Here is a 288,358-nt window from a genome sequence, read left to right on the forward strand (position 1 = left end):
AGTACATTATGTATAGCTGTATAACCTACACATTTTAATTGGATTTTGCAACCAAAATTCTGAGATGAAATTAGCACTCCAGTAATTTCAGGACTTTATATACCGAGTGACTATTAATGATTGAAGCAAATTTTTGTGTTGGCAATTCTGCGTTATTGGCAGCAATGTTAGCATGGCAGTTCACAGTTGTCAATTTTGACAAGAGCGGCCCTAACACGCGTTACAAACGTGAGTAGGAGATGACTGGTGCCCTAAATTTCATTTTAAAAATAATAAAATTTTATATTAGTTGCCAATCTGACAAAAAATCACAATTATTAAGAGTCATCCGATATATATTTGTAGAATTTTTTCGGTCGGAAATGAATAAACGTAGTATCTGAGTTTTTTTTTTTTTTTTTGAAAAACAGAACCAAGGACGTAGAAAGAATGTCCAGCGTATTGGTGGAAATGTTAAATTAAAATAAAATTAACATATATTTAATATGTACTAATATCGTTGATACAATAAGAAAGTGTACGTATAGTATTTTTAACAATAGTACCTACAAATTTCAAATAGTGATTATTTAATGAATCAAAAATTTTTGGTAATTTTATTATAAAGATTAACCTTGCTAAATTTATTAACTAAACGCGACTGAAGAAAACCACGTGTTTAATTTGAATAAAAAAAAAAGTTTCAGTCTAGCAAGAATGTGTCCTCTGCTCGTGTATTTTGTTCCTTACCACGAAAACACGTATTATGTTGGTAAATAAACAAATAACTATTTATTTATGACAGTTCTGTATGTTTATTAAGTAATAAAAATTTTTTCGGCGTGCAAAACAAGGGAGTATCAGTGCGTCTGTGCTGGCATACCGCAGACTCGCATCGTGTCCGTGCGCCTACCGTCTCACATCGCCTTGCGCCATAGTGCAATTTCGGTCCGTCAGGTTGGCAGTTTGGTGATTTTCGCCGTTTGCGGTTTCGTCCGCAAGGGGGCGCCCGTGCGTCGCGACATTTTACATTGTATTGACTGGCCGTGTCGTGTCCGTTGTAAATATTGTTTATTCTGTAAAATTCGGTCTTCGCGTTCGATCCGGTGTATGGTGTTGTTTGTGTGTGTTGTTGGTGAGGGCGTGCGATGTGCCGTGGGCCGCCCCGGTGATGGGATAAGCCGTGGAGGACGGGGTGCCGAGTCCGCCATAGCTCCAGGTGGTGCTGCTGCTGGTAGTGAACGGTCGCTATGTCGGCGGATCGCCGCCGCCACCGTCGGAACGGCTGCAATGTCTGAGTCATGGATGTGGAGGTGAAGCAGCGAAACAGACGCAGAAGACGCGCCCAGCGCATGCAGGCCCAAAGGGAGGGCAAGGCCGACCGTCGCGATGGACCAGACAGCGGAGACGACGATGACACCGTCGTCCGGGAGAAGCCCCAGCGGCCCCCCAACAGGCGCAAGAAGAACAAGGAGCCCCTGGTCGAGGAGGACATCGTCGAGGGGTTCTCCATACTGCAGTTCCGCTCCTACGAGGACCTCGAAGTGAGTAGCTAAGACAGCCCCACGAAAGCAATTTTTACACCTATTCATTGAAAACATTCCGATTGCCGAATCGGTCGGACAACCGATAGCTTTCACTTCGGCTATTCATTCTTGCACGCACAAAAAACACACAACTATTGCCTATACAGCTGATCTATAACGTAATCCGAGGGGGTATAAGACTGGCAAACCTCGAGGCATGAGGGGTTACAAATGGTGAATTGATCTTTTTTAACCCTGGAGTATATTGAACTGTTGGGAATTTTTTCAGTTCAGGGTAACATTCAGGTTGAATTAAATGTGCATGCACTCATAACTCCAATTCATTGATACATTTAATTCGAAATTAAATGGATTTGTGTAAGCTCTATCAATTTCACTGGAAAAACAAACTTCTGTGTTTGTTTATTTATTCATTTGCAATACTGCAAATTTTAAATGTACATGTTGTGTCCAAATTCATTTGTAAATAATTGTAGATCTGAATAAGTGACAAAAGTCAGTTTTGGGAAATACAGGTTGTCCCGTTAATAATCTAGGTTTGAATGAGGGATGGAGTAGAGTTAAGATAAAGACATACTTTTAACTGTAGTAATAGATTTATGTTTGATTAAATTAGAATAGAGTGGGAAGACAATAAGTAAACAGTTTCCGAAAGGAGATCCTCATTTGTATTTAACTCAGACAAATAGAAATAAAATTATTACGGCCTAATACTGCATAAAACAGTATCACAAAGGTATAAAAAGACATAATTAGTTGTTTATAAGAATATTCCTGAAGGATCAGCTAATCCAAAAAAGTTTGTTTAAGAACCATTTCCAAAATAACCCTGAGACTATAAAGTACATAAAAAAGATAATCAACTTTTAGAAAAATGTACAAAAGTGATCTTCGTTAAGTTTTTGTTATAAATGCGGATATCCCAAATGTTGCCCGAACACTCGGAATTCAATATGAGAAAGCAAAAGGTCCATTAAAAAAAATAATTCAATTAAAAGGATTTAAATACATAGGGTGAACATAAAATTATCAATAAGTTGTCGAAAATTCAGGAGAACCTGTTGAGATAGTGTCTGGGAAAAAGTTCTGCGTGCAGCTTATCACTAAGTTGACGTCATTAAAACTGGTTAGTTTTTATACTTACTTTATAATAACATAACACCTTTCTAACATCATTGTTGAACATTTAATTAAAAATAACATTTTCAAATGTATGGCTGTTAACCGGACTCTACTTTTGGGTGTAAATTTCAGATGAAAAATTAACTTCGTTTGGTATTGTCCATTTTGTTGATACGCGACGAGATTTTAGAGAGAACTCCGTCCAGAATTTAGTAAAGGAGAATATTTGCCGCTTTTCATGCGAGAGCTTGCGTAAATATGACCTACTATAAGCGGTAGATATTATATGTGGACCATGAATACAAATCTTTGTACAAAATGGTAGGCTATCAGCTAATGCCCGCTTTGTCTGTTGAAAAATGGTTCGGGCAGTTATGAAATGGGATGTGCCATTTAAAAGTACCTAGCTTTTATTCAGCCGTATAATACTCTGCTTGCTATTCATTCAACATTTCACTAAAACTGTATTCGGTAAACCCTAATTTGATTTCGTTTGAGGAAATCCGACAGTTTTAATCACTGCGAGGCAGATCCCGTTAACAGTCTTTAATAATGTAAATTTACACCGTGAAGTAAATGTTGGACTTGTTTAACATAAAAGTTAAGTTAAACACGTAGTTCTAAAAAAAAGTCATCTTTTATAATCGGTGATTGAGGTTCCACTTCTTTTCTTTTTTGGTTAAGCTTCGGACATCTGTTTTCCGAGATTCCAAATTACTACAATAGAACATAGTCTAGAGCATGAGATTTGAGAAAACATGTCTGTGAGGGGCCAACAGATGGGAAATTAGATTGTAGCAACTTGATCAGCGTCCGTGTTGATGTGACAGTTGTAAGTCAATGAACTAGAACGAAGGAGCATTGCAAATTTTATATTAAAATTGCAAACTACAATTAGATGATCTTAGGTTAATGAACAAAAGCATTTGTATACACGAAATTGCAAAATTGTAAGAAACATTTAATAAAGTCTAGGGTATCGTTGTGGGATTCTTAATATTTAAGTTCCGTTCGCACGAGCAACTCGATCGAGGTGATTACCTTCCGAGGTGGCGCCGACAAACGCGATTTTTACACTTAAGTGCCATTTATCTGTAGAAAACATTCTGATTGCCGAATCGATTGTACAACCGATGCTTTCACTTCGGCTATTCATTCCATCAAGCACAAAAAACGTTCTGAACTAAGCCTATACAGTTGATCCAGAACGGTATGAGATTTGGGAAAACATGAGACTAACAAACGGTGAAATTGTTGGTCAGTTAATCAATGTAATCCTGAAAAAAATTGAATTGTTGCGTTTTTTTATAATTCAGCGTCAAATTCTTGACTTCACGGCGCATTAAATTGAATTAATTGAATTGCCGTGGATTATTTTAGATTTTTAAAACCGAATTAGAATTATTGTGGCGAATTGAATTCGTACTGTCGTCGGCAATTGCAGAACAGCTTGTTTTGAGGTATATACTCGTATTATAATGTACTATTAAAAAAAGTAAATACCATATAGTTGGTGAGACCTTATTAGATTATACTGATTGTCTTGCTAATACGTACGACTGCAAGTTGACCCTCTTGGGATCATGGTAATAATAATTTACAACCTTTATTCACAGAGTTAATTCCTACAAACTACTCAACGATGTCATAAATCTGTAATTTTTCTTCTCACTTTGATGACTCTCGTAAAGAATTTATTGCTATAATTTTCAGTGGTCGGGTGTACACTTGTCAGAAGTCTTTCGCCAGTATTGACTATTTTAAACTGCAACTATAACTAGAGAGATTTGCTAATAAACATCTGTTTGATGTTTCTGCTGATGCCTATAACGTTGACGACTTTGACATTGTAATTTTCCAGAAACGTGGGTTTATCTCGTAACATTTTCTTTGCCTCACGTATATCGTCAATGATTTTTTGCACCCCAACTCATATTTGATTCTTGAATTTATTGGAATCAGCGTCAAAGAAACTCCATTAGATGCCGTTTCAATATCTAGACTACATTTATTATGTTTCTTTCACATTTTCTGAGCGATTGTAATTTTTTAATACAAATTGACAATGTATAAAATATGTATAATAAAATTCCAACTGGGTTGCTTTATTGTATAATAATGTACAAAATCTTTATCCTGGCTGTGTATGGCGTGGTTATAATTTTATCATCTAGTATTGTAAAATGTCACATTACGTTGCTTATATCGTAAATAACTATCAGCTTACCGTTAAGTAACATATTGAATCAATTGTAAACCGTTTCTACTAGACGTTTTTTAATCCGATTGAATTCTTTGTATTGGAATGATTTGAAATAACGTTAGAATTAAGTTCTACACGTTTTTGTGTTTGTCTCAGTAAAACGAGGCTGGTTGTCTTGTAAAACATTGTTCGTTAGTCTGAGAAATTCAGCCTTTTAGAACAGTGTCACGTTTTTCTTACATAACTTACCTGTCAGCAGAAATGTTAATCACCTCGATACGCTATTGTGTGGATATGAAGTTCGATTTTAAAAGCAAATTGAATTGCGTCGATAACATTAAAATGACAAACCGAACAACTTGACTTCACAATAGAGGAAAATGCTGTTGATAGCGACACTTGAAAACGCAATTACTTTTGTTTTCGTAAACAATGTCTCTACTTGCGGATTATTAGTCGATAAAGATTTTACTGCGAAATTTAATTTGTTTAATAAGCGGCGTTTATTACTTCCAACAAATTATTTTTGTGTTTTCGAATAAATATATATTTTATTGGATTGTAAATATTTTCGCGTTTTAATTCCGATATTAAAAATATGTAAAATTCCTACAATTTTTACTAATAAAGCATAATTTTGCTCTTTGATATTACGATATTAAAATGAAATTGTTGTGAACACATTCTCACACAATGCAATGTTAACGAAGTTGAAGAGTTTTAATAATAGATTATGAATACATTGTTTGAATTCATAAATAGGTAATGTTTGTTGTGATGTTGAAGCAGCAGCGGCATCGCACAAATCAGATCAAGCCGTTTAAATTTATAGAGGGCCCAAATGCTATTGTTCAAAGAAAGCTCCTGCCTCTCAGCTATTGAATTACACTGAAAAGGAAGTTTAATAGACATACAATCTCATTATGGGGGAAAATCAAGAGTTTATGAGAAGTAGCTACTCTTTTTTCATTATTTCGCATGATTAGCTATAGGGGAGCTTTAAAAATAATTTGATATTGTCATTTGATTGCCTTTTGGGGTTCTTTTAAATTTCTCGGTTGTCGGAACTGGCTGTAATGTATTGCAGTGACCGTGAACATCGTAAATGAAAGACTTCACTGGCTTTCTGAAGGCATCATAAATATTGTTTACTGATGTTGAACTACCCATACCTACAATTTGAAAATACAGTGGTCAGTGGTTATTTTCTAGGGTTACCTTGTAATAAAAGGATACTGTTGTGGGTCGAGTCAATAGCGCTCGTGAATGATTATATGGACTGTCCCTACAGAAAATAATCCTTTTATTAGGGGATAGGTAGAATTTATCTATTGAGCTGAAGTGAATGCAGAACGGTTCTAAACTACCCATTATATTGATGTATTGATTTCCAGATTCAAAAAATAACAAACAAAACTATGGAATTACAATACATCTATAAATTAAATTAAAGACCATTTTACACTAGGGGTGCAATATATATTGTGACATTGATTTTGATTTATGTTTGAGATATTGATCTAATGACCATCGATAAGTGTTACGCAACATAAGAGTTATAAAAAAAATTAAAAATTATGGAAATAAAAATTTGCTGAATCCGGGCTAGGAATCAATCAAAGATCAGTACTGTCGTATGACATAAAACACCTAGTTAAAAATAAGTGTAGGTGGAGAACTTGAATTGGTGTAATTTCCACGCTTCGTTCCAACTCTAATCCACGCTTTGTTACGACTATAATCAAAAAGTGTTAAAAATTAATTAAAACGTTTTATTGTCATGTGTGTATCATAAAATTGAAATTACAACAGTTTCAATTATAATTAATGCACGTTTGAGTTTAACGGTTCAGACAACTTCTACACACTTCCAGACATGCCGACAGAATTCCCGAGTTATTTGTCTGAACTGGGATTATGAATTTTCGGGGACTTGCGGCGGGCGTCGGTGGAATCCCTGTAGAATTTCTGAGTAACGCACATTTGAGGGTTCATTACTATTCCAGCTAATACCACACGGCAATTTGTTACGGGACTATATTTTTGACATTCGGCAGCGACCCTAATCGATCCCTCTGCTACTCGATAAGCCGTATGTAGGACGACGTCCCGGATGGGGTGTTGAAGTGGTGTTTATGTTATGACGTTGGGTGGAGGGTTCCAGACGTCGGCGTTCTCTCTTGTTTACAATTTCTCATAACGAAACGGCAATTTGTTATCGCGTCACCATCATATTTTCGACTACATCTCGTTATTTGTTATTATTGCTACTATTTGTTATGATTTTATCAATCTTTCGAGTGCTTGGTGCGAGTGTTTTGTAGACTACTTGACAGTATTACAATTGAGCTAATGTATAAAATTAGAACGCACGGAAAATATAAAGATGAATTGGAGTTGTTTAGAAGCGACCTGTGAATAAATTTACTAATTTAAAAGTTAATAATACGTATTTCACAAGAATAGCTTTTAATGGCCAATATTATAATAATCCAGATAATTACACTTTCACAACATAGTAATCATTTAATGGATAACGATGGGAAATTAGCAAACATTTCTGGCGTTAATAGCATATCAAGCTCTTTTTTTTCATTCAAAATATTATCAACAATTTTACAAATTATTTGGAGTTCCTTACAGTGGACTTCAGTAAATCCGCTTGCCTGGAAAGATCTTCTTCTATGTAAGGGTAATAAATAAAAATTATTTCAGTACGGCACGTGGTTGGTTACCTGTTGTCTGCGTAACCTGCCGTTGCTTGTATTTATTAAAGTTTAAAGTGTTCAAATTGCTGTTAAAACACTAAAAAATATATTCAATTGTATTGAAATGATGGCTATGACGCCATTCAAAAGTGAATTGCATTATAAAGAAATGACGTCGAAAGAGCATAATGGAAAGCGAATTTCATAGGATACTTTTACAAAATGTGTACAAGTTTTGACAATTAATCTCAAGAGCGTCACGTTTCTGTTCTGAGGTGTAGTATTGCTTATTGTACAACTTTGTCGTTGGAAATTAATACGTGAACTGATTTGTCGTATCGATTATCCCATAAACGGCTTGTTATCATTTTCTAATTCTAGAAACACCCTGGTTATATATAGAAAGTGTTATTTTATTCATAAATTTAATATATTTATCCTTCTCAGAACTTGACTACTTGATTTAGTAAATCGTATTTCAAATACGTACTCTTGACTACCTATATTTTGTAATAATTTAATAGTTTAATATTTTATATGCGCACTGAATATACAAATAAAATTTACTAGAAACTGTTATAAAAACTTCACGGAAACAAGTTATTTTATTTCATGAAATTTAAACAAAGTGAATTTTTTTCCTTTCCAAAACAATGGTAACGTTATTTTATTCAAAAACTTTTACATAGGTATATTTCAGAATTTGTTGAACTTGTTTATTGAAGAAGACGTTATTAAAACTAAACCCTCTCTTTTGAAGCCCAGTTAAAATTTTGGTTTCAAGTCGTTACATATTTTACTGGGGTTGAATGGAAGCCTAGATTGTAGTTTCATGTGTAAAAGCCAACTTGATCTAAAATAATCTGTTCTAGTGTTATAGGATCATATTGTTAAGTGTTAAGGAAATCTAAAACATTACCATTTAATGCTGCTTAACGTATATTTTGGGTGAAATATGAAATATAAATTTAGAATGTGTTGTTTTCTAAACTTAACACACACGTTTAAGGATTTGTTTCATGTAAGTCGATACGGATGTGGTCTTGCTTACATACTTATAAATATATGACTCGCAATAAATACATCAATTACGTCGTAAAAGGCAGCAAACCAGAAAATGAAGTATGTACTAATGTACTACAAAAGCCTCAGAATAAAAAAAAAGGAAAAGGAAGAAGAAAAAACAGTAATTTTAAGTAACAATAATTGTTACCAGTTTGCAAGAAAATTTTTATTTATCATTCATATTTATGTTGATGTGATAATTATTGCAACCGGATGCGGTAATTCAGATGAAACGCTGATAATTCTAGTCGGAAAATGTTTTCTACTTTATTGTTGACTACTGGGAATACTCTTTGAATCGTTGTTTTATATGTTTTGATCTTAACTGGGGAAGCAGAGCCAAGATATTCGATGCCACCAACGACGATTTCCAAAATCAATGCCACATTTCGTAAACCATGTAGAAATTGCATGTGCAATGCGGAATTTCAATACTTCAAAAACGAATCATCCAGAGTTTCCGAATAAACTTCGTAATTTGTTCTTTGTTAGAAACTTGGGATATCTTTGGCATGTAGCCTTGGCTTTGCTGTTTGAGTGAAGCAATGGGACGATTATATTTACAAATATCCGTGTTTTCCTTGACTTTAAGCTTGCTTTTATCGGCGAATAATGGGACAACAAACTACAGAGGCCATATAACGTATTAACTCCTGGAAACGTAGTTGTATAGTTTTTTGTTGTTTGAGTAACATTTGGTATGCAAAATAGTTTTTAACTCTTGATTATTTTCTTCTTTTAGACGACTGTAGATAACGTTTTATAGGTAGTCTTTGGTGTCCACATGAGCATTCCAAGTTTGTATACTACATCTACATACATAGATAAGGAAGTCAATAAAAAATATACTTGTCACAGAATACTGTTTCCAAACTGTCCGTTGTATGCATGGTTATATTGCTTGGTTAAATTTAAGTTTCAGAATTGAAAACATGCTACTCTTGATCTGCGGGTTTTATCTAGAACCGATCGGCAGATGTCCAATCAACCTGCTGCGATCGGTGCTTGCAACGAACGGATCAGAAACCACATTGAATGACAGCCGAGTGACGAGCCATGAGCCATGATGGTTTTAAAATTGTAATGGCATGGTTTTACGCCGTTATTTTACGACTCGTTCGGTGTCGTGTAGGGTTTTTTTTATGTTAAAGCGTGCGTAATGCTATTGTGTGTTTGTTGGTTTTTGATTTGTTGCGGCACAATCAATTTGTTCGTTCGGAGATTATTATGTAAGACGTTTTTGTTTGGGCGGATTGCAAATTGAGTAGATTTCGATGTTTATTATGGTTCGTTAAACATTATTTGTTTTATTGGCGATGATCTGTAAAATTAAGAGTTCGTGACGTTCCAGCGCACCCGATTCGATTAACACGATGGAAATACGAAGACCGCCGTGTGGAGTACGTGTTCGTTTATGAGTTAAATTAAGAGGTATTTAAATATGAAGTACTTATTGTTTCATTTCAAAATTTATGTACAATAAAAGGCAGCAATAATTTGAGCGGGCAAGTTTAAAAATATAAAACAAAGATAACAGTGTAGTTTTTTTTCAACAACGATCTATTTTGTCAACATTTGCGAAACCCCTGTATTTATATTTTTTGTATCCTTTTTGTTACATGCAGCGTTTCAAGTAAATAATAATAACAATAATAAGTTTATTTGTCGGAGATTTTCTACAAAATTTCGACATGTCACAATATATTAATAACACACAAATAATAAATACAGAACAATATAGTTAAATCATGCGTACAAATTAAAATCGATGTTATAAAATGCATCGAGATCGTATAAATTGTTTTTTTTTAGAATACCTTTGAGTGTATTTTTGAACACACGAATATCAGCATCTCTTATATATACTAAGGGGGAGCGCGTTGTAGAAACGTAAATCGATGTTTTCGGTTTTTTTCAGTCTTACTTTGGCTTGACTTGTTCTAAAACATTTTCGATTCCACCTTGAGTTATACAAAGTAAAGTACTTTTCTGTAGTTGTGCGTGGGAAATAACTTCAGCTTCAAAGTTCTATTTCATTTTAATTAAATCTAGAGTGGCAAATTTACACTTCGCTTAAAAGAAGAAAATGACTAACTACTGCGAACAGTCCCTATAGGGGAACATTATGTTTCTCTTTTGTTACATGGACGGTTTTATTATTTTTTATTCTAATTCTGCAACAAACAGTAGATCCTCAGCTGTTTATTTGCCGTCAGTAAAATCCACGTTTGAATTTGTCCAACAAACTGAAAGTTTGATCCAATTTGTGATAACATTTTTTTAATGCATAATCACTTTTTTATATTAAATTATTCAGAAAAACGTGTTAGACCACTGCGTTTTTAACTTCACATATTTAGCAATTTTTTTCTGTGCAACGTTACCAGTTTTTTGTTCTTCCATATTCATAATTAAAATTCATGAGTCGCTCATGATTACGAAACTATATGCTATAGTTCAAATGAAACTTCAGGTTACTATAGATACAAAATCAAACAAAAAAAGTCGGGACGGCAGACAGACAGACGGAAACGGAACACCTATTTCTTCGTACTCTTGGAGTCATGAAAGGTCGAGAAAACGTAAAAGTAGAGAGTCGGCCAACCCGAAACAGACCAAGTACGATATTTTCTTCATTAAAACAATAAAGGAGGCTGTTGTTGTAAACAGTGTTTTTCATCATTTGTTTATGAGTTTGGCAGTTAATAAACGTTTTCACGCGAAAACACTGCCGTTAACTCTCTCAAATTGTCACTCTGTTTCTGTTATTTTGTTGAATTAAATTTATTTCTGCGTTTCTTTGTCTTCTTTTTTGCTAATTTATACATCATGTGTCAATAGTGAACGGTTCTTTAATAAAATAACGATCACTAGTTAAATTAATACTTTTTAAAGTTTGGTTTTGCGAAATTTTTCAGGGTGGCAGTTTTTTTTTGCCGGTCAGTGTATAAACACAAAATTAAATTTATCATGTATTTCATATATTTTTACTTCCAGACCGAGTGTAAGCCAAAGTAGTATTGTAGGTAATTGAGTCCATTGGGCGACTGATTGATTTCATGTTTTTTCGACGTTTCATGACCCCTAGAGAACGAAAAAAAATTCCTATTTCTGTCTGTTTGTTGATTGTTGTCAAGTTTTATACGTATGTTAGGAATATCGTGTAGTTGTAGATGGTAAAACGCTAATCAAAATTTGTCTAATTACTTCTACCAACAATACGATGACATCCCCTTAAATTGTTTCATAGTAAGTACGATTTAAAATTGTATAAAATAAGATACGTTGGTATTTGTTGTTTATGAATCCATCTTAAGATGGAATTGTACAGCAACCATTTATAATAGTATAAGCGGAGTTCTTAAAGGATTATTCGTTAGGTTATCGCATAAAACTTACGCTTTTGGATTTGTAGCACAAAAATGGCCCACGTTCGAATGTGGCATAGCTTGTTTTTGTTTCTTATGTTGTTACTGCTTTTGTATATTTATTTTTTATTGATAAAATATCAAGAACAGTACGCCTTAGTGTTTTATTAGTAGTATTATACTGCACTTGTCGTTGCTGAAATGGGAAAACTAACTAAAAATACAGGCTTAGAAGTAGAAACGTTTTACACGTCACAGAATTACTCCGAAAATTACAACGAAAATTGCTACCAAATTTTATGTTAACAATGTTGCAAGTAAAATACAATATTTTTATTGCAAACTTTCTAACATAAATTTTGGTAGTAATTTTCGTTGTAATTTTTGGGAGAAATTCTGTGACGTGTAAAACGGCCCTTAGTCCTGCCCTTTATCAATGTTTTCATATTTTTTGACTCATTGTTAATGCGTTTCCTATCATGAGTGGAGGAGCAATGGACTTCACACCAAATATAAACAAGTTAACAGAGTCTGTTTTCGTAACATAATGGGTGATTAAAGTAAAGTACATTAATAAAATCAGTAAAACATCGCTAAAAAATATGTAATGCAATTTAAAAAAGTTGGATGTCGTAGACGTAGACGTTTACTGAAAAAAATTGAGTGGACGTCATCAAATTGTTAGTGGGGATTATTAGATAAGTTTTGATTAGCGTTTTACCACCTACATGATATTCCTAATATACAAAATTTTGACAATTTGTCTAGTAATTTCGGCGTTTAACGCTCTAATAAAAATTGACACATACAGATGGCACTTCGTTCGTACTTTAGGGATCATGAAAGGTCGAGAAAACGTGCAAGTAGTCATTCGAGAAAATATACCTATGTTAAAACACATTTATTTAGTTTCTTACACTGTTACTGGAATTATATATATTTTGTTTTAATATATAGATTTTATTACAAAAAAGTTCACAATGTATATATATATATTTTTTTTAATTTTTCAAAGAAGCAGGTGTGGGTCAGGGGTGAGGGAAGCTTTGTTGAAATAATTTTCGTTCAATTTTTTCGCGTTGGTTATCTGCTTTAAACATATTTAATGTTGTCTGCACCTGTGCCTTCATGGACTGCGGGGGCATTATTTATGCCACTGCACCGGCATATAACATATTTTGCTATTCTCATTTGTGTAAATATATTTGTTACTTATATAATTTATCAAATAGGGCTGTAATAAGTGTTCTGTCGTAGTTACCCAAAACCACGGCCCAAAAGACACTTAATTGAAATATATAGAATAAATCAAACGGTTTCTAGAATATATGGACGCCGTCCCTGAACTATTGCGCTAAAATGGCTTTACTTAGTAATTACTTAGTAATAATGGTAGCATAGTTCTATGTGCTCAATTTATAACTATATACTTTATCAGTGTTATGTTTAAGTGTATAGAATGTCGTCATATGCTTATAATTCATAAGACATATACATAATATTTAATCATGTGAATGATTTTTTGGTTGTAAACATTTACAAGGTATTTCGTACATATGTCTTTGATCTGTATAAAGTTTAGCTGTACTTGTATTTGCATATTTTTACTTCAAAGTTAGCTTTAGCTTAGCTTTCTGTACTTTTTAATTTTTTTTTATGGTTTCTGCTTTTGTCGCAACCTCTTTCAGTTTGAGAAGCCCCATTTGTATTTGGCTTATGGCTGCAGACGAATACGTTTGTATGTATGGTTTCTTGGGAACTTCGGAATTTTTGTTAAACTTTTCTACCTCGACTTCTTCCACAATTTCTGTGTTGTTTTCCTATTCTTTATAATATTTCATGGGATCTATAGCAAAAAATTAAATTAAGCTGTAGAAACTTCGCAATATTAATTATAAATAAATTACCTCTTAATAATGTCGATAAAATTTATAGCCTTCAAAATGACCGCTTTTTGTAATAACTAAAGGATTAAAATACCCGAAGATAATCAAATAAAGTAAATCACATTGACACCTTCTGGTGATGAAATAACTGATTAACCAACCAATGATTAATAGCTTGTTTACAAACGATAAATACAAGTTCGAGTTTTGAGCGTCTAAAAATGTTCATTCTGGCTCATCTCGACAGTGGTATTAATTTCTTTATTGTTTTCATCCGTCTAGATCAGTGCGTTTTGAAATAGGGATGGTATAAACTACTTACGGTATCAAAGCCATTTTCGCACAATATTGTTAGCTGAATTTAATATGCACACAGTTTGGGGCTCTGTGTATAAGTTGGGTAGGGGATGCAAATTAATCCTGAAAATTTAAAATTTGCATGCTATCTTGTCATAATTAATGGAACATCCTGTACTTACAAGTTCCTTGGAAAAATGGATTGTTTGCATAAAGTTTAAGAATTAATTAGACCGCTTGTTTACATAAAGTTTTCTCCATTTACTCTTCTCAGATATAATATATATTTCCTTTCTGAATTCATAAAAGCTTTGCAGAAGCTTGTTAGTTTTATTTTGTCAATTTAGCTTACATGCATATTTTATATATGTATAGTGCGCACAATTTATAGACCTTGCGTCTGATATTTAATGACTAGATTTCATTTTAAGCTAGTTACGTTTCTTATCGCACTACGTCATAACAAGAACGTGCAGTTTTATCTATTTATCTTACATATCAATCACAAGTAACATTGAAATCGAAAAACTTTTTTGGATACCATTTTGTGGTAATACTATACATCAATCATCATTATTTTACAAAATCTGAAACTGATTTAGCTTTCGTGGATTACTTCAAGATTTGATTAATATCACATTTATATTGTTACAAAGAATAAAATTTTAACTTATCTAGAGTAGATGTTGGAGGTCTAAAAATATTAATAAGCTATTTTTCGCTACATTACTTCAATGTTTACAGCCGTTTTCAACATGACGTAATAAATTGTATTTGTATAGTTTACAGCGTTTTATCAAACTACATCATTAACGATTGCAATTTCCCAACGTAACCTCGATAAAACTCTCGAAGAAAAACTTGAAATGTACATGTGTATATAAATGTTTAAACCATTAAACAGTGTTAAGAAATGTCACAAAGTAACTTAACTGTACGCAGATTAAGACGGATTATGACTACTGGGATTTTCGTTGAAACAACTTTGCGTAATTTATAGCGGATTTAATTGAAGTTCATAATATCCAATTGACATGAAATCGGATTACCGCAAGATTTATGTGTAAGCATTTATGACAACCGTATTATTATATCATTATCTAAATATAAAACGAGTCAAATAGGATTAATGTTGAAGTAAGATTAATGTGTTCTAGTAAAAACTTTAATCCTAGCAAATAAAAGGCTATCAAAAGTAATTTAATTATGAAATCTCGTTCCACTATGCACTAATCCCTTAAGTTGAAATCCCCACAATCAAAACACAAATTTCGTCGAGTTTGTCACAGAGACTGCTCCGCGGTGTAACCCTAAAAATAACCTATCGTTTTAATCCGTGAGATCAGTTTCGGCAATCAAGTCACCCTACCACAAACATCAAAAGAACAATTCTACAGATGGAACGAAATTAAAACCATCCAACAACAAAAACATTAACGGAAAACGGAACCCTTTGACCGACGCTCTCCCCTTGGGACCTGTCGGCCAGGACAAGTGTCGTCCTTTGCAACCCCTTTCCGGTTGTTTCGGTTCGGGGGTTGCTGCTTAGAAAAAAGAAGAATTACGATTGATCGCTTGGAAAATGTTTAACAAGTTTGTGAATTGGACTACATTGATTCTATTCTATTTTTAAATATCCATTTATATGCATTTCTGTCACTTTGATAAAGGAATTACATAATTTTTCATGATTATGTAGGCCACTGCTTTCGTAAGTGTTTTGCGACCTTATTGACCTATGTGGAGCATAAACTTGTTCGACAAATTTATTATTTTATTCATTGCATAAAATTGTTGGCTAAAGTATTTATCACGACTGAATTTCTCAGCTACTTACAGAACTTTACTTGTGGAGAAAATAAATTATGCAATAGAGAACCTACAAAAAATCGATCGTAGCATTTCCGCTTATACCGGGAATGAAGACGCTTTTTGTTTTATAATGAGACTTCTCCATGGTGGCAGTGAAGGATAGTTAAATATCATTGATCTAATAAAGAAGTGGATGGAGCCTTGTATACGTTTCCATACGCGAGCGAGTGTAATCAACACAAGAAAGAAATAACAAGAGTTGTTATGCATCAGTGGGAAAAGGACGGCTGACCACGTAGCAGGTGCTGGGTGGCAGAAAATGCTTCATTTGAACGGGAATTAATATGTTTTCTTACGAATTTGTTCAAACAATCAATTATAACAAACGTTTGTTAATGAAAACTATATTTTTACAGTTTACATTAAAATTATGTGTAATATGAAACAACAAAAATCATGTTAAGTGGTGGAGATAGTCTTTTAATAAAATGAAATGTATACAGAATCTACAATATATTACGAATTCAGTTAATACAATAATCTTCTACAAGTTAACTAATCTTGTAGTGTATGTTCATTGGTAAATCTGAAATTTTTAGGATAAAATTAATTAAACTTTCGATAAAAGTGACAGGGTGCCTAATTAAATTAAACATATTAAAGTGGGTGGAATTTTCTAGTAAAATCTATTTTCTAAATCCACGTACAAATAACTAAAACAATAATCAATAGATATAAAATTCCCTCTTTTTGTAGTAACAATCCATTTTTTTCGTAACTCGGAATGTTTAGGGAATCTAACAAAAATTTTAAATTATAATTACGAAATCCTTCGTCTCTATATGTGATTATTACCTATGAAATGAAACAGGATTGCTTTCTTTGCACGTTCTTTGCAATTATACGCACAACACGATTTCACGATGTTTAACAAATAGTCCGATAAAATACAACTTAAGAAGACTGTAGTCATTTAAATAAGGTAACTTGAGCCTAAAAAACGTAAATTTGCAAAAATACACCTTTAAACACTATGCGACAGCACGAAAGAAACCGCCAGAAACACAGTGCTCTGCAGTTTCGCGTCAATGTTTTGCCACCCAGAGAGCCCTATCTCTGTCCCACTGTGTTGGCAACGCGCGTCTCTCTCTAAGTTACTTCCATATAATATTATTTCTATGTTAAATATAAAGCTTCTGTTGAGAATTATTGACGTTCAGGGCATCAAGTCCAAATTTTGCTATAATCTTTAAAAGTAGTGTCACTAAGAGGTATTATGTAATGTTAGAGATAAAACGTAACTTTGCGGGATAATCTGTATACGTAACGTTAGAACTACAAATTTATTTAACAATTATTTGAGATGACGTCATTTATGCCATGGAGGGTAGTACAGATTTTGATTATCGTTCATCATGTTTGCCATAAATTAATCAGTATCAATTATCTATGGTTTCGAGTTTGGATTATGATAATACATTTCTAAGGGATCAGAAGCCGACATTTTCCTATTCAATGCGCTATGAACCCCTGCGAAAACGTTTAAATATTCCCCAAAATCATCCTATGACGGCACAGACTAGTTAAGTAAGCAGGTATGGTCCCTTTGTTTTTTTAAAGGGTCGGAACCCCGTCTGTTCGTGACAGTGGTGGTAAAAAAATCCTCGCGTGCTGAGCTCCTGAAGTAGTCGCAAGTCGTCATCATCACTAAACCGGCCACCAAGCGCAAGAAGAGTGAAAGGCTGTCGAGAGTTCAATGCCCAGGGGCTCGTACCGATGCGGTGCGACTACTGTGTCCATTGTCTGACTGTGTACCTCCTTATCAGCTTGTATCTTCGACTGTTTTCTTTTTTGTGCGAGCTTTTACCTTCTGCTCGATGTGCATGTCTTGAACGATTATCGTCCGAAATTTTCGTGGTCGGAAAATCGAGAAAAACGATCGCGTGCTGGCTCGGTTATAAATAACCGTATTCTATTTGTGTCATTAAATTGCGTTATTTGCAATATTTATCCTTTCCGACATTTAAAAGGCCACGGAATTCGTGTAATCGAACGAAAACCAGTTGCCTAATGATAGATACGATAAATAAATTGCTTGTGCAGTGACAAATTGCGGATCGGCGACAACTGGAAATTACAGGGAAAGGATGTTTGGGTTCAGTTCCTATTGAGTGTTTTTACATTGGTGGAATGTGTTCAATACATGTCATTTGCAGAATGTTAGTACACTGCTTCGTAAAATTATCTCACTGGGTTTTTTTGGCCGCATCTGGAAAAATACCAACATTAATACAAAGTTTTATTTTCAGAAAATTGTGGCTCTTTTTGCCACTGTTATCATCCAAATCGGTTGAATTTTGGCAGACGTAAGCAGTATTGGAGGAACATTAAAGTAATCCGTGTGTTGTAGACATTTAGAGTTGATGTACCTTGTGACGTTCAAAACCCCATTTTTAAGTTACAATGTCACATTTTATCTGTTGTTTATTTCTTCGAAATTTCATTTGTCTAGAGATAGACGATAACGTTCAGTTTGTCGCTTATCGTTTTATCGTTTTCCGAGCACAAATTCAATGGCTAATTTGTTTGTTTTGGTTCTGATGCACATAATGCCGAGCAATGAAAAAATGTTGTACTTTTATGTACTAGGCGAATATTCAGTAAATGAAGATCTAACATAAAATAGCACCATTGTAGGTTGTCACTTTTGTCACCAGTAGAACGAGTTGCAGGGGCTTCTATTAAAACCTAAGTACTTCTACCTAATTATAATAATGATAAGAAATAAGTCGACTAAGCAGTTGAGCATCGTCGGAGCGTTCTGGGTTGTAGGGCATTTGAGACACCGTAATAATAATAAAAAGTAAAGAAAAGGGACAGTGAGTCACAGTGCACTTGAGAATAGAGAAAGAAAGCCGATGGGAATCGAGTTAATAGGAGTAGTCTGTTCCTAGAGTGTTTCTTAATTGTTTGGAGTCCTATAATTGAGTTGTTACATAACAGCTTTTAGTTTTGGGTTTCGGGTATTGCAAAGAATTGACACCAAATAATAGTGTTACATATACGTAATGTAAGTGTATTTTAAATACACTTTTTATTATACACATTGTAAAATTGTACAGTAACTAACTTAAAAATTTGTGAAGGTATTGAGTTTTAAAACAGAGTTTATAATTACAGAGTTGTTGGATTTAAAAATGCTAATCCATCCTCTTTTGTTAATCAAAAAAAGCATTTAATTTGCGTTATTACCTTGTGCCTTCAATGGAAAAATTAAGTTTTTTTTAAATATTGTTTGCAGTAGCATAAGTATTTGAATTTCAAATTCTGAACTCAGATATTTTCTGATAACGTAAAGAATAGCATACTTTGAATAATTACTGCTGTGATGCGGATTTTTAAACAAGCTGTTATTGCATATACTCATTTATTCATACTTTTAGTTTCTACGCAAGCTTTAGTTTTTCATGACCCACGGTAAGGTCAAATTTCGTTGATGAGTAGAACGTTCCACTGACATTCTAAATTGTCAAGTTAATTAGCCATAGCTAACTTTAGCAAATTAGTTTTATTACTAAGGACATAAATTTCTGAGAATGTTGTGCAAAAATATGCTCATTGTGTTCACATCTACAAAAAACCTAGTGTAAAAACACGATTTTAACTTCCTCAATCGAGATTTTTTGTTGAATGATAAAAATGATAATTAATTTTCAAAGCTGTTAAATTATTGCTGGGAGAAGACCAGTTTTTATTCTGCGAAGGTTTGTCTCATCGTTTAAGCTAATTGCCCTTAGCTCGTTTATTTAATTTAGAAATTAATTTACAAATTAGATGTGTAATTAATTCAGAAATCAATCAATAGATTAAGTTTCGGGCTCTATGAACGCAAGAGTTAATGAATAAAAAAGCTGTCATCCCTGTCTTTATAGTTAAAAGGCCATAAATGTCACAAATTTATTAGTAATATCGAAATTAATTTATGGTGGTAATTATTTTCATTTAAAAATCTTTAGTTTTATCGCATTTATTATGAGTTATTTATAGAATCCACTGATCGTACATAACATTTCTGTTACTAGAATGATTTTAGTTTCATAAATCCGATAATAATAAACATTTTAAGTGGAGCTGCAGTATTAATTTGCTTAAGTGTTTAAAGACCTTTAAAATAGAATGTCAATTTTATAATTGTTGCGATGAGACCCATTAAGGCTAATGTAAATTATTACAATTGCGCGACTAAATAAATGTATGCACTTCCTAAAGGGAATAGTAGAAACAACTTTGTGTATAGTACGCTTTTTGATTACAGAAATAACAGAAGGTCTTTAATGATTTTAATTGTTCCAAAAAGTAATTCAAAGTGGCTACGGAATTAATTTGAACACATAAATTATATACATTATGACCGTGGAATTACCTAATTATTTTGAAACATGGTATTTATCACATTCTCTTTGAAGTTCCAAGTTAGATGATAAATGGAGAGGTCGGTTGTAAAAGCGAACCAAGTTCATAAATTATACGTTCTGGCTCGACTTTGCTTAATTATTGAGATGCACTTTCTAAGGCAATAATTACGAATATTAATGACAACGGTGATAGTAGTAATTTTTTATCGTGTGTGTTTGTCTAGGTTTTATTTTGGCGTTAACCGCAAAACAAAATAAATTTCTCTATGTGATCAGTTCACTGAACGGTTAGAATTTGTTGAATTCGCAATATTATCGACATTTCGATTGGCGATTACCTCGTAATTGGATGATTGATCGTAACGATAAACAATCAGCGTTCGGTAAACAGTACGCACAAACCAAATATTTTGATTGAACATGATGCTTTGGGTCTCCATTCATTCATTGAGCGAGTGATGTTATCTAGTGATAAGAGGGTTATATTTTTAATTCGTTTTTTTCGTCGGTTCGTCGATTACGATGACATGCACTCGCACCGTCTATTCCTATCAATAAATCATTCCGTGTTTCCCGGTCTCGATACTGTATCGATTCGGATCGTGTTTAATTGAATGTTCACAGTAATATTTAACATGTCCCTGGGTGATTTAGATAGGCGCAATATTAGCATATGTATGCTGCAGATAAAATTGTAAATAATTATATGTTTTATTTGCTTAATAAATGGCGTTTTGCCACGTTGTCGGATAATGAATATTTTTAGACTATATAATTATGTGTTCTTTTATTTCTTGTTCGTGTATTTGTTTTTTGCTCTTTGTTGTGTGCATCACTGAGCACAGTTATTTAGTGGGTTGTACTGTAAGTAAGTATAGAACCGATAAGGAACGTCATCAGGCACTCAAGTTGCTTTCTCACGTTTGAATAATTTTATGCTCCCATTCAATGATTGTGTACAAGTACACGTCATTGTTCGAGTAACCTTATATTGACTTTTCCCTGTCAAGTGGTTAACAATCGTTTGATTGTAGAATAAGTCATAGTGTTTCAGTTCTAAATATCATGTAATCATTTCTTTATTAATGGATATAAAAACGTTGTTGCATTTTTTACGCGGAGAAAGAATAAGCCATTTGACGGAGACATCTGGAGCACAAAGAATATTTGGAGTAATCTATTGATCTTTCGTATACGAGTCTGATTCGCGGATTACACAAAGCTTTAAAGTCGGTTTTCGTCTCCATGGAATGTGTATTTTAGGATTTTTTTCCTAATCTACATAATTGTAAATATTAATGCAATGCAAAGCCGTTTACAGCGTCTACAGCGATTCTCAGATTTATCGTACACTTTCTTAAATACAAAGTGACAGTGAAGTCTTGCGAATGATTAAAATCCGCTTGGATGAATTAACGGTTTACCTCTTGATTCGCTTTAGATCTTATTTGCCTCACTGAAGTGAGTTAAAAGCGTAATAAGCTGCTGAAATGTGAAAACATAATTGTTTCGTTATTAAAATTTGAATTTAGTGGAATGAAGTCGGTTTCGTTGGTTTTTGAAGTAACTCAAAGTTTGGTGAATAGAAAAATAAAGGTTCAAATTGTATCGAAATTTTAGAGAAGTTTTCAACAATTAGTGACCTTGTTGTTAAAATAACTAATTTTACTAGAAACACACAAGGCTACGAAAGTTAAAAAATTAATATGGTAGGATTGTGATCACTGATCAGGTACCAGTTTGATTTCAATCAATATAGGGAGATCTGTTTTTCTCTTTGTTATTGTACAACTCCTAAAATTCAGAACTGTGTTATTACAGTGGTAAATTATAAAATGTGCCACATGTCAAAAAATATATTTTTATACAATACAAAGTATCAAGAGATGACAAAGATTTTAGTGACATGTGCAGAACATCAACACATTTTTCAAAACTGACCTCAATTAACAAATAAGTCAAACATACATTAGTTAAACTATAAACAGTAAATTACCCTACGTTAGAAGCTACGTGTCATTTTAATACTGTTTTCAAAAACATTAGAAACTATATTACATGAACTGCAGCAACCTTTATGAATGTTGTTTACAGAATGCATATACCAATTATAATTAATTAATTAATTAGCCATTCACGTCTGAGAGCTCGTTTTACCTAGACAGCCAGTGATAATTTATTTTCTCAAAACTGTAGTCAGTTTGCCTCTTTATCAGTGCAATAATTGTATACATATTTAACCCGTCTGCAGCGATACTTCAACCTCTTAAAAATAAGAGGTTTCAAGAACTATTGGTGACATTTATCTTTACAATTCAATATCAGGCCTCCAGATTTGTTATCGTTCGAACAGGTTTTACCAGTAAGTAAACCTCTGCATTTTACCTGGTACTTGCGATCAAGTTCTCCACGATTGACACTGCAGATTAAAGTTGTGACAATCCAACAACAGCATTCGTATGCCATAAAGAAAACACTTAGTATCTGGTCTTGTGTACTTTTTTAACACTGAAGTAGGTCTACTTTCTGACAGTTATTACCATAAGGTTTTAAGTGCTCTTTTAACAACAAACTACTGAAATAACGGCCACTCGTTCGGTAAGTGAGAAGCCGACACTCCATCTTAATTAAATGCCATTTTAATAGTACCAAAATTTATAAATTAGGTTTCGTGTTTATTAATTTGTGATGCTCGTAACCGTCGACAGTGTCAAAATGTTTTCTACTCTAACAACTTACGGTGTTTATACAGAATGTTTCATCCAAGATGTTCCCATCATTTTTTTTTTATTTATTTACAAAGGTACGGTTTAATTACATGAAAAATGTTTTCAAAACCCCGCAGAGTTTGGGAATAAACAAAATCAGTTTTGTGTTCGAACGTTTCATCAGAACGGCTTTGCGGCTGTCAAGCATAAGGCTGCTTTTCTTTTTCAGCACTCATATATTATATCGTCGTTCTTTAGTAAACAATGTATGCTAACTAAATTTATGAGGACCTACGGCCTTTATGAATTAAAGCTAAAAATTTGAATATGAAAGCATTTTTTAAATCTTCGTGGTAAACCCTGCAAGAAACAATTTTATTATCAGCTATTTCAACATTTACAAAGTATTTTAAAAATTGTGAGCTGGATGAAACTGCTTGTGACATTAATCTTCAAATGATATGTTCCCTCGAGTAACGAATTTTTTCAAATCTGAGAGGGTTTTACCAGGGATTCTGAGCTCTCCATTTATATCATTCTCGCTTTTTTCTGGGCTATGTATATTTTGAGATAGTTTGCTAGAAAAAATGCGTCTACAAATCTTAAATTCAGATCTCAGAATTTAATTTAATTGTCTTGATGTTTTTAAATTTCTTTATATTTTTTTTTTGTCTTTGGTACCTTCATTTCAGGAAGCGACAATTTTGAAATCCATCTTTGGGAAGATTGTTGCTAATACCCTGATATTATTTTTGGATAATAGAAAATAGAGTTAGCAAAAGTCAGTAAGTAATTGTCAGATTCATGTACCAATTTGTTCAGAAAATCAGTACTTTTTAATGACTGACAACACCGCTCTCATATCAAATACATATAATGTATATTACTTATGTGTACGCTGTCAAGTCAAGGTAGCATGCGTAATAGTACAAACATGGCGTTTTGACCTTCACCGATACACAAAATTTATAATAAAAGAACGACTTGTCGTTCTATAAGTTCAATAAAAGCTAATAGTACAATAAGTTTTTTAACAGAATTGTTGAAACCGAACTTTTTCCTTCCTGAAACTTGTTTGTAATTGGTTTTCACCGTTGAAAATACAATACAGCCATTGTTACATCTGCCAGCAGTGTAGCTTCTTATCATCTATAATACATCGCAGTGTTCGACTATCGAAACAAGAATTGTGAGCGCTACTGTAAACATCAGGTATTGCTGGTGAGTAAGTTAATAAACAACACTTGATATAAAATAGCTAACATCTGGTCTAGACAACGAATTTGATATTTGACGTGGCGTATGTTGTCAGTAATTTATTACGGCAGTCAGGGGACAAAATTTTTTTTTTCAAATTTCAAGATATTGCTTGCTTTTACCACAGGTTAGCATAATTTGTAAAAACGATCTAGAATCGATTAGGTCCTTTTAATTATTTCTGGTAATTACAAGCTCTGTATTGGGTCGGCACGCTTAAAGTGACCTTAACACATATCACTATGCTTTGTGATTTAATTTTTTGAATAATTTCAAAAACAAGGTCAGCTTGGCTAATCTAAATGCGTTTGTTTTTAGCAGTGCCGTAAAATTGAAACACTAAGTTAGTATTGACCTATTTACAAAATATTAAACTTAAATGTAGCAAGTCATAATCAATTAAATTCATATCTTGTTTACAAAAAAATTGTACGTGATTGAAAAAAAAATAAATTCGAGTTGACCACAAAAACATTTCAGCACTCGAACGAAAAAGAAAAGCCAATTTGTTGTTACTGTAGGCAGACAGTTGTATACCCAATAGCCACTCGAATAATCAGAACTAAAATAAATTAATCATTTCATCACTCAATCAACTACACAAACAAATAAATTACGCCCGCTCACGACATGATATCGACGCGTTTCGCCAACTATATCGTCGTTTGGTAGAAAAGAACTTTTATTCTCGAAGAAACCGCGAACGTGCTTAGACATCTGTATTAAATTTTTTGGCGTTGCAGATGTTCATGATTGTTTGTGTATGAAAATTGAAGTATTAGAAACGAAAAAAATGGTAAGGAAAGCATTTGCCATTTTTTTAAGTTTCTATGGTTAAAACAGAGTCTTAAATCATATTGCGCCCGTCTGAATTCAGCTTAAGTCAAAATATTTTAAACAGATTAGAATAGAATATTTCGAACAAAATAAAACGCTAGTTTTCTTACGAAAGTTTGTGTTTAGATGATGATGTCCATAAAAAATTAATAAATACTGATTACAATAAACTTTACATTTACCTTAAAGTAGGGGTAGAAACAACTTGGCTGCACGTCATATGATAATTTTTCAAACGTTTCACCAAGTCTTATGATTCTGTCTAATTTGTTCTCTCCAAAATTTCGATGACGTCACTTCAACTTTTTCATAATAATCATAAAGTAACATATTCCTGTATTTGTGGCTTATGAATCCACCTCGAGTTTTTCCTCTAGGAATCCAGATTTTCGCAAAAAAATTCAAATTGAGTAATCGTGGTTTAAGATATCTTTGGTTCTTTGGATGTTCCTGAATTGTTAAGACAAAAGCAAGTGTCAAAGAAAAATATATAATTACTCGTTAGAATTCCGCCAAATTAGTGATATTTTCAAGTGAAATGAAATTTTAAATCTGGGGAAGATAAGTACATCCAGAAATCTGTGTTAAAAAATAGACTCAAAAGAAAAGTAAAATTAATACATTTTTTTACCAACTCTCATTGTGAGAATTTAACATTTAAATTTAAAAACTTAAAATAAACAAGTACAAATAAAGTGGCACGAAACGTTGGTCCCCACGTGGTCTTTCTGTTTTTTATTGAGTGGGCCCTACACTTCAATAATATTCCCTAAAATAATTTTCGACAGTATAAAATTAATACATTTTTAAACTTGAGGTTCCAATTTATAAGCCTGTCGTATATAGTTGCTAACCACCAACTGGTAAAACTGAAACTTGGCATACGAAACCAGAATTTGAAGAATATTAAAAGAATTCAAAGAATGCCGGAGCCATTTACAAACATACCTTTTTTTCAGATTGCAGTCTAGTTTATCTATAATTTATTTATATTAACAGGTGTCATGTATCTACTAGTATTAAACAAATACAAATACAGCAAAAATAAATGTTAAAATAGTCCGTATCAAACAAACACAAAGTACTTATTAAAATGTTAGGAATTAGCATCAAAACATTAAAACATAATTATTACTTGTGTGTAGGTGTACTATGTTGAGCTTGATAAATAAAAAACAAATATATTTCGTTTACTAAATGTTATCATTTTATCAACTATCTGAATTGTAAAAGTTATATCTTGGCCCACTTTCGACCCAGTTTTTTATCCCGCATCGTGATGGTGATGTCTGACGAAATTACAAAATGTCGTAAACCCAGCTTAGCTGATTTATTATTTCCCACGCTTGTCAGCCTGATAAACTACACTTAGGACCTACAGCGTAGATTTAAGTTTCCGAAAAAGTCTCTTTTTTTCCATAGAAAAAAGTGGGTAAGGTCCAGAACCCGTTATCCTAAAAATCACGATAAATTCTCTTGTTGAAATTTTATCTCCCGAGCGTTATAACCACACCCATCGTGTGAATTATTCGGCGTAAAAAACAAGAGCCCTTTAGCTCCGAACCATTTTGTAGTTATCCTATTACACACTCCGACTAAGGCGATAACATAATTAAATTGCCCGTTCCGCATTGAATGACTTTTTTTAGGATCCGCTTTTAGGAAACTTCGACGTGTTTTTTGCCATTTCCGGATACATGTCGTTGGTATGTTCTGTGGTAACCGACCCGGAGTGCCGTGCGTGTGTTACGTTACATATTTCGCGACGGTGGGCCGGTTTGATAGGCCGTGTACCTCGGTGGAAACTCGGCAGGAATCCGGCTCCGTCGTATAGAGAGTAGTCTGACTGACCTTGGTGGACGTGGTACCAGCACAAGCGGTACCTTTGCCGGGCTATTGACCGCGCTGAAAGCCAGCTGACTGTTCAGTTAGCAGACCGGCGCATCCACCATTTGTGTCGAAGTGCCGATGGAACGACAAAATGATAGTTCTGCCAAATTATTATTATATTCATTAATTAATTTCTTTTACCAGTGTGAAAAATGATGGTCTACTGGACGACTAGGCAAGTTCGAGGACGAGTAATAGTCGATTCCTGGAAGGCCACGGTTGGTGCTACTTCATACTTTTGGGCAACAAGATCCAAAATTGCTTCCAGTTTCATTTTCTTGGTGAATAAATGTTTAATTTCCATGTTTACTTCCTCACTTATTTCCTTATGTTGGGATATAATCACAAGAATGACTTTCTTCCGATCGAAAGAGAAGTACGTCCTACACGTGATGAATCCAAAATTTATTTGATAGGTTTCTGATTTGACAAAATCTTTTGCATCTTTACGGCTGCTGAAGGTTCTTTCGGAACTTCAAGATTTAGATCTTTCCTTTGCACGTTTTCTTGCTGTATGTGTGAACTTATCACTAAAGACCGGATTTAAATGCACACATATTTCTCAAAATATGCGCATATATGTGCGCAAAATTTTCCTGAAATATATACAATTTTTGCTAAATGTGCACAATCTTATGCACATATGTAATTTACCTCCGGCGACCCGGAAAGAAAAACACTATATACATATAATATGTCTATAATTACATTTATTACCTAAATATAACATATTTTTACATAAAGCATAAAAAACAATGCATAACTACCCTTTTATGCAGGTGGTGTTCATTTTTCTTTGGAGTTTCGGCAAGTGGTTTTGTTTCAAATAAATTTGCGACAGTTTTATTTCGTGGAGATTTTGACATTTCCTTTTACGAAGCGTTGTTTTCGACAATTGAAATAATCTTTTATCCATGACTTTACTAAAATTGTTTTCACGTTGGGCATTTTTCACAAATTGTACTATCATCGGTCTTTTTCAGGGTCTAGTTAGGAATGATTTAGAAATATTTTGTCAAATTATTCTTCCCATCTTTACTTGGTAGTACAATATGAAATACTATCTGCTCAATCGACATGTACCTAGTTAAACTTTTATGAGTTCAAGACAAACCATCCTTATAACCAAATTGGATTCAGAGGGATTTATTTAGAAAAATACCAGAGAAACCCAAAAAGATGTTCAAGTGTTGCTGACTATGACAATAGTAGACCTAACTTCGGGTTCTAGAGTTAGTTTCGATTTTTTTTCAACTCACAAAGTAAAACATACACAAACATGAATATGTACATATGCTCACACCGACAAAATATGCAATGGATCTTCAAAATGTACAAAACATGCAATACATTATTCAACGTCAATCAATTTAAAAAATGATAATTCAGATATATACTGAAGCATTTATTTGTTGTTGTGCATGATATCAAAAATACTGGATATGCAAATTGCATATAATCCACTCTCTAGTCATAACTTTCTGAATACTTAATTCGGCCATTTTCTATAATTTCCCATTCACATTTCAGAAGTTATGCAGGCGCGCAAATTTTTTGAAAGGCGAACTCTAACCTCACGCAACAATGAAAACTGCGCATGAGTGATACGAAAAACTCTCCTAAATAAGTTGTATCTGTTTGATTTAATGTGTTTTTACTTGAATTAATGCTCTTTTAAATAGCATTTATTTATTTTGTGGCCAAATTATTTGTTATTATTTTGCTGTAGAAAATTGCAGAAATTGCATTCTGTAAGCACCATATTATATTATAGTATAGTAGTTAATATTGAGCTGAACATTGTAATAAACAGCTGTTTTAAACACTACAGCACCGAACTTATTTCCCATGTTTTATGGCTTTATGGCTATTTAAGTTTTATTTAATCAACAATAACTAAGAAATGTATAGTTTAACAAAAACATAAAGATTATTTCCAGGAAAGCAAAAATATTCTCTATAAGGAATTCACGTTCGGTAGATGTAACTAGATTTGGTAACTTTTTTTTTTAAGCTGTGTAACTGCGGACATAATTGTTCTAGTGTATAATGTATTACTGGAATGTCAGAAAGTAGATATCAAAAATGTGATGGTTTTGTGGTAATCTGGTGAATCTATTTTTGAACCAAGGAGAAAATCGCATCCCTCTAAAAGCCCAAAGAGCAACCCGCATGTAAAATTTTGAATCTTTTCCCTTCACTAGTTTTTTTAGGAGGACAAGCTTTGATGTCCTCATCATGGATCCACAATTTCACCATGGATCCGTTCTGGTATATCCATGTCTCATCCAAGAAAATGAAAAGTAACTCTTCACCACAATCACGCAATTGGAGATAGGTACCGCCTTAGAAATTTGATTCTGGCAGCTATAACGTGTTTAAAATGTGAAAAACTTCGCCTTCGGAAACCTAAATTTATACGTGTATTACGTACAATTATTTTCAAAGCCGAGTGTTTTACCTCTTACAAAATAATAACGATTATATAAAACTTAAAAACCAATTGTAGAACGGAACCAACAAAGCATGTGGGTATATAAATCTGCGCAGTCGTCTTTCTGATTCTGATTATAATATTAACGGCACAAGCGCCGCTGTATCTGTATTATTTTAAAATTCGAAAAACACTCGACAACACTAGCGAACTTTACGGAGAATATTTCTGCCACCAGTTTAACTGTTTCCGTTTTACCCAATTTTTTGAAAACCACGAAATATTTCTTGTTTCTTTTCCTTTAAAATGAGCTTTCTCGTGATTACTTTTATGGAAATTGTTTCCATGCTGTATTTAAGGATTTTCTTGAAACGAAGCGTGTTGAAATTAGAAAAACTTCGTTTTTTTTCCACACAATTCAGATTTGACATTTGAATTAGAAAATTAGACAGTTGATGCCAATCTTAAATTTCTAGTAATCTTAAGATTGCAACTGAACCACAGAAAAGTTTCTGTCAGTTACTTCTACCGAACGTGAATGCTTATTACATTGTTGGCTTTTTTACGTTATCGTGTTGTCTTGTAAATATATTTTTTAAGAAATCTTTTAATCCGATAGAAACATTATTCCTGTGAAGATTTTTGTATTGCCAACAAGTACGGAAAGTCTTCAAGTGCTATCGTAAGGACGAAATTGGACACGGCGCTTTCCCTTACTTTGTCATATTTTATTGGCTGTAAGGAGCCTTAATGGTCCAAGTTTTGAGCAGATTCCGATGTTCAGAACATATTTCAATAAAATCATAGCACACTTTACACCACTAACACATAAACAATTCAAATGAGAAATTATTAAAGCAAACACGCTTTTACATACCAGCAAATTTGGTAGAGGTATTAGGTAATTCGAGACTTAATACCGGCCTGTACAAACTTACTTGCTCATAAATGTCTTTATCATAATAACTTTATGCTATTATCCTAATCACTCATTGTTAGGGTAGTTATTGGTCTCGACATGAGATCCTGTCGTAAAATCGGTAAACTTGCACTACTACATTAACATTTAATGTTGAAAAGTGAACACTCGTTTAAATTGAAAACTTGTGCAATAAATTATTTTGTGTACTCACCGTTGAAAAACGTGTTTGCGGTAGCTTTTGTAATTCTCTTATTAGTTTTTGTAGGATAGTAATTATCCAATCTGTTTTTTTATTATCGTTATATTTTTACGTATTGCTTTTTTATCAGTTTGAACGTAATTAAATCTAAATTTCATTAAAAGATAGAGCGATAGAGATATAGCCCAGTATACATCGGCCAAGAGCACACGAATCGCTGGACTGTCTTGTACTTTTGAGTTGATGGGACAGATATTTGTTTAAACTGTTTTCGATGTTCGACCAATGTAGATCGCAATGTTATACAAATAAACATAGGTTATAACGATTATCTGCCAATAGTGAAATGCAGCGACGTGTTAAAAACGAAGGCAACACGTTACTGTATTAGACGTGTAAATGTAGGAAAATATGTGCATATCGAGTTTAGCTGAGCGAGTGAAGCTCACGTCTATAGGGTAAATTATGCATTAAGTTCAAATAGTATAATATTTATTACGTTTTGTAAATTTAAGTGGGCATTGATCCGCTAACTCTGACTATACACCTAAATTGTTAGTGATTCTTATCATATCGTAATGAAATCATGCGTTTCTGTACTAAGACTGTAACAAATTTGGTAAATTATTCTAATTATTGTAAACTTCTGACAATAGATAATATTCTGCATCATTAACATTGCCCATTATGACTCAGTTGTTATCAAGACATGGAAATTTAACTTCAGTGTAATGGGAGTATCAACTGTTTTGGTCATTTTAACTTGCGTTCGTCGTTATCTTTGATTTCTTACTTTTCGAGCGTGAGTCGCTATTGTAATACGGTCTGTTTCATGTATATCTAATTTTATTTTCTTGGCTTCTTTAAAATGCAAGAATGAAGATTTTCCGTGTCTACATGTTTGTCGTTTATCTGTGCGTTGGAAATTTATGAGTCTGTAAATCAATACTTCTACACATACTTTAAAAATATCCTTTAGATGGTAGAACATTAACCAACATTTATCACTCTAAAAAATTGGTGGCGTCATTTGAATTATTGTTAAATAAATCTCTTTTGACGTGCTACACTAAAATCGCTCTTATTTATAAAAAAAATAAGATCCGTCAGATCGGCTCTGCTATAACGTGAATATGAAGTTAGTAAGTAGTATTTAAATTAATGAATAATAATCAATGTCTATAATTTGAACAACGTGCCAGTGCTCGATATAATCATGTTTTTATATTTTTAGTAGAAAAAAGTTTTATTTATAATCATGTTTTTGTCGGCATAAATTAAAGAGGCGGTTTACATTAAAAGAAAATACAAACTTGATTTTTGTTAGTAGTAGAGAAACAACAATTTTGAATGCCACTATCACATAAAACGTCGATTTTTTCTGTTAAACAATAAAACATTTATCTCAGATATGCAGTGTTTTATTTATGCTTTCAACAGTTGACCTTAACTTTTGACACGCAGTTTATTATTATTATGGATGGCTAACATACAAATGCATTTAAGCTTAATGTAATAACTATTCATCATAAAATTATTTTTAAGTTCCATTTGTCTAAGAAATAACATTTTCGTTTTTTTACAGTTTGTACTGAAGATAAGCAGCAAGGAAAACATAAAACGTTTGGCGGACATCGAAAGGCCAAGACTCGAGACCAAAACGCACATAACACATCACATCTCGGCACACAACAACCACGTAAGTATTTCCTGTTCCGCTTCTCGTCGATAATCCCTTCAACTTTCCGCACGCTCCTCAAAAGCAAACGACTAAAGAAAATCCACGGACAAGTAGAATCCACTCTTGTTCACTTACTCAGCGTCGCTCTAAGTTTCCGACAGATGTCAGTGTAGCGCAATCCGTAACAAATCTCCTCTCGACGACGATGTTCTTTCTGCAAAACGGCAGAAGAGAGAGTAGGAAGAGAATACTGTACATCATGAATAAAATCGTGGAGCCAATAAAAATGTTGCTAGGAGGTTCCTGTCGCTGAAATAGTAAAAAGGAGTGTGAATAAAATATCGCGAAGGCCCGAGGCTGTCGCTGTCAGAGCCAATTAATGACGAGAGTCACGTATTACGAATAATACAGTTTTAATCATCGAAAGGAAAAGCGAGAAAGAGAAAGGAACAACTCCTTAATTCACTTTTCTCGTTGTAGGAAATGAATTAATAATAAAACGGAGGCATTAACTTAATTAACAGGAACAAAACAGACAAGAGGGACCGGTTTTATTCGGTCCTTTTTTTGCCGCAAGCTTTCTATTATCAATATTAGGAGTTTTTGTAGTGTTTTTCAAACGACGCCAATCATTTTAATTGGTTAATTAGTTCAAGCTACTGATTTTTTTCCTTTTCATTCTTCTGCGACTTTTTGCCCTTTAAATAGAAAAGTCTTCATTAGCGCGCCATTTGATAGCCGTAATAATCCTCCAACTGTTATTACAGCCAAGATTGCGTAAGTAATTTGAGTCTTTTCGTTGTTAACGACGAAATAATAGTCTCAAATTGCCGGGACAAGTTTGGATTCGGTTGTTTTTTAACCAAACAAATGACGGCGACAGCGTCTACAGTATGCTCTCGTATTTCCGACTTAGAATGCAGTTCTGTTTATTTGTGGGTCGATCTTGTCCCGAGGACTTTTTTCGACTGGTGGAGAAATTGCAGGTTGGGAACGTGCGCCACGGAGCTGTCAGCATTGAGTTTTTATGGAAGCGCCCGCCAAGGTGCCAATTTGCCTTGCCATTTGCTACGATGTCATCTTTTTGCCTCGCTGCTGAATAGTAACACCGTTACTGTGTGGAAATTGTCATTTTATTGTAGGCAGCTTATAAAAACATTTTTTTTCTGTCAGGGTAAAGTTGTAACTTCGTGTACGCGGACGTCACTAGCGCTCTTTGGGTTAGTACGTCTATAATTTTTGTTAATAGTGTGTCGTGCAAAGAGCGATTAATTTTTAACAAAAATGGTGTTATTATACTACTCGGTTTCTAAATTAGTATTGTTTGAAGAGTTAATTATAGCCTTCTATGACAGGTATACTATTATTATAGTATATTTAGTTTTTGTAGATACAAAAAATGTACATGCACCGTAGACCTATTCGACGAAATGATGTTTGTTTTAGCGATGAACATTGATAAATTACCTCCACTTAATGTCAGCATATGATTTGCTCCCACATTTGTATAATCTAATAAATAAGAATAGATTCAAATAGTGAATGGTGTTTCACTACAGTCTTGAAATGATAATTACAGTGTGATTCACGAGTAATAATGAGTCCGACAGAATTGGAAACGCAACCCAGAATACATTTGCAAAGAATTCGTAAGTAGATGTATTTATTTATTTCATAAATATTTCATTAAGAGATTTAGTGATAGAGTTCCACGCTGTTAATTGGAATTTGGTAACTATTTCATTGACTATTCCCCATAGCAAACAAATCGAAAGGAGCAATATTTGGACCTCTATCCACCTGATGGGGAGACCACATCGGAGTAACCCCGCACCCTTCCATGATAATGCTGTTAGTGTTATACACTTTGACATATTTCTAAATTAACGTTTTCGCACACTTACGGTAAATTAGGTTGAATACAATTTGAACATGAATTTCCGTTTAAATGTTTTTTGAAAAACTAGGCACTAATAATTTGTGGAGTAGGCTATTTGAAAATGTCCTAAAATAAATGATTGCAATAATGACAGTTCTGCGTGTTAACTGCACAATTATTTGAAAATTTTGCTATTTAGGAGTAAAGACCAAATTGTAAAAAATGTGATTAAAATTCTGGCGTTCTTTACAAAAGTTGTAAAAGGTTAATCTTTCAGAATTTAGACGATCTGTGGGTTTCAATTCGTAGGTTAATGTTAGATGGTAGGGATAAAATTTGTTTCTTTTCAGTATTCGATGCACAGAAGATTGACTAATCCTACTTGTCCACTAATTTCAAAATTGTTATTTTATTTACCGCCCTTGTACTTGTTCTTTCTCAGTTTTTTTTTAAGAAATGGCCACTTCTCATCAAACAAGTTACCAGTCTTTTGAATGTTGGTCTTCTCTCCAGAAAACGGTCTACAATCTACATGAAGCCCAGGAGCCAAGAAAGCATTTTTTCTCGATTCGCCATGAATTAAAATTATAATATAAATAAGTTTTTTTGCCATATTTGTGTAATTTCGCATTGTCCGTGGTATTGTTTTAAATCGTCTCTACGTATTTGTTTTCGCTCTGTTAACCATTCAGTTTTCAATACATGTAAAAGTTTTTTTTGGAGAAGAATTTGGCGGTTTGTCTAATTTAACCGAATGGTAAGGCGCATTATCCATTTTTATGACACGTCTTTTTTTTATATATTTTTTAATGCGGCAATTATTTGTTCTTCTATCCAATTTTTAAATGTGTATATTCCCCATTCATGGTGGTAGTCACGATGTTCGTTTTTGAATCCAGAAGGAAAATACAACCCGAAAGAAATCCATATTTAACTTTCACTCGTTTTGGATCCGCTTTTAGATCATTTTCATGGATCCACATTCTAACTTGTGTTCCATTTTTGATAAATCCATGTTTCGTCTAGGTAAATGCATATCTTTATTGTTATTCATTGGATACTAATTTTTGGGCCTGTACATGAGATTGATCTCACAAAATGTTTCTGTTATTACACTTTTGACAATTGTAGTCATGGATTTAATGACTGGATAAACTCGAGCTCTTTGATCGCGGAAGAACCTGATCAATGAAACTAAAATCTTCATTTTTCGCTGGTAGTCATAAATTTTACGTGCATGTTATTAACAAGTATTTAAAACAGTAATAATTTGTTTATATTATTTATTCATTATAATAATCCCATTTATTTATCAGAAACTTCGGCAATATCGGCAAAGTTGTGTTAGGCTCATCTGACAACGTTATAATTTATAAATTAACCTAATGAGATTGTTACAAATTTTTTCCGGAGCCCGCTACGAGTGGTAGATGTAAGAATAGTTTTGTTGCTGTTATGGGGGTAGTGTATGCACGGGACTGGGGTCCAAGCTATAGGATGGGTTTATCTCTATGTATTTAATCAATATTTAGGGTTAGAGAAATATGTTTTTCGCACGGAATATACCAGTAAATCGGCCAGAGCATAGCCTGTCAATATAAAATTACATGTTATGTCAACTGTTTTTGTTCAGTGAGTATTTCTACATTATGAAGATAATAATGAACAAACATTTATTCAATAACGAGTATAAAAGTGGTTGTCTACGCTCATGTGCTTGATTAATGTTTTTCACCCACCTTCATTAAAGAATATGAAGGATTGTTTACGTGGAATGGGAAAAATGCTATGAATATCCTAGCTGCTAATCTGTATATTGCATATTTGGAAAGATCATTCCCAATTGGCTTACAAAAAAAAAATTGTAATTCTAATAATATTCCATTAAAAACAATAATTTGTTATTATAGGTACCAACCTTCTTTTATTCATATGTCATTTTGACATTTCATAATTTTGGCACATTTGACTTTGAAACGAGTGCTAAGCTAAGAATTACGCAATTCGAAGAAGACAGGGAGACCAATCTGACGGCCTTATGACAGTGCGGTTAATGTTTTTGATAAATTGAAAAATAAATCTACGAAACCTTTAAAATGCATTTTTGGTTGAATTGTCGGAATGAATGGTTAGATTAATTTTTATTGGTGAATCACCCTGTAGAGCATTTCAAAACATGTATTAATTAGTTTAACACACACTGGTGTTGATATCTGGAAATTAACACCAAAAATATGCAAATGTGATTGCTCTAAATGTATAAAATGTCATTTTCATAAAAAGCTGTCTTTACTATAAACCTGTTCTTGAATTTATAATTTGAGAGAATATTTGCACATGTTGCCCAAACTTGCTCGTATATAAGGTATAAAGTGTTGTCCTGTCAAGAAAGTACCTACTTACAGTATTGTTCGTACAGAATGACGGTTTCACGCCTAGAAATTTTTATTTTTGTCTTTTTATCTTTACATTAAAACTTGCTACCCTAAGCCGGGATTATTTCTATGTTCGTAATATCATAAACTTATATTATTTTGACAAGTTAACTCGAAAAACCGTATTAAAGTAAAATACTGAAAATATACAGGATATTAATAAATGATTTACGTCTAGTGAGCAATGAAATTAATTTATTAATGTGTCGCTTCATTTGATTTTTGCTAAATTAATTAATTAGTTGTGAACCTTTGAATCACATTTTAACCTTTATTTCTTTAAATCACAGGTAATACTGAAAAATGTGGGTTCTAGAAGAATTTAAATTTTTTATCGAACCGTATTTTCGGTCTGGCCAAGAGAATGGCAACACCCAACTTCTGTCGCCAAAAAACTGTACATTATAAAACGACAAATTTTTGAATGCAACACCCTATACATATGTATATGTATACAAGTTTTGAAGTACAGCTGTATTAAAATACTACATATTCATTACAGATTATCATTCCGATGAAATGATTCAATTGAAAATCATCAACGAAGTCTTTTTGTATACAGTAACTACAGTTTGATTATAAAAAAGTAAAAAAGCCGATTTCATTGAAATTATGAAAAAGATCTTTGCCTAAACTCAATAAGAGATCAAAATTCCCCACTCTACAAATACACTAGATACTTATTACTTATAATTATTCATATTGGACCCGTGTGTTCTAACAATAGGAATTGTAGATTCGTTATTCACTCGTTAATTAGAAACCTTTATTGCAATCCTTGAACCTTTTATTTGAATAAATCCATACTTATAATTAGATAATAAATGTAAATTTAGTGAATAAATGTTTAATGAGTTATTCCTAGCGAAGTGAGGCACTCAATTGTTTTGCTTTACAACGAATTTTAGAACTTAATAAGATGTCATCAACACAAGGTGTCCTAAAGTTGGCGCTGGACGATCAAGCTTTTCTTATGACTTATGGCGAACGAGAAAAATCCAGTGCCAACTAAAGGACAATTTTTGTTGGTTGCACGGTAGAACATCACGTCCTATAAAATAGCACCAATTTATTTCCAAGAGCTTGTAGTTTTTACGCACCGCGTGTCAAGAATCTTTCCTTTCTCATAATGTGGATATTAAACAAATTGGTTTAAAGTTATTTGGGCAGAAGTTTTCTCTCCTGTGAAACGTAAACAATTCCGCATACATGTGAGATCATATTTTTCAGTAACAATTTATGTGATTTTGTTAGGGATAAACACATTAATTTTAATGTGTATACTTTAACCTTGTCATAATAATGTAACATTGTTTTAAGAATTTTAGGGAAATTAAATGGGCCACTTCTCAAATAATAGGAAAAAAGTGCCATATCTAAGAAAATTAAGTAATCGGCCGTACATTTACATTGACGTCATTCTCTATAACAATCAGATGAAGTTATCAACTTGCTGGTGGGAGTGGTAAAACAAATTTTAGTCAGTCTTCCATAATCTAAGTGTCTTGCCAAAATTTCAGGTAAATACTTTGGTTTCATCCCACATATTTATTTTTTATGATAACCTATACATATATGTAAGGTTAATTGTGGGTGGGTCATCATTAAACTAGAGAAAGGAAGCATATAGCATATCATGGTATGGCATCCAAAAAAAATTGGGGTGAGACAAAAGTTTGAGTAACGTCATCAGTTATTTGAAAGGGAAAGATACATACATTTTGGTTAGTGTTTTACCGTGTACACAGTAAATTAAAATTAAATTATATACAAGGTTTTAAAGTAATCAGTTCCACAAATGTGGCAAGAATGCTTTACGTCACGTATAACATACAAAATTTTATCTACAACTGTAGAACTTCGTTGCTAATTTATCTCACCTATTTGAAATGGGCAAGTTAAAAAGAAAAATCGTAATTTTTGCAACATTGTTTAATATCAGTTTCATAAATGTCTTCTTTATGTGCATGTGAAAGGATACGTTGTAATATCATTAATACATAGCCCCCAAAAACCAAGAATGAAATGATTTTTATCAGACGTTAACTGAGCTGTATTATAATCAACGTCTGTGTAACACCTCTGAAAAAGTAGAATTTTTATTTCTTGACAAAAATGTTTAAAAAAGTGTATTACTGTATGTTTCCAAGAGCGTTCAAGCAATGAATCAAAATATATTAAACGTGTGCTTTTCGTACTTTTCTATTGTATTTTCAGTCGGAACCTTTTCATTTGTTAATATCAAAATCGATGTCGCATTATGGACACATTAATTCCGAACAAAAAAGAAATCTTGATCAATTAATGCGAATTTCATAGTCTCAGAAGTAATGTACGCTAATGGTCGTTTGCATCGCTCATAATAAAGTTTCAGGAACAGTCAGTTGTTATGGGAATAACTGTAAAACAGCAGTTTGTACAGCACCCAACTGTCAATTTATTTTAATTGTAAGAGTATGGAAACGGCCATACCACTTTCAAAACACGTTCTATTATGGAAGCTTGTAGTAGTTGACCATAGTAAGAAAATTGTTTTGCGGTGTTGAAATTCCTACAGATCTTGGACTTTTTAACAAGATACAAGAATCGATAAAAAAGTTATTAATTAACATTTTCAGTGCCCATGACAAATTGGTAGTAGTTATTAAACCATTTTGAATAAAAAGCAGAATTGGGCGGCATAGAAAGTAATCATGGAGATGTGATAATAAAATTTTTCGCGTGTGTTAAATTATAATGTAATTTTTGACATTATGAAAATGTGTTTTTTCCATTAGCATTTTAGTGTTGTCATTTACCTATTAATTTTCTTTTATATGGACACATCTGCGGTGCGAGTTGATATCCGTTGCTGTTTTATCATCAACATCCTCGTTTTAATGGTTTCACAAAAAAGGAAATCGTCGTTTAATGACGGTATTAATTGACTTGTCTATACCATGTTCATGACATATTATTTTCTCGTGTCATGTCAACATTAAATAATACAGATACCATTAGTGTTATTAGGGAAATTAAAATAATAAGAGGGCGTGCCCCAGACCTCTGTAATTTGCTCTTTGTATTATGCATCTCTCCAGTTTGTGTATGTTTATATATCATGTTTGTTCAGAACAGTAATTGAGTAATTAGCCTTAATTATCTCACTACTTGTACTTTTATATAATAAGTATTTTTGATTAGCTGTAATTTTATTCATGTTATTAATTAAATAGTTTAAACGCAGTGACACGAATAATGTTGTGTAATTATTGCTACATATTTGTTTTTCAGTGTTATGCATTTAACACACATTTGTAGTTTTTGTGCAGGGTGAGAAACACAGAACTGAGAAATATTCCCAGTGACCGAAGTCGATGACACTTACCTACTTTTTTTTGCGACAAAAATAAATATGTTGTTAGAGTTATAAAAAAAAATTAAGTTTATTTTTATATACTGTTTACATAGAGATTGTTAAAGGAGTTCTGGTTGGTCGTTGGCGATGGAGCATTACCTTGAGTGATCCGTGAATTTTTTTTTTTTTTTAAATAAAACCAAGAAAAAATATATATATTTTTTTATTTACGGCCTGTAAGCTGGGGAAGATTTGTGATGGGATAATATTGACGAAAGTTTAATTTCATGTTTCCCGACGTTTCACAGCTTGTCTATCTATCGTGTCTGTTGACGATTTTATTAGGCAATCATTTGATAACGTCGGCTTAAAATTTTACCAAATAAATCTCGTTTACTATTTATATCGTAACATACTTTTTTTTATATATGGTTTAATAATGTGTCGATGCTTTTACCCACGCGCATTATAAAAAAAGTGGTAAAATGAAATTTTACAATTTTTTAACACAACCTACGTACGGAATTGTTTTCAAATTTTGGTAATACATTGATTTAAAATTCTGAGAACATCGATTACTTTTTTTTGTGGTTTGTTTATTCTATTATTCGAGAGTTGTGTGTAAATACCGTTGCCGTTTTTAAACGAACCCAAATTTCTGCCACATGAATGAATATCTTAATATTGAAGCAATATCGGGTATCAATATAGGAACAAGGTAGTGGTATCTATTTAATAAAATTGATGAATTTTTTAAAAACTGCGCTACAGTTTGTACATAAATAAGTTGGTATGAAAGTTAAATCTTTAGACATATACAAATCTAGTAACAATTAGAAGTAACAACGCACTTTAGTGAATAGTAATAAATTGTAAAAATAAGCATATACATTTTGTAAAGCTGCTTTTTATGGCTATGATCTTTCGATAGAAAACCGAGCCCCTTATAATAGAGCAATTTTATCCGTCTGGTAATTTACCAGTCACCATTTAGAGTGTAGTTATTTTGAACAAATACTGTAATTTCTAATTGAATCGGCAATTTGTTAGTCTATAAATTTAATGGTCTGAAACTTTCTTAATAAATTTTTTGTAAATATTAATGAACGAATATAAAAAAATGAAGTTCAGTTAGAACGCTTTTACTAAAGTTTCGCTACATTCACATTATATATTTCAAATTTTATAATATTTTTGTTACTGTCGGTGTTAAAAAAATATAACTGTGGATAGCTGTGGAATAATTATTTGAAATAGAAAGTAGTGTATTCGAGTAATTCCTAGATTCCAATTTCTCAGTTCGCTGTCAGTAAATATCGGTTTTACACTTGTCGTTATCATAGAAAATCTACGGCATTATTTAAATTGATTCCGTCCAACGGTCCAACAATATAGAAGTCTTAATAGTTAAGAAAAAAAAGTTATGCTGCAACGGATTGCTCAGTATCTTTAAAATTTATATACCACATGTCAAATTCAGTAAAGTCGTGGTGTTGACATGAGTTATTGCATGTAAAGTAAGAGCCATATATTCTAGTCAAACCATTTCCACTTTTGGTATCAATGCAACTACGGTGTGCCATGTTTTTTTTTCGTTTTATTAAACTGGAGTTTTTTTTTCAGGGGTTATCGCTGACCCAAGACCCGGCCACCAGCGACGACAGTGGACGGGCATCTGAACGTCTAACAGGGTCGTCAGTAGCGCCACGTGATGCGGACAGTTCAAGGGACCGCCTCAGTGACGTGAGTATGACCAATGCAAATGCAAAACACTTCCTAACATTTCTATTTTTATATCCAATTGTGGACAACACAGGCCAGCAGTCGATGCAGTTCAGGAAAAGGATATATCGTGAGTATATTTTATTTGTCTCTTTAAGTACTTCAGTATTTCTTTTCTCCCTCGAACAGAAACGAACCCTGTCCGCAAAAAGCGATTGACTTTTTATTCGGTTTCTGGCGCATCTTACGAGAGAAATTTTTTCGCTATTCTCTCTTTTCTCGGTTGTTATACTAATGGATTTCTTTTTGTGTTTTTGCAGTGTGATAGCGAAGGCGAAGACGATAAGGTGAGTCTTTTTCCACATCTCCAATGTGATGTTCCGTTTGTTTAGCAAAGAAAAATCATCCGGCGATCCTAAAGAGAGAAAGAGTGTCTCGCCATTGACGACGTCGAGGAAAACTCCTCCGGGCACATAAATAAATCTATTGATTTATGGCGGGCACAGGGAGTCCATGTTGAAATATTTATGAATTTTTTTGTTGTGTACACGTCGCCGATACTTTTTATCAAAACGGACTGCTTGTTATTGCGGAGAATTTTTCATAATCCGATTCGGAACGTCTGGAAATGTCCGTCGGAAGGATGTAGCGTGTCGCTCCTTGAAAAAGGATTTGTTCGCAAGGATGAAACGTTTATTTATCAGGATGACAAGTCGTATAAAGCTCAACGTCGTATTTATGCAGTACGTTTTCCCCTAAGTTTGTCGTCGGTGACGTTGATTTTCCGTTTTCCGAAATTAAAACGACAAACCTGTCGTCACTGTGAAGGCTAATTTAGCATTTCTTGATGGCATTTTGATTGCACAGTAGTATTTGCGGATTTCTAAAAGATTTTGTTTGGATGGAAATGTACTGAATTGAAAGAAATGTTTACGATTCTTTCAACGGATTTTTTACGAACCGTCGTGTTGTGCCAACTGCGAGAAAGTGACAACTTAATCATCGACTCGCGGTCTGTCATTAATGGAATGTAATTCTTTTTAATACCGCATTATACCATCATCATAAATATTTGTTATGTATATTATTAGCACTTTTTTTTAACGTTACTGGAATAAGCAACTTATACCATCTGCTGGAATACTTAATGTTTCTTTGCATCTTGTCTTTTTGTGTGTTTAATTTGGCATAAACAATTTCATTTCTTGTATACGCTTTTTTTCAATTTGAACAAGTTTTTGTCACCCATATTGATTTAACCTACAAGTTCTTTCTGTTATGGAAAAATACACTTTTTTTCTATAGCCGCCAAAAAAGTTATGACATTTTTTAATATACATAGTGTTTATAAAATAAATTATAACAATATTCAAATATGTACTTACATATCACCTGCATTTTATTACTGAATCGTATCCCGGTTTTCGTTCTCTTCTTTTTTTTTGTCGAGTATTTTTCTTACTTAAAGCTGATATTTATTGAGCTTTTTTACTTTTTTTAATTGACGCACCGACATAGTAGAGAAAGAGAACAAATAATAGAGTAAGACGTAGTAATAAAATACTTATTTGAATTTTATTTAATTGATACTTTCAATAAAATGTTGCAACACAGATCTTAAAAATAACGTTTTTGCGATATTTTGTGAACCCGTTCATTGCTAAAAAATAAAAAAAATGGAATAACGTGGCTACGTCGTATAGGAATTTCAAAAATAAACTAAGTTATAAAGTGTAAGAGGAGATCAATAAAAATTTGTAAAAAAATGTATGGGGTAATGTTGTGTGCTATGTCCCAAAAACAAAACACTCTGTATAGTCGAAAGTAATTTTAGTAAATGCTAATAATCTCTAATAACACAGATCTGTATTTTTTAACTTTTGAAAAATTGTTTTCGTTTTGATAGCTTATGCTGATTCTTATTTATATTTTGATACTGGAGGGGGGAGGTTTCGCACAAGTATTGACGATATTACATATCTTTCACACATAAGCATTGGGAAAAATATATTATCAGCAGAAAGAATTCGACTATTAAGCACGAACTGGTTGACCAGAATAAGCTGCGGCAGATAAAAAACATGCATTTGTGTTAAACACAAAGAAATTTGATATATGTTTCACACATAAGCAATGGGAAAAATATATTATCAGCAGAAAGAATTCGACTATTAAGCACGAACTGGTTGACCAGAATAAGCGGCGGCAAATAAAAAGCATGCATTTGTGTTAAAAAAATGAAATTGGATATATTTTGTATGCAAAAACGTTCTAAATATTGTTTTGTAGCTGTTATTATGATAATTATTATTATGATTAAATATAGGAGGGCGCAACATTTAAGTTTGCGGGGACATAGGTTTAGTTATGCCACTGGTGTCCAAATATGAACCCCATTTTTCTCCTCACGTAAAGATTTTTCACAAAGACTTCAACATTTTTTTTTTAATACTCCTGTCCGAAAATATGGTGTGCATTTTACAAAATTATGTATTATAATTAACGAGTGATGATTAGAAAATTGTAATCAAGTAATTTTGTTTGCAACTTGTATAATAATGGAACATCATATAAATAGTGGACTGAGATCTACGTTCATTTCTGTCAAAAAATGAAAATTTAATTACTGCAATAACAGCAAAATAAATCGGCACCTGCTGAATTTAAAAAATGAGAGATTTTAGCCAGAATAATTAAATTAAATAAATTAATTATTATAATTAATAATATTATTTATCTATTTATTCTTGACTAAAAAATTCTTCATCTTAATAAATACAAACTTCGTCGTGAGTGAAGGTTATTAGCGACATTGGTATGTTCTCCAGAAGCTCCAGATAAAGCCCGATTGCATATAAATTGAAATGTATTGTCGTTATAATAGTGTTATTAAATAAAGTTACAAATGTATACCATATTTTCGGACGGAAGGAGTATGTACATTATTTACAGGTGATTGAGAAACTGAATTACTTTCAAATATACTTAAATCGAATGAAAACATAATAAAATACTGAATGTAACAAAAGTGAATTAAATAAATGAATTCACAAAATCAAGTACACAAACTCACAGCACATCAGTTTTAAAGAAGTTATACTGAACTAAATCGTCTGGTTAGAAGAGATTGTATCAACTTTCTGCATAATCAGATCTACAAAAAATGTGGTTGTTGATTTAAACAACAGTTGAAAAAACGATTATTTACTGTTGTAAAGGGTCAGTGGCTAGCACCTACAGGTAAAAAAAAACTTTACGTGATGGATTTTTTTAAATATATAATATTTATAATATTATTTTATAATATCCCTTTTTCAGCACCAAAAAATCTATTACCATGACTAGATAGATGCGAGACAATTTCGCAGGCCTGTGTAATTAATGAGATATCGAGAACCACGCATTCAGTTACTCACCCTGTATATTTGACACGTTGTTAAAATATATTTGAAATTTTACAAAAATAAAAAAGAAAATTATGTCGGGGAAAACTCTGGATGACAAAGGTTTACTAGCATATAAAATTGGAAGATAACGTGAAATTATCGTATTTTATTTGTTAATAATATTTCGTAATTTTCAGGATGTTTAGTTACAAAACGGTTAAAAAAATCCAAAGAAGAATTTGACATTTTTGTGATATGTAGTTTATTTATTAATTTATATTATTTTGAAAGAAAAATGAAAAGAATATTGATGCTTACTTTTTTCATTTTTGCAAACCCATTAGCTGCCAAATTTACGCACACTTTTTAATTTTGGCGTGTATTGTCCACATTAATATATATGTATTCTTTGTACTGTGTATGGTGATCTCGCTAAAGCAAATATTGAAAGCATTGTTATGTTTTTAAGTTAATATGGAACTAGAAAAAGTTAGAGCAAAAACTCTTGTTGAAAGATTCTTGAAAAAGTCGTCTTGCACTTGTTCTAAACACTGAGAATTCCTGAATGAGCTTCGAAAAAATTTGCAGTTAAAAATCAAATCAGTAATACGTTTTCTAGCGTAATTTTTATTATAGAGTCTTTTAAAATTATGTTTTTCCAAATCAGAACCGGAAGGCTTATAGAATTTGGACAAAATATACCACGTGTTTACCTCAAATTTTGGTGAAATTTACTCAAAGTGTAGTGTAATAAATTAAATGAATGAACAAATTTAAATTATGTGTAGGTAGTCATGTTTTTGTCAAAAAAAGATTCAATTTGTATTTTTAAGTTAGGTCTTTTCAATTTTATTTTATTACATATATCTACATATAAATTATGGATTGATCTTTTAATCTGTCACCTGTGAAACAATATTGATACCCTGTTTTTAGTGCTATGAGAGGTTTAAAAAAAAGCAAAGACGATCTTTTTAATTCGCGCAAAACGTGAAGTGTCGTACAACCTTTTGATTATCAAACCTTTGGATTGACGTTTACGACAATTTAATGTGACGAATCTGATTTCACGTCGGAAGTAACAATACGTGATATCACCTTTGTTTTCATATGACACTTGACACCAGATTTAATCGATTAACTGTTATCAGCTGCTAAAAGTGTAACGAAGTCCGAGAATTTTTTTTTTCCTTGGTACTAAAATAATATTAATTAGTTATCCGTTTAAAAGAGTTATTAATTGCAAAAATGTAGTGCAGACGTCACATATTATTTTTATCTTCAGATGCAGACTTCTATAATTATATCTACCCCACCTAAACTGTTATTTTTGGACAAAAACCACAAATTCTATACTTATTCGCTGTTCGGCATTTTTTGATTTTTTCTTGACAGCAATAATTTAATGAATATAATTGAAATCTCCACGATGTTTTGGTCCCTTCTTTTTGTGTGTTTTACAATTTTAAAACTATTCTATTTCCATACTTGCTAAACATAATTGTGTTGCCACTTTGGAATATAAAAACCAATGAAAATATTTTTTTTTAATTAGTTTAATGTCAATTTTAAGTCTTTTCTTTATATAGAATGGAGAAAAAAATCTTTCACTCCATTTCACTTTTTTTGTGCTAGATATTTTGTAGTTTTGTAAATCCAATTTTGTTGACCTATGCTGTTAAGCCTAGTTTATAGCAGGTGAATTAAAGATTTAATATGATTTAAATATATGTATGTATATTAATGATCAATTTGAGAATTGTAATATTATATAGCTGTTAGCCACATAAATTCATTAATAAAATTAGTTACTGAACTTTTTAGAAGTATAGTTGCAAATGTAACTTTAAAAAATGAAGCTAACAGTTTCTTACAAAATTAGAAAAAGGAAATTTATAATATGTCTGTTGGTGGAAAAATTATCGTGAGATGTTCAAGCTGTCTCTAATTTGTTTTGACTCTCATACATGAAGATTTTATTGCTTTACGTTAGAATTACTTCTCATAATGACACTTATTTGTATAAACCGACGTATAGATTGCGATAATTGTAAGGCGTAATAACAAAGTTCTGTCGTTCCCAGTTGCTGAAAGAGCTGTTTGCATCCGTTATTCAGAATCAATTTGTTTTCTCTCGGACTAAATTGCATAATCGAGTCTAATTTAATCTTAATTGCGCGGTCCCATTGATCGTTTTTCAGTCTTTCGAAGTCTCCGAAAATGGCGCAGTCGTCGGAGGTGCGAATTTCTAATTTTGGGTCCGGTCCCCGGAGAGGGCCGTCTAGATTCGTTCGATTTTTCCTTCTCCTTCCCTTTTGCGATTTTCGGAAGCCGGTCGCGTCTCCAATGGCCGACCTGAGTCGTATAATCGAATTCGCTACAATGTGTGGTGGATTCTGCTGAGAAGACGACGACCGCAGAGGAAAGAGGACGAAGATGAGGAAAAAAGAAAGGCATTAAAACGTTCAGCTCAGTCGATATCCACGTAATTCCAATAAATTTTATTGGTACGAAAACGTGGCTGGAAATTTACTTTTACGACGCGAGAAGGATGTGAAATGAGGATGTGAGGGAGAGCCGTTTCGAGGACGACCCTAAACGACTACACGAACAACACTGATCGGAGGGCGCGTCTTGAATTTTCAGGACGGCGGAGACCATAAAAACGAAACGAAAGCAGGGGTTGCGAGGGTGGAAACCGCCCCAGAGCGACGTATTTTTTATCGTCAGACATAAACGTCTTTTGTGTGATGCAAGAGACCGAGTAGAGAGTGATGGTGCTGACCGGAATTTAGAAGGCTAGGAAGCTTTTTTTTCTCCACTCGCTTTTTTGTGGGTGCTTTAGCAGGGGGTGTTTATTCATTTATGAAAGGGTCACCGCAATGGCGGAAATTGGGCTTGTTTCGAGATTTACTCTTCAAATCAGGGTTCGATTATCGCTGACGCTGTCTATTTAGAAGATGGGATGCTTGTAGAGACACCTATTGACCATTTTACTTTTAGTTGATATTGTACCAAACCCGTAAATAACGTTCGTTAAAACTACTGCGAATTCTCGAAGAAGTCGCCATATTATTATTGAAATGTATATGTTATAATTTCTTCAAAGAAACAGTAGCGACACCTGTTTTATTTTTATTTACGGTTAGAGGTGAGCGTTTTAACATTCCGCAAGAGTCCGGTTGTTTACTTTTTGCAAATTTTTCATTCGCCTGGACAGTGTTTGCATTTCTATTGCTACATTAACTCTTCTTTAGTCTTTTTAACGAGATTTTAGCTGTCGCACAAAATGGGGATATTTTTTTAAATCGATCAAAAACGTAACCGAGCAAATAATATTTAAAAATCCTCATCGGCGCTCGAAGCGTTATTATTTACAAAAGAGCAATTATAACGGCGGAAATTGAGTTCATTTTCGAATCAGCTCTTTAAATCGTACTTCGATTATAGCTTCTTAAATGTTTCCAGAAATCACTGTTAGCAATCGTAAAACTGTCGGCCTTGTGACGCTGTTCAGTTTTATTCTTTTTATTTCTTCCTTTGAGAGTCGTTCTAATAAAGATTAAAACTTGTCATTACATCGTTTTATCGTCTGTTTATGGCTTAACGTTATTTTCGCGAGTTATTCGAGCGTATCCTTATAAGGAAAACAAATTTGCGGCGGCGATAAATTTTTTGGAATCTTGTTCAATCTAGCCATTTGAATCTCTTGTTTCTACAAAAGAGCCGTTTGTTTGAAGCGGCCGCTGTTATACATATTTCTGATTTATCAAATGCCGACTACCTGTAGTAGAATTTTTTAAATTGGTGATGAATAATTTTATTTTGTTAGTAAAAACTTCTAATAATAACTTCTCGAAGCTAAAACTTCTAATAAAATTTAATAACACACATCAAGTGTCTGTTATTATTTTTGTAGTTTAATTATGCGTTATGCGTATGATAATACATTTTTTGTTATGTAAATTATTAAGCACATTTTGAATTCAAATTGAACTTTTCCAGAAGACTCGCATAAAATAATAATTCATGTTTATCTCGTCTGTCTGATTTTTTAGATCATTGTTAAAATGATTACTGTGCATGCTTTCAAAACCCTTTGCCATTTACCCACCCATGCCAATTTCAAACTTTGTATTTGCGTTAAGTAAGATATTGGAAAGCTGCCTTACGATGACTCAAAGCGTTGCATAATCACAAATAACTTTTGTTTAAATTAATGATCCAATCTTTAAATCGAAGGATAATTATCAAAACCTGTTGGATTTTTTTCGTATGATATAAACAATAAAATATTTTCTATAAAGTTTATAGGTTTTTTCTTGCCGTCAAAAAATTCACACGACCACGCTAAATGGTCGGCGCGTATTAATTATCATAAATATTTGTGAAAGTGTTAATTGTACGTGTAGATAAATGCCAACGTTTTATTAACATGTGATAAACGGATATTTGTCGTTATTAGCATCTGATAAATTATTATCTGTTACGTAAACACTTGGCATAAATAGATTCCAAGCATTGTTCAAATTGTACACCTCTCTCCCACGTTTTGTAACGTTAATTTGTCTATTTTCCACCTACTTCGTGCGTATTATTAGTATTTTCGGTGTCGGGTGTACATGATAACAATCGCGTTTTGCATTTGATTACACGTTTTTAGATAGAATTAACCAAGTGTTTTGTGGGTAAATTCAAAGACGAAAGATTTTGTAAGTTCGTTATTCTTAATGTAGTTTTAATGAAAATTTAATATAGGTTGGGTGGAGAATTTGAGGTTTTGCTGTAACAAAAGATCCGTTGAAATGACGCAATTAAGTATTACGATTGTTCCTTATAATTTATTGTTCAAGTCTTTCACTTTTGTACCTGTGTGTATATGTTAAACTGGATGTTATACAACACATTTTTAATTAAATATTTCTGGCGACTATTGCTTTTTTCCGTTAATTTATTCTTTCATGTACTTATTTATTATTCTTACGTGTTGCTTCAAATAACTAACTTAAAAAATAAGCGTTAATTTTTAAAAGCAGAAATAACGTCTGTGTCAATACTAAATTATATAAGGAATATTAATTCCGGCGAATCTGCTAGATCTCATTTAAATAAAATTTCTCGTGCCACTATAGTTCAACGAAATGGTAGCCGCAGGTACACTACATGTAATTTAATATTTCTTAAATTTTAATAGTAGTAACTTTGCTTTAATTTTAAATTAAATTTTAAATATAGCATCTCGTATAGGGAGTATTTCTAAATTGTATAATGTTACGGGGTGAAGTAATTGTAGTGAAAGTCGTATGGAAAAAACGGCCATTAAGGTTTTTTTTCTTTCTTGAAACAACTTCAGTAACGCGGTAACGTTGGTAGTCAACTCTTCAATTTAATTACGTCAAAATATATCGTAGTCTATTAAAAAATATAACTCAAAAATTCTGGAATGATTTTCGGAGTATATCGTATTTAGTAACTATTTAAAATTTAGAAAGTGTCAAAGTGTCAGATTTTATTGTACAGATTACTGTGAAATTGTGGCTGTCATGCAGAAGATAAAACGCGAACACATTTTTCTGTTCATCCCCACCAAAAATTTAATGACGTCACGTCGAAATTTTGGTGATACACTAATATTAATCTACTTCAGTGATAGAAGCGTTTCTGTGATATCTACATATGTTAGAATTAGTAAATAAACTTGTATTGAAAAGGACACTCCAAAATACATTGGTTGTATTTCAAAAGTGGGAAAGTTTTGCTTTTATAGCTTTTGGCAGTTTTTTCTGCTTATCTTAAAAATGACCGGCATTCAGGCAAGACTTCTATCATTACGGGTACTAAGACCAAGTAATGATATGCATTGATTAGATTAATTATTGTTGTTAACGTGATATAATACAGTATTTTTCTAATTATGTGTTGCCCCTATTTTTAATGTTTGGTTTTCTCACACTAGTGAGAAAAGGTTACCACCATGTATATTACAGACGAGCCCAAAAACAATAAACTCTGCGCTACTCGTTGATTTTATATTTTTATTATGTAGGCAATTTAGAAGTCGCTGACATTTTGTTGTGGCAATTATCTTTAGAACTGAGGCATACGCAGTCTGCAGATGCCACATTACCCCTATGTAATTTTACTAATTTCACATAGTGGTAATATTTCTAGTGATAATCTTACTATTAAATAATTCTGTAATCAAGTTCATTATCTTTAATGAGGACGCACTAGTTACGCGACATTTTTTTCTTGTATAGGTGCCCCCATGGATTAAAAAACCTAATATGCTAATAAGAAAAACATATACGTCATTTGTTGAATAATAAATGTTTGTTGTTGTTACACGCTGTCCATACGTACCTGAAACGTACAACAGCATGTTTTTACATCTCAAGCGTAAACTCAAACAATCAAAAATTTGCTTTGTTTTTTCAAAATTTTGCAAAGGAAATCCGATATGTAACTTGTGATTTACTAATCGACTTCTATTTTTACCTTTATGCATTTAGTAGATTATTGGAATAAAAATAAAAATTTTACAGGCTTCTGTATCTGTGACTTATTAGTCTACCCACATTTTTGTAGTTAAAAAAAAATCTACAATTTAACTTAGAAACTGTAAAAACAACTGCATTAACATTTTGCGCCACTTTTAAGGTTAACTAGAACATAGTAAATAGTGTTAATTAAAGTTCATCTGTTTATACCCTACAAAAATTTGATGACGCCATATCAAAGTTTATTTATCTCAATTTTGCTTGAAATTTATAGTGGCGTGGTATTTTACTTCTGATACATGAGTTACTACAAAATTAAAGAATTTTTTTGAAATTTTGATATTGTTTTGTAGAATTGTTTGTAAGTAATGTTTAAAAAATAAATAAACGATTCAGTTAATTTTATTGATTAAATAAAAATGGTTATCTAACTTTGCCAAAGTTCTAGGAATTTTATTTTAGTAGTAGGTATATAGTCATTGCCACAACAAATAATATTAGCAGAATAAAAATTGGTATTTCACGTTTACAAAGTTATTATTATCAAGCTTTGGGGAAATGGGTCCAGCCACGTTTTCGCACCAATAGAGGTGTACAAAATGAGCTCTTAACCAGTTCATGTTTTTCGGTTGACCCTTTTGTGAAAACATGTATAAACCTTTAAAGTTTTGTTTCATTGTTTTCTCGTTTTATTACTTTTTCATGATGTATATTTGGAAATGCAAATTCAGCCAAGGATATGCATGCCTGTCAAACAACAACATGCTAAAACGATCTTTTATTTTATAGGATTACAGTGGGTTTATTCCTGTATCTTTGCATATGGCACCTGTGTTGTTGTTTTGAAACACCAAATAGTTTTGATATTTTTCCGGTGTTGGGCACGCCCCGTTTTTTCGTGTTTTTTATTATTGCTGTTCGCCTATTTCGTATTATCCCGTCCATTTCACTTTGGTTGTTCTTATTACCCATAAAACATTTGCAAAGATTTCAAAAACGACGAAAAAACCCCCGTCGGTGCCGCGCTCCTAATGTACACGACGTAACTTCCGTGACGGTTTTTATTTCCATTTTATCCGAACATCCGCCTGGAAATAGAGATTTTTCTAACAGTTTTTTTACATAGTCGTCGTCGAGAGTTTATTCGTTTTATAGCGCTTAACGCGGTCGTGATTAAATTTTTTCAGTCCTTTTACCATTCCGCCCGTCTCTATTTTTGCCTGTCGACATTAAAATCCGCCCCTGCCGCATCGATATGCAAAATAGTCTTGAGGGGGCTCCCGATTTGCATTAATACGCCTGAATTATACATTTAAGTGAATGTTTTCTGGCGTGTTCGCGAATGGAACACGCTCAATCCCCATTATGCAAAACGAGAAATGCTCAAGAACGAGTCGAGAAATCGCGTTTTTCGCTGCGTCCCTTGCCCCTTCCTTCGTCTTGTCCTTGCTAATTTATTTGAGATTCTCTGGGATTTTACGACTCCATTCATACGTCAATGGACGGCTAATTGCCCTTTCTCTCCAGTCACGATGCAACGTACGCACACACTCAGTATACAAGGCTAAGTATAATACAAAACGTGATCATAAAACAAAGCTTAAATAGTCTTCTCGTATAAATTATAAACTTTGTTTTCTGTTAGTTGAACGGTTGAAGTTAAAGAGACGTAGTGTTGCTGTAGCAACTGTTGACGTCATGTTTTCGTTGGAATGGAAGCACACTTTTCTTTTTAGGTTTAGAGGAATTGATCTTTTGTGGTGAGTTGTTTAAAAAAAAAATAATCTACGTTTTTAACAATATTTTGAAAAGAAAGATCATCTTTTTGTTATACTTTTAACCGTTGTTCGTGAGCAAGCGTTGTGATTTCTTGGTTTAATTTTTCTATAAAAAAATATCGAAATCTCCCGCCGCAGTCGAAGTCAGTTGTAGCCTTAGGGGTTTATTAAGGTGGGTTTATGACCGGACCGCGGCCATTTATTGAATAAGTCCCGGAGCCGTAAAGACGCATAACGAGCGTCGTTCATTACCACAGCGCGTGATATTTACGACGCTCTGCGTAAATCCGGGACCCGGAGCCGTCGTTTAGGGCGGAAGCGGCTCCGGAGCCCTCGTAAAAAAACGCGTGGAATTTGTGAAAAGCGCGAAAAATATTTATAACGTTGGGTGTAGTACACAAAGGGCCGGCCTAATTGAAAATTGATAGGAGGCCAGAGATAGGCGAGGGCGAAGGCTTGCCGCACGGACCTCGTTTGCATATTAAAGAGGGCTTTTAAATATTTAAGGGCGCCCCCTGGTCTCTACAAGACGAATTAAATACGCCCACATCAAGGGACACCTTATCGATGTTGTTTATCTAGCCAGGAGTCGAGTGTTCCGAGCCTAATAGCCATGTTACATAATTTGTTACAACAAAAGAGCGCTATTTACATACAATGGCTGATTTATTTATGCATTATCTCTTTGTTTTTCGTTTTGTGTGATTGTGTTGGAGATGAATACGCGCCAGCTGCTGCTATCTGAGCGCCGTAGCGGAAAATCTGCCGAGTACATGTGTTGACGGTGCGCCGCCACTGGTAAATCGACAACCTGTCAATTGCTGTGTCATTTACGAGCCAGATGTGCCGATTTATATATTTTGTGAGTGGATTTTCGTGTCGGATTGAATTAAACGTGTCGATATCTACTATAATATGTCAATTGAATGTATAATCATTTTGTTAATGATCTGTGAATCATTCATTGTCAAATTTAATTTAATGCAATTATCTTCAGTTTATTGCCTTGTCACGGTTGTTGCTTTTGTCGATTAGCAGGTATGAAATATTGTCAGTTTATGGTTCATTTCCAAGCTGGCATTTTATCGAAACAGTATAATTGTAGGTAGTCATTTTCCATAATGACCGTACTAGAAGGTTTTTTTTCCATTGCATTACTTTTTTTTATTTACTGTAATACCTGTAATTATTTGTTTCAACATACCTTTCGTTCGCGTTAATTATCAAGCTTACACATAATAGTGCATAATGAAAAACTGCCACGTGTAGAAAATTTATTTTTTGCGATATATACGTACTTGGAAACTAGTAAAACCGTTAAAACTTCCGATGTGGTGTCATAATTTATTGATATGTTATTATGATGGCTAATTACGACTTTTAATACACGTTATTCCAGTGAGAAAAAAATCAGCAGGCTCATTAATATGACCACGTCATAACTTGCATTCCAACGTTATGTAGTCGTGTTTGTTATATTGATCGTTAGATTAGACTGAATTATTTTAAAGCATTGTAACTACTTAATTAAAAATAAACTATATGTTGTGAACAACAGGTACAGCAAATGTTTAAGTTGTTCATTAGTCATTACTCATTATGTATACGTACAATATCTTAAAAAAAATATGGAGCAATCTCGGCAAGAAATTTTGGAGTACAATATGACAAAGATGTTAATAACGATTGGAAGGTTTTTTGACAGAACATATACACATATTCTAGGGAGTATATACAGCCTGTTATTGAAAGGTACGTACAAAATAAAATCGGCAATTGGTCTCGAAGTATGGATGCTAAAACTCAAAAAAAGTTCAGGTAAAAGTCTTGTCCTTTTAGAGATAAACATTATTAAAATTTATGCCCAAGTTCGTTGTACACCTCTGATAAAAAGATCATCTTTGGTTTCTATAGCAACATTTAGTCTTGACAAAAGTTTTATTGTTACAGTTGCTAGGATTTACTAAAATAAATTAATTTTACCTATTTATCCTTCAGTAACGTCTAAAAAGGTTGGATAAGGGTTAATTTTCCCCTTGAAATTTTGATAACACAAAATAAGTATATCAGACTTCTTAGACTTCGCGAAGAACTGTCTATTTTGTTGTACGTACCTTTCAATAACACCCTGTATTGCACTTGTGCACAAGTTTATTTTTTCTTATTTCTTCTTGTTACTATTTTTTCCCGCATACATTGTTCACAATTATGTTAATTTCCTAAAATACTTTCTTTCGACTCGCTCTACAATTGATAGAAACTGCAGCCAGTATCACCTCGAATCATGCGTAACGATCGAAGTTGATTATGGAGTCTTGAAGTAGGTAAATTTACTATACACGGATTTATTACAGTGGTGACTTTTGTTTCCAACTTTGACAGATTAAAAAACATTAATTTTAAAAATTCACAGACCCAGGCATATTAAAAAAAAATGGAAGCATTTTAAATAAAAAAAAAAAAAAATGTTTGAAGTTTAAAAAGTGGTAACGGCTTGATCATTTTCTAAGTTATTGTTTCTAACGTTTAGCCTAAACATTTCACACTAAATATGTCATTGTGAAGCTGGTTATAAATAATAACAGACCTATATGTACTTAATTAACAAAATAATAACTATTATAGCCTGACCAGATTTTAAACGGCTATGATGTAAAGGGGCAGTAATATATTACAGTTTCGGTCATTATAAAAGTATGAACATAACATATCTTGAAATGTGTAGCTCAATAAGTACTTGATTGCGTGGATAGTAAAATGACTAAATGAATAGTTATAGTTTCCCCAGTTCTAATTCGGTTTTATGATGAGTAAAAGGTAACTTGCTGAACAACAGATTACTGCTGCGGGTGCATTACTGCATGGTAACGGCATGATTAAATCCTTACTTATGACTGTCCCATCACCGGCAGTAATAATCTATTGTTAAGGAAGTTAACTTTTACATAATGGGGTACTATCATAAAACTGAATTAGAACTGGGGAAGCTATACGTATGAGCAGTTACTAAATTAGAATCAGTGGGTTAGAAATATGTATTGGGTTAAGTAACTCTTATGCAAATAACTTTTTTTATTTTTTAATTTAGGCGGATAGTAAAGTGAAAACTGACAATAGATCCTAAGAAAAAATGTGTGAGGAACGCGGTACTCTTGAGAATTGATGTAACAGAAAAACTCTCCAAAGCGGATCTTGAGTAATTATTACTTTTGACAATTTAAAATTTTATTGCATTTTTAAATAATCAATTCTAATTTTACGTGTTTCTTAGATGACTGAAATATGTGGTATGTAGGTAGTATTGTAATATAACGTCGATTATGAGTAAAATAAAGAAAACATTGGGCTACGAAAATAATTTGTTGTATTTTTAAATCGAAATATAGTTTTGAGTAAAATATACAAATATTAAAAAGTATGTTAAACCGTATTGTATAACAGATAAAATTACGTTTAACTTTTATCTGACGCTGAGAACTGGCAAATTATTTACAACTGCCGATTCAATTATTTTACCGCTCAGATAATAATTGCACCGCTCAAATAAGGTTTCTACTCTCGATGCATGATTAAATAAGTATAATCAAATTATTTTATACTGCTGGTTAAATTTTATTCCTACATTTAATTTGATCGCCCCAAAAAAAGTTTAATACTGCCCATATGAATTTAATTACGCAATGTAACCACCCGGATAGTTGAAAAACTGCTCAAATAATAATTAGTTCCCATTTTGAACAAATTGGTTACGCATTTTTGACCCACATTGTAAAATTTGAAATAGAAATATGTTTCATGGTAACCCACCAGTATAATTACACTGAATCAACAGTAATCAAAAATTACCAACCCACAAGTGAAAAAACATTCTTCCACAGTGCAACTAAGAATTACATCCTTAGTAGATGGTGTTTTAGTTCGAGTTTCAATCGTTCAAAAAATTTACAAAAGTAAACAGATGTAAACGAGAGTCCTGAATTTCCGTATGAAAATGCCTTTTGTTTGTTTGAAATAAAAAACAAATTTTAATTAAATCGATTTTTTAAATATTAATGTTGTAATAAAATTGGTAAAATAGAATGCCATTAATATGCAGTTCAATTTATGAGAAATGTTTTTATTGATTGATTTAATAACATAGATTTTATTTGTTTTTTTTTTATATAAATAATTTGCAATGAAATTCCGTGTTTATAACGAAGCGTGAAAATTGTCACTTTTTTTCATAATTGTTAAACAACCATTTATTGCTGTTATTAATTTTATTTCTTTCTACAGGCTGTTTTTGTATTATGTAATTATATAATACAGACGTATTAATTAATATTGAGTAATGTAGGACTTTCGTGGATATACAGTTCAATCCCGTAAAAAATATATAACCGTTACCGTTACGGCATACTTTAATAATAAAAATTTCATTCTGCCAGAATATTAATAAATTAATAGGAACTATAATGTATATCAAAAAAGATGTTTCTGTCATAGAACCAAAAATGTTCAATTGTGTGCTACTAACTACTTTATATTTACGAATATCACGTCAGTAATAATGATAACAAAAATTGTTAAACACTTTTTCCCCTACCGATCTATCAACAGTTACAAGCAATTTGTTAGGAAATGATTGCTTGTATTTAAATGATTAATAATAATAATAATTGCTCTAACAGGCTAACCTTGTGTTTTATAATTATCCTTGCACCTCTAATGCCTTTTCATTGATTTTTTTTTTCGAAGCTTGCTAATCAAGAAGAAATTAAATTTTACTGTACCTAATGACCAAAATTAGAATTCGAAGCAACGGTTATAAGTTCTGTGTTTAAATAAAAAAAGAATTAAATATGAATTTTAATCATGAAAATTACAAATTAACAAAGACATGCCACCAAGGCATCAGTTATTCAACGCGGAGTTTCAATTTGTAGTACTGTATTATTGTATAACTTTTTCTAATACGTCTAGGATTAGACTGAAACCGACTTTACTGAATATTGATCCTAAGAACGAACTGTGTAGGTTATCAAACAAAGGTAAACAAAATAACGTCTATTCCGAAGGCAACTTTTTATCGTGAAATTTCGTTGAAGGACATGCACAGTAAAAGCTTGGTTTATTTTCAGTTGAAAAACTAGTTCGTGACCCATTCTGCGGTAGCCAGCAAAAAAACGAACGTAAAATTTTATACTCTAATATTTTCAATTTGACGCTGCCGTAGTATTTCTTGTACAAATCTTCGGCAGCCGTAAAAAAAATCAAAAATAATCCGCATCGAATTACACGACGGCCTTGTTCTTTCCCCGCGCGTGCGATTTGTTAAAACATCCTGTCGTACAAGTCCTGCGAGGCGTTCGTTTTATTTATGGTAGTGATCCGCCGCGCCATCCTGCGAAATCCGGTGTCGAAACGTTGTCGATATTCGAGCCGCGGAACGGAAGAGCTGGAAACGTCTCAGGGAAATTTCATTTTTTTTCTCTCGTTGTCGAAGTCCAATTACGTTTCCTGAAAAATGGTAATGGATGTCTTCTCGGCCGGGTGAAAACTCGCGGCGCATGCGCCGACGGCTTCCAACCCAGTCGCGGACATGGTTCTTGCTCAGTGTGAGGTGAAGCCTCCTGCAGAGAGTGTGGTGCAGTTCCTGCTGAACGACCCAATTCGCTCTCCCATTCAAGCAAAAAAAGTGATATCTAGGGTACGGTGGTGCAAGATGGTTCGCGCAGCAATAAACTCCGTATAGTGGAATGTGAAGTGTTTTTTTTACTTTTCCTGCGGCACTTTTACAAAGCATCGCTGAGCTTTTTCATCGATCCCGACCTGGAAAAACAACGCTAGGGATTATTATAATTTTTATTTTCGTTCGTCGGTGTGTGCAGTGTGGTGTACATTTAAGGGGGTTCAGTAGTGGTACGGAAATAATTTAATAGATCGTAAATGTCGATAGTGTTATGGCTACTTTACGGTGGAGGCTATAAATCGGCCGGATTTGAATGTGTGCAATAAAAGCGACGTTTGGAAAATTGTGAATTTCTCGTATTTTATCGTCGAGGGTGTGGGTACGAGGGCGGGGAGGGCGCGACGCGGTCGTCGTTTATTTTTTTGGCGGCATTCCAATTTTTTTCTTTTTGTGTGCGTCGTTGTTTTACAAGAAACACACGCGATATGTCATAGGCTATTTCTAACGTAGCTCATAAATAAGTATATACTGCATATTTTAACCGGGGACGGGTTTTTGCTGCCCCATTATCTATTTAAGTTTTATGCATCCGGCTCTAATTATTATTCAGCAGCGCCGTTTTCTGTAAAATTTATTGGATGTTTGTTGACTAGAAAAACCCATGAATATTTATCAGCCCAACATAAATATATATTATTATCAGATTCCATTTGCATGTTTATTTTACGTTTAATTCTCGTATGAAGAAATTATAATTAATCATATGCGACCATTAGCCGCAAAGTATATTTGTCGGGGTTTAATTGCTTATTAATTTGGTTTTTTTTGCTTGACAAGTGTTCCACGAAGTAATTTTTTCTGTCAACCGTTGTGTCGTGTCATTTGTCACTAATCTTTATTTATTTTCGAGTCGTTCAGCTCCATTAGTCAAAATACAAGATTACGTGAATCGTGTGTAATATATGTCTCATAGAACAATTAAGGCTAATATTCTCATTTTCCACTATCCGAAACTTCGTCGGCGTCGGCGGAAAATCAATCAGGATTCCAATATTACTACAGACCTAGGGTTTCAAAGCTGCTGTTTGCATTGTTCGTCTTAACAGTGCTGTCAATTTCGAAAGTCGAATCCGACAGTAATGGTCATTCGGGTAATCTGATCCGTTACAGCTCGATTCCAGGGAGATGGAGAAGTTGAAAAGAATATTAGGAAAATTGGTATGTTGTTTTCGACGAACTAATCCTCCAATGAAGTATTTATGTGTCGGGAAAAAATACACGAATTCGTGTGGAGTAAAAGACTGAAGCATGTGATGTTTGTAGTCTTGTGTGGTGTGGTTGCATTCCCGTTCCTGCTAAACCACGGAACTTTTTCACCGAGTGCCACCTAGTGGCGGCAGGAAAAAAACTAAATGTCTGAAGCTCACTCATGATTTTTAAAGCAAAACTTTCTTCAGTGTGTCTTTAGCAAGTAAAAAGTAGTTTTCAATGTAATGCGGCGATTTCCTTGAGCTTTTAATTATGAATTTCTACCACATCGAAAATTCAGTGTTAATTTTGACATTTGAAAGGAGAGTTTCTTTCTGCTAGTTTTACACGTGGGCTTAACAATTCAGTCCATAAATAAAAAAATGGTGCAAATCTGTGCTGTCACCTTCAAATATGGATCTTGTTTGCCGAGGTTTCATTGTTGATTTCTAACTCAAGTCTTAACTTTTGACAAAAGAAACGGATCCAAGAATACAATAAACTCGTCACACTTCCACTGTATTTTTTCTTTTGTTGATGTGGCGTGATTCAGTTTCTATGATCTTTCAGATACTTAGGAAAGTCTTTATTCGTATTTTATATTTTGAGTTGAGTACATATATCAGATTTTTCATTTTTCTCTAATAATTTTTAATGTTGTGTTTTTCTTGATTTCAAAGAATTTTACGGTCGCAATACGTGGCATGACAGTTTTAAAGAGCGTTCACCGTTTCAGATTCTTCTATTTAAAAATTTTGACATCAGGTCGATAGGTCGTCATTCATTTCGTGCATGTCAATGAAGGCATCAAAAAACGAAGCAAGAGGACAAAATTTGGCTTTTTACAGCAATCGATCATTCTTATAACGGTGCCGTCATTTCCCTAATTCAGACTGTCAATTCCAATCAATTGTTTGTTTCAGTAGCAACGAAAGCGAACATAATAAGCATATCGATCTCGACAAGACATCTGGCAATGCCGCCAAAGCAACATGTATTTTGAACATCGTTGTTATCGAATTTAAATTCTCGATTCGCCGCTTAATTTAATCGCCGACAATCGATTGATTGTTTCATTGTTAAAAGTGTGGGTTTTTTTGAAAGTACGCCAACGCTACTTTCCCGACCATGGCAAAATTAATCATCGTTAAAAAAACAAGTTTCTTATTTAATAACAATAATAACGTTTGCAAATGAAAAATTGCAGCCTAGATAAGAAGCAGCACGATGAATAGCTACAATTTGTTTCGTGCAAGCATTTTTTTGTGTCGATTGTCTATTTTAATGGACTCGATTCATTCCATTCTCATTGAGCTGGTGTGGCGTGTGCGGTTTTTTGTTCCACGAATTTAACTCCTAATTTCCTAACACCACAGGACGGTATTTTAGGATTAAACAAATGGGGAAAAAACGTAAATTCTTTTTACAAAATAAAACCCCGAAACAAATATGTTGAGACAAGTTTTTTTTATGGAAAATGGGAATTCAGGAAAGTGTTCAATGAGCAAATAGTTTGAAGTTAGAACTTGTTTTTACCAGAAACAAAATGTATGTCTTGGCATAAAATTGTCAAAAGCTCCAAATATTTGCACACAAAGCTTATATGGTTTTGCAGTGGTGGTACTGTTAATTAATTTAATACCTTGATATTTCGTCGAAACTGTGATAAAACGTAATTATGTGAGAATTAACGTCACTTTGGATAGCAAACGTTGCAGTTTGAGCGGCTGAACGAGCTGCAGTGCGCTGATCAAAGGCCGCATCTTTTGAGTTCGAGCTGTTTATATCCAACAAAATTTTAGCCAGAAACGCAAACTTTCAACCCTCCCACATTTCAGCAACTTTTTGTCACATACCTATTCCTTCCTGATATACTTTCCGATCGATCGATGTGAGCCCTCTTCGCAAATTCCTGTTCAAATGAACGAAATGCGAAGAATCTAAATCCACGTTCAGGAATGTTTGGTGGTATCCTTTTCGATTTTCGAGTATTCGCCTTTCACCACGTGGAGTACAGGAGCTGAATTATGTATCGGTACGTGCGGTTTGCAACCAGTAATTTATACCCCGCAATCCCCTACGCAAACCCGTGTTTAGAGAAAATTACGAAAACATCATAAAGCCGACACAATGCGTCCTAAACCGAAATTAACATTTTATAATGCACCAAATTATCAGGTCTTACATGTCGGGTCGGCGTTTTCGCAACAGCAATGACTGTATTCGACGTAATTACGTCGTTAAAGTCGAAAATTGGCCCACAATCGTGATCGCAAAAAGCAAAGCGACCGCAATTACGTCGGGAATTCTTTACCGTAACAATTAATAATCGGTTTAACGGGCGATCGTAAATTCTCCAAAGGAGATTTGTTTATAAACACAAACCGTGCAAATTGAAAGCGTCGTTAATTCATTTGAGGATAAGATACGGTCGGAGGCGCTCAGCGCGGGGGCTTCCGAACGGGCGCCTCCGTGCTTGGTCACGGTCGACGAAACTCTAAAAACATCGGAAAAATAAATAAATGTTTTATGTTGCAGCGTAAAGGGCATCGTAATTGCAGAAAATTTCTCCTCGGTGTTTGTTTCGAGTTTTTTGAGGATGACTTCTCGGATACAAAGTCGAATCTTTTTTCGAAATAAGTAGGCAGATTCTGACGCACTGTGAACTAATTTCTGGTTTTATTTTTAAACATTCTGCCTCCGGTTTGTCACAATTGACGTTGAGGTGCAATAAAATAAATAAAAATGCAATATCTTGCAATGGTAAAATTTTACGGGACATGAAAATATCTCCCAATGGAACATTGGCGTATAACTCATATAAGTACTTGTAAACTTTTGAGGTTAACACTTTGTACGTTTGACGCAATAGCCAACTGGGAATCAATATTTTTTCTACCGTGTTAAATATCACACGATCCCTTATTGTGCTGCGTATAAATCGAGCTTATGCATTTTGACCTACAATTAATTTATTTGTAGAATGTTATATAAATATTACTAGGAAGAAACCGTTCAGGATGTTTTTAGACAAAAGTAAGCCATGAAATTTATGGCTTGAAGCTCTCACGAAATGTACTCCAAACATGTGGGAACATTTTTATGGACATTGTGAAAAGCTTATTTTGGCAGACTGGAAAAAAACATACGGGAAATTTTTCGTATGAAGATATTCCACCTTTTTCATTATTTCACTAGGTGAATCTGATTCAAAGTCAGAATCAGAGGATGATTTTTTTCTACTTTCAGAAATTGCTTAACTGAAAGGAGCAGGTAAATATCATTCCACAGGTATTATGGTATTCTTTAAATGAACGGTTTGTACTTCTGTTTCGAAAAAAATATAAATTTCCACTTCGGCTTTCATCGTCTGATATTTTTGGGCCTGTCACGCAATGTATTAAAAAATAAATAAACAAGTTCAAAAACATCCTGTTGGGTTGAAACTTTTACGTCAGTGTTTGGCATCTAGACCAGAGTCCAGTTGGCTCGCGGCAAATAGCAGCTTTAAAAATCCTTTTATTCGTTCGGATCATGATAGTGACGTTTATGAATCATCATAACACAGAGGGTTTGCAGCAGTAAAGGGCAACTAAACCGAGTTAATGGTCCGAAATCACACATCCGCCTCAAGGGTAGGGGTGCTCATTCGAGCTCATTACGAGGTCTTGTAAACCGCTCTAGTACAACCCTTAACCGTAGGGATGCGGCGCGCGGTTTAATAAAATTTTACGGCAAGCCGTGATCTTGAGTAGTCGAAAATTATCGCGATTTCCGAACCTGGGCCCGTGTATGCTCTACCGACGTTAAATTGAATGTTTACGGCCGGTCGTTTAATCCCGTGCTGATTATGCGAAATGAAATTTTATGTTGGTTTGAAGAGGAGGAGGGTTGAGGATATTGCGAGATGGGCAAGGTGTGAAAACGACCGCGAGACTATTTTGGGAAGAATATTTATGTGCTGTGCACACTATTTTTGTATAGTAATAAAAGTTTATAACCTGGTGTAGTATCAGTGAGGTGAAGAATGCTCGAGCAACCTCCGTGGTAAAGTTCCTCGTCAATCTACCTCTTTTAGCTCGCAGGGTTGCATAAATCAAGTATCATTGAAGAGTAGATCTTAGATTATGAGCTTAGGCTGTTTATTTTTTGGTTCTAAAATTTTATTTATATACAACACAACAATAGTGTGTCCATAATAAATGCTTTTCTTATTTAGTAAACTATTGTCACTTTTATTGTGTTTTAACTTGTTAATGAAATATCGCACGTCTTTCGTAAAAAAATGGTTGCTTTTTTTTTCATTAGAAAAGCTTGGACCGAAAAATGTTTTCACAAATGTAACCAAACTTCAGTTTTGATTGTACATTAACACATTCAAGTTTGCTGATTTTACCAAACATCAGTCACAAAAAGATTCAAATTCTGCTTTCCCAAATAAAGATATCCTTTTTTGCAATTCTTTCTTTCGCTTAATTGCCACAGGCTTATATGTATATAATAAATTAATAAATGAGTAACTCAGAAAAAACTTATTTATATGAGCGGAATGATGTAAAAAAACTGAGCGAAAAAACATTCCAAGCCAATTAGCGTCAATTAAAAAATTGTCATCAATTAGTGTTTTTTTAGTCAGTCGGGAACCAACCAGATTTTCACACGGCTGACAATCCTTAATAAAGACAGGGTATATTAATGTTGTACATTGTATATGCACATTCCGATTTTCAAGTTCAATCGCTTGTGTATTTAGCACGGCCGCAAGTAGAATCCGCTTCCATGTATTACTTTTCTCGCCTGTTATGTTTCTACATATATTAACTTGTCCGCAATATATAAACCCAATCGTGAGTCACGTTTGCGCTCAAATTTACAGTTTTGTGTAATACAATAGAAGCAAGTTACCACTAAATATAAAACAGAATAATAATAATAATATTATTATTTACAACATCTTACCTAATGCGGCTAAACGACTAGAAACCGAATCCATAACTTGTTTGTATATAAATATATCTCAAGTAAAATTTGATGTAGAATGGACGGAGAAAGAGGGTTTATGTGGGGGATTACGAGTCGGTTAAGGTGTGAAAACCGTCGCGAGACTGACGCGTGGGCAACCTGAGGGCGACAGACTCACTACCAGTCTTATTATCATAATAATGATGGGCACGGTCGAGAAGGTGAACACTTCTTACAATGGCCGGTGATGTTTACTCATCTTCTCGAATGCTCGCGCACAAAGAAAAACGTGCCGTGCCTATCTCATGTCGTGGTTTGTTAAACACCGGTCGTACAAGGCATTAAATAAATAACAGTTCGTATACCGACAGAGCCGAGTAAATAATGGCTTTTTATAAGGGGATTAAGTCGTAAGTGTTGTCGAGATTAGCGTGGGACCGACCGTTGGGAATATTCCGCCGAAATTATAGCCTCCCTCGTGGCTTCATTAGTAGAGTAATTCAGGTTAGAAGTGACGTATGGGTCATTCCAATATATCAAATGAGGTGTTTTTGCTTATTGTGGCCTTAATAAGGCATGTTTGCAGTGGAATTATCGTGTAATGGATTTAACTTGCATTTTGTCAGTTTATCGTAATTCATCCGCAAACATCATTTATATTGTTTAATGTTTCTACAACCGTTGTGCATGTTTGGCGAATAGAATACATTGTTACGGTTGATAAAATCAACAGTGTCACCTGTTAGATGACAACGTGCGAAAAAGCAGCGTATAGCACAAAATGAGATGAGTAAATCGGGGTTTTTTAATGTTTTTGTATTAAAATTTATGCATTGTGTACAAATGTAAACATCTGTTTCACATTGTTTTTAAATTACAACATCCAGTCCTATACATAAACACGTGTAGCGACGGTGTTCCTGTTCCACAATAAATCTATAGTATTGTTGACTTGTTTGGTTGGTGTTTACTATTTTATTTTTATAAGTTAAAACATGTAATTTATGATGCAAGTGTCAGAAACATGCTGGTTTATTTTGCGAAAGTTTATTTCACTGTGGCGAGTGTTGAGTGCAGAAACCGTACAAGCAAAATAAGTTCAGTTTAACAAACAGCTATACATATTTTTTTATAAAAAATTAACAAGCAAAAAGTAGTACGTTTAGCAATTCATGATTTTTTTTTTACGTTAAGCATTCTATATTTTCTTTGTGGGGCAAACTTGAAAGTAAGTAATAGTTTAACCGTGAATTACAAGGGAACCACGTGAGTTTATACACTTACAAATTGAAAAGCAAAAAGCCATGGAGTCGTTCCATATGAAAACACCAAACTTGAACAAAAAAGTGCGCCACATGATTTTTGATTTAATGATCCAAAATAGGCTGTTTTGAAAGTTTACCAATTTCAAGCATTTTTTCTTTAGAAAAAAGATGGCCCAGGAGCTTAAAACTTCTTTTACATTTTCTATTGACACAGGAGATAGCTCAAAGCCACCTAAATCGGCAAATTATAACGAAGTGTCAGCAGTCCACCATTCATTGGTGCTTCTTCAGTGAGGGTACTTATATTTATTATTGACAGCACTATTTCAGGCAGTGAAATAAAATTATAACCATTTCAATACGTGTTATAGTAAAAAAGTTACAGCCCATAACAATAGAGTTTGAAAATGGCACAATTTCAAAATTCTAATGGATGCCGATCGAAAGTGAAGCATCCAAAAAAAAGATGACGGTTTTTCATATTTGTTACCAAAAGAGCACCCTCAATTTTTTCATCAAAATCAAAAATCATGTGGAGGCGCTTCATTTGGTGTTTTCATATGGAACGACCCTATTGAAAGAAAAATTTGACGACGTACATAGCAGTGGTAAATCGTAATTACTTAAATTGACTTGTTAACCGTTTCCTAATTTTATCAAAACCAATATTAATTTGTCATCGTGGGGACACACTTTTTAGATTTCATTGGCAATGTTATGACCTGAAATTACATACAACCAAGTGTTAACAGTTTTAATAACTGTGATTAATTTGGAAAATAATCCACAAGTTTAAACGACTGCAGATAACACATTTAATTAGAACTGATCCCAATTGCCAAAGTTAAAATAAACATGGTTCTTTATCACAGATAAAAAGTGTAAAAAACCTAATTGTTAAAATAAGAAATGATTCACTATGTCGTAACAAACACATCTAACATCAGCGTACTTACGCGTAATTGTTGAAAGGTAAAATACAAAATAAGCACTCATCAAGACATCTATTACGTGCTATTAAACACCTTCGGCAGTAATTTTTTCACGTTTCGACATTGATAGATGCTTCATCTGACATAGAAGATGCAGTACTTCAATTTAACAGTGAAAACATAGTTGCGACCTGAGTTGTTCAAAGAATTCCAAACAAACACGAGAAACATTTTAACACTAATGCATCCCATAAAACATGCGTTTATAAAAAGCCTCAACTTAATAAAGCCAGCGTGTTGGAATGACCCATTATTTTATTCTTCGTATTGAAAATACCGACTAAAAACACTTCCAGAACCGCATAAACTTTTAAACCGCACCAGTGTCTACTTTGTTACGATGCGCCTTCTCCGGTGAGGCGACCCTAACCAGCCGCCATAGCTATCATAGTGAGGCTCCAGGAGGAGGAAGACCCTCAGGAAGATGTGGGCAAAGAAACGTCCGAGAGCAAGGAGAAAGAGGGCCATCAGGAAACAGTCGACACACCGTTAACGTCGCCTTCCGACGATTTGCCCGTGCAGGTATGCCGAACAGGCCAACGTGTTTTATTATCATGAGTCGTTGTAAACATTTTAAAAGGTTTAATTAACGATCACATAAATTACGGAACGACTGTAAAATTTAACCCGGCTCTCTTTTGTTGCTGGGAAGTTTCACCTTGACAAGCAAGGATCTGTTGTTAATGGCGTGCGTGTGTATGGCGAATTTTACACCTGTTATGCACCGTTATAATGAGGTGAAAGTGTCTCTTATCGACGATAATAATAAGAGAGATCCGTATCTAAAGTTAGCAGCTGGCGAGTAATTAACTCTTAATTAGTCGAGGACCGTCCCCGCCGGGGTTTGACGAGGATTGGTGTTAATAGAGGGACATATTCGTGCTATTTGTTGATTTGGGTGGATCTGTGGGGTAATCCTTTGACGTGGAAAAATCACGATCTGACCTCGATGATTAGTTCGAATTTAGTGTGGTGGATTAAGATGATTAAACGCGTTTATGACCTAGATAAAAATAACAATTCTATCAATAGAAATGTATTTGATTTATTGTGCATTTGTACTAAGTTGTGGAGGATTTACAGGTATTGATTATATACGGATATATATAGGACATAGTAAAGGAGTAAAGCTGCGACCAAGTAATAAGCGAAGTTTGTGACTGATGACTATGATAGGATCGCTAAAGATTAACTTCTTACGTGTCGAATTTCTAGAGTTTATGATCATTTTTGTCGCTTTCAAATACGAGTATTTTCGACGTGTTTGAAGACAATAAGACGAAGTACACATCATCTAAAAGTTACAATATGGAATGTTAGTAAAATGATTTCTTATCAAAGTTATTGAACCATATTTACTAGTTTTTGCATTCTTACCATGCGGTAAAATGTATGTTCACAGCCTTTTTGACATCCTGTTGTACTGGAAGCTAGCTGTTTTCCTCATTTGAATTCATCACCTTATCGTATATCTTTGTCACGCGAACTACATTGCGTTTATTTAGCAAGGGACCTTTCTTTTTTAGTAATGGTAGATCTTATCGTTTTGAACATTCAACAATTTGTTACCAGAAAAAGTTACAATGTAATTGTCAGACCCTTTATGCTATTGTTGAGACAGTGAAAAATTTGCTGAAATTATGGAAAAATGTTAAAGCGCTTTCTTTACCTTTGTTATACGATATTCTGGGAACAAATGATTGGCTCTGTTTGAATCGATGTTAACTAAAAGTCCAGAAGTTTTCCAGGTTAATTCCTACATTACATTTAATTTCTGATCCCAAATCTGTTATTTCGAAATTCGTTTGAAGTTGTATTCTACCATTAATAATCATGACTAGACTTCGGAATTATGTGCATGGATTTTGACTAAAATATGTGCATATAATATGCATTAAATAGATGCGAAATATACTCATACATGCAGAATATGTACGACAGGTTTCAACTACGTTTCCCACTTCGGAGTTTAGGGAGCATAGAGGCAGTTTTTTTTTGTATAATATAACAACAAAATAAATAAGTATCTGTAAAATGATCGAAAATCGATGTATAAAACATGCAAAATATGTATATGAATACCACCAATAATTGTTAATTCTTTTCATCAATTCGTCCAACTTCTAAAATATTTGTCTTTCAGAATTATAATAATCAATATGCAACCTGAATATATACCCACTGTTATCATGATTTTGAAATCTCCGATGAGTCAAGTGAAAATATTTTTGTTTAAATTTACTAGTTTTCAGTTATGAGCTTCTACAATGTCAGACTTAATCCTTTAATCAAAACGTATATACCGTGTTTAGTAACTTAAGTATCTTTATTAGCAGCTCAATTAGTCTTTTCCTTGAAGTGTTATCATCATCATCATTTATTAATTTTTACGTCTTGACTTTAATGTGTTTCAAAAGTCATTTTAAAGACTTTTTTTGTATTAACTTTCATTTTTCAAACATACCGTTTTCTAAATTCTTGATAGCCCGTCCGAATTAACATTAGTGTCAGCAATTGCCTTTATTGTTGATAATTTCTATATAATCTATATTGGTTACATATACAGTAACGTATCGACGTATACATCTGTGCACAGAACTAATGACTCAAAGCAAAAACAAACTAAAAGTTAGCTTAGCAGTCTTATTTTCCAACGATTAAAAAGCAACAATGTTACGTAATCAATTTTTTAATGAAACCATGTTTGTGCAAATAAAAACACTTGATGTTCCTAAATTAAGAAAACAAAATGACAAATGAATTAATTCCATTTTTGTTTTAATCACGTCGCGATAAAGTAGTGGGTTGTAAAACCTAAAACTTTTAATTTGTTCCATAAAGCTGTTTTTGTTATTAGCTTTACGATAAAGATTTTGTAGGATTTAAGGCTTCATTTTGTCATCGTATATAATCCCGCACTTGTCTGGAGCTTGCTAGGAATTTTTTTCTCATTTTCTAATAAATACGGTTGAAATTTATACAAAAAATGTATGCGAAGAAGCAGATTTTTTTTTAATATTTCGAACACTGGAAAAATTTTCGTTTATAAGATTTTTAGTGGTTGTTCTTTCTGTGTTGACTCTTTCTTATGCATAATTTGTGTGTGTGTGTATTATTTATTATATGACCCGAATCTGCTACACAAAAAACACTATACATATTGTTTTAAAAAGTCAATGTTTAAGTTAATAAGGGTCTATACACTAATCAATAAATATATGTAGTAATGAAAATTCTTCCTATAAATAAACCAAGCCTAACATCTCCTTTGTGCATTACAGTTAGGATGAATTCAACTCACATCATCTGAAATAATTGTTTTAAAATTTGGACGAAATTTTTTGGTTTCGTGATATAATTGCATTTGCCCTAAATTTAATTTTAATTTCTTGTCTTATCAGGGAGCTGTAAAACTTATCGCCGTATTTAAGAATTTAATTCGGTTAACGTTTACATACGTCATTGTTTTTACCAGTGTAATTTCATGAAATACATATAGGAAACCCTGCTCACTATCAATTTCTTCTATAGCCTCATGAATAAAACACGAGACCGTAACTGTGTTGCCCAGTTTTTTATGCCTCGGCGTTTCCCATAATAAGCTTTCGGGTCGTATGGTCTCAGAACGATTCCACGCAGAGATAGTTTATCATATAATTTCTTAGTAACAAGTTGAATACTGTATTTTCTCCATAATACCAGGTAGTTACATGATATGTATTTATATCAAGTCGGTAGAAAATATACGTGCCTTCATGAATGATCATTATAAATGATGTGATCAGTTATTGATAACCATCACTTGTGACAAAAATCTGGTTCGCTAGGACACAATCCAATTTCTGGGGAGGCATCAATTGTTTACATTTTTTGATCGTAATTATAACTTATCAAAAAGTGTTTAGCCTTGTATTAGACGAAATTTTAACAAGCATTATACTAAGAATTGCTAAAAAGTTACTTGACACACAAACATGCCATTGATCGTATTGTGTGTGTACCATTCGCCGATCGTTGGTACCGATTAAACCCCAATGTGATTGATGGTGTGCGAAAAAGGCGTTTAGTATAACGCTAGCGTGAGTTTAAAAGTAGCGTTTCGGAAAAACGTACACCAAACCTTCAGAGTTTTGTATACACTGCCGCGGTCGCCAGCACCACCGCCGCCACCACCGCACAAAGACTAGCGGCGGGCCCGATGGGGTAGGGGAGCAAATCAATACGAAACGGTCGTCTTTTGCTTGTGTGGTGGCAGCGGGAATCTCTTTTGATGTAGCAGCGGAATCCCTGCGATCATGATGGATGATCGCCTGTCGTTTCGCGGTTAAACAGCAGACGGATTTGATTATGACGTTAAATATCGTGTGGTGGATAGAATATCGGCAAGGGAGAAAGGAAATTGGTCGCGAACACGCCAATTCGTGCAGAGATATGGTACAACAACATGGAAAAAATTGGGGCCGACTCAGTGGCGTAGCTGTATTTTTTGGCGGTTAGGGGAAGGTAGTTGAGTGTAGATAATCTTAAACGCTAAAAGAGAAAGAAAAGAAATGTTGACAGTGGAATTTTTTAAGTAGAGTGTTAAGTGTGTGAACTTACTCGGCAGCAATGTCAAGGCCGCAAATCCACAAAAAATAGATTTCCATATACGAGAGATACCGTTAACACGATCTAGGTTCATAAATTCACAAATTTTGATGGTGTTACAACTTTAATGTCTGTCATGAGTTCCTTATACATATGTGAACTAAGCTTCACCTTCATCTTCAGGTTTTTACTTAACTATTCGGGTAATTTATTCTTGCTAAATTTCTTATTGTTTATTCTGTCATGCTTCCTTCTCTTTGTTTTTTTTTTTCTGAGACCTACCTTGTACCAATTGTCCAACTTGTTATATAGTGATTTCAAAGATTTAATTTTCCATGAGTATAAATTACAACGTAGGATAAAAATTACACCAAGTGTTGAACACAATCCAATAATCGTTGTTTTTATCGCAACAATTAAACAATAAAGTGGGAAAAGATCAGCGCTACATTGGTTGCAGTTTCATAATTTACAAACATCCTGGTATCCACGCCACTGAGTTCGGCCTGACATAAAAATTGTAGTAGCATACACATGTAACCGGTTGGAAAACCGACATAATCGTCCCGGTGGCTTTTCGGTGTGTGTAAATTTATATATAGCGGCGCCGCAGGCGACGGTTATTTTGATACGAGCGTCCCTTGTCAACACGACGTCGTCGTAATTATACCGATGTCGGATGTCGCCCGAATTTTCGGACGAATTTGCACTTGCTAATGAAGTGGGTTCTGAAGACGAGACCGGGACGCCGCCGACGCTGCTGCAAGGACCAGGCGCGCAATTAAAAACGCGCCGCAATCGATAATCCACAGGAAGATGCAGCCTACACACCAGCATTACACGGACGGCGCATCGGTTATACTCTTTTTTGAATAACACATATTTGTAACGAGGGTGGATTTGTTTGGAGGAGCGTCGCTGAGGAATGTACGATGTCGAGGAAGGCGAGAGATCGAGTGCTTACAAGTGACAGATTAGTGGGAACAACGTTTTTTATGGGCAAATATGTTGGTGTATGTGCGCTGAAATGACGGTAAAAGCGTCCCGGAAGTTTGGTTGTTGGTTCGAATGCATCTTGGATTGTACTGAATGCAGACATTGAATACAAACGTGTTATCAGAAGCGGGCTGTATTACGTAGTGTGGATATTTATGAAAGGTTTATTATTCAGTGTATAATTCCCATTACCGAAATTCAGCCGCAAATGGTGCCACTGTGTTCACATTGTATTTATGATACGACGGCGAATGAGATACGACTTCTGACAATATTTTGCCCGAGCTAGAATGAATTGTATTGAATGCACACAAAAAAGGGTTCCAAATCAGTTAAAATCGTGTAAATAATTGTCGTCCACCACATTTCTTTCAAAATAAGAGAACGGTAACACCACATTATGAAAATGTATAATTATTGACAATAAATTTTTCTGCCAAGATATTTAAAATTGCTACTTAAGTTATCAGATTAGTACTACGAACAATAGATAACCGCCATAATAACGGGTTATGAATGTTATCTTTAAAGAACGAAATTCACACAAAAAGCACCAGTCTATAATTCTACGACTTCCGTGATTACAGTGGAGATTACTTGCGAATTTTAGAACTAATTCTATTATACGGCGATTATCTTTTTGTAGTAGTTTATTTCACTACTACAGAGAGGGCTTTCAGTGGATAAACTCTTTCACTGTTTTAACTTACTACCCACCTGCTTTGTTTTTGACGTAATACCTTTTCACCTCACTTCACTTCCTACGACGTTCCTTTAATAATCAAGTAAGAAAATGGAAGTGAAATTACCTCTCTCTTGTTGATTGAACTTTAAGACTCTGAACTACTGTATTAGTTGTTTTGTAAAATCAAAAGTGGCGTTAAAGGAGGGATTTTGTCGCCAGACAATAAGTTATAGCGCCAGTGATCCGACGGATCAAAGAAAAATGCGAAACACTCTCACAAACAAAAAATGAGTTCTACTGTTTTTTCTCATTTCTGACTTCTGCATTAATAATAATAATCATTTACAAACGCCTATCAAAGCCGAAGATTACGTTATTGTTTATCCAGCTTTTTTTTTTCATTGTTTCATCCATCTGTTCACAAACTTCAGCGTTAATCTAGAACTGCTAAAACCGTTTAATTTCTTAAATAAAACTGTTTGACTCGTGACATCGCACTACCCTCCAAGTTAAAACTTTTCGGTATTGATGAGAAGTAGCCGTTTTTCTGAAGTGCTAAAGCTTTAATAATGAAGAATTGAAAGGTCTTATGCGGGATCTTTTTGAAAGGTATGAAAAAAAAGAAATGGGAAATCGCCTTAATAAAAGTTCTTTCGTTTTAGATAAAATTCGCTAAAAAGTTGATCAAAACTTGCGTTACTGGTTTACGGCAATTCGCTAGTCAACAACAAAAAGTTTCACGTGAAAAATGTTTGACATTTTTTCGCCAAAGATTTCATCCACGTCATAGAACCAACGGAACGCAAAATACTTACGCAACCCGAAATTTTAAATATCGTGGAAGAAAATCCGGGCATAAGTGTGCGAAGACTGGAATACCAAGCAGGAGTTTCCACATTTGTAGTTTGAAGGACCTTAAATGAACAGACTATATCATGTCCAACGCGTACAGCACTTAAAGCCTGACGATTTGTCAAAAGGAGTTGCGTCATTCTGTGAATGGTTGGCTAAAAAAAAAATGGGGAAGATCCACAGTCTCCCGACCATAATCCATGCGTGTTTTTTTTTTTTTTTTTGAGAGGATAGATGAAGCAGTTAGTCTACCAGACCCGGTTGGACACAGATGATCGGCTAAGAAATTGCATTGAGGAAAAGCTAATCCTGAAAAAAAAAATTACATCACTATAATTTTTCAAGACAGTGGTGACGATTTTTTCGTGATTTTAGGGCACTATCATTGATACTATTCATTACATACTACATTCTACTTTCTTTTAAGGGTTCTGTGTAGGACGTTGACGTTCATTTGGTTAATTTGTTGTCAATGTTGTCACTATTCGCGAATTTTTTTTGGAAAATATGCTAGTGGTAACAATAACTGGTCATTTTCGTAATTTTAAATAAAGTGTGGAAGTTGTGATATATGTAATCTTATTTTTTAAAATTTATTTTAAATAAATATACAAATATTTCATCAAAGTATTGACTATTTTTTTGACAACGTAATCAAGACCACGAACCTAATAAAGTAGACTTCGAAAAGTACTTGTTGCATCACATTTGGTTTGCATATTTTTGTGAACCATCTAGATTATCCGAAATTATTATTTTTAAGCGTAAGCTACGGAAGTATTGTAGGGGCGGGTGGGGCAAGACGAGGTAGTTAAAGTTTGATACACAATAAAATCAAGAATTTCATAGGCAGAGAAAAAGTCCTGTCATTTATTAACTTTTGGTAACCAGTCTTTACAATTATTGAAGACATAAGTAGAAACATGGATTTACTTACTTCGACATATGTAATTAACGTTTAAACAAAAAAAAATCCCTGTTTTGCCCCATAGATGCGGTAACATGGGTTACCCTATGGGACAAGGTGGGATATAGAAATGCAATTATAAAATTTTACGTAATCAACATCAATTAACAATCAAATAACTTTTAATAGAAACAAAACCAAATTTCAATAGTACATAATTGCTAGACGTGGACTACCTCCTTGTCATCATAATCAACATCAACGCAGGTGCAGTGTGCCCATTTTTGACATTTTAGTCAAACCCAACCTTCAATAGAGTCTGAGTACGAGTGGCAGTAAAGACATTCAATATTATCAGAGTCATCGTTATTATGAGAAAAGAAATCTGTATCTGCGATTTCTTGATTTTAGTATATTTTCATTCTTTTTTTCTTTTAGTCTGCTGTTGTTCTTTCTTTTTGGACCTTTCAACTTTCTTATTTTCTTTCTTTTATTCTCCTGTGAGATGAAGTATATAGTCCGTCATTCCCCTTTAGGGGTACCCCATCCTGCCCCCTTGGGTATTTTTACAAAAAAAAATTGTAATACAATTGTGCAGTGAAAAAGAATTTGAAAATATGCACAAGCACAGGGTCATTTAAGTGGTTATTGCATTGACCTAGAGTGCTTTGTCATGAGCATACATCATATCCCCGCCTTACCACACCCTCCCCTAATAGGGCACATTCGAGGAATGGCTACTTTCATTTTTTCTCGACATTTCATGATCTCAAGAGTACGAAAAAGTAGGTCTTTCTATCGTCGATTTTTGTTATATAATAATCTCCGAAACTACTGGATCGATTGCTTTCAAATTTTATATGTATGTTGGGAATATCGCGTAAAACGTTACGGAAATTTGGTTAATCATCTCCACCAACAATTTGTTGACTTCATTTCAAAAGTTTCTACATTAAAATATTTTAAATGTAATCCAATAATACGCTGTGGCACTAGTGGTTTACGAATCTGCGTTGAGTTTTAATAACAATTACTTTATAAAAATAGCAAGCACTATTCGCTCCATGTTTAATATATCCGGATATCTCTTGCGTCATGGTGAATTCGAATCTCAATTTTTTCATACCTGATATAAATTCAGTAAAATCTTTGTAAATTCCAAAATAATTCTAGCGAATTCTTAATATTCTTTCGTGGTTTAACTGTATACTGTTCCGATTACTCAATGGGTTTCAATACGTGTAAAAACTGTATACTGTATCTAATTATTGCAAATGATTTGCCAGTGGTCATGGCGTAAATGACAGATTGTGATGACTTAACATGCTCTGCTCGTAGTATTTCCACTCTACTATTATTTCTATATTTCTCAAAATACGTCATTACAGGCTACTTGATTTATATCGCTTTCCTATATTTCATTTCTTGTGTGGTGCAACTGCAGTAAGATAAGGTGTAAACAGTTTGACAAGATAAAGTGAGTCGTATTGAACAAGCTAGATACTTTGTTTTCCACTAGCTGGATTATTTATATCAGTTATTGTGGGCATGATGTATGTTCGTAAAGACTCTGTTTTAAATGGAGCATAACATTTTCTTTTATTGTTTTTGGAATTTGCAGTTTTAACATCTACATACTTAATTTACTGTAGTGAGCACACTTGCCATATTTGAGTATACATAATTAGAGTTACATGGTTATGTCACAACGACAATATCTCAGCAATATTCAATATTGTGGTAGTGGATAATTGATAAAAATCGTAATTTTCAAGCACTTTTTAATTAATTGTGAAATGACTGATAATGTTATAAACCGCAATCCAAAATTAAATACTCCTATAAAATATGAAGAAACTTTCTACTTTACGGATAATGGAGCGTTTGCAGATAAATTCCTAGAAAACTGGAGAGATCCCTAGATTGCTAAAAGGATTGCAATTTGTTTATGTGTCTACACTGTATATTCACAGCCGGATCTCGTATTTATATGATAATATAGAAAAAACAACATAAGCAACTTTAACGCCTTTTTTACTGTATCACATCACAATCTAGATGATAATACAAGCGTAGCTGACCAAAACAAATTATCTAAAACAATTCAGATTGTGCATTGGTTACAAATATGCATTGACATTGAATTGGCTGGAAAACTTTTATTGCTTTACTTATGTTATCAAGATACAAAGACATAAACTACTAAACACAATTGCATTAATAAACATCTCACTATTGAAGATTTATATTTGTATAAACGACTCTATATCGGTAACCATTGCCGTTCTAAGTATATAAGACAACAGTAAAGCGTGCTTACGTATAAATTGTGGTGACGTTTCTCGCTATATTGTCAGTCGTTCTTTTTTTATCGCTTGCAACTAAGAGGGAAATCTACACTTGTAAGAAAATTCACGAGTGGAATACATGTACATGAACCTTAACCCCTCTCGATTTCACACCTTGGTTATAATTGCTCACAGTCGTCGTTTACGTATTGTGACAAAGTGATATATTAATTTAATGTGTAGCTGTGTCGGCTTATGAAAACGAATGTAACTTGGCAGCATCCAAGGGTAAACGAAAACAGTCGGTTGATGTGTTTTTTCAAGATTTTGAATTTAATCAAAACTTTGTTACTTTGTTGTATATCGGATAACTCAAAAGGATTACCAGCGTGAAGAGCAATTTTTTATGTCGTGACTAAACTGTTGGAGTTTTTTCTGTAATTAACTGTTTGAAGTTAAATCTAAATTTTGCTTCCGGCAAACACCTTTTTGTCTGGCATGTTTTGTTATTCTCTGCTTTTAGGCAACCGTGAACATCAGAGCATGTAATTTTTTACACCTATAAACTGAATTATTTATAACAGACTTATTTATATCTTATATTTATGTCTGTTCTTACTACGAATGGTTACTATGGTCATCAAGTATCACCTACACATGTAGTATTGAAAAGTGAGGTATGTGTACGAGGAAAGCGCAGAGTTCAAGGCATCTTATAAAATATTAAACCAGATATCGTTAACTACAAAAGTTGACAAGCCATTACATAAAATAGATGAGACATTTTAAAATCCTAAATTACCCGTAAATGGTTTGGTGTAGCCCATTATATTCTGTAATGTGATGTAGTAATTCTTAAGTACTTAACAACAAATACACATTACCGACATTGCAGCGATCATGTTGTAAATGATAGACTAACTCGACAAAATAAATTGTTGAAACAGTAATTACAGTTTATTTATTCTGTTATTATTGGAAACTAACTGTGTATTTACAGTTTACTTATTCATGAGTATATGTTTCTCTCGTTTCTGAACTTTTGTGTGATCATAGCCATCGCTTATTACTACGTTTCATTTGACTCTTCGGCGTAATTAATGCCTCTCCACATATTTGATCTGGAGTTCTAGAAATATGTCGTTGCAAAACACGTGACAAAAAAGTTCCAGAGCCACTCTTGATACCAGAATTATTTATAGACACGTTTTATGATTTATACAACCCTAAAGTCTTTAAAGTGCCCAGTAACTGAATAAGAGCTTTAATTAGACGAAACTGTTCATACACTCATACCGATTTAAAACATTTTTTGATGCTGGAACTCCAACGCGATCTTTTATAAATGCTCAATAAAGTATATTTTATAAAAATTCCTCCATCACAAAAGACTTAATTGAAGCTGCTTGCAAATCTCTTAAATGATTAATTAGCGAGGTTTAAATAAAAATCCAATTTAATTTTGCCGAGCTCAACACCCCAAAGATTTTCAAAGCTCGAGAGAAATTTTCGTGTTTGTTTTCTCCAACAAAGCACAGTTATAAAAGCTATTAATAAAAAACTCATTCATTCGTTTGTAGTGCGTGCACCCTTTCGTTCCGCTGTTCCACACAAGGGCTCTTAATGAAGAGCCATGATGAAATGCGTGACCTCCTCATTTTAACACACGCATAGGTGCGAATGCCGCCGCCACCGCGTCGTCCCCATTCCTCGGGAGCGCAATTACCGAGCTTGTTAAAGCGCTTGCAACCGAGTTTGCAATTAATACGGCACCATCCGCACCTTAATGATTCATTAAAACACAATTAAGTGCTAGTCGGGATATCCAGTGCAATGTGGGCAGGAAGGGCTGAGGGTCGCGACGGGGGTGATTAGGGTTATCGGGTGCGGCGGAGGAAATCTCCTTAACGGACCCGACCGGCGGCTTCTCTCTATCACTTGGAGTAATTAGCGATGCGATTAAAGGAAATCACCACCGCGGAGGGTAGAAGATTGTTTTATTGTTGGTCTTTTGATGAGGGCGACGCGATTAGCGATTTATTATTATTAATGGAAGTTGGGATCAGCGAGGAAGGATAATTTAAGTTAATGTGCGCGACGGATTGATGATATAATCAGAATGAAGGGATATTTGATTGGTACAATTATTCTTTCTCTCTTTAGCGCTGATGAAGATCCTGCGTGTGTTTCCCCTACAGGTAAAATTTGTATTCAGGGCCACAAGGTCAAACTGTCTCAAGAGTCTGCATTAGAACCTATAATATTAAATATCCTAAAACAATGACATGACGTTACAGTGAAATAGATGTAGTCCATCTAAAAACTTTCGCGGTTTTTTCATATGTATGACTGATTAAATTTTATGACGTTTCGTTCCAAACCATTTCTTTAAAATTAACGGCATCGTTAGCACTGCAAAATTTTAATAAAGCGATTAATCTAGATTTGATCGTGCCGCTTAATAGATTGGGTACAGAACTACACAATATTCGCGTCTAAAAAGATCTATCCAGATAGCGAGTTTCTGCGTAAAAAGTGTGCAGATCCCGGCAATGCTTGACCGGATCTCTGGTAAGGATCCTCTAAACTTCGATAAACAATCTTTAGTTTGGTTCTGTGGCTTAGTGGTTTAGGATGTTTAATTTTGAAGTAGTAATATTTTATTAGTATACAAAAATAATATCCTGGAGTACATCTACCTCATTCACAAAACTTTGGAAGACATAACCGACGGTTTATGAACTACACTTGACAAATGCCTTGAAGATAGGTTTAATTTCAGTGCTTATCAATTGCGCATTTATTAAAAAATTTTGAAAATTTTGAAATTTTCATAGTCAAGAAGGCAGACCATTACATGTGTCTTTGAGATGAAAGGACCAACAGAAATCGGTATAAAAACAAACCAGAATGAAGAATCGAAACTCCACTTTAACAATGAATGCGGAGTAATTATTTCAAATGAAACATGTTTCTTATTTATCTGGATTACATGTCAAAAGTCTTAAATTAACGTCATAACAAAAACCATAAAACAATGTTTGCTTCTTTTGTAAATACAAACGTACAAATGTGTCTTAAACAATACTAACATTATTTTTTTATATAAACTATACACTGCTTAAAATTGACAAAAATCGTACAACGATCCTTCATTTATTTTAATTTTAGAATTTTACTAACTGTAAGATATAATTGATTTAGAAATATTTGTTCCATATATCTAAATGCCATTTCGCCCAAAAATTATTACATAAGTGTTAATTTAATCATCGTAAATGGGAAACTTCAATATCGAAAGAAAAGACAAATAAATCTTATGAATTAGACAAAAAATACCAGTTCATAATCCACAATGTTTTGATGTGGTCCCTTAACAATAAAGTTCAAATCCCATAATTGTTTTTGTACTCCCGACAGAAGTTAATGAAGCTGCAATTTAACTCGCTACAAAAAAATAATGATATTAAAATTTAGACCAACTTGGAACATTATGATTTATTTACGTCAGGATCATTCCAATAAATTTAATTTCTCTACATGGACTTTACGAACTGATGCACCAAAATATTTTTTCGTATACCTACTAAATTTCACAAGTCTAATAATAACTTTTACAATTATTTACTTACGTGAGTTTGTACTTATGAAACTATACAATGTATGATCAGTCGTCAAATACATGTAATTATCTTTATGGGTTAAGTATTAAAACAACAATTTTATGTAATGAAAGGCTGGGATTGCCGTGACTGAAAATCAATAAAATATGAAAGCAAACCACAAACACTATAATTTGTAAACATTTTAAAACGCATTTAATAACCAACCCGACTTAAATCGTAACTTTGTTTCAGGGCTCCGATGCCAGCTCGGTGATATTCGCCTCGACACCGGCGTCTAGGAAACGGGAGTTCCCCGGCGCCTTACCGCCCAGCTTACCGTTGAGCAATGGCACAAGCAGTTCCCCAGTTCCCGCCCCCACCCCTCCCAACCTGCCCGTACCATCCCCGGCTCCCGCACAACAGCCGCCGTTGCATCCGTCGGCGGCCGCAAGTAGTACGGCCGCCCCCGGTGCCATCAAGCCGTCGGCGATGCCGCCGTCCGTCGGTGACGCCCCGGCGTCGGCGGCCGCACCACCACCAGCTAGTGTTCCAGTCAGCGTGCCGCCGGTGACGATGCCCCAGCCGGCCGCCGCCCCCATGGCGCATCTTCCGGACTCCACATCGGGCGCCGCCGCCGCCAGCCACGCCATGAGGACGGACAGTCCGGCGGTGGCGACGTCGGCCAACGTTCCGGTTGCGCCCGGAGCGGGACAGTACCACCATCCGTCGTCGTACCAACCGCTGTACGCTCCGTACGCGGTTCACACGCCGTTCAGCGGCTCCGCCACCATCACGGCAACGGTGCCGAGCACCACGACGGCGGCGGTACCGCCGCCACCGGTGACCACGGTCACGACGACGGCGATCAAGGCGCCGTCGCCGCGAGGCCACAGTCCCAACAGGGAAAGGGAGAGTTACAGGTAAGAATTTACGTAGCTAGTAAGATGTTTGAAAGTAAGAAGAGCCTTCCAAATCTAATGTCTTGATCGATATAGTTAATGAAAAAATAGAACTGATCCGCTTAGGTGGAGCAAATTTAAATGTGATTTTTTATGTATTACCAAAATTTTTTTCAGTAAAATAGATAATCCCAAAAATTAATCTCAACAAATTGAACAAACAAAACCAATATATTTATCCATATAAAAAATAAATGACGTCTGTTTGAAAATTTAAAAATATTGTCAAACAAATCTATTACAAGCAGCCACCGACAAGTGAATTTGTTATCCTTCAGAAACACTAAACTCCTGAGTAGATAGCTAAAGTTTGTTTTCTGTCTACTTTATGCCAACCAATCTGTGTAGAAAATTATTGTTATCGTATTTTTTATTGTAACGAGTGTTTTTTTTTGCTGCCTTGGCATTAACGAGAAAAGATATTCAAATAAAAGAAACTAGCGGGGAATAACAATACTATAAAATATGCTTATTCATAGTATATTTGAGTTCATGAATAATAATTATAAGTTATCATCATTAAAATAAAATTGTTTCATCGCTTAAAAAAGTATCTTTTTGTGCTTCATTTCAACTGATTTATTTTCTTCAAAATTAGTACCTGCACAGGATACAAAATTATACGACGAAGAATCTATAAAATTACATCTGTGTAAGGACACCATAAAATTGGTCGTAGCACTTTTTTGTCGGAATAACACAAAATTTACAATAGTAATAGTAAGTTTATATAATAAGCAGGTCTTCGGGCAGCGGAGTAATTCATAAGCGTGTGGAAGTTGGGCTGCGAACATCAAGGCCAGGAGTTTACGTTAACGATTGCTGTTCTAAATTAGTGACGAAGTGCCTTAAAGCACGCGTATGGTATTTGTTGTGCAATCTGTCAGATAAATAACACCAATATAAATGATCTTAATTACGTAGACTAATGTGCTGGGTCTCCGAGAATTTACTCATATGGGTTCGAGCCATGATAATAACAAACAACAACAAAATGTCGTCACTTCCGATAAAAATTCAAGTGCAGCAATCAATTATCTGATGTCCTTAATTCCACTTTATTTTGTAAATAAAAAGAACTTGATCACAGGTAGTAGCTTTCAAGCAATTGAGATTTAAGTTTTAAAATTTGCCTTTTTGGGCGGCCGCTTCAAGATTTTCGTGCCACAAATCCAAAGTATACATATTTCAAGACCCCTAGAGTACGGAAAAAAAGTGATCTCCCGTTTCTCTCTGTCTGTCGCCTGTATAAATTTTTAATAGACACGTAATCTCCGAAAGTACCAGATCGATTGTTGTCAAATTTTGTATGTGTATTAGGAATATCATGTAGGCAAAACGGTATCCAGAATTTGGCTAATCATTCCTACCAACAATTTGATGACGTCATCTCAACGAATTCTAAAAAAAATTAACACAGTATAATAACATTTTACCACCAGCACAGGACGTTACCGTCTATTGACTTGTCAGCACGCGGACCGATGCCAAACTTTTTGCCTTTTTTTTTGTCTTGAGCTATGACTAGTATTATCTATGGTGATGACGTCGTCGCAGATTTTTTATTGATAAAATTAATGACGAGTCACCTCATTTTCTCCAAAATGTGAGAATACGTCCGTCATTATTTAATAATGATAAAATAAAAATTATAATAATAATATTTAAAACATTTTGTTCGATTAATAATTTTAGTCCACGGTTTTGAGAAGGCAAACTCATTCAAATGAAACAAATTTCAATGTATAAACATAAACACTCGAAGTTTAGCATGTTATTATTGCTGAGAGTACGTTTTCGGTGTTGGTTATCTCCTTTAAATATATCTTACATTGTCCGTACTTGTGCGCCGTCCTCTTGGAATTTGCGTCTCCCCAGCGTAGGGGCTGCGGGGGTGTTATTTATGGCGCTGGTTTTTCCTTTATGGAGATTAGGACAAAACAGGCCCGAGAGAAGTTCTGTCAAAATAAACTTTGACCACTTTTTTAAACAGGCGTTTAAAGTTTGTCGAAATTGCGTACACTCTATGGCAAACTCAGGAAATTCTTTTTCCATACACAATCCAATTTCGATAGTAAGACATTATCATGAATACTTTGCATTGTTCAGAACAAGCCATTATTGGTTGTTCTAAAAAGAACTAATTTTTTTTACACAAATAAAGCAGAAGATGAAATAACAATAAACCGCGAAAAATTGAAACGTAAGTCTAGAGAGTGCTGTCTAGTGAAATGTGAATTATCTGTCAACCCGACTGCGTTTAAGATAGTAATGATGAAACTATCCATGTTCTAAATTAGGTACATTTAATTCTCTACTTACTTTCCGAAAATAATTACCTTGTTATAAATAAACAGCGAAATATTCCAAGGTCTGCTCCAAATATATTTCTTATTGTATACCCGTTATATTTGTATGAGGACATTAATAACATTTGTAAAACATAACTATTTGAGAGAAAGGTTATTGTTGACGTGTAATCGACAGTCATTTATATGGGAGTAATTTGACACGATCGAGTCGAGTCAGTGGCACAACTGCATTAAAATATTTATGAATAAAGATAATAGTGGGACGAAAAAATATTATCCAAATTAATAGTTATACTTATTTTCCACTACTAGGGCTGCCTATGACCATTGCTATGGTAACTTTTTCTAAAAGTTGCACTAAATTGTTCAGTGCATAATACGCATTTCTATGTTAACTTGTCTACTCTTGTAAAAATATGCTATAGCATGTGGTAGTTCATCAAAGAATTTTTAGTTAAAGTTTCGGTTCATTTTAATATTGGTGCAAAGTTTCTATACATAGCTCAGAAACTACTAACCTTATGCTTTAGTTTTGGTGGCCAAGCGATAATATTTAATACAGGCCGCCCTGACATTAAATACATCACAATCATTATCCATAAACATTGTAATGCACTTGGTACGTTATTTTATCACCATTCTGTATATGCATTATTTCTCGAAATTACGTTTTATAACCGTCCTTCATTAATTTTTATTATCAATTAAAATTTGTGTCAATACCGCGAAAAACTGCAGTATTATGTGTCACTAATAAACCTTCGAATGACCATTAATTTTAAAATAATGTATATTCTGTAAAAATTTCGATGGTGCAGGCTGAAAGACTACTTGCAATCTCGAGGTCGATCTTGTTTCAAAGTTAATTTTTTGCGCATGAACCATGTCAAGTAAGAAATGAAATTGTCAACCCGTCGCACATTAACACGATATATGTATATGGTAATTGAACGAAACGGAAATTAACCGACCTAAAAACAAAACGCTAACAACTAACTCTATTAAGTTAATAGCTCAAGTGTCCTTATGACTTTCAAACTAACCCTATTAGGTTTTTTCATTAAGTGGGTGTTTTATATTTAATAGTAACTAAGTAAAAAATTGTAACATCGTTATAACAAAAAAATTAAAACCAATTCCATAACTTCCATAATAAAACTTTGTGTGTATAATTTGGAGTTTTGGATATAGAATAGAGCGCAACAGTAAAATGGTTTCATGTCAAACTGTTTTAAGCAAAAATGTTTATCCAAGTTTGTGATACTCGTATGAGCTCATTGAATTTCAGACATTTAATTATAATTTACTTAGCAATACAAATTTTTCTACCCATGTTGAACCTTGCCCCTCAGTGGTTTTAGTAATTGGCATTGTTTACCGTTACTGAGAAGAGTTAAATAATTTTAAAATTAAGTGGCGTTTTTGTAGTTACCAACTAATTGAACTTCTCGACAAGTGCTTTAATAATGGTTGTAATAAATTAGATAATACAGAATAATTGATGTTAAAGATCACCTCGTTTATTTAATGATGGAGTCTAGTTGCATATAATTGAGTGTAGAAGAGTTGCAAGCGAATATTTTTATGTTTTCAGTATAGTCAAAACAACAAACTTGTCGTTGATAGGAAAAAAATATTGAAATTAGAAATTGTTGACATATATCAAAATGCACAAAAACATGTTGACACAAATTTAGATTTTTTATTACGATTTGTGCGTTGTTTAATTTTTGGAACATTTCTAGTAAAATTCACATGCACGTGGGACCGACGCAAATCGATTGGTTTCATCAGTGACGTTTACTGACGTCTAACCTATTTTGAGGTTATATATTGTATCATAACCTGACCATAACTGTCTTGTAATGTCATTCAAGTTGAGGTTAGTTTTTAGTTTGTTTCAAAATGGCGGAACCAATAAAAACTGAAGCTAAATAATAGTCAAATCTGCTAAATGTGGCGATCGCATGCCGAAGTAAAACTACTTCAAATCGATAACAGGATTTTAATAAGATCTGTTTTTTACATAATGCAAAACTCCAGTTTTAGAAGTTTCACAAACACTAAAAGAACTATTTGAAACTTGAAAAAATTATGTCTGTTCTGAACTTCACTTTCCCCAAAGATAGAACTGCTATTATCAAAGAAATACTGTTTTAGTGGTATTTATCGTATATCTGCCTCCCATTAGCAAAAAATTAGACAACCATTTGAAAGATAATTTTCTCTATTACACCAGAAATGCACTACAATTGCATGTCGCAGCTTTAAAGAAATTGGATAACGTCATTGTTTTTTTTTTTTGAACAGGAAAATAGGAGAGGTGTTCAAGAAAAAAGGAGGCTGGTCCCTTTGTACGGATAAACTACGAAAGTCTCACATCTTGAGATTAATAGCTAAGAAGTATCCATATTTGTACAAAATTTCGTTTATGAGGGATTAGTTGTTTGGTTGTGGCTTTATTAGTTGATATTTTTCTTGTTATACTAAGATCATTATTAATTGTACAAGAAAAAGATGAGTCTGTATTTTTTTAAACATATTTTTATTGCAGCAGTGTGTGATTTCATCAAGATGACTTTGCAATAGCAATGATTCATTAAAACATGAAATTTTGGAATAAATCTTAAGAACATTGGCATAAGCTAGAACAGGACAATCTAAGGATGATAATAGCAAATCATTCACAAGTACAGTGAAAAGTTACTGGCCAAGATTTGAACCTTGCTGAATACTAAAATGAATAAAAACGAGAAAGAATTAAAATTGTTGTGAGATACGTAATTGATATGATTATTATTATAGGAACACAGTCAAAGGTCTTTGAAAAGTTAGTATTGGCAAATTGATTTAAAAAGTTTCTTTTATTGAAATCATCATTACCGTCGTTAATTTGCTAGAAAACTTTTCCATTATAAAATTAGTTGTTTTACCCGATTTATGGAATTGAAGAAATCTATTTATACACCAAAGTGTTAACGATTTCCGGAGGTTCTTTGAATTTATTATCATCGTTATGAAAGATAAATAACATTGGGAGGCAGATCAGTTAGAAGAAGCATACATTTGGTATTGCGAAAAATACATTGATACATTATTAATTTAACTATAACTAGTAAGGAACTGTAAAAAATCTGTTAGTTCGGTTGTGCTCTTCTTGCTTTACACTTAATGCACGCAGATTTTGTAATGAAGGAAAATTATTATTATTAAATTATTTATACAATTATATGCATATACCTATGGAATCTATATTGAAAAATTTTTATCTGTAGTGTCAGAATTTGTTTAATATTAATATTACGGTACTATAACTTCCTGTTTAATGTTGTGCTGTTTATAAACTCATTAGTGTCCGTAAGGTTAACAATGCTCGAATAGCCTCCATGGTAAAGGACCTCATCAATGTGAAAGAAATAACGAAATTTACGTAAATCTCGTGATAGATTTAAGAAAAAACTTACATGTCAGAGATTGATTCGTCTAAATAAGAAAGTAATTTGATAGTATTAACTAGTCTGTTCTACTATGTACCTATTGTAGATGCCGCACTATTAAACTTATTATGGAGTGTACAAGAGATCTTGTCTAGTATTTAACGAGTGCTCGTCTTCAACTGAAAATAATTTAGTCTCTTTAAATTTTCAGTTGTGAAATTTTATTAGTATAGTTAAGTAAATAAAAAGATAATTGTATGGAGAGTATCTTAAAATGTTATAAAAATAATAACAATGCATCTATTTGTTGTACAGTAACTTAATTTTTGTTTGCAGTAGCAACGTGAGTAGCCTCAGTAGAGGCAGCGTGACGCCTCTGAGCTGTCCACCCCCCACCACAGTGTCTTCTAGTCTAGCCATGAGCAAACCTTGGACGGGTCCTACCCCGCAACTGAGTCCGGCGCCCCCTCGACCGACGCCGCCTCTGCATTCGTCTTTCCCACCTCCAATGTTCACGGCACCTCTGCCGCCGGTGTCGAGGGCCAGCCCTTTGACGTCGGCGGTGCAACCACCCAACCCGAATCCGTTCTCTGCGGAAAGTTTGTTCCAAACGAGTTAGTCGTAGCATAGTTTGAACCGAAAGGGAAGTTAATCGCCAATTTACAGATCAAGCAGATATGCTCAGAAGAGAGCTCGACAACAGGTTTTTAGCGTCTCAGGATCGCAGCCTGGGAGTGGCGCCCCCACCGTACTTAAGAACCGAAATGCACCAGCATCAGCACCATCACACCCACGTGCATCAGCACACGACGTCGCTGTTGCCACCACCGGCCGCCTCCTCGCTGTTCCCGTCGCCGCTGGTAAGATTTGGGGAGCAGTAAACGAATGGAGTCGGTTTGTTTTTGTTTTCTTGGGTTTTTTCTAGCTCGTAAAGTTTTATGGACGGTTTTATTTGCATAAAGTGCATGCGATATGACACACATTAAATTTTATAGTTGGTATATCTATGTATGTCATGCTCATGACGAACGAAGGAAGAATTACCGCAAACAGTACTGATAAAATTATTATTTATTTTCTAAATCCCCTCAGGAGGTGAATTCTTTCAGGGTTTCAGAATTTTCCAGTCGTCGGGGTTTTTACGTGATCGACAGTCTGATTAATATTTCATTCAAACCTTTAAAAAAAGACTGCCGAAACAGTTAAATAATAATAACTTTCAAGTGATTTATTAATTAATGAAATGTGCAAACCGCTATTTATGTGGCTGTGGTCCAACCACTGCAGATGCTGTTTATATATATTAAATAGAAATAAACCACTGTATTCGCAAAGTTAGCTCATAATCATGGACATTTACATGAATATAGCGTTTGTATAATCTTGAAGGTTGTAATAAATGGCGGTGAATTAAATTATCTTTCCGGTATACTTTGCCCCATATTCATTGTGTAACTTTTCTCTTTAAAAAATTCCTTACATAGTAATAAAAATCTTTACGTCCTATCAGAAACAGTCACGTGGCTTTTAGTGAAAGTTTTAATCGATGTTACATGAACAAGAGACAATAAAAAATTAAATACCCTATTATCAAATCTACGAGATCTAGGGCCGGTTTATAGAAGCGCGAGTTAAATATTTAATCCTCGATTAATTTAACACTGGATTAAAATGTGGAATGGGAGCTCGTGATTGGTTAAAACCTGCACGTCGCCTAGCAACGAACCTCAATTAAAAGTTAATCGCGAATTAACTTTAACTTCGGTTTCTATAAACCAGGTCCTAGTTTAAAAAAGGAGTCAAATATATTCAACTTAATTAAGTAAGTAAGGAATAAGTTTTATAACTGACTTTTCGAACGTTAGCTAAGGAAGTATTGTAATGGGATCCATTAAAAATTAAAAAATCCACTTGCATAATTAATTGTGTGTGGAACTATCCTTATCCGTATTCAAAATTAACACTACAATTTATTCATTAGGTATTAGATTAGATAATATGTCTGAGTGCAAATAATATCTCAGTGGAAGCTAAAAATGGAAACTTAAGTAAACTAAGTATTGAAAATACTGGAATTAAATGTTCTAACCAACTTCTATTCATAATAGAACAAAAAAGGGCCCCAAATAAGTAATAACATTAGGTCCCTATGAGTCTAATCCCTAATAATCATGTTGAACCAATTCATTTTATTATTTATGAAAAACGTTTTACTTCATTTTCCTGAAATTACAAGTGCTGTTGTTATTAATATTACACTAGAACTTTCCAAATTAAGGTATCTGCCCCTACTAAAAAATGTATGACAATGATCACAAAATTTTGTTAAGGAACACTCGTTTCAAACATGCGCAAAGAATGCTTCTTTAGTTTATAATTCATAATTCCGTTTAAAAATTTCGGGGATGTTTTGAATTGTTTTACAAGATGGGATTCCTTAATTCAGTCTTTTTAATAGCAGTAGAGAAAAAAAAATCCGAAGAATTTAATTTTAGAGGTCGAGAAATTCTTAATTTATCAGACCCTACAACTTTGAAACTATACATTTTTGAACATATGTTGGTATGGACTTTTCCTCTTATTTTTATGTGAGAAAAACGTTCCTCAAGTGTTTTTCGTTATGTTAAGAATCACCCAGTATATCGGTTTATGTCATTTATAATCAAAATTTAGTTTGCAACGTTTTAATATTTCAATTCAATCTCAAAATAAGTACGTACACCCGCTGAGTTTTATGTAAAACGTCATGTAAAAAAACATGTTATTTGAAGAATTTTAAACACGAACGAATAAAATTATAATATTATAAACTATTGGTCCTTGAACTTATTAATTTTCAAACACCGCTATTGTTGATAATGTTAAATACTACGTGTTTGTTTTAATTAAAACGAAAAACGCGACCTTACAGTGTTCCTTCTTCATTTGAATATGTCCGTGGGAGAGGGGAACAGAATTTTTGATCGATATTTATGGTTTTTGTGAGTGATACTTATAAACGGGTTTTTTTAAATTTGTATGAAATAAAATTAGCAAGTTGAAGTTTTATAATTTATCTAAAACTTTGCATTTATTAGAGTGTGTTTCAGGAATGAGGGGAAGTTCTGCCAAAATAACTTCACACGAACTTTTTTATTCAATTTCGAGTACATTGTCCAAATATGTAAACTAAACGTAATAAACGAACTTTAAAAGGCATTTTTTAACTGAAATTTCTAATATTGTGTATACAACGCCATGATGATGTTGTTAATGTTGCTGTTGTATTGAGCTTTTGCTAAGAGCTTTCATTAAAAAAAATACATTGAATATACATTCTAAAAATATATTACCATTAAAGTTACAAAGAGGTGATTTTGTGTGTGGGCGCGACAGATAAAAGAAAATTCAGCGTTTTTATAAAATGCAAATATTTTTCCACAAATATATATTCTCTGATAAGTACACATTGGTCGCTAACCAACTTTTACGTAAAAGCAACATTCATTACAATGATGTGTCATATCAAACGTGCACTTACTAGCACTAAACAATACCCGATCTTTCTCACTTTCCGCTCTGCGAATCGACTCCATTTTCTGCTCCTAGTTTTTTCCCTTACCAGCAAATTTTTTGTGAAAACTGCAATTTCACCTTCTGTAACCAAATCTCTGAACCCTTTTGTTTGTCATTAGACCGTGTCACCAATGGAACGACTAACGAGACGAAATGGCAGCAGTGTGAGTATAAACTTTAGTAGCAAACAAAACAATTGACTTTTTTGTGTACGATGTGTCATTTGCCGGCAATTTTGCAAAAAATCTGCAGGTAAAACATATGTTACACATGGCGCGACCATTACGAAGTGTCTAACGTGTACTGTTTTTTTTTTTGCAGTTCAAGGACATACCGAAATTAGGTGGGATCGAATCACCCTTTTACCGACAAAACATCGGAATGCCGAATTACCCGGGCTACACGCCTGGCTTAGTTCATCCGGGTTTGACAGCGGGTCCGACACCTTTTGTACCCCCGAATCATCTATCCACGTTCCAGCCCAAGGTATGTATTTTTGTTCAGTGCTGCCATGTTTGTATGCCATCATGCATAAAGGAGCTGAGTGACACACATTGTTTTCTTAAAATTGCGCGTGAAGTAAATTAATTGAAAGCAGGACTATTGTATGTACATATATGAGAAAAGGTGCCGTTGTAAGGTGCTTGACTTCAAACAAACTTCGTTGGCTCCCAAGAAACATTTTTCAGTTTATTTATTGTGTTGAGACCATGTTAAAACGGTAGAAATGAACTTATTAATAAAACGTATTAGTTTTTATTACATTCTTAGAACCATTTGAAGGCGTAGTTATTTAAACGCTATATGTTTACGCTTCGTTAAGTGTAAATACATTTTATCCTTCATTTATTTCTCACATAAAAAATACTTTAGGTACAGTGTGTCGGTCTCAGACAGATTTTGTTACGGCTAAACTTTTATTATATTTTTTTTAACTTACCAAATGAATCATATACCAGTACTACACCACTGAAGAAAACATTCAACACGTTCGAAAAACATATACACTATTCTATTTGAAATGACGAAATTGATGTCATTTCTGAAGGATCAAAGATGATATGATGCTAAAACCGGGAGGGCAATAAAAAACGCGATCAAATAGAGTCATGCATTCTGTTAGCTTTTATGAACAACAATATCCATATGATGGGTAAAACCAAGTAAAAGATCTGATCACCATATCAAGGTCACTTATGTCAGTCGCAACTATTTACATTCTCTAATATAATGTAGTAGGTATCACCATTATAACTGCATTATTTCCTAGAAAAACATTTTAAAATATTTAAATGCAAATCATTATGGTTGCATCACTTACATAAATTATGAAACAGCAACGGTACATTTACCCTACTATCAATGGTAGATATTTTATGGGACTTGTAGACATAACATAATTTTGCAGCTATATATTCGCGAATATCATTACCATATGTAGAAAAAAGTAATTGATTCAGATAGAATCCTTGCGATGTACCTGAGTTAAACTTCAAAGTCTTTGATAAGCATCCATTTACTTTTTTGACCATTAGATTAATGCGACATATTAATAAAGAAATCCATAATATTACCGAGTCTCTAAATTCATAAAAAGACAGCTTACAGTTTAAACGGTCGTAGCTGATAGAGGCTAAAGCTTTATTAAACTCAGAAGCTTACTTTATAAATTTATAATTTTTATGAACAATATTTTCCTTATTAGTGAACTGTGTGTATCCTTAACGTACTAATAAAATGTGCAACGTTCTAACCCCCATAATACGAAAATAAAATATTTATTAAACATTGAAATTGTTTCTTGGGCGCTCTGCGCCATTTAATTTTGTGTGTCAAAAGCCAGTCATCATGCTTGGGCATGCCAATGTGCACTAACTCTCGGCATGCCTTGCCACCCCTAACGCTTTTCTTTGTCCACAGTCGATGCCCTCAGATCCGACCAAACCAAAAGCAATGGTACGTGCAAGATAGTGCTTTTAATACTTGCTTGTCCTCATAACAATCATCTCATGCAGGGAGTGCATGCGTAGAACCTGAGTCTCTCAGATTGGTAAACGGCTTGTAATTTTTCAGAAAACTGGCAAATGGAACGCAATGCACGTGAGGGTGGCCTGGGAGATTTACCACCATCAACAGAAAAGTGGTGAAGCGAAAGGCGGCGCTGCCGGTAAAACCGATTTGTTAAGGCCGCCATCGCACCTGTTCTCACCTAGTGTTCACGCGAGCCGCCCTCACGAACTTGCTTTCCCGCCGTCCTTGGCGTCGCATAGACCGCCCGGCTTCGACCAGCCACATCCGAGCTCCCTTTTCACGCCGCCACCAAGCCATCTGGGCAAATCGCCTTTCGCGGGCAGCACGATGTCACCGTTCACAAGGTACAGACACACAACGACACTCTTAAAACGCACTGACAGAATTTGCGACACGTACAGATGTGGTGTATCCTGAGGACGGATAGAAGTATTGGAATTCTGTAAACATCAGTGTTTTTAGCTTGATATTTTGTAAATTTCACCTTAAATTTTTTATGTATGTAAATCATTGAATTACTATTACAGCAATATAAAACACTTATTTATTTCATTTTCAGTCGATAAAAAAATAAAATATTGACACAAACATTCCTTAGTCAATTTTTTATTTTCTAAATTACACATGAGTCGTAAATACGCCAAAACTTTTATTTATCGACATAAAAAAAATCTATTGGCGTTAAAAGTAAACAGTAGTAGTGCAACGAGATATAGTTCTTCATGTAGATAATTCAATGATTTATCAAAGTCCGTTAAAAATATGTTACAATTAAAAATTATATACAGGTTTGCTTCCCCTTTGACGCTAAAAATAATGGCGTTTACAGAATTTCAATATTTCTGTTCTTTCTCACGATAAAGCCGCTGAGTTTTAATGATAAGAATAAAAGTTTATGTGGTATTGAAAATTTGACGTATCATTTAGTTTTTACAACAGCGCTGAAGGGACCACGCAGTGAAAATAATCGAATCGAGATTTTGTTCGATTTATGGTATATAAAAGTTAACAATTTCATATTACAATATTTTGGTAACAAACGTAATCAACATAACTACCTTAGTTACGCTTGCCTCTGGGGTGCCTGCCCAAGGAAATGTTTTCTGTTTTGTTGCTGTTTTATTGATGTATAACTCCTTTCAAAAATCAACTGACAATGTTCGTTTTAGCTCGTATTACTCTTGCTTTATAGTTTGTAGAATTAATTATTTTTTTAATGAAAGTTTCACCAACACTTCACTTATCGCAAAAAAAAAGCAGTGGCAGTACCACACAAAAAGATTAGGTTAGATGTAAGGTTCATATTATTAATTTTTAATTTTAAATTTCATTAATAAAATTTAAGATTTTGCACTTGGTTGTTCTACATATTTACAGATAAAGATTGACTCCCTGGTTGACGAGAAAAAAAAAGTGGGATTATTTGAAATATGGTTACCGTAAACTCCGAAAAAAAAAATGTTATTTTATTTACTTGCATATTCAGACAATAATAATTAATTATTTTGATACAAAAATTTTTGAGACATTTTGAGAGTTGCCATGCATTGAAGACGAAATTTCTCTATTCACAGAATTGACCTTGAATTTTGACTAGTTACTTGTTGATCGTTTTTGGTCGCCAAAACGTATGTCTGCATTTATATCGAGACGATATATCAAAAAATTAACCTGTAACGAAGTGAAGTGATGCGAACTTAAATTAAAGTTAATTTTGTTTATTAATGTTAGTTATATTTAGTTAATAAATTTACAACAAATGATGAAAGTGTCCACTATCGGGATCTAAACATTTTCTTACCGGCCTTTTAAGACACAAGCAACTGAACGAAATACGGAAATCCAGACGACAGATGCTACAGTACATTGAATCTGCGCATATATTTTATGGTGGTTCTCTGGAAAGTCAGCTTAAATTGATTTTTCACCAATTTCCTGTTACTTTTATTTGTTTCAAATGATCTAAAAAAATTAAGAACGTTTTAACTTACATATATAAGCTCAAAAATGATAAAAACGCTGTATTAAACTCACGAAAAACTATTTGTTAGGTGTTTCTGAAGACTACAAAAAGACAACTGGACAGGTACTTACACTGAAAAATATAATGAATATTTTTAATTAATATACAGGGTGAGTCACTAGGCGCGCGTTGATTGGTATCTCATTAATTATTAGAAATAGAAAAAAATTAACGACCAAAGTTGTATGGTTCTTTGAATACTACACTCTCGAATTATTTTTAACTACACAAATTGTTCTGTTTTTAAGACACAACTTTAATTGAGAACCAGTTTTGATTTAAAATGTAAGGTTATATTTCTGCCAAATGGATGTTATAAGAATAGACACTCCGAGTGATTTTTCAATTGAACACCCATTACTTACAGGGCGAAGGAAGTTCTGTCGAAATAATCTTCGACCATTTTTTTTCTATCTCTAAAATATAGAGGACCACGCGCTTAGTGACTCACCCTGTATAATTAATAATTTTTAAATAAACGTGTACATATGTAGATAATTTGTAAAAATAGTACATCAGATTATTCTGATCGATTTAAAAAATTAAACACATACATCAGGATTGAGTAAGACTATATTCTGTCATTCATCTTTTCGCCATTTCCGTAATATCTGCGTAAGAGAGATTTGTTTTTTTGTCTAATAAAAACATTCGAGAAATCCAAAAGAGTCCGTTAAATTGACAGTGATTTACACCAAACTGAAGACAGTAGTACCACGTAAAGCTTGACATGTAATGCCAACTTTATTTTATTTTATTTTCTACCGCACAGTACAATACCTCACTTAAAATAGAAACAAATAATAATAGTTAAAGTTATTAATTTGGTTAATAATAATTAAAATCGGGCGTGAGGTTCACCCTTAACCTTTTAGAAACACAAAATTAACGTAATCTAAATAAGTAAGATGAATTAATAAGTAAGCAGCAAAATTGCTTGTAGATTTAATTAAAACTTAAGAGAAAAAAAATGAAGTTTCTTTATTGTACTCCGTACTCGAATCCATGAAATTGTAATTCTGTGTAAATTAATAAACTATCAATGGTATCAAAAGCTCTTGAATAATCGAATACAACTAACTTTCATAAGACATTGTTCAACGTGACCCAGTCAATAAAAAAACATCATATAAATTGGGTCTGTTTTATGTAATTATTTTATTTATAAATGTACAAAAAAGTGGAGTTCAGTTTTTGTGGAATTGTTTTAAATTTAAATCACGTTTCTAATACGTTTGCCGCAGCTTCGAATGAAAATGTCATTATTTTACTTACTGTTGGAAACTTTGTCACAAACAAGCGACCCCAACATAACTCGAACATGTTTTCTTTGATAAAAAATTTAAACAACCTCCACATTTTAACGATCCACCAACACCGCAGTGCCGTAGAATATCTTAAATATATTAAGTATCTACACACCAGAAGATTCAACTTTGTACGGCTAATGGGAAATCTTTTATTGATATTTCAAGTTTGAATGAACCTAGAAACAAAAAAAAAAAACTTTGATAATGACTTTCCCTACATCAGTGATGTAAGTCGTATTAGACTTCATAAAGTCGGGCTAAAATTTGGCAGGACATCAAACGGGCGTAATGCTGAAGTGAATTTATTGTTATGCGTGTGTAGATCCTGGCTAAACTAGACAGATTGCCGACACGAGGGTGCAAACCCTCATACATACAACAGTCATTTTAACATACAAGTGTAATCCTTGTCTTTGCTGGGGCACAAATTCATACTCAGAATTAAAACAGTCACTTTAGCCCCTAGATGTGCAACCATTGTGTTATTATTATTTTTAATGGCCACTAGTATCAAAGAATATAAAACGGATAACTTACTTATAAATATAATTCTTTTTATAAATAAATTAAAAGTTCAGTTACCTTTGTCAGTTGCGCCTGCGTTCTTACAAACTGTCAATAATACTGATTCTTAAATGCAGGTGAGATGTCTTTTGTGACATACACTTTTAGAACTTCTTATGTATAAAAAAAGTTACATTTATCGTATCAGAATTTTTGGAATATACTGGCTGAAACGAGCAAAGTTACAGAAAACTTAATTTTACAATGGTTTTATTGATGCTTTGAAATCTACATTTTAATTCTTCTTTGCACTACTTGCACTTTCAAAACCTTAAAATATAAATTAACCAAACACATGCCGTAATTTTATTGTAAAATCACTATAATCGTCAGGTATGGGAGCAGTTTTGGTGCTGCGTCGACGACGTCTCCTTTTGGTGTGTCGCCCTTCGGTAGTGCCAGAGATTTAACGTTGGGATCTCTCCATGACCCATGGCGGGGGTTACAAAGAACGGTACCAAATTTCCCACCTAGTGTGAACACCCTGCCACCAAGCATGCCGGGTTTAGCTCCCCCCACACCGTGGAGCATCAAGCCGGACCCAATACTCGAACAGCGTGAACGGGAAGCTCGAGAACGTGAAGAAAGAGAACGAGAACGGTTACGGAGGGAACGCGAAGAACGAGAAAGGAGGGAGAGGGAAGAGAAGCAGAGGCGGCTCGAACAACAGGTATGAAAATACTAAAAAAAAATTATTGCCGATGAGGGTGGGTTGTAAAAGGTAGAACGATTTTATAAGTATTTGAGTTTCCGGGAATTCGCGTAGTCGATGATGTTCCACTATAGTAAAATAGAATTATTACTGCTTTTTTACTCAGCCGTAGAAGATAAATTACAGCTCGTATATTTTAACAGGCAAATGTTTCTATAAGTAGAACAGCAGTTCCTTGAATTTGCATCAGAAGGAATTTATAGTTTGTCGAGAATGTTAAACATGCAGATTAAATACAGTAAATGGATCAAAAATAAGAAAAATATCTTACAAATTACTGTAATTATCACCCACCAACATGGAGTATAGTTTTATTTTTCAAACGAACCGTTTTTCTTACATACATGTATTTTGGTTTCAATTAATTAAAAAAAAACTTAAAAAAAACTACCGCTATGAATAAATTATATATTACAGGCTAAAATTCTACAGACAAAAATTTTACAGAACAGTGTTTGAAATACTGAAATCAGTTCACTTATAATACAATAATTCATAATATTTAAGATATTATTTATTTCCGTTCTAAAAATCAGAAGTAGGTACTTCCAGAGATAAAGCATCTAAGTTTAAAAGAAGTTACTACAACTGACACAAATCTAATCTAAAATTCAATGGATCTCTTACATTATTTATCACATCCTACTCATATTTTAGTTGCTAAATCTTCACTCTTCTGAATATTAATGATGTTTTTTTGCAGCAACAGCAAGAACGCGAACGTCGAGAGAAAGAGCGCCGGGAGCTGGAACGACGCGAACTGGAACGCGAACGCGAGCGTGAACGCGAACGGGAACGGGAACGTCTCCTCCACCAACAACGTCTGGCTGAATCCGCGAAACAGCTCGCACCGCCCGTCATCCGCGACCGCTCGCCTTTACGCAACGGCCAAGCGGATGCCACCGACATCCGCGTGAAGGAGGAACCGCGCACGAAGGAAGAGGAAATGCTAGCGCGCACCGACCCCAGGTACTGTCGTCCGTAAGTTTGCTGGATATACATATTTATAAAATTATAAGTTTGCGCGATCTAACTTTTAGTCCTAAGAGAGAGAGGGGGGAGTTAAGTTAATGGGGTAAACAGAGATAAATAGAGAGCAATAATTTTGTGAACACTTATGGGGTGTTTCTAGAGTGCCGTAAACGAGAAGTATCAGCTGGGGACGCATAAAATTGACATAATGTGCTAAGTGAAAAGTGACTGGTGTATAACGTACACATTTCTGAAGAAATACTTCATTTTTAATGTCAAGTTGAGACCAGTCAGGTTTCATATTTTTGTTTATGCAGTTATATCAATACGGTCATGTTGTCAGTTTTTTAGGTGACAGAATCTGCAATAAGTAGCGTCATTTAAACTTTCACAGAGAACATTTGAATTGTGATTTATAACAAAACGAAACATAAATGGCAAGTAATGTCAAATTTTCAAAAATAGAATGTTCCTAGGGAGTTATTTAAGGTTAGAGAAATATATTTTTCGCACGAAATGTATCAATAAATCGACCAGAGGACAGCCGGTCCTTATAAAATTATATGCTATATCGACTGATCACTTAAACTCCTAATAAAATAAACATCTATTTTTTACTTTTCTCTATTACTTCCGCAAATAATCAATCACATTAGTATTACTTATATAAATAATACCTCAAGTATTACCAAATGAATAAATTTATTGACGAAGAAATAATTTATTGTGCTGTAAAGATATGATTATACGTTTATGTAACGTCTGCATTCGCTTGGATTTATAATCGAATGAAATGATTGTATTTATTACTAATAAAATTTACGACTTTAAAATTTAAAAACACAACCCACTGGCCTATAAAAAAAGTAAAATGTATTTGTCCGTATTATGTCATGCAATGGACTTAAATTAGACCAAAACATTACACGGTATGTGAAGAGTTGACAAGAAATAGTCTTTATAACAAATCAAGCAATTAACATTAAATGGCTTTTAAATTCTTTTTGTAATTCAATTTTTTTTTTGTAATTGATAGTAACTAAGATATCAATACTGCAATAATTTGCTTTGAAAATGTTTATGAAACAAGTTATAGTTTATTTCAGACAGTTCAATTTCTCTTCCAAAATGGAGCAACCTAAATAATTTTATTTTTGTAAAATTTATAAGATAAAAGGAAACATCGATATGTTATGTACCGAATATCGTGTAAAGACCTTGATAGATCATTTACATATACAATGAAAAGAAGAGGGTCCAGTATAGACCCCAATAGAACTCCTCTGACTGTTTTTAATATACACATGTAAATATTGGATTTAGACTGAGTTTTCTCACGTAAATAAGATCTTAATACTTTTACTGCTGTAACCTTGACACCAAAACAACATAATGTATGTATCCAGTGCGGAATTATATGCGGGGTTTCGACCAAATTATGCGCATAATTTTTATGTGCATCAAACATGTATTAAATGTGGTAATTTTTTTGATAGCATGTTGCAATTATTCACAGTTAAAAACAGTTGCTCACGTAATCGAATACATATTTTATGTAGTGATTACATCGGCCATTAAATCAAGTAGAACATTTTTAAAATGTTCACTGTTAATTTTGCTCACCTGCTCCACTTTATAAAAACGATTGTCCAGTTTTTCCAGAAACTTTGGGAATCGAATTTTTTATTTATACAAAGTGATTATAAAAGATCGTATACCGAGTTCGTTTTGGAGAGTCTGTCAAATAAAAAATTTGAATTATTCATTGCCGATCCGTCAGGCAGCAAACAAACTGACAACTGACAAACTTAAGAATGGTTATGATTGACGTTTGTGATTGGCAACGAGTCAATCATCAATCATCGGAACTAGGCAGCAAAATTCACTAAATTTCAAGGCCAGCTTGATGTACGATCTTTTATAATCAATCACCTTGTATAATACTTTAACAGAAATAATCGTGTTGCTCAAAGAAAACTATGTACATTAAGCAAAAAAGGGAGCCAAAGATTAAGCTCCACCTGTACCCACCCTGATCTCAATTGTGATGAATTTTTCATTCGTTGTCAGACCAAGGGGCGGAGCGTTTTTGTAAAAACCATATTAATCCACAAAAATGTACCATTCTAAACATGTTTGAAGTTGCTTGGGGTAAAAAAACACGTATATTAATAAAAAAAAAGCAAAATGTGAGCCCCGCCCACCCACCCTATCTCAATTGTGACGATTTTTTTTTATTCGTCGTGAGCCGGGGACGGATTTTAATTGCAAAACCTTTATTTTTCTGCAAGAAATTGCCATGTGAAACACGTTTTTAAGTAATCGTGTTGCTCAAAGAAAACTGCATTAGGCAAAAAAGAAAGCCAACGATTAAGCCCCACCTATACCCGCCCCGATCTCAACTGTGATAAATTTTTCATTCGTTGTCAGACCGAGAGGCGGAGCGTTTTTACAAAAACCATATATATCTTCAAAAATGTACCATTTTAAATATGTTTCAAGGTGCTTGAGGTAACAAAAGACTACGTATATTAAAAAAAAAGCAAAATGTGAGCCCCGCCCACCCACAGTTTAATACAACAAAATTCATGTCGTCCATATCTCATTAGTTATAACTTATCAGTAATAGAAGAATGAAATGTTAGAATCAAAATTATTTTCAACGGTACAAAGTATTCTGTTTTTTTAAGCGGAACATATACAATCTCTTTTTTGGAATCCCCCATATATTTTCACATGTCCTAATTAGACTCTTTTTAGAGTTTACCATCATCTTATTTTTGAAATTTGTACGATTCTTTGAGCAGCTAAAATTATTTTCGACAATACAGAATGTTTTGTTTTTAAGGCGTAACACACAGTTTACTTTTTTTGTGATAAAGCACCATACATATATTTCCATGCTCTGGGTGATTATTTCTTAGTCTTTACAAACATTTTATTTTTGAAACTCCTACATGACATTGCCAAGTTATTTCAAGTTCTGTCGATTTTTTAAATAACCCCTGAGTTCCAATATTTTATGAAGTAATAAAAAATATATTTGGAGCAGGTGGTGAAAATCCAATTATTTACGGCTTTTTTAGAATATACAAAAGTCAGGTCAAAAACTGACGGTCATTGAAAATGACATTTAACAGTAAAATAATGCTAGCTTAGAAAACGTTTTCTCGTTTTAGTGTAAATCTGCGTAACGCAGATTATTGAAATAAAATTAATAAATAATTATCTCCTAGCCATCTCAGCTACATAAGGAACATCGTCCTCGAACTTTTGAAAAACTTTGGGTAGCTAGCACTGTATTGACATGTCCACATTACTTTTTTTCCCTAGCAGCCATGAAGCATGCAAATGTTGATTTATTTAGAGGTAGCAAAGTTCAACTTTTGCAACCAAGGTTCAAAAAGAAGATTGAGGTTATGTACGAAATACTTGATGTGATTATTTCTTAAAAAATGAATAAATGTGTGCTACTAACATTACTTGAGTATACGCATGGTAGTTGGTAGACGGTAGAAGATAAAATGATTAATTCAGCGACAAGTGTAAACGATTTTGTTTGTGTGGAAGATTTAGATTAAGTTTGATTAGAAATAAAAACAGAATCATGTTGCGTCAAAAAAGTGAACGTTTATTTTTTCAATTCATTGTCTTATGGTTTCTACTAGTGAAAAGAATACTATATTAACCACGGTTGTAAAGCCATTTCTAGACGCTGCGCATCTCGAGTTCTAATTTGCGCTAATAATATAATATTTTCGACTCATTTGTCACTTTTTTGTACTCAGATATCGAAAATCTACTTTTTCGTCTTGCTCTTATGTTTTTGACCAACATTTTTTAAATAAAAAAGCCAAAAGTGACGTTATTTGAATTCCACCTTTACTGAATATGGTTATGAATATGATTATGAAACATGACGGTACCGATTTTTTTCATAGTCGAGGAGCAAAGTAGCACTTTGGTTTTTATCAAATCTGCAGGAATTTTCCCCCAACAACGAAAAAAGGTTTTCTAACCTGTCGACCTCATCTGATTATTTGTAAACTTCAAACTTAAGATCGGCCGAAAAAGTTCTTCATGCCTTTGATACACGTAATTATTATACCGTTTCGGCAGTAAGACATTAATTACCATGAGTACTTTTTGTTATTCAGATAAAAAAACATATTATAAACAGCAAAACTCACGCACTAGTTCTGAAAGCTACTGATTTTATCACGGACACAAAGCAACAGATGAAATAATAATAATAATAATTAAGTAAGTCTAGGAAATGCCGTCAACTTCAATGTCAAGCACGGCTGTAGAATAGATATATTCTACAGCCGTGATGTCAAGTATCTGTCAACTCAACTACATTTAAGATAATAATGAAGTAATGATTCATGCTTAAGATTTCGCCTGTTTATCTTGAAAATAATTACCCTGTTATAAATTAACGGCAAATGATAATTTGCAACACCTGCTCCAGATATATTTTTTATTGTATGCTTATTATACAGGGTCATTATAAAATATTGTAGTCAACTCACCTATGAAAAACAAATGAAATTTTTCTCGTGCCGCTAATCACCAAAATGATTTGAACTGTTTTGAAATGTCACGAACGTCCAAACAAATCTGTCAGATGTGTCAAAAATTGAAATGCCCGGTTCGCGGTTTAAATTCATTTTAAATAGACACGAAAGACGCCAGGCCAGAGCATTAAGGGTTGCAGTGTTATCGGGCATTTGTGAACGCCACTGCAATACATTTCAGTTTCAAAAATTGTAAATTGTCAGAAAAACGTTTAAGGGCTTTGTCATGAATTACACCTTGGAAAGTCGATTGGAGTTGAACAGAATAAATCATCTGGTCTGTTTTGCAAAGAAGCAATAATTTTTCAAATAATGAAATCCAAAAAGTGAGGTTAAGTTTGTCGAAACTAATGAACACGGTAATTATTTAAAAAATTACATTTTTATAGGTACCCTGAAGGTAAAAATTGTGAAAAATCACGTAATGGACAATGGCAGAGCAAGTCTTATCACAGTTAACGAACACTGAGTACCTAATGAGTTTTTGCAGTAAATAATTTTGCCAAAGTTGTGATCCCGCGAAAGTTCTGTTTGTAAATTGTAAGGAATCGTCAAAATATTGGTGCAGACATGGTTTGTGACCGGTGCTTTTCTCTTGAAAAAACACAACTGAAATCCTTGATCTTCATCCCTACAATAGGTGAAAACTGCTATGTCCAAACATTACCTTCAGCTTTGCAGTTTCTAGATATCTGAAACATGCCAGATCTGCATAACAGGAATGTCAAAGAGGTTCTACCCAAAACACGCCCACATGACCATCCTAATATCAAGATTTTTCAAAATTTCTATAAGAAAAAAGATGAAAAAACCAATAAAATTTCAGGAGCATAGTGTTAAGAGTTCTGTAGCTGATTATGAGATCTCTTGAAACAACAGAATGTTTAATAAAGATTTTTAACTTTCCTAATAGTAAAATTACAATTATTACTAAACAGTAAGTTGAAGTAAGTTTTAAATTAAGAGAATGCAACTAACACCGAAAGAAAAATGAAAGTTACTGAAAATAAAAAACTTTATTGCAGTACCTACATACACTTTCTACATCTAATTTTGTTTATTGGTCACATTCATTTACTTGAAAAAGTATCAGGCCTATGAATCGTCGTCTGCTAACCACACACCAACCTTCATTGCGTGTGATGGTGTTTCTTCAAAAGCGTGAGTATTTTCTATACACCAAATTCTGAAGTTCTGTCAGTTGACATAATAGCCTAACAGATGAAACCAGGCTTCATCAGAAAAGAACGACAAATCGAGAATCCCGTTATCGTCCATATCAGCTTGAAACCAACTACACTACCCAACGCGGCAAGGAAAATCAGCTGGTTGCAGCTCCTGAACCAACAAAATCTTGTATGGATGCATATGTAACTTCTCTTTTACGATTTTCTGACATGGGCTGTATGGTACTCTGGACAGTAAAGATTTTTGACAAAGCTTTATTCGGACTTTGTTCCATTCTCATCCTTAAATCTTCAACAACGTATTCACTAACTTGAGGTCTCCCCGTCGGTTTTCACTTAGAAATGCTACCAGTGTCGTTAAATCTGGCCATAATTCGCCATATAGCGTCTTCAAAGATTCTTCATCAATGACAACAGAACATTTCACTAGATACTCGTTTTTAGACGCCTCCACAGAGTACACTCCATCCCCATCCTCATTTAACACCCCATTACGGTAATAGGCATGATGATTGCGCCAAAGAACTAAAAAAATCATTTGTAACACTGACCATAGTTATTCCTCTCTGTTCATTACCTGAGATTATTCCACAATGATCTGTAGTTTTGATAAAAACTGTTTTTTGAGACACTTATTAAAGTTCTAACAAAGGGGAATACAGCAAAAATGAAAACAAGACAAGTCAATTAACGCACAAAGTGAGGGAAAACGTACCAGTACAAACGAAAAAATTATTGACATCTGACAGAATTTGATGAAGCGTTCAAACAGTGCAGCCGCTAATGTCAACTAATGTGGCGCTAAAAATAAAAATTCCAATATTAGTGTAATCCTTTCCACAAAACTGAAAAAGGCGGCACAAAATGTCACCAAAATCATGGCCTTCTTCGACTACAATATTTTATAATGACCCTGTATAATGGTTACTTATAATTAGAATTAAATAACTCTAATTAAGTGCTTTCTTCCCCAGGTACCACCCGTTCCTGCGACACCCGCCACTGCAGCCGCCCGTGCTGGACCGGTCGCGCATGTTGCCACACACCCTGCCTCACTACCCGCCGCCGCCCGGGCCCGGGGCGCACTGGCCGCCGACGACGGACCCCTTCTACCGGTACGAGCCGCTGCGGTACAACCCGCTGGTGGACGTGATGCGCGCCGAAGAAGAGAGAGCCAAACTGTTCGGCGCGTACGCGTCGCACCCCAGCCAGCTGCGTAAGGACCCGGGCCTGATGCACCTGCGGCCGGGGCCGGCGCCGCCGCCCCCTTCGCAGCACCACAAGATGAGCGTGACGCCCCCGACAGACCTGCACAAGAAGGAGGAGCCGCGATAGCAAATGCCGTGTGATAATAGTTAGAGGACTGCGCGGGAGGAGGATGGATCATTTTCTAAAAGCGCGCAGAGTACGGTCGTGCTTCAGTGATATTATAGTATTGTTCGTGTCTTGGTTTTTCACTTTTAGAAAGTGGTCCATGGTGGATGAGTTCGAAACATCGGTTCGTGAGTTGTACTTTTGAAACTTTCTTGGGGAATTATATCGTAGGGATCCTTCATGACCAGAACGACACACTAAGCTATTGGTGGTATTACGTCAAAGCGATGTAGGTGGGGGATGATGATTGCGATCTTGTCGAGGTCGCGAAAGGAGATAGTACTTTTAATAGTGTTGAAGTTTTGCAGAAATGAGAGAGACTAAAACTAGGTCTCTAACAATATTTATTTCCGTTTTTTTTTTTTTTTGACTAAATATGCTGGCCGTACTTTTTTTTTCTTTTTTATTTTAAGAATGTTTGTCGTTTTTTATTGTTGGTTATATGAATTAAATTCGTAAATTTTATTAAAAGCTGTTAACGTAGGATAAGAGTAGAAGGAAAAGTCTGATTTTCCATATACACTACTCAGCGTACGCCACACAACTCGTGTTGTGTTACTCATAACCCTGCTGCTGCTGTAAAATTAGATTTATATTCGAATACATTACTTAAATAATTGAATTAATTAATATTGAAAAAACTACACTTTGATAGAATACGGCCACAGTGTTATCGACGACTTAACACGAATTTTTTTGGTAACGTGCCCTCAATCACAAAACGTCTTCAAGTTGGCGTTAGACAAGCAAATTGTGTTTCTAGTTCCCGTTGTGCGCAGCAGGCGACAGCAACGACAGCTTGCCAAATTTATCACATCTTATTTTCTCAATTTCGATTACATGTATACATGGTATTTCGTAACAAACGGTTTGTCAAAATTAAGTCAAAACCACTACATTGTAGAAAGCCAAACATATGACGAAGAATCTACAAAATAAAGCAACTTTTTGATACATCCTGTATATGTACAAGGTGTACCACGGTTCCGACTGGCAAAAGATTTACACAGAATCACGGACTTCAGTTCAAGTCTATAAAAAAATCTGAAAAAACACAAAATCGAAAGTAAATGTTTTATCACATTAAATTATTATTTGAAATTAGATTTGATCAAATTTGCCGCCCAATTTTTATCAAACTACTACTCCACATCGACGAATAGAGTGGATGATAATCAACGCCTACTCAGATGTGATAATATGTCATTTTGTTTTTAGCAGTGAAAACTTATACTTCATTTGAATACAATATAGGATCTGTGTTAAGTTTAATTTGTGTGACAACGAATTTTTGTGTTCTCTTCTATTAATGTTAAAATGACACTTTTTCTATGAATATGCGACATTTTTCTATCTTTAACCTATAAAATTGATTTTGTTTTTTATCCTTAGAATTACTTTGTTGCGGTGATTTTTTTAATCATTGTTGATATTTTTAATTCTCCATTAATTGTTTTTATTTCCAGTTCACGCGGAATCCATTACCTAATTACTAGAGCTGTGCGGTTCAAATTTATTTATCCCCACTATCCGTCCCATCAGGCCAGCAGTGCAGGCCGCTGCAGTCTTGCCTTCCTCGCTTCTCGCTTCTCATTGTGTATTATTTTACATAATTCACATCAATCGTTTTATTGTCAACGAGACCGACACTTGAACATTATTAAAATTATTATTCTTATTATTTCGTGGGTATGGATTTTAAAATCATCAACTGATTTTCAGTGAACATTATTTTTCGCGTAAATTTCTTCGCGATACGTAACATCGGCTGCGAGACACTGGTCTCCCGTAGTAGGGGTCGATTCGCAACGTTTAAATTTGGACCGCACAGCTCTACTAATTACACATTATTTTGGAACAATTAATATTTTACTCTCTGATTATATAACGAAGTTATCAGATTAGATAATTACTTCAGTCAGGACACTGAACACAAGGGAGATTCATTTTAATTTGTGACTGATCAAATCAGATGCATTTAGTGGAAACATTTTCGCACTTCTTCTTTTCTCATTGTTTTTCGTAAATATAATTTTTTATGTGCAATTCTGTATCACTTTTGCAATAAAAATATGAACATGTTAAACACTTCCTTGGACCTTTTTCCAGGTCAATGGAAGTGTGTGATGTTTGTCGTATTCGTACTACTTGAGACATGTTGCGGTTAAATTTGGTATTTGGTGCAACAAATCACATTAAAAGTAATCAGGTTTACTGAGGTAGTAAGTTGGGAAAGACAATTATGAAGTGTCGCACCACCTGTTTCGCTTTGAAATAATACCACTTTTCATTCATGATCTCATTATAATAGCATAATCAAAAGAAATAAATGAATAAGGGGGCTATCGTTCCTAGAAATATTTTTGCAGTGGTTTTGTATGTATAATGTGTAGTTTTTATGCATATAAACAGCCGTCAGCATCCCTAAAATGAAAACCCATTTAGACAATTGTGACGCAATCAAGTTGTCTTCATGGGTGCGAGAAACTGCCTATGAAATTATTGTACATAAAATTATTTAAAGAAATTAACAGCTTCTACGTGGACGGAAAGCCAAGAACATGTCCTGTTTTCTGTCATTGTTTTATTTTATAGTTATTATTTATTTATATGTACATTTCATTAAGTAATTTATTTAAGACTGATGACTTATCATCTCTTACATATACATAGCTCATTTTATTTATACTTTTTTTAATTTGTAAGATTACAAACGGCTGCAGTTATTTATTTTCGTTCAATTCTCTACATGGGACCTGAGTTTGTGACGTCTTAATGCAATAATTAGCCTGAATTTGCAGAGGTCCCATTGTGCGTGCCAGTGTGCTCGGTATTTCATTTAGAAAATTTCTTTCGTGTATGTGTGTATTATAGTACTCTTAACTGTTTTTCTTGAAAATACTCAGTGCCAAAATTCTATTCGTTTTGTTTTTGTATATAGCGTACCATGTGGACCAATTTTGTGTTTTTAAAATCTCTACCCTGTACTATGGCACGTACTTCATTATTGTCTTTATCGAGGGGTGGCGTGAAATTTGCCCCACATTCGTGACGAGGTAGCTTGTAAAATAATTAAGTCATAATCGCGTGTAGATACCCGCCTTGTCAAAATACATTTCGATATAATGTAGATAAATCACTGTGCTCTATTTAATGTTTGTTAGGAGGAAAAAAAACAATTTTTTATGTGTACGATTCTAAAAGAATCGAGTGATGTAATATATAATAAATATTGTTTCTATGATTTAGAAACATTAGTCATACAGAAGTTGTAATAGTTTTCGTGTCATGACATTACTTTTACCCTAAATACTTCTTCCATTGTATCTTTTTATCCTAACACTATGAATTTGAAAACTGAATGTGGCTGCCTTGTAGAAGCCGCGACAGCTAAATAAAGTGGACCAAACAGGAGTGAAATTGCTCTGAGCTATAGGACTTGCCAAACGTAGTGTATTGTCTGCAGCGCTGTCACAGTTTTTGAATCCTGCACCTTGTGTTACAATTTTTATTGATTTTTCTCAGCGTGTGGTAGAATATGAATGAAGCCGTATAAAATATGTTTTCCATTAAAGAAAATTACCTGTGTTAACGAAAACGTTGTATTACCATTTTCTCAATTAATTTTTGTTTCTCATATCTTACGTCACATCGTACGTACTAAATGAAAAGCAATTAACCAACCTCCAGGATTTTTTAATTAAAAATTATTTAAAGGTACACATTTCTGGTACAATAAAATTAGTTTTGATTAATTTTGTCTCTTCAAAACAGAGGGAAGGGTTAATTATTAATTATGCTACAATGGAACAAAACGTTCTGAATATTATTTTCGGTAAGTAGCTGTTATTATGATTATAATTATTAATGTATTTTCAAATTTTCGGGACAGTGGGGTGAATCGTTCATGATTTGAAAAATAAAAAAAATTGGAAATGCCGGATCGAGATCAAATCCTGGACTGTGTCAAAGAGAGAAAAAGATTAAGCAAAAGTTATAACAATATACAAAATCAAGACACATTAATAAACCACAAGTTTAATTTTAAAATGGCGTCATCATATTGTTGGTGGACAGAATTAGACAAAGTTAGTAAAGAATAAATAATAGAAATGGCTTATACTCTGGACGTCTTGAAACGTCGAGAAAACATGAAAATAAAAATTTGCGAGATTGACTCTATTACAATACTTCCTTAGAGCCGTTTTACACGTCACAGAGTTACTCTGGAAATTCCTGCCAAAATTAATATTAGTAATTTGCAAGAAAAATATTCTATATTTTGATTGTACAGTGCGCAAAAAAAATGCGCAGACTTTCCAAACATGACCATTTATACGTGTTTTGAACGTCTGCGCAGTTTCTTGCGTACTTTGCCATCAAAATATATAATATTGTTCTCGCAAAATTTCTAACATAAATTTTCGCTATAATTTTCGGAGTGATTCAGTGACGGTCCTTAGCTTACGCGTGGGAAGTAAAATGTATTGTAACATATAGCGTCCCAAAATTACCAGAGAAAAAATATACAACAAGACAGAATGCGTTAAAATTAATAAAAACTTTCAACACAATTTTTCACTTTACCTCGCGAGCGTAAGCTAAAGAAGTATTGTGATAGGGTTGTTCCGACGAATGGCTAAGTTCGTGTTTTCTAGACGTCTTGATAACCCAAAAAGTACGACAGAGTAGGTCCTCCGTTTCCGTCTGTCTACGGTCCCGGATTTTTATTCGACAGATAATCTCCGATTTTGTATTTATATTTGGAATATTATGTAGACGGTAAAACGCAAACCAAAATTCGTCTAATCATCCCCACCAATAATGTGATGACGTCATTTCAAAATTGTAGATAGTAATGGCTTTTAAATTGTATAAAATAACATAGTTCTACACATATAGTTTATGACTCGGTGTTGAGTTTTTATCCGAAACGTCCAAATTTTGTAAAAAAAGTCAAAATTATAAAACAACATTTTGCAATATAATTTTGAATCTGCAAAAGCGAAAGCTTTGAAATCGTGCAGATGTTTTAAGGTTGCGATGGTATGATACATTTTTAATTAAAATATATTTACTTATCCCCTCCAAAAAATTGATGACGTCAGCTCAAAATTTTGCCGAATAAATCCTACCTAAAATGTAGAAAATATGATGAGTTTGTAGTTGTGATTTATCATTCCGTTCATACTTTTTGGACTAGTTTATACAGGGTGACTCAAAAAATTAATGAATGGGTGAATTTATTTTATTGATTTCATCAGGAACTACACAACCGAATGATTTGAAATCTTGGAGATGTTTTAAAGTTATTATGAACATGGTAAATTTTTGGTCAATATGTAGTTGCTCATCCCCCCTAAAAAATTGGTGATGTCACCTCAAAATTTTGCTGAGCAAATCCTATCTCAAATGTGCAAAGTATGATGAGTTTATACTTGTAATTTATCATTGCATTAATATTTTTTAGATTTGCTTATACGGGGTGACAAAAAAATTAATAAATCAGTCAATTTATTTTACTGAATAAATCAAGAATTGCAAAACTGAATGCTTTGAAATTTTGCAGACGTTTTAAAGTCATTGTAAGCATGGTAAATTATTATTAATCAAAATAAATCTGTTTATTCCCGCCAAAAAATTTATGACATTAGCTTACAATTTTGCCGAATAAATTCTACCCAAAATGTGCAAAATGTGATGAGTTTTTACTTATATTTTTTATTGATCAAATTAAGAACGAGTCACCATTTTCCCGAATATGTGAAAATACAAACGTCTTTATTTAATAAGAATCATAATAATGACATTCAGAACATTTTGTCGATTATAGCTTACTACTTAATAGTTTTGATCCTGTTTCGAGGATACGAACTCATTCAAATCAAACTAATTTCCACGTGACATTCTTCCGATGTATAAACATAAACACTCAAGTTGTTTTCCTCATCGAGGATAAGCTAAAGACGTACAGTAATCGGGCAATTTGGTACTTTCATATTTTCTCGATATTTCATAACCCCTAGACAAGGCCGTAGCTAGGGGATGCTAAGTCTCCCCTAGATCTAGACAAGTTATAATTAACTAAATGTGAATTACTAAATGGATCAACGTAAAATGTTCTGTTTTATTTAATAAGCGGAAGTCAGATCAATAAAAAAGTCTGGACCATCGGCGGTGTGGTCCGGTTATTGCAATTCTTAGAAAACATCTTTTAGTTTAGTTATTTATCTTAAGTTATGAGTACCATAAATGATTTTCAGTTCAGTCTTCAATCGCACCTCTGTTATTACATACGGCAGACGTGATTAAATTGTTTCGTTATTTTATTGAGTATTATAAATCACTATTCAAAAATAACAATAATACAATACTTTTATTTTAGCTGATAATGGTTGCCATAAAAAAAACAAAATTCGCAAAATCAAATCTTTTTATTTTTCGAAAGAGCTGGATTTGACAAGCTGTACTTTTTGAAGTTCTGTCGAGGTAATCTTCGACCAATTTTTTATCCTGTTCTGAAAAGAACTGCTTTGAGTACAGTGAGATAAACGATAGTGGGTTAAACCACGAAGGAATGGCTATGGAACTACCAACACAGTTTCCTTCCCCTAAATTCACAAATAGATCCATCCGGAGACATTAATCTCTTCTGAGTCGATGAGTTTATTCTCAAGTACTTCCACTCACTACCAAAGTTTAGATTAGAATCTATCTCATTACACTTTTTATGTGCAACGCCTCATATTTACCACCACATTTTAAGATGGAAACCTATAATTTTGAAAAAAAAAAAACAAGACTTCACTTGCTTTGACGAATATTGTATCGTTTTTTAAACGGAACCATCCGGAAAACAACAGAAGTACTTTGTAGTAGCGTCAAATATATTTATCTCCATTTCTACTAAGATATATATTTTGTTTTGTACAAAAAGTCCAAACCGTTGTTCTGAAAAACGATCGAACCAAAATCCGGAGTTCCTAAGGTTCAAAATCCAGGGAAAATACTGTATGGAAATTAACAACGTATGCAGTTGTATTCTATTAGTTATTTTAAAACCTCTACAATGTTTGAAATAGCTGATTGTCAACAAGTAAAATGAGCGTTCCTATTTGATTCATTTACAACCATCAGGATTCTATTATTTCGCAAAGTTGCCAGCAATGCAAAGGTTTATTTTATTCTGTTGTTTTTCACCCACGTTTAGTCGCAGTTTTCTAAAAAATTAAATTTTCAAACATTTATAAACTATTATTTATATCTGGAGAAAACTAAACAATTTATCGTGACTTCCTTGCTTGAGTACAGTACATATTTTTACATCCTACATGAATTTGTAACAATTTTGTTCAAAAATAAAAACAAGGATGTTTTAAATTGACATGCACTATATTTATCATTGTAATAATTTCAATTCAGAGTTTCACTAGTTCATCAGTATTAGTAGGTATAAAAAGTTAATAAACAAGGAACCCGAGCATCAGATTGTTGTAAATTGACCACTGTCGGTTAGCCACTGGAAAAAATAACAGTAAAACATTACATTTTGAAGGCGTCTCTGATATGTAGGAATATTAAAATAATTTAACCCTTAACCTAAAGAAAAAATCGTAGCGAACTGGACCACTGCATGCCACTGCTAAGATTTTAACTGTACACATTATTTCTCTATGAATGAAGTTGCTTACGCAATATTTAAATAATATCAGACTTATTTTCACTACAGTAGTGACTGGATTAATGAAATTATCTTTTGAAACAAATGAACAGACATATTTAACGGTGGCCAGTAATAAAAATCTGTCACAATCACACCCCAAAAATTAACCACGTGATTTCTACGCACATTTTATTGAACACTACACCAAGCAGAAAATTTCAAAATTTTTCCTTTGCAAAATACGTATGGACGGCATGTTACACATTAAAGTGAACAGTAACAAAAAAAATAACAGCGAAGCTCAAGAAAAATTACAAATCCATTTAACGTTTTCTTTTTCTTTGTATTTTTGTCGTTTTAAATTACAGTAACTCGCTTTGTTACTTATATTTACAACGTGTTTTACTCTTAACATACTTTTAATAATCCTACTAAATTACTTCCTGTACCACATCTGCAAAGCATTGTGTCTCTTCACTTTCTTCTGCAGCTGCAAAACACCATAGAGTAACGCCTCAGCAGTGGGAGGACACCCTGGCACATAAATATCGACAGGAATAATTCTATCGCAACCCCTAAAAACCCCATTTTTAAATCATCCACTTTTCAATCACCAACTAACATACCTGACAACTGAATAAGAATAATGGTAGTAACCACCACCATTCGCACAACTTCCCATAGAAATAACCCATCTAGGCTCAGGCATTTGATCGTAAACTTTTCTAAGCGCTGGTGCCATCTTATTCGTGAGAGTACCTGCAATAATGATCACATCTGCCTGTCTTGGTGACGCTCTGAATACAACTCCAAATCTGTCCATGTCATATCTAGGTGCAGCAATGTGCATCATTTCCACCGCACAACAAGCAAGACCGAAGGTGAGCGGCCACATAGAGCCCTTACGGCCCCAATTGAGCAGGTCATCTAGACGAGCTAATGAGTATTCTGCTAAGTTACTTGTTTTTTGAAAGGGAGAATAAGGTCGATTGGCCGGAGCTACTTCTGCTTGTGTTGACTGATTCCGCACCGGCGGTCCGAAGCTTCCAGTCACAATTTTTGCTAAATTTGGGACACTAACGGTGTCTTTACACGAAGTTATTGCTGTACGTAACATCTGCAAGTGAATGGTCGTTAGAGGTTATGGGAATAAAATGAATAAAAAGGGAACAGGAATGTTATAAATGGTTAAATAGTTTAAGAAATTGAAGGAATTTTACCTTATTATTAAAATGCGACTAATATTTTGCTTCGAATTTTGACAGCTTTACGTAATGGAAATGAAAATATTTAGCAGTTTGACATGCGTTTGACACTAGAGCTGATTATCTAGTAACTTTAGAAACTTTAGGTGAATAATTTTTTCGTTGGTCATCTCGGTTGTCATGTTGTGCAGTGGCGGGTAATTTAAACAAGTGGCTTTTAATAAATGTAAATTTTGTTTGTAAACTGCAGTTTTCGCCCTCTTGTATTCTTGCATAGTTTGTTGGCAGCAGTTTTAAAATCCATATAATCTGTTAATAGTGGATCATCCCCTAATAAACGACGAAAGAGAATGTTGAGTTACCCACATTTACAAAAAATGCGCTATTTAAGTTTTGGTTTTATCAAAAATTGTTCGAAAATTATTTCGACAGAACTTACCTCGGCTCTAAAGTATTTATTTATTTTTCTTTTTTGGTGATGACCCCTATGAGTACCCACAGAATATATTACCCCTGCTCATTGATCCCATCTTCCTCTGTAAGTTATATAATATTATTTTTTCTCTATTTATTTAATTTTTTAGCATTATACCTCCAAATTTCAGTTGTCGGACTTGACTACCACTATTCCATACATTTCTACCCTCCAGTGCAGTAGTTAAACCTATAAAATTGAAAACAGTTAATGCTGTAGTAAAACACGTGTAAAATTCTAGTACTTTGAGGATTAGGAGTTCGCCTAACACGTGGCGAGAAATTCGCCATGAAATAGAAATGAGGGCATTCCTTTTTTGGGGTCAGGAAGATGAGATCATTGGTCTGAGACACCACAGTGGGCGCATCAATCTTATTTGCCTCGAGTGATACTGTTGTAACTACAGGATCATCTGTAATATACAAATGTCTTAATATTTGTTTTGCAGTGACTTTCAATTTATTTTTACCTCGAGGAGGCAAAATCGTTGGTACTGCAGACTGATGCAGCCTTTGTGTACCTTGCACGTAATCTTCACGTCGAAAATGCAGGAAGCACATGAACCCTCTTCTATAAATTTGGTCATTGGTTAAAGCCGCGAATTTTGGATTATTCGTGGCTTTAACCCACGCCATAAATCTATCTAGGCCCCGCTTCGGATGTGGGAACCTAAATATAGGGGCTATCCTGTTGCTGCATTTATAGACTGCACATGTTTTGTGGGTTTTGTGTCCCTCCATTCTTTTTTCTACAAAAATTTGATATAATAATGATATAAGTAATGAATATTACAAAGAAAAAAACAAATTTATATACTTACATTTGTCAGTTGTCCAATATAAACTAAACTAAAACAAAATTCCAGACCACACAGTGCAATGTGCAGATAACAAAACGTACAGTAAAATTAGTGTTTTCCACGTGTTTTCTGTGGTGATTTGGGGTGTTAGGGGAAAGGGTGTAGGGATGTAAATTTTAAAATTTTGAAAATGCGCGCGAATTGGCATTTACAGATTTGGGGCTATAACAGATTTCTTTTCAATGCGACCCCTGATGAGTAGAACCGAAACTATGCAATGAAAGGACAAGGGGGAACCTATTTTTCTTTAGGTTCTATTGTATGGTTCCCAATGATAGTACCAAATTTCCCACTTGTTGAAACACTTGCCACCAAGCATGGCAATATCTATCAAGCCGGACCCAATACCCAATAATCGAACAGCAGGAACGAGAAGTTCATAACGACGTGAAGAATGAGAACGAGAACGGTTGCGAAGGGAACGCAAACAATGGGATAGGAAGGAGGGAAGGAGAGAGAAGAGAAACGGCAGATGGGACAACAGGTACGAAAATAATAAAAAAAATGGTGCAGTGTAATACAAAAAATAACAGTATTGAATTCCTAAAATTTTCTGGGAAAATGGAATGAGCCGTTCCTAATTTAATATAAAATAAATTGAATCATTCATTATATATAAGCAAACCGTGTCAAACGGTTCTGTAAAACGTCTGTAAGATTTTAAAGTATTCAGTTTTGAAATTCAATAAAATAAATTGACTGATTCATTAATTTTTTTGAGTCATCCTGTAGGTATAAGCAAATCTAAAAAATATGAATGCAATGATAAATTACAAGTATAGACTGATCATATTTTGCACATTTCACATTTGATTGATACATGTACCAAGTACAAGGTTAACTCCATACTATACAAAGGCAACACTGCTATTAAATAATGAAACGGATGACGAATATTAGTCTAATCTAAATATTATATGAAAACAGATCTTGAAAAATTTTATTTAAATGCAATATAATTGGAGCAGAAATAACGAACTACTTCGCGATATTTTAAAAAAAGACTTATAACATTACCCTGAATTTAGACGAAGATTTTACTACGAAGAGAAGAATAAATCATGATCATGAAGTAAACATTAGAGGAATTGAAAGCAAAAATAAATGAACAACACAGAATAGATATGATCAAAAATAAGTAGGGACATAGTAATTCGTCTTTAAAGTTGTAGAATCCCAGTAATGAGTAAAGTCCCAACATTATCTCTTGTCTTATTACAAATAAAAGATAATATGAAATATGAATAGTATAAAAAGTTGTAGGTATATTCAGATACGAATCAAACATATAATACACGGTTTTAAGAAAGCTTAATTCGTCAAGATAACAATCCAAGCACTGATTGGAAGCAGTAAGCTTCAAACTGTCAATCATTATAATTTTAACATAAATTCACTTTCGGTACCACATTTGCAGAGTCCTACTCTTCTTCATCTTTTTGTGTAATTGTAGAAGACCATAAATGAGTGCCTCTGCAGTAGGTGGACAACCTGGCACATAAATGTCAACAGGGATAATCCTGTCACAACCCCTAAAATCATTACATTAATAAATACGTTCTGGTTTTTTTTATTACAGTATACCTGACAACAGAGTATGAGTAGTGATAATAACCACCACCATTTGCACAACTACCCATCGAAATAACCCACTTAGGTTCAGGCATTTGATCATAAACTCTTCTTAAAACAGGTGCCATTTTATTTGTGAGAGTACCAGAAACGATAATAACATCAGTTTGTCGGGGTGATGCTCGAAATAGTGATCCAAATCGATCTAAATCATATCTAGGCGCAGCTGCGTGCATCATTTCAAGGGCACAACAGGCTAGACCAAACATCAAAGGATACGAGGAACCTTTTCGTCCCCAATTTATAAGGTCGTCTAGCCGGGCCAAAGCATATTCTGCAGTGTTGTCCAGGTTTTGAAAAGGGGAATATGGTCTAACTGCTGCATTAGTACTCGTTTGTGTTGAGTAGCTTCGTACAAAACCCAGGAAATGTCTGCATGTGATTCCTAGTGATGCAGAAATGATGTGGGTGGAGTGAAACATCTGTAATTGTTTAATGTTTCAAAAAATCGCTAAGATGTATAAGATGCAACAACATTACACAACTAAGGAATAAACTAGTGTCTTTTGAATAAGAATTTCACAAGCCTTCTTTTTTTGTGTACCTATCTGAGTAATCGGTTACTAAAATCAAAACAAATTTTTTATAATAATTAAAAATCCCCACAAATAATGACATAATTTTAACGTTAAACTAATGGATAGTTTACTTGCTTTCACATAAAAAACATTCATTTGTCGTTATTAAACTTCCATCTGCCAATTTTTATTTATTATTTGCGTAAATGAATTTTATTATTATTGGAGAATTATTTTCTACTTACATTTTATTAGACAACTTACATTTTATTAGACACAGCAGCTACGGAGATGGTATGGGTTCTATCTATGATAATTGTAATGCTAATGCATTGGCTTTATGAAGGTCAGGTACCTCTCTACATACTATTTTTGTAGTACAGGAACATACATACACATAATTCAATATCTTATCTACCTTACACTGTATATACTAAAAAAAACGTCGTATCAACAGCCATGGAAATTAATAAAAAAAGTGTTAGCAAAATCTGCACTGTCGTAGTTGTTCGTTTCTGAGGTTATGGGAAATTGTTCGCGAAATTCTTTTATGCATCGTATTAGAGACTAGGACCATTCATCTTTTTTTTTTTAATTTATATTCTGTTTCAAACATATTTTTAAATACAAATATCAAACTAACAGGTAACTTCAATGGAAAACAACAGTACTGTGACAAGATCACAGTTTTTAAAAAAATTATTTCCATGGCTGACTAGACGACGTTTTTCTTTTTCGATTATATGGTACCTATATAAACTTTGATTCACACAGTGGGGATAAAGTGACGCACCAAATTCAATAAAATCTGTAAATATAAAGATAACAAAAACAATCATGTAGCACAAATTAAGACTTCGTTTTTGAACAAATTGAATTTCTTATAATATCCCTTGCGTTGGGGAAAAAGTGTCCAAGTGCATTTTGTCTAAAAACAGTAAAACAAATAGGAGTTTTCAAAAGTCAATTTAATTTTATATTAATTGTATTATAAAGTATTAAAATGATTTGTATTTTCAGGTTATATTAATTTAAAATAGTTTAATATGATTAATTAGTTTTACACGAATGAGTCGCGTAAACCGATAAGAAATTAATTAAACAATACGCGATACTACAGAAAAATGTAAATAACACTTAAAATCAGTTGTGTTAAAATCTGCTAATTGCATTAATTTGACAAATTGAGAATGAACTGAAATACATATATTATAGTATATGCGCCTAATAATCCGTTCTACAATTGTATAATAAATTATGTACTGCATAAATAAATCCACCGGTAAATATTTCATTCTGTGATCGACACTTACTTTTATCTATTGTTATGACAAGGCAAATAAGCTAAAATTCACGATGTCATCATTTTTTGCAACATTTTTATACTGCTGCGTAATGTTGTCATAACTAGTAGATATAATATATAAATTTTCGCTTACACTTACATTAAAAAATAGTATGTTTATTGTTTCTACAGTGTTCCGTGAGCTAGTGCACGGTTAAATTATAACTAAATTTCGGCAGTCATCTGGTTTCTGAAGGCCACCATCAGATACCTGTACTCGTACAACGTATTATTATTATTAGCACCTTATTTCGTTCCATCAGTGGATATCTTACGTTATCTAACGTAATACTGTCTGCGTTAGCAAATAGAAGCAAACATATATCCTAATCTAGAATACCTGTTGTAACATGATTTTGTATAGGTATCATCAAATTTTTCACACGTACCTATCTGTATCCTTTTTGTTTTTCTTGCTTTATTCAAATCAGTCTCTTTCAGAACTATAATTTTATTATTATTATTATTACGAATATTGCAACTACAATCACAATCTAGAAATTATTAAAATACAAAAATTTGTATATTTATTTCCTAGATTTCGCTTGATTTTAATTCAAAAACAAAGATTGTTGTCACATATTTCTTTTTTTCAAATAATTATTTGGGAAAAAAGGGCAGCATGAGGACCTATTGGCAAAAATATTTTGTGGCCGTTTGTTCTGCAAGATTTTGTGAGCCGACGAGTATTTAAATTTGTTTAAAACATAAAATTAAATTATTTTAACAAAAATGATACATAAAAGGTATTTAATCTTTTTCGGCAGGTATAATATATAATGTTAATAATAAAAATCAAGACACCAAGACAGAAGAAAATTTTGATATGAAAGTTAACATACTCGTAATTAACGTCCAATATTTTTAGACTATTCCCTCTTATTAAAAAAAAAAAAAACTTGTACATACAGTGACCATAATCTCTCATTCTTGGGATGAAACCTACATATTACAATACTTACGCTCGAGAAAAAAAAGACATGAACATTTTACAGCTTGCGTTATGTTGTCATTAACTCTTTAAATAATATAAACAGTTATCACTATAAGACTTACCATTTGTGACAGGAAAGACGCAGGACTTAGTTGCGATGATTTTAACTAGACGAAAACACAGCATGGAACTCGTTACATATCCTTCGGTTTCGATCTGTTTACAGTACGAAAATAGCAAGTGTATAATAAAAAAGATACGCATAGTAGGCTATGAAATTAATTTATGAATGTGCCGCTTCATTGGACTTTGTGTTCAATTAATTAATCTATGATTAATCTGTCAATTAGTTGTTAAACGTTGAATCAAATTTGAACTCTGGAAGAAGATAAATTTATTATGGAAGCATGTTTTCGATCTGGCCAAAAAATTGATGGAGAATGGCAATACTCAAAGTCTGCCGCCTAAAAAAGTATTTTTAGAAGGCGGCAATTTTTTTGTCAGGACGTGTTCACGGGCCTTTAGGTGCAAATCATTTATTAACACCCCATTCCATATTAAGTTTACGTGATTGGAATAAATTAATTTTTAAAATAAAAATCCATTTCTAATACGTACATATAATAAAAAACACCTGATGTTCGGTTCAATATACAATTGCAAACCACGAAAAATATGGAAAGGCAAGGAGGAGTATTCTAGTAATCTAAAACCACTTATAACGTAACGGGTTTCCGGAGCTAGGTTGAACGTGTGGATGAGGAAAACTTGGGCAGTACTGCAGAGAACAGACTATTCCAGTATGGCACGGGCGGACTTGAATACAGGCGGAAAAAGTTAACTCGATTCGTAGAATCTATGACCGGTCGTATTAGATGTATGTTTATCAATTAACTACATATGATCGGTCGATAAAGTGGCATTACGAGGGCAGAATATTGCATGCACGTGGTTACTGATTACTTCCATGGCAGCGCCATTGATTAGAACAGCTGAGTGGAGTGTCAGGAATCTCGGCGGCTCTTCAACCACGAGGAGAAAATGGGTTTGGGGTACACTTGGGGTTGACTTGGCGGGCGACCCTGAACATAAACATGTCGAGGATCGAAAGGTTTCCAGATGAATATCCTGTCGACATGGCAGAGCTGTGGACGCTAGGGATGCGGTAAGTTCTCGTTCAGGAGTCCAGAGAGGAGTCATCAATCTAGTCACAGAGTGCCAGGTAGCGCTAGACCTGGAGTTCTGCGAAGGATCGAAGACGAGGGCGCCACAACCTGAAACCCATCCCCAGGTGCATGCTTCCGTCCATCTGAGAATGCTAAAGGGAATGCGCAGGGTTGCTATGGCGAAGTGACAAGAGAGGTAGACGACGGAGAGCACGGGCCGCCACAGACACGGCTTGGGAAAATAAAGTATCGTTCAAGGGTTATTTCCGAAAGTTTAGCACCAGAGCAGGCACGGGGAATGCGAATGTGGAACAGGATCACAGGAAACGGTATATCACACGATGGAGAACTGCCAAAGAGAAGAATGAGGGAGAACCCGGTAGAACTTCAGAAGACGGCAGCAAGAGGTAAAGTGGAATGTTTCCTTTGCAGATTTTCAGGAAGACGAAAGAGGAAGAGATTGGAACGACGGGAGCCTAAAGTCTTCGGATCAGCAAGCAGGGGTCAGGAAAACTAAACAAAGTCGTCACCCTTGAGCGAAAATGCAGCAGTTGAACTTCTCATTTCTATCGAAGCGTGCAACATTGCATCTTAATTGCCATTAAAGTGATTTGACTAGCCATGAGGGTGGGCAGTAGACGATGACCATAGAAATAATATTATATGGAAGTACCTTAGAGAGAGACGCGCGTTGTCAACACAGTGGGACAGAGATAGGGCTGTCTGGGTGGCAAAACATTGACGCGAAACTGCAGAGTGCTGTGTTTCTGGAGGTTTCTTTCGTGCTGTCGCACGGCGTTTGAAGGTGTGCTTTGCAAATTTACGTTTTTTAGGCCCTAGTTACCTTATTTAAATGAGTACAATCTTCTTAAGTTGTATTTTATCCGACTATTTGTTAAACATGGTGAAATCTTATTGTGCGTATAATTGCATAGGACGTGCAAAGAAAGCAATCCTGTTTCACTTTATAGGTAATAATCACATATACAGACGAAGGATTTATTTCGTAATTATAATTTAAAAATTTTGTTAGATTCCCTAAACATTCCGAGTTACGAAAAAAAAATGGATTATTATTGCTACAAAAGGAGGGAATTTTATATCTATTGATTATTATTTTAGTTATTTGTACGTGGATTTAGAAAACAGATTTTACTAGAAAATTCACACAATTTAATATGTTTAATTTAATTAGGCAGCCTGTCACTTTTATCGAAAGTTTAATTACTTTTATCCGAAAAATTTCAGATTTATCAATGAGCATACACTACAAGAATAGTTAACTTGTAGAAGATTATTGTATATATTAACTGAATTCGTAATGTATGGTACATTCTGTATACATTTCACTTTATTAAAAGACTATCTCCACTATTGCACCACTTAACATGATTTTTGTTATTTCACATTACGTATAATTTTAATGTAAATTGTAAAAATATAGTTTTCATTAATAAACGTTTGTTATAGTTAATTGCAGTGGCGGCTCGTGGTCTTTTCGTTAGGTGAGGCAACAATTTCGCTTCAAAATCAGTAGGTATTAATTAACATGTTGGCAATTACTTTTGTTAAAAGACAGATTGTTTATTCGTTTTTATGAAAACAATATAAATAGCTCTGAGTCAATAACATATCTCTATATGGGTACACTTCTCGAATAAAAAACATTTAATTGCGTACACAAACCAATGAGATGGTGTAAAGATTACAGAATTTGCTTTATTAGCATTAAATATTAGTTCATATGATCTAGGGCTGATTTAAATATATTAATCAATTAATTAATAAAGTTCTACTCAAATCTGGATGAGAGGTTCTAAATCTTTGACATACAATTGTTCATCGTAAGAAAACCGTGCTTAAATATTTAAACTTTATAAGAAATTCTGGAGATTATAGGTTCTTATGTTGCTATCAGCATTGCAAAACTGACATTTTCATTGTCCTTTTGTTTTCAAGTTAACTTAAAAGTTTTAATACGTAACCTTGGCAATGCACATGCAGTGAACACCTTTCCTCACGTCTAATTAATGCACAACTAAATGCATTCAGCATCCCTGTTCAGCATTGTGCAGTTTCACCGTGAGATTAAAAAATTCGATCTGATTGGCTTAAGGACGGTAGGCGTTGGTGCCTCCGCTGGCGCTTTGATAAAGCACTGATGACTATTGTCTTTCTCAAAAACATATTAGCACCACTGACTAATCATACTGAAGATATCCGTCTATCTGAGGCATGCCTCCGTCTGAAGTTGGCCTACACGGCGATGATCAGCGCTTATTCCTGTCGAAAGCGCGTATTTCAAAATATGTTACCAAGACGCGTTTTAATAAATCACAGTGTTCCACAAGCGTTATTTGCTATATCTTTAAAATATATTTGAAGTTAACAGATATTAAAAGAAAAACTAATAGTCAATTTTTCCAGGGGAGGCACTGCCTCCCCTGCCTCCCCTGACGAGCCGCCACTGGTTAATTGTTTGAACAAATTCCTAAGAAAACGTATTAATTCCCGTTCAAATGAAGCGTTTCTTGCCACCCAGCACGTGATACGTGGTCAGCCGTCCTTTCCCCACTGATGCATAACCGCTCTAGCTATTTCTTTCTTATGTTGATTACACTCGCTCGCGTATGGAAACGTATACAAGGCTCCATCCACTCCTTTATTAGATCAATGACGATGACCATATCTGTCATGGACACTTTTTCGTCATCGCGGGTGGTTTAGACAACAAGATTACGCGAGATCGTGGAAAGAATGGTTTTGATGTCTAGGTTATTTAAGGGTGATCGCAGGGCTCGGGGTTTTGTCCCTTATAGTAAAGGATACAGTTCGTCACGAAGGAGAAATTTTGCGCAATATTGGGGTTCTTTGAGGAAGGAATTTCCGGCCTGCCACATTTGTAAAGTTATGAGAGGAACTAAAAGTGGCCTCAATGTCGTAATGAGACTGCAGAATGTGGAAAAAAATTGGACACGTCACCTGAGCTTCTGCATCTAGAAAATAGAGCCATTTAGCGGGTTCTGTATGGACAAGTGGTATGAGTATTGATTAAATACAATATGTACCTATGGTATTTAATCAACAATATGAAATGAGAAAGTACAAATTGTAAAAATATTTTTTTTTCTTTTTTAATTCTTATGGTTTTTAATCAACATCACTGACAAAAATAAAAAATAAAACACGACTTCAAGCAACAGATTTTTATTAATGTGAGAGGTACAAAAGTAAAATACTTTCATTATCACAATCAAAGAAATTACTTAAGTCTGTTGTGTACAGCCTATCAGATTCAGTTTAACCACGTCAAAGAGAACACTTAAGACATTAACATTTTGGACAACAAATCGGATTCGATATGTTCAAATTAAAGCAAAGGAAAAAACAAACAACTCCAAAATTAATCAACTAAAATTGCAACTAATGACGTCCATTCTGAATTTTTAATTTTTTCTTATGGGGCTCGCTATTCACGTCATCGCCCATCATAAATGGCACTTTACATTCCAACAACATGTTTGAATCGGGCGGCAAACCTATGCATGCTTTCAAGACATTCTCAATGCAAGCTCTTTGTTTAAACAGTGCGTTAACCACCGGAGTGCCTTGGGGAACTAAGGGTGCTTTACATAGATAACTGAGGAGTGAAAGGACGCTATGGAAACTGGTGTATTCTGTATCGTCGTCGCTCTGCCTTTTCACTTGGATTCGTTGGCAGAGCTCTGCTAGAATAATCAGATCCAGTATAATAGGGGTCGCCAGAAGAGAATCTTCACAGGTGTTATGGACCACTATAGTGTTGATGCCTCCCATCATGATTTCTGAAGTGTACTCGTCAAGAGCGCGTTTAGAATCCCCTTGAAAAGAAAAAAAACGTGTATTTCAACACGATCACATTAAAGTAATAATTAATTTTAAGCACGATGTCGTCAATTATAACGATACACTAAAATTTAAGTTCCATCGTATTTGAAAATAATTTTTTTAAGCCGTTTGTGGGTTATTATCTAAATAATTTATTATTTAGTAAAGGTTCCAATATTTCATTTTCAATAAACCATATATCACATGTAACACATTTCTCCATATCTGATATTTGAGCAGGTCGAACCAATCAACTACTAATATTGAAGTGTTTGTACGTAGTCGCACCTCAGTCGACAGGTATTGATTACATTCTAGCAATAAATGAGTTTTCAAACACGATATGAAAGTTTATCAAAACATCAACGTAATTGCTTTCCAACCCACTACAACTACAACGTCTGCGTATATCTACTTACCAACATACGGTACATATTTGATGACGACCACGTGATCGGGTTTCTCTCCTGGCTTATACAGAATCTCATTGGAATCCACCATGTCGTCAACAACATTGCTCTTCGAAATCTGTTTTAATAACAAACAATTGTACATAGTGCTCATTTAATCAATGTAACTTTGTTGTTTATAGAGATACTCTGCCGAAATTTGAAACAACAAAGAATTTACCATAATAATTTACTCTAACAGTTATTTTATTTACATAAAATTCAATAATATATATTATTATAACCTCATTATTGAACTTTTTAATAGTCGATACCGCAATTCCAATGATATAGTTGAAATAAATGGACAATATTATTCCAAAATAAACCCATACGCCGCCCCGGTATGACGCCTATGGGTTCTAGTATGTACGGCGATGAAGACTCATTGTCGGTGACGACGACCGGAGAACAGCCTGAAAGCGGAAGTTGCGAATGGGTGCTCCAGACAGGTCTAGAAGCGGTGCCGGAGGCGTTTTGAGAAGGACCGCGTGACTCTCTAAATGGGAACCACCGTCGGGAGGAGGCAGAGTTATGTCCAGACAATGGGAGAAGTAGAGTCTAGTCAAATCCATTTCAGTCGGAATTATTTTGATAAATTTGAGTTCCTAAGAAATAAATTGTTGAGTTTTACCCACGCCGATTTAAATCACCCGTTTAACGTAACAATATTTTATAATCAGTTCAATAAATGGCATGGCAAATCCCAAGCAAAAAAGAGAAGACGATAATAACTGTTTTCATATACACTAATTAGATATAATAATAGGTTAGAATTCGATATATCAGGAGATACACAAGAAAATTTAGGTATATTATTGCCGACGTTCACTCTTACAAATGGTAAGTTGTATTTTTCTGTTAAGGCTAGCGTCTGACCTGGTTTCGTCTTATCTTAAATAAACAGGGGACATCATCGCGGTTTCAAGAATGGCATTTTTTTAAATATGATATAAGTACCTATATTTAAAAAAATTATATTTCGAATTAGTAAACTTAACCCTAATTTATATTCATGTCTAGTGTGCAGTTTTTCATAAAAAAAATTATAAATCTGACCAATTTTTAGTCCACTTTAAACGGGCACGTTTATGCATTTTTATGGAAGTGCTGCATTGTCTACGTTCTGAGATCGGAAGTGCCTCGTTAATTTTTTTATTTTTGCGATATGAGAGATGAGAGAAAATAGAAGATTCTTCGACGCAAACTCTTTTCACTGTATCTTATTTCCGACAAAAAAGTTGACAATATTTTCGATGAAATTAATAGAGTTTTATAAACTGAAAACAGTGGTGAAAACTGCGTTCTAAAATTTCCATTATTAATTGACAATTGAGAGAAAAAATTATTTCCCACCTCACTCATTTATGATAAATAAACCGAGCTCAATAACAAACAACGAAAGGAAAATCTGAAAACTTTATATAAAAAGAAATGAAGAAGATTTGGGAAAATCATGTCTGATCTAGCAATGAAGACATACGTGAAATATGTACTTCTTATTTAATAAAAATAAAAAGAAACGCAAGATTAGACCCACGGAACACATTTGAGGTTCAGAAAAATGCGTTTTCATTTTCAACAGTTTCATAAGTTTGGAAGCAAAACGGATCGCTAATACCAAAGGATAATAAGATGCAGATAGCAAAACTTCTTTCGGTAGAGTACGAAATAGAGATATGTAGAACAGTTGGACCGTTATCAATATTTTCATGAACTCACCACTAGGGGACAGCGCCTCTCGGACCTTTAGAATTGACTTTCCTAAAGTGCTAAAATTGGCGCACAGACGCCGCCTTTAAATGGACTGCTGCATTGTCCAGAAAATAAAGAAAGGGTGTGCTAAGGAGGTAAGATCAACTTAGATACAAGTAGATAAGATTATTATTAATAAGTTTACAGCTACAAAATTACTCTCTGAATCGTCCAATTTACAAAAAGATACTAGAAAAGACTGTTTTGGTCATATTTTTATTTCTTCTTCAATCAATTAATAGCCAAATGGAAAACAATTCTTCTTGAAGTGTGTGACCTACTCAAGAAAATTTTGGGATGCAACTTTTTTTTAAGTTATTAAAATACTTTCCGAAATGATTCAAATTTCAGCAGTTTCTCATACAAAAAAATTACCAAGTTTCATGCAATTATCTTACCTCTTTGGATCTAAACTGCTTTGGTGCTGAGAGATTTTTCCCATCATTGTTCCCTAGATGATTATAACTAACAATACTGGTCGGTTTAATACCAGCGCTCACCAAGAAGTCAATCAAAACGCTCTTGATTTTAGTCTGACCCGACTTGAAATCATCTCCTGCGATGAAAACATTTGCCTTGTCGGCCATTTCGATGATCGCTGGTACGAAAGTGTTTTGAGGAGAACCGTTGATGTAAGTGCAGTTCGTAGAAATGGCAGCGTATGCGAAGAGGGTCGATGGCGAGATTTCGGGGTGGTTCGAGGAGATGGCCAGCTTCAAGTTGGCGTATGTGTCATTGACGCCTTCTAAGATATCGCTGAAGCGTTCGGTGTTCGCTGTCCATAACACAATCACCTTCTCGACGTTTGTTTTCTTCTTGAAACTTTCGATGTCTTTGCAGATCTGCTGCACTTGCTCGAGTTTCGTGCCTTTGATGACGTTGTCGGCACGAGCGGCCTAAAATTAAAAAAAAAATCTGTAAATTTCAAGTTACTGGTGTTTTTCAGAATGTCTTCATTTCAGAACGTAAACGATAGCACACAAATTGTAATATTCTTCTCGTGGTATTTGCACTCTAACAATTATTACTTACATTATTGTTTAAGGTTCATCTACAAATTATGTAGGATTTAAAGCAGTTACTCATAGATAAGCTGAATGAAAATTCTCCTAACAGTAAGTGGATTTGAAATTTAAATTCAAATTGTGAATTTCGCCACACAAATATTTACCTACAGTACAATGTTTTATGCAAATTGGTGAATAACTATTGTATTAAAATAATGAAAAAGGGTGAAAACAGTCTTCCAAAACAAATTACAAGTTTCATTTTTATAAATTTAACATTTTAGCATTTTTCGCCCGATTTACTTATAAATCACTGATATTTTCGTTTGACCTTTGCAGCAAACACTTCACATGTGCCGGATGTTTTAATAAAAATGCGTCATTGATTGCATACGCAGAAAAATAAACACAAATCGGCAATATTACGTAAAAGTTGACGATTACTACCATATAAATTTTTATAATCTTCTTTAAGTTTCCGTTAGATTTGACTTGATAGTTAGACGCCTGAGTCATACAGTGTACTTGGAAATATAGGACTAAACTAAACATATGGAGAATTCTCTATGTTGCTAAAAAGTATGAATTTAACTTTTTTGAAAATTAAAAATTCAAAACATTTCACTTTTTTAAGATTCTAATATCTTATCAATGAACTTTACCTGATTCGCTGCAATGAAATCTTGATCGTAGATTGACGGCCGCGGTTTCATTAGGGTCATCTTCGGTTTCAACTGCTGCTGCAAACCAGGCTCTAGAACCTGTGCTCGCTCCATAGATTCGGCAAGGTTGGCCGAACTAATGTCCCACCCGTCAATGATCAAGTCATCCGGATGCACTGTGGGCAACAACTTGCCCAACTGGATATTAACATCATTGCCCAGCCTTACCGTACTCGTCTGGGTAAGTGATCCGTACCAGTTCGCCTTCTGCACCCCTCTTCTAGTCGTCCACGATAATCCTTCTTTATTGGCTAAAATGGCAGCAGTGAATGTGCTCCCGTTGTTGCCTCCCCAACCCACTAGCATCACCCCCACCCGGGGCACTTTCGTGTTGGTACGGAAAACCAGATGTTCTGTGATGGGGGTGACCTGTAGACAAACATTATCATGTTATTGTGCCTCCGGTAATCTGTATTATTTTGACCTAAGTATGTTTTTTTTTATTTATTTATTTAGTTGAAAGCCTGTCAATCTGAAGGGTATTTAACAGTAAGAAAGAAGAATAAGTATGGACGTTTTTAGAAAAATACTATCAAATTGTAGTAAGACACGAAGGCACGAAGAAATATACACAAAATTTAGCGTGAGAGAAAAATAGTTATCAATTTTCACATGGAAATTTTGCCCCGATGTGACTTACCACAGGCTATGGACATTGCCAACCTGGATTATAGATCTTTAAAAAAGTAATAAACTGTCAGTTAATTACCACTTTAACTAATCTACAAAGGTTCTGAGGAAATCTCGTAATCTATAACCACTGCCACTGCCCCGCAATCCCATCGAGCATTTATAATCCCATCGAGCATTTATGGGACATAACGGGAAAAAGAATTAAAGCATTACAGCACCCTCCTATTACCCTCCCAGAGCTAACACTTAGGTTGACGCAAGAGTGGCAAGAAATTGATCCAGAAGAAGTTAGAAATTTGATTAACAGTATGCGAGCTGTTATCAATGCTCGAGCAGGCCATACACGTTATTAAGTCTTAACTGAGCGACGTTTAAAGCATTTATCAAATAAGATGTTATTTTTTGGTTTCTTGCAATTTGGTTCCAAATCATTATCAGTTTGTTGTTTTTGTTGATTTTTGTTCTAGAATTTTTATATTTGATTTAATAATTACGAATTAGGGACCAAAGTGGAAAAAATAACAAGATTATCTAAAAAAAAAACAAAAATTTTAAAATTTTGCGGGGCATTGTAAACATACATCATGGAATAGAGAAAAATGCTATCTCCGTCTAACACACAAGGCTAATTTAACAGAAAACAGTTATCAAGTTTGGATGATCCAGTTATTCCAGTCCCAAAAGTACCACTCTGCATAAAATTAACTTAAATTTATTTATTGTTGTTTTCTTATATATAAAAATAAAATTGAAGTTCAAATAACTCGTAAAAAGGCTACGGAAACGTCAGTTGGGGAAAGGTCAAAACTCAAACGCACTAACTGGAGCTAGATTAGAGGAAAAAAAAGGAAGTAAATTAATTTCCATAGAACCTTGGTAACAGTTTTTCAGTATAGATTTGGCAGTTTTTTCAAGCAAATCAAGAATACGGTACATAATGTTAATGATTCTAGAACTCTGCGTGGATCTTTTAAAAAAAATAGTAAACTGTCAGCTCATAAAATATGATCCGTCTTTCAAGAATGCTGAGAATCTGTCGGTGTAGTGCAATAGTTTCAGCACATGGTCGAAGAAATCATAAAAATTGTCATAAAAACTTTTAGTACACTAGAAATAATGATACACGGGTTATACTATAAGGATATCGATGAATTTACAGCACTTTGAAGAGACAAAATCGAAAATAAATATGTAATTTTTGAAAAAATTAAAAAACCTTGTCACTTTGAAAAATCTGAAAAATCAAAATTATTCCTGATATCCGCGCGACTTTCGTACAAAAATTGGTCTAAGATTAACAAATCCAGTTTCTTTAAAAAGTATGTTTTTTTTTTGTGACAACCTCTATTAATTAAAATATTACAATACTTCCTTAGTTTACGCTCAGGAAGTAGAAACATTGTTAATAACAGTCACAGTTAAAAAAAAGCTCCCATGAGCGGTTTGAACGCGCGTCCTACGGATTACAAGTCTGGGACATTACTCACATGTCATTTAGATAATGATTACCTTATACAGGGTATTTTATAAGTGATTCTAAGAGTCTAGCTGGCCATGAGCTTCAAAAATTTCGCTTCGCTGAAATTATTATTATGGCAGTTCTCACTTGTCATTAATGTCATTTATCATTGTTTTTATTGTTTTAACGTTTTTCAAGTGTGAATTACAGTAATTCTCGTTGACCCAAGGTCAAAATAACAAAATAGTCGTTTTCAAAACTTGGTGCTTGCGTACGAAAATTTTGTTTTTGTGCTAGGAAGCGATGACCGTGATAAATGGTTTATTCTGTTGATCAAGCCACTTTCACTGTTATGTGTTGTTATCGCAATGGGATATTCGTAAACGAAGAGCGGGTGTATTCTGTAACCGCTTGTAAGCAAGAATATCTGGCCAAATACTGTGATTTAATAATTCAAGAAAGATCGTTAGAGGCTCACATTAAAGATGTAATCAACAGATTTGTTCGAACTGCCAGTGTCAACAAAGGGAAATCTCCTGAAGACCTTGAGCAGAGTTCCTATTGCAACATGAAATTGAACAAAGGATTACATAACACTTTTTTGGAAATTACAAAGAGAGTGAACATATGCCTTGAACAAAATAGCGAACATCTTCAACATTTAGTGTGGTGTTTGACAGCAATAAATTTGTTTCTTGTTATTGTAATGAATTAATTTTATTTTTTAATAATATATGCAGCATTTATCCAACAAGTTATATAGATGCGTGTGGTATTTGTCGTGCGTCCTTGGGCATTTAGTAAAGTACAAGACTGAGAGGCGGCACATTTTTATTACCTACTTCGACTCTACTAACATATACAGAAACCCTGTACTAAAGGGTTAATACACAATTTGGTTTTTCTTTTTGTGGGGGAAAATTTGGATGACTAGGCGTATTTATAAACTACAAGTTCAAGAGTAAGTTTACTTAAAAAATTTACGTAATAAAAAAATTGAAGGGGCGTCATCAAATTGTTGGTAGGCAGGATCAGACGAGTTTTGTTTAGCGTTTTACCATTAAGACGATATTTTCAACATCCATATAAAATCTGACAACAATTGATATGGTAGTTTCCGACATTATGTGTCTAATCAAAATCGACACAGACAGACAGACGGAAACGCGAGAACTCCTTTTTCGTACTTTAGGGCCGTGAAACGTCGAGAAAGCCTGAATGTACCCACTTGTGGAATGAAGTCTCAAATATGAATTTTTCTGGACAGATGGAAGATGTTAAAAAATGTCGGATTGAAGAAAATCGACGCAGGCAAGCAATGTACGAAAAATTAATTTCGTTTCAGTTTCTTGAACTTATGTCACAGAACAAAATTATGTTATACCTACACGAAAATTTGTGGAATTGTGATTGTATTTTGAAACAGAATTCACTTCAAGCTAGGGTAATTTTTTACAAACTAAAAAATTAATTGACAAAAGAAGCGTTGGTGATGATGTTTATGGAATCTATGAAACCAATCAGGACAAATAAATAAATATTAAGATTCTAGAACAACTTTTTCAACTTTAAAGGAGAAAATGTTGAATGTCAACAGTACAAAAAATGAATGTGACAATTTAACAGATCAATTAAATTATCTACCTACTTATTGGTCATAAAATCTGAAAAACCTATGAAGTAGTACACGAAAATAACAAGAAATCCAATAAAAAAAAGTCTGTTCGTAAATCCTGAAAATAATGATCTAACGGTTGTATTTGAAATTTCGACAAAAAATGTATACATTTTCGAAAAAATAATAAAACACGTGGAAAGTTGGAGAATTTGAAAACATCCGAAAAGAAATACATTATGTAAAATAATCTACTTTCTGGGAAGCAATATTTAATTTTTCCAAGAAATATTTTATTTTTGAAAATATTATTACAATGTTTTCTGAAATAGTACTTAATTAATAATAATTAGGAGTTATATAAGGGAAGTCTTTGAATAACCACAAGTTGCACATAAATTATTATTAATAATTATATCAACAAATCCTGTGGGACCTGTACAAACTGAGGGCCTTTACATTTTTTTACATACTTATCGATATTTGACAAGCTCGATTGATGTCTATTTTATTACTATTATATCAATTTTGAAAAATATCCTTTAAAACCAGCTTGTGATAAAATTATTTGCAAAATCCTCAAAAACATTTTTGTACAAAAGAACTAGTGGTCACGAGGTGCAAAACGCGCCTGAAAATTGACCACTTTTAACCTGAAAGCTTTTCAGTCACTGAAAAGATAATTTTACAATTTGAAGATGAATTATTTTAGAAAACGATTTGCTACATCACAAATCCTGTCTTACGAATTGTTCCTCACGAGAATAACTTTATATCTGAAACTGAATCAATGTCACTACAAAGATAGGGTAATTTTGTAGATACATTTCCGAAAATCTTTGAAACTAATTAATAAATATGTCTATATTCTAAAGAAAAATGGTGCCTTTATATTGTTGCAGTAAGTGAGCGAAATTTTGGCAGATTTTGAAAATGATGAAGTTGATTTTCCAATATTTTATCAGGTTTTATTCATATAACAGATTCAAAAACAGTGTCACATATTAAAAAAAAAAATGATGTAGGTTACGACCACATGACAATCAGTTTTGATCCAAAATCAACTGTCTACACAATATAAAAAATAAAAAAAAGAATTAACTTTTAAAGTATTTGCTGTGACATTTTCCTCGATTCAATTTTTTTTTACATAGGATAATTTTTAACGGAAATCAAGATCACAACCAATCTGATTATTCCGTTTTCATTTTTTTGTTTTGACAACAGACGCTCTGTTGAATATTAAATGTACGTGGTAAGGACTACTCAATTACGATTTTTTTTTTAAGAATTTGGTCATGCGAAATCAAAAGGATCGATCAATGACACATACTCAAGATTGGCGCCGACTTATTTATTTATTTTTTTTTAATATACTGATATACATATGTTCAAGAAAAATACACTTGTGAATATTGTTACGGTTTTCGGGTATTTAAAATCTTTAATTTAGATAAATTAATATTGTAAAAATCCATAAATATACCAAACTTAAAAGACGACTTGCCTTTTTTAGAGTCAATAGTTTATTATTATAGTTTTGGAAATTTCATTCTACCCTATAGAATTTTATTGGCAATAAGGAGACGGACAGTAGTACAATAGCAAGAATTATTTACAACTTAAGTTGTCGCGTGCCGGTGATCCCCAGATGTTAAAAATCAGAATAATCCAGGTCCGGACAGGGACCATTGTTATTCAGGAACGAAAATGACCATTATTTTATGAGTGTGTACAACTAAAGTGTTCCCAGTTTAAAGTTGTTTTTATGATAGGTCCATTGTGTCGAAGTCGATGATGGGCACAATGGAGTAAATCCCTAGCCATAAATAAGAATGTGGTCGGTTTCTTGCAGGGCCGTATATGTACTCTGTTATTCAACTCATATTGTTGGTCGAACCCTCGCATGGGGTAATAATGAGGGGATAATGTTTAGTAAGTATCTTGTCATAAAAACCACTTTAAACTGAGAACACTGTACCTGCTGAATGTTCTCCGAGAAATTCAGGTGAACTGGTGTGAGCCATAAATATTTCTTACCATTGTACTACTGTCCGTCTCGTTATTGTCAATAAAATTTTATAGTATATATATATTATATAGGTAGAATGAAATTTAAGAATATTATATTTTTTCTAGACTGCGTCGTTTAACAAAAAACATCACTGAATTAACTTGGTAAAATAATACAATTTTTTTTATATCACTAAGGTATCTGAAACGACAAATGTCAATCATAATCTCAAATGTTTAAGTTGATATAATACTGAAAAGATTTACCATATTTATTGCACTGTTTTTAACTCGCACTATGAACATTTATTAAATTTCCAAAAGTCGAAATTCTCAAAAAAATAATACCATGAAGTAGTCCAAATACACGTAATAAATATTCGCCGACTACTATGAAAATGAATCGACTTTTTGGATTTTGGAAACGATGTTCAATTTCTCCAAGAAATATTGCAATTTTTGAAAATATTATGACCTTTTTTTTTGTAATAATTAATTAAAACAGGTTGAATATCAATTGTTAATATTACATCAAATCCTATGGGATCTGTACAAATTGAGGCAATTAAACGTGCCTGTCACTAATCATTTTATCAAGATTTACGACCAAGTAGTTCTCGCTAGTTATTCTATTCTTAAAAATACTCTACATAGATGTCATTAGATTTTAATATGGATTTGTAATTGTTAATTAAGTGATCCAATTAAACGATATAAGTAAACCTGGGCTGTCAACTGGTCGAAAATGCCATAACGCAACAAGTTTTTTAAATGCAACATGTGTAATGTGAGTTGCATAGTTTAATTTAAGTAAATCAATTACGTTTAAAACTATTATTAGCTAAAAAATTAGACAAAATGTGTGTTCTAGAAGTCACTACAAAAACTTCCTCAGTAATGTTTTATTTTAAGCAGTTATTGCAACTAACTGAAAGCCAAGAAAAATCTTCATAACTCATCGAATCAAAATAAGCAATACATATTTAGAATCATTTGGGTATTATATCACTCGCATGTATTATCCTATTAGGAAAAAAAACTGACATTATTAGACACAATGATTACATAAACCAAAGGCCGGCACCGTTACCTTGAACTTGACAATGGATAAGCACGTGGTGCTCCCAGAACATGCCCATGAGGACCAAAGTATACGTAACAGGACAGCGAACCGAGTCAAAAATTCTCAAATATCAAACGTAAATCTCAAAAATCGAAATAAAGATCGAACATAGGCGTGGCCGCGACCAGGTCGCGGGGATTAAACAAAACAGTTCTATATATTCTAGAATCAGCTGGATGTATTGATTTTCCAGCGGGTCTTTGCTGGAAAATTCCATGCCGTCTCGACCTGGAGAGGAAATGATTCACCGCGCTACACTTTTCGCGGTATTTTCCTTATCACTTGTACGTCGAATAATGAATGATCTTACCTCGATTTTGCTCCCACTTTTTTCGACTTTGGTATACAAGTACTCATAGTTGGACTCGATGTAGTTTTCGGAATATTTCACATTTGGGCTGTTGACGACGATGTCCATAATTTTTTCAAAGTTTGGTAAACGAGGAGTATTTTCGAGTTGGTTTTCTTTTATTGTTTGCGAACGAAAATTGAACTGCAACAGAAAATAAGTCTGTTAGCGCTGCGCTGCCGCCAACACCGCTACAGTGTTGCTTGAACATATACTGAAAACTGAACTCAAGTGAAGCCGGCCGGCTTCATCGCGCTTCGAACTAGCAGGGAACGACGCAGTTTATTTTGGAATTTATTGATAAACGTTCGTGTTTAGAAAGACTGATTTGAATTTTGATAAATGAACAGCATATTCTGGAGGCTCCAGGTTTCTATGAGTTCAGTCTCAGTCAAAATGTAAAACGCCCTGTTTCTTTAAACCTCTTAGGAGTATTACAGTGCGTGCATTCTAGCAAAAATCAAACTTAACAACAAACATTTATACATAATTACACAATTTTGATAACAATAAATCAAATTTAACATAAATATTGTAGCCCAGTGGTCGTTTTCGATTTGAAGCGACTCAACCAATTGCAATTTTAGTCGTGAGAACAAGGTAAAAATAATATATTTCGAAAACGACCCAAATAAAACGACTAAGAATAAAACTAGTTTAAAACAGCAAATTGAGTTTTATTTATTCAGTTCTTTGATCAACAACCAGACGACTTCAGTCCGTTAAACTACCTACTTTCAGATGATCCACCTAAACTTATAGTGTGATTTGTGACACAAAGTTATTATTAACTTGTACAAATCTTTGGTAGTTCATAATCACACGGGGTTTTAAAGGAGCTCGCATTGGCATTAAAGCACCCTATGAATTTATTTTTATTTTTGTTGACCCAGCAAATAAGAGTTATTATAAAACCTGTCCCCGAAAAAATTGTTGCACAAATTTGGTTCCATCGCATATATCGCAAAAAAAGTTAACTATTCATTTTGCGAATTTTATTTACTTTTTTTGATAACTCCTATAAGTTACATTTATACAGGTAAAGAAGCACGTTATACGTATTTTTCAAGTGACTTTTCCATAACAAAATTTTGTCATGACGTCATCAACATTTTGCAAAGGACACTAGAATATCAATTTGAATAGGTGCAGTGTAATATTAATCATAACAGTACTGTATTGTCAAATTTTCGGGAAAATACGATAAACCACTCTTGATTTGATCAATAAAAAAAAAAAAAAAGCTGCGGCCCGGCATTGGTCCCCGGACCTCTCATCTGCGAAGTGAGTGCGCCACCGCTGGACCATTGCAATTCTGATGAAAGTTCGTATTATGCATCTAAAAGAACAAGACGCTTTAAGCAATAAAAATAATAATAATAATCAAAATCAAGCTAGATTTATAAATCACAAGTACAGGTGTATGATATTTTATAAAATTTTAATGCCATTTACTAAAAACATTTTTCATCAAATTATTGATGGGAGATGATTAGGCAAATTCAGTATAAAATGACAACCAATAGTAAAAGAAGACCATGTAAGTGACGTAACGTGAAGTTACTTAGTAATTATCTGTTTGCTCTCCTTCCTTAAAACATAATAAAAGCCGAAGAAAACTAAAAAAAAGTTATACGAATGTTTTTTGCTAAAATTTTAAGCTACTTGAATATTCGTTACAATCCATCTCAACAAGAATCTTAACCATTTGGCGATCATTAAATTTACTGGATTTTACTGCAAGGCTGTTATAAAGTATTTAAAGAGTCAAAGCAATAATCAGACTATAATTTTAATTGACTTTATTTTTAAGTCTATCCACTCATTCTCAACGTGCGGAACAAGATTTTAGTAAATTTTCTGATGTAATCCAAATTTAATTACTTATTCGAATTTAGTGTGTGTAATTTGGAACTTCAGAGTGAGGCCAAGAAAATTGTTTAAATGTTAGGCTAGATAATAATAAAACATATTTCTAGAATTACCAAAGTTCTGTTACTAAAAGATGTTTTTTCGTGGTTTCTTGGGAAACTTTAGGTCGTTGCAATCTCAAGATAAAGGTGTTTCTGTGTATGGCTTATCGTCTCCTGCAGCGATGTTAAAAATAAATTTTCCTTTACTTTATGGATTCATCTTTAACAAGTGTAGCAGTTAAAATAGTTAATAATCGAACATGACTGTCCGGCTGAAAATGATATTTCGTTGACAATTCACTAAGAATCAAGCAGAAAATACAGTACAAAATACGTATGTGTTACCAGTTTTATATACAGGGTTTGGGCATAAGGAATTAACACAACGAATTGGTTTTTATTCTACAATATCTACCGAGATCACTTTAAAGCTATTGAGCTATCGGAATAAATGGATAAACTGGTGCTGGGTGCAGTACATAAATCCCCCAAAAAGCCCGAGATGAAGTCTTTCGAGCAGCTCATCTCCCTTAACAGAGTTACCCCACTCAGAAATCACTGAACAACTCAGATTGAATAATTTTACTCAGTGTAATCACCCCAAAAATTTGACGTCATCTCAAAATTGCTTGATAAATCCTGTCTAAAATGTGCAATATATGGTGTGGTTTATCAGTGTACAAATCATATTTTTTAGAACTAGTTACCCAGAGTGACAAAAAAAATGAATGAAACAGCGTATTTTATTAATCAAATCAAAAACGACTCACTCCACTTTCCTGAAATTTTGAAAATACAGTAGTGTCATTATTAGTATTACAACTAATTACACTGACATTATGTGTCCTTGCTAGAAACTTGATAATGTTATCACAAAAGTTTGATATGAAAAACTCACTTGAAACGTACTTTAACAGCTCATATATATACTATTGTTATTATTATTTAAACTTCCAAGGGTAAACATAAAAAAACGTAAAATGAAATTTTATATTATTTATCTACGAACTGGGTTTGATTGAACTTCAGGGGCGAGGGAAGTTCTGTCTAAATAACATTAGACCATTTTCAATGTAAAGGGCGTTGAAATAAATAGCAATGAAATGTCTCCAAAGTGCCTGTTTTAAATATAATTTCTATTTCTCAAATCGAACATCCCGTACTATATTAATTTGATTAAAACAGTTTTTTGTTAATTGTTGTATTAGTTATAAATTATTTTGCATGTATTCAAAACTAAATAAAGTAAACAATACTAAGATAGCTAACTACATAATAAAAATGCCCAATACTTGGTTAGTCGGGAGAATGGGTTAAAGTTCTAATAACATTGTACTAAACAGCAACATAAAAAGCAAAAAAGAACATGTGGAGATCAGCAGATGTATACTATGAATATTACTACAAGAATTTACGATACAATTCTTTTACCATTTTCTAGTCAAGAAAACAAGTTTATTAAAACTAACTAATATTTTACCCAAAACACTGTAAACGACGATCACTTGAAAATCACAAAACTGCACTTTTGTTAATAAAATTATATGTGATCTGTGTATACCGGTTCTTACAATCAGCGTTTTCAAATTATTATTACTCGACTACAATTCATTCTGATGACGTGTGAAAATATCGTTTCCCACATCTATTACTGTACACGTAAAAACAAAAGTTGTTTTCTGGTGTAAAATAGTAGTTTCATTTATTTAATATATACAAGGTGAGTTACTAACAGCGTGCTCCTAAATATCCGTCTAATACTTATTTATTAGAGATAGAGACAAACAAATAGTAAAATTATTTTCGAAAATACACAATAGTCTGCATGTATTTTACCATACTCTGACTAGTTTCTTCTCATGCTTGCAACAATGTTATTTTTGAAATGCCACTGTGACGTTGCCAAATGATTCCAGATTCCTTGAAAATGTTAAACAATGCAAAGGTTTACAAAAACACGCTCACTTTTGGTACGTCCCGTTTTTTTTTTATAAAATAATGTTTTACCACATCAAATAATGATATAGCAACCTTATTTGATGATGTTGAATTGTACACAATTACCTAGTTTTTATGGAAATTCAATGAAATTAGTAACTGGCATTTTTCAAAAGGTAGTAGGTGAATTAAATCTTTAATTCAATTCAAAATTTAATGGTACGATTAAAAATCGTGAACATGACTGGTTGATGGTTAATGGCGTGATTAAATATTAATAGCGGGATCAGTGTTTCTGTAAACCAGGTCTTAAAGTTATAAATAAAGGAATACATTAAACTGCCCATTAATAGAATTATTCCATCGAAAACAAAAAATATGTGGATGCCCTCTAAAAGAATATTATTGTAGATTTAAGTCTTCTTTTTCTAATGTCTTCTTACTTAAGTATGATATAGATAGAACGAATATCCACATAATGCAAAGTTGTAACCTTATCAACATACAAAATAGCATTTTAATAAAGTTTACCTTTACAAAATCTTTGGTATTTTGCAAATATAAACGGTCGGAAATGATGAACAGGGATTTATTTGATTTATTTTGTAACCAATCTGAGCTATCTGTAAGCGTCACGTACATCACCATATCATTTGTTGTTGTGTCTGTACCTCGTATGCAGTTGACATTCAACACCACTATTTTGTCTTGGTATTTAACCGAGTTGTTCTCTCTCGACCAAGTATCTACCTAAACTTAAAATACAACCCTGAAATTTAAGCAGATTTCAAAACGGCACGTTTGTGAAGAAGGGAATTGTTGTTCACCACTATTGACCTAAATGATACTAACAAGGTAATTGCACTACTACACACAAATAGTGTCTTCGCTACACTTCAACACAGACTTAAATACTGAAATAACTGTCAGATATACCTAGTAATATTCTCGAAATGTTAAAGTTATTTTTAGATTATTTTATGTGTATTAATCTCTAGTTTAAAAAAACATAGCAGAGCCCAAAAATAACAAGCAAGAAGATATATTAAAAATTTCTTCATACATTCACTCTGCAAAAATGATGACGTGTGATCTTGAAAAATACTTGCCCTTATACAAATTAATGATGCGCATTTATTTTATTAATTATCTCTACATTGTACACATTAAAATTTGTATATTTAATGTAATGTTACTAAAAAGTTGATCACGTCATCTGAAAAGTATTAGACAAATCTTAGACGACGCTCTACTATGCTTTCTGTATAATTTTAATTTTTGCTTTTAAACACAGTGACATATTTCGACCACCGCGCATCCTCAGAGTAACCACAAATGACACTCAATATTGCGCTGACCCGATCTTACTTCATGTACTCCAGCGTCCATGATAAAAAGAGGTCGTTTTAATTGTAATTACGACTTTAATGTATTTGTTACGTAGGAAGATTAAAACATTTAGACCCGATTTATAGAAAGCGAAGTTAAAGTTAATTCGCGATTAACTTTTAACTGAGGTCCGTTGCTAGGAAACGTGCATGTTTCAACCAATCGCAGGCTCATATTCCACATTTTAATTCTCTGTTAAACTAATCGAGGATTAAATATTTAACTCGCTGTTCTATAAACCGGCCCTTAGTTTTCTTGTACTTTTTGACTTCCAATTGTAGTAGTTTGGTTACTCCTAACGTGGTTTCTGAGACCTATACACCCAATGACTTCAAAAACAAAAATAAAGGCTTACCCTACAACTACTTCTCACGATAATTTTATGTGTATTTAGTAACAACTGTAGTTTAATAATTTAATAAATAAAATCACATTTTAGGTTTTTTGTTCAGTTATTAAAAGTTCTCGTAATTAATATTCAATAAAGGATGATTCGAACCTGTGTTTGCATCAACCGAGATCGAACAAAGCGAAAATTTTATGTTTTAATACTTAAATTAAATTTTCACCTGTTTCCTTATTTGTGTGGAGCAGTGTATTATTACATGTAAGAACTTATAATTATTTCGTGCTGTATGGCTATAATCTGCAGGATACGCGAGAACATACAACCCTTTTATTGTAATTACAAGAACTTATATAAGAGATATAGCACAAAGTAAACAATGTACCGAAATTTAGAATGAAAATAAACAGTCTTCGTTGTAACACGCAAATATTTACCGAAAGTGTCCCAATATGATCGCGATCATGTTATAATTTTAAAAGGAAAAAAAATGTACCGGCAGGAACGGTATATTAACCCAGTCCGTAAGTAATAAAAATAATATTTTTCTGAAACGATTCCTCTATAATTAATAAAAAATAATAAAATGGTGGGAGGGCGGGCACCTTCATCCCGTCCAGAATTAATAATGAATTCGCAAGGGTTTTCTGAAAGAGGGGGACAGCGGGTATAAATCAATACTCTGCCCCCCTTTTGTAGAAAGGGCGCAGTCACAAGTTAAAAGCAGTGTGGGTAACAACGTTATATACCGAAAAGAAAATTTCACGTCGGAAAATAGCATCGGCAATCAGCTCCACATCTCAAGGTAATAATTAAACAAAAACATAACCCCGTAAAAATTGACCGTTTAGCATTCGCAGAAAAATGTCAATCGTGGGCTTTCGTCGTATTTACCGATTAAACGCAATTCCAAACCAGAGACTCATTTAACAGAATAATTCACATTTTCTGTGAGTAGTTTTTGCATAATTTAGATTCACTTTTTATAATATTGTGCACGATATTTTTACTCACAGCAAAAACATGAAAAAAAAAAATTGTTGCTGCTGTTTTGAGCACGATTTTGTTATTACTGCCGACGTGTTACTCTTTTTTCACTAAGTAAGCTTTATCAGTTCAGCTGATGCGCTAAAAGTGATTGAAAAATGCACCCAATGCATTTCAAGGACGCGTCATAAGGTCTACTTTCGTGTGTTCTCAGCTGCAAACTCCCACGTCGATTACCGGATGCAGGACCGGGGCTTCGACAGGGGCGGCTTTGGAAGCTATTTTTGGCATTTGTGAAGTTGCTCGGCTTGTAATCATTGTTATCACAAGGATCGGTCATACTAAAACCAAATTTACACCTTCAGGGTGACAGGTAAATGTTACTTTTACCTGGTTGTGTACGTAATGCACTATTTACGACGGTGATAACGATTAATGACTGTTCACGTCGGCGTTGATAAGGTACAACGAGGGTAATTATTGTATTTAATTTTATATCGTTTCAAACTAAATGAGGAACATTTCAGAAAATATTAATGCACAAAAATAATGTAAAAACTGAAAAACCAGCCACGTCAAACAAATGAAATTGTCACATTCTAGCATTCCAATAATAATAAAAAAAAAATCATCTTGAGATATGCAATACTGTCGAGGCAAGGAAAGTTTATATTTGTTATTATGTTTTAGAAAATTAGGATACATATAAGGCAAACAAATTAGTTCATTATTATTTCACTCTGTACACTTTTTCTCTCTGCTAATTTTTTTGTTGATTATATTATTAAGTGCGGATCAGCATATGTATACGGTATGGATCAATTAGTTGGCCAACTGTATTGCATTGAGTCGAGTTGTTGTAGCTTCTTTTTTAGGGGCAATAAACACCTATACACCGGTGTCGAGTATCCATTACAAATGTCGAAAATCTCGAGCGACCACTTGTTGTCTATACAAACGTGCGGCCTTGATTGGCGTTCGAACACAGTTGTGTACACCTATGAATTAAAAAGGTCTCGCCACTTTTTAATTATCTATATTAAAATAACAAAAAACCTAGTTAAACTGGATGACATATTTTTTGTTGTAGCATGAACTGTATCGGTATTGATCCGCACTGACAAAGTCCAAGTGCACCATAATATAAGAAAAACATTGAATCTCACTTCAAATTTTGGTAAATAATGTATGTAATTTCAGGTTTTTATACATGATAATTGCATACGTTTTTCGCTACGTTTTCTTCTATCAAACAAGCAACGCCAACTTGATGACTTTTTCAGTCGAACACGCTTTATATCAATCTGCACAGATGCAGTGTAATACTAATCACAACAGTACTGTTGTTTACTCAAATTTTGGGGAAAATGGGGTGACCCTTTCTTGATTTGATCATTAAAATAATATGCCTCAGTCATTAATTTTTTGACTCACTGTGTATAAGTAACTAAAAAATATGAATGTATTGATAAACCACGAGTATAAATTCATAATAGTTTGCATATTTTAGATAGGATTTATTCGGCAAAATTTTGAGATGGCGCCATCAATTTTCTGGAAGAGGAAAAACGGATTAACAATCACTTATATTTAACATGCTTACGACAACCTTAAAACGTTTGCAAGATCTCAGAGCATTCGGTTTTCCAGTTTCAAAATTAAATAGCAAAATTATTGCTACACAATTTTGACTTTTTTCCCAAAAATTTGGATATCTTGAGTAAAAACTCAACACGGATTCATAAACCACAAATACAAGATTATGTTATTTTATAAAATTTTACCATATAAAATTTCGAGATGACGCCATCCCGTTGTTGATGTAGATGATTAGCCAAATTTTGGTCAATTTTACAACTTCTACTATATTTGTATAATACATATAATATTTGACAACAATCGGTTTGGTAGTTTCGGAGATTATCTGTCTAATAAAAATCGACACAAACGCGGACAGACGGAAACGAGGGACCTACTTTTTCGTGGTCCAGCAAACATGAAAGTGGCCAATTGCCCGATAGATTTAATTGGTCTAATAAGTCTACAAAGAACTAACCTCGCTCCTGGACTACAACTCAATAAATCTAGTTCTTTCGAAAATTAAATTATCACTTTGTGTGGATAATTAAAGTACTGGTAAAGAATCATGCCATGCATAATTGCATAATTATGGTTCAAATAAGTTTTCCATAAAAAAAATTGTAATGACGTTATCAAGATTTTACAAAGGACACGTGTATCAATTTGAATAGGTGTAGTGTAATACTAACAATAGTAATAACAACAATACTATTTCCTCAAATTTTCGGGAAAATGGGGTAAATCGTTCTTAATTTGATAAATAAAATAAATTGCTTCACTCATTCATTTTCGTGAGTTTAATAGTGATGTACCGACTACAAGTCGGCCGACTGTTTATAAATGCAACAGACAGTGGGTTTTTTTTTTCTATTTCTCTGACTACCTTAAAAACTTGTTTTATTTTAATAAAAGGAATAACTGAAGTTTCTTTTTTTTCCAAAAAATGTGTTAAATTTTTTTGGATAATTTTAACATTTAATTTTTTGTAGTAACTCAGTACAAAAATAAAGAATAACACAATTTAGGGCAGTTTATACAATACTTAACCAATTTTAACCACTTTTTTGGAAAATTTTTGGAAATTTTAAATTCGCTTTGCGTGTTTATTGGACCATATATCGTGACGGCGATTTCAGAATCGTAACTAACGGAAGATTATCTACACTTTGACACCAATTTTCGGTCGATTAAACTAATTTTAACCGGTTTTGACAAAGCCGACTAGTCGGCCGACTGCAGTCGGCACATCTCTAGAGTTTAATATGTAATTTAAAAGTTAAAAGTACGGCTTTCGGAATTTACAAATTTCCTATATTATAAAAATTACAATTACGGCGTTACTCGTTTATTATAAGGTACGGTGTCCATCGTATATAAAGTACAACGTTCAAAATGTATAAGGTTTGGCTAATATAAAATTTAAAAGAATTGAATCAAAGGTACGGCGTTCAGAATTTACAAATTCCGTCGTTCCTAATAAATCGTCGTTTATAGAGTATGGTTTTGAATATTTAAAAAATACAGCGTACTTCGTTTAAGTACGACGTTGGTCGCTTCTAAAGTACGGCGTTCCTACACATTGATAAAATTAAATTAAAAATTCTGGATGCCTAAGGTAAAAAATAAAGGCGGATATTCATAAATCACAAGTATAAAAATACTATGTTATTTTATGAAATCTAAATAATATTCATATACAAGATTTTGAGGTGACATCGTCACATTGTTAGTAAGGACGATTAGACAACTTTTGGTTGGCGTTTTACCATCTACACGATATTCCTAAAATACGTATAAGATTTGACGACAATCGTTCAAATAGTTTCGGAGATTATCTGTTCCTAGTACATATCCATAGAGACCGCAGACAGACGGAAACGGGAGACCCATTTTTTCATACTCTAGAGATCATAAGACGCCGAGAAATTGTTGTTTGTTTCATTTTAATGTACACGTAACATCATGTGTTTACTTCGAGATATTTGTCCATTTGTCATAAAAACATCAACAATTTGGAATAAACATGCGATATTTGTAGAAGCAAAACCATTGTTAGCAACGGTTCTTTTTGTCTTTTCCTTCCGTAAGGCGAAAGTAGCAGTTTATTATGGTTCGAATTAGTTTTTCTTCTCTCTCTGAGATTAACGTTCCATATTTTCAAAAAAAAAAACTTGAGTTACAAATCGTGATATGTATTTCCTTGTCAGAACAGGACATGCTAGGATATACTCTCAAATTTTCACAGACAGCAAGGTCACTGAAAGAGGTAAAATAAAAATTCCCGAAACATAATAGGTTAAAAAAATTCCTTGCTTTTTACGAAATAAATCCATACGCCACCTCGGTACGACGCCTATGAGCCGTCGAGAACTTTCTAGTCTTACGCCGATGATGATTCATCCTCAATACGACCGAGCGACGGAGCCCTAAAGAAACGTCTGGAAGCGGAAGTCGTGAACGGCAAACCAGAAAGATCCCGATCGCGCAAATCTAGAAGGAAGTATGGGTTTTAAATAGAGGCCACCTTCGGGAACGATGATTATTCAGCAGTTGAGTCAAGAGAAGTTGTGCTGGAATTATTTTTATACATAATCGCTGTAATAGTTAGTCGTGCAAATTCAAGATAGTAAGAAATAAATAGTTGCGTTTAACCCACGCCGATTTTATTCACCGAACAAACGTAACAATGTTTTGACTGAGCGTAAGCCCATTTGACAAAAGGCTAATTTCATGTTCTGAAGCTCCTAAATTAATTTGCATCCCATTTCCGTCTGTCTTTTATTTTATTTAAAACTGGAATTGTTTACTGGGTCCTCCATGGGAGAGGGAAGTGGCGTCTAAACAACTTCAGAGTTCAGACCAAATTTTTAAAAATAACTTATTTGCGAAATTTTAAAATTAGAATTATTGCATTTAAAGTATTCTGACATTTTTCATGCAGTTGTCAATACATATTTAAGTTTGCATTACAACTTTAAGCTTAACTACTCTTTCGTTTCAGATGAAATCGAGTGTTCAGTTCTCACCAAACAAACACCTGGAGAACATCAGCAAAATGTTCAAGAAATTATACAATGACGAACAACTTGCGGACGTCACTTTGTGTTGCAAAGATGGCAGTATTAAAGCCCACAAACTAATTTTAGCGACGAGTAGTCCATATTTCCATCGGATATTTACTGAACATAACCGAGAGCATCCAATATTAATTATGCATGGAGTTTCTTATCAACACCTTCATGATCTTATCGAGCTCATTTATAAGGGCAACGTTGACGTTCTTCCTGAGGCGTTGAATCCACTCTATGAATTGGCTGGCGAATTTCAGTTATCAGGAATATCTGGAGTGTTGAGGGAGGAAAATGAAAAATGTAGTGACACCACGGTATTAAAATTATACTTTTGATATTTTCAAACGGGTGGAAGTTCGATAATTTATGTTTTAATGTGTCAGCGACATGGTCGATTATATTTATTGTTATTTCATGGTATTTGTTTATTTCAGTGCTAAATTTCTCACGTTTGGCTGCAAATTAAAGGCACCATTAGGGCAGTTACTACAATGAAGCGAACAAGAAATACTTCCTACTTAAGTCCCGTAAGAATCAAAGGTAAAATAGCGTCTTGTAGTGACTACGTAAAGTAATTAGTTTTTACTGTAAGTGCTGCAAGTCATTGTTTTACAATTGATTTTTTGGAGGATCAGTCGGTGTTATTTCTTGCCGATTTCAGTGTAGCAACAGCTTTAGGGACAAAAAACAATATGCAAGGAAAATCAAACGCCTGTTATTATTTATTACTTTGAAGCTAAGCTTAGTATTGCACTCAATAATAACTTCAAAACCGTCACACGAGTAAATGTAAAGAGAAAGGAAAAATTCATTCACTGCTTGTAAAAGTAATTCCAAATTATTTTAATTTTCTTAAAAACCACAATTACATTACGAAATAAAAAATATACAGGTAATGCTCTGACACTGTTAACTTTTACGCTTTATTTAATGATAAAAAAGCAATATTACTACTAATAACAATAATTTTCAGACTTCCAGAAATGAGACAAACATTCATGGCCGGGAAACAAGATACAAAGGATTAAAACGTGTTGCTGTAGATTATAAAGATTCTGAAAATAAAAATGAAAATCCCACTCCCGTAAAACGTATTGAAAGAGAAAACAGCGACTTTTCCAAAAAAGGTAAAAAAATGTTTGTTCATTTCGTCAAACTTAATTATATTGGTTTTAGAAACACTGAACTCACTTGATGAAGCAGTACAAATAAGCTCGAATAGTAACAATGTCGATGAAGTAACTACAGATAACGAGGTAATTGAAACAATTCCATTTTCGCTCAATGTACATTTACTATTACAGGAAAATACCATAAACCCATTTCACCTCGAAGAAGAACCAAAACTGAGTGCTTGGGCGAAGAAACAGCGCAAGTTTAAGTGTGACTTGTGCCCAAGTAGCTTTAAACGATCTTCCCATTTAACTCGTCATCAGCTCGTTCATACTGGCGAAAGACCTTTTGCCTGTGATCAATGTGATAAAGCGTTCTCTAGACATGACAAGCTCAAACATCATATTCGAAAAACTCATGAACAAGATTATGAAACTGATTATAAGTTAGAAATGAGTCATTCTTTGGTTCCGTCTCGTTCCAGCACGCCATTGCCCTTTGTAAGTTGTTTATAAATAACAACGTACTTAACTGATCTTTAACTATAATAGGTTATCTCGCACGTCAGAAGCGAAGCCATGGACGACAGCTCCTCACAAAGTCCTCCAAAGCGACCGCGCGGTCGGCCTAGGAAGTACCCAGTAATTGAAAAACCTACCAGTAAACGAGGAAGAGGTAGACCACGTTTAAGCTCTATCCGACCAGAAGGAAACGGAGAAAATTACGACATAACAAACCTGCCTTATGGAGATTTAGAATACCTGACTATGCCGTTGCAAGACTCTGTAATCATTGAACCCTATGTAGAGATTAAAACAGAAAAGGACGAAAATAGTGAAGACCAGGATAAAATCATCAAGGAAGAAAAAGAGAGTGAAATACAGGAACCCAAAGAAGAAGAGGAGGAAACTAGTCCAAGCCCTACAAATTTGAAAATTTTGGAAAACCGTATTGCCAAAATTGGGGAATGTACAATTTCTGTTGCCAATCACTGAAATGCAATTTACCAGATACTTTATGTAACAAAGTAATTTTAGAATATCACTAGGTTTAGTTTTATGTTTTACACTCAGTGGCACCTTTCAGTGAGTATTATTTAAATTTATGTTCAAATTTATTAATAAAATTCTTTACACATGTTAAAACCCATCTTTTACAACTGTTGCTCTTCAAACGTAAAATGTAACGTTAATATTGAGCAAAAACTTCAAGATAAAGTGGATTCGCAGCAATAGCGTATATTTAATTTGTGAAAATTTTGATGTTCTAGCTACTACATCTAAGTGTCAAAACAGAATGACAGATCCAAAAGATAACCCAAAGTTTCAAGGGTTCACTGGACATATAGGATGACACCGGTGTTAAAGTTTGTCTAACAATATAAGAATTTTACGGGCTAAGTATTTCATTTCTCGATTTCATTCATCATTCGTCTACGAACTTGGCGACAGAGCAGTGATATGAGAAATAATTAAAAAAAGAAATATTTTTTTGCATATTTTAGCAATGTATTGCATATAATGCCAAATTTCTCTTTTTTTTAAATTTTTTAAGAAGCGGGATTTGTAGGACTATACTTAAATCTTGTCAAAATAACCATTTTTTTTTAAACGGAACTCCATGACATACACCTTTTACTTATTTTTGCTTTAAAAACAATCACAAGTTGCGCATTTAGTAATAAACATGTTCCTACTACAATATAAATTTTAAAAATATCGAACACTTTTTTGATCATTGCCCAATAATAAGATGAAATTACGGTTATTCTTATGTTTATACCACCTGTGATACCACATTATTAGTTGCGCTTACGTGGAATGTGCGGGAGTCAATAATAACGTAATAATGTTTACCCGATGTTAAGTTGGTACAATTGGAACCTCTCTATTTTTGCTTTTTTAATCGTTTTCGGCTGATTTCAACCAGAATTGAATTTTGTATTTAATAAAAATGTGTTCATTATTATTAACGAACCAACAGTTATTAGTCACTAGTCTTACATAAATAAAAATCGTGGAATATAAAACACCTAACCTCAAATTTTACCGCAAATTTTAAAATTACTGTTTTTACCAAAAGTGAAAATAAAAATCACACACTACATTAGAGCATAACTTACCGATTTCAAAAAAATTTCTGTGCGGCAAATAAATGTACTATTTAGCAAAGATAAAGTGACAAAAATTGCCCGAACCTTAAACACATTAATAAATTTCAAATGTCACTGACGTTTAGGTTGGCAAAACAAACATTACTTGGTGACATTAGACATTACGACATAACCTCAAAACGCACGTGTTATTCTGTGTTTTAATTTTTTCGAAACAAGGTGAAAATGACGAGATTTGCGCGTGCGAAAGGGTCAAAAGCGTCCAACGAGAGAGTTCCTGAGGATGCTACACCCTGGAGTGAGATGAAGAAGCAGTTATTGGAGAAAAAACAACACGCAGAAGAAGCCAAAAAGAAGCAAGAAGCAGACAAACAACGACAGAAAAATTACAAACGGTTTTTGGACGAGGTTGGTGAAGAAGAAAGTAAGAATTCCAAGTGGGCCGAGTTTCCGAAAAAAGGGACAAAGCAGAAGGCTGATAATGATGTCATTGAAACAGAAGTTAAACCACCGAAACGAAAAAAGCTTGAAGAAAACAATAATGTTGGTGAAACAGAACAGCGACACAGAAAAAAGAAAGTTAAGGTTGTAGCGCAAAAGGGGGGCGCACAACAAGAGAATGCTTCTGAAGGTGCGAGCACTAACCAAAAGAAACAGAAAATTGAAGATCCATCAAGCACTAATGGAATGACTAATAAACAGCAACCTAAAAAGAAGAAAAAACTAAAAATATTAACAGGAGAAGATGGACAGCAACTTCAGATTCCAACTAGTGACAAAAAATCTGAAAACGAGGTGACAGCGAAGGCGGCAAAAGTAGTAAAACAGGATAAGAAAACTCCAAAAGTTGTAGCAAAGAAAAAAGGAATTAGAAATAAAAACAAACAAAATAACGGCAACCAGAAGGGAAAACCAGAAAAGCCAGCAACAAATACGCCCCCATCAGAAGAAGATCTGAAAAAAATTGAAAAGAAGAAACAGAAAAAAATACGTCAACTAGAAAAAAGGAAGCTGAATACAGAAAATCAGCCAAAGTTTTCGCAACCTAGCAAAAAACATACAAAATTCCAAAATAAGCAAAAACCAGAACGCCGGAAAGAGTTCCAAAATAGTATGATAATTAATGGTGAAGAGGTGGAAATCGCATATGTTGATAATTTTCCAATTAAAAAAGAAGATGCAGACAGAATCAAACAGTTGCGTAAGCAAATGATTAGTAAAGGTCTACCAAGAAGCGAAATTAACGTCGCCTTGAAACTGGAGAGACGAAAAGCGGAAAAAGCTTTAGCTCGGCTAAAGAAAAAGGTTTGCTTCAATTGCAGAAAATCTGGCCATAATTTATCCGAGTGTCCCAGCTTGAATAATCAAATGATGGCTGAATCTTCTGGAACTGGAATTTGTTTTAAATGTGGTTCCACGGAACATACGCATTTTGAGTGTAAGGTGGTTAGAGGTCAAGAATTTAAATTTGCACAATGTTTTATTTGTAATGAACAGGGGCACATTGCTCGACAGTGTCCTGATAATGCTAGGGGGTTATATCCAAAAGGTGGGGCTTGTAAAGTATGTGGAGATGTGACCCATTTGAAAAAGGATTGTCCGAAGTATCAGATGCAGCAGCATCACCTTGAACAAAGTGTAAAATTAGGAGTTATGAATAGTGATAATCCTGATAATTTAGACAGAGATGACGAACCTGTAAACATAAAAGAAACTAAGCGACCAAATAAAATTGTTAAATTTTAAATGCGTGTTTTTTTTCTAGAAAAATCCTGCCAATCAGAGTCGCGGAAAAAGATCACATGACGGAGCCGTTAGTTCCTGAATATAATTAGACTTCAGTTAAAATTGTGCGTCCTCAAACTAATTATTTTTAGTTCTATTATCTTCGCTCTAACGTGAATATGGGAGAAAATAGTTGCTTATATAAAATAACGAAAAATGATCAACTCGGGCGGTAAACTAAACATAAAAATATTTGCAAAATGTTGAAAAAAAAATTTTTTTAGTTACATTATCGCAGCAAAAAATATTAAACAAGGGCAACTGATTTTGAAAGAAAATCCCGTTATATTGTGTCCACAAATAGGAGGATGCACAATATGCTTCAACTGTTGCGCTCAAATTAAAAAAGTGCAATTTTGTTCTGAGTGTGCCGTTGCTGTTTTATGCAGTTCAGAGTGCAAAGGTAAGATCATTTTTCCCCACTCTTAGGACATAATTTGTCACTACATACTCTTAAAATATTATTTGATTATAAACGTTATTACAGGTCAGTTTCACACCCCTCAAGAATGCTCAGTTATAATAAAGAAAACCCCTATCAAACGTGAAGATCTGCTTACAAACCCGGAAATCGTTACCCCTTTTCGATATTTACTGTGGCGCCACTTCAACAAAGAATTGTTTCAAGCTGTACTTCAACTCGAAAATCATCTTGAGCTTCGCCGCGACTCGCAGATTTGGCGAAGGACTCATATTAACGTGGAGAATGTCTTGCATGAGTTGAAAATGGTGGATGACGCCGATTTAAAGAATGAAATAGTGCAGAAAATTTGCGCCGTTCTTGATATTAACACTTTTGAAGTGAGGCAACCGCAGAGAAATCGGTCCGGTTTTAATCCGGGTGAAAATTTGAGGGGTTTGTATCTTAGTGCTGCAATGATGGCACATGACTGTGTGGCCAACGTGCATTTAGCTGTGGATGATGAGTTTGTCTTGTATGTGCACGCTGCTGTCGACATTCCTGAAGGGGCTCCTATTCTTTTTAATTACGCCAATGTGCTGCAGGTAGGTTTACTCGTGGTGCTGTAAGTAAGCGTATGTAAATTGAAATCCGTTAACGGCTATTAGGTTTTTTGATCTTGCTGGAGATTGAACTTCTGCACGAGTATGCTGTTTTTATTTTGATTTGACGTGGACGTGATCATGTATACCATTTTTTTACTTCCAGAGCGTTTCATGATCCTTAGAGGACGAAAAAATAGGTGTCTATTTCCGTTTCTCTATCGTCTGCCTACCTATCTTCCTAACTATTTGTTCGTCTGTGGATCCAATAATTTATTTTATAAAATATCACACTACTGTCCTTCTGGTTTACGAATCCACCTTAATTTTTAACCCTGGACAACCAGATGTTTGTAAATAAATCAAAGTTTTATGATAATTATAAAAATAATAATAAAAACAAATGCCCTGAAATTTTGCAAACGTTTTAAGGCTATCGCAAGCATGGTAAATCACTAATCAAAATTTATCTGTTTATTACACCCAAAAACTTGATGACGTCATCTTAAAGTCCATATTTGTGATAATCAGCGTATTTATATTTTTTAGAATGATTTTTACAAAAACTGAATGATGCAATTTATTGCATTGTTCAAATCAAATTCAACCTACATTGGTCGTTACAGCCCATTAAAATTAGTTGGACCAAGATATCAAAATTCTTATGTGGATTATCAAAATATTGTTACGTTGAACGGGTATTTAAAATCAGCGTGGGTAAAACTCAAACATTTATTTCTCTCTTGAATTTACACGACTGATTACACCGCGGTTATGTACAAAAATAATTCCGGCGCAACTTGACTGTACTCTCGTGGATTAAATTGACTGAATAATTTTCGTTCCCGACGGTGGCCTCTATTTAAACCTATACGTTGCTCTCGATGGGTCGAGAACGCCGCTTGGAGGTTTTTCTGGGTTGTTCATCGCGACTTCCGATTCCACGCTTTTCTTTAGCGAACGCCGGTCGCTGTCATCGACGATAAGTTATCATCTCCGTATATACTAGAAAGTTCTCGGCGATGCATAGGCGTCGTACCGGGGGGACGTATGGTTCTATTTCGTAACAATATCTGTGTTGTGGTATCTTGAATTTAAAAATTAAATTTTGCGCTGAGTAAAAAAAGAACATCGCGAAACCACATTTGAAAAATTAAAAATCAGAAAAAAATCATTGAATAACGTAGGCAACATACCTTTGTCAGATACTGTCTACCACTTGCTGTTTCGTGCTGTTAGTGAAACGATGTTTTTAAAAAGATGGCACGTAAAATGCTGTTTGTAATTTCACTACAGGGCAATTATTCAAACAAAATGAATCGCACTCAACGTCACGGTTCCCTCAACGAGTATAATTGGTATACAATCAGTTTATTAGCGATTTTCTAAGAAACACTGTAAAACTTTGGCGAATTCATCAACAATTATTTTTGCTTAATTTTGTAAATTAACAGTTCGTGATTCAGATTTTTAACTATTTATGATTCTAATTCTAATTCATTTCAACTACAATAACGGACAATATTAATTTAAAATAGGTCGTAGGAAATTCACTTATTCAGGCTCAATTTCTTGTAATTAACCTACGTATATCTAAAAGTTCTGGATGTTTTTACTTAAGTTATTGTATTGTCCGCTTCAAAGTTCATTAATGGCATTTACACGTTGATTAATTTTGAGAGAAAGGACCTTGAAAATTATCATCAGATAAGTTAATATCAACGTGGACTCGAAGTAAGAGCCATATTTATAATCTTACAGTAAAAAATATAAACATTAATTCAATTTAATAAAAATTAGTAAAAATAACCTGATAGTGAATCTAAACTGATTCAGAATATTTTGACTTCGTTATACTAAATATGCTTCAATTTTGCTCATATTAGTGTTTAATTTTATAATTAATAATAATTAATATTAGTAATAATAATATGTTTTATTGATTTAGAAAATATATATTTTGTCTGATTATAATAATACCGTAACGCAATATAAACTTCCGGGTAACGAAAATAAGACCAAAAATCAGAAAACTTTTGAGAACCACAAATCCCTCAAAGGTTTTTCAATGTTTGCGTATCCAATGAACGAATCAAGTAAGTATTTGAAATAATCTATCTATACTTAATCTGGTCAAGAGAGTTGCCTCCAGTTTTATTGTTTTGTTTTTCGTATGTCGTGCAGTTTAAAGGTTATTCATGAGCAAGTAGATGACATACAGAAAAAAACCTGGTGACGTGATACTCTTGACCAGATTTTTAGCAAATTGGACACCCGATAGATTCTGACACAATTATCGATATTTTTTTTTTTAATGTAGTAATACAGGGTGATTATTTTATGTGTTCACGCCTGGATAAGTCCGAATAGGCAACACATGTTACTTTCCATAAACGACTTCGTCTTAAATTTTTTTTAATAATAAATAACAAATAACGTCTATATGGCAATCATTGCGCCAAAATTATGAGTATGAAAAATTAATTCTAACAGTCAAATTATTCTCAACTTCTAATTACGTTTTATTTTCTTTAAATTTTGCCATTATTAGTAGCTTGGCGTCTTTTTTGTGATTATGACATAGTGTGAGTTTTGTGTTGTTGTATTTACTAATTAATATGATTGCTAATTTAAAAAATTAATAGATTGATCAAAGTTGCTTATGATATGTATAATGTGTTGCCTTATTATTATATAATAATTATGATTATTCGATTGCTTGCTATAGTGAGTTAATTCCGTTTTGGTTTGGCAAAGAAATTCTAATATAAACCGCTGAGCAAAAAGTGTTGAAATCTTTTGGCTTTGAAACAGTACCTAATTTACAAAACGCATTCGCTGATTGATGAAGATGACCACTTTTTGTAACCGACAGTAGGCAGCATTTTCCCATATAACTAGAGTGTAGCACAATAAAACAGAACGAAATAGAGCAAAATATGTTAAACATGGTTCTAAAAGTCCCAAAATACTACACATTTTCCATTTTCTTATTGTATATATCTAAGAAGATATACTGTACATAGAATAAATATGTAAGTTCCACTTGAGTCAGGAAAGTTCATCTGGTATGATCTGGGAATACTGTTAAACAGAACATTTACATTTTTTGTTTTATTCATAATTCGTGTGATAGACTGAGACTGCGTATGATTACAATTGGGTAAGAGAATGAAGTTGGTAACGTTGGTTGAATGAGTCGTTCCCGAAGGTGGCCTCTGTTTAAACCCATACTTCGCTTCTGAATATTCCGCGATCGAGGTTTTTCTCGAGTAAGGGAACTAGGGGCTTGTTGTAACAGGGGTAAGTTGTAACACTAAATTTTTACCCGGAATTTAAACTCTTTAACGTCAGGTTTTTTACTGATTTTAATTCTTGCACCATAAGACATCATGTCATCATAACCACTGTTCCTCCAGCCAGCGCAGTGAGTGGATGTGTGCACCTGTTTCGTTTTGGCCAAGTAATGTAAAATATTGCTTTGCTAAAATTTGGTTTTTTCGTATCTGTTATTAATTAATTTTAAACTTTTAGTTTTGCATGTAGTTCAAAAATTACTCAGCTTTGATATTCCTTACACATTTTGACGCTAAGCGACATAATTTTGTCGAAATGTAATTAAATGTAGAAAATTGTGCTACGGGGCATACTGTAACAATACCCGAGGGGCAAGCTGTAACATGTTACAACTTATCCCAAATTACTTCTACAAATCTGGTACCTAGCATACGAAAAGCGAGCGAAAATTTTGACCTACGCCATATATCTGTTCCCAGATATACATATTAAGAAAAAGAAAAACAAAACTCAAATCTTTAATGTTGACTCTTTTTTTAAAAGTTTATTTGAGTTTTACTGATAAATATTATATATAATGAAGTGTTGTGTTGATTTTTGAAAAATAAAGTCTAAATATGTGTCAACATCAGCTTTATTTTTACTGGTACTACCTGCCTCATGGCTGTTACAACTACCCCAAAAACGGGGCAAGTTGTAACAGTGCACTTTTTTTAAGAAAATGCCTGGTATAAAGTGAATATGAACAATTTTGACCTTTTGCCTGTTCAGTCCAGTAGGGGAATAGTTAGACTACCGACAGATACTTTTATAGTGGTCAAACAGCTAGTAGATACCAAATTATATTCGTTTTCCTAAAAACTGTTACAACAAGCCCCTCGTTCCCCTACCTACCGCGACCTCCGCTTCCAGGCTTTTCAGTACAGAACGCCGCCCGGTCGCCGTCACCGACGATGAGTGACTCATCCTCGTTCTACGTACCAGAAAGGCCTCGAGAAGACGTCGTACCGGGGCGGCGTATGGGTTTATTTCGTAACAATATAGAGCCCAATACCAAGCTTCGAGGCATCTCTTTTGTGAAAGTTCATCCACCCTATTAATTAATTAATATTAAAATTTAAAGTCTAGATACATAAATCCGTGAAGGTTCCGTAGATTTCCTAATTATTTATTAAAACAGTGCCGTATATACATATTCCATCAGTTTCCATTCGCTTCAATAGTATTAAGACCTCTTTAAAAACTAAAATGTTTTTTATAGATTACAGATTATATTATTTTTGTTTAAGTAGTTCAGAGTTTGTTCGAAAATAACATATTTGAATATTTTAGAATAATGGTAATTACTTGGCAAGGGTCTCCTTTCTTTTTATATACTGGCGTTAATTTTGCTAATTTCAGCTCTTTTGGACACTTATTAGAATACAGGTATTATTTACATGTGCTAGAGGTTCAGCAACAATAAAAAATAAGTTAAAATAAAAATAGGGGTGTGTTATGAAACTACAGATTTTGTGATTATGTCAGCTATTAATTAAGAACAAATAATTACCATTTTGGAAAGACACACCATAACAGTACTAAAAATTGGTCTAAAGAGTTTAGACAGTACTTCCCTCGCTGTCGGAAACTTGACGACTGCATGCCTATTGTGTGTGTGAGTAAAGTAAATTTACGCTTTCATTTATTTTCTTGAATCACCCTGTATATGCAAATCCAAAAAATATGAATGGAGTGATAGATCACAAGTACAGACTGATCATATTTTGTACATTTTAGATATGATTTATTCGGCAAATTTTCGAGCTGACGTCATCAAGTTTTTGGAGGGGATAAGCAAATATATTTTGACTAAACATTTATTATGCTCTTTATAACCTTAAAACATCTGCAAGATGTCAGAGCATTCCGTTTTGTAGTTCCTGATTAAATCAATAAAATATATTTACGCATTCATTAATTTTTTTGAGTCACTCTGTATATGCAAATCCAAAAAATATGAATGGAGTGATAAATGACAAGTACAGCCTCATCATATTTTGTACATTTTAGATATGATTTATTCGGCAAACTTTCGAGCTGACGTCATCAAGTTTTTGGAGGGGATAAGCAAATATATTTTGACTAAACATTTATTATGCTCTTTATGACCTTAAAACATCTGCAAGATTTCAGAGCATTCGGTTTTGTAGTTCCTGATTAAATCAATAAAATATATTTACGCATTCATTAATTTTTTTGAGTCACCCTGTATATGCAAATCCAAAAAATATGAATGGAGTGATAGATCACAAGTACAGACTCATCATATTTTGTACATTTTAGATATGATTTATTCCACAAACTTTTGAGCTGACGTCATCAAGTTTTTGGAGGGGATAAGCAAATATTTTTTGACTAAAGATTTATGATGCTCTTTATAGCCTTAAAACATCTGCAACATTTCAAAGCATTCTGGTTAGCAGATTAAAAATTAAATTTCAAAATGTTGTTTTATAATTTTGATTTTTTTTTCAAAAATCTGGACGTTTCGGGTGAAAAGTCGATTCAGAGTTGTAAACTACATATATAGGACTATGTTATTTTATACAATTGAAAACCCATTTACTATGTACAATTTTGAAGTGACGTCATCGCATTAGTGGTGGGGATGATTAGACAAATTTTGGTTAGCGTTTTACCATCTACATGATATTCTTAATATAAGTACAAAATTTCACAACAATCGGTCGAGTACTTTCGGAGATTATCTGTCTAATAAAAATCCGGGACAACAGACGGACAGACGGACGGACAGACGGACAGACGGACAGACGGACGGACAGACGGACAGACGGACAGACGGACGGACAGACGGACAGACGGACAGACAGACGGAAATGGGAGACCTATTTCTTCGTCTTCTAGGGGTCATGAAAGATCGAGAAAACGTAAAAGTAGAGAGTCGGCCGACGGACTCGATTACAATACTTCCTTTGCTTACGCTCGGGAAGTAATAACAACAGCAAAAACGGGTTTTTAGTTTAATTTTTTTGAGAAATCCTGTATAAACAGCTTTAAAAAAATGGAAGTACATGAAGAAACGACATGTACAAAAGCATGTTTTTCTAAACACTTCTTTTAAATTGACTTTACAAAATTTGGAAACAACGTGATTAAGTTTTTGACAGGGATGCACAGGTAAATTTTGAGTAGGTACCGGTTTATTTATCATGTCGACGATAACTTTAAAGCATGTAGGTACCTAATATTTTATTAGAACACCTTATGTCAATTTCGACACGTACAGTGTACTGCTATTAATAAAACATTGGGGGGTACCGTTCTAGAGACTTGATCAATAAAAAAATGTATAATAATATATATTCAAAGATATAGTAGCACTGCAAAAAATGAAAACCCCATGCAACATTGGAACCTGCCGAATTTTTACCTCCTGTAACCTAATGAATAACTTTGTACGAATTCCGCTATATTGGTATAAAAGATTGCTGTACAATTTCCATTTTCTTTGCCAAACTTTGGATGCCTCCGAGAAAATCTAAAGACGGATTCATAAACAACAAGTACAGAAGTATGTTGTTTGGTTGTTAAAATTTAAACCTTACTTCTGTTACACTTAAAATGTTGGTTTGCGTTTTACCACCTACATGATATTCCTAATATACAAATTTGAAAACAATCGGTCCGGTAGTTTAGAGGATTATCTAATTGTCTAATAAAAATCGACACAGACGGCAGACGACAAATTATATTTTCGTATTCTAGGGGTCATGAAACGTTGAGAAAACATAAAAGTAGCAGTCGCCCAATGGGCTCGATTACAATGCTTCCTTAGTTTACGCTCGGGAAGTAAAAACTTGAATAAAATCACAAATTACTGAAAGTCAGAATATGGTAATTTAGTCGCAAATGGTCGGTCGCGAAAACAAAGAGTTAAATATCTCTTATTTTATAAATTATATATCTCACTTAAAGTCTGAAAGTTAACAGCAAATTTCATTAAAACTGATAATTACAGTATTGTTACAAGCATAGTATTTTCATTCTGTAGAGGTACTAATACAGTTCTATAACTTAAAATTTAATTTGTAAGCCCGTAATTCGTAAAATGATAAATTAGTCGCTTTCGCTAACCAAACGCTGAACAGGGGCGAACATGAATTTAATTGATCTGTTTGCAAAAATCGTTATTGTAATGAAATACTAATTTGTGGTTTGTGTTTATATAACCAAAAATTTTTGAAAATATTAAATTGTATAAACAACATCAGTAAATAATATAACATGGACGCAGCTTTTGATAGTTGATTCATTCTGATGTGTCCCTTGACAATTTTTTTATAGCAAATAGGATTTAAATTTTATAAAATAACATACTGCTATACTTGTGGTTTATGAATCAGCCTTGAGGTTCTCCCCGAGGCATCCAAATTTTCGCAAAAAATTGAAACTGTGTAACAAACTTTTTTACTAAATAATATAAGTAGAGCAATGAACATCATGAGCGATTTTGGACTTGCAACAACACGAACATCGCGCGTTCAATTCGTCCATGGGTTTTTTTTTCTTACACAATTGCTGCTTTTATCTATTTATTTTTTAATATATAGAGGTTATCACAAACAAAATTTCGTAAAGTCAAATTTTGTAATTTTTCAAAGAAACGGGATTTACTGGAGTGTATTTCAGGGGCGAGGGTAGTTTTGTTGAAATAAACTTCGACCAATTTTTCTATCAAAAATTCCAGCAGCATAAATTTTTACCTAGAGTACAACGTTTATTACTTAGAGCATAGCACCGAAGAATAGAATTCAGTAGTTCTTGAACTAAGACAATCACTCATTTCAGGGTAACGAAGAAAGGCAAAGTCAGCTTAAAGATGGAAAATATTTCTTCTGCAGCTGTTCAAGATGTACAGATCCCACAGAACTTGGTACCGAAATGAGTTCTTTGAAATGTCCTCGGTGCCATAAAGGTTTTATTCGACCGAAATCATGGCAGTGTTCACTTTGTCAACGCATTTATCACAGTTCCTTGATAAAAATGACGTTAGCGGAATGTCGAAGACGAATTGATGAAATAAGTAAGTAAAATCAATATAGAATGTCGTCTCAGATTTAATTTAAATCTACATTCTTTAGGATCACCGGACATACGGACCCTTGAAAAACTGCTGCAAAAGCTTTCCTTTACTTTTCATCCTCATCACTACCTAATTTTAGAGGTTGAACAAAATTTAATCGGACTGTACACTCAAAGCCCACCCGAGACTAAGAATTTGCGGCGAAAGATTGAAATGTGCAACAAATTTTTAGACATATTTCGGAAAATTGAACCAGGCATTTCTCGAATTCAGGCAATTGGTTTATACGAACTCCATTCTGCCGTCGTCAGTTTAGCTGAAAGAATTTACAAGAGCAAGGAAACTGACAAAGAAGGCTTCATGAAGATGCTCTTACTGGCCGAAAGCACCCTTAAAAATTCCATTAAGTCTTTACTGTACGAGCCAGTTAAAAGCCCTGAAGGTCGACTAGCTCAAAACGCTCTTTCTGAATTGAAAATGTTGAGAGCAACCATCAGCAACTTTCAGTCAGAGGAAAAGAAGGTGGAGAAAAAGAAAAGCAACAAGGGAAACAAAAAGAAAAAATAATTTTTATTGGACTTTGACAGAATAAACACTTCAGATTTCAGGCGGTTTCTATAAGTAGTTCAAAATTTTCTTTAAGTGTGTCGTAAGATTCCTGGGCGACTAATCCTAGTTGACCTTCGTTTGAATTTGGAAGCTCATTTTTTAGAATCTCCACCGACTGTCGTAAAATATCACTGGCTTCCTCCATCTTTTTTCTAAATTCGTCTTTGTTAATTACGCCAGATGAGTATTGGTTTCTGGCCAAATTTATTAATGGAGCATGAAGTTCATATAAAGTTATTCCTCGTATCCTTGTTAAACCTGGTTCTATAACGTCTAAAACGTCTAAAAGTTGCTTACATAACTCTACTTTTCTCTCCTGTAATAAATCTGGTAATTCATGGATGGTGTAGCCTTCAGCTCGACCGTAAAGTTGGGCCAAGGCTGTGCGGATTATCGTCATATAAGCACTCTTAGGATGAAAAACTGACCTATATTTTCTGTAAATAGCCTCTCTACATTCTATTCCCTCAGCTCCTGTAATCATTTCGACAGAATCTATTTCTCTTTGTACAATATCATAGACTTTTTTAACCGACATAGCGCTTGTTTTGAATTCACAGTGAGTGCATTTCCACTCACAGGTGAAGCTTAGTGGATCAGTGCTCAAAAGCACTCCATTGTCGCATTTGCTGCATTTGAGGGTTCCTAAATGGGTTCCAAGTTCTGTCTTATCTTGACACCTGTTACATTTACACTCGAAGTATTTACTTTCAATTAGAAATTCTCGTCGGATCAAAGTGGGCCACAACGAATACGTATAACTGCAAAACAGTTCTCCATTTTCAGGAATATTGATAGCTGCTTTGACTGCAACCTTCAAATCGTTTGAATCTATTGTGTGGTGAATATTGGAAACGCAATCGTGTGACATTACTGCAAGTTTGGGGTACAAACAACGGATTAAATACCCTGAAGAAGCCCTCGCTTCGAAACTGTTTACATCAAGCATACCACACACACTGTGGATGAGATCTTCAGAAAAACGATTCAGTTTACAAGGGCCTCTAAGATAATCCACAATGTTCACCTGGTTGAAGTACCAGATCGGTTTTGTCCTGCGCAATTCGTTATGTGTTTCCATCATTTCCACTTCTTCTTCCCATCGTCTGGGATCCTTTTCTTTTGCAAGAAGAACTCTCAATGGTGTTATACATTCGTACTGAAGACATACATCCGTAGGATCTTCAAGTGGTTGAAATTTCACTTTAGCACTTGCAAAAACTTCACACTCATTTTCACTGTGTACGGAAAGAAATTTGCACTCTGAATTACATACGGGCCATGAACACTTTGAACATAAGTTGCTGCAGTCCACGGGCACGGAACATCCAAGACACAAGGGACAAGAATCTAAAGTAAAATTATTTTAGAAACGCAACTAAGGCAAAAACTCGTGACGACTTACCCGATTTTGGTCCATATGCGAAGGGAGAGTCTGTCAGGATTAATTCCCCCGCTTTTAAATCACGGCTGGCAACGGCATAACGACCTACCTGGTCATTTTTCTTTACAGTAAGAGCTGCGTTATATGTCATGTCTAGACCGACAATAAACTTTCGCTCAAACAAATGTTATATTCGTAAAGCGGATCAGGAAGTCATTAGCCATTGTTTCGTCAAAACCACTGGCTAACTGCCTGATTTTAGGTGACTATGTCGAAATCACCCTTCCTTTGCGCCGGTTCTAGTGGCGAAAATCCAAAACTAATAAAGATTTACGTAAGTGGCAAGTTTAACATGTTAAAATTAATAGAAAATAAGAATAGGTAGTGACTGCCTTAATAGCTCTAGCCAAGGGGAAAATAACTTTACTACTGTCAGAAGCAAAACTCGTTCGGTGGGCTATCATCCAAACTTTCGACATGTCGTTCTAAAAAGATGCCATTAATTTTGAGTTTTCCCGTGTCGGTTTAATGTAAAGGTACAGCTGTCTTCGTTAAGTCAAACATAAATCACTAGATTTGCTAATTAAAAATGTGTTGCGTGTTTTTTCAAATCACTGATAAATATATACATGATAGAAGATGGTTAGTTTGTACGCTATCCTTAGGTAGCTGTATTTTGATTCTAGGAGGCTATACTTTCACGGTGTAATAAAGCTCTTTCTTACTCAGTAATTGTAAATCAGTTACGAGTCAGTTGAAGTAATTCAATGAATAAACTGACTTAACCGTAGGAGCTAATTTTATTTTAAGTATTGTACGTTTGTACATTGATATCCTAAACTGTGAATTTCCATAATTTTTCGAATACTGACGACAACTTTTACCATTGTGACGCAGGATTAAAAATTATGCTCAGCAACGTGATCCAGCTGCGAACAGATTAATTTTATTCATGATATTTTAGGGTCAATATGCCACTTATATCATAAGTGTTCGTTAATTCGTTATGTCTGAATGTAAATAAAGGTGTAATATTCTCATGCTAAAAATGCCATCAAGTAACACTCAAAGCCACCTTACTTAAATAAATTACGGTTCAGTTTTATGTTAAGACTTTCAAATAGATGTACTCAGATTAGTTGCTTAGTAGTATGTTACTAAATAGTATGGTGTTGTTGAAAACGTTCTCTTAGAATCGTTGACTAAATATAAATATAATTTTAATTGTCAACGACTACTTCATATAGCTAATTAAAAATAACCCTAGTTAAAGTAAGTCACGTTTCTCATACTCTATAACGGTTATTAGTAGATTTGTCCTTTTGTAAAATATATTGGCAACCGTTTTGTATTCAGAGACAGGCGATAGGTATTTAAATTAGAAATTACTTTCGTTGAGATTGTTAAGTACATTTTTTTAGTAGTGTGGTAACCAGATTTGAATTAAAATGTCGCGCTGAAAAAAAGACAGCGGCGTGTAATCGCATTTGAATAATTTGAAAAAAAAATTCAATCAAGAAAATCGTTAAGCCTAGGCAATTAAAGTCTCTGCTAGGCAACCATGTGCATGTTTAGTTCTTTTCTGGCAGTTGGTAGTTCTGCTGGGAATTTGTAGGTAGAGGGTTGGTAGTGAAATTTAGTTGTTTGGTAGAGGAGTGACTCTAGGTAGAGGGTAGGTGGCGCTTCACTGTTGTTTTGTTAAAGTGAGTGAAAGTTTAGTTGGTTTGGTAGTTAATAAAAATGGTGAGCCTTTGTTTAACGAAAATTAATCGTAACGACGAAGACGCCACAGTTTCCCCAACAAGCGTAGCTAATTCTTGCCGTTTTTCCAAGCGTAAATATGCGAATTTTAGACGGACGCTAACACGCGGTGTAAATTTGTTTTATCGTTTGTAAATTCACAGTTCATGTCAGAATTTTAATCGTTAACTGGTTCTAACACATTTTAACAGTCAGGAGTTTGTTTAGATAAAGCACTTGCTATGAGATTTCATGAAATTCTTAAGTGTTACATTATAACACTTTTTAATTCCTCACGCAAGATTGCTAATAGTTCATTTACAGCAGTTAAATCAACCTAACGTTGTCCCACTCTGGGAAAAGGACTGTGGAAAGTGCGGTAGAATTTATAATAGCGTGAACTGAGGTACGAGGGAATTGAACATTTTTCCCTTTAGGCAGTTATCATATCATCATCACATCACCGAGATATATTTTCTTACGACGTTGGAAATTACACCACCGAAAAACATTTCTCCCGACGCTGGATGCATTTTGTGTTGTTTATTTATCATGTGTTTGTTTGGGCCAAGGTGGGGACAGACACGATATAAACTCTCAAAGCTAACTGTTTTAAGTAACCAGTCACTTGGATCATGGCATAATTTAACATCATGTGAATTCTTCGTTTGAATCGTTGATAAAGTGTGACATTATTTAACATCACGTAAATTCTTTGTTTGAATCGTTGATAAAGTGCGGCAAATATTAACCTCATGTAATTCTGTTAGCTTTACAATTTTTCACCTCATGCGATTTATTCTACCTCACAATTTTAACTTCAGTAATGTTCTTTGTTGTATAATTTAAATTGAACGTAAATTTTCTTGCTCTGCAGTAACTTTTTATCTGCACAAGTTTGACTTCACACCAGATTATTGTTTTTGTTTTATAAAATTTTGCTAGTCTTTTTTTTTAATGTAAATATTTTGTTGATTGATTTTTCCAGCATACAAATTGTCTGATGTCCAATCTTAATCTCAGATAAGAATCCTTTGCTGTTTCAAATTTCACGAAAGTGTATGGCGAATTTAAAAGTTGTTTATTGGTCTTTTTGAAGCTTCAACAGTTGTTCAGTTGTAGTTTAATATCAGAGTTATAGAAAGTGAACATTTAAAATGGAATTGAGGTAAATAACACAGATACACGCGGCACAAGCGGAGGGCGCGGTTCCTAGTTGAGCTGGCGGGATTTATCGCAGACCTAGAATATAAGTCAGGGGCGGTCGGGATGACGTCACGCTGTCTTTATAGCCGTGATTTCCAACCACGAGTTTGCGACCGTAACCGCCTGTTAGTGTGGCACGTTTCTTCGTTAGATAGAGGGGTGCTGGGCGGCATGTGCTTGCCGATAAAATAGAATCACCGTTGTGGGAGGAGAACAGCCACAACCAGGTGCCCCAAACTCCGCTCGGGCTACAACGCCCTCTATGGGCAATTTTGTTGTGCTCTAGAATGAAATTGAGATAATTCGATCCTCACACTCTTATTGCGCTCTGGCGCCGCTGTCGCTGCATACAGTTTTTATTAAAATTTTGTTGTCTTGTTAACCGCTATAATTTTAAATTTGCCGCCACACGCCCGTAATAACTTGTGTATTTGCATCCAGTTACTTTAATTCAAATTTTTCTTTTTTTTATTAAATTTGTGATCTTCAAATATTTGCATTGATTTAGAACGTTTAATTTGATTTCATTCAAAGTTAAGCAAGTTTTTTGTGTAGCTGTGATGACAGGATATCGTGTAAATTCAGCTATATAATTAAGTAGTTTTTAAATGTAAATTCCTCGCAGGATGGTGCTGCTTTGGATCCTGGAGAGACGGCGATGCTAAAGCGGGGACGATACGTTGAAAGGGGTCACGTGATGGCACCAGCACGACGAGTGGTGATTATCGACTCTTGTCTGTGTACGGTTTATCATGTGTGCGTGCAAAAAAGGGGATGGAGCAGTTGTTATGGGGCGTTTGCGAAGTGGCGGAGAATGATCGCATCCAGAGTTCAACAACGAATTTATGATATGATACCATGATGGATGGTAACCCAGAAAACCCAAAAATCATAGCAGATGAAAGCCATAAAAAACTTAGAGAACATACGGATCCTCCTCCTTCCGCTGTTTTTTCTGTACACTCAGTCCAAAGATTGAATGGCGTTCTTCCAGCTTTGGCGCGGCGTGGTTGTCACACGAAATTCGCTGTCCATTCTTACCATTATCGCTGCTTACTGTCCGCCGAAAATTTGTTTCTTTGGAGTCATGTGTTTAAATTTGTGACATTCAAATATTTGTATTGAATTGTAACATTTGATTTCATTTTTAAAAGCTGGAGAGGGTTTTCGCGGCGGGGAAATAAGCCCCTTATTAATTTATTCAACAGTTTTTCCTTCCTAATAATGGAGGAATAAACAATTTACCCTGCATATTTTGCAATTTGATTTAACCAACTAACCTTGGGGTCCACCCCTTTCATTACTAGTAGGGCCCCTTCAGCACACAACACTGTTTTAAGGATTTTATCCTGGGGTTAAAGGTATATTTAAAAAACCATATATTTCAAGAATTTAAAAAAGTAAAAAAAGTCCCAATTCTAGGGATTCTGTCCTGTTTTTAAGATATACAAAATTCGATTTCGGCTAAAAAAAATCACCTTCGGAAGAACAGTCGAAATTTTAAGGATTCTGCCCTGTTTTTAAAGATATATTTAAAAAGCAAATTAATATTTCAACGATTTTGCCCTATTTTTAAAGGTATATTTAAAAAGCAAATATTTCAAAAATTTCAAGTGATGCGTAGATAAATGATCGGCAGTCACGCTGAGGATCACGATAGGAATTTGTCAAATTAAGAAAAACATTTCCGGGTTAGTAGTGGGACTGGTGGGTCTAAAAATAATAATTCATTTTCAGGACTGAAACCAAGAGTGAATCACTGCGTTCTGGTGTTTTTATTTGTCATAGACGGAGGAATACATTTCGGTGAATGTAAATCTTGTTTTTAGTTGTGGACGATCACCACTGGCTTTCTCCAACGGTTCGAGTAGTTTTGGCTTAGATCATATAATAAATAGATACCACCATGCCGTGTTCTTTCCCTAGGGCAGCCTGTGACGACATCCTCCTGTCACACATCTCTCTCGTGCATGGATGGATTACAATGAAGCTATCCTTACCTGATCACTATTTGAATTTTGCGCGCCTAAATTTTAGGAAGTATGTCTGAACTAACTTCGGAAGAAAGATGTTGACAGCTTGATTTTATAAATAATTCACAGTAGATAACGAAAGGAATAGTAAATTATTGGGTAGCAATTGTGATCCTTTATGACTACATCACTTAAAATAGGATCTTTGTTCTAAATTCTAAAATTGTTTTTTGTACAACAACTCGAAAGAGAGGTTAGAAGAAACATCTGTCAAAAGCGATTTGTTGCGCTGGTGCGGTACAAGGATGGAAGTGAAATAGACATATACAGATGAAATGTATATAACAAAGATGAAGATGTCGTGATCACACAAGGATAGCATTATACTACTCCCCTTGACGTAGAAAACGACAACAGATAGCTTCATGTCTAGTCACAGCTTTCAGTTTGAGTATTGGTATCTATTTATTATATGATCTAAGAGTTTTGGTAGTCTACAACTAAGTCCATGGTACCGGGCGGCGGGCATTAGTTTTGGCCTCGAGTGTACAATGGGACTTAACTTCATGTTTGTATTAGAATCATTCTTGTATTATACAGTACTCGAAATAAAATGCGAACGTACTAAGAAAATTAATAGCGAGACTACCGCTACTTTAGGTATCCGATAAGCTCTCATCAATCAGTTCGTCCAGAAGTAGCCAAAAATAACAGAAATATTACTGATATTTCGTTTCGTTTTATCATTCCAGAAGAGACTTAGTTTTCAAGAAGTCATTACATACTATAATAGCGTGAATTTTATGTAACTGTTACATAAGATGCTATATGTTCATTTCATAGTCCGTCGCATCATCAGCCCTATTCCAGACAGGCAAATCGAAATTTATTGCACCCTGTGCGGTGTCCTGAATTGAAGTTTAAACTTCGCGCTGAGAAATTAAAAACAACGCTGTGAAACATTTGAAAAATAAATAAATAAGTAACATAGGTATGCATTTTGAGAGGAATGTCACCCTTAGTTACAGTAGCGGTTTGTACTGTAATTCATAAAAGGGCCATTGCTTACATAAAAATAAATCACAGTTGACGACACAGTCCGCTTCAACGAGTGCGTTAGTCTAAAACCATTTTTTCTAATCTGAAAGATGAGGTTTCGTCGTCATATGCAATTTTTGTTTTATTGCGGTAATGTTGGCAAGGATGATTTTAGCGCTAGTTGTCTCGTAAATTTTTATTTTGTTTCACCTAGGGTACATACTTCTTCGTGGAAAGTGTGGGTCTTCCGGCCTGGCAGTCCCCAAGGAAGTGAGTGATACGATCAATTATGTAACAATTCAAGTTCACGTGTCTAATTTTGACGGGATGTTTGGGTTAACACAATTGGAGACTTATTTTATAATTCTAAAAAAAGTACACTGTAAAATTACTTTATTACAAATTTTTCAAAAATGGATATAATAAACAGGCACTCTGAAACTAATAAATGAAATTACGCAGTTTCTATAAGAACTTCAAAATTCTGATTCAAGCTCTCATAAGCTTGTTGTGCCATTAATCCCAGCTGCCCCTCATTCGAGTCCGGGACCTCATTCTTCAAAATCTCCACAGACTTGCCCAAAGTATCTATCGCCTCTTGCAACTTTTTCCTGAACTCATCTTTGCTGATGGCACCTGAAGTATACAGGTTCCTCGCTAAAATCATCAAAGGGGCATGCAGCTCATACAACGTAATTCCCCTAATCCTAGAAAAACCCGGTTCGATCACATCCAGCACCTCCATCAACTGATTACAAAGCTCCACTTTCCTTTCCAACAGCAGATCCGGCAAATCTTCAATTGTGTACCCGTCAGCTCGACCGTACAGTTGGGTCAACGCCGAACGGACTATCGTCATATATGCATTTTTAGGATGGAATACAGACCTATACTTCCTAAAAATAGCTTCTCGTTGTTCGATACCTTCTGGCCCACCGAGCATTTCCACAGCATCTATTTCCGCCTGGACCGTATCATAAACCTTTTTCACTGCGACTGCGTTGGTTTTGAAGTCGCAGTGAGTGCACTTCCAATCACATGTGAAACTCAGTGGATCTGTGCTCAAAATAACCCCGTTATCGCACTTGCTGCATTTTAGGCTCCCCATGTGTGTTCCTAATTCAGTTTTGTCTTGGCACCTTGGACACTTGCATTCGAAGTATTTACTTTCTTTTAAGTAGTCGCGACGTACTAAAGTTGGCCAAAGGGAATACGTGTAACTGCTGAACAGCTCTCCGTTTTCTGGGGTATCGACTACGGCTCTCACATAGACGGCAAAATCGTCTGGAGATACCGAGTGATGCACATTTGAGACACAGTTGTGGGAAAGAATGGCTAGTTTTGGGTACAAACAACGGATGAAATGTCCTGCAGTGGTTCTTGCTTCGAATGCATTGATTTCGAGAATACCACAAACAGTGTGGATTAGCTCTTCTGGAAATCGATCTAACTTGCAAGGACCTCGCAAATAACCGACAACATTAGTCTGATTAAATTGCCATAGTGGTCTCTTTTTGCGAATATCATTGTGAGCTTCCATCATTTCCACTTCTTCTTGCCAACGTTTTAGATCTTTCTCTTTTGCCAGAAGTACTCTCAATGGAGTGATGCATTCGTACTGTAGACAAACAGCTGCCGAATCATTCACTGGTTGGAATTTCACCCCAGCTTTAGCAAAGACCGCACATTCGTTTTCTCTGTGAATTGGGAGACCTTCACATTCGGGTCCACATACAGGCCATAAACACTGCGAGCACAAGGTTGAACAATCAGCAGGGGCAGAACATCCCAGACATACGGGAGGAGTATCTAAATTACAACAAGATTAGTAAAAAGTTGACACGATCAAGATAGTTTGTAATCAAGTTCCCGCCCTGGAGTGAAATTGAAAAAAATTCTTACATTGAGAACCTGACTGGCTGGCCTTTGTAATTTTATATCATGTGCAAATACAAGTAAACAATGTGTACAAATCGTTTTTTACAAAATTTGATTGCAAAAAGATTTTTTCGTTAAGTATTTTTTACACAAAACTTGACGATTTTTCGCTCGTTTTGACAGAATCACAATAAAATAATGGTGTTCTATTTGTAAAAGAATGGGATAAGACTCTATATATATTTTAAATATTCTCTCTGTTTACGAAGATTCGACTGTGGTTTGTTAAAACAATTTCAAGAAAATATATATGAATCACTTGGCAACGTCGCATAAGCATCTTCAAAATAAAATCTGCTTTTAAAGCCTAAGAATAGGCCACGACATGTAGAAGCTTTAGTCCGGATTTTTTTTTGTATCTTTATAAAATAATAAGACATCCAGGCGAGAGATATTAATGACTCACCTATATAATACTAATACGAAAATGCACTTTTCTAAAAATGAATAATTGTATATTTTTTGTTAAACTGGCTTAAACGCAACAATTGAAAATGCAAAAACGAAATATTTCAAAAAAGATCACCTTAAAATATCTTAGGCATAGAAAATAGTAACACTTGCAGTGTAATTTATGAATCTGTGTTAAGGTATTATCCTAGGCATGTAGATTTTTGGGAAAAAATTACAATAATTGTGTAACAACATTCTACAATTTAATTTTGAAATTGCAAAACAGATAGCTCGGAAATCTTACAAACGCTTTAAGGTTTTTTATGGTAAACTTTGTAAATCGTTAATCAAAATTTATCCACTTATACACCCTCCCAAAAATTGCTGACAATTTCAAAATTTTACCGAATAAATCTTATCTAAAGTCTGCAAAATACTAAGAATTCATACTCGTGGTCCACCAGTGCATTCATATTTTTTAGAAATACAGGGTGAGAAAATATTATATTTTTTATTATAATTTCACGCACCTGAAATCTGTTTATAATTTTATTAGACTGTTTTGAATAGAAATATTAAATATAAATAACTGTTGCAACTTGAAAACTTTTTGTCAGAGTTAACAAAGTGATCATATGACCTAAGTAAGAAAAATAAGTATTTTTGATTGAATATTGCTACCTTGGTTATGCTATTGTAAAATTCATGTTTTCAAAATTCATCATTTTTAAAAATGATACATTTTGAATTTGAGAAATTTTATTTTTTTGATAACCTGTACCTATAAGTTAAAAAAAATTATTCAGCTATGACCAGTTGACGAATGTTCCCCTTATATTACATATTATAAAATATTATACAATCTCGACTTTTTTTTGAAAAATTTTTCATAATAAATGCTTCTAGAATTAAAAATTGAACCATTTTCGACAGGCAGCAAAGAAATATTGTAGAAGTCCAACATTTCTGACATTAAAAATTGACAGTAGTAATATGTAATTGTTTTCACGAAAATTCTTGTCTCCTCCCAAAAAAATTGATGACCTCATCGAAAATAAATCCTAATTGAGATATGCAAAATACTACTTTATACTTATGGCTTATCAGTGCACTCATAGTTTTTGGAATTATTCATAAAGGGTGACTCAAAAAAAATAATGAATTAGGCAATTTATTTTATTGATTAAAACAAGAACGACTCACTCCATTTTCCTGAATTTTTGGGAATATAATACTCTTATTATTAGTATTGTGCTGCATCTATCCAAACTGATATACGTGTTCTTTTTGTAATCGAGAAACTCACTTGAAACATATGCCTAGCACGCTCCTCTACATTTATTTTAGTGTTACATATCCAAATTTTAACTTATGGAGGTTCTCATAGAAAATTAAATTCGCAAAATCAAATTTTATAATTATATGAAAAAGCTGGATAGGTTTTATTGTACTGCAGTTCTGTCGAAATATTTGGCCAATTTTTTAAGTCAGTTTTTATTATTTTTACTTTCGGAACGAACATGTTTCTGTACCAAGTGGTGGTTTATGAATTCATCCCTACTTTCAACATTATATGAAGTCAGTTTTTTGACAAAAAAATGAAAATTGTACAACTAAACTTTACAATTTAACTTCGAAACTAAAAACTCCATCACTCTGAATTTTTACGGCTATCTAGCTTGAATGTGATAAATCGCTAACCCAATTTTCTCTGGTCATTCCTACCTAAAATTTGATGACGTGATGAGGTAAATCTGGCTTAAAATTGATATTGTCATATGCTCTCTTACTGTCATTTAATAATGTTATGCATATTTTAATGAACAGATATATTAGAATGTACGAAAATATTTTTTTGAGGGTTTGAAAGGGGAAATCACATTGATTTAATGAATAAACAGCAGCGATTAAAATTTACTAACTGATCCTCTCCAGAATCTTGATGACATCATCGCGAAAATCTATTAAAGAAGTGCTTGTTGTTACAAATTGTAGTAATTTGTTTTAAATTTGGTTTATACAGGATGTAAAAAATAATCCATGTTTTAATTTTATTGACTAATTTGCAGTCTACTTTTATAATTTATGAATTTGTATGACAATGGTTCCAAGGTTAGGGAAGTGCTGTGTAAATAACCTATTTAGACCTACTTTTTTAGGGAGGTATCGAAATACTCTGTTTACATAATGATTTTTTTTAAATACCATTTGAAAATTTCTATTCACGATGTTCTGGAATTTCTTAAAAAAAGTTATTGGAGCAGTTTTACAGCTGTGTCGATCTTAGAGTGCACGATGTCCAAAGAGCTTTTCAGCATTTTTATGCGTTTATTTGTAAATCGACGCAAAAATTTCCCTTCATTTTGGTGTTGTTTTTTGAAATTTGGAAATATATGCCAATAGGCTTGCTATTCGAAAATACGTCAGTAGAGTTATTAATATTATGATAAATCCAGCCACCAATTCTCAAATTTGGTTCTAAAATGTAACATGAGTAAAAATGACCTAGTCTAAAGTTTTGTTAATTATATTACTGATTCTTTTGTACTGTTTTCTGCGTATTACCTCCAGATTGTAAATCGCAAATAGTAACAAATGCAAAATTTTATTGCAGTCGACTAATAAATAAACGTTTTATAGAAAAAATTGGTCTAAAGAGTTTAGACAGTACTTCCCTCGCTGTCGGAAACTTGACGACTGCATGGCTATTGTGTTTTTTTCTCATTACATTTTTGTAGTGGGAATTTAAAAAAAATTGCGATGACGTCATCAACATTTTTGCAAGAACACGTATATCAGTTGGGATAGATGTAATGTAATACTAAGAATAAAATTATTGTATTCCCAAATTTTCGGGAAAATGAATTGGGTCGTTTTGAATATTGATTTGTAATAATCAATAAAATAACGAAACAATTTACTCACGTACACGGCAACTGAAATTCGTTTATGTATAAACATTCTTAATTTAAGATGACAAGCGTAACAGCATACGTGAGAGTCAAACAGAGAAACTGTAAACAAAACGACCATCCGTTTTATTGCTTCGACTTCCGCTTATTATATAAAACATTGGGTTTTATTTTTGTTTTTGACGGTGAAATTCACAATTGGTTGATTATAAACATGTCTATTCCACATTCGCGGAACCTATAGTCAGCGCATAAAACAAATGCACGTCCGTAATGTTAAAGTCGATATAAATAAGCGCGCTACCCTTATGTTTCAACCGAGTTTTTACTTTAAAAAATTTTGTGTCTACCAAATTGGGTTGGTCCAATGTAATACTAATAATAAGTGTTGCCTTTAATATAATCAATAAAATAAATTGACTTCATTAATTTTTTTGAGCCACCTCTTAAGAAAATCTAAAAAATATGAATGGAATGATAAATCACATTTACAAACTCATCATATTTTTTGCATTTTAGATAGGATTTATTCAGCAAAATTTAAGGGTGACGTCATCAATTTTTTTAGGAGGGATGAACAAATACATTTTGAACAAAAGTTTACCATGCTTATAATAACTTTAAAATATCTCCAAGATTTCAAAGCATTCGGTTTTGTAATTCCTGATTAAATCGATAAAATAAATTCACGCATTCATTATTTTTTTTGAGTCACCCTGTATATGCAAATCCAAAAATATGAATGGAATGATAAATTACAAGTACAGACAAATCATATTTTGTACATTTTAGATAGGATTTATTCAGCAAAATTTTGGGGTGACGTCATCAATTTTTTAGGGAGGATGAGCAAATACATTTTGATAAAAAATTTACCATGCTTATAATAACTTTAAAACATCTCCAAGATTTCAAAGCATTCGGTTCTGTAAATTCTGATTAAACCAATAAAATAAATTCATGCATTCATTAATTTTTTTGAGACACCCTGTATATGCAAATCCAAAAAATACGATTGGAATGATAAATCACAAGTACAGACTCATAATATTTTGTACATTTTACATAGGATTTATTCAGCAAAATTTTGAAGTGACGTCATCAATTTTTTAGGGGGGAAGAGCAAATACATTTTGATAAAAAATGTACCGTGCTTATGATAACTTTAAAACATCTCCAAGATTTTAAAGCATTCGGTTCTGTAATTCCTGATTAAATCAATAAAATAAATTGACGCATTCATTATTTTTTTTCAGTCACCCTGTATATACAAATCGAAAAAATATGAATGGAATGATAAATCACAAGTACAGACTCATCATATTTTTCACATTTTAGATAGGATTTATTTACCAAATTTTAGCGTGACGTCATCAATTTTTTTAGGGGGGGATGAGCAAATAAATTTTGATAAAAAATTTACCATGCTTATGATAACTTTAAAGTATCTCCAAGATTTCACAGCATTCGGTTCTGTAATTCCTGATTAAATCAATAAAATAAATTGACGCATTCATTAATTTTTTTGAGTCACCCTGTATATGCAAATCGAAAAAATTTGAATGGAATGATAAATGACAAGAAGAGACTCACCATATTTTGTACATTTTAGATAGGATTTATTCAGCAAAATTTTGTGGTGACGTCATAAATTTTTTAGGAGGGGACGACCAAATACATTTTGATCAAAAATTTACCATGCTTATGATAATTCTAAAACATCTCCAAGATTTCAAAGCATTCGGTTCTGTAATTCCTGATTAAATCAATAAAATAAATTGACGCATTCATTAATTTTTTTGAGTCACCCTGTATATGCAAATCGAAAAAAATTGAATGGAATGATAAATGACAAGAAGAGACTCACTATATTTTGTACATTTTAGATAGGATTTATTCAGCAAAATTTTGTGGTGACGTCATAATTTTTTTAGGAGGGGACGACCAAATACATTTTGATCAAAAATTTACCATGCTTATGATAATTCTAAAACATCTTCAAGATTTCAAAGCATTCGGTTTTGTAGTTCCTGAGTAAATCAGTAAAATAAATTTTGCGCATTCATTAATTTTTTTGAGTCACCCTGTATATGCAAATCCAAAAAATATGAATGGAGTGATATATCACAAGTACAGACGCATCATATTTTGTACATTTTAGATAGGATTTATTCGGCAAACTTTTGAGCTGACGTCATCAAGTTTTTGGAGGGGATAACCAAATATATTTTGACTAAAGATTTATGATTCTCTTTAGAGCCTTAAAACATCTGCAACATTTTAAAACATTCGGGTTAGCAGATTCAAAATTAAATTGCAAAATGTTGTTTTATGATTTTGATTTTTTTTCCAAAAATCTGGACGTTTCTGGTAAAAACTGAATTCGGAATCGTAAACTACATGTGTAGGACTATGTTATTTTATACAATTTAAGACCCATTTACTATGTACAATTTTGAAGTGACGTCATCGCATTAGTGGTGGGGATGATTAGACAAATTTTGGTTAGCGTTTTACCATCTACATGATGTTTTTAATATAAGTACGAAATTTCACAACAATCGGTCCAGTACTTTCGGAGATTATCTGTCTAATAAAAATCCGGGACGGCAGACGGACAGACGGACAGACAGACGGAAATGGGAGACCTATTTCTTCGTATTCTAGGAGTCATGAAAGATCGAGAAAACGTAAAAGTAGAGAGTCGGCCGACGGACTCGATTACAATACTTCCTTTGCTTACGCTCGGGAAGTAAAAATAACCATCAAAATATCTACCTGTACAGATACTTCAAAATTTGTTAGAAAAATAATTTCTCACTGGATTATTTCCCATAAAATTATTCGACTTCTCTCTGATTTAACCGAATTCGTATTTCTTGCTGTTTGCGATTTACCAACCAGAGTTATGTAGTCATTACAAAACGTTCGCCTTTTTTGAAATGAAAAGTATTTATTGCGACTAAGTTTTGCGCTCATTGTTAGACATTATTAACGCTGCACTAACATTAGTGGCATGCGAAGTAGTTAGGTTGTCAGATATTACATATTATAAATCACAAAACTTATACTGAGCCAGTTTAGTTTTTGTTTTTTAGGTAAACAGCCTCATCCGCACAGTTAGAATATACCGGAATCATCCTGAATAAACTGCGATTAGTCAATCAATAAACAAACACTTAAAAAGTAATGTCATATAACATGTTTCAGAAGCGGTTGAACCGGTGACACTATCTGTAACTCGCCAATATTTAACAATTTTGGTTGAAGGAAATAGAATTAATATAAAGTTAGAACGGCCAACTTAACAGTTGAATAACAGAGGCGTACGTCGCCTATGACTTCACGTCCAGGAATAACATGACTACAAATTATTTCAATCACACATTGAAATACCTGATCGAAAATACACCTACCCGATTTTGGGCCATAAGCAAACGGTTGCTCTGAAAAAATTAAATCTCCAGGCTTAAGGGCACGACTGGCCACTGCGTACCGTCCCACTTGGTCGTTTTTCTTAATTGTAAACAAGACTTCGCTCGCCATGTCTTATCGAACTGTTGCGTGCGGTGCACGACTGCTTTAATATAGACCCGATTTAGAACTTCGAGAGAATTCTCGTTTAATCTATTGGCAAGGTGCCGACTATTACAACAAACAGATTAAATCGGATTTTCGATTTGAAAATTACTGTTTTTCTTGTTTATGTATTTTCACGCCGATTATTGTTTCTCAGTCACGCAATTATGGAGGTGGCGATTAGACCTGTGAGAATTATTGCAGCAATTGCGGCATTACAAGCGTCGAAAAACAAACTCCATATTTTGGTAATTGGGTTGATTTTAATTTTGTTGACTGTTGCAGTTGTGATGAGGCAGCTTCTGGTCCCTGTAAATGGTGCTAAGGGATTCATCATAGCGTCAGTTGAGTTTGCAAGCTATAATCTTCGGCTACCGACGGTTTTTTGTTGTCTGGTTATGACGAACCGAAAAAGAAACAATATCGAAGATTTTACTTTCTCTATCTTAGTATTAGACAAAAAGTTGAGTTCTATGGGGTTCCCTGTCGATTATGACGATATCAAGAAACATGTGCGCCGTTTGATCGGTTTCCTAATATTTAAAATAGTTCTGCAGCAAATTGCTTTTTGCACTCAAGGTAAAAGTTTATTAATTCATCGTCACCCGTCGTGATGAATATGATATTAAAGGTTTTTCTTGGGACACTACAGATTATTTCGACTATATCGTTCACAACATTCCACTCATCATTATTCACGCTCTTCTAATCCAGTGGATCATCTACCTCGCGATTCTTCATCTTCATTTTAAAAAACTCAACACAATTTTAAAGACATTTTTGTATGGTGAATGTTGGATGGTGGAGGATTTTCGCCGTAAGAAAACCAATCGAAAACACGAATTTATTCGTTCCTGTGGGACAATTTACGACACGTTGTGTACGCAAAGCCGGGAAATTAATAGCGCCTTCGCTTCACAGATCCTGTTCTTGATTCCCACCGTATTCATCTTGATTATTTTCAATTCGTTTCAAACTTGTCGCATAATCAAAAAATTGATTGGTTTCGACTGCGTATGGGTTGTCTTTGATATTCTCTATTTTGTGATTTTCTTAGAACTCGTTGTTCCATGTGTCGTAGTTCGAGAAGAATCCGAGAAGTTCGCAGATACTTTGCACAAAATTAACGACAACGCAATCGACGATGCGGTAAATAAGTCCACTGCCAATGGGAAAAAACCGATGCTATTGTTACCTTTACAGATTAATCTATTGATTCTACAAAGTTATCACCAGAAAATCGAATTTTCTGCTTGTGGTGTCTTCCCACTTGACGGCACGTTGATTTATACGGTAACTGAATTATTAATTTGTACGACTTTTTCTAAATGGAATTTTTAGATTCTTGGAGCTCTGACAACTTACCTTGTCATTTTATTACAATTTGATTTGTAATAGCAATAAATAAATTCAATTCTAGTTTTTGTTGTTCATAAAGCGAAAGCGTTTGTGCGCTACTGACAAACCACAAAACATTTTTTTTGTGACCAACTTTCTTCCTCCGACGGAAGCAAATGAAAGTGGCTTTTTATTTAATTGTCTAAAATATATAAGGAATTCTCTTCAAACTGCACTCAAACTTGAGTCAAAACTCGATCTGAATACATCCACAAACATGAACTTTGCTAAAATCGTAAGTACAATATTTCGCACATTTAAAAAGCACGTTACGTAAATGCAGCATTTTCAGCTCAACATTTTTGTCGTTCTGTTCACCATTGTGGTGTCAGCTTTGGCAGCTGTGTACCCTGCGGAAAACGGTAATTAAAATAGTGTAAACTAATTGGTCAGTTATATATTGTGCTGTTGTATAGTTGCTGAAGCCAGCGAATTCCGTCCAAAACGTGACCATGGTCAAGGCGTCACTGGCCCTGTGCACACTTACGTGAAAACAGACAAACATGCCAACTTCAAATGGGGAGTTAAACACCATGTAGGTCACCATTACGCCGGACGCCGTTAAAAACTCAAACTCAACCCTTCCACGACTCATTTTTATGTTTTTTATTGTTGTAAATAAATTCTATAAAAAATGCTTTGCACTTTTTTTTCAAATATCACACGTGAACAAATTTATTACCAACTTAATAATTAAATCACACATCACAATTATTCTTTAGTTTAAGGTCTCGTTTCTAACTTTTTTTTATCAGTGATAGTCTCAACAGGATAAGATGATGATGTAACAAAAGTTTGAGGAATATCATTACCAAAGTAAACCTTACTATTTTGCGCCAATGATTCATACTTCTTCAGTTCAAGGTACTCAGCTGTGTACAGAATTTTATTAACCTCTGCTTGTTGTTGCATACTGTAAAATTCGGCATCAGCGTGACTCTTCTGCCTGGCAAGATGCATCTCATCTTCAATCTGCGCAATTCTTTGCAGCGACTCCTTTTCCATAATTTTCTGCTGGTACTGGATTTTTGCAACCTGGGCTTCTTTTTCCGCCTCAATAACGGCTCTTTTTCTTTCAGTCTCAGCGTCCTTTTCGACAACTTTTTGGTGCTGCGTTGCGATCAACAATTTCGTTTTCTCGCCTTCCATTAACTCATAATTTTTGCGAATGACTTCAGGGATCTTTGGTTTTGTTACTCTTACGGCTTGAATTGTCAAACCTGGCGCCATTTCTAGTAAATCGCGTTGTAAAGCCTGTTTCAGATTTTCATCAATTTGGTCAAAAAGGTCGATGTAAACTTCATGTAAAGTGTGAATACTGCAGAATTGATTAAGTTCGTGGTGGACTTTATTGAAGATTAAAGTCTTATCATAGTCGGCAGTGTAGTTCCTCACAATGTCCATAACTGTAAAAAAAGTTAAAGGGGGGTGATTAAGAGAAACTAAATTCCTACCGCTGTTGGCATTGAGGTGATTAACTACTTCTATCCTGTCAAAGTAGATCATGACGCCACCACTGGTACCGCAAGGAACATTCTTCACTTCATCGGTTTGAAGAGTGACCTTAAATAATTTTGCTGTAACGTTTACTCAGTTTACAATCTATTTTATATACTTGGACAGATTTATATGATGTTAATAGAGGGATCATCATGTGATACCCAGGTGAGCTCGTAGCTGGTAGTAAAGCGCCGCCCTGTAACAATTTCCGATTAGTTGGAAAAAACAGTAATTAAATACTTTTCACCCTAAAATAGACTCCAACGTGGCCCTCCTCTATTCTGTGAAGAGAGTAATTGAAAATTATAAAAAGAGTCGAGAGAATGGACCCGATAATTAAATGTTCAGTGAAGTGTGACATGTTTTGTGCTTGTTTTTAAAAGGTAAATACCGTGCACATTCGTAAATTATTAACAAGAACACATCATACAGTCACATTTATCGGAAATCTTTACAAAATATATGTGAGGTTATGATCAATGACAGGTGATAACAGGTAAGATATAATGGGTGTGTGGACAGTTTCACCGTTTAGTGATAGTAAATAATAATTATACAAATAATACAACTCTGGTTTTAGATTTTTCCGCACAATATTTCTCTCGCACACTGCTGACACTAAAGCAAACTACTTGAATTAAATAAAAATCTAACACAAAATTTGCATAGTCCCGCCATTTTCAAATTAGTACGTTTTCGTTTTTTCTTTTTTAGATTTTGGCCACACTGCTAGTCGTTTGCGCAGGCGCTGCGGTGATCAGCTGTGATCTATTTTGTTAAATGCGTACAATTTCCTAATTCCTCCGTAATATACCTCTCTGTGCCAGAATATTTAAGTAAAAGTGATAAATTAAAGATAAGCAATGTGTTAAATAATCACCATACGAAAATTACGCAGAGGATAGACGAAAACAATGGATCTGACGTCAGACCAAGACAATGTTATGGAGCGACAAGGAAGGTAAACAAACACATTTCCGCATTATTAAAATATTAAAAATATATTTATCAACTTCCAGCTGCCTGTTGCTTCGATGTGACAGCCAAAATTCTCTTGATGAAAGTTCCCAAAAGCAACTACCCAGATCTGGTGGCAAAGATAAACCACCCTATCGTAATTACCACCATACTCAGAGGGCATTTGATGCGATGAATCTGTTAAGAAAGTAATGCTTTACAAATACTGAGTGACTGTAGTAAGCTGAATGTGTTTAATTTTAGACAAAGACTGCTCTGCGATGTGATACTAGTTGCAGATACTGTTGAGATTCCTGCTCATAAAATGGTCTTGGCGGCCTGCTCACCCTATTTTTATGCTATGTTTACAAGTTTTGAGGAAAGTAAACAGGACAGGATTGTTTTGCAGGAGGTGGATCATCAAGCACTGCAAATTTTAGTCGAATATGTTTACACATCCGAAGTACAAGTTACTGAGGATAATGTTCAAGTATTATTACCTGCGGCGAATTTGCTGCAGTTAACTGATGTCAGGGATGCTTGCTGTGAGTTCCTGCAGATGCAGTTGCACCCAACTAACTGTCTTGGAATAAGAGCATTTGCAGATTTGCATGGGTGTTTAGAGTTATTAGCTCATGCAGAGGCCTATATTGAACAACATTTCATGTAAGGGCTAAAAATATGGAATTTTATATTTTTAAGTTCATTTTAATGATTATAGCGAAGTTGTTGAATGTGAAGAATTTTTATCTCTATCCCCTCAACAAGTTTCAAGACTCATTTGCAGTGATCGACTTACTGTACCTTCTGAAGAACAGGTAAGTAACCACTTTAGATGCGGCAGACTTTTACTCTACCTTACAAAGGAACCTTTTTCATCAAAATTGAACTAGTTGATCTGCATTGAATTTCAATTTACAAAAAAAAATATATATTCCTGTAGTATTGTAGTGTACTGTGTCTGCTTTTAAGAAATTTCAACATTTTTGAGTTGTGTTTATTTTTTTCTCAGGTACACGTTTTAAGTTCTAATAATATGATAACATAATTTTTTATGCTGGCATATTTTACGTGTACATGTTTATAAATATTTTGCTTATATATTTAACTGATGTTGAGGTGAATGTTCAGTGCAGGAGAATAAATGTGGGTAGACGCTAAAAATAGGTACCTTCACGTAATAATTATCTACTCGTGAATAGAGGTACTTGTGAAATATTAAAGACTACCAAAAAAGTGGGTTTATTGTCCAAGTTCTGAATTTTTCATACATTAAATATTTAAAGTATCTAGTTTGTAAGCACTATGTTATTGAGTATTACTATTCAAGTCATTGACGCAGCAAATACCTTAGTATTGACGTCTTGTTTTTATATTTGTTTTATTTTAAAACGAGAGGTAAATAGTAGTTGCTATTATTAGAATGAATCTGCGTTTGTTCGTGTTGATAGGATGTAATGATGAAAAAAGTTTGGTATAATTTGATGGATGCACATTTAGTTGGTTATGAAAAAAATATTTCCACAGAACTTATTCTTTAAAACAGCATTCCTTTACATTACTGTGCATGAAGTTTTTCTAACATGACGTCATAATTTTTTGTGGGAATAAATATATGCAGTAATTCTAATGTAATGTAATGTAGAAATAATGATGCAGTAATGGTATTTTCGAAATTTCACGTAAATTGGATAAATCGATTTATTTATTTTTTTGAGAGAAACAATTCTTAAAAATAAAACAAAAATAAATTACAAATACTGTTACATCTTAAAGGCGAAATGTTATAAAGATTTGCGTGTTATTCTTTTAATCCTCATTTGGTACATTATTTTGACATGTAAAAAATATTTTTTATTTTATTTTTAAATATTGCGTTTCTGAAATAGTTCGTGTACCTAATAATTGATAAATAGGTGAATAATAATCAATTACTAGATTTTTATTTGTTTATTTGTTATTTTTTTTTCGGGGAAACTTACGTGACATTGAAACTGAGCTTTCACTGTTTTCACGATAATCTTAAAGGATAATTAAAATCGTAAGGTATAGTAGAGTTCAGTAGTTTCGCAGATTTTTTAGTAAAACGTGTGAAACAGTCCTACGGAAATAGAAATTTACATTTTTTGTATTCAGCAAGCTGCTTTTCTGAATGATAAGACATTAAAAAATAGTATGTGTTTTATCATAAATTAAGGTAACGCATGGTTATAATTTTCATTCCAAATGAATATAACGTTTGACTATATTTAAAATTAAAATAACTCAAACTTTTTACATTGTAATAATTCAGTTTTTGCGTATTGCCAGTGATGATACTAGAACTATTTATATAGGACGCGCTGAAATTATTGAACACTCAATGTAGGAACGGCAAAAATGTTCTTTTTTATAACTCCCGAAATGGGTCGATTTTGTGACACATTTTTTTTTATTAAAGTTATATTAGGATTTTAGAAGACAACTAAAAATTTTGTTTTATAAAAAACTTATTCAGATTTAAGAGTATTAAGTGTGCCTATCATAAAAAAGTCGTGGTTTTATTGTGTATGCATATTGGAAAAGTAAACATTATTTTCACTCATTCTCGTACGCATTAATTTTTAGTTAGTCAATTTGGTGTTATTTATTTTTGTATGTAGTAATTTTAATTTAATTAATAATTATTTGTAACGTAAACAGAAATTTCCTTTATGAAACACTTAACTAAAGGGCTTTGTAGAAAAACATGATAACAAAATCAACATTTAAAAGATTTGGCGATAATTCAGGAAGATTAAGGAAGAATTACTCTCCCAAGCGGAAGAGTAATTTACTTAATAATAATATAATATAATATATGTTTTTATTGAATACCAGCGGAAAACAAATAATTTAATGCAATACATATTATAACATAAACTGTATTCAAAAGGACAAGAATCTGTCATAGACAGTTTTTCATCTTATCCTAAACTTAAACAAACTAGAGTAAACTTAAGTGAGAGATTATGAGTTTTGAATTTGCAACAATGAATGTTTTAAAGACTTCTTAAAAGTATACAGTGGGAGACTTTGTTTAATTAAGTCTTTAAATTTATTGATGAATAAAGGTGCTTTGTAGCGAAAGCTAGCATTAAATTTGGATGTACGATGAGCAGGTATATCGTATAAATTTATATATCTAAGATTAAGACTGTGATATTCTCATCGCTTAATAAGAAGTTGTTCTAAATAATCCGGACTATTCAGTTTTAGAATTTTGTATAGCATACATCCTAAAAGGTACTGACATCTGAATTCAAATTTAAACATTTTTTCAGAGTTATATACAGGAGTAACATGATCAAACCTACTTATATTGAATGCAAATCGTAAGCAACAATTGCATAATAAATTAATATTGTTCTTAAATTAACTTTAATGTAAAGTATTCAAAAAGCTGGACCGAGTTGTTAAATTTAACTTGTTTATTTTCTTGTATTTTTTAGGAGTCTGCTATGGTATTTTTTAATTTTTGCTATTTTCTTAGTTTATTAGCATTTGTGGAATAGAGGAATGCATACAAAAAGTGAGGTTACCGTTTAAAAGCCTATAAAAGCGTATATAAGTCAGATAATTCAAATACATTAGTTGTTAATGGCACAAGTGCCAAAAATACCGTGGATTTATTTTTTATTTGTTTTACTAGTAGAAGTATTGTCTGGGACGTCGTGCCAGAAAAAAATGAATAAACAAGAGGTTTTATTTTCTTTTGAGAATTAATTATTATAATGATTTGAAATCTTGGAAGATTGCTTATATTAGTTGTAGCAATTTTTCAATGGTTGATTGATGAACAATTTCAAAAACAAGTGGTGTTAATATTGCCGATGAGAAATGTGACGTATGATATTCAAAGAAGCTATTTAATTTACGTTGTACTATATGCACGGTTGCAGAGGCAGCAAGAGACCGCCGCTAATGCGGAGTACAGCAAACTTGCGATCTTTGGAATTCATCAACGCTTCAGTGACACAAGGTAAATTATTCAGTGATAAAAAGTCCGCAGATGTAATAAAAATCGAGATGTTCACGGTACTCTATTTTGTAGACATTTCTTAAATTATTTATTACAGTTTGCAATTCTTTAAATAATAGCTTTTAGTATTTTAAAAATGTGGGTCGCGTGAGCGTTGTAGTAGATTTCATTAATAAAGCATAGAATTTAAGTGCGCAATATAAAAGCAACTTATGCGCATCCATTAAATATTTTTCTCTTAAAAATAGAGGTTAGTGAATTTTAAAAACTGCCATTTGAGCATTTTTTTTCGTTTTCTAGAAATAAAATATTTAATATGTATTAACAGCAGATATTTTAGAGCATCAAAAAAATTAAAGCAGTAACCATATTCTTAGCATTATTTTATCATTATTAGGTTGTGCGGGAAACAAAATAGGCTTTGAAATAGATGATAATATTGTGTATTTAAACAAAAACAGTTTATTGCAAATGTGGGAAATAATAGGTACATTGAATGCATTCACTGCACAATTAATGTTTTTTTGGCTTTTAGAGAGCGACTATGTTTTGTGTTGGGGCCTAACGGTACATTCTTGGTCTCATAAGGTTGCAAAAGGTTCTTTTGTAACTCCAAAATTAGTGTCAAAAAAATTTACCGGAATGCATTTATTTAAAGTGGGTTATAACTAATCTGTTTTTTTAAATATTTATTTAATGCAAAATAGTAAACCGCGATTTATTTTTAATATCGTGGGCAGTCTTCAATACATTTTAGATCTGATTTATTCCCTGCACTTACGACAGAACGCAGGTATGTTGCAGATGTAATTTCCTAAATGAACGAATTTATTAGTTCCGAATTCCGACGCAACGTAAAAGGCGATCTTTTGTAGCAGCATGTAATTGGCCATTTTAGCGTAGATACTTTTTTTAAGTGCAAAAAATAACTACAAGGAAATGAAGTTAATGTCCTACTCTTGAATTAACTGTTACTTTTGTGCCTTCGATAAATGATAATAAAAGCAGCAATTTTGAACAAAAAGATTAGATGTCGAACAAGGGACAATGGGTTGTTCAATAAATATTACAGCACTTTACTATAGCTAACTATTGATTTCTGGGTTCTAAATGGCAGCACCCCCTATGCGATTCAACAAAGAAAAATTTTATTTTCCAATTTCCACCTTTTGATACGGATAACATCGCTTTTATTGTCCCTGATCGGCAGTTTGTATTGCTAAAAAAATCCAAAGAAATCGGAAAGAGACTAAAGAGAGGTCCACAATGAGATAAACCGGAAGAGGCTATCTAAAATCACTAATCGTTGAAGTAGCTCAATAAATTAAGTTTCGCACTTTTTAGTAGATTTGACTTAACGTTGGTGTTGTATTCGTCTTGTGCAAAATGCAAAATTCAGTTAGTAGTTAATTATTAGTGGAGCTTTAAACGTATAAAAAGAGTGCTAATGAGTTTTTACGATTTCAATACAACTTAACGAGAAAAGACTAAGCAACGATTAACTGTTCGTACGCCAATGTGACACGAGTAAGGTTTTTTGTAAAAATTGATTCAAACGCAATAAACAAGATCAAATTCATGAGGAAATGTATTTTTTAGTAGACTAGAATTTATAGTAGAAATGTGAAGCTAATTTCATCAACAGAAAAGTTCAGTTTCGTAACTGGTCGAGCAATGGTAATGTAATTTATCTATAAAAAGGAGTGGAAGAAATAAAAAACAAGTTTTTCCATATTTCTGAAAAGCGTGAATAATAAATATAATTCTGCAATTTAGCCTTACATTTGCAGTATTGTGATCAATTTATATTGTAATCCTGAAGATAGTACTCTTACAATTCCAGTGTGATATAAAACATGTTGATGAATTATTATAGGAATAATAAAGTAGAAATTAGTTGTGTCCTTGGTTGTGGTAGTCTTGAAAAAAGAGAAAGAGAAATTTTTTTCTTGGATAGTTTTTTATGTCTCAACGTTTTACAGTTTGTAGACGAAAATGTAGGCCTCCAGTTTCCGTCTGTCTGTCCGTTAGTGATTTTATTATAATCAATGAAATTACTGAACAATACTTTGAAATTTTAGAGCTAATGTAAGATTATCGTGTGAAACATTAACCAAAATTAATTGAAAAACTGATCTCAACGTTGTTAAGTGAATTTCACTTAAAATATACGACACGATATTTTCTGCGCTGTATTAAACCACCCATTTATCTCATATTAGTCTTGTTGGGAATGGATAATTTAATACTTCGAAAATTCTGAGAAGATAAACATTACTGTTAAATAAATTTACGTTCTAATTTCAACATTAATATGTTTATCCCCTATAAAAAGTCTGTGGCGTCATTTTAAAAAGTTATTTGTTTATATTGTTAAGTACTAGCCACAATGAAATTATCTTAAGAAGTGGAGAAAGTTCCACGTTGGTAGGCTTAGGTTCGGAAATTTCAGTTTTGCAGTTAATATTGAAAAAACAATAATTGAGTGACACACACTTTCTTTAATTCCTCTTATTGTTTTTTCGTTCTTTTACCGCCACTTAAGTATTAAAGTTCTTAGCAAAATTGTAAGTTCTGTGTGTTATGTAATTGAATTTTCTTTAGCGAACGCCGCCCGGTCGCCGTCACCGACACTGAGTCACTCATCCATCATCGTCGCACATACTAGAAAACCTATAGGCGTCGTATCGGGGCGGCGTATGGGTACATTTCGTAACAATATCTTGGTTATTTGAACATTTGCAGGTTGATTTTTTTTTTTTTTAGAACAGTAAATTAGTGTAAAGAAATTTATAAAATGAATATACTATTAGCGTTTTTAAGTGCATTAAATAAAATATATTTGTATATTTTCAGTAGTATAGCAGTTGATATGTAACTCTTTTGGTTTTATGCTAAAAAAAAACTTAAAAAACGATATCCCGTGTTGCTTTTTTCACTCAGTCTCAGATATTTGAAAGAATGGAAGTTTGAAATTTGAAAGGATTAATTACAAAGTAGTTATATCGTTGGCACTATATCTGCATAACTTTTTTATTCCGGATGGAATAGTGTATCTTTTTTAAGATTCTTCTTAAATGAAATTAATGGGATGATATTCATACTTGACTGCTTGCATTTTTTTTAAGTTCAGCTGGCAAGTTTACAAAAGAGTTATTAATTTTGGCGTGTATTTTTACCTCCATGCTTCCTAAAATATCAACTGTTCGTTTTTTGTCGCTGTTTTTTCTAAACATTCGTTTCAGTTGTTCTAAATATTGCGATTTTCTAATAACTATTTTGTTATTCATGTGAAAATATTCTCTTTGTTATAATCTTATTTCATTTCTATCTTACTAGGTACTCTTTACGTCTGAAAATCATAGTCGTAGGGTATCTAGTTCTAAAAGTTATTAATATAAAAGGTAGTTAAGAAACATCAGTTGTCCGCAAATGCCTTCGTTTCTTAAATTTTTAAAAACATTTTGAAGTATTTAAATGACGTGATATCGCCGAAAAAGGGAAAATATACTGTGTGAAACACTGTAAAGATATATTACATTCTATTTGAAAAAGAAACAGTATCTGAAAAACTAAAGGACTATGAAATATTAGAAAATCACTCAGTTTTAAATTTCACCTAAAAATCAAAATTATAGCTATATCAACTTGAAAATTTAACTGTATATTTATATGAACCTATTGATTGAATTTTACGGATCCATGGTAATTTTATAGTGAAACGACCGGCTAATATGTATTCTCTAATATACGATTAAAATTCTATAAACATTTTAAGGTCTATAATAGTGCATGTAATGTCAAACAAATATGGGATAGGTTATGCGGGTTAAGTGCAAATAACTTTACATGTTTTTTTTTTAAACTGAAAAATATCAGTGAACGTTGCTGTTAAAAGCATTATTGAAATTATTTATTCCATTACAGTTATTATGCCCACGAGACACATAATAATATAACAGATAATAGAATGTTTGTTTGTGTGCAATGTTATGGTTGTAAAATAAGTGTAAACAATTTATTATATTATCTTGATTATGGTTTCTCAGAATTTTTGATTTAAGGCCAGTCGCTACGTTTTCTGAGTGGAATTTACGGTCTATTTTCAGAATGTAATATCTCCGTTATTAACAGACTTATGGTTTTGAAATTTTAAATATATGTTGCCAATAACTTTCTTTATATAACGGAAGGGCAATTTTGTTAAAAACAATTTGTGGTCATACTTTTCTTTTAATTTTAGTGAAATTTTTGCATAACGTATTTTTAAAATATATCTCAATTATTAAAAGAAATTTCAGAACACAGTTTTCAACACTGTTTTCAGCTTACAAAACTCCAGAAATCGTACCAGATATATCGTCGACTTTTTTTGTTAGAAACGATACACAGTAAAAAAAGCTTGTGTTGTAGAAGTTCCTAACTTTTATTTTAACCATGTCTCAGTCCCAACGAATAAAGTCAAAAATAGACCTGGTACGATTTTTAAAGTTTTGCATGCTGAAAACCCCGTTCCAAAATTTCAATAAATAATTGAAATATTGATTTTTTAAAATACGTGATGCAAAAATTAACAAAATTTAAAAAATATATGATAATAAATTGTTTAAAAAAGAAGTGCCCTTGCAGTTATATAGTGGAAGTTGTGGACAAGTTGCATTTAAAATTTCATAACAATAAGTGTGTTAATAATGGAGATATTACATTTGGAAAATATATTGACAACACCATAAGAGCAAAACGTAACGACTCCTCTTAAGACGAATACAGCTGATCTAGAGTAGGGATTTTTTAGTATTATTGTTTACATTTTCACTTCTCCGAGTGTAATTAAGGAAGTGTTGTAATATGGTGTTTGTAGAGTATGTAAAAATAAGCCTCCCGTTTCAGTGTGGTCTGTGTCGATATTTTATTAGTGAAATAATAATCGAAATTATTGGACTGATTCTTAAGAAATTTTAGATGTATGCTAGGAATAGGGCTATTATAAAAAAAATGTCAAAATCAAATTTAATAATTTTTCGAAGAAGCTGGGTTTGTTGGAATGTACTTCAGGGGCAAGGGAAGTTTTGTCTAAACATCAGAACAATTTTTTTTTAGAGATAAATTAATCTCTTTACACAATAGTAGTTTGCTCTTCGTGCAGACTTTGATTAATCTTAACTGTTAATATTTAAGTGTAATTTTGATTGTTATATTCAGTAATTCCGTTCTTCTTCTCGAAGTTGCCATGGTTTTAATAAATTTAAAACGTTGAAAGAAATAAGTCGACGTCACATGTATGCATATTTTTACCAAAGTCTGTAAGCAGCAAATTTACTTCGATTGTTGGTAAATTTTTGTTACGATATATTAACAAATTTGTCATTAGCATATTAAACATGTCCAGATACTTATGTATATAATTACGTGTTCAAAAAGTATACAGAAAAATGATGAAATCGATAAAAGCTGAATAGTACACAATATATTCACGTACAAAATAATAAAAATAAAATAATAAAGATTAACGTAACATCTAATAAAAAATATTAAAAGCAAACCGTATCCTAACTTTGTTTTTCTTCATCAGGTATTCGAATGTGTCATCGCATGGGTGCAGAACGACCTCGAGACCCGCCACAAGCACTTAGCCTCCCTGATGGAACACGTACGTCTTCCTCTCACTTCCAAAGAATATCTAGTTCAACGCGTCGAAAAAGAACCCCTCCTGAAAGCCGACTTGCAATGCAAGGACTACATAATCGAAGCCCTGAAATACCACCTCCTGCAGGGCGACAACAAAACGACCTTCCACACCCCCAGGACGAAACCGCGTCAACCCGTCGGCCTGCCGAAAGTTCTGCTGGTGGTCGGCGGTCAAGCCCCCAAAGCCATCCGCAGCGTGGAATGCTACGATTTCAAAGAAGAGAAATGGTACCAAGTGGCCGAGATGCCGACGCGGCGGTGCAGGGCCGGCCTGGCCGTCCTCCACGGCAAAGTTTACGCCGTCGGCGGCTTCAACGGCTCGTTGCGCGTCAAAACGGTGGACGTTTACGATGCGGCCTTGGACCAGTGGAGCACTTGCGATCACATGGAGGCGAGGAGGTCGACGCTGGGCGTTGCGGTCTTGGGGAATTGTATTTATGCGGTGGGGGGTTTCGACGGTTCGACAGGCTTGAACACGGCCGAAATGTTCGATCCCGCGACGCAGAAGTGGAGGCCGATAGCGCCGATGTCGACGAGGAGGAGCAGCGTGGGAGTTGGGGTGCTTTACGGGCTTTTGTATGCGGTAAGTGCCGTTTTTTTGCTAGTGGAGTTTTGAGCTTGGAAGCAGGGGCAGCACTGATTTCCTCTTGGGATTTTAAACATATTTTTCTACAATTGGTATTTCATTGGAATATTTTTAAAATTTTTAAGACGCGTGATTTGAATTGTACTAGCTTTACAAGCAGCCTGTTAAAATAGTGTTATTGTATAGTGTGTTGATAAATATTTAGGTCAAGTGGGTTATGGAAAAGTTCTTAAAATTGTCGTGCTTTTATTAAAATATTAATTAACAAAGTATTTTTTAAAATGAGTAGCATACATCTTGACAAATTTAAGTAAGTTCTCCTAGTTTAGCAAATCTATATATAGCGTCGTCAAATTCACAAAGTACAGAATACGAAGGTAGTGCGGGTAAACCTCGAACAAATATAGCAAATTTTATAGGTTAGGTTATCTCCATGAGTTTACAGCATGGACCTATTAGAGAAGGACAAACTACTATCATTGTTTAAGTATATTATAGTTGGACAACCTAATACACATTTTACTTCGCCTAAATAGTGAGCTTTAGGACAAGGAATCCAGGGGGCGTGGGACAAATTTTTCGTCAACGCGCATTTTCACTACAGTGAGCGACCGTATTAGGTTTATTTTACTCTACTTCAGATGGCGCCATCAAACATTAGCAAAGGCAAACACCCTTCACTCTGCTCTTATACGAGGAGTTATCCATAAATCCATAATTAACATTGTTCCGTAAGGAGTAATGTATATAGACATATATGTACAAAATATGAAAATATACTTGACATAAAAAATATGAAGCAACGCGTTGTAACGTGATACGAAAGAATTGTATTTAAATGAATTTGACGCCTATTTTTGTTTGACTATATCTGAAGACTGACAGAAACTTTCCAAGGGTTTTTAAACTGGTATAATTGTTTAGTTTTACAAGATTTAGTAAAATTTTGAAAATATTAACACAAAATGAAAATATATATTCAAAGTAAATAATAGAATAACATAAACTTTCGGCGATGACATCACAAATAATTACAAGACAGAAAAAAAAACGCATGTTTGTAATATCGGGTTGTTAAAGATTGCTTTGAAGACTCTTTGTTTCTATGAAAAACAATTGATGAAATCCGACGTTTTGGTAGATTTTGTTCCAAAAATACGAGATAACTAATTGTTTCTAGTTGAACTAGTTCCCGTAACTTTTAAAATTTAAAAAGGATACGCCATTCTGCTGTAATAAAATCTAGAATAAGGTCAAAATCACACTAATATTACATCTGATTTTGTCAACCACATGAATATAATAATTTACATTAAAATAAGTTACAGACATTGTTTGAAATGTTTACTATATGTATTTCGAAAACAAGATAAATAAATAAGTAAATAATTTAAAAATTTTAGTATAAAAATAATCATGTTTGAAGCTTTATTTTGTCTGTTCCATTTTATTGGGTGTACTCTGTACTGGGCCCCTCTCGGGATATAACACCGACATCAGTGCACCGAACCAACGTTCTTCAACCGATGGAATGATTTATTACTTCCGTTATGCTAGCCCTACACACAGCGATCTGGTTTTCGGATTTTCGGCTAGATCTGCACAGTTAACTCTTTGCGCACTGCACACTGACACAGACACAGAGTATTTTGTTCACACCAGCATCAAAAATACTACGCCGAAAGCACTTTTTCAAGTGTTAATTGTTTTAAGATGTAATATTTGTCAGCGCTTCCAAAATTTTCCTCTTTGCACAGGTCAACTAATTTTTCGTAAATCGCATTTTAAAATTTTTGTTATTGTATTTTTTACTTTTTAATTTTCTAAGGCATGAAAAAATCCCATATAGGTTTCTATGAATTTATTAACGAAATCAACTGATAACTTGCGCGCCATTTAGTGTTAATTAATATCAATAGTGATTATGATAATTTTAATCCATCTGAATGGAAATCCATCTCCCAAATATTTTACATCGATATAAATTTATTACTTTCTTGGCACGATTTGTAATCCAAAGTCTCCCTCCACATGCAATTTTTCGTCGCCTGAGAACTTGTTTGATCTACAGACCAAACCACACTCAGGCCAATATCGGCTTTAAGCGATCTATCTATAAGTTGACATTCGTTAGAGTTGATCTGATACACATCCACTACGAAGAACTAACCCGTTTCGACCATTGGACTTTACAACGAATAAGTGAACAAAGTTCTTGAACATCTTAACGATTTAATACATAATGTTTCCGAATGACAAAATTTATCTCCAAATTTTACAATACTGTATCCTCCGTTTACGGTTTATGCATCCGTGTTGAGTTTTCACCTTGGACGTCAAGATTTTTGGAAAAAAATGAACATTTTCCAATTTATGTTATTTAAATTTTAAAAAATAGCATAGTCCTGATCTTGTGATTTATAAATACTAGAGATGTACCGACTGCAGTCGGCCGACTAGTCGGCTTTGTCAAAACCGGTTAAAATTAGTTTAATCGACCGAAAATTGGTGTCAAAGTGTAGATAATCTTCCGCTAGTTACGATTCTGAAATCGCCGTCACGATATATGGTCCAATAAACACGCAGAGCGAATTCAAAATTTCCAAAAATTTTCCAAAAAAGTGGTTAAAATTGGTTAAGTATTGTATAAACTGCCCTAAATTGTGTTATTCTTTATTTTTGTACTGAGTTACTACAAAAAATTAAATGTTAAAGTTATCCAAAAAAATTTAACACATTTTTTGGAAAAAAAAGAAACTTCAGTTATTCCTTTTATTAAAATAAAACAAGTTTTTAAGGTAGTCAGAGAAATAGAAAAAAAAACCCACTGTCTGTTGCATTTATAAACAGTCGGCCGACTGTAGTCGGCACATCTCTAATAAATACGCTATTGAGACTTTTCGGCTTTTCGATTTCTAGATTTTTCAACTTTAAATGTCTCAATTTTTCAATATTTCAATTTTGGGCTTTTCCAATTCTTCCATTCTTCAAATTTTCCATTTCCCGATTTTTACTTTTTGGATTTTCAATTTATTGTTAAACTTTAGATTTTTCAATTCTTCGACTGTTTTATACTTCGATTTTTTTTTCATGTTTTAATATTTCAATTTTTCAAATTTTTTAATTTTAATTTTCGATTTTCCAGTTTTTCTTTTTTAAAATTTTTCTATTATTCAATTTTTTTAGTTTCTCAATTTATCGAATTCAGATGTTTCGTTGTTTGTTCAGTTTCGCAATTTATCAATTTTTCAATTTTTAACTTTCCTTTTCGACTTACGACTCCTCAATTTCTCGATCCTTCGATTTTTCGATTTCTCGAAGTTTTTGAATTTTTCGATGTTTCGATTTTTGGATTTCTCGGTTTCTCGATTTTTTTCTTTTGAGCTTCTCAATGTCTGGATTTTCCAATTTTTTAAAGTTCCGATTTTTCAATTTTTTAAATTGAATTGGATTTCTCGATTCTTCAATTTTGCAATATTTTAATTGTTTTAAATCTTAGATTTTTCGATTTCTCGATTTTTTGACTTCTCAGTTCTTCAGTATTTAAATTTTTCAATGAAAAAATGTTGACGTTAATTTTTCAGTTTTCTGATTTCTCAATTAATCTATTTTTGATTTTCCCACTTCTCAAAGTTTCGATTTTTCAGTTCTTCAATTCTTCAATTTTTCGACTTCGCCTTATTGGTTTTTCGATTTCTCAATTTTTGGATATTTCTTTCAGTTTTGATATTTTTCAATACTTCGATTCTTTGATTTTTCGACCTCTAGATTTTTCGATTTTATATTTTTGGATTTTCAGTTTTTCGGTTTTTATACATTAAATTTTTCAACTTTTCCATATTTTAATTTTTAAATTTCTAGATTTTTCGGTTTCTCGATTTTTCAGTTCTTCAGTTCTTCAATTTTTCGATTATTCAGGTTTTTGATTTTTCAATTTTTCGATTTTTTAAGTTTGCGATTTTTCGACTCTGCTTTTTTGACTTTTCTGTTTCTCAATTTTTTAATTCCCTAATTTTTGGATATTTCGTTCAATTTTGTGATTTTTCAGTTTTTCGATTTCACAATTTTAACTTTTCAATTTTTAAATTATTAGTTTTTTTCGATTTTTTGAGTTTTCAGTTCTTCTATATTTCAATTTTTCAATTTTCGGAATATTTAAATTTTCGATTGTCCATTTTTTTTTTATTTTTCGATTTTCCAATTGTTCGATGTTTCGATTTTTGAATTAACCGATTGTTCAATTTCTCGATTTTTAAATTTTAGACTTTCCAATTTTAATTTTTTTGATTTTTTTATGTTTCGATTTCTCGATTTTACAATTTTCCCACATTTGAATTTTTCAATGTTTTAAATTTTCGATTTCGAGAATTTACTGTGTTACAGTAGTCATCACTCATCAAGAACGATTATTGCTGTGCGTTCAAATGCCTACATACTGATAAGCACGTACATACAAGACGCATTTAAGGCTGTTTTAAGTCTGCTACATTTAATTTTTGCGATTTTAAATTTATTTCTTGATGTCTAAATCGTGTATATTTAAATGGTGGTAAATATTTTGTGATAAAATGCATTTTAGTTTCAAAGATAATATGTATTTAGTGATTTGACTACTGTTAATAAAAAAAATACGTAAGATGTTCATACTGAATTATTTGGTGTTCATAGTTTGATGATAACCCATTGTTATTCTGGAGGCAAATTAGATGACTTGTTACTTATTAATTAAAGTAGTGGTCGTTTAATTTTGTGCCTTTAAAGTGGTGGACGAAGGGACGCATATATGTTAGCCATGCAGTTCATGGACAATATACTGCGATAATATTAAATTTTTGTTACCTTAACCTTTATTTGTTTTTGTGCAAATATACGTGCTACCACACACATGAAACAGGTATGCACTACATATAAATATGTTACATATATGTAAAGTCTTCAACACGTATGTTCGCTTATTTTGTGACTGCTCCCCGTACAACGTACTGAGTAATACGTCCGTTTACTACCTTATCGACATCACGTGCTTACAGACTATTTTTACCTCCTTTCGTAAGGTACCGCCACTTCACAGTGAAGCGAGTGAGATGTAAAATATATGTTCATTCTTTTCTACACGGGAAAGTGATTCTCTGTATAGGTTGTTCAACTATGCTACTAAACAATGCTACTATCAATGTCAATGGCGTTAATCATATGGTTCTTTTTACTTTCGGTTATTTTTGGCGTGACCAATAGAGGCGTCACGAACACATGCCCTTGAAGTACAATCCAACAAATTCCGCTTCTGTGAAAAATTATAGAAAATCTGTTTTCTGATAACCTTTACATAGTAAAAACCAGTGGCAGAGTGGCAGAGTGACACTCTGAACCACTGCGCCGCGGGGGTGCAAATTCCAAAGAGGTGCCGTCCTCAGATATACAGACAATATGTGTGTACATGCGTAACTTCGATTGTTTATGTTTATACATCGAAAGAATGTTACGTAGAAAACAGAAGACTAAAATTATTAATTAAGCCACAATGAAACAAAATATTTTGAATATGATTATTATTATTCTTATTGGATCATAATTAAATAAAAACGTGGGCATTCTCACATTTTCTAGAAAATGAGGTTCTTAATTTGATCAATAAACAATTGGTCGAAGGCTATAAGTATAATCCGATAAATCCAGCTCTTTAAAAAAAAATGATAAAATTTGCTTTTATGTCTTTCTATTATTCTCCTTTTCGATACTGATGTTGTTAAATAACTAGGACAATTAGGAAGTATTGTTGGTATTACCCCATGTTTTAATTTTGGATGCTTATATGGAATTGAAATCTGATCAGAAAGCAAATAAGGTACATGGTCAATATTTTCATCTAATATACTTATCAAACCAGATTTCTACATTTTAATTATTTGTAACGAAGTAAAATGTCTTTCACACATAACGTTACGAGATGCGAGATTTTTATCTCTTCTGGGAATAAAGAAAATTTGCCTGTTTTACCTTTATAACCTGTACGGCACATTGGTACAAAATACTTGTCGTTATCTTCGTTTGCCACTAATTGCTTTTTTATTAATTGTGATTAATAAAATTACAAAGTTTTTTTGTCAAATATGGAAAATATTTGTTACAATAATAACACCGCACTACTTCAATGGAAAATGTGGTTTACAGCATGGAATTGACAGAATTTATTTATTAATTTTCAAGTTCTGGGCGCGCGCATTTCTACTTCATTATTTTGAACAAGAATGACCGTATTCACAGTTGTAATGAAGCCATTTGGTGAAGGATAATTTGTTTACACCCACCACAGGTCAAAGGTATGCTGCGCTTGTTGTATAATATTTGTTCGGGTTATTACAATAAAAAAAGGTGTTACTCCTTTCCTTCAATTAAAAGAACATACAGTTTACCACAAAAAGCAGCTTCAACACGACTTTATGGCATTGTGCTCTTATCCGCTCGCACTGGAACTTTGCGAGTTTGACCAACATGAGAAATATTTTGAAAAATCTGTCAACAATGTAGTACATACATATTTATTTTTAACGGAAATGTGAATAGAAGTGAGGTCTTTGTGTTTTAGTTATCCGCATATAAGGGGAATTTAAGTTTTTGCATTGTTGATAACGATCAGTTGGATCTTGGATATGGTTTATATAGTTCGTAATGTTTTCATTTGCTATTGGGAAAGCTATTTCTGCATATAAATTGGATTTTGGAAGTTATTTCAACGAACTATTTTATCTTCGGGTGTGTTGTTGTTTGTAATTTGCATCATTCTATTTTTGTGCTCAGAAGTAGCACAATATAATTTGCCTCGCTTGTTCAAAAAATACAGCTCGCTTCACTCGCTGAAAGCACAGTATGACTCAAAAAATGTCTGATCAAGGGAGGTTGTAATTAGCGCCTGTATGCCCTGACTGATATACAACTGACGTGTATTGTAAGGAAATAGGATACTTACGTCTGTTAATAGGAGTCTTATTTGATGTATTTTTTTTTTAGTTTACTAGAAATGTGACTTTTCTCGATAAATAATCTCAGTGACGAGTAATGGTGTAATATAATGCAGTGCAATGCGTCGACTGCAAGAATTTCTAACCAGTATTCTTCAGAGAAACGTAAACAACTCACTTTGCTCACTGAAATATTCTCGACAACGAATTGTGGTTTCGCTTCATTCGTTAAAATAATCTCGATCTCGGGTAAAAACTTTTAGGAACAGCATAAAATACGACAGGATTTGGAAGGCGGTATCACACAGTTTTCAAGATCGGTATAATCGTAACTTGCTTTGATTGCTGAAATTTAATGGAAAGTAAAAATTGTTTTCGTGGTCAGAGGGGTTTAACAGTTTTCATTTTATATGCGTGTAGATAAAATTCGAGGGCGACAAAGGGTCTGCTTTTTACTTTTTATTTGTACTTTTTTTTTTAATTAGTTTTCGATATGTCGTATTAGACAATGATATTATTAACGTTAAATTTTTGTTGTGAATTAGTATGGGTGATGATTGATGATTGTCGAAAGTCATAAATGGGAATATTAAGAAAAAGAATAATAATTATGTGGGTGGCTATTTTTACGAAGCTGTATGATTTTTCAAATGGTGTTTGGAACTCATCGCGGTCGCTGCCTTCGAGGTTGTTCTGGAGTCCACCGTCGAGACTTCCTCAGACTTCCGGCGAACCGCAGGCTTTACTTTAGTCGAACGCCGCCGTCACCGACGATGAGTCACCGCTCATCGCCGAACATCCTCGAAAACCCATTTACTTCGTAACAGTATTAATATAGAAACCCGCCAAAATTTATGGTTGCAACTAGACGGTACCTTTCCCCATGATCAAAGGTTTAAATAGAAATTTGACTACCGATAATTTATGTACTAGCTATCCATTAGCAGTGTCCCTGTTGAGAGATAAAATTACCATAATACGTACATTGAGGAAGACTAAAAGGGAAAATACCACCAGAACTTTTGCCCCCAGAAGTATACTGAAAAGTCACTTTTTGGATTCCAGAGAAATGCAATTTTGGTCTTTTTTGTTCCAAAGAAGAATAAGGCCGTACTACTTTTGCCAACAATGCTCTGATAATATAGATGAAGAGGCACAAAAACCATACATATTTTTTGCAAATAAAGACAATCCTAAGTTGCGCTGGCACGTATTTTTGAAAAATTTCAGTATGCGCCTGATGGAGTGAAAGGACGAAATTGCGAAGCCTTTCGCAAACTAAGGCACTTAAGCCTCTTTGTCAGAATGTAGAGAACATGTCTAAAATATTTAATTTTTGTGAGGAAAGTGACAGGAAAATGCCTGATTTTTGTTTCGTTTTAATTTCTTTTAAAACATATGTTCGTAAGTTGTTTAATTGTTATTGGAATAATAAAATGTTGCAGTAAATGAAAACACTTGTTCTTAATAAAAAGTATTAATTTCATATTTAAACAACGCATTTAGTAATATGTACAAAATACATAAAGCATTCGCTCGTGGAATGTCAGGAAGTGTGCTCGCCCAAGGGTTAAAAAACATAAACACAACAACAACAACAACAATAACAAGTCAACACAGGATTATAACTTACTGAGCTCTGGGCTACGAGTATTAATATAATATTGATGCCTTGGATTGTACGTCCCAGTACACAACACTTTATACATTTTTCGGCGTCAAGTGGCAACAACCACTCATTGTAGACTGACATCCTCGTACAAAACTGGATGGTTATTGGTTGTATTATAAATTGTTAAATTTGTAGCAAATATCGCAAAATGGGCTTTAAACGAACCCCCAATTCCGTTGTATAGGCATAAATAATACTGGACCAAGAAGAAATCCTTGTGGCACACCACTTAGATCTCTGGTAATAGCTTTATAAGCATTTCCTACCTTAACTCATTGACCCAACGTAAAAGTTTACCTTGTATTCTACAATATTGTAGCTTATTAATACGTCGTTTAGGTACACGGCCAAATCCCAGGGAAAAATTTATGTATATGATATTAGTCGAAATACTTGATTCCAAATTCCTTGTCCATCTTGGTGTGCAATGAAGTAACTCAGTAACTTTTCACCAGCTATATCCCATGTTGCTCGACAGGAATAATTTTGTTATCTAGAGAAAATTTGATAATACAACCGTAGACTACTAATGCCAAGCTGACAGTCCATAATTGTCAGGACAAAATTTACCTTTTGCCCTTAAAAATGGGCTTGACGAACGCTGTCAATCAATTGGGGGTCGGTTATCAGAGTTGAAAGACTGGGTAAACAAAAGACTAATCGGTTCGCATAAGGAGTTCGCATGTTTTTTCAAAACTTTGGGGGCCACACTTATTCGGTCTTGGGGGCTTGGTAACTTTAATACAGTAAAGGTACCTGGAGAAAATTTTTGCAATAATGTCCGCTATGACATCGGTCATTCAAAATACAACCAGTTGCATCTTTTAAATGAGAAATTTTAACTGACTCCGATAAATTAGTGCGGGTGTGTTTGGACAGGCGTTGAGGGCCCTTGCTTTCCGCTATTCGTTTCTCATACTTAACCTCAGTTTCCCTGATTTTAGTGAAAATGTCCTTTCCACTTGATAGTGACACTGGACTTTCAGACCTGATTAGTTTCAGTAATTTACTGTTTATTCATGGCTTAATAGATGATCTTACTTTTACAAGACTAGACTGTTTCCCTACTGCACTTTTAATGTTACGTGGTGGGACTTACTAATTGGACTTAGGTTATATATAAAATTAAAATCTCCAAATACAAAAAAATGGTCATACAAGTGAGAGAACTTACTACGGGCATCAGTCTAATATATCAGTAAGCATTTCGTGTATGGCGAATGTAGTGGCAACGCCTGGAGTGTAGTTAGGGAGGTCACAGGAAGGTTGCCTGAAAGGAGATTATCACACCGAGAGACCTTTGCAGCTGCAGTTAAATGGCTACGGGGAACGGGCTCAGTTTTACCCATAAATCAAGAAGAGGAAGAGGTCGAGATCCACGTATTGCAAACATTGAGAACGATATCTTAATCGCTTTGAGGAAAAACCACCATTTAGTACGTGTCATATTGCCAGAACCACTTGATAACGTTAGCGAACATTAAGAGAATATTTTCGATACCATCTACGAATAAGTAGTATAAAGGCTGAGCACCAATGACGTTGATTGTAGATACAATTTCAGTGGGTCGACTGTTAAGTAGATGGTGACAAAATTATTTCATCGTATGATAGACGAATAGTATTTCACTGTGAATGATATTCTTAATTTTCAGAATGCATACATACCACCGGACAGACTTATCTCAGTCCAAATATTTACAAAAATTTTGATTTTTTTCTAAAATTAGACAGATATCCACTTCGTTTCCGATCTTGCGATTTCTGGTTTTCGTGGTAACAAAATAATATCGGGAAGTTCTTGTATATAACCCAGTCTCGGTGAGATTTAAATCTTGTTTGTACCCCAGTTTAATTGTAAGTACGTATAATTTTTAAAATTATTATATTTCATAAAATATTTAAGGGTAAATTAGCGTTAGCCGCTTTCAATTACCAGAGCGCTTGAAGAATTGACGTAAATCGCGTATATTTCGAATTCCAGTGATGAGGTAGAAAATTTGGAAAATAACTATAAGTTGATGCCGCCGCGGCGATGCAGGGCCGGCCTGACCGCCCTCCACGGCAAAGTTTGCGCCGCCGGCGGTTTCACCGGGTCGTTACGCGTCAAAACGGCGAATGTTTACGATGCGGCTTTGGACCAGCGGAGCACTTGCGATCTTATGGAAGCGAGAAGGTCTACGTTGGGTGTTGCGGTCTTGGGGAATTGTATTTATGCGGTGGGGAGTTTCGACGGTTCGACGGGATTGAATACGGACGAAATGTTCGATCCCATGACGCAGAAGTGGAGGCCCGATAGCGTCGATGTCGACGAGGAGGAGCAGCGTAGGAGTTGGGGTGCTTTACGGGCTTTTGTATGCGGTAAGTGGCGTTTTTTTACGACTGGAGTCTAGAGGCTTTTCATCTCGGCAATGATTATGGCCGTATCATGTATGCTACATTTAGTTTAGTTTTTTTGCGGGTGTTTACCTGCCGGCGTGGATGGAATTGCTGAAGTACCTGACTCGCATTCTGGAGTCGAACGTCGGTTAATTAATGTGCATATTTAATATACAGTTTATAATGTATGCATGTTGTGCTGTGTGGTGTAGTGTAGTGTAATCGTTTCGCAACAATATTGTTGGGTGGAAGTTGTTTTATATTTGGAAAAAGTTTCCAGCATTTGTACAGAGTGTCTATAAATGATTCATTCATAGCTCCCTGAAAAAAATATTTTAGATTAAAGAATTTTGCCGTTTGTAAAACTGTTTTCATACAATTTTATTTTTATACTTCGTATAAATTTAAAAATGTTCTCCATCTTGCTGTAAACACAGCTTAACCCGTCTACGCTTATTTTCAAATACATTTTGGTACATCTGTTGATCAATAGTGTTACAGCAGTGCATAATTTCTTCTAGTAATTCATCCAAATTATATATTCTTCTTTTAAAAATTTCATTTTCCAAATATCCAAATAAAGAAAAATCAAGTGGCGTTAAATCAAATCTTCAAAAAATGTTGCAGATATTCTAAACCGTACGGGCAGTATGTGGTGTTACACTATCTTGCTAGAAGTAACCAAATTTTAGTTTGTTGTTGCTCTGGCTACGTCACAGTACTTGTGGTATCATGAAAAATATAAGCCCAACTAGTCTTCGATGTCAAAGCGCTATCTAAGTGTATTGATTGTATTTGAAGTTTAATTAAGATTGTATTTTGTGTTTTCTTCCGTGGAGGTTATTCGTTGTTTAGGACCTATCGTACCTTTTCTACACGAAATCGTATGAAGTTAATCATTATTAGTGTATTATATTTTTATGTGGTTACGGTCGAGTTTGTATCAAATTGTTGTATTTAACATAAGAACAAATAAATATTTTCTTATACTAAAAATTGGTCTAATGTTATTTAAACAGAACTTCCCTCGTCCCTGAAGTATAATTCAACGAATCTTAAAATTTATTTTTTATGATAACCTCTATACAGGGTGATTTCAAAATATATGCAGTAATTGTAACCGCGGCATCACGTGCCGTATTAATGTGGAAATATAAAAAAAACAAATTAAAATTCGAATGGGACAAATCCCCCATGCACCACCGTCGATGCGACGCCACTGATCCACTTTCACTTTTTAAATAGTTGGAAAAACTTAGAATATGAGTACCTTCTTATTACAAATGTTGGAAATGTTGTCCTTGACTAGCAATACAGGCTTTAGCACGTCGCAACATGTTTACACCGATACGTAAAAAAACTCCGGGAGTTCCACGAACTGTAGCGGCTGCCATTTTCACTTGTTGAAGCTCTTCGATAGTTTCTGGACACTGTCGATTTCCGTAAACTAACTTTTTCATCCAACCTCACAGACAAAAATCACACGAATTGAGATCAGGTGAGCACGTAGGCCAAGCTACTGGGCCGTTTCTACCGACCCACTGGTTAGGAAAGTGGTTATTTCACATTTCAGTTACTGGCCTAGCAAAATGTGGTGATCCTCCATCATGCAAGTACCACATGTGAACTCGTTCACCTAGATACACTTTCACATCTAGCTGCTCTTTCAACACATTGTTTAAAAACTCGAAGTACTGTGCCGCGTTTAGTCTGTTTGGTAAAACATAAGATCCAACTAAGCGATCATTTACGAGCGTATGGATTTTCATCGGACCAAATGAGAGTGTTGTGGTTGTTGAAAACAGCATTGCGAGTGAATTCTGCTTCATCCGTAAACAAAATGCAATTTAAAAAGTTAGGGCGTTCACGACATTGCTGTAAGAACCATTCGAAGTAAATTACACGACGTGGAAAATCAGCGGGCTCCAAAGCTTGCACTTTTTGAACGTGGTATGGATGTAGGCCTTGTTCTTTTAATGTACGATATATAAACTGTAAAACTTCAACTTCAGCTGCGAGTCGACGAGTGATGATGTCGGGCTCTTCTTCGACGCGTTCCAAAATTTGTTCTTCTGCTTGCAGTATTCTTTGGGTCCTATAACAGCCACGATCGTGAGGTTGAGGCTTGAAGGTACCATGATCTCGTAGATGCTGTACCACTGATGTAAATATTCGCGCACACGGAATCGCGCGATTTGGAAAGCGCTCGATCCACAATTAGCGGGCCAACCTGGCGTTTCCCTCAGCCACACCATAAAGCATTACCATGTCAACACGCTCTGAATTGGAAAAATTCCCTATTGTCAAATACGTTAACCGAACACACGACGGCGACCATCTGATACATAACTGGCCCTTATTGTGTTTTTGCACGTTGCGTATCAGTTCTTAAACCTAGTCGTGCTGTGCCATTCATTGGATAGTAGTTAAGAAACACTGCCAGTAGCGTGTATAGCAATTTATATTATGAAAGAAACCGGTACGACGCCTATGGGTTCTAGTATGACTCATCGTCGATGACGGCGGTCAGGCGTCGTTCGCTAAAGAAAAGCCTGGAAGCGGAACTCGCCATGGGTATTCCAGAAACACTGTCAAAATTTATAGGGACACTTGACGCAGTAGAGTAGAGGGTAAAACACAAATTGGAACGACAACTATAGAATGTGTTTTTTTTTTGGGTTGCGTAATTTTTTCCGCTCCTTTTAAAAATGAATTATACAGGTTAGTTTGGTTAATCTTTCTGTAATTAATTAAAGTTAAAGATTGATTCGTTTCTACATCTTGTATGAGAAAATGTGTTGAGAGTCTGTTGGCTTCTTTTTAGTGTGCACTGAACATCGTGTACATAACGTACATCTCAGATAAAAGCGGTGAATGTGGGGAACGAGTATTTAGGCCGCTTGCTTTGTAGCAATTTTCGTTGAATTTGAAAAAAAAATGTGCTTTAGACATAATTTTAGCATCGCTTTTAAGTCTTGTCCACATTGGATTAATGAGTTTTTTCATTTGGTGTCTGTAGGTTTTTGATTCTATTTTTGGTGTTGAATTCAGTATTTTTGCTTCTCAAGGTTAAGAGAAGGAAGTATTGTAAACGGGTCCATCGGGCGACTGGCTATTTTATGTTTTTTCGACATTTTATGACCTCTAGTATACGAAAAAAGTTGTCTCCTGTTGTCCCACCAACAATTTGATGACGTCCAGAAAAATGTTTTTTAGTAACGATCATTAAAATTTTATGTCTTATATTATTCATTAGACACATGTTATGAACCTTCGTAAGTATAGCGATGGTTCAGTGGTAGCACGCCTTTTTTTAATTAATCAAATCAAGAAGGGTTCTTGCTATTTTCCGGAAAATTTAAGAATACAGTACTCTCGTTATTAGTTTTACACAGCACCTTTTCAAATTAGTATAAATCTTCTTGCTAAAACGTTGATGTCATAACAACATCTATCTAATGCCTATTTTCATATTTTCCCGACATTCCTTTCTATCTATCTGTTGTTAGTGTCGATATTTATTGGACAATCTTCGAAATTACTGAAGTGATTATTGATTGTCAAATTTTATAATTCTCTTCACCAACAATTTGTTCACGTTACCTCAAAATTTTGGTTGGTAAATGCTATTTAAATTTTATAAAATATTATACTCTCGGACTTGCGGTACTAGAGATCCAGATTTTGACAAAAATATCCAAATTTTATTTGAATTTAAATTTTATAGTAATGTACGAGGAAAAAAACAATATTTTATTGTTTTTGTAATCATATTTCATAAATATTATTAATTTTTCCCTGTATAAATATTTGTTGGAAATAAAGTATTATTATAATTAATATTATTATTTGTTATAGAATTACCTTATTTCGCTAGAGCGTTGTGGTAATAACACAAAGATGGTGGGTTACACTGTGAATGGTATGATCTATTTTTTTTTATAAAAAAAACGCGGTTTGATTGTACTTTAGGGGTGAGGTAAGTTCTGTACAATAACGTAAAACCAATTTTTTTTACTATATCTTGTCGTTGGGTTTCTTTTGAAGAATTTCTCGAAATTTTGAGTGTCTAGTATTTCATACTTTCTTGTTGTAAGTTGTTTCTTGTTTAATTTTCCTGCGGTTGGACTGTTTCCTTCGATCTTATTTTGGACAGTTTTTGGCTAGTAACTCCGAAACACATAAACGAGAGAAAAGCGTGTTTGTTAATTTGAAACACAAGAAAATCTGAAATGGTTAATTAATGTTTATGTGGTTACACATAAACAACGGTTATTTAAATAACAATTTAAAAAACTACTCCTATTATAAATATAATATTCTCTGTTACGCAGGAAACATTTATGATACCCCAGCATAATGAAACATGCCCTGTTTTAATGAAATGTGTTTTTGTTCCACGGTGGATTGAATATCTCACGTGTTCAATTTTTTTTCTGGTGTGTGTAAACTAAATCGCACCAAAATTCGTGCGTTCCACCTGAAATATTTTAATCCAGGTACGGGTTGATGTTTGAGAGAAAATCGACCCCAACGTTTCTACTCTGAACCAGTTAGGAAATTGTTAGAACATATAATTATCAAATTCAACAAAGCTCAGATCTTACACGAAGTTCTAATATTTAATACCTACGTGCTACATTGTAGTAATATAATCTATAAATAATTTTCGCGGTGTTACCTTTATCCTTGCTGTAAAACTATATGTTTTATTTAAGCTAACTGCCCGTCCAGTGATGTTTATTTTCACCCGCTTAAACGCCAGTTTACATAATCATTAAAGCTGTATTGCGCCATATTTGTTCAAAACGTTTATAAATAAACTTCTCATAAAAGTTTTAAAAGCACGTTCCTGCATTTATGGTAACATTTGCAGGGAAAATACGTTTTTAATGTTGGATACTCTGGTATGTGGACAGTTTTTGCACAATGAAATTTCGAAATAAATTAGGACCTGCTAAGAAGGTAAATATTACCAATAATAGTTTGAATATATTACCTCAAATTATAAAATATTGAAATTACTGAGGGAGAAATTAGAAAATATTGTAAGAAGGCCATTATAGAAATTGAAGTTGTTGGACAATAGTTTAAGGGAAACCAGTACTTTATTGAATTATAAAACTTTACGAGAACGGTAGCAGATAGTTGAATTACTGTTGAGCAATTCTTTGATTTTACTTTAAAAATAAGAAAAAAAAAAAAAAAAATCGTAAGACAAGTATTTCCTGTTAGGGTCGTTGGAAGAAAGTGCACATTTTCCTAATTTTGATGCTCTAGTAAACCACACAGCCCCTATGTGTAAGTGAAATGTATACAGGTATTCAATTCCTCCATGAAGTAGATATCCAATTCCTTCATGAAATATATCGAACGGAGAAGAAATTTTAATCAAGTGCCTAATTTTTCAAAGAACTCTTCATTTTGTATCAATGTAATGGGCAGCATATTATGTATTTCAGTGAAATTTTTTTACACAGTCTAGAACTACAATATTCTTTACAAGAAAAAAGAAAGAATTTATATTTCAAAAAAGCACAGGTTTCTTTGGTGTCTATAATTTAAGCTTTCGATTCTTTGCTCATGTTTTATACAATATTAATTGCTCTTACGTCTAATAGGGTTATTTTTTCTGGTCAAAACATATTATATAGCTTGATATTTTCTTTTTCTTGATCTTGTGAGATTCAAATTCTGTTTTTTTTTTAATCTTCATTAGGAAGTGTCGATGACTAATTCGAAAATGATTGAACTCCGCAACTGATACCAGATACCACATATTTGTGTGGATTTTTTAACGTAAATAAAACTTTTTTTTTTACATTCGTTGTACTCAAATCCAAGTGACTTAAATATTATTATATCGCAGAAGTCAATAACAATACTAATGAAAGGTCTGCACGATGAATTCTAACTATATTGTATTCAAAGTGACTGAAATTGAAAACTAACAAAATTTAAATGAAAAATTTTACGGGCCATATCCTTGATATTTACACCCAAAGACGTACTTCAGGACTAACTTAACACGATCTATCATTTCCCATAAAACGGTCATTCTGGAGCGTCGCCACTTTTATTTCCGATGTAAATTGCGGTGTTAGTGAGCCTTTAAATGCAAAGAGACTTTCATAACTTTCAGAAACGATTCCGAGAGTTTATTTTGAGTATTTACATATTTGTTAAAATTTTCTTCTGTGCACCTCTACTTTTAGTCTCACAACTGTGGTTATTTTTCAGGTCGGTGGTTACGACGGTGCTTCCCGCCAGTGCCTCAGCTCTGTCGAATGCTACTCCCCTGATGTTGATTGCTGGACACCTGTACCCGACATGGGTTGCCGCCGCAGCGGCGCTGGGGTGGGCGTCCTCGACGGCATTCTGTACGCAGTGGGAGGCCACGACGGCCCCCAAGTACGGAAATCCGTCGAGGCTTATGATCCAGCCAAGAGAATGTGGACGCCGGTCAGCGATATGACCTTCTGCAGACGCAACGCAGGAGTTGTCGCCCTTAATGGACTCCTGTATGTGGTGGGAGGGGATGATGGATGCAGCAATCTGTCGTCGGTGGAGGTGTACAATCCGAAGACCGACACGTGGACCATGTTGCCCAGTTGCATGGGTATTGGACGAAGCTATGCAGGGGTTGCGATTATAGATAAGCCGATTTGAAGGTCGCCTCATGCTGGCAACAGGGTCAGTGGCGTCACAGCGACATCTACGAGGTGAGTTATTTGAAACTTTGTTGTGTAGTTGGTAACAAACTATAATTGTTAAAGTTGAGCTCTGTTTAATTGTTAATTATGAACTGATCGGGTTAATGAAGGAGACTATTCAAACAGCTATTCGGCACGGATTGGATTTAACCGCAAAACCAAGTTTGATAATGAGAATAAATTCTGCTATTCTGTACACAGGAAATATATATGTGCAGCGTAAAAAATTGTGCCACGCTTATAGACATTATTTGAGTGATAGGTGTTTTGCTAAAAAGAATTGTACAAAGAAGCCAGAGTCGTGGAAAATTGTATAACAAACCTCATCGAGATTATGTCACTACATAAATATTTTATTTTATGGTGAATCTAATGGATGTTTGAGATAGAATTACATTTAACACGAATGTGGCTTGTGTTTTTTAATATAATATTGCATATATAATTTTTTAGTGATTATTATCAGATAATTACAGTTCAGCTCATTTAAGTATTAGAATTAATATTTAATTAATAATGTATTCTTTATATCTATAGGTATTAATTATCGGGTAGATTCTGTAAGACAATAACTTCAACAATACGTTGAAAGACGTATTTTCAATCTTATCTGCATGTTTTACAACTTGTATTTTCGGATAGTAAATATATTATATTTGACATTTTTAACAATTATTTAAAAAAACGTCTGGTTCACTGTGACTAGCTTTAATACTAAAATTGTCACTGTGAAGGGACCACATTTCTTTTATATTTGTAGCAGATTCAGTAACTGGAGCTATATTAAATTTCCGTGTGGTCTGGTGTAATATCGGGTTTATCTTGGTCTTTTTATTTTTCAGCATCTGACAATGGTCTATTATTAATTTTATTGGTTTTGTTGTTGCTGTAAACGTGAGTAGCGATGACTACCATTTCTAGAAAAAAAAAATTAATACCTAGAAAACTGCGATAGTTTTTTGTTTAGATCCTAATTATGGCTACATTAAATTTTAAGGTAAACCGAGTTTGTAATTAACTCATTGCTAGTGTGGACAGTTATTCGTAATTGAATTTATTTTAGGAACAAGTGGGTGGCTTACAAAGAATGTAATAAAATGGAAATAAGCTTTCGATACAATGAATTGAATTTATGATTTTGTAGCTGAAAAGGATTACTTGTCTTTAATTCTAAACAAAATTTAAAAGTTAATATGCAATGAGATTTTAAATTTGAAAATATTTCTTGAAAATGTTTAGATGTATTTGTAGTGTGGGTGCTTTTCATGTAAGTGTTTATTAGTGTTTAAAGTTTCTCCTGAGGACATTTCGATATTTCTTGTATTAACAATTATTTTGAAACTCTTAAGACTTACGCATATTCAGGTTTGTTTATAAATATTTTCGTCAGACATAGCGGAATATCTTTATAAAAAGTAGTTTAAATTAAAAAAAAAATCGAATTCTAAATTTCGTTGAAAAATTTTGATCTTGAAATTATATTTTTTGTATAAAAGTGAATAATGTAATTGTAATAAATAAGTTGCAGTTACTAAGTGAAACCAGAGCCTTAAAGCTTACGAATTTTTCTTACATCAAAACTATTCCAAAACATATCGGGTGTTCGATTAAAAAAGTCATCAAGTTGGCTTTGATTTTATATAAGCGTTGTGAAGTATGTCTACAATTAACCTAAAATTTAATCGATGACAGCTAATAACGCGGAAATGTCAATTCTATAGAGCGGTGTGAATTAATAAAACACATCAGTTATCTCTTCAAGTTTCTAGACACTTACTTTGTTTACATAATAAAAATGATTTTACGTTTTTCTAGAGGTCTGTTCGTGCTTTTTGAACTTACCGCAGTGTTTTGCGTTTCTAATTATTTTTAAAATTTTGGTGTAAATAATTACATGATTTGATTTGGTTTTAATATTTCCTCGCTTCACTTAATTTGTCTAGTTGAAGTTTTAATCAGTCCTGATGGTTCCTTTGCAACATGAGGTTTTACTGGAAACTTTGGCATTTAAAACTTTATAAATTTCTGAATATTCTCCCACATGAACGTGCAACTTTGTATTAACGTTGGTGCACTCTGCTGTTATTGCAGCTTTAAAATGAACCCGAGCAATGTTATATTTTTGTAAATGAATGTAAATGTAGCAAATATTTTAACGTCAGCGTGTGATAATTAATTCGCAGTTTATTGAGAGTGTAATAAAAAAAAATTGGTCTAAGTTTACTTCGACAGAATTTCTTTCGCCCTTGAAGCACAGTCCAACAAATTCCGCTTCTTTGAAAAATTATAAAAAAAAATGTTTTCTGATAACCCTTATGTCTTAAAAACCAGTGATGTAAATGACACCCCAAATCCTATGCCCTGCGCGGGCGCAAATTCCAAGGAGGCGCCGTCCGTAGACATATGGACAATACAGCCTGTTCTTGAAAGGTACGTACAAAATAAAATTGGCAAATGGTCTCGAAGTATGGGTGCTAAAAGTTAAAAAAAGTTCAGGTAAAAGTGTTTTCCTTTTAGAGATAAAAATTATTAAAATATATGTCCAAATTCGTTGTACGCCTCTGATAAAAAGATCATCTTTCCTTTCTATAGCAACATTTAGTCTTGACAAAAGTTTTATTGTTACAATTGCTAGGATTTAATAAAATAAATTAATTTTACCTATTTATCCTTCAGTAGCGTCTAAAAAGGTTGGATAAGGGTTAATTTTCCCCTTATAATTTTGATAACACAAAATGTATATTGAAAACAAATAACCAACGGAAAAGTGTGTATTATTATCAGTGTACATGCTTAACTTGGATTGTTTTTGTTTATACATTGAAAAAATGTCACGTAGAAATTTTTTCAATTTGAATGAGTTGTCTTCTCAAAACAGAGGACTAGAATTATTAATTAATCCACAGTGGAACAAATGTTCTGCATATGATTATTATTATTTTCATTTGATTATTATTTAATAAAGACCTGGGTATTCTCACATTTTCTAGAAAATGAGGTTCTTAATTTGATCAATAAAAAATTGATCGAAGGTTATAAATGCAGCTTTTAAAAAATGTTATAAAATTTGATTGTACGATTTTCGTTTTGTGATAACCGTTGTCAAGTAGAAATAACACCCCCGCAGCCCCTGCGCTGTACAGCCAGTGTAAAATATATTTAAAGCACATAACTAACTGCATAAAATGTTCTTTAGCACTAGGTAATAGCAAATTGAAGCTCAAGTATTTATTTATATTAATTTATACATCGAAAGAATGTCACGTAGAAATTGGTTTGATTTGAATGAAAAATTTAGTTCTTAAACCAGAGGACTTAAATTATTAATTAAACCACAATGGAACAAATTGTTCTAAATATTATAATTCTTATTTTATCAGCATTATTTATTATTTAAAGATGTGCGTATTTTTCACATTTTCGAGAAAATGAGGTGAATCGTTCTTAATTTGACCAATAGCACAATTTGTAATGAACTCATCAACATGGATAATATTAGTCACAGTACAAGAGAAAAGTAATCACAGCGTATTATCAATGCAAGAAAAAAAAGTAAAGGGCTAAGCCACGACCGCATGTTGCCCTTCTGTTATACCGTACGATTGTTTTTGCGAAAATTTGGCCGTTTAACGAAAAAATTAAAAGCGAATTCGTACACAAGTAGGGGAGTATATTTTTGTGTAACATTCAAATCATTTTAAAATAGAATTCATTGAAATGACGTCATCAAATGGGGTGTTGGTGGGGATAATTAACCAAATTTTAGTTAGTAGCAGATTCGGAGATTACGTGTCTAATAAAAATGGATACAGACGGAGACGGGAGACTACTTTTTTTGGACTGTAGGGGTCATGAAACTTCGAGAAAACATAAAAATGGCAATTCGTCCGACGGATTCGATAACTATACTTTTTTAGCTTACGCTCGGGAAGTAAAAATAGGACGATTACTGTAAATATTTTACCAAATTACAGTAAAATTTTGAATTGGAGCTTTAACTGGAAAAGAATAACCACGAAGGTTGAAAAAAATATATTTATTTTGTGGAGTTAGTAATATATCGGTGATTTCGGGGGTCTCAATATTTTGATGTGCTTATTTTCCAAACCACATTTATTAGTTCGCAGTGCAAATGGTAAAATGTTAAGAAAATTTGTGTATTCATCCCCTCCAAACAAAAAGTTGAATCTCATTTAAAATGTGCAACATAGTATGGCTTGTCTCCACCGATATTTTTAACTTAAGAATCCTGTGTGGTGCAGTTGTGCGAATTCCTTTTTCGTTTTCTTGTCCGTAAATTGGCTCGCCAAAATTTGTTTTTTCTGTTTTGTACTCCAGTGACATAATTTGTTTACAAAATTTTGTAGTTGAAATTTAAATGCCAGAAATGCTTGAATTTTTGTTGTTATTGAAATAATTGACTAAAATCTTGTTATTGCCTATTATGGGTCACCACAGGGTTTTTCTTTGAAAAACTGTGCATGAACATATAATTTTACAGGACACTGTAAACTGAAGGTAAATATTTTCTTGTTCTATAATGTGTTAGAATTAGATGATCAAAATACAAGAACTACGACTAGAACTATTTACAATAAATACAATTTTTTACTAATTTTGTAATGAAAACTTGTTACTGCACCACATCTCTTAGACCATATGGATATAATGTTCTCTATTAAACCTATAAGGTCTAAACAGTAAAAAGTCTAGTAATAATAAACAGAAGTACATGTACAGGAGGATATTATTTTATAAAATTGAAATGGCGATTCTTAAGCAAATTTTAAGGTGACGTGATGACAGTTCGGTATTTTCGAAGATTGTGTGTGTAATAAAAATCTATACAGACGACAAACAGGCGACAGACAGCAGGCACGGGTCACGAAAGGTCGAGAAAACTTGAAAGTAGCCATTTTTTGGATGGATCCTGTTACAAAATATATCTTTAACGTACCCTATATTATTCTAGTATGATATCTACATGTACTGGAAATTTTGAATGAATATTAAAATAAGCAGTAAATCGAAAACAATCTAGTAGTTATAACGAGTGATTTCATTGGTACCTTTAGTATCATGTGTGTACATTCACAACCCAGTGAAACTTTTAGTTATCCTAAACTTCCACGTTTAAGAGCATCAGACCCAGGGATCAAAAAAGAGAAAAGAGCGTTGTATTTACAATACTTGGTGCAAAACGCGTCTATTTTTCAAGACTGTTTACGGGACGTTAACTTCCATGGAAGTCCAAAATCACGACTCGCTCATAAAAATCATTTAGTGAATCCACATTTATATCCGTCTTTGTAATGCTGTAATTACATTACTGAAATTTCCCTTAAATGTTAGGCATCTGATTTGAAAATAAAAAGTAAACGTCAATTTTTCTTCTTCGATATCTAATTCCCCAATTACTCGGTTGCAATTTGTCCTAATTGTGTTTTTAAAAGTTATTAACGTAATTTGACATTCCACGAGTACTTTCCATGCTCTTTCTTTAAGTTGAACCAATTAAAATTAGCGTAATGATTCAGAAAGTTTTTTCCAGATACGCCAACTGCGACGAAAACAGCAACGCGGAAGGCGCCGTCGGCTACGACCACCAGCCGAACTTTTACGAAACCATCGACCCAAACGCCAGCAACCAAGAGGACGAGAACATTTACGAAACGATCGAGGATCTTCGGCAGGACGGGGCGATCCCGCCGCCGCCCCCAGCGCCTCCCGCCGACGACCAGCAGCCGATCTACGACGTGAACCCGGACATGCCGAGCTGCAGCACGTACGGCCGCATCGGCAACGCGTACGGCCGTATCGACATCATCGGCCACGGCATCGGCCGCATCGAGCGCCACCTGTCGTCCTCGTGCGGCAGCATCAACAGCAACCACTACGCCCTCGAGAGCATATATGGGACCTCCACGGACGCCACGGGCCGGATCAGCAAAGTCTCGGTGCAGTGGCTGCTGGCGAACAAGTGGCTGCCCCTGTGGATCGCTAATACCGAGACTGGGAGGGATTACAGGATCATCGACTTCCTGCTGGCCCAGCGGGCCGACAGCGAGGAGTCGCTGGCCGACCACGAGGGGCAGTCCTCGAACGAACAATGACACTCGTAGCTTTAGAGTATATTTTTCTATGAGGTAGGTTAGTCTTTCCGAGAAATGTTCCTCCGTGCGCTGTTTCTGTCGCTTTGATGTTTGATGTTGTGGTTGACGCTAACAAGCTCATTAAATCAAAAGTTTATACCAGAGGTTGGTTATAATTGTATTTAGATAACTTTAACGTCTAGTTAATTAGTTGTTTTTGCTATAGTTATTTGTGTATTTAGCTACATGTTTGGAAAAAAGAAAAAATTGACGCAGCTGCTGCTAGTTTATTTAGATTTTCGTAAGCTAGTGTTTGCGATTCTATTGTGACGAAAAAGACAATATGCGTTGTAATCTCGACGATTTAGCTCCAATATTGTTTAGGTTAGTGAATGTTTTTTAGGTTTTCTTTTTATTTTTATTTATACTGCCACATGTGATATGAGTAGTTAGCTTTACTAATAGTGATGGATTGAAAAACGAAGAAACTTGACAATTTTCTTTTCTTATTGTAAATGTTGTGATTCAGTATTTGGGTGATTTTTTTACAATATGCTATGTCCTAAGATCTATATTTTATTATGTTTTGTAGAATTAGATGATATTCGAATTGAAAAACAAAAATAAAAGTGTTGACAGTTGATTCGGACTACTATTTATTGTAGCCTTCTTTTCCTCTGATTCCGTCAGCACTTGCCATCCTGTGTCATATTTGTTATCGGTCATCAGTATTAAAAATGATAAAATCTGGAAAAATTTGGTGTACTTATCAGTTTCAACTGTGTTACCCATAAAATCAAAATGAAAAACAAACAAATGGGGAGACGCAGCACGTGGGTCTTAGTAAGAACAAGAATTTTTCATTGTAGTAACTGTCCCTTAACATTTATTGGGGTAAAGAAGTACGTAAGCTGTCAGTGAATTTGATTATGTTGAGTGTACTTATCTTTGCTATTTGTTAACATCGTGAACCTGAGAATACATCCAGTCATTTTAGTGGCTTTTTCGTAATATCAACGACAAACTTCACGTTTCAGCCGGCTAAACGTCATCTCCATATTGGACTGGCCTGTGTACACCACGTAGAACAAAAGTCACTCTTGCAAGTCATATTGTTGTTTTGTACTTCCGTCGCTATTATTAGGAATTAAATTATATGCTAACTCAAGTTACTGGTCACATCAAAATGGACGAGTCCATCAAGACATCATGGACCAAATCCCCACAACACATGTATGAAACAAACACAACTGACGTACCTATTAAATACGGCCGATATCATAATAATATGGTTTTGGTACACACTTTGCTGTGAGAGGAGCATTTCAAAAATAAATGTTCAAAATTCAACACAGAACACACAACTGATAACACAAAATAAGCTTATGGTTTTGAGTCCACGATGATATGAAGCAATCTTGTGATAACCCAAACATCCCGCCTTGTGAAAAAAATTGAAAGCCCGCGAAAAATTCAAACATTCAAAAATTTGGCCTTGGCTGTGATCGTCTAACAAATTGGAACCCTTCATTGTGTTTGTTTTCTTTTTGCGGCGGAATGCGTTCAGATGCAAAGTGTGGACCCCAAGTTTGGAAAAGTACCGCTAAATAAAACACAAAATATATGGAGGACATAAAATCATTTATTCCTCCACTGATAAATGAAAAAAAACTGCGACTAAGTTGGTTAGTGGTCAGCTACAAAAAAAAAACTTGCCTAACTTTGAATGAAATCAAATTAAACGTTCTGAATCAATGCAAATATTTGAATATCACAAATTTAATAACAACAAAGAAAAATCTGAGTTAAAGTATCTGGATGCAAATACACAAGTTATTTCGCACGTGTGGCAGCAAATTTGGAATTATGGCAGTCAACAAGAGAACAACATTTTAATAAAACCTCTATGTAGCGGGACGCATAGCGACAGCGGCACCATACCGCTATAAGAGTGCGGCGATCGAACTATAACAATTTCATTCTAGAACACAGCAAAATTACCCATAGGTGGCGTTGTAGCGCTAGCGGAGTTTGGGGCTCCTGGTTGTGGCTGTTCTTCCACAACGACAGTGATTCTACTCTATCGGCAAGCATGCCGCCCAGCACCCCTCTATCACGAAGAAACGTGCCGCGCGAGCAGTCCGTTACGGTCGCAAACTCGTGACTGAAAATCCCGGCTATTGGGCCAAGCCGCGAGCGTCACGTCATCCCGATCACTCCCCTGACTTCTATTCAAGATCCGTGTCTTTTGTGCAGATGGCGCAGAGGGCTCAACTAGGAACCGCGCCCTCTGCTTCTGCCACGTGTTTCTGTGCTATGACCCCAAATCCATTTTAAATGTTCACTTTCTATAACTCTGATATTAAATTACAACCGGACAAGCATTAAAGTTTCAAAAAGAGCAATAAACGACATTTGAATTCGTCATACACTCTCGTGAAATTTGAAACAGCAAAGAATTCTCATCTGAGGTTAAGAGTGGACATCCGAAAATTTATATGATGGAAATGCTTAATCAATAAAAAAAACTAGCAAAGATTTATAAAAACCAAAATGATCTGGTGTGAAGTAAAACTTGTGCAGACAAAAAATTACGTGAGGTTAGAAACTGCAGAGCACGAAAATTTACGTTCAATTTAAATTATACAGCAAAGAAAATTACTGAGGTTAATATCAGCCACACATTATCAACGATTCAAACAAAGAATTTACATGTTGTTAAATTATGCCACACTTGATCAACGGTTCAAATAACGAATTTACGTGATATTAAATTATGCCACACATTATCAACGATTCAAACAAAGAATTTACAGGATGTTAAATTATGTCACATTTTATCAGCGATTCAAACAAAGAATTTATATGATGTTAAATTATACCACACTTTATCAACGATTCAAACAGAGAATTTGCGTGATGTTAAAGTATGCCACACTTTGTCAACGATTCAAACATAGAATTTACATTATGTTAAATTATGCCACACTTTATCAACGATTCAAACACAGAATTTACGTGATGTTAGATTATGCCACACTTTATCAACGATTCAAACAAAGATTTTATAGTATGTTAAATTATGCCACTCTTTATCAGCGATTCAAAGAAATAGTTTACATGAAGTTGAATTATGCCACACTTTGTCAACGATTCAAACAAAGAATTTACGTGATGTTAAATTATCCACACTTTATCAACGATTCAAACGCAGAATTTACATGATGTTAAATTATTTTTTTAATGATTATTTTTTTCAAATCCAAATTATTCAAATGCGATTTCACGCCGCTGTTTTTTTTTTCAGCACAAAATTTTAATTTAAATTTGGTCACCACAATCTTTAAATTAAATTTTGAAAACTGTCAACAGTGTGGAGTCCACACGAAATAAGTTCAACATGCTGAATTGTCGCAATCTGACAAGTGGCTGTCAGTCAGTAGCGTAACGTGCGCACTTGAGCGGGGTTGGTTTTGTTTTGTTATTTACTTCAAAAACACGCCAGTCGATTGCAAATGAACAAAATATTAGGCTGGGAATGATTTACAATTGAACTTATTTTACAATCTCTAATGAGAAGTTATGAAATGTAAATAACAACTTAGAAAAAATCACCCAGCGCTTTAGATATATCACAACTAAAATAGCCAAGCCTGAATAAGTGTGTTTTAAATTAACGTTGACATCATCATCTGTCTAGTCAAAACAATGACACTCACTATACACTTTCCCAATTTGTCACTATTTCGCAATGTCTAAGTTTGATGAATTATTAATAAAGTGATCTTATATGTGCCAATTACACTTGTGGGCAACGATGGTTCTTTATAATTCAGTGCAGATTTGCTTTTTTTTATAAAATTCAACAAACAAAATGCAACATACCGTAAACCACGTCTGACTTCACACATACACTCTCGAGAGCATCTCCATTACCAACTACCATTTAGAAAATGTGTGAATGCATGAAGGCTGAAGTACATTTTTGAAACGTTTTATTCTTTTAAACACGGTTTTGCAGTTTGTTTTTTAGCGCTAAATATAATTTTAAACCGGGACACCACAGTATGTAATTGCGGTCGGTCCCTGGTGTCTCCAATTTTCCAGTTTCTTTCTGTTGCATCAAAAATGGTGAATTTGATTTGCCTGAAATTCTATGTTTATCAAAAACCACTAAACAAATGTACATTCAAAATGCATTAGTGGTGGTTCAGAGGCGAGAGAAGTTCTGTGAAAATAACTTTAGACCAAAATTCCTTTTACAAAAGAATAGTTTGTTTTAGCATTATGTTTTAATTATTTTTGTGCACTAGTTATACTCATATATTATTTTGTTATTGATTTTATTAAACTAGGATGTGTGATAACCCAAACATCCCTCCAAATTAGACATGTGTTATTTTATATTACACATTTGTTATTTTAAACAAAATCCGCGAAAAATTGAAAATTTGGCCTTGAGCGGTGTGTATTTTTTGAAGCGGGATGCGTTCAAATGCAAAGTGATGAACGCCAAGGCTGAAAAGTGCCATTAAATCAAAATGCAAAATATGGAAGATAAATTGTTTATTTCTTCGTTCTGGAGGAATCTGAAAACCAGTTTTCAAAAATGAAGTCAAATGTTACATATCGGTACTTCAATATTTGAATATCATAAGTTTAAAAAGACAAGAAAAAGAGTAATCTGAATCAAAGTTACTGGATATAGTTGCGGCAAATTTAAATATTAACACAACCAAAGTCTGTATTTTGGATCGACACAATTTGTGCTACAATCCCTTCTCCTAACATTGTTGCAATTGACCTATGAACTTTCATCTCGCTCATTTAAATAGACACTGTTGATTAAAAAAAAGTCCAGAATGTACTAAGTTGAGAACAATAAGGTTCCTTTGATATAGGTGGCATTAATCTGAAATTTGTACTCCCAAAGTTCCGATGAGATTAAGCGAATTTCTGAAATTGCATGGTCGAATACCTATATTACAGAATGATTTTTTAATATTTTTAATTTTTTTTTCAGCGCGAAAAATTAGAATGTTTTAGTCAAAAAATGATCTGTGGCATCCTGAATTGAAATTTAAATTTCGCGTTGAAAAAAATAACATTTTGAAAAAAAAAGAACTTTTTATGATAACAACCAAGGGCTCGATAGAGTTTTTCGCCTATGGCCCTCAAAGCGTGCTAAACCGATACTGATCTTGAAAGGATATTTCAAGAAATTTATTTGTGTGAACTGGACTCACTTGAATGCAAATGACATTTAAACATAAAATAAAAATTTAAAAGTTACACTCGGGAAAGAAAAGTACTTCATTTTAACGTATGTGTTAAACATCCAACTGTCTTATTAAAATTTCCATTTGCTGCTGTATAAAGAAAACATAATTGCATATACTCGTTTCTCAGAAGAATATATTATGTAGCATATAAGTCTAAATTGTGACAGAATATGACGTATCTAAAAGAGAAGCATCCATGTCTACGACAAAAATTTGACATTCTTGACGTAAACGTAGAGATATCCACCTGGTCTGGTTCAAAAACCGAAAGTGGAGTTACTGGAAATTGATTTTTTTTAACGTTTTTTATTTAGGTTAGGTATAAATGTAACGTAGTGCCTAAATCTATTAAAAGCTGAGAAAATTTTAAGAAATGTTCTTTGTTACTGTGTAACCCGATGTAAACATCTTTTAAAATAAAATTCAATATTTTATATACTATTTTACTTAAGCATAAATTAGTTTTTTACTTACCCGTCATTTAAAAGTAATGAAGTGAGGCTACCTGTTGAGACCTTTCGAGAAGCAGCGTATATTATAGGAGTATTTTAGGAATATCTATGGATTTGCAAAATGATAGATTTATTATAACATCAGGACTTGATTTTTTACTGATAAAACAAAATATTAACAACAGATTTTCATGAAATTATAGGCAGATTGTGGATAACTTTTGTTCACCTGCAAATGTGCTGAATTATACAGGTGAATGATGAAACAATAGTAATAAATTATTTCCATTTTAATGATCCATATCAATTTTAGGTCACTGCAGTTGAATTGATCTTTGTTATTTGCGTTAGTATGCGATATCCTGTTTTTGTACATAGGTAATAATGTTATTGTGTAATTCATCAAAATTAATAATAAACACTGAAATTCCGTTCTAACTACCTAACATTGTGTGCATACTGTATGCATCAACTGTTTCTATTCCTTTTTCGTCCATCTGTAGGATTTTTTACTGAATGACTTACTGATCTGATGAATAAAATACGGCCTTCAAATATTTATAGCACGCATCCCAGAACTCAGTATATAATACGGTTTACCCAGTTTACCCTTATAGTGTTATTCGTTTATGCGTCAATGTGTCTTTCCATCTGTAAACGTAAGATAAGGAACAAGACGTTATATCTAACCTTCCTAAAAACCGATCGATCTTCACTAAATTCGGTAGGTGAAAAACTGGAGGCCTTTACCGAAATTGAGAAGGACGGCTGGCCAATCTTATTACACCGTCTATGTATTCTTGCGACGTGAAAATAAACGTTACGAACCACTATCTATTTTCAACGTATGGATTAGGCAGGTGGGACCCTCTTCGAAAATTCATGGATAAACTAAAAAAAAGACCAAACACGCACGGAAGATGGTTCAATTTACCTCGACGACGTTGAGACGGAACAGTTGTCGAAAGATGACCCTTTTTTAAGAGCATTAAGGAATCTAATTTGGTAAGCGCGGGAAATTCGACTTTTCTCGTTGGTAAATCCCAGTTGAGCCGCTTCCAACGAGCCGGGATTTAATATCCAGGTCCGGACCCTTACCTAACTGAAACTTTCGTTAATAATAACGCTGACGGCGCAACAACTTTACACAATAATGCCCCTGATAATGCTGACTAGTCCCCGAGATGCTGACTTCTTGTCAAAGTCTACTCACTTAATGGTTATTATCCCCGTGACTGCTTTCTTGTTTACCATTCAAATTGATTGGTCGCATTCCAGACGTGATTGTGTTGTGACCGTTTGCCTTATTAAATGTTTATATCTGCGACGTTTGCTCTACAGGATATAAATTTGTAACATTTGCTTATATTCGAGAACAAAGAGCTTTGTTTAATTTCTGATCCTAGTTGCGAACTTCCATCGACACTAATTTTGTACTTTATGTCTTCATTTCTATCGTTGTCATTTCATAGATGTGTAAATTCAATTTTTTTTTAAATTTTGAGTTGGAGATCAGTGCCAAATTTTTGGGGAACTATTGTCCAAATGTCAACTAAATTTAGTATTTGTAGGTATAATGATATCCGTAAACTTCTTGTGGAATTTAAAGGATGTAAACGTAAATTTGAAGTTGGACAATAAAATTTTAATACATATACGCATGGATGGAATGTCTTAGTTGTCCAATTTCTCCAAGAAGCTGCCACAAACCTAGTTAGTGTTATTCCAGTTGTCCCAGGGTCTTATACACAAACTGTTATATGTTTTATTAATACATTTTTGTAGAAAACTTACATTAGAAGTTATTATTTTACGAATTAATGATACGTAAAGTTGTTGAAAGAAACAAAGTATTAGTATGTTACACTCGATGCCGTTTAAATTACAATTTGATTTGTATATCTAATAAAAATAAGTTAACAAGAAGCTACGTACATATATAATTTATGTAATGTACACATATAAAAACATGTAAATATTTAACAACTGAAATTTAAAGGTATGTAAATTAATGTTTGAATACATACAAAATTTATTTACTTACTGACATGGAGATTCACAGGTAAATAAATAAATAAATTTTATTTACCGGCAATATACACATTTATTGTATATAAATTGTGACGCGATTTAAATTTGTATTGTTGTGTTGATTTAAGCTCCTCGTAATACTTTATTTATATTTTTGTCAGTAATGGCGGATGCGCCGGGTGAATTATACCATGCAATAAAATTACAAATTATTTATAAGTGAGATAATCAAACTGCCTATTTCATCACATTCGTTGTTGTTAATATGTAAAATATAGCGTTGTTTTATTGCGATACGTTTAGTGATGTGCATTTCATAACACGAAAGGTTTACTCCTAAATACAGAATATTCAACCGTATACAAATTAACCGGCTGAAATGGAGGTCCTGTCAATATTGACGACTCAAACAATACAAGGTTGGGAAATATTTACTAGGACTTCGGACACCAAATTAAAATATGATATACTGTGGAAAGGAAAGTCAATTGACTTCCTGAAAATGACCATTGAATATTAACAAAAGTCAAAAATTGGAGAACACAATAGAATTGAAAACGATTAAAATGACATAAAGGATGTTTATAATGTCACAAGTAACAACACCAAAGGTTTACAGTAACATTTTTTTTAAATTCGTTTTTGTATTCAGCATTAATAAAGTATAATTATACAATATTAGGTGCTTTTTTTGTGTTTTTTTTATATTTTTTGGTCAATGATCAGTACAAATAAACATGTTGATAATTTCTGGAAAGTAGTTTTTTTATTCTGCTTCAGGAAATGTCAAAAAAATCTGGGTGTTCCATAAAAAAAAAGTAAGCATCCCTGTCTGTCAAACCGAGAGCGATAAAAAAAGGAAAAATGTTATAATAAAATCGCCATGTTCAACTATATATCCAAAGCAAATTTCAGAAAAAAACTTTTCAAATAACGAAGTTATTCGACCGTTCCAGGACTTTATGCTAACCCAGTATAAACAGATTTCTTCCTATACCATATAATTGCACAATACCATTTTTAGATCAAATGAAATCCAAAAAAATAGAAACATCTGTGAATATTTGAAAGCAATCAAATTAAATATTAGTGGATGGGCAAAAGGGCTTTACAAAATTCTATTGCCTTTTATCGGGTTGGTAAAGTTGCTCTCTAACTAAACTTTATATCAAGCGTAATAGTGACAAAGACAATATATGAGGACCAAAAGAAATTGTTTATTGTCATTCATTATCATCTAGATTGAAGGTTTTGAGAAAAAATTCCCAAGGTCAACAATGCAAAAATTAAGTTTATTTAATTTTAGTGATGCTAGCTAAGAAGTTGTAAATAAGTATTTATCAACAAATCGGTCGCCGTTTTTATACATGAAAGTAATGTTAAACAATCAATCAAAAGTAAATTGCGTTTAATAATTACTTAATAGTAATAATAGTACTATATTCCCAAAATTTCGGAAAAATGGAGTGAACCATTCTTGATTTGATCAATAAAATAAATTGCTTCAATTCAGTCCTTAGAATTTACAAATCTTATAAAGTAAAAATTAACATTACGGTGTTAGTAGCTTATAAAGTCGGTCGTTAATAAATTATGACTTCGTCGTTTATGAAGTGCGGCGGAATACATTGCGAATATAAAATTTAAAAAAACGCGACGTGTAGGTTAATAAATAAAAACGGATTTATAAATCACAAGTACAAAAGTATGTTATTTTATGAAATTTAGGTAATATTTCTTATGGAAAATTTTGAGGTGACGTTCTCACATGGTTGGTGGGTATAATCAGAAAAAAAATTGTTGAAGTTTTATCATCTACATGATATACTTAAAATATATACAAAATTCGACAACAATTAGTCCAGTAGTTTTGATGATTATTTTTCTATTAAATATTGACACAGACAACAGACAGACGGAAACGGCAGACCCAGTTTTTTGAGACTCTAGGAATCATAAAACGTCGAAAAACATGAAATTAGTCGTTATTACCATATTTCCCTAGCTTACTCTACATAAGTAAAAATTGATCTGAAGCTATTTAGATAGGACTTCGCTTGCACCTGAAGTCATACATTCAATGAAATTCAATGTATTTTGGTCCACTAGTTTGGGAGATTTTCTGTCTAATAAAAATTGACATAAATAGTAAACATACGGACGATTGATGACAGATTCTCGGAAACGCGAGACCTACTTCTTTCTACTCTAGGGATTGTGACAAGTCGAGAATATTTGATATTAGCCGTTCCTTGGGTAGACCTTATTACAGTACTTTCTTAGCTTACTCTCGGAAAGTAAAAGAGAAAAATGGGTGAGCAATTGAGACAATTAACAAAGAAAAGTAATTATTTTAGGAACAAAGCGTTAAAGAATAGAAGAGATAATGAAAGTCACCTTAATGTAAGGAAACAAGGATTTCTAAAGCTAACCTAATAAACTTAAGCAAAAGATTAACAAAAATAGTGCTTACTGAAATGATGTTTTAATGGTACGCAAAATAAACTTTACAGGAATTACACCCAAGCATAAATTTGAGTATATTGTTGAACATGATAGTTAAATCTCAACTTCCTCAGGATTTCAGTGAGAAACCGCCACCAGGTAGTCAACGGACGACCATGACCGATATTTTATTTCTTTTTTTGATTGTTTATTTCCCTGGCAATAGTTTTTATTTTAGGCATGTAGGTGGTCACAAGGAATAAGGGAATAAAGAATGTTTCTTTTTTTTTAAGAGTTAACCGGATCATTATTTATATCTATCGCGGCTTCTCACCAGTCTCTAGAGGACCGTTTTTCCGGCTTAGAGTACCCCGAGGTACTCTCATTTCGGAGAGGAATCTGGCGCCTGAGCAAACCGCCCCGTCGAAGGTGCGACCCTTATGACGTGAAAGCGATCACATTGCCTAGCGTGTCTCAGTGGCGTTAGTCGGTCCAGGGCGCGACGCTGAGGTACGCCACAACTCCCAAGAAAGCGGCGCGGCTCGGACCGTTATCGTTTGGTATATCTCTCCAATTAAAAATGGCAGAAATAGTTATTTTCTAATTGAAAGGATTTGAGAATTTTCGAAAGAAGAATTGTTCCTTTTTCTCAGGGGTGAGGTGTTTTGTGGATTGCAGTGGTAATTCTATGCCACTTGAAGGAATTTCATGTGGAAAGATCGCGATTTGTTGACTTTGTAGCCACATACTTTGTAGTACCATGCCAGGTAAGTACTGTACGCTTCGTTCATAAGGTTCCACAGTTTTTTGTGTGATGATATTTCATTTGTTAAGCAATGTATTGTTAAAGAGTCGGCATTTGTGTACATAACCTATAATTTCGTTACCCCCAATTTTTTGTATAACACAAGTTTAAGTCGTCTATAGAAGTTTTGACTAGGTGGGATAGATCCGGACAGTAACAGATGGGACATTTCGCGGAGTAATCTCAGCAATTGGTGGTACAATTCCGCCACTATTTGTATATCTCCGTGTTCGAATAAAGGATAACTTGTTGTATGGCTATATTCTGGGATCAGTTCCCTACGGCACAAAATCAGGTTGACTGACATCATCGATATTTCTAAAATTAGTGGAACATACAATTCAACACAAAAACAGACCCAATACTTTTATTGCTAGATAACCACGAGACGCATATGTCAGTGGCTTCTTTTAGTTATGCTAGAGAAAATAGAACTGTGTTATTGTCGTTTCCACCACATAGCACCCATATGATGCAACCCTTAGACAAAGCTGTGTTTGGTTCATTTAAGCAAAAGTGCAAAGTAGATTTTTACCAGTGATGATTTTCTGCATTATTTGCGACGGGCCGTCCAGATCTTCAACACACCATCCGTTTTACAGACATGAGCTCCATATCACAGGTAGATGATAGAAATCATAAACGCGGCAGTTACAAGGCCGCTAATTAACATACTGTCAGTGCAAGTTAAACCTGATAAAGCCGTTTCCGAAAGCAGAAGCCAGAAAAATTAACAGGAAGTCTCGGGGAGGCAAGTCGCGAATGTACACCTCAACATCCGAAAAAACAGAGTTGCAGAACTAGAAATGGCGAGGAGATTGAACTTAGAGAAAACTGGAACTAAAAGAAAATATACAGAATTAGGCACTGACATAGAACATCTTACTAAAAAGAGTGGAGTGAAACCTAAAAAGAAAAAGACGATAACGAAAGCTCGAAAAGTCACAAAATATACTCTCATTTCTTCATCTGATTCTGAAGCAAAAATAATCAAGAAAAATAAATTTCAGACTTGCTTGTCTGACTCTCATATCGTAATGGAATCCGATCATGACGACTTTGACAAGCTGTTAGGTAATTTTACTACATATTATTTAGCTGATTTTATTGTTGTTTAATTATTGAAATTTTCAGATGATGACATCCAGTGCAACGATTTTGTATTGGTACATTTTCCTACCAACAAAAACATTTTTCGTTTTGTGGGTCAAGTGGTAGGACTAGCGGAATACGGCGAAATTAAAGCAAAATTTTTGATGCACTGTAAGAACCGTTTCCACTCAGTCATCTACTGTCCCAGGCACTTCACATTTGGCTCGTTTTCTCAAATTTGATGTTAATTTCGATTGTATGAATATTAAATGAACATTAAACAACAAATAAAAATTGTTTGCAACATTCTCCTTATTTTTATTCGCCTATGTCCGAATGTACTCCATGGGTGTCTATAACATCCCCACCCTGGGGCACTTTCGGACAAATGTAGTCTTCTACACTCATTTTTTTCCAAAAAACTTTATGAAGATTTTTCAAATTAAATTAAACATGCGTAACTTGGACTGTTCATGTTTATACTTCGAAAGAATTCGATTATTAGCACGTTCTGATCACCAACATCTGCGTTAAAAGAAAATGACATTTTATTGATTTAGTCTCCTCAACGCAAGGAGAAACGAGTTAACTAAGTGAGCATACTCGTTTTTTTTCCTAAAAAAACTTAAGAAATAAGAAATAAAACAATTTCATGTTAAAAAATCAAAACTATTAATTCACTTTTATCTTAAGAAAAGAATTTTCTGAGTTGAACATTTTTCATTCTGCGATACTACAACACAGTTTCTACTTGAAGAAGGTACTGTGTAATCAATTTCTGTATTTAAGGAAGGAAACTTTAGTTCTTGTTCATTTTATTCTACCTGTGTGTTTAGGGAATTATGGCAACCCGCAGAGAGGCGGAGGACCTTAATACCCCTCGCTGCTGGGTACCGACAATACTTTTGCCTCCGATAGTACTATACCTACATTCAATATTAAACAGATTTTTGAAAACCTATCAAGTATTGTAATCCATCACTGGGCAACTTTTAGAAAGGAGTATTTTACTATTTATTAGAAACGAGTATCAACCATCACTTGACAATCGAGACATATTAGTTAAGTTCAAAAATCTACTTGAATAATAATTTTTATCTTGCCAAAATGATCAGTTTAAAAAACATTGTAAGTAGGTACGAGTATGTAATATGAGTCCAGTCAGTACCAATTTTTTTCGGTTGATGAAAATTGAAAGCCATTGAAAAGTAACAATATCTGCTTAAGGCTAACTTAACACAAAAACGTTGAAACTCAGATCCTTCATAGTTTTTAAAACAAGTTACTTATATTAAAATATAATGTTGTTCCGTTACCTAAAGTGGTTAAATCAAGACTTTAAGAACGAAAACAGAACATGTCAAGTACAATTTATTATTATTATTGTTGTTAAAACAGCTTCACGAGCTATTTAGGGCTTTCGCTTCCGTTATGATACGTCTCCAGTTCTCTCTATTTAAATCCATCTTTTAATATATAAGTATTTCTTTCAAAATCTATTCTATTGTGTCTATCCATCTTTGTTTCGAAGTTTTTTACTTGTCATTCTTTCAGTTCAATTCTACTACTCTTGTTATCACTCTTTGTCCTCCATGATTCTCATTATGTGGCCGATCCACCTCAGAATGGCCTTTCTCATTGTTTCAAGTGCGCTGGTAGCTCTAATAATTCATGATTGTATCTTACTCGATATTGAACGGACAAATTATAGACATCCATAAATTATTATCATCTAGAACTCTACAAGCAGCTGTTTATTTAGATTTGCCAACTGCAAAACTACACCGACTATTGTTTACTGCGAACATCAGCTAATTTACTGGTTAATGCAGCTACTTATTCGAACACTTATAACAGATGGAGAATGATAACAGTCTACAGTATTTGAAACCTACATGGACGAATTAAGTAATTACAAACTGTTGGAAATCTAAAAAAATATTAGAAATTAATGCATCAGCTAGTATCAAAGGTGACACAAAATGTGAGGCTATAGCTAGTATCAGCGTTTCACTCTCATTCAGATAAAAATAACTGGTCTCTAGTGGTTATGAATTATATTTTGTGTTTTGTTAATAAGTTGGGGGAAGTTTAAAGTTTTTTTTTTTTGTTCTTTTTGTTCAGTGCATCTTTGAACTTGTAAAAAAAGAATGTTGTGTTTTTTTTTTCGTTTGTTGTCAGTTTTGAAATGAAATGTACATAAAGCGTAATATATCATAGACCAGTGATATAATAAAGCCGCATATATGGCCAAATTTATCATTGTTAGGTAAAACACAGAATACAACACGATTTTGTTACCCGTAGAATCATGTTATGCAATTCATAGCACAAAAGGTTTACTCTTAAACAGCGAATATTCAACTGTCTGGCACCCAGCGTACAAATTAACGAGCTGAAATGGACGCAGCGTCAATATTGACGTTCCAAACAACACAAGATTGTGAAATATTAATTGGGGCATCGGACGCGGAATTAAAGTTTGGCGTAGAGGTGGCGCGCGATGAATAATTTACCAGAGAAAAAAAGCTTCGGCTATTTCGCCCCCAGCAACTGCAAGAGTAAACTTAGTTTTTCACGCGCCGACCTCGGAATTTTTTCGTTAGCAGATGTCAGTTTGCAAAAATCAGTTAGGATGGTATTAGTGTTGGGTGCGGGCGTTAAAAGCCGCCACATTTTTTCCTCCACTTCTCCCGGACCCCGGCTTTAGGAAGTTTTACGAGCCAGTGTCGGCAGTAAAAATAAAAACGAGGTCCTTGGTAATGGCGTCTCTCTGCGATGTTATATGTATAACTTATATTAAACATTGCCCTAAGTTGATCGTAGAAGTTAAGCGGCTTATATAGTAAGTTTGCTGACAAGCAATTTATGTAAATTTCGGGAGAAAACCCTGTTCAAATTTAATTACAACATTACACTACTACTTAATAACTATTAAGAGGTCGCTGATACTCCTCAGAGGAACTCGATTAAATTCGCAAAACTGAAACAAATCAACACACTAATTAGCGGCAAACCTGGTCGATTCCCTCCGGAACGGTCCTTATGCATACGCTGCCGTGTCATTTATTTGCCATGCAAATGGTCGGTAAATGGCGCGGATGTGTTAATGAACGAAACCGGGAGCAATTAATATTAATATGCGCAGGTCTCTATTAATACGAATTAATCGCGGTGGTTTGACGAACGACCCTTCGAATAAATATTGCACGCCTGCGATTACTTAATTGCCTTGTGTGCATGTCAATTTAGACACAAATTTACTCAGTTTATTTTCAATTTATTATTCAAACTGAAATAGGTAAAACCAACATTTACTCGGCGAAGGATATAGCTGAGTTTATCCAAAAGAAGTAGATATAGATAATATAAAAATTGGAAGGAATAATGTGACAAAGTAGTAAAGTTGCTGGCCTAACGGAAAATAAAGATAACGTTAGAGCTTTAAACAGGTTACCCGAACTACCCGAGTTATGGCATTCTTTCAAAAGACGATTCATATTATTTATAGTGCTATCTGAAAATATTTTTCTCGATAGATGACAGTTCGCGTTTTTAATCCTGCCACTCTAAGTCGTATTAAGATGTTTTACAGCATTGTTTTTTTACATCCCGAGTGACTCCTAAGAGACGAGTGGTAATAGGTTTATTTTCTTGTTTTATTGGTATTTCAGACCTTGCAGAGTACGAATTTTCAATTTTCGTCTTCGTACATGAGTGTTGGGGATTTTATTAGATGAGTAGATTCGAAAACGGGTGGTAACGATTGATAAAGTGTCTCAATGAAGATGCTGGATGCTGAAGAAATGTCGAGAAATGCTTTCGCGACGATTTTAGTGGCTGTCAGCAGGTTTTAATCTCACTACCCGGAGTATCTCTTATACTTGTACTGTAATTGTAATAGACTGCAGATAATGAGAATGGACGAAGGGTGTGTTTCTGGCGCCTTAAAACTGGTACCTTTTTGGATAAGAGAGAAAACCCCGACAGAAAATTTTGCACCTCCATGCCTCCAGACAGCTAACTCCAAAAGAGTATGCTGATGAATATCTAACAAACAGCTTTGGAACTACTCAGCGCAACGTTGCCTTTTTATAATCATCTTCAATAACTTAGCCCTCAAAATCATCTATTACTAGTCTTTTGTCTAGACTTTCTTCGAAGAATTAATTTAAAACACATTCCTTAACCAAATATGGTTAGAGATTACCCTTTTTTGTTCCAATGTCTTACTACCAACCAATCAAATCATTCAATAGTCCGCGTGGACGACGCATTTCTTTGCCAAATATAGACAAAATTTCTTGAACGCCAATCAAAACATGGTGTTCAAGGATGTTGCCGACTATTTCTTGACCTGTTTGACACAATAACAAAAAAATGCATGGAAACTATCCGAACTTCCTATAAATCGGAATCGGGATTAGAGTTGAGCTACTTCATTTCCACCAAAACAGCCGCTTGGTAGGCAGACTAGAGCCCAGTTCGGCCTTGAAGGCATTTTTCACATCGAGTTGTTCACCCACTAAACCCTTTTCATTTATTAGTGTCAACAATATTCTCACAGTGTTCAGACGAGCTACTGGCGCATACGTCTCGCCATAATCAAGACCTGGTCGCTGGGAGCAACCTTTAACGAGCAGCCTTGCTTTATATTTGCCCAAAGCTCCAAGTCCATTTTGTTTTGTTTTGAACACCCATTTGCAGTCTATTGCCCTTTTTCCTTCAGGTAATTCTTCAAGTGTCCATATTTCATTTTTCAATAGTGATGTCATTTCTTCACTGACTGCTTTGTACCAGCTTTCAGAGTCAGGTCTTCCTTGGATATCGTCATATGTCAATGGTACATCATCAACGGATGCACCCAGGGCAACTGTGGAAGTATCGTAGTCTTCCAAATACTTTGGTGTAGTTTTCTTCCTGCTACTGTGTCTACGTTCAGTTTCTGATGTTTCTTCGAAATCTTCAGTGGCTTGCTCTATGTCTTCCCCAATACTTTCTTGTGCAACTTCTTCGATTTTTTCTTCAGGCTTCTCTTCTTCATAGAATGTTGGTTCTTCGGCTGCAAACTTCGTTTCGTCAAATCTAATATCTCTACCAAAAACAACACGTTTTTCTTGTGAGCACCAGAGCCGATAGCCATTTGAACAATATCCTAGCATGAAGCAGATTCTGGTTCTTGAGTCTAGCTTCCCCTTTATGAGTTCGTTTGGCATTCGTAAATATGATATACATCCAAACACTCTAAGTTTGTTCAAATTAGGCTTCTTACCGTACCATAGCTCTGCAGGCACTTGATCTTTTAAGGCTAAAGTTGGAGACCTATTTATTAGATACGCAGCTGTTAAGATGGCTTCAGTCCACAAGTATTTTTCCATCTTAGAACCAAGTAGCATACATCTCGCCTTTTCCATCAGAGTGCGGTTCATTCTCTCCGCTACTCCGTTTTGTTGTGGGGTGTATCTAATGGTTAATTCGTACTGAATGCCACTATTCTTGAAATATTTAATCATTTCACCTGAAAGATATTCTCGCCCATTGTCACTAAGAAAATCTGCTTATTTTTCTTTCAAAGTGGCTGTTGACCATGGCTTCATATTCTTTGAAACGTTCGAAGACCTCAGACTTTGCATTGAGCAGATAAACTACAACAAAGTGTGTATAATCATCAACGGGCGGAATAATATCTCAGACGCTCTTACCAGTGCTGCCGCGTCGATACTTTGATTACAAATATATTTTTCATTTGGACTATATCAACATAATATAACATTTCAAGATCACAAATCTGTAGTCCTGTGGTTGAAAAATTAATAAGGGCACCGAGTATTATTATTTGAAGTAATATAGTAATATATGTAGAAGTAGTTTTTTTACTAGCTGTAAACACTCCTAGAGACGCACTGGCTACGACCTTGTGGACCAGATCAAAGAGTCCCCGCTACTCACCGTAAAACACACTTTACTTCAACTGGGGAATTGCAGCCGCATTAAACGCCTCAGTTTGAATTGGCCCCATTAAATCACTATGCACAAGTTGCAGTGGTCTAGTAGCCTTTGTCCTCGACTGGATATGAGCTAATCTTGTCTGTTTTCCTTCTACACATACTGAGCATATGCGTGGATTTTGATCCAGATTTACTTGAATTCCATCAACCAGATGTTTTACTTTTTCGAGACCGGTTCTGCCAATGTGTCCCAATCTTTTGTGCCATAATTCAGAGGTTTCTCTAATGGCTGCTGTCACAGCAGCACATTCGGCATTTAGTGCACTGAAGTCTAATTTATATAATTTCTCTTCACGATGTGCCATCGCGATCAGTTTGTTTTTATTGTAAATATCTCCTTTTCCATTTTCGAATACAATCTTCAGGTCAATCATTTCCAATTCCTCACTGACAGTAAGTTAAACTCTAAGTCTGGGACTAGAAGTACATTATTAATCGTAACAAGATTTTTTTGCTCTCTTACGATAGCTTCAACAGTAAGATTCTCTGGCATTCAAGAACGCGCCTGATTTTGCACTTCTGATCTGGATGGGTTTTTCGAGTGTTCTTACGTTCTTCAGCAAATCACGACTCTTTGTCACATGTTCTGTGCATCCAGAATCCAAATACCATGAGTTGTCTGCATTGTCTTGGGCAACAAAGCACAGTTCGGTATTTATCTCACAGACATGTGCATCTGTTCTCAGTTTTTGCTTTCTGCAATCCGCCTTTTTGTGTCCAACCATTCCACAATTAACACATTTAAGTTTTGGACGTGTATTCACTCTTTTTCCCGCTTAAGGTGCCATAAATACAGTTGGAAGATGTATTTCCTTCTGAGTTACTCTACGTGCTCCGCACCTTTTCGATTCTTCATTCAAGAGCCTCTTTTGACAAAGCTGATTGTTAGTTCATCTGATGCCAATGTCTCTATTGCAGTAACCACAGTGTCGTATTCAGACGGCATTGTTAACAGCAAATTGCACACAATATCACTCTCTTCAAGATTTGCTCCAGCTGACCGCAGATTATTTTATCAAACTTGAGGAAGTGTGTACTCATTGAATCTGCTCCTATACTTAGCTTCATTGTCAGAAGCTTCTTTCGCAGAAGCACCTGCGAGGCCATGCTTTTTCTTTCAAATATTTTTCGTAGCGTGGACCACATCTCGTGGGTTGTTGCAGCATCTTTTACGTATTCCAAATGGCTGTCAGCAATTCTTTGAATAATTTGGGACTTGCACCTCTTGTCGTCTTTGTGTAGCTTCGTTAGGCACGCTTCCTTCTGTTTCTTCTCATCCGCTGTATCCGTTGCTAGAAACTGTACTTTTGTGGTATACAGGTCTGTCACCACCTCAAGTGAATCCATCTCATCTAGAAACGCTTCCATTCGAAACTTCCAGTTACTGAAGTTCGTACCATCGAATAGCAGAACTCTGTTTTTATCTTCAACCATTTTTCTTCGTGAGAAAGAAAAACGTTTTCTTCTTTTAAATTTCCAGAACTGGGCCAATAACCTGATAATAATCAGAGGTAGTGAATTATACATATAAAAACAGTATATTAGTAAAACATAATTTAGCAGTTCATCCGTTACGTCTTCTTTCTACCCCGGACCATATAAGAGAGGGAAGTAATTTGATTGGTGCCGATGACACGGCATCCCTTACACCAGTTACTAATTACTAAAGTTCCTAAATGCACAAATTCAAATTGTGGCGCCAAACATGCACCTGTCAACAGGCCTTGATACCTAACTTCCGCCGTCAAGTTGAAGCAGCTCCAAGAGCTCACACTAGCCCAGCATCACCACCTGGAGATCCGTGTTTCCGACGTGAAAGCAATCCCGGAGCTCCCTCTCCCGAACCACGGCTGCTCCTGACCGAAGGCTCCATTCCCGGTGGCGTGAAGGTGTCCGCATAAGTCAGCCCAGGGCTTGGCACCGAAGCACGCCACCCTCACGCGTTATCTTCGAAATTTCGGACCGTCACTGTTCCGTTGCAAACTGATTATTTGTATGTACTAGTTCTGAAATAGTTTGTAAAATCTTATTTAAAAGTTATTAATTTAACTAATGATTGTTATTTTATTTAAAGAAACATTCACTGTAGACAGAGGATGTACAAATTAACTAAAAAAAAAGAGACAAATAAATACAATCACTAGTTAAAATACTCTTCTATAATTTTTAAGTTTGCGAAATATTTCACTGTGGCCGGTATTTTTGCTGTTTACTGTAGGTATATATTAAGGCTCATCATCATCATCATCATCTCAAAGCATGTTAGGAAAGTCTCATTCACGGTTGTAGAATAGATAGGTTGATACACTAGCATACATTTGCATATCCCTGGTTAGCGACGCCAATTGTCGATCGCGTCGCCTGGTTTTTGACGTTTTAGGGACACAGAACTCTATAGGCATCTGTCTATAACCGATGTAATTAATAAAAGAAATCGTACTTATCGACTCCGATCAAATGTCATTTACAAATTTTGTATTGTTCATAAAGCAATGTAAACGAAAATCCCCAAAATAACTAGAATGATTTCCGCTCGACAAGGTAGAGGCGCTAGCTGTATGTGTCCTTTCCATGGATATAGGGATCGAAAAGAAGCGTCGCCATCCCAAGCCATTAGTGTACAAACCTATCTATTCTACAACCGTGGTCTCATTTTACCACTGACAACGGAAATGACTTGTAGGTTAATATGATTGGATATATTTATTTACTTAAATTTTACAGTTAGCCTTATATTTATTACAGTATTTAACAAGTAGTATATTATGATATTAGTTTATAATGCAAGGAATTATGGCATGAGCGCAGCTAATGCGCTAATTTCATGAATGCCATAATCCTGCATTATAAGTGAATGTCATACGCTATTTTGTGGCCGAAGTAGCTATAATGGAACCTCAATTCCAATTGCAAATCTCAATTTTATTTTCAGTTATAATATAACAAGTGATATGATTATTATCGATAATATTTCGAGTGAAACCGAGCTGCAGATTCAACGAGTGCGAAGCACGAGTTGAATGTGCTGCTTCGGTTTCACGAGCCATATCTTCGATTATTAATCATATCACGAGTTATATTCAACATGAGAATATAATAAATGAACACATTTTTTGATAACAGAATTGATTTTGTCGTTTTGAGCTTGCCCCCAACGTTGGCAAGCCATAAAAGACAAAAAAATTTACGAAATTTTAACATTTGTCAATTTGACAGTTTTTAAATTTAGGTAGCAACAGACCACAATAAGGCAATAAAATTATTATCGCTGTGATAGACATGTAACTAAGGGCATGAACAAATTCTATTGGAAGAAATGGGGTCATGTGATTCATGAATTATATTCTCAGTTTAATAAAAATACAAATGACAATTCATGTTGGTTGCTATGACGTTTTTTCAAACAATTTCAGTGTCTCGTGAAAAATCCCTGGTGTAATATTTTGTTTCCATGACACCACTTTATGGCACCATAAAAATCGTGTAATAGGGAAATCGTGCCGTAATGTGATGGATTATAATAGTACACTAAAGAACGAGATTCATAAGGCAAATATTAAGGCACGAAACCAAGTTTATAGAACGAGCGGCGAAGTGCTACAATGGCCTTATGAACGAGTTATTTACACTATTTTTTCTATCACGCACGTTTTTTCGCAAAATTTAATTGAAATTTGAGTTTTTTTAAATCTGTGGAATTTTGTCGTGGTTGGTGATGGGTTGGTCTGACACGAACCACGAAATATTTGAAGTTCGAATTTTCACAACAACTGTAATTCGAATCAATTCGAGTTTTAGTAAGTTAAAATTGGTTAAAATGTCTTTTGAAGAAGTTAGTGAAGTCCTTACGCTTCTCGAAATACGGGAAATTTTAATTTGACATTTGCCACTGACATTCACCTGACATTTCTCGTCATGGCTACTAACTAATCTTACCGATCTAAATCACACCAGATCTATTAGAGAACCTCTTTCCGCTACTAAGGAACCGCTTTGACGTCATTTGGGTGCTTTAATAGCTCTATTAGAAAACCAAAAAACGTGCGCGGTAGAAAAATAAATTTTAGTGTGTCAAAAGGCAATTATCAGACTACTCGACCACAAAATTTGTTTATTCGCTAAGTTAATGACATCATTTTAAAAAAATATTAAAGAAATATACAAAGATGTTCTCCGAAATTAGATCGTGTTAGGGCCAAGTAGAACAAATAAATGAGCTGAACTTCTTCTGGCGAGGAGAAGGATTTAGAGAGCGTGGGGGCCCAACAGCGATTAGTGGGAGAGAGGCGGCGCTGAGTGTCTGTTTTGGAGGAGTGGGGGGAGGGGAGTGACCGATTTTTAATTAGAAGAGATTTGAACTTCTGTTGCTTCTCTAGTTTTCCAATCGAAGTAATGTAGAAATTTTGCCAGATTGTCGAACAAAATTTGATGAGTTGTATCCATAGAAATAATATTATATGGAAGTAACTTAGAGAGAGACGAGTGTTGTCAACACAGTGGGACAGAAATAGGGCTCTCTGGGTGGTAAAACATTGACGCGAAACTGCAGAGCACTGTGTTTCTGGAGGTTTCTTTCGTGCTGTCGCATAGTGTTTGAAGGTGTATTTTTGCAAATTTACGTTTTTTAGGCTCAAGTTACCTTATTTAAATGTCTACAGTCTCCTTATTTATCTAATTGTCAAAGTGACATCTATGATTACTATCATTGACTTAACCAATTAACACGTTTGTTAGGCGTGAACATGTTAAAATTGACTAATATCCGTTCGCAAAACTCCCGCACTGTCAGTGTCAGATTTGGAAAAAATGACCTGAGTGTACTCAGTGGTGAGATGCGAAAAACCTGTACAATATGTTGCAAAATTGCAATCTAGTGACAAATTAGTAACTAAAAATAACTTGTCAAATAAAAATGTCAAAAGCACATTAACTGAAGATTTTTATCAATTCAAGTAAAGAAAGAGTATGACACACGAACGACAACGAAAGCTTTTTTAAATAATATATATTTTTGACCTTACTGTTCCATTTCTACGCTTCTGGTGCTACAATTTGTTTGAATTACTGACAAGTTAAGTTCTTTAAACACATTGAACACTTCAGCAACTCAAAAAGGTAAAATAGTTAATAAACATTTGATTTTTCATTCATTAATTTTGAAAATTTGAAATTCAAGGCGGTAATCATATAAACTTAAAAATCTTTTAGGGGATTATTTCTCATACCAACAGAATGTCATTCTGACAGTGCGGGAGTTTTGCGAACGGATATTAATCTGAACTGACATACTAGCATGGATGTCAATAATTCAGAATTGCCAACATAAAGATTTGCTTCAAACATTAATAATTATTTGGTATTATCAGTTTTAATTTCAAACGATTTTGAAGTGTGGAAAAGTTAAAATAAACAACTGAAGGTTACAAAGATAACTTGCCCGAATTTCAGTTTGGTTTCTTTAGGGCAAAAAGGTTAATGTTTTTGTCATTTTGATCGGTCACACCTGAGATATAGGGGTCAAAAGATTGAAAGTGACAAATATCGTAGTCAAAACTTTGGATTTTTAGTAAATTTTTGACGTTTAGTCGTTTAGTAGACATATACATACACTCTGTGAAAATCTGGTGTACCTTTTTTATATTAGTGCAATATTTTTCGTATGTTTGTTATAAGAGTAAATCAGATTCTAAAAAAGTATAATTTTTTATAATTGAAAATCTGTTTGTTTCTAATCGAACGCAGGTGAAAAATTCGATTCAAATTTAATTTGGAACACAGACACGTGATTTTCGGGACACATGGTTACAGCCAAGTTTTAATAATATGTGTAGTAGTAGATGCTGAAGAACTTAAACCTTATTTTATATGTAAATGTTATGTACTTGAACTAAGAAAAATTAAAAATATTAGTCTTGTAAAAAGAATTTGGGTAAAATGAGAATGTCTAAATCCCAGTTTTGAAAACGGTGATTATGATTATGATCACATTTGGCACTTTTCTTTGAAAACAAAACAGTTCAAAAACGAAACAAGTAATAATCTAAGAATATCAAGAAATACAAACAAATAATAGCCATTAGGCACCAATGTAACTGTAGGAAAACGAGTTAATAAACTCGTCAGTAGACGAAAATAGTTCAAAGAGATTTCATGCGAAGATCTAAAACTGAAAAATCGATGTTGACGTACAGCAGACTAACCGAATTAAATGAAACCAAATTAAATCAAAATTTTCCTGGGACAAACCTAGCCTAGTGAAGACCATTAAATAAATAAATAAATGTGTTATTTTTATCGATTTTTGTATAGATTCATAAGTGGTTGTTATTAACATTAGTAACAACTGTATGCTGTGTAACACAGACGATACTCGTTATACCGTAATATTTTTTTTTCTAACTCAATTTCAAATTTTATTACCGCATCTTTGGGAATGCACAACGTGTTCCGGTAGGAGAAAAACTGAATTGATCTAAATTTCGTTTTAGCTTCCACCATTACTAATTCAAGCCCTTGCCAGTTTCCAATTTTAGTTGGAATTAACGTTAGAGTAGTTATGCAGACCATCAAAATTCGGCGTTCCGTAAAAAGATCTCCGTTAATGTCGCTTCCTTTAAATAAATAATGAGATAAATAAGGAAGTTGACAAAATCGTCTGTGCCCGCCGATATAACGAAGCAATTAAACTCGTTTATGAATTGCAAATTGAATCGCTGAAAGCTCCGAATTTGAATATTATATACTTTTAATCGCTATAATATTACGGGATGTCAAGTAAATATTTAAAGGATGTAAGTGCTGTTTATTTATTAAAACGAGAAGGCTTCAAATAGGAGCCAGTCGATTCGGCACACACATCGACCGGCCGATACGCATGCATGTACACTGAAATACGAGCTAGAGGCGTTCAGGAATATTTTATCATGCGATTTCAGGACGCATATTTACATAATTTTTTTAAGAGTCGCGGGACGAAGCGCAAATGCTGCGCTACCGACGATTTGCGTATGGGATTGGAAGAAATTCATGGCGTAATCTGACCGACTGAATCTACTTCAGCATGCGTACGATCTTGGGCACACAGGACAATAATAATACGCTGAAATGAATTTTATTTTTTGCTGCCGTTCTGAGTACCCGCTTCGTAAATTTTTTTGTGAAACTCATTCCCTACCAACGAGCATTTGTTTAAATATGAGAAATCGGTTGTCACTTAAAAGAAATAACACAAAATTCAAAGCAGCCCGATTTAAGAAATAACGAGCTTAGTAGATCATAGTTGCTAACTAATGAGACTACTGAATAAAATCTAAAATGGAGGAAGAGAGCATTAAATGATTTCAAGTGAGTTTTTAATTAACGATCGTAACTCTAATTGTCATTATGACACCTCGAATCGGATGACAAATCCCTGATCAATGTCTGTCATTACTGGTATACGATCTATTCAGAGAATGTAATCCACATTGCGGTGGGCAAATTACATTCAATCCTGAAATAATTAACCACCACCGTTTCCTGAAAAGATATTCGTTTATCAAGAGCCTCAATACCAGTCATGTTCACTGAAGGATTTGCTACATTGACATGCAGGATTACCAGGAAAAAATAAAATGTGGACAGAATATGAGTTGGTTATTAACACTTTGGAGGGCAGCAGACCAAGACGATGTTCCATTGTACGATTTCTAATTTATGGCAATCACTAAGTCTATTCTTACTTAAGCATTCACTGTCTATACTATTCTTATTTTCTATGGTAATTTATTAATTTTAAAATGTTAAACTGGCTACTTACCTAAATTTAAATTAGTTTTGAATTATCTTCACTAGAACCACGGCAAAAGATGAGTAATTTTGGAAAAGTCACCAAAAATCCTAACGGACACCCCGTTCGTATATGGATCAAAGTCGGGTAGGTATTTTCATAATTTCTGCCTTAGATACGATTCTAAAACAAGTTGACCCGAAATTCTTGCCCCTTGTCCGTTAAATGTTCGAGGAGTACAGCAACTTATTGCAAAAAGTATTCGTGACATGTTTGCATTTCAAACTATAAATTAAATTCATTTTCGTGCAGATGCTACAGTGAAATTTCAACCTGTTCAAGATATTACGACTGTATAACAGCCTTGAGAGTTTTTCTTGCAAAAAAAAAGAGATCCTAGGCGAGGGCAAGAAGAAGAAGAAGTAAAAAACACAATGAAATACTAAAGATAAAACCTATCTGGTACTTCAACCAGCTGAACATTGTGAATCATTTTACAAATCCTTGTAAACTAGTAAACTAGACAGTTTGTCTTGGGATCTTGTCCACAGTGTGTGCTTGAAAAAAATAACCTCGAAGCAAGGACTTCTTCAACTGTCTCTTGGAGAATTAGCCAAAGAAGTTGATATTTATCGCTTCCTAGAATGTGAGCGAGTTGGCTTATTTTTCGTCTTTAAAAAAGTTTTCTTTCCACGTTAACTCTTCTTAGTAATAACTTCATTTCAAAAGACTCCGATTTATTTATTGTTGTTAAATGTCCACGTTTCTATTCCATATACCAAAGCCGATCATATGTAACACTTAACCATTTGGTATCTTGTTCTGAAGGAGTACATACAAATTTGCTAAGTTTAGTGATCGTTTCTCTTGTTTGTTGAATGTGGCATTTTATTTCGGTCTGTGACTTTCACTGTGTGCTAAGTTCTGTCCCAATCATTTCATAATAACATAGTAGAACAATTTTAGAAAAAATTCTTGTTACAAGCATTCTGAAAATGTATTCTGAAACGTTATTATGTGCTGAATAACTATCTAATAAGACATTATGCCTAGGTCGTCAAAAAATTTTTTTTTGAGGATTGTTCATCGATAGTTCCAGTTAAAGTTCATATTGCACATAAACTGTAGACTCTTTTGTACGTTTGTGTTTCACTCATAATTAAGTTGTTTCATAATTATATAATTAATTAATTCTTATTTTGTTAATTGCATTATACTATGTAGGTATTATACAATGTGTTGTCCTATAAATGGTGTATACAGTTTGACAATAAATGCTATTACTACTATTATTATTATTAAAAAGGTGTACTATTGCATAATGGGAATAAATATCTAGTACTGCCGACTACATACTCCATACAAACTGCAGAAACTTATGAGAATATTCAACACTTGTTAAACTGTATTAACGATAAAAGAATTGAGTGCAATTTGATAGGCGATTTAAAAATTGTAGCTTTAGTAACTGGCTTCCAATCTGGATATACCAATCATACCGTGAGTTTTTTTTTCTCTGAACATAGGACAATAAATGTTAAGTTCCACAAATTATGTCTCATTTAAATTTCTTTGCTAATAATAATCTTTTCATCGAGAAATCAAGAAAGTCGAAGAAAGATTTAAGAGAAAGACCCAAGTATTCATTCTTTCCAAATACATGAGGCTTTTATAAAGAGTTAGATCCTTCTACATATTCTAGACCGCTTAGATATTCGTAGACGTAATTAAATATCTGTCGACAGATGTCTGTGGAACATTTTTTTAGTGCTTTTTGCGCGTTTTTCTATGTAAAATTAGAATTCACTTCATTTTTTCTAATTGTTCACCGGACGAACATAAAAATTTGAATAATTTTTTTTTGACGACATGGGTATATTATCTCTTTTAAGAGTTGTTCAGCACAAAATTACCTTTCCGACCATGTTTACAAAATATATGTAACAAAAACACTGTTCTACTGTGTAATCAATCGAAGGATGGTGTTCTTATCTTGAGTCTAAAAGATGGCCAATTGTCGGTATCTAGAAGTATTGGTTACTCTATGGGTTTGTTATCAATAAGTACATATCTCTATTTTCTCTACAGTATTTTTGGTAATGACCACATACTTCATTTTCACAATATTGACCTTAAAATCGTTATTTGTTCCCATATTGTTTATTCTGTTTAAATGTAGCTGCATGTCTTCTTCATTGGCAGTCTGTAAAACGCAAATTATTAATAGGTCTTCTGTTGACTCTGTAATGCCTTCTTTTGTGCTGTCTATGTTTTCAACATATAAGTCAATAACACTGAAGATAAAATGCATCCAGTAGACTGGTCACGCGATAATCTGAGACGAGCTCCTGATTCCACTATAGATTCTGTATGATCCTGATCGACCTTTTTTCTCATCGACATTTATGTTGCTCAGAAGGTTCAGCACAACGTATATTTGACATTATCAAACGCCTATCAAAGGTAAGATAGATGTCTTTTTGGTCCTGACAATTCTGTACAAGGGTATTAGTTGAATACAGCTTCTCTAGTTCTTAGGGGGCTTTTAAACCCAAACTATATTTCACCGTGTGGATGCTTAACTTCTTATACATTCTGGTATATACAATACGAAGAAATAATTACAAAAGACGGCGCATGAAGCTAATTAAACGGTAGTCTTTGCATCTTATAGCGTTGGCACATTTTGAAAACCTAACGAAAGATGACCATTTTCGTAAATACTGTTAAACTCAACAATTTATTTCTTAGTAACCCAAATTTACACGACTAATTATACAGCGATTATGTACAAAATAATTCCGCAATTTGACTGATTTCATTCACTGGACTCGACTAGCTGACTGAATAATCTGTTACCGAAGATGGCCTCTATTTAAACGCATACTTTTTTTCTAGGTGTTCCGTAGTAGAAGTTTTTCTAGAGTACCCATAGTGACTTCCGTTTCCAGGTTTTTCTTTAGCCAACGTCGCCCGGCCGCCCTCACCGCACATACTAGAAAACCCATAGGCGTCGTACCGGGGGGGTGTATGGGTTTATTTCCTAACAATACTAATAAATAGTTCCAACAACTTTTCGATACACTCGTCATCCAATAATTTTAATGCCTCTGTATCAATTTCATTTGGGGCTGGAATTTTGTTACCTTAATAGCGTATGATACTTCGCTTTTGACTAGTAGTGGCCCCGATAAGTTTATCTATGTTAAATTAAAAGTTGGATGAGGTGGCTTATTGTAGCAAAAGTCCTCCCGCGTACTTGTTACGTAGCATTGCCAACTCTACTGCTACATGTTCGTTTCGGTTATTATTTAGTCTAGTTTTTGTCGTTTTTTAGGTTTCTATTATTCTCTTCTGCTTTTCAAAAACTATTCCATTTGATTTGAAGCGCCTTAATTTCTTTGCATCGTTCTCTTAGATCTTCTCTCCAACATCCCGAAATGAATCTCATGGCCGGTTTATGAGCTCATTTAAAAAAAATTAATTTACGTCTTCGACCCTTGTCAAATTCTGTAAACGACAACTTTGTAGTCACGACGGTGTATGGACCTTCCCAATAACCACTTCGAGCAATTCCCTTTACGTCTTCGCCCTTATTACCATTCCGTGAGCCCTCAACAGCTTCTCGGTCATAGTCTTTGACCTCTTTCATTTGTTTGTTACCGTTTTCGGTCACTGGGAGGGGATCCGCTATGTCTACTACAACTGTTTCAAACGGCGAGCTGACGTTGTACGTTTATTGCACCAGGTCTCAATGTGTTCTCTACAACGGACCCAGAAAAATCTGTCCCTAACTTTAGAAAGCGTTGTTGGTTTTAAAATGAGCACAGAACCCATTGGTGCATTTCCTTGATTCTGATAGCCGTAACTACCAAATGCATGGAGCTATGTTTTCTATCCGGTCTTTTCCAGGCTCGCTTAAGCAATCTGTGCTTGACACGTAAGGAGTTCCACTGAGCCCATAACGTATTGAAAGAGGGCGACTTTGTATTTAAATATCGACGTCTTCCTCTTGGTCTTTTTTAAGCGGAGCTGTAGTCCATTCTTAATTCTCAACTTCGTCATAGTGTTTACAGTCTGATATGCGTTCGATATTACAGGCTTCACTTCAATACAATTTCGCATTAACTTTTCAGTACAAAGGCGTAGAACTTTCTCTACTGGATCAACTGTCAATCCATGGTTGCTAATCAAATCTATTCCCAAAATAAAGTTATCTTCCATGCTAGCCATGAAAGCCCGATGTCTTATTCTTAACCGAACAATGTGGATTTTTATCGCTGCTTCGTTCATGATCGGCGTCGACTCTCCTGTTACAGATTTTAATTTGATCGTTTCGGGTATACTTCTTATATCTTCAGCTCTCACGAGTTTTCTACGTACAATGAATACCCTAGCGCCAGTATCTATCGTGATTGTTGCTAGAGTTCTATTAATCTTCCCCGGTGAGGAGATCTCTATTGCGTGCTTCTTCTTGAAGCTAGTAATCGAGAACGACAATCACGTTTGAGATGTCTGTGGCGCCCATACCTGTAGCGTTCTACGATTTTCTTATGAGAGATTCCATTATGTCGTCTTCGTATTGGTCACGTATTTTGTGGAATATTTTTTCCAACAGCTTGTTTATTTTGTTGTTTTCTTCTTTCTCTAGTTCTGCCACGCCGAATTTGTAGCATGTTCTTGTGGAATTGGCAGCCTCCACTTCCAAAGCGTGTATGAGAGCATCAGATTATGCATGGCTCCTGGATACCTGTAGTATCTTCTTAACTTTAACGTCTCGAATACCATTGAAAAAGGCTTCGGCCGCAAACCTCTTTTGAAAAGTTGTTGGTGCCATGAATGTGTACAGTTTTATTCCTTCACTTTTTGGAAGATGGGTTTATTGTTATTTTTAACAAGTGTAATACCTAGAAACCCCCTACAGAAGAAACCCTTAAAAAGTCTGAAATTGATTAAGAAAGCTGATTCCTCCACCACTGCGTTGGGGCTTAATAAAATGAACCCTTTCAGTTGAGATGTCTCTAACTTCGGCTAACTCACGCACCTTTATTCATTTGTCGGTTAAAACCCTATCAGGAAATTTGTCAAAGATTGCTGTTATGACGACAGTTTTTGTTCCTTCAGAATGTGGTGCGACTTTAACGGATTTTTTTCCGCGATTGAACTCATTAACTCAAAGGGGAATGGCTTCGTAAAAGATGAATATGAACCGCCCAATGTAGGAAAAATCTTTTCATGGATTTTTTTTTCCAGTTTTTTTTTCTAAAAAGAATTGCAATCTTCGCCTTTTTTTTAATAAAAATCACTCGACATACTACCATTCAATTGATGTCTAAATAAAGGATGACTGACAGAATGACTTGACATTATAGAAAAGGCATCTATGGGAAACCTATTTGAAGTCTACATAGTAGTTGCTGCTTTTCCTTTTTTCACCCTACAAGACGATGCGAACCCAGTTATTGATCAGACCACCTTCATAAGAACCTTCCCGATTCAACCGACTTTCAAACAAAAGAAACCGCATTGAAATCGGTTCATCCGTTTTGGAGCTATGGTGCCACACACACACACACACACAGACAGACAGACACACAGAGAGAAACGAAGGTCTCGACTCGCACCCATTTTTTAATAGAAACGAAAAGTGATTGTGTTAATGGAGAACGCCATCAGATTTCCGCTCGAAATATCGGATGAAAACTGGAAATTGTGGGTGTAGATAGAGACAGAAATACATTGGTGGTGCTGGCGGTTATGATGCGAATTTGAAAAATAATGATACCAAGCCAAATGCAGGTGAGCAGGCGTGGGAAAGGAGAAATGACAACAACAATGCAACGAAATTTAAGGACCAAGGAACTATAGATCTGAGGAACAGAACCATTTGTCAAAGATTGATCTAGATTCATGGAGAAAATCGATATCCAGCTTATAAAAAAACGTGTAGTGTGGTGTTTACGGTCATTAAAAAAAATGTGTTTCAAAAGGAGCCTATATGCAGTGGAAAATGAGATAAAAGAAGTATTTGTACGTTTACTAGGTAAGAAACAGGAAGAGAATAAGCGTAGAGAATGGAATATATGTAATGATGGTCGAGAGAAAAAAATGAAGGAATAAAACTCTACATACATTGATGAGAGGTGGTGTGTCGGAGTATGCAAAACATACTAGTCTCTTGACATCTGCTTCAAATTCTTGTCGATTTTCTCCAGTTTGTGATGTTCTTGTCTTTACTTAGACCACAAAAGCTTGCTTTAGATGATAATCCCCAAATCGAAGTTTTAAAGCAGCGGTTAGGACCTATATTTGTTTCTATCTTCTTCGGATAGGGTTTGAAGTATTTATAGGCTGCACCTCGCAAAGCTATCACCAAGGCTGTAGCCTTTTGCTTTTCTTCCCAAAGATTTGACGCCGCTGCTGCCTTCAACTGCTTTTTGTACTATGACCTGTGGGTCGACATCACGTTACATGAGCTAATTTTTGCTGCATTTTTTTATCTTTTCAAATTTCTTCATTGGATATTCCACGCATTCCTGCACTGATTTTTTGACTCGATTCTCGACTTCTTTTTTTACGTTTTCGTCCATTTAGACCATCTTTCGTCTGACAATATTTTTTCTATAACTTTCATTTGTTCTTCAATTTCTGCTACTTAATTTTACTTCCACTTCCTTGTGGAATTTTTCAGTTAAGCTGATGATTATGTCATCTTTTCATCACTTTTTTAACTTTTGCTTAACTCTATTGTTACCTCTTAGAATAGTTTGTAATCTCTTCGATGTTTTCGATATTATCTTTCTGTTTAGTCTGCCTTATGGCTTTATATAGCTCGAATATATTTCTTTAATGTTCTCATCTACCATAAGTTCTCTTGTACCCAAGAATTAGTTTGCAGACTTTGTATTAATCTTTGATAACTTTAACTCAATATTTCCTATATTAGGTTTGTAATATCATCACCTGGGTAAGAGATCTCTTACAATACGGTCTGAACAATCTGTTGTACTTTCCATGTTTATAATTTACAAGGGGAAATTGGTGTTTTTTATTTGTGACAAAAATATGTCGTTCTTTCTCTTGACAAAATTCAATTAAAACTTCACGATATTTTCTATGTAGTTGAAACTAAATACTTCAAGTGTAGGTGTACCAAGTGTCAAGATAAGACAGAAGTTAGTGCGATCATGAATTTCTTTCTAGTAGTGATCTACTAGAATTCTAAATTCATTACCTTCCACGGAAGATGAATTTAGAAAAAAAGATGGAAGAAGCTAGTGACATCTGAAATAAATGACTATATTCATTATATATGAAGATTAAATCAAACCTAGTGAAAGAAAACTTGAAATTTCAAAATTTCTAGAACTTATGAAGAACGTGGAATAAATATCAAGGCAGCTTTAAGTACAACTGAAAACTTCTTTAGCCGAAAAACAAAGAAAAATCTCTTGTCACATTTTTTTGATGTGTGTGCTTTGTTCGTTCTTGTGTCGTCTTTCTTCTTGTTTCATTTTCATTCCTCATAGTCATAAATCTTTGGTTTTCTCCGTTAATTTTAATTAATGTAGCTCTTTATGCTTTGCTTAACTTTCGTTACACTCTCCCAAACCAGTTTATAAAACATAAGAGTGGAATCCAGTAATAAATCCATCTTTTTTCTGCAGTAGCTATCAAAATATCAGAGTTGCTCGCTGCAAATTTTCCCATAGTTATTAAATTTTTCCACCCATATTTATTATTATTAATTCTAGGTCAAAAAGTTGTAAATAAATGGTACCTATTCAAAATGCATGGTCTTATGCTACCGATTATACTACATATTAGGTCATTAATTTCTTTGATGTTTAGGAATTGAATGGAATATAAATAATTTATAAACTGTCTTATTAAAGTTAAAAATGACAGTAGCAGGTGAAATAGTAAGTAATTCAGAAGAACTATGAAAAATGTGCAACACATAAGAAAATGCAGAAAACCAAAGCACTGGATATTGTGCGGAAAAAAGAAAAATTATGTTAAGGTGAATGGCGAAAAAATTTTGGAGGGAATACTAGAAAATAAAAGTCAAGATAGGGGAAGAAATTAAAAAAATATAAGATTCTTGTAGATAAGTAAGTATGCTAGTTGACTGGCATAAGCATTATAAAAATGAAATAAAAAAAATGGTTTTATGCGTAATGCTTTGGTATCAGTATTAAATCCTTGTATGTGTACAGGATTTGAAAAAATTCGTGTCACAACCTTACCAACTAATAAATCTATTCAAAGGTGTACTTTTGGGGCGGACTGGAATGACTGTGGTATATGTGAGCTCGGATTTTGTTTTTGTTAGCACTTCTCTCTAATAACGTTGTGGAATTAATGAGAAAACTAAAAAAGGTGTGTGTGTGTTGGTCGGGTTTCTTGTTGAAGCAAATGTGGCACATTAAGAGCTGTTTACACCGCGTCCATTATCTTTTAATCAAATATTATTTCACGGAAGCGATTGTTGTACCGATTGTAATGGATGGGAACAACTGCTGATTGCTATTAATCTGAATTGCTGCAATCGGTTGTACAGTTTAGCTTTACTGGAAAAAAACATGAGTCAATTGGATTTAACAAACGAGCAACGTTGCGTTTAGTGATCTGGAAAATTATATTAAAATATCCTGCAACTTTGTTTTGTTTGCATCCGTGTGTATCGACAAATTCGTATTTGTATGTATATATAGGGCATGCACTGTGTAATTCAGTTTGTTGTGTGAAATGTTTTAAGTGGAATTTGAAAGAGTGGCGAATAATTAGGTTGAATATGATGTATACCAAAGAATTTTGTCCTAGTTTCTTTTCTTTTGAAATAAGTTTTTACCAAATGATATTTAGCAAACTTTCAATCATTACGAAAATTCGATAAACAGACATGTGGAAATATTGACGTATTATTTTTATTTATCATATGTTGAAGCTACTATTGGGTGTTCTTATAACAATTATGTGGTAATTTATTAAAATCTATGCTTAGAGCACTTCCCTTTAATAATAATTTAATTCAGAGAAAAATGATTATTTGTATATATGATTTCATATGATTTAATAAAAGTTTAAACACTTGCAAGCAAAGGTTATTATTTAGTTAGAACCGTTGTACACAAGAAAACTAAAATTTGAAATTCGTTTCGGGTTTAAAATTGTTTTCTGTCTGACCATAAGCCTGTTATTATTACTGTGTATATGGTAAAACGGTAACTAAAATTTATCTATTCAATTCCAACGCCAAATCGTTCAAAACTGTCCTTTATTGTGGTTTACTAATGTATACAAATTTATAACCCCCGTGATTCGCAGTCTTAAATGTAGATGACGTTCCAACACTTCCCCTCGAGTCAAAGATCCCACGATTGTCCATTAAACGAATGACGTTGTTGGTATCTAGATTCGTCCGAAGTTGTTTTTTCAACTGGCTTTTTCGTCCTCTTCCTTTCACCCTCAGTCGACCTGGAACCCTGACAAAACCCTGATGACAGTCGAGTTCCTTTCTTGGTCCAGCTTCTTGTATTCCTCATTGTCTGAAAAGTGGGCTGGGCGATGCACCTGGACCTCGGCTTCGATTGCGTCGTAGTGATCGCTGATCGTCCCGATCTTACTTAAGTAAGAATTTTTTTAAGTTTTTTTATACACGTATTCTGTTTTTACTTCCCGAGCGTAAGCTGAAGAAATATTGTAATCGAATCCATCGGCCGATTCTCTATTTTTATGTTTCCTAGACTTTTCATGGCCCCTAGAGTACGAAGAAATAGGTTTTCCGTTTCCGTCTTTCTCTCTCTGCCGTTTGTCCGGATATCTATTGGAAAGAATCTCAGAAAATGCTGGACCGACAATGGTCAAATGTTGTATGTATGTTAGAAACATCATGTAAATGGTAATATGCTAACCAAAACTTGGTTTACCATCCCCACCACCGATGGGATCACGTCATCTCCAAAATTGACAATAGTATTTTTTTAAATTTTATAAAATAAGATACTCCTACACTTGTGGTGTATGAATCCGTGTCGAGTTTTCATCATAGACATCCAGATTTTTTGAAAAAAGTTCAAAATTTTATAACACTATTATGCAAACTTTTTGAGGTTATCGGAATCATGGTAATCCTTAATCAAAATCTATTTGTTTATCCCCTTCCAAAAAATTGATGACGTCATCTCAAAATTTTGCCAAATAAATCAAATTCTCTCTGAAATATGCAAAATATTATGACTCAAAATTTATGAATGAGTCAATTTATTTTATAGATTAAATCAGGAACTGCAGAATCGAATGCTTTGAAATCTTGCAGACGTTTTAAAGTTATCGTAAGTATGGTAAATTTTTAATCAAAATATATTTGTTTATTCCTCCTCAAAAATGTGGCTGAATCGAAAATGTGCAAAGTATGATAAGTCCCTACTTGTGATTAATCATTGCATTAAAAGTTTTTGAATTGTTTATACAGGGTGATTCATAAAAGTTTATGAACGGGTCAATTTATTTTATTGATTAAATCAGGAACGGCTCACTTCATTTGCGCAAAAATTTGGTAAATTGTTATCATTAATATTATACTGTACCTACCCAAATATTTATATACGTGTCCTTGCAAAAATATTGATGACGTCATCAGAAAATTTTGTTAGTGGAAAATTCGTTTGGAACATACATGTCTTTCTTTTAACTTATAAGGGTTCTCATAAAAAAATTAAACTCGCATAATCAAATTTTATAATTTTTCGAAAAAACTGGATTTGTTTTATTGTACTTCAAGGAAGAAGGAAGTTCTGTTGAAATAAACTTCTACCAGTTTTTTGATAATGTTACAAAATTTAATAAAATTATTAGTATATTTTCAGAATGTAGGTAGGTACACTTCTTGAAAATGGTTTTATTAATGAAATTTTAACCCCCGACGTAAAAAAGGGTCTTACAACTTTGATCCCTTTGTCTGCGTTTCTGTCTGTGGCACGTAGTTCTCAAACAGAGAAACTGATTTCAATGCAATTTTTTTTATAACAATCACGTCAGCAATTTCAAGCTCATCAGGTTGTAACACAGTTGGTGCAGGAATCTATTCTGCTCGCGCGAAGGTGGAAATAGCGTGTCGACAACGACTCTTAACCAATCTCAGAATTTAGAGTTAATCGTTTTTGTATGGGGTTTTAAGTATTAACATTTGTTAAAAGTTGGAAATGATATTTCGTATTTTTCTTGCTTAAATTAATTGTTAAAGACCTCAAAATTTTTTCGAATTTTATAATACTTTAAGAGTGTTTTCCATTTTTTGACAGTGAACTGACATCGACGTCCGAACGTCCGAGATTTTTTAGCCCCGATAATATATCTGCAATAATAATTTGCATAAGTTAGAAAGTGTTTAATATTTACTGAAATTTCCAGAAGAGTTTTTTTTTTTGTATCGGGTTATGTTTCTGGTATATACCAAATATAAAACTTTTGTCTGCAAAAATTTGAGTTAGTGCTGGTTACATTTTGAAAATATTCAAATGCTTTAATTAAATTAGAATTTTTATTCATTAAGTTTGTTTCAAAAGTAGATATCAAATTTTCAAAATATACGAAACAATCCTCGTCTGGATTAGTAATTCCACTATTGAAGAACATTAACGATAATAAACACAAGATAATTCTAAGTACGTGGAAGTTGATTTTCTTAGTAGTCTAAAAAAGGGGCTATTTGTTTATCGATTATCTCTTAGCAATTACGAAAACGTTTTATTTGTTGTCGATATCGTTGTTAAATACGACCGTTGAGTATGGCCTCAGTCACGAAACAATGATGGAAGGTAAGTTTTCTTATTAATTTACTCAATTTTGTACCGAATTACTTTCAGTAAAAAACTATATCGACATATGTCTTTTCTTCACGGTGAAGATTTTTGAGTTTAGAATCATGGAATATTGTCCCTTGGCATTAACTGTGATTCTGTCGCCTTCGATTCTCCTCCAAGGCTATTTCTTTTTAAAAAATTTCGAATTACAATATTTCGTCCAGTACGAGCCTATTTACATCATTGTTGTATATGTGCCTAACAAAATTCGAAAAATGCAATAAATCATTTATGTTATTTTGCAGATGCTGGTATGTATTTACTGTCAAGCATATACCACCAACATAGTCAGTACATATATACACCATATCCAAGTCTGGAAAATCGAAGAAGCCACAGAAGAAATTAAAGCAAAAGTGAAGCAAACTTGGATTTACATTACGGTGTACATGTGCACGACCACAGTTCTAGGTTTTACAGCTACGGTAACCTACATTGTACCAACGCCCAGAGACAAGGATCTTATTTTCCTTTTCAAAATAATAGAACTCTATTTTCCGCAATGGGAACATTTTATCGTGTGGTGTATAAAAGCTATGATTTTTGTGATGATCTACATGGCTATCAGTACGCCTGGATTTACGATTTTATATTACAATGGCCACCTCAACCTACAAAAACTTATGCTGAAACATTGCCTGCGAAATATTAACACCAAGTACGCGCACTTAGAGTACATAAGTTTGAGTAACGTGGAGTATCACCAGGAGATCGAAAATGAACTGATGTTTTGCGTGAAACGCCACGTCCAGTTCACTGAGTAAGATAATTATAAATTTTGAAGATAAAATGAACGAGTTTTTCAGAAACACATTGAGACCCTTGGCACTAACGCAAGTGTACGTATTGCCATTTCAAGTCATCGGTATTTGCGTAATGGCTAGCGTTATTCTAGTCTTTTTTGCGGTAATTCTTGTGTTAACGTTAAATTTCTAATTAAAATTGTAGTTTGAAGGTTCTTTGTCCGACCAGTATGTTCGCATAGCAGCTACAGCCGTCATGACGTCTGCTACGCTGCTAGGGTTTGCAATCGGTGGACAAGGAATTGAAGATTTGGTACGTTGTAAGCTAGTTGTGGTACTTTACCAAACCCGAATTTGCAGTCAGAGGAAATCTATGAAGTTCTGAACGAAGTCGAGTGGTATCACTGGAACTTAAAAAACAAAAAAAATTACTTATTTTTTCTGATGAATGCGAAGCGAAAGTTCAAGATTAAGTACTCTGAAAACATTTCGCTCAACTATCAGCTGGGATTAAAGGTACGATTTGGGGTTGCAGTGACGAAATAAATCTTTGATTTTAGGTTTTGAAAGCTATTTTTTCTGCTATGTCGGTCATATATAATTTACAGCAGAAGAAGGGTTCGTAAATAGGGAAGGTGTATGACAACATAGTCGAGATAAACAAATTTCTCTAGTATAGTTTTATTGTTAAAATGTTTGTTTCGTAAAGTGTTATGTACCTATCCCACATTTGTGTTAATTTCAATTCTCATTCATCTTTAATATCTGTATTTGGATCAAATATATATTTACGTTGAACGAGCGAATTAAAATTCCGGCGTAACTTCTCTTGACTCATCTAGCTGAATAATTTCCCAAAGGTGGACTCTATTTAAACAGCACGTGGTCCTTCTCGAAACCCTACGTCACCGCTTCTAGAATTCTCCGGAACCCCCATTTGCAACTTCCGTTTCCAGGCGTTTCTTTAGCGCTCCGTCGCTCAGTCGCATTGAGGATGATTCATCATTGGCGTAAAACCAGAGAGTTCTCGACGGCCAATAGGCGTCATACCGAGGCGGAGTTTCGGTTTATTTCGTAACAATATCATGTTGTTCACGCAATTTCATGCATCTCGTACTCGGTACCATGTCTTGTTTCTATTTACTGATCGATAAAAATTTTCTTTGTAAATCGAGTCCATAAAAACCGTAACATTGTCATATTATATTCGGGCAACAATTTCGTCATAACGACGTACACGTATAGTTGAATTTATTCATTAGATAGTCAAACTGAAATTTGGTTTCAATTAAAACAGCATTAAGGACAGACGTTGTTAACATAGTGGTGTCAGCAGTGGGATAAAATAAATTTTTTGTCTGACAAAGACAGTATGAATTCTAGTTTAATAATCAGAGGAAGAGTAAGAGGAAATATTCTTTTTATTGGCTGTTTGCTGTCATTAAAACCATCATATTCTTCTAATCAAACCAAAATGACAAATTTTTCTTTAAAACTTGCTCGTACACAACTCTGGGAAAAAGAATTAAACACATGGGACGAATTATATAAGTTTTCATTTCTCCATTTTCAGACGGTAAAGATTTCAACAAAAATATGAATCAGTTATGTTATGTTATATTTATACTAGGGTATATGACTTGCAAACGTGATTTCTGAAGTTAATACCTTTTAAACATACAACTCATATAATGCGTAGAAACGAAACAATTGGCGACATTTCTTTGCAAATGAAAAATTCTGATAATGAATTTAAAAATTATAACAAAAGTTGTAGTTAATCTCATAAATCGGGTGACTTTATAAAGATTGGTGCAAGAGATTAAAAAATACATCTAATAATGTTAACTTTGATAACGATCAAGAAGATTTTTGATTCAAATAATCTTAATCAAAGCAAATATTCAAAATTTTGTGATTATTGTAAACAAACGGGATGTTTATTTCAAAAGTGTAGAAAAGAAGAGTGAGTATAATAATCAACAGAAAAAATTAGCAAATCATGGGAAGTTCTGGCAAAGATCTTAAGTGTTCGTCGTATCAATGGATCACCTAAACGGCATCAAAAATTTTGATCAATTCTAAAGACCAAATCTCCCTACATTTGCAAACAAATGACAGTTCATTTACTCGAGTTCAAATATTCATACGCGATTACAAGAATCCCAGAATAAATCGAATCGCGAAGTTATCGATGTTCAGTTATCAAAAAATTCCTATATATATATATATATATATAATTTTTCCACATGAAAGTAAACAGGATATTATTTGTTTTAACTTCTTAATCGACATTGGTGCCTAAAATTACCTTAATTAAAACCCAGAAGCTTAAACAAACTAGTCTAAATAGTCCAGATGACACTGTGGTTTTGAACGGTTTTTGCATAAATTTACCTGTTGAAACTTTAGGCGTTAATTTAACATCTAGCATAAACAGTCATCAATTCGGCATTTATATTCATATTGTGCAAGAAGAGACTACTGACATGTCATTCGATGTATTAATTGGTAATGATTCTCTTCTGACCGAACCAAAGGCAAACATTGACGTTGATAATGTTAATGTAACCACTGAATACCTACCATTTCCAATAAATATAAATTGAAATTTGAATCCAAACGATGACTTATGTTCTTATTTACCTCCACGTTCAAAAACTCCACGTTGGTCGTGGTTTTACTTCCGAAATTCCTATCTGCTAAGGTGTCTTGCTTGTTAAAGCTATCTTAAAAGTAAATACTTTTACTGAGTTTATACGAATCGAATATATTAATTTGTATTTAGATGATATTCCTTCTGCAAATTATCTGCCACTTAACATCTCATGATAATAACAATGCATCAGCTTCAATTGATCATTTCAACCCAGAAGAAAAAGAATCCCTCGTATGCTTATGTCAATCTTATAGCAACGTGTCTCATTTACCTGGCGCTAGTTTAACTTACACCACGACTTTGTGTCATGAAATTAAGGCAATAGTTTGTACTCCAATATTTTCTAAAATTTATCGCTTTCCAAAGATTCATGAAGCAGAGGTTGATAGTCAAATGCAAAAAATGCTTCAACAAAAAATCATGAAACCATCAATACGTCCGTATAGTTCTTCACTTTGGGTAACTGAAAAGAAAAAAAATTTCTCTAGTAAACGTAAATAAATGGCGAATAGTTATTGATTATAGATAGATTTTCAACCTTTGTCACAAATAGAATTCATACTCCATCATTTAGATCATACTAAGCATTTTACCACCTTGGATCTAGCATTTGGTTTCAACCAAATTTTGGCACAGCTTCAGGACATTGAAAATACTGCTTTTTCAACACCAAATGTTCATTTTGATTACTTGCGAATGTCTTTCGATTTACCTGAATAAATTTACCTGCCACTTCTAGCACATTAATGAATGCAGTTCTGATTAGTTTACAAGGTACGGAATGTATGGATGATGCAATCGTTTATGTTTTATCATTACAAGAACATCAAATCAAATTAAAGAGTGTTTTCGATCGACTACGTTTAAATAACTTAAAGCTGCAACCAATAAATGCGAATTCCTACACAAGGAAATTTCTTATTATTATTAGGGTTATGTAATAACGGAAAATGAAGTCAAACTTAACCCTGATAAATTCGTGCCGAATAATACCTACCTTTAACATCACTTTTAATGAAAGACGTTGCTTTCATTTGAGGAACTGACCAGGAACTTTCTTTTACTTTTCCAGATCTTTTACTGTGACCACAGATACTTTGAATTTTGCTATAGGAGCAGTGCTATCTCAAGGTTGAACACAGAATTAAATGAAGAATATGATGCACTAATCCTTCCGGTCCTGTTCGTTAAACAAAGTGTTTTATATCCATCAATTATTGACCCGAAAAAAGTTCAAACACACCTTACATCGCTTAAAGTTTTACAATCTCCTGTTCCAATTGATGACTGTACATTTTTATATACATATGTTTCATTCTGCCAACTTTCAATCCTATTTGAATTTAAAATTTGTGATTCAAATTCCTCTGGTTCACGAAGAGAGTTTAAGATTTTACAAATTAACTCCTCTTGCTATTCCTACTGCAGAAAAAAACATATTTTTCTATTTTGATCAATAAAGCTTGTATTTATCAATGATTATTACCTAGATGATTGTGGTCATTTGGGGGATATTTCTGCATGTCTTAAACTGTTTGAATCTCACTGGATGTGTCCACAACCAAGCTTCTACTTAACTTCTCAACGTCCGATTTGTGAAGTTCACTTGCGTACAGAAAACCTTAATTTCATTCTATGAAGGAATGAAGGCTGAAGTCGAAATTTGCCATATGGTCAAACCAATGGCTGCATGTTCTTTCACCCATTAGTCCAGCCACGATTTTATGCGACCCAAGCAAGAATCGAATTGTTGATGTCAATTTTTAAGGAACTGCCATTTTCCGAATTTTCCGAATTTTATTCCCTCAGTCGACATTATCAACGAATTATCAAAGAACAACAACTTTTGAAAACCACCGATATGAAACCTCTATAGTTAAATAATCTGAATCTAGATGAGCTGTCATAGTTTGAAGAACTTCATGGCGAAATGAACAAATCATTCTTATGAACACATTATAATTTTTGGGGTTCTCTAATTGACGTTATTCTTCGTTTGTTGTTGTTGTTGTTGTTGTAGATACTCTCTCAACTGTACCGAGTCACTGCACATTGATAAATTTATTCCCAAAGGTTCAAATTCCTTCATCGAATACTGTTACAACAGTAAGAATTACATAAGTAATAGTGTAATTAGGTCTCGGCGAACCAAGACTATACACGATGACAACATCGCGTTACTACTCAAAGTTCTACAAAAATCATCATCCTTTGAGGTGTCAACTTTGAATACTCCTACAGAAACACCTACAGTATCAAATCTATGTATTAGAAACCTAGAAGATCTCTGAGTCTCGAGAGCCTCTCTTAATTCACTAGTGTATACTTTTCAATTTTTCTTTACTGATAATGTTTGAAATTGTTTTTATAATGTTGTCACTATCGTTCATTTTAAAGAAGCGAGAAGTAATATGTACTTCTCCCATATTTTTGTTAATGATAAATATGTATACTTAGATAAGTTATCATCTCGTTCACACATTTTTATGCCTCTCGTGCTCGGTCAAACTAACGGCCATCTAAATAGATTTTAACAAATTGGTACTATAAACTAGCTGTCTACTGTGAAGTGGCGAACAAATTTGTAACGGCTTTATATATTTAGGATACGAAGAATAAAGGCAATAGAAACTCACCAAGCGGTCAAAATGATATAGTAGGCCAATTTTCATGCAAAAGCTTCTACAGACAAAAAACTGAAGACATTTTTATTGAGCATCGTTTCATATACGGTTGAAGAGTTTGTACATAGCGAAATAAAATAACTATTTATGTTGTAGAGATAGATATTCTATTCTATTTTGATATTGTTACGTTTGACGGGCGAATAATTAATCGGGCGTAGGTAAAACTCAACGATTTATTTCTTTAACTGGTAACTATTGCAACGATTCTGTACAGAAACTATTCCGGCGCATTTCACTGGACGCTCTTAGCTGACTTCACTAGCTGAATGAATCCGTCCCCGACGGTCGCCTCTATTTAAACCCATACTTCTCAGACCGAGATCTTTCTCGAGTATCCATCGCGACTCCGTTTCGAGACTTCCGGTAACCGGCTCCAGGCTTGTCTTTATGCGAGCGCTGCTTGGGTGACGTCATCCACGATGCGTCATTATCACCGTAAAAGGAAGCTCGGGAACCCATGGGCGTCGTACCGGGGCGGCGTATGGGTTTATTTCGTTACATTGCCCCCTCCTTAGTTCTAATCGTCCCGATCAGAAACGTCAACGGCGCTGCTGTCGTATTTCATGAGGCGGCCAAAGTGAACAATTTTCATTTTCCTCTTCGGCCCTCGTCGAATCCTGTAGACGACATCGTTGATCCTCGTCACGATAGTATAGGGACCTTCCCAGTCTTATGACAACTTCGGGCAACAACCATTCCTTCTTCGGGGGTTATAAAGCCATACCAAATCTCCCGTCTGGAACCCTACTGAGTTGTTCCGAAGTTTGTAACGTGTCTTCATTCTACCAGTCGCCACTCTATCCTGGTAGTGTAGCATTTCGTAAACGCTCGGCAGCTTCTCTTGTAGGCCATCGTCATACTCTTTGACCTTCTTCATGTCCTAGTTCCTTTCTTCGGGCACTGGGAGGGGACCCGCTACTTCTCTTGCAGTTCTTCCAAAAGGCGAGCCGATGTTCTGTGGTTGCATCGGCCCTCTCGCCTTAGTCTTAGGACTTTTAACCGCCGCACAGGTCCTACACTTCTTGCACCAGCTCTCGACGTCTTGCCGGCAACGGACCCAGTAGAATCTCTCCCTAATTTTGGAAAGCTTCTTATTGATTCCAAAATGAGCACCAGAACTCTCATTATGCATCTCTCGAACCACTAACTGCATAGTGACATGCTTCCCATCCGGACTTTCCCAGGCTCGCTTAAGCAAACCGTTCTCAACACGCAAGGAGTCCCATTGAGCTCATAAGGCCTTGAGAGAAGGTGACTCACCTGATACGTCCGACCAGCCAGGTCGTTCCATCCCATCTTCTTTCCATTTAACGAGCGGCCCAATGTCCTTGTCTTCCTCCTGGTCTTTTCTACACCGAGCGGTAGTCCATTCATCATCTTCTACCACTGCTTTCTTCCTGCGGTTGAACCGTGCTTTCGGCTGCTCAACCTCTTCGCAGTGTTTGCAGTTCTGATAAGCGACCAATCTTGCAGGCTTCGCTTCAATACACCGCTGATTCAGCTTGAACTCTTCATTTCCAAGACGTAGGACTTCCGTCACTGGATCAATTGTCAATCCATGGCGGCTGATCAAATCCATTCCCAAAATGAAGTCATTTTCCATGTAAGCCACGAGAGCCCGATGTCTAATTCTCAGCTGACCAACACAGATTTCTACCTCTGCTTCGCCCATGATCGGCGTCGACACTCCAGTTATAGTTTTCAATCTTGTCGTTTCGGGTATACGTTCTACATCTTCAGCTCTCACGAGTCCTTTACGTACAATTGATACCTCAGCGCCAGTATCGATGGTGATTGCTGCTGGATTTTCATAAATCTGTCCCGGTACCGTTGAACCACTACCTCTGGTGAAACTTCTTATTTTTACTTCGCTGGCGGCCTTATTCTCACCAGTGAACCCATTCCCCAGAGTACTGGTTCCTTTTACATCTCGATGAGATCTCCGTTGTGTGCTTCTTCTTGGAGCTGGTAATCGAGTACGACAATCACGGTTGAGACGTCCCTGGCGCCCATTCCTATAGCATTTCATGCTTTGCTTACAAGATACATCATTCTTCAGTCTTCGAATAAGGCCATCTATTTGCGGCAGCACTTTTTCCAGCAGCTTCTCCATCTTCTTGTTTTCTTCTTTCTCTCGTTCTGCTACGCTGACTTTGTAGCACGTTCTTGAGGAGCCGTACACCACCTCCACTTCCAGTGCACGAATCAAGGCTTCAGATGATGTCTGATACGTTGATGGTTGTAAGACCTTCTTAAATTCAACGTCGCGAATGCCATCTACGAAGGTTTCTGTCGCAAGCCTCTCTTGAATAGTCGGTGGTGCTTCGGGGTATGCTAGACGTACCATTTTCTTGACATCTGATGCAAATTCTTGTAAAGATTCTCCAACTTTCTGTGTTCTTGTCTGTAGTCGGGAGGCAAAAACTCGTTTTAGATGTTTATCTCCAAATCGCAATTCTAGAGCAGGAGTTAAGGCACTATATTTGCTTATATCTTCGTCGCATAACGTTTGAAGTATCTCTAGCGGTGTACCTCGCAGAGCTTTCACCAAGGCTGTAGCTTTTTGTTCTTTTTCCCAAATCATCATCGGTGGGTGGTTGAATCGTTCTGGGGGCCGACGTCACATAACATGAACCAGTGGTTGCTGCATTTTTCATTATCTGCTCAAATTTCTTTATTTTACTCTCCATCCGATTTTCCATAGATTTCATTCGATCTTCCATTTTGTTCTCCATTCGATTCTCCACACATTCCACTGATTTTGCTAACTCACTCTTTAGTTGATGTTGGACTTCCTCTTTTACTTTTTGATCCATCAAGACCACATTTTCTCCAACAAGATTTTCCACAACCTTCAAATTTGTTTGTATGTTCTTCATTTGTTCTTTAATTCCTGTTATTTCATTTTGGTTTGCTTCTACTTTCTTTTGGAATTTTTCAGTTAGGCTGGTGATTATGTCATGTTTTTGCTTGTCTATTTTTTCGTCCACCTTTTCCATTCTTGCATCCATTTTTTCGTTCATCTCTTCTATTGTTGGATTCATTCTTTCATCTCTTGCGCTCATTTTTCCATCCATTTCTTTATTCCTGGCGACCATTTTCTCGTCCATTCTATCCATTCTTGCACCCATTTTTTCCTTCATTTCGTTCCCCATTTTTTCCATTCTTGCGCCCATTTGTGCGAGCATAGCGATAATCTTTTCCTCCATTTTGGCGACCTGAGCTCTAGTCTCGATAGACATAAATTCTTCAGAGTTCTTTTCCGATCCGGATGTCGTCGTAATAAAACCGGTTATTAATTTCAGATTTCATTTCCGACACCAGTGTTACGTTTGACGGGCGAATAATTAATCAGGCGTAGGTAAAACTCAACGATTTATTTCTTTAACTGGTATTTACACGACTAACTATTGCAACGATTCTGTACAGAAACTATTCCGGCGAATTTCACTAGACGCTCTCGGCTGACTTCACTAGCAGAATGAATCCGTCCCCGACGGTCGCCTCTATTTAAACCCATACTTCTCCGACCACGATCTTTCTCGAGTATCCATCGCGACTCCGCTTCGAGACTTCCGGTAACCGGCTCCAGACTTGTCTTTATGCGAGCGCTGCTTGGGTGACGTCATCCACGATGCGTCATTATCACCGTAAAAGAAAGCTCGGGAACTCATGGGCGTCGTACCGGGGCGGCGTATGGGTTTATTTCGTAACAATATTTTAGTTTATATGTGAATTGGATACATTTATTCTGGCTAATCTGTGTTAATGTCGTGTAACAAAATGGATGGAGAAAGTATATATTATTATTACTATTAGGTACTTATTTTGTTTTTATTTACTGGTCGATAATCATTTTCTTTGTAAACCGAGTACATAAAAACCGCATCGTTACATATTTTGTCAATTACAATTTCATTCTCATTCAGCGATCAAATTAATCACTCATATTAATTCCATATTTTAGAAAATTATGTTCTGTCAACAATTTCGTCATAACGACGTCCTGTGGAGTGGAATTTATTTATTAAATAGTCAAATTGGAATTTGGTTTTCATTAAAATAGCATTAAGGACAAAAGTTGTTAACAAAAGACACCTGTTGTTCCCATTCAATAAAAAAACGAGAATTTTAGTTTTATTTATAAGGAACTAAGTAAATACAAGGTTATGATAAAGTTATGCACAAAATTCATAAAAAGCACAGCATTTGCTTTTGAAAAAAAAAAAAAAAATGCAAAAACATGTCAAGCTTTTCATTTTACTCTCCATCTTTTGATATTTGTCAAAAAAATTTTACGTCAAATTTGTAAATGTTATGACGTCATCAATGATGTTTTTAAATAGAAAGGTATAATTTTGATTGCATTATTTAATAACGCTTACATGAAAATGTAGTTTAATGAACGGGTTACACAACAAAAAAATTGAGAAAATTAATAACAAACAAAATAAATTTGATTTTAATGATAAATATTAAATAAACAGAACAATACTTTTGAGTAAAATTTATGCTATAGAAATTGTCGAAACTGTTCCCCATTTAGTATCTGACACAAACCCAGACGATGGTAGACCTGATTGACGGAATATTCAATACTCTGGGGATTTATACGAGTCATTTCATGATGAATTCGTGCTTTCAAGTCCTCTAAATTATCGGGTCTGTTCATGTAAACATGACTGTTTAAATCTCCCCACAAAAAAAATCAAGAGGTGTCAGATCGTGAGACTTAGGTGACCATTCTATTAGTTATTAATTTTTCCAATTTTTTTTATGCAACTCCTACATCAAGCCTACATTTTCACATGTAGAAAAATAAGGTTTATTAAATAGTCCGATCAAAATTACAGGATATCATTTATAAAAATTATTGATGACGTCATAAGTTTTACAAATTAGTGGAGAGTAAAATGAACGGCTTGAAATGTTTTTGCATTTTCTTCAAAAAAAAAAAAAAAATGTTCCGCTTTTTATGAATTTTGTGCATTACTTTATCATAACCCTGTATATTTTCTGTTGTATTATTACTGTTACTAATATTTTTATTTGATGTATCAATCGTGCTTTCAGTTTTTTGATTTCTGTATTATTGCAAATTGTCCACCAAGTGGAATACCTGTTCTGTTGAACAATAAATTGTTCTAATTATTATTATTACGTCTTTTTTGGGGAATGCAGGTGAAATTTAATTTAATTCTTTCTGGAGATTCCAGTGAAAAGGGATGTATTTGCATACAGTCACATAGTTACACTATGTAGCGATGTTTGCCCTCTCCTTACATACATACATATTTTCTTGCAGCCGTCAACGTCTCATAACGCAGACGTCTTTTGTCACCTAACCGAGTGAAGAGTAATGGCAGCGTTCGAGTGCAGAACCGTGTACTCGCAGAAAGGACAGTGAGACACAGCTGAATTCCAGCAATGCATTACGCCGGACGGCACTAAATGACTAGTCGAATAAATTTATAGAGAACAGCGGCGGTCCGCGCGCCGCGCCTTGAGGTGCTCCCGATCCATTAGGCGACACAATGGGCGCCACTTAACACCTGCGCTATCAGAATCGATGTTTACCGGGACGAGACGTCGCATTCATTTTTTCATAATCATCCTTAATGCGTGCCGAAAAATAACCTCGCGCGATTATCATCGTTCGGGGGATAATAAAATGGTATTTTCCGCTTGTGTTGGCTGTAAAAATACAGATACACCAACCTCAACAAGTGTTCGAACGGAAACATAAGCCTCCACGTATAGCCAATAATTGGTCTTAATGGACTGGATGGAAGTGCGAAGATCTGCGAACATGTTTATGAATTAAATATGAGGAAGTATGCGTTAAGGACTCGAGCGTGGATTTTATTTCCTGCTCGCTTTATTCAAATTAGGAATGATTCTGTACAAATAGAACGCCGGGGCTTGAGACTTGGAAACGCAATTAATGTGAAATGTTAGTCGAATTGCAGTTATTTGAGTTTTTGATGCACTAATAATTTGTGAAGTTCAAGAAAGAGGAACGTCGGTGCCGAATCAAAGTAAAGATGTCGTTTAATTAATTGAAGGATGTTGACTGAAAATGGAAGTATGTAGTTAAAATTGATTTCAGTATTAAACACAAAATAAATGATGAGATTAATGACGAGAAAACTAAGAAACCGTTCTTAGAGGTATGTGGTATGTATTATATTTGCGAGTGAACTGAATGAATAAATCAGTCTGATCTTTTAAATTATGCATATGTATTTGTCTTCCCACAAGCGTGTGTGAAATTAGGCTTTACATACGTAACTTTCGTAGCAAAAGTCGGATTTCCTGTACAGCGTGCGTAATTCAGCGAAACTGTACGTTAAATAAATATTTTCCTTGCTCTACGCTACGTTTCCAGTTGTCATGATCTATCTGGTGTTTCCAGTTATGAAATGCCGGAAATATCAAAACTGTTTCAGGGCTTTTTCAACAAAAAGCATAATGTTGTTAATAACTCGAGAGGAACAATTTCTAAATTCTTGCAACTGCAAATTGATTCATAAAGTAATATCTGTCGTGTATACAGAGTGTCGCAGATAAAATTTCTCGGCTTTGTATCTAGAGAACCATGGCAGATAAATCCTAATTCGCTTTATATTATACTATTTTGTATAATATAATTTTAAAACAACCTTCGAGTTAAAGAATGTAAGTTCCAAGTCGAAGCTTAGTAGTCGCCAAACATTGAATAGAGTCGTATCCACTTGCCAAAAAAATTGGTCCAACGTTATTCAGACAGCACTTTATTCACCCCTGAAGTACAATCAAGCATATTCAGTTTCTTAGATAAATTATAAACAAAGCCAACCATATTCTTACTACAAGTATTCATTAAATTATGTGTTGTAAAGACACATGTCGAGAAAATTTGGAAGTGTAATCCTAAATGTCTTTTTAGAAATGATTTGAAGTTGAAGTGAAAATATTTGAGTTAAATGTAAATACATTCTTGTAAGGTATATTTTAAAGTAATTAGCACTTTCTTTGTAAATGATACGAAATTAACTTCAGTCTGTTAATTTGCCACTTGCTGAAGTTAAATCATAACTATTAAAATTTATTTTACAAGTACGAGAAGTTGTTTACGGCTGGGAATTAATTAACTGTGAAAGCAGAGAAAATTTATCAAGTATGTTTCGTTTCTAATTTCGTAGGCTGCTTTTTGGTTGGAGATGAAACATACCAGATTTATTCGCCTGATTGAAAAGTAGGCAGACAATGAAGGAAATATTTTTCAGATTCATCGCCGGAGGGATGGTTGAGGAGTGCTAGTCCACAGTTTTATGTATGTGCATATGTGTTCTTGGATATTTGACGTTGATCAGTAGGTAGATTTTTTCTATCGATTTCTATTCTCACAAAGGTTAGTAGATAGTTTCGTACACCTAATTTTACGGTACTTAGATTGTATTACCTCTGTAATTTAATTTTATTTATGGTTCTACAACACTCCTTGAAATAACGGACTAGAGATAAAGCGATTCGGACGTGTTACAGTCAAAGGAAGGTATTATTCCTTTTGAGGATACTCGGAATCGTATAGGAGCTCAACTTACAAATTATGATCCTGATACATGTATATGTAGGGTAAATGTGTACAAGAGTGCGCATATGTATAAGAGTACGCACTGATGATTTCTGCTTATTAGTGCCATCTGGGTAAGATGAAGTTATACCATTCAGAATTTAATGTTAAACCTGAGATAAAGGTGCAAAAGTGACCTGAATATAGTTTATAGTTTGGTCGTACTGACGATTTTATGTTCACACGTTGTGTGGATGTAATTTTTACCGCTCATAGTTTTAGTTTTTTGTAAGGTACGTACCACTTCTTTTATTTTACAGTAATAATTTTCATTAGTTGTAACTTTTAAAGTGTCGTTATACACTAACAGTTTTACACTTTCTATTCATCAAAAGCTTTTAACTTTGAAAACATTAGGTTATGTACAAATGTACAAGAGTGCGCAGCGAGGTATTGTATAAGCGTGCGCATTGCTTGCAATATGTAGTCTAATAGTCTTGGAGATACATATCATACGGTAATGAATTATTTAACTCTACTACTTTGTACTGCTTCTCAAGTTGTGGGGTGGTGGTTATGGTGATTTTTTTTTTATTTTTACTTCCTGAGCGTGTTGTAATCGAGTCCGTCGACAGACTCTCTATTTTTACGTTTTCTCGTCTTTTCAAGACCCCTAGAGTACGAAGAAATAGGTCTCCCGTTTTATGTGTAGTCTGTAGTCACTTATTCCCATTTATTTTCACCTTAGAAACAAATATTTTTTCATAAAATGTAATGCGTACTCATAAGCGTTCAAATGCGCACTCTTGTGCAATGAACTGTCTAACAGTGCGCATTTACACATCTTGACAAAAATTGAAATTACTCTTAAAATATAGTGGTGTTGGGGCGTACAATTAAATATATCTGATCTCTAAACATGTATATAACGAACCCATATCATAAAATTTGTCTATCCAAAAAAATTAAAAAGTTGTTGACAGTTTTACACTAAGTGCGTACTCTTGTACACATTTACCCTATGCTGAAATGCTCGTTGAGACCTTCCCAAAACTGTTTGCTAATTAGAGTGAACATCGGTCAAGATGACTAATCGAAGTTATGGAAGTGTCTACGAAGATCTGTCAATTTTACTTAATTGTTTCACACGAGTCTCTAAATTTTAAACGTGGAGAGATTAATTCTAATGGGCAAATCTGAAACTAATTTCTGATATTCGTGTATTGGATACATATGTGGACATTTATCCTTTTAACTTTTGATAGTTCGGGTGGTAGCTGATGAGGTGATGAGGGCCTAGAATTGATTACGCTAAAAAGTCGAGAAATTTAAGAGAAACAAATACAATAATTGTTGACACTCGCGTGACAACAATTTATTAAGTAGATAATTTGGAGACTTTAATTTTGTCTCAAATTTAATAATGAGCTGGGGTAATTATTTGAAGAGAAATCTTCTTATTAATAATTTTGATCTTGATAATTAACTTCAAAGCAAAAAGTAATATGGCATTTTTTACGTTTTTCTATTCAAGTGACAGTTTTATAAAACTAGACTTCTGTAGAAAAACTAGAACATAAAATTTACGAGTCGATCTAGTAGCATACTTAATTTTATTAATATTATCGCGTAGTAGAATGCAGATGGTTCGGGTCAAATAGCTGTCGTTTTTTACCTCTGGTAAAAAACTTGTCCAACAATTCAGGCAGAATAACTGCCTCACAAAACAGATGGGCCTTTGCTTCGTTTTCAACGCACATCATCATACACAATAAATAAACAAAATGCACTGTTCTCTAATGCTTTCTGACATTGGGAGAAGCACGTTTTTTGAGAATTATCCTCTGTTTGCTGCAGTGAACAAGGTTTCATATAACTAGCTTCTTCAATGATTGATTTTTGTTTTAAGCAAAATGGATATTTCACTTCTGGGGAAGCAGGGCTACAACAATTCCAACTGACCAAAGCATCAGGGGAAGCACCCATTTGTGAAAATCTGCTATTTCAAATAGGTCCTACCTTTGAAACCTTAAAATTTTCGTACATTATTCTCATAACTAGTGCAAAATCATTTACAGGTGCTTCTAACTTCTTGCTAGTCAGATAGCATATTTTCTTAATTAAAAACTGTGACGGATTTTTTCTGTTTGTTCTTACAGTTTCTTGAAAACAGAAGCAGTAACCCTGCCAATTCTAAAATTAAACTACAGATGACTGCTTGCTTGGTTCTTTATGAGTTTTTCCACAACTTTAGCCTGATCTTCTGACACAGAAAAGTTAAAAGACTTTCCAATTTCAATGAAATCCCCTAAAGTGGTTCGTAGATACAGTTCCTTAAATAATAAAGTGAAAATATTTTCTTCATATACATTACTAGTAGTTCCACTATATTTAGCATACAAAGGAGCTACAACACTCATCGCAGCACATCCATATCAGTAGCACTTAATGCCAAGAGGGTTTCTCGGGACTTCATCTTGGATGTTTCAGAAATATTTTCCGCATCGACTTGCAATCTCCTCCTCGTTTTTGCCTGATGTGAAGTCAGTATCACGTGACATTCAAGGCTCATCTGGTCGACGAGATACTACCCAATATGCTCTAAAATATCAAACATAATTATTTTACTTCCAATACAAAGAGAAATTTATACCTGTGACAGATGGGGGTTCTTTAATTTGTTGCTCATAATTGTGCCTTATTTCAAACAAAATAAGTAGTTCCTATATGGGAGCAGGCTTCTCCTAAGCCAGCTATACATGTGCAGTGACCACAAAGTATTTCCCCATCTTTTTCTGCCATGACCCAAGCATTGAGCGGTTTTTCTCTCAATCTTTGTGAATAAAATACATATAAATATATATAATTTTTCAATTTTAGGTGATACATAGTGTTCATTTTTAGTTTCTTACCAGACCTACAACTACACAACGTTTGTTTACAACTTTGGCTTTAATGTCTTTTAGCCAGCTTGACAAGAACCATTGGAAGCTGTCCAAACTTTTGGTAGCTTTAAGTTCTTGTCTCGTGTAGAAACTAGTCTTGTTTACTGAGTAGTTGTGTATATCAACATCATTGACAGAAGAAAAACTTTCGATGCTACGCTTCAAGTCCTGCATCGTAAACGGATCATCACCAATAATACTTATTTTATTTAAGTGTCTCAAAAGCACGTCGCCTTGTAAAGAGTCAAAATACTCGCTAAACACATTCATCGTTATATAAAAACAATTTCTACAACAAAATCACAGAAATTCGCTAGGTAAACAGACGATTATTCAACTGTACACTATTGATGCTATATACTTGTTGGTTATGTTTTCTCCCCAAGTACGTGGGATCTCAGTTTGAGGTTAAGTGATGTCCGAAGTCTATATACAAGAAAAGAATATAACAACATAACTATTCGACAGGCACTCGGTGAATGGTCTTCAAAGTATCGTCCCTGTTGGATGGTCGCCAGTGCCACCAGGTCTCGGAATGTCTTTTCTGACAGGGAGGCGGAACGACCTGCTTCAGTTCGGCAGACCATAGAACGGTACATAGGTCTCAACACGACATAGGGAAACGGGATGATCGCTTTCAGCACGACCTTTCTACAAACGGCGGTGTCTAGGTCTCAATACGACCAAGGAAACAGGATGGCCGATCTCAACACGATAGGTCCTAGAGCAACCTGGCGATCCAGCGCGTCATGATTACATTTGTGGCGGTACAATAATAGCTCGTTAAGCGAAGTAAAGATCAGCCGTTCTGTAGCCTAGTGGTCAAGGCATCTGCCCGGCAAGCGGGATTCACTAGAAATACTACTGAAAAATGTGCGCAACAATGACAATAGTGAGACGTAAAGTCAGACGGATATGTGCGGTTCGATTCCGCACCGGAGCAGCAAACATTTTTTCTTCAATTACTTACACAAGTGACCTCCGACGTGTTTGTCTTCGCTTACCTACACATTCGCACCAGTTTATCTCTCCCTCTTTCTATAGTGCACCGTTACATACCTATGTTCAGACTCAGTTCAGACTGGTGTCGGCGTCGGTACGGAAAAACATTAGCTCGTAGCTCGAACTCGTCATCCTATTCCGGGGCGCGTCGTATACGTGTTCTATAATAGGAAAAGAAAAGAGTTACAACTCCAATTACTAATTTCATAACTTTAAAAACATAGATGTATTTCTAAAATATGGATTTTATTCACCTTGCATATTTTGATACCTACAATTTTGAAGTGACGTTATCACATTATTGGTGGGGACTATTAGACAACTTTGGTTAGTGTTTTACGATCAACACGAGATCCCTAACATTCATATAAAATTTGGCAATAATCGATCAAGACGGCCGGACAGACAGTCGGGGGGAAACGGGAGACCTATTTTTCATAGCCTACGGGCCATGAAACGTCCAGAAAAATGAAAGTGGCCTGTTGTCCGATGGACTCGATTACAATACGTCCTTAACTTACGCTTGGGAAGCAAAAACATATAAAAGCATACGTTAACATGCTGGAAGAGTAAAAAACATTATAAAAGGCATTAATAAAGTCTTAATAAATTCCTACAATTTAATACATAAATCTTTTAGAAATATTTTTATTTGTTAGGGTACAAGCCACAATAATCCTTATATTACTATACTCGATTGTATGAAAATAATTCGCTTTTTTTGGTAAACAGAACAAATTTTTAAATAATGGTAATTTTTTGGTTGGAAAAATACTTTCTAATCTAAGTTTAATCTCATATTTTCTTTGCATTTTATGGCAGCTAGTGTACTAATATAAACTTTTTCTATTTTTATTTGTATCTATTAATATGGTAAAACTCTAAATAAAATTTGCATTTTCATTAAAAGTGGTAGAAGGTTATTTCGATAAAACTTCCCTCCCACTTGAAGTACAGTGCAACAAGTCTAGCTTTTTCGAAAAATTAAAAATTCGATTTAGCCATTTTCTTTGTTTTGATAACCTTTATAAGTTAAAATGACATATATGTATGTAATGTTAAAGTAAAGGTAAAGAAGTATGCTATGCGTTTGTTTCAAGTGAGGTTTTCCAATATAAAAATTTGTGATGACGTTAGAACGTTTTTGCAAGAACGCGTATATCAATTTGGGTAGTTGCAGTGTAATACTACTACTAACAGTAATGTATTTCGAAGTTTTTGTGAAAATGGCGTTTTTCTTCATTTAATCCATACAATAAATTGCTTCATCCATTATTTTTTTTTGAGACGCCCTGTATAAGTAGTTTTAAAAACTATGACTGCATTGATAAACGACAAGAATAGAGATATTTTTTTTTCATATTCCATAATCGGCAAAATTTTGAGATGAAGTCATCAATTTTTTGGGAGAGGGCAAACGAATAAACGATTTACAATAACGACGAATAAAATGTTGGCAAGATTTCAGAGCCTTCGGTTTTGCAGTTTTAAAGTAAAATTCAAAATGTTGTTATATAATTTTGATTTTTTTTTTTCAAAAATCGGGATGTTTTGGGTGAAAACTGAACACAGATTCATACATCACAACTATATTATATTTTACAAAATAAAAAAATACTATTGTAAATTTTGGCGAAGGCGATTATTGTTTTACCATCTACATGGTATTCCTAATATACATACAAAATTTGACAACAATTGCTCTAGTAGTTTTGGGAAATACCAGACAGACGACAGACAAACGTAAACCGATGGATTCGATTACTATATTTTGTTAGCTTACTCATGGGGAGTAAAAATTTATGTTATTTGAAAATGTAGTCCCAGATGACCTCTAACCTGCTTTTAAAATAATTTACCTCTATTTTTAGCATTATATTTCCGATAGTTTTTAGTTTAATAAACTGAAACATATTTTCTGCAATAAGATTTTACATTTTGAAATATCAAATTAGTAAATTACAAAATAGATTCCTTTGAAAATTCGTTAATATACTACATTCACGTAAATTAAAAAGCCATCTCAAAACATACAATTTCATTAGTTTACAATAGTCAAGAAATATTTAAAATTCTGGAACGTTACGAACAGCTTTATTACTTCTTGGGCGTAAGCTAAGGTCATATTATAGAGTCCATCTACTGGCTACTAGAGTAGGAAAAAATAGATCTCCCGTTTGCCGTGTGTCGTTTCATATGTATATTAGAAATATCCTGTACATTCTAAAATGTTAACCAAAATGGTCTAACCCTCCACCAACAATGGGATGACGTCATCTTCAGATTATACAATAGTAAATGTTATTTAAATTTTATAAAATTCCATACTCCTGCACTTGTTGGTCATGAAACCGTGTTCAGATTTTTGGAGACAAAATCAAAATTGTATAACAACGTTGTACAATTTAACTTTGAAAGGGGACAACTGAATGGTTCGAAATTTCACAAACGTTTTAAGGTTATCGTAAACATGGCAAATCGTTAAGTTTATTCCACTTTCTCCCCTAATTGATGACGTTAAAGTAAAATTTTTACCAATGCATCCATTTTAAAATGTGCAAAACGTTATTATTGTATCTTTGTGTTTTATTATCAGGGAAATATTTTTTTTTGTTTTAAAGAGGTTGTCACAAAAATCACAAAATCAAATTTTATGGTTTTCAAAGAAGCAGAATTTTTTGAACTGTATTTCATGGGCACAGGAAGTTCTGTTGAAATAACTTTCGACCTATTTTTTTTTCAGTTTCCGAGGGTAAGCGAAGAAAGTATACTAATCCGAGTCCGTCGGCCGACTCTGCTTTTACTTTTTGTCGACCTTTCATGATCCTTAGAGTTCGAAGAAATAGGTCTCCCGTTTCCGTCTGTCTGTCTATCTGTCTACCGTCTGTCCGGATTTTTATTAGACAGATGATCTCCGAAGCTACTGGATCGATCGTTGTCAAATTTTCAAAGTTTGTATCTATGTTAGGAGTATAGTGGAGATGGTAAAACGCTAACCTTATCTTACTATTTATTATACATGGCACACGTGATTTACTTGTTTGTTATTTTATTGATTATAAATCACGATTCAAGACGATTCACTCCATTTTCCTAAAAATTTGGGAATGCAATATTTTTGTTATTAGTATTATCCTGCATTTATTCAAACTGATACACGTGTCCTTCACAAAATTTTGTAATAGAAAAACTCACTTGAAACAAACGAGTAGCACCTTTACTTAAACATTACATACATATCTTTAATTTAAAACTTCTAATGGTTGTCATAAAAAAAATCTCAAAATCAAATCTTTTAATTTTTCGAAAAGGCTGGATTTGATATACTGTACTTTATGGGCGAGGGAAGTTCTATCGAAATAACCTTCTACCAATTTTAGTTTTACCATATTAATAGATACAAATAGAAACAGAAAATATTATAAATGTTTTTATACGTGTTACAACTTTACATTTGCTCCAAACAAAAAGTGATGATTCAGGAGAATAAGTATTAAGTAATTTCTCTGACATTTGAGCACAGAAATTTGCCATTATCGTAAGCAGTTTTTGAATAGTAATTTGGAAAATTGAGTTCGTGTTAAATTTAGCCTGTGAATCAATTCGGGAGTTTAAGCAATTTATATATTGGTAATCATCTATTTGAAAACGTTTTCAAGGTTTATTATTCCAGGTAAAATAAAAATGTGAGCAACAAATATCGAAAGGTGGCAAAATGAGTTTGATGTATACAGTTTCGTAGCTTAAGAAATAAAATCACTTAGTTCGTAAATCCAATTTTTGTGTTAATCATGAGCCTGTTTTATAGTCTCGTAATATTACAAATTTACACTGAATGCAGACAATAAGCTCCTTACCGTCGTGTTGTACTTAATAGAGAAAGAACTTCCACTGAATTTAGAAAGTAAACGTAAACACACCGTGGCACCGTTGCAAGTACACAGTAAAGTTTTTAATTAAGTGCACTTCCAATGTGAAGTTCTTTTCAAAAGTAGTTTATTAAACAAACTTTCCACAAAACTTAAATATTTGTGATTGTTTAACCTTTGATCGGCTGAAGTTGGTGAGAAAGCAGCTGTTAGAAAAATGCCAGAGATAGTAAACATGTTCCCAAAAATTAATTAATCATCGACTATCAACTAGCGCAGTGTTTGTGTATGTGTAATAAGGTTTGCTGAAGGTTCTGTCAAAGGACTAAAATCTATTAAACTCTTAGACCGTGACGTTAATTTCGTCACCTCCTGTCGGTTAAAACAGTGAGGGTATTCATTAAACCGAATCCGTGTAAAGGACCGCAGTTTATGATTGCAGCCGCAACCCGTCTGGTGTAATGGATTGCTGAAAAGAAGCCTTATTTCCATTAAAATTAGGCCGAGGAGGGACATAAACTGTCCCAAGAAAGGGCCCTTTTACCCCCGAGCCATTCGCTCCGGTTGTATTAACCATAAACTGTCAAAAATAACCAATTTCGGGGAATCACATATCTGGGAGCAATTAATTAAGGGCGCAGCAGTGCCAACCTGATATGTAATAATGAGGTAGCTCGAATAAAATCATTACATGGCGTTTTTGTGATGCAAATGAAGACTTAAGCGGCAGTTACACTAAATGGAGCCATGGGGTGGCACGCTCTCTCGCATTTAATGGAAACGTTTTATAAACGTTTATTTAGATAGCCCTAAATAACCGAAGACTTCAAAGATTTCGCCGAGATTTTAATAAATGCGTCGGATAATTTTAAAAGGGTGCGTTTTCAAACAGCGATTTAGATTTAAATTCCGACAAAAGTTCTAAGTGGCGGTTTCAAAGACAATAAAGAGATGATGTTTGGCAGTGTTTTGTTGGGAAGTGCAGCTGAAATGTATCACCTGAGCGCGACGAAACAGATTCCCGAACGCTGAGTTTCTCCAATTTAATCTTAATCCTCATCAACATTACAGTAAACTTTTTCAATATAAATTCCCCGTTTGAGACAGCTAAGGCGAATTCGTTCGGATAATATCGACGCGGCTTTTAAAACTACAGATTCCCGAATTTCAATCGGAATGGTAGAAAAGTTTAGCGATTTCTGTTTAATTTGGTTTCTGTTTTTAAACTGAAATGTAATAAAGTTATTATAAACAGATTAACTTTTTTTTGCTATTCATGTATCAATTAAACTCGAAATTGAATGCCGTAATTTATTTAACTTTTTATTGGGGAGGAAACGCCGCCGGCTAAAGACGTAATTAGAAGTGAGTATTTTTTGAATTTTCTAATATGGAAAATAATTGATTTGATTGAACGAACATTTGCGAAGAGGTAGGTTAAAAAAAAAAACTCAAAAACCCTCTAGGCTAAAGAATTTAATTTATAACGCTTGTGTCACACATTTCGCACAATAATTGTGTTAACTAATTTGTTATTTGAAAATTGATGATAATTTAACATTTTAATAGCTGCTCAACTTGCAATTATTTTAGACGAAATAAAGATATTAAGAACGTTATTATTGTATTCGTTAAAATTTCATTGTTTTGTAAAATTAAGACTGTGTAAAAATACTGTAGATTACACGGTGCCAGTACCCAGGACGTAAATTTACTTTTTCCTAACGGCGTGCGGAAAGTGACTAGTTTCCGCACGCTAACCCGTGCGGAAAGTGATACTTTTCCGCACTAGTGCGGGAAGTAAAATGTAAGTACATTTCAAAGATTTATTGATTAATGATTACAACCATTTATATTAAATGTAAAGGAACAATTTATATAGTTATTTTTCTCATTGCTTTCATTTCGATCTGTCCCTTCAGTGGTTTTCATCTCAAACACCTTGCTGACATTTGCTGCCTCCTTTTGTTCAGATCCAACTTCAGCTTCGTTTTATCGGTGATAGTACAACTGTTACGCCAATACAGCTACTTCTGAAACTTTCTTTACTTGCTTTTCATTGCACCATGCCCAAAATTCCTTATAAGCCTTCTCATATCGGTCCTTACATTTTGTCGGTATTAGGTCTTAAATTGCATTCTCTGCTTCAGCAACTATATCCGAAGGAATAGAATCGCTAGAGGAATCTTTGTTTTCCATCTTCAATTGGACACACAAAATACAACACGATTAGGTATTATTGACAAATATTTTGCGAAAAACTTGTTTATGTTTAAACAATTGCATTCGCAATACCTTGACTACTCAACGATATGATTTTCGAATGTGCTGCGATTTAAAATTTGACGAAAAACTTCATTGCTGAAAGATTGAACAGACGCTGTTAGGAAAAACGTTGTTCCTAACGCGCGCGGGAAGTGCGATTCCGAAACTCGTGCAGGTACCGAAACTCGCTATGCTCGTTTCAGTAACACCTGCACTCGTTTCGGAATCGCTGACTTCCCACACTTGTTAGGAAAATAACTATTTTGCACTCATGACCTTTTTTGATAGCTTTCGCCCATTCACCAGAGTGCGGGACGTCGAATTTCCCGCACACGTGCATTTAACTTCCCGTTGCCATGGTAACCTTAAAATACTCGGGTAGTGTCAACATTGTGACGTGTTGACGGCGCTGTCAATGGCGTTGTTTATGAATAACTCACAGTTAATCTCTTCAGTTTAAAGGTTTATTCGTCGCAAAAAATATTGTACACAACACGTTCGTGAGCCTGCTTCCCGCATTCACGCAAATGCGGCACTCCCTTCGGTCGTGCCGCAAACAAGCGTTCATGCGGGAAGCAGGCTATCCCGAACTAGTTGTGTAAATTACTATTACAATTTCATATATCATGTGTATTAAAAAAAAAAAAACAAAGTATGACGACATTGAGGACCATTGAGATTGTTTCAAAACCGCTATTTTAAACCTTCATGTTTCATGTCATTGTTTCAAAACATGGTGTCTATGCATACAGCTATCTTGTTTTCAGCACAACGTAGGTACTCTATTTTTTAGTAGATCTCTTACACCTGAATTAATAGAAGTTAAAAGTCTTTTTGTGAATCATATTATTGCTACTTTGCTTTAAACCTGGAATAATATTTATATTCTCAACATTATTGTTACTATTTAAATAAGATGTCCTCTTGCCGTAGCCACATGCTGTAAACATTTGAAACTTCGGCTGAAATGTGAGAATAAAATTATATTTTTGTACCTCCATGTGAATTGTTTCTGGAAAATTTGGTGGAGATGATTGAAGCACAGGATACGGAAATACAAACAAAAATGAAATACAAATATGATTGCACAGTACTGTTGAGTGTTGAAAAGCGAGCAGCAGTCGAGGAAACTGAACGGAGTGAAATTTACAGCATATCAAAGCAAATAATTACTTATAATTCTTAATGTTCCAACAACTTCAATCAATTAAAGTTCAGTTGATTTCTGATTTGTAACACAAAGTTTTACCTATTCTAATTAAAAGTATTCAGTTAACAGGTATATGTAACTTTAAATGCAAATAGTTGGCGTAAATGTCAGCCAGTAATGTATATATTTTTGGTCATTGAGAGTCTTATGAGAAAGTCAACGTGTGTGAAGTGCAGATCAGCTCCGTGGTCTTTCACCTATTTCCTTGGTATTTCCTGTGAATTATTTTACTTATTAGTGGCGGCAGCTATGCATCTTATCGTGCGGCTTTTTGCCTTTTCCTTATTCTTTTGTGGTTGACCTGTGTTTTTCTATTTACTCCTAACTGTGGCCCTCTTGTGTGTCTATGTGACTCACCTTGATAGGCCCCAAAGTGCATTGTGTCCCTACTCACCCTCATAAACCACATTTGGCTTTTTCCTATTATCTTCTTCCTATTAATTTATATCATAATGAGCTGTTCGTGTTGCAGCATTAATATTAAATCCAATGAGTGTAAAGTGCACTGTGATGCTTGCCACAAACCTATTCATACTAAATGCATCGGATTATCAGAAAACGACCTAATAATAACTAGGTCTAAATCTAAATCTCCCAAGACTATTTGCAATTCTTGCGACAAAAATCTTGCTGCGTTTAGTGGCCTTAAAACACTAATTTCTGATCTTCGCAATGAATTGTCCTCGGCTCTAGACAATCTGAAAACCACCTTAGAACGTCTTAAAAACTACAATCAATAAACAGCAACAAGTCACCAGTTCATCTTCGCAGTTTGAAGATGTTGTTCAAGAGGTTTTAGAGAGACATCAACGCAGCAACCTGAAATCTTATCTAGCAACGATCGAACTGTCGCTGAACTGACTCTGGCCAGTGAAGTCTTGCAGGCTACTGATAAAACGTGGATACTGCCAACCTTCGTATTCTCAGACTTGATAAATTCAACCGAGATAATTCTCGTCCAATTAAAGTCTTTCTCCATACTGAACTCGATGTAATAAATATAATATATATATAATAATAATAAGGGAGCTAAAAACCTTACCGCAAAAAACCAATACAATAAATAAAAGCACAACTTCAGGATAGAATTGATAATGGCGAAACAAATCTAAGAATCAAGCTTTTCAATGGTTTCCCACGTATAGTTCGTAGCTTAGATTTAAACTAGTAACTGCACCTAATTACAATCATCATTCTTTACACTTTCTTTATCAAAATGTACGAGGCCTGCGTTCTAAAACTAATATATAATACAACAATATTTGTTCATCATCCTTTGACTTTGTTATACCTAGTAATCGAAACTTGGCTTACCGAAGATGTCTTAAATAGTGAATTATTTCCGGTAAAACTATCTAATCTTTAGAAAAGATAGAAACTATGCCACTCTCAACGTTACAAGGGGTGAAGGTGTGCTTATTGCTGCTTCTAAGACTTTCCATTGTTACCAAATTGACCTATCACACTTAGCAAACACCATCCCTTCAATTGATTTTATAGGATTAAAAGTAACAGTCTCCCATAACACTATCCTTCATATATTTGCCGTTTATGTACCACCATCTACCAACTTCCATGATTACGAATTATTCCTTGATATGCTTAACAACTTGCAAGAGTCAGATATTGAAAATACAGTTATCATAGGAGATTTCAACGTTCCCGAATTCATAGACAACCCAAATAATAGATTTGCGACACTTTTACAAAAATTTTCAAATTTTCATAACTTATCACAACTTAATACCATACGTAATAAACTTGATCGTATCTTAGATCTTGTATACACTAATATTTTATGCACAATAACTCAGAGTGAAGAACCAGTTGTAGACGAAGATGCTCACCACCCTGCTTTAAACATTCACCTAGAGTATAAAGTAAACTCCAATACTCACCACTTCAGTATGAACCCAACATCTAAGGAGACTTTCGGAAGGCTAATTTCCTATTATTGTATGATTTACTATCTTCCATAGACTGGTCTTTCTTATATGATGTATCATATGTTGAGGAAGCCTGCTCTGAATTTTATCGGGTCTTGAATGATATCTTTAAAATATCTGTTCCTATGTTTAATTTCAGTCATAAAGCTCATCATTATCCCATTTGGTTTAGCTTAGAAATTATTCAAGCAATACGTCTCAAAAATTTTTACCACAATAAATTTCGCATACACAAAACACAACAGTTTTATGATTTATTCAAAATCTATCGAACCAAGTGTAAATCTTAGATCCACCGCAGCTATGTTAACTACTTGAATGAGGTTCAATCTTCCATCTTCTCAGACCCCACAAAATCTTGGTCCTTTGTGCAAGCAAAAAAGGGAAAGTCTAGGATTCCAGCACGAATGAAGTTTTCCGATAAAGACATTGATACACCTTTGGAGATTGTCAATGCATTTAGTACATTTTTTAAAAGTGTATATACTAATACAGATTCATCGTACTCTGAATTAACAAGGCTGAAAAACCTAAACATATTCATTCTGAAGATAGATGTCATAACATAAGATTAAATCCTTGACACGCTAAAACGATCCAAAGACTCACTGACCGCTGGCATAGACAACGTGTCTAGCTTTCTCCTAAGAGATTGTGCTAGTATTTTTATTACACCTCTACATCGTATTTTCAATCTTATTATCAAAACATCATCTTTTCCCCTCTATCTGGAAAGAAACTATGGTCACACCTATATTGAAGAAAAGTGACTCCCACTTGATTGAAAATTACCGGCCAATCAGCATTTTATCTAATTTTTCAAAAATTTTTCAATCTACAAACATATTTACTTTTCCGTCAAAAGCTTTATTACACCATTTCAGCATGGCTTCGTTGAGAAGAGATCCACTGTAACCAATCTATCTTGCTTCAGGCAGTATGTTACTGAAGTTTTGGACCAAAATATAAGTACAAGTAGATGTGATTTACACAGATTTCAAGAAGGCTTTCGACCAAATTGACCATCATATTGTTACGCCGCCCCAGTACGACGCCTATGGCCGTTGAGAGCTTTCTGGACGTACGCACGGCGCTGATGGGTGAATCATCACTATTGACGGTGTCGACGGCCGAACGGCGGGAGCATAAAGACAAGTCTGGAGCCGTCTCGAAGCGGCGTCTAGGGAAGTCTCGACGCGGAGTCGCGATGGATGTTCGTGAAAGATCTCGATCAGAGAATATGGGTTTAAATAGAGGCGACCGTAAGGAATGGATTATTTAGCCAGTGAAGACAGTCAAGAGCGCCGGAATAATTTCTGTACATATTCGTTGCAATAGATAGTAGTGTAATTCGAGCTAAAGAAATAAATCTTTGAGTTTTACCTAAGCCCGATTTATTATTCGCCCGTCAATAACGTAACAATATATTGCTGGAGAAACTAAATTCATTTGGATTCTCAAACTCGCTACTACTACTTTTCAGATCCTACTTATTCGATAGAAAAATCTTTGTACGATATCGAAACTTTGTCTCTAGGCCGTTTTGCCCTATCTCCGGAGTACCGCAAGAGTCCAACCTGGGGCCTCTACTATTTTTGTTATACATTAATGATGTAGTAGATTCCTTATTTTGTCATAAACTACTTTTCGCGGACGATCATAAGATATTCCACTCAATAAATGTGCCTGAAGACTGCGAGATTTTACAAGAAAATATAAACGCCTTATCTTCATGGTGTGCGTCTAATCGATTATTGTTAAACAAGAATAAGTGTTTTAAGGTGATTTACTGTAGAAAAGAGTTCAATATTGTTTATAATTACTCAATTGAGGGAACTCATAATATAGCCAAATTAGATACAGTTAAAGAGTTAGGCGTAACGTTTGACAATAAGTTTACTTTCACAAATCACATTACTGAATCTGTTGCACATGCTTATAAAATATATGGGTTTATCTATAGGAGTTGCTCTGAATTTAATAATACCCAGGCGTTGCTATCCCTATATTATTCTCTTGTACGCTCCAGGTTAGAGTACGCATCTATAATATGGTACCCAAGTTATTCCATATATTCAGACGCATTAGAGTCTGTTCAACGCAAATTTTTGAAAATGTGTGTCATTTACCATTGATGGTGGCTATCCTACTCAAGGACCATAATACCTTACTGAACAGGTTTAGTTGTAATCTACTTATTTACTACTAGGCGCTCCATCTTTTGTGTCCGATTTCTTTATAATATTGTCCATAACAAAATAGACTGTTCATATCCACTCGTATTAGGTAAAATTATGTTTTCTGTGCCTAGGTTACACAATAGAAATAGCCTTACTTTTTATTATGGATCTTATAGAACTAATATTATGACAAGATCACCTATAATTCTTATGTGGAGAAAATTTAATTTAATTTGGAACCAGTGTGATATCAGTGACCATAAGTTCAATCGCATTTACTTTAATTAATTACTTCGAGAACAATTAACGTTTATTGTTGCATAGTTTAGTTTGTAGGGAAAACTTTTGTTGTTATTTTTTTTATATATTCTCATTATATTCATTTCGTTCATTTATTTTATATCTGCATTTGTACTTTCTTATTTTTGTCATTTCCTGTAAGTGGGTGCTTATGCTCGTGGGAAATAAATATATATTATTATTATTATGTATTGGAGTTTCGCTTAGTATGCATACAGTAGCAGTGTTATGACATAAAATTAAATAAAAAAAGTAGAATTACTTTGCTTTTAATTGCATGTAGTGTGCTAATTACTTTTTGGGTAATTTACATATTTCGCTATTACATAACAATATTGTCTATATAATAATATTTGAACAGTAAATAAGATAAGCAATTTGAGAAGACAATGCAGATATGAGTAACGGGTAAATTATTTCGCGCTTGGTGAACATTTCCATTTTCATGCGAAAGCAGCACATTCTAAGTATAAGCTTGCTTATGGTGTTGTTTTGATTCTATTTAGATACACACAGTAAAATTAACCTACTAAAATATAAGGGGGTAATAGCATAGAAGCTTAATCAGGAAGCTGTGGTGACCAATATGCCTTTAAACTGTTTTCTTCATTGTATTTGAAACGACGCCGAGCATTGTGTATTTTAAAGTACAGTGGAAATTATCCCCATCATAAATTAACAGTTATGACAAAATGATGCATTTTTAGTATTAAAAGGAGTTTTTACTTATTTTGTTTCTATAGGTCCTATATTAAATTAAAATGATTAATGTTTAATAAAAAAAAGTCAGAATATACATATTTATCACGGCTCACCTTGCTGGCTATTATTATTATGTTTTTAAAACAGAAATGTCATTTTCTATGTAAAAGTTAATGTAGTTTGGTTACAAATATAGTGCAGTTATGGCTTAATTGCTTATCAGGTGAAGGCAATTTTTACCAGTGTGTCACAATAGGTGTAGTAAATCCGCTTACGTTTTCCTATTGTAAGAGTAAAGTAAAAATTATTTCACTGCACCACGTGATCTATCTATCTGTCTGTGTAACGTGCCATGGATTGTATTTACCGAACTTTATGAGGGATCCGCTGAAAAATCCTTATGCAGTCATAGTCGTAAATATACTATTATATATCTTTAGACGAACGAACAGGGTGTCAAAGATATAAGTTATGCATATGTATATTAGATTTTGCTTCATCTTTCTGGATACACAATTTATGCAAAAATTTTTATTGTCATTTTCGCTTTGTCTGATACAGTAGTTGGTTAGAAGAAGTATGCGGGGTGACGATCCATTTTTCATAGATCGGTAATATTTTCTCTGGTGATGACTTTATAGCAAAGTCGTAAGGAGAAAAGTGATAGAGAATCCAAAAGGGTTTTTAAGCCCATCTTACCTTATCTTTATCTGCATTTAGTTCTTAAGTAATAAAACGTAAAACCTTTATTCGCGGTTATCTAACAAGCACGCGAAATGATATTTAGAATTATTTTAGGTTTATTGCTTGCCATTATACAACGAAGGTAAAGAAAATATCAGATGCTTAAATCGCTCTCCGTTGGCTATTAAACATTTACGCGATCGATCATAGAAATTTGTTCTCGTTCAAACTAATTGTTAGCAGGTTATCTGATTTGATCTTTGAATCATAGCATAAATTAATTCTCCCGAATTTGTAGATTCTACTTACGTGCAGGAAGTGATCACTTTGCAGGTTAATGAATTTTACTTCCACGACCTATCCAATGATTTGGGATGACATTTAACTCTTCTCAAACTTGCTTAGAAAAATCATTCTGTCTATTACCAAATTTAACTTTCTTCAGAGAACCTGGGTCCAAAGTATTGACGAAAGAATGTGACAGAACATTTTTGAAATTAAAAAGAGAGTGAATATGTGTCTTGAACAAAATGGTGAAGAGTTTCAACATTTACTGTGATATTTAACCGCAATAAATTTGTTTATTTTTATTTTAATGAATTAGTTTTATTTGTTGATAAGATTATACAGTTACACGGATGTGTGTGGTATTTGACGTCAGTCCTTGAGCATTTAGTAAAGTCCATATAAAGTGAGAGGCGGCACGTTTCTATGACTGACTTCGTACCCTATAATCATTTATAGAAACCCTGTACTAATGTTTGGATTTTCGTTCACTTCATTGAGAACTGTGGCCACCGTCTTCCGAGTTTCTGTTACCCACTTATTACGAAAACTTTTTGGTTCATGAACACTACGTGTATGTTTAAATAAATTAAGCACATATTTAACACTGAATTTTGTTCGATTTTCTTCGGGAAACCGTTGCTTCAGAACTTGAATCGTATTAGGAACACTTCTGTGACATTCTCCATACACACAGATTATCTCTTTTCTAAAAAAAAAAATTGAAATTTCAGGGATTTTAAAAGAAGCACAAAACTGAAACTTCAAAAATGACAAAAGTGTGAGAAAAGTAGTTGTTCCGCCAAAGGTGACAAAAATTTTAAGGAAAAAACATGCAAAGGAGGAATACATCTTTTTCACGTTTTCTTCCACGGAATACTTTATTTCAACGTAATAGTTGATATTGATTGATTTCTGAGGATGGGTATGTGTTGTAGCTCGTGAATCTCGTAACAGAACGTAATGCTGAAAACCGAGAAGAACTCGATTGCCTCGATCAGAGTCATCTGTTTTGTATTACTGTAACAGTAATTAATGTAACTGTAATAAATTATTGAGCTTTGCCCACGCCGATTTTAATCACCGATTAACGTGACACTGGTGTCAGGAGTCGGATTTGAGATTAACAATTGGTTTTACGACGATTTTCGGGAAACAAGAATTCGGAAGAATCTATGCCTGTCGAGAAGACATGGATGAAAAGATGGACGCAACAGGCGAACAAATGAACGTAAAAATGGAAAAAATGAACGGGAAATGGACGCAAGAATAAAAGAAATGAACGAAAAAATGGACGCAAGACATGAAAAAATGCACCAAAATAATGGAAATAATGGAAAATATTGTTCGAAGAAATATGGTATCAGTGGAGCATAAGTTAAAGAGTGAGTTAGAAAAATCAGTGGAATGTATTAGAAGATCGAATGAAATCGTAGCGAATCATTTTTTGTGCATAAAAGTTTGACATTCCATTTGTAGTCGGATTCTAGATACTTACTATGAATGAAAATATTTAATAAATTTCCGAACTGTCTTAAGTTAAGCATTTGTTTGTGAAATTAAAAGAAAGGAAATTTAGCTTGAATTTTTCTATTTTACTTGAGAACACACGGGCAGATAAAGTCTCTGAAAGTAAATTGAAAATGATTCAAGTGTCATTTCGAGGTACTAGATAATTCTTGGTAGTAGTTTAAAAAAAGAAGTAAATGAAGATAAAGGAAAGGTTTTGCAAACCTTTCTGAAATATCGACCATTTTTTTCTTTTTACAAGTAAGTAAGTCAAAGAAGTATTGTAATAGTGACAAATTTTGGGGTAAATTAAATGTCACTGTCAACCATGTCACTTTTGATAACAGGGGGCATAAGGTGCAGTGACAGATCTACCAATTTCAAGAAAAAAATCGTTGATGCTAACTGAGAGAGTACCTGTTGTATGCGTCATTAGTGCCACCCAGAGAATGCAACAGTTACTACATTCTTATTTTGTCCATTACCTTCTTTTTTGT

General features: G+C 34.1%; 14 protein-coding genes across 24 annotated transcripts; 7 read left to right on the forward strand and 7 right to left on the reverse strand.

Moving 5' to 3' along the window:
- The first annotated feature begins 964 nt into the window (after positions 1-964).
- Positions 965-109,712, forward strand: LOC135131631 (autism susceptibility gene 2 protein-like). 4 transcript variants are annotated; one of them, XM_064059458.1, is made up of 15 exons: positions 965-1,523; positions 32,235-32,348; positions 41,605-41,724; positions 41,798-41,833; positions 42,024-42,050; positions 81,681-82,348; positions 88,476-88,750; positions 88,803-88,996; positions 91,811-91,855; positions 92,013-92,177; positions 93,612-93,647; positions 93,765-94,066; positions 97,953-98,289; positions 99,035-99,312; positions 106,045-109,712. In XM_064059458.1, exons 1-15 carry the CDS (start codon positions 1,281-1,283, stop codon positions 106,403-106,405), a joined length of 3,201 nt encoding a protein of 1,066 aa, XP_063915528.1. In that variant the 5' UTR covers positions 965-1,280; the 3' UTR covers positions 106,406-109,712. The 4 variants fall into 4 exon arrangements, with proteins under 4 accessions (XP_063915528.1, XP_063915527.1, XP_063915529.1 ...); XM_064059457.1 differs by having other exon boundaries at positions 966-1,523; positions 88,473-88,750; XM_064059459.1 differs by having other exon boundaries at positions 966-1,523; positions 88,473-88,750; positions 99,035-99,300.
- Positions 109,713-114,429: 4,717 nt separating this feature from the next.
- On the reverse strand, positions 114,430-115,432 carry LOC135133188 (NADH-quinone oxidoreductase subunit B 2-like). The gene is made up of 3 exons (XM_064061486.1): positions 115,328-115,432; positions 114,734-115,224; positions 114,430-114,682 (listed from the first exon to the last, which is right to left on the reverse strand). Exons 2-3 carry the CDS (start codon positions 115,222-115,224, stop codon positions 114,544-114,546), a joined length of 630 nt encoding a protein of 209 aa, XP_063917556.1. The 5' UTR covers positions 115,328-115,432; the 3' UTR covers positions 114,430-114,543.
- An 81-nt stretch (positions 115,433-115,513) lies between these two features.
- LOC135133189 (uncharacterized) lies at positions 115,514-117,117 on the reverse strand. The gene is made up of 6 exons (XM_064061488.1): positions 116,608-117,117; positions 116,257-116,535; positions 116,032-116,199; positions 115,905-115,976; positions 115,752-115,848; positions 115,514-115,642 (listed from the first exon to the last, which is right to left on the reverse strand). Exons 2-5 carry the CDS (start codon positions 116,525-116,527, stop codon positions 115,820-115,822), a joined length of 540 nt encoding a protein of 179 aa, XP_063917558.1. The 5' UTR covers positions 116,528-116,535; positions 116,608-117,117; the 3' UTR covers positions 115,514-115,642; positions 115,752-115,819.
- A 774-nt stretch (positions 117,118-117,891) lies between these two features.
- LOC135132059 (NADH-quinone oxidoreductase subunit B 1-like) lies at positions 117,892-124,241 on the reverse strand. 4 transcript variants are annotated; one of them, XM_064059981.1, is made up of 4 exons: positions 124,227-124,241; positions 121,198-121,291; positions 118,231-118,700; positions 117,892-118,178 (listed from the first exon to the last, which is right to left on the reverse strand). In XM_064059981.1, the coding sequence occupies exons 2-4, from the start codon at positions 121,198-121,200 to the stop codon at positions 118,040-118,042; spliced, it is 612 nt and encodes a 203-aa protein (XP_063916051.1). In that variant the 5' UTR covers positions 121,201-121,291; positions 124,227-124,241; the 3' UTR covers positions 117,892-118,039. The 4 variants fall into 4 exon arrangements, with proteins under 4 accessions (XP_063916051.1, XP_063916052.1, XP_063916054.1 ...); XM_064059982.1 differs by lacking the exon at positions 124,227-124,241 and having other exon boundaries at positions 121,198-121,294; XM_064059984.1 differs by lacking the exons at positions 121,198-121,291; positions 124,227-124,241 and adding an exon at positions 120,242-120,399.
- A 1,191-nt stretch (positions 124,242-125,432) lies between these two features.
- On the reverse strand, positions 125,433-151,776 carry LOC135133183 (uncharacterized). Its single transcript, XM_064061482.1, has 6 exons — positions 151,694-151,776; positions 137,195-137,377; positions 129,982-130,410; positions 128,711-129,208; positions 126,528-126,636; positions 125,433-126,101 (listed from the first exon to the last, which is right to left on the reverse strand). Exons 2-6 carry the CDS (start codon positions 137,300-137,302, stop codon positions 125,665-125,667), a joined length of 1,581 nt encoding a protein of 526 aa, XP_063917552.1. The 5' UTR covers positions 137,303-137,377; positions 151,694-151,776; the 3' UTR covers positions 125,433-125,664.
- On the forward strand, positions 143,537-150,704 carry LOC135133187 (zinc finger protein 131-like). Of its 2 annotated transcripts, none has more exons than XM_064061484.1 (6): positions 143,537-143,624; positions 148,389-148,772; positions 149,432-149,585; positions 149,635-149,714; positions 149,763-150,071; positions 150,123-150,704. In XM_064061484.1, the coding sequence occupies exons 2-6, from the start codon at positions 148,389-148,391 to the stop codon at positions 150,564-150,566; spliced, it is 1,371 nt and encodes a 456-aa protein (XP_063917554.1). In that variant the 5' UTR covers positions 143,537-143,624; the 3' UTR covers positions 150,567-150,704. The 2 variants fall into 2 exon arrangements, with proteins under 2 accessions (XP_063917554.1, XP_063917555.1); XM_064061485.1 differs by lacking the exon at positions 143,537-143,624 and adding an exon at positions 143,685-143,769.
- A 10-nt stretch (positions 151,777-151,786) lies between the features above and the next one.
- LOC135133186 (caldesmon-like) lies at positions 151,787-153,431 on the forward strand. The gene has a single exon (XM_064061483.1). It carries the CDS (start codon positions 151,910-151,912, stop codon positions 153,428-153,430), a length of 1,521 nt encoding a protein of 506 aa, XP_063917553.1. The 5' UTR covers positions 151,787-151,909; the 3' UTR covers position 153,431.
- A 150-nt stretch (positions 153,432-153,581) lies between these two features.
- On the forward strand, positions 153,582-163,438 carry LOC135132419 (SET domain-containing protein SmydA-8-like). Its single transcript, XM_064060505.1, has 5 exons — positions 153,582-153,641; positions 153,694-153,872; positions 153,957-154,474; positions 162,620-162,854; positions 162,913-163,438. The coding sequence occupies exons 1-5, from the start codon at positions 153,589-153,591 to the stop codon at positions 163,419-163,421; spliced, it is 1,494 nt and encodes a 497-aa protein (XP_063916575.1). The 5' UTR covers positions 153,582-153,588; the 3' UTR covers positions 163,422-163,438.
- Positions 163,437-164,998, reverse strand: LOC135132420 (SET domain-containing protein SmydA-8-like). The gene is made up of 2 exons (XM_064060506.1): positions 164,869-164,998; positions 163,437-164,813 (listed from the first exon to the last, which is right to left on the reverse strand). Exons 1-2 carry the CDS (start codon positions 164,996-164,998, stop codon positions 163,459-163,461), a joined length of 1,485 nt encoding a protein of 494 aa, XP_063916576.1. The 3' UTR covers positions 163,437-163,458.
- A 6,184-nt stretch (positions 164,999-171,182) lies between these two features.
- LOC135132342 (SET domain-containing protein SmydA-8-like) lies at positions 171,183-179,662 on the reverse strand. The gene is made up of 2 exons (XM_064060412.1): positions 179,464-179,662; positions 171,183-172,613 (listed from the first exon to the last, which is right to left on the reverse strand). The coding sequence occupies exons 1-2, from the start codon at positions 179,591-179,593 to the stop codon at positions 171,259-171,261; spliced, it is 1,485 nt and encodes a 494-aa protein (XP_063916482.1). The 5' UTR covers positions 179,594-179,662; the 3' UTR covers positions 171,183-171,258.
- A 382-nt stretch (positions 179,663-180,044) lies between these two features.
- On the forward strand, positions 180,045-181,021 carry LOC135132233 (putative gustatory receptor 28b). Of its 2 annotated transcripts, XM_064060256.1 has the most exons (4): positions 180,045-180,205; positions 180,258-180,775; positions 180,830-180,919; positions 180,968-181,021. In XM_064060256.1, exons 1-4 carry the CDS (start codon positions 180,100-180,102, stop codon positions 181,019-181,021), a joined length of 768 nt encoding a protein of 255 aa, XP_063916326.1. In that variant the 5' UTR covers positions 180,045-180,099. The 2 variants fall into 2 exon arrangements, with proteins under 2 accessions (XP_063916326.1, XP_063916325.1); XM_064060255.1 differs by having other exon boundaries at positions 180,258-180,919.
- Positions 181,022-181,615: 594 nt separating this feature from the next.
- On the reverse strand, positions 181,616-183,012 carry LOC135132232 (erlin-1-like). Its single transcript, XM_064060254.1, has 4 exons — positions 182,772-183,012; positions 182,640-182,720; positions 182,479-182,587; positions 181,616-182,430 (listed from the first exon to the last, which is right to left on the reverse strand). The coding sequence occupies exons 1-4, from the start codon at positions 182,883-182,885 to the stop codon at positions 181,748-181,750; spliced, it is 987 nt and encodes a 328-aa protein (XP_063916324.1). The 5' UTR covers positions 182,886-183,012; the 3' UTR covers positions 181,616-181,747.
- Positions 183,013-183,263: 251 nt separating this feature from the next.
- Positions 183,264-217,120, forward strand: LOC135132229 (ring canal kelch homolog). 3 transcript variants are annotated; one of them, XM_064060246.1, is made up of 7 exons: positions 183,265-183,485; positions 183,544-183,690; positions 183,746-184,147; positions 184,203-184,299; positions 193,054-193,752; positions 211,006-211,487; positions 217,030-217,120. In XM_064060246.1, the coding sequence occupies exons 1-6, from the start codon at positions 183,439-183,441 to the stop codon at positions 211,432-211,434; spliced, it is 1,821 nt and encodes a 606-aa protein (XP_063916316.1). In that variant the 5' UTR covers positions 183,265-183,438; the 3' UTR covers positions 211,435-211,487; positions 217,030-217,120. The 3 variants fall into 3 exon arrangements, with proteins under 3 accessions (XP_063916318.1, XP_063916316.1, XP_063916317.1); XM_064060247.1 differs by having other exon boundaries at positions 217,020-217,106; XM_064060248.1 differs by lacking the exons at positions 211,006-211,487; positions 217,030-217,120 and adding an exon at positions 201,780-201,970 and having other exon boundaries at positions 183,264-183,485.
- Positions 217,121-256,147: 39,027 nt separating this feature from the next.
- On the forward strand, positions 256,148-256,713 carry LOC135131912 (uncharacterized). The gene is made up of 4 exons (XM_064059779.1): positions 256,148-256,226; positions 256,269-256,376; positions 256,424-256,579; positions 256,624-256,713. Exons 1-4 carry the CDS (start codon positions 256,197-256,199, stop codon positions 256,687-256,689), a joined length of 360 nt encoding a protein of 119 aa, XP_063915849.1. The 5' UTR covers positions 256,148-256,196; the 3' UTR covers positions 256,690-256,713.
- The last annotated feature ends 31,645 nt before the right edge of the window (positions 256,714-288,358 follow it).

The sequence above is a fragment of the Zophobas morio genome, unplaced genomic scaffold, assembly GCF_036711695.1.
Source record: "Zophobas morio isolate AGI-343-1 ecotype UQ-CSIRO unplaced genomic scaffold, CSIRO_AGI_Zmor_V1 ptg000021l, whole genome shotgun sequence".
In the NCBI taxonomy this organism is placed as follows: domain Eukaryota; kingdom Metazoa; phylum Arthropoda; class Insecta; order Coleoptera; family Tenebrionidae; genus Zophobas; species Zophobas morio.

Excerpts from the sequence above, each read along its gene's own strand:
- LOC135132059 (XM_064059981.1), bottom strand. Across the intron at positions 118,179-118,230 it reads TACTCATACTCTGTTGTCAG|GGGTTGTGACAGGATTATCC; the intron begins GTATACTGTAAT and ends TAATGATTTTAG.
- LOC135132419 (XM_064060505.1), top strand. The coding sequence starts at position 153,589 with ATGGGAGAAAATAGTTGCTTATATAAAATAACGAAAAATGATCAACTC. Across the intron at positions 153,642-153,693 it reads AAAAATGATCAACTCGGGCG|TTACATTATCGCAGCAAAAA; the intron begins GTAAACTAAACA and ends AAATTTTTTTAG. Across the intron at positions 153,873-153,956 it reads ATGCAGTTCAGAGTGCAAAG|GTCAGTTTCACACCCCTCAA; the intron begins GTAAGATCATTT and ends ACGTTATTACAG.
- LOC135133189 (XM_064061488.1), bottom strand. The coding sequence starts at position 116,527 with ATGGAGGGACACAAAACCCACAAAACATGTGCAGTCTATAAATGCAGC. Across the intron at positions 115,977-116,031 it reads GCGAACTCCTAATCCTCAAA|GTTTAACTACTGCACTGGAG; the intron begins GTACTAGAATTT and ends TCAATTTTATAG. Across the intron at positions 115,849-115,904 it reads CCGACAACTGAAATTTGGAG|AGGAAGATGGGATCAATGAG; the intron begins GTATAATGCTAA and ends TATAACTTACAG.
- LOC135131631 (XM_064059457.1), top strand. The coding sequence starts at position 1,281 with ATGGATGTGGAGGTGAAGCAGCGAAACAGACGCAGAAGACGCGCCCAG. Across the intron at positions 1,524-32,234 it reads GCTCCTACGAGGACCTCGAA|TTTGTACTGAAGATAAGCAG; the intron begins GTGAGTAGCTAA and ends GTTTTTTTACAG. Across the intron at positions 42,051-81,680 it reads GCGAAGGCGAAGACGATAAG|GGCTCCGATGCCAGCTCGGT; the intron begins GTGAGTCTTTTT and ends ACTTTGTTTCAG.
- LOC135133188 (XM_064061486.1), bottom strand. The coding sequence starts at position 115,224 with ATGTTACGTACAGCAATAACTTCGTGTAAAGACACCGTTAGTGTCCCA. Across the intron at positions 114,683-114,733 it reads TATTCTTATTCAGTTGTCAG|GGGTTGCGATAGAATTATTC; the intron begins GTATGTTAGTTG and ends TGGGGTTTTTAG.
- LOC135132232 (XM_064060254.1), bottom strand. The coding sequence starts at position 182,885 with ATGTCACACTTCACTGAACATTTAATTATCGGGTCCATTCTCTCGACT. Across the intron at positions 182,721-182,771 it reads ACGTTGGAGTCTATTTTAGG|GGCGGCGCTTTACTACCAGC; the intron begins GTGAAAAGTATT and ends AAATTGTTACAG. Across the intron at positions 182,431-182,478 it reads TCACCTCAATGCCAACAGCG|TTATGGACATTGTGAGGAAC; the intron begins GTAGGAATTTAG and ends CTTTTTTTACAG.
- LOC135133183 (XM_064061482.1), bottom strand. The coding sequence starts at position 137,302 with ATGGACATCGTCGTCAACAGCCCAAATGTGAAATATTCCGAAAACTAC. Across the intron at positions 129,209-129,981 it reads ATTTCATTGCAGCGAATCAG|GCCGCTCGTGCCGACAACGT; the intron begins GTAAAGTTCATT and ends TTTTAATTTTAG. Across the intron at positions 126,102-126,527 it reads CAAATATGTACCGTATGTTG|GGGATTCTAAACGCGCTCTT; the intron begins GTAAGTAGATAT and ends TTTCTTTTCAAG.
- LOC135133187 (XM_064061484.1), top strand. The coding sequence starts at position 148,389 with ATGAAATCGAGTGTTCAGTTCTCACCAAACAAACACCTGGAGAACATC. Across the intron at positions 149,715-149,762 it reads AAGTAACTACAGATAACGAG|GAAAATACCATAAACCCATT; the intron begins GTAATTGAAACA and ends TTACTATTACAG. Across the intron at positions 150,072-150,122 it reads CCAGCACGCCATTGCCCTTT|GTTATCTCGCACGTCAGAAG; the intron begins GTAAGTTGTTTA and ends TAACTATAATAG.
- LOC135132342 (XM_064060412.1), bottom strand. The coding sequence starts at position 179,593 with ATGGCGAGCGAAGTCTTGTTTACAATTAAGAAAAACGACCAAGTGGGA. Across the intron at positions 172,614-179,463 it reads TGCTTATGGCCCAAAATCGG|ATACTCCTCCCGTATGTCTG; the intron begins GTAGGTGTATTT and ends GTTGTAATTTAG.
- LOC135132233 (XM_064060255.1), top strand. The coding sequence starts at position 180,100 with ATGGGGTTCCCTGTCGATTATGACGATATCAAGAAACATGTGCGCCGT. Across the intron at positions 180,206-180,257 it reads AATTGCTTTTTGCACTCAAG|GTTTTTCTTGGGACACTACA; the intron begins GTAAAAGTTTAT and ends ATGATATTAAAG. Across the intron at positions 180,920-180,967 it reads ACGGCACGTTGATTTATACG|ATTCTTGGAGCTCTGACAAC; the intron begins GTAACTGAATTA and ends TGGAATTTTTAG.
- LOC135132229 (XM_064060246.1), top strand. The coding sequence starts at position 183,439 with ATGGATCTGACGTCAGACCAAGACAATGTTATGGAGCGACAAGGAAG. Across the intron at positions 184,148-184,202 it reads TATATTGAACAACATTTCAT|CGAAGTTGTTGAATGTGAAG; the intron begins GTAAGGGCTAAA and ends TAATGATTATAG. Across the intron at positions 184,300-193,053 it reads CTGTACCTTCTGAAGAACAG|GTATTCGAATGTGTCATCGC; the intron begins GTAAGTAACCAC and ends TTTCTTCATCAG.
- LOC135131912 (XM_064059779.1), top strand. The coding sequence starts at position 256,197 with ATGGCTAGCGTTATTCTAGTCTTTTTTGCG. Across the intron at positions 256,227-256,268 it reads TTATTCTAGTCTTTTTTGCG|TTTGAAGGTTCTTTGTCCGA; the intron begins GTAATTCTTGTG and ends TTAAAATTGTAG. Across the intron at positions 256,580-256,623 it reads ACTATCAGCTGGGATTAAAG|GTTTTGAAAGCTATTTTTTC; the intron begins GTACGATTTGGG and ends CTTTGATTTTAG.
- LOC135132420 (XM_064060506.1), bottom strand. The coding sequence starts at position 164,998 with ATGACATATAACGCAGCTCTTACTGTAAAGAAAAATGACCAGGTAGGT. Across the intron at positions 164,814-164,868 it reads CGCATATGGACCAAAATCGG|ATTCTTGTCCCTTGTGTCTT; the intron begins GTAAGTCGTCAC and ends ATTTTACTTTAG.
- LOC135133186 (XM_064061483.1), top strand. The coding sequence starts at position 151,910 with ATGACGAGATTTGCGCGTGCGAAAGGGTCAAAAGCGTCCAACGAGAGA.